This window comes from Gambusia affinis, linkage group LG13 (genome assembly GCF_019740435.1).
Source record: "Gambusia affinis linkage group LG13, SWU_Gaff_1.0, whole genome shotgun sequence".
NCBI lineage: Eukaryota > Metazoa > Chordata > Actinopteri > Cyprinodontiformes > Poeciliidae > Gambusia > Gambusia affinis.
In genome coordinates this window covers 22,429,123-22,689,672 of record NC_057880.1, presented here as the reverse complement: position 1 = coordinate 22,689,672, position 260,550 = coordinate 22,429,123, and the positions used below count along the sequence as shown (strand labels likewise).

General features: G+C 37.2%; 8 protein-coding genes, 1 non-coding gene and 1 pseudogene across 15 annotated transcripts; 8 read left to right on the top strand and 2 right to left on the bottom strand.

The window, feature by feature from the left end:
* The first annotated feature begins 8,861 nt into the window (after positions 1 to 8,861).
* LOC122842408 (RING finger protein 122-like) lies at positions 8,862 to 17,341 on the top strand. The gene is made up of 6 exons (XM_044136235.1): positions 8,862 to 9,511; positions 11,689 to 11,845; positions 13,749 to 13,791; positions 13,882 to 13,923; positions 14,297 to 14,379; positions 14,679 to 17,341. The coding sequence occupies exons 1-6, from the start codon at positions 9,487 to 9,489 to the stop codon at positions 14,797 to 14,799; spliced, it is 471 nt and encodes a 156-aa protein (XP_043992170.1). The 5' UTR covers positions 8,862 to 9,486; the 3' UTR covers positions 14,800 to 17,341.
* Positions 17,342 to 17,606: 265 nt separating this feature from the next.
* On the top strand, positions 17,607 to 23,317 carry pcgf6 (polycomb group ring finger 6). The gene is made up of 10 exons (XM_044135797.1): positions 17,607 to 18,107; positions 18,220 to 18,319; positions 19,320 to 19,416; positions 19,517 to 19,572; positions 19,669 to 19,728; positions 19,831 to 19,945; positions 20,275 to 20,302; positions 21,174 to 21,272; positions 22,289 to 22,375; positions 22,936 to 23,317. The coding sequence occupies exons 1-10, from the start codon at positions 18,042 to 18,044 to the stop codon at positions 22,984 to 22,986; spliced, it is 759 nt and encodes a 252-aa protein (XP_043991732.1). The 5' UTR covers positions 17,607 to 18,041; the 3' UTR covers positions 22,987 to 23,317.
* Positions 23,318 to 24,591: 1,274 nt separating this feature from the next.
* Positions 24,592 to 32,131, bottom strand: LOC122842173 (alpha-internexin-like). The gene is made up of 5 exons (XM_044135793.1): positions 31,831 to 32,131; positions 28,871 to 29,101; positions 27,431 to 27,958; positions 25,846 to 25,970; positions 24,592 to 25,080 (listed from the first exon to the last, which is right to left on the bottom strand). The coding sequence occupies exons 1-5, from the start codon at positions 32,122 to 32,124 to the stop codon at positions 24,888 to 24,890; spliced, it is 1,371 nt and encodes a 456-aa protein (XP_043991728.1). The 5' UTR covers positions 32,125 to 32,131; the 3' UTR covers positions 24,592 to 24,887.
* A 2,949-nt stretch (positions 32,132 to 35,080) lies between these two features.
* On the top strand, positions 35,081 to 75,894 carry sertad2b (SERTA domain containing 2b). Of its 2 annotated transcripts, none has more exons than XM_044135796.1 (2): positions 35,081 to 35,266; positions 69,338 to 75,894. In XM_044135796.1, the coding sequence occupies exon 2, from the start codon at positions 69,342 to 69,344 to the stop codon at positions 70,500 to 70,502; it is 1,161 nt and encodes a 386-aa protein (XP_043991731.1). In that variant the 5' UTR covers positions 35,081 to 35,266; positions 69,338 to 69,341; the 3' UTR covers positions 70,503 to 75,894. The 2 variants fall into 2 exon arrangements, with proteins under 2 accessions (XP_043991731.1, XP_043991730.1); XM_044135795.1 differs by lacking the exon at positions 35,081 to 35,266 and adding an exon at positions 54,136 to 54,446.
* Positions 75,895 to 80,147: 4,253 nt separating this feature from the next.
* On the top strand, positions 80,148 to 99,000 carry slc1a4 (solute carrier family 1 member 4). Its single transcript, XM_044136005.1, has 8 exons — positions 80,148 to 80,833; positions 86,804 to 86,846; positions 88,353 to 88,418; positions 91,449 to 91,615; positions 92,079 to 92,312; positions 92,388 to 92,582; positions 93,176 to 93,310; positions 94,562 to 99,000. The coding sequence occupies exons 1-8, from the start codon at positions 80,268 to 80,270 to the stop codon at positions 94,794 to 94,796; spliced, it is 1,641 nt and encodes a 546-aa protein (XP_043991940.1). The 5' UTR covers positions 80,148 to 80,267; the 3' UTR covers positions 94,797 to 99,000.
* Positions 99,001 to 100,186: 1,186 nt separating this feature from the next.
* Positions 100,187 to 180,788, top strand: smap1 (small ArfGAP 1). Of its 6 annotated transcripts, none has more exons than XM_044136009.1 (11): positions 100,187 to 100,494; positions 108,898 to 109,031; positions 110,128 to 110,213; positions 114,124 to 114,199; positions 125,112 to 125,177; positions 128,375 to 128,452; positions 148,136 to 148,196; positions 160,175 to 160,293; positions 171,763 to 171,952; positions 174,892 to 175,106; positions 178,302 to 180,788. In XM_044136009.1, exons 1-11 carry the CDS (start codon positions 100,377 to 100,379, stop codon positions 178,419 to 178,421), a joined length of 1,263 nt encoding a protein of 420 aa, XP_043991944.1. In that variant the 5' UTR covers positions 100,187 to 100,376; the 3' UTR covers positions 178,422 to 180,788. The 6 variants fall into 6 exon arrangements, with proteins under 6 accessions (XP_043991944.1, XP_043991947.1, XP_043991946.1 ...); XM_044136012.1 differs by having other exon boundaries at positions 100,214 to 100,494; positions 125,115 to 125,177; positions 128,378 to 128,452; positions 148,133 to 148,196; XM_044136011.1 differs by having other exon boundaries at positions 100,214 to 100,494; positions 125,115 to 125,177.
* On the top strand, positions 166,562 to 166,635 carry trnai-uau. The gene has a single exon. It is a non-coding gene; the product is annotated as a tRNA-Ile (tRNA).
* Positions 176,034 to 176,157, top strand: LOC122843066 (annotated as a pseudogene).
* An 84-nt stretch (positions 180,789 to 180,872) lies between the features above and the next one.
* On the bottom strand, positions 180,873 to 228,255 carry b3gat2 (beta-1,3-glucuronyltransferase 2 (glucuronosyltransferase S)). Its single transcript, XM_044136013.1, has 4 exons — positions 227,192 to 228,255; positions 202,307 to 202,451; positions 190,051 to 190,199; positions 180,873 to 182,322 (listed from the first exon to the last, which is right to left on the bottom strand). The coding sequence occupies exons 1-4, from the start codon at positions 227,723 to 227,725 to the stop codon at positions 182,236 to 182,238; spliced, it is 915 nt and encodes a 304-aa protein (XP_043991948.1). The 5' UTR covers positions 227,726 to 228,255; the 3' UTR covers positions 180,873 to 182,235.
* Positions 228,256 to 247,761: 19,506 nt separating this feature from the next.
* Positions 247,762 to 256,234, top strand: ogfrl1 (opioid growth factor receptor-like 1). Its single transcript, XM_044136377.1, has 7 exons — positions 247,762 to 248,157; positions 249,810 to 249,896; positions 250,008 to 250,086; positions 250,214 to 250,292; positions 251,002 to 251,068; positions 251,163 to 251,308; positions 252,449 to 256,234. The coding sequence occupies exons 1-7, from the start codon at positions 247,972 to 247,974 to the stop codon at positions 252,975 to 252,977; spliced, it is 1,173 nt and encodes a 390-aa protein (XP_043992312.1). The 5' UTR covers positions 247,762 to 247,971; the 3' UTR covers positions 252,978 to 256,234.
* The last annotated feature ends 4,316 nt before the right edge of the window (positions 256,235 to 260,550 follow it).

Genomic DNA, 260,550 nt, shown 5'->3' with positions numbered 1-260,550 from the left:
AGAGAGTACACAACCCAATAAAGTCACTCGGAAAGGATTTTTTTTTTCTCAAAATGCCATTTACCCAGCAACACTGTCAACGCTTATTTTTTTGTCATGATTTGCATTTTTTTCATACCCAATTAGATGCAATATGTATTTGTGCATGACATTTTTCAACCTCTATCCAAAAACTAAACCAAAAAACATGTAGTCTTACACGCAATCACAAACATAGGCACAAACATCTATAATAAACAAATCAAAGCAGTTAAATTTGAATAATTCATTTATAGAAAGAAAAATAATATATTTATTACAGAGTAGCATGTTTAAATCACTTGTTTGTGACTTTCAGCTTAAAAAATAATTATGCTACGAATATTACAGACTAATTAAAAAGGATCTTTTAACACAAATTTTCATTGCTTAAGAAGCTGACAACATGGAAAGATAAGTGGAAGGAAAACAATCAGGGAAAAAGCTCCCTAAACTATGATGATCCTAGAGTTTTAGGATGTTTCATGATATATTAACTGTGATAAGAGTCAATGTTTAATGAGCCACGAGACAGGTGTATCAACAGCTTTCACAATCTGTTGATAAGCTTTAAAGAGCTTCGTTTTTATGGAGTGTCATTCGCGGAAATGAGAGGCTCGCCATTCACAGTGTGCTGTTTGCAATCATATTAATGGAAAGTTGACTGGAATGAAAAGAATCAGGAAGGAAACATTCATAAACAACTTGGATCCTACAGATTTAGGGAGAGTTATGATATGTTAACTGTGATTGGAGTCTGTACACAGATGTACCAACAACATACTTTCCAGCTGTTACATATTGTTGATAAATTTAAAGATTATTCTCATGGTTTACACTGAACTTTAATGGAAACCTGAGTGGCAGAAAAAAACGAGAGTTTAGAGATTCACAATGAATCCCAAGTCCTCTCTTCCAATAAATAAGATGCCTTTTGCAGTTTATTTATAAATTAATTTTGAACTAGCACAGGAGGAACAGAATCTACATATGCTGACACATTTATGGAGATAAATACCTGCCTATAGGACCGTGGTGTCACTGTGGCTAATTAGCTAGCTGACTAGGTTCATCTAAAAGCTCCATAGTGAATTTATAAAGCGTTGTTGAGAAGAACAAGAGAGACATAAGAGTCAACAAGAGTCCATTAACCCGTTTAATCCCAAATATTTTCCTGCAAAATAAGTGTATGCATTTCAATCCTTGGACCTCCCTAACACATGATATTTATGAATTATTACATTTTACGTTGGTTATGTTAGTGAAAATGTAGGTTTTATACTCGGCCCAGTATAAATTACACAAATCTGGCCTATTTATACATAGAAACAAATAAAAGAAGATCATGACATGCATTATAACAAAGAATGGTTACAAGAGTGTTCAGAAATATTTCAGATGCATAAAGATTCAATGCCACATCCAGCAGCGTGACCTTTGACCTCATATAGTTATTTCACCAATGAGGCAAAGTCAGGTGAAAATGTTAGTATGGGCAAATATGCGTCTGGGAGGACATTCGCCCTGTTCTACCAGATCAAGAACTGCTCCTTGACTGTGTCCTGAACTAGTTTCAGGCGTGGCGTCGTCTTGTAGTGGTCATTCAGTGCATTGGCCACAGTTTGTGGCCTTTTGGGGGGTGAAAAAGGGGAGGGGTTCAAACATGACAGCGTGTTTGAACATCACTGGGAACGACAGTGATGTAGAAGACATCATTTTGATGTTCCTTCAGGTCTAGAAGATCTAAAATATCTGATAGTTTAAAGCCGTATGGGAACAGCAGGACATATAGAATAAACAGCAAATTTATGGACACACACCACAGTGCTGTCTATGTATATATTATGCTAGCGGCAACATTTGTTGCCATGCTTACATTTGCTCTTCTTATGATCAAAAGATGAATGAAGGGATACAATTTTCTCTATATATCAGTAAGAACACATGTTCAAAATATTTTATTTATATTTGTTTATTTAAATATTTTACTGACTTCCTCTTGTACAGGTTTGAGACAGAAATTTACCTCCAGGGTCACAGGCAGGAAGTGAAGAGGTCTGGTCATGTGACCTTTCACACTAGAGACATGAAATTAATACTGCTTAGAGTAGACCCTCTATTATTTGATTTAAAAAACTTAAATTAGCTACCAGAAGTCAAAACAATTCTTTTAGAGCTTCCAGAAGTGAAAATAAAAGTCTGCAATTGTTGCCGGTGGGATTAAATGGATTAATGCAGAAATTCATGCAAAAGGAAACTCAACTACTGAGTTCATATTTTCTACTGTACATGCAAATACTTTTTGTTAGGTTGAGATTTCTGTATTTTTAAATGCTCTGTGTAAATTTTCTAAGACTAGACTTTTATTTTGAAGCCATATTATAATAATCAAAACAGTTCTCTGTCCATATTGTGCAACTCTATTTCCAGCAAGAATCCAAATCTTCTACATTTTAATATGAAGTCTGAATTTAATCCAATTAAATTAATGTAAAATTTAATATCTTTATTATTTTAGAGTAGCACTAACTTCAAAATTGATGCATTTTCTCTACTTTTAAAGCATTAATTGTCTAATATTTCTTCCAATGATGTCTCTTTGGAGTTTTCCTAAACCTTTGCCCTTTACTAATACCATTTGAAATCAGCTTGCAGTTTCTAAATTCACCATGTGTCAGAAGTGCAACCTTCCAGGAAGTGCGTCTTAATATTTAACTAATGCTGTCAAGGAAAGGTGAAAAGCTTCATCCACACCTTCTCTTCAAGATTTTGATTTTGTTTGTTGTTTCACCTGTCATGTTCTGCCCCTGCCGGTGTGACCGCGTCCTTGGAGCAGACGCAGCCACCCAGCTCCTCCCAGACAGTTGGCCTATATGTCCCAGAGCCTTTGTTATTAATAAACAAGATTTCAAAGCCTATTATCTTTCCTGGAGAGCCACTGAAGAAGCTGCGACTGGCTGTGTGTATGCTGCTTTTAACGCCACAGACTGTAGATCCGGCTTACAGGTTCAGTTCTGGTTCTCTTCTGGATGAAGCCAAAAGCAAGATGCTGCTGAAGGTAACTTTGTGGTAACTGAATTCAGCAAGTACCAAAATCCAAAACACAAAGACAAAAAGCCCCAAAGCAACAACAAAATGGCACTTTGCAACTAAGAAAAACCACAACGCAACCAAGAAAAACCACAACGCAACTAAGAAAAACCACAACGCAACTAAGAAAAACCACTATGCAACAAAGAAAAACCACAACGCAACCAAGAAAAACCACTATGCAACTAAGAAAAACCACAACGCAACTAAAAAAAACACAATGCAACCAAGAAAAACCACAATGCAACCAAGAAAAACCACAATGCAACCAAGAAAAACCACAACGCAACAACATAAAGCAACAACCCAACTAAGAAAAGCAACTAAAAAAAGTCACAATCCAACCAAGAAATGATACAATACAACTAAGAAAAGCCACAATGAATCAAAAAATACTCCAAACTTTAGACTTTGACAAAAGCCTTTCTTTAAATCTCTTGAACAGAATTCAGCGGTTCAGTCCATACTGTCGATAAATCTGTGTTGTGCCTCACTGAGCTCCAGCTCCATTTCCATTTACTGGCTTGTAAATATTCCTAACACTTAAAGCTTTTTTCCTTCCACTCAACTTTCCAGTGACATATTTGAACAAAGTCACCTCATGGCCTTCTCTCCTCATAGAAGTTGCCAGTGATTGTCTCCTGGTCAATGTCAATCCAGAATTGATGTGTTGACCCAACATAACATTTCTGCATTAAAACAAACCCTTTTTTTATTATTAACCTGTTGTATTCATGTTTTCTGAAAAAACTGTGAGCCATAAAAATCAAACTGCAACATTTCCGGATTGAAAATCACTTTATTTTATCATTTGGAATAATTAATTTGACAATGTGTGATTCTCAGATGCGATAAATTAAATTAAATGAATGTCTACCTGCAGCAAAAATGAAAACAGGCTTTTCTAGTAACAAACAGAGCGCTCCACTTTTAAGAAAAATATCAGTCAAGTTGATAAAACATGTCTAAAGTCCTTTTGAGTATTGAGTGCAAGATAAGATATTTTCATCAAGGTTTGCAGAAGGCCTCTGCCTTGGTAACGGTTGTGATTTATCATTTACATGTCCTGCAGGTCTGCAGCTGCATGCCCCAACTGATTTTGACTGTCATTGGTTATGCAAATAAAGAAGCACCAGGTTGAAACTGCAGAGTGTTTTCATCATAAACAACTTTACGTAGAAAAGACATGAATGCATAAACAGTACGATGGAAATCCGCAAACCTGCAGGTCATTGTGTTCATGTTTTCTGGTATTTGCCCCTATTTTCTAAAGAACTTTAATGGAACTATAGTCATGTTTTTCTTAGGGTTAAATGTTCCAGAAATGGTTCAAATTCGGATAAGTGTTAATGCACTGTTGGGCAAAATAAATAGTTTCCAAATCAGTTTCTTTCAATAAAAAACTAATGAAACTTTAATAAAAACTGCAGGCGTGTGTCTGAAAGTGGTGAATGTTTGGTTAAAACATGTTTGTTTTTCATTCACTGGGTAGAAAATCCAGAAATGTTACTCAAGTAAGAGTAGAAATACTTCATAATAACATTACTCAAGTAAAAGCAGAAAAGAAAAAAGTAATTGGTAAAAAGTCTATTCAAGTACTGAGTAACTGATCAAACTATCAATCATTTAATATTTAAAAAGTACATCATCAGATGGACCAAAATTTAAAGTTAAGTAGAAACTTTGATATTTTATGGATGGAAATAACAATAATTCATATAAGTAACAAAAATAAATAAATCAGGCAAAAGAAAAATTTTTCCAAATCAGTTTCTTTCTATAAAACAATTTATGAAACTTCAACAGAAACTGCAGCTGTGTGTGTCTGTGTCTGATGGATTTTGGTTAAAACATTTTTGTTTTTCATTCAGTAGGTAGAAAATTCAGAAGTTTTACTCAAATAAGAGTAGAAATACTTCATGAGGCTCGTTTAAGACAAAAACTAAGTTTTCTCTCACACACACTTATAAGGCTAAAATTACACATAAACAATATTAAAGTATCTTTACTTTTATAGTAAAGACTGTATTTTCTCACACACATAAGAGAAAATGTGTGTGAGAGAAAATATAGTTTTTGTCCTAAACAGCCCCTCATAATACTTCAGAATAAAATTACTCAAGTAAAAAGTACAAATTCTCCTAAAAGTACATCTTTAAAAAAAAAAAAAAGTTACAAAGCAAATGTAACTAGTTACTACCCAACCAAAATGAATGGAAGTCAATGCAATGTCTAATTAGGATATAAATAAGTCTTAAACAATACTTTAAATGTTGCAGATAGATATAAACAAGTTTGATGCTAATAAAAAACCAAATTAACCCATACAAACTTAGAAGGATGCATTTTTTTTACTTAAAATCTAAATTTTTACAACTTTATGACACAATAATGCTGATTTCCTGTAAAAGTAAATGTCATTACAGAAGTTTTCAGCCCTCTTTCTGCTTCTACTCTCCACAAATGGGCATTTCTCTCAGTGCACTGCTGGAATTTATCAACAAACTTGTGTGAATTTTGGAAGTGACTCCCTTCAAATCAGGCGCAGGCTGGTTAAATCTTGTTCTTTCTGGTTAGACCTCAGTAGTCCATTTACATATATTCTCATTGCATCACACTGGGGGGCTGACCTCCATGAGGTAATCACCAGAAAAAAAATGTTGTGCTGGCTCATACTGCTCTTGTCCCTGAATGGTCGCCTTGGTATGCAGCAGGAAAAAGGAGAAACAAACTGTCTGACTCAAAGTACGGGGGTTGTTATTGTGCAATAAATTCACACAGGATATTCTGGAGAAAAGCACTCAGCTCACTTGGTTTTACTTGACAGAGTTGTTTGGGTCAGAAGTGGGAAAAAGAGCCCAAATACACCTTTTTTTAATCTGTACTGGTAAAGAACTAATAGCGCCCTCTTCAGCAATCAGAAATTAAAGAGAGTGTTTTATTGTCCTGCAGCGCCCTCTGCTGGAAACACAACATAAGCGCATTTAAAAAAAACTCACGGACAGACTGAATTAGTCCATTTCTACCACGGCGTATTAGGGTCATAGCTAAAGAAAAACAAATATAAATAGTAAATTTCCGCCAAAAATGCCAAAAAGGGACACATCTGTTCTAATTCACTACTTTCTTATGTTAGCAATAATGAACTTTTAATAAAAAGCTTGCAGCCATTATCAATTTACATTAAAATGGACTCTCCTGCATTAAACTGAGGCAAATATCATGTTTGAAGCAAGTTTTCATGATGAGATGATCAAATGAAGACAGTAAGACTTCAGAGAATATAAAATTATGCTAGCAGAGAATTTTATTTTCAAGGTGGTTTCAAGGTGAAAGTATTTATGTCACTAAATAAAGTGTTTCTTCTTCCAGAAATCTGTCTCACACTGTTATCTCTTCCAGATTCCTCAAACAAAAATATATTTATTTTTAATCCAACTGCAGCTCACGGTTGAGCTGACGATTTATGAACTTCACCAAACAACATATCAAGTGTAATTTTAAGAATATATAAATATTTATACATGCTATATAATAATTAACTACACTGTAGGTGAAGTTTTCATTAAAAGAAGAAAATGTCCTGCTAGAAAATTAGGAAATTTTGCATTAATTGTGTGAACATTTCTATCAGCTCTAATACAGAATTTTACCATGTTCATCATGTTTAATTTATTTCATTTCTATTAATACGAAACTGAAATTTTCTGTATTTTTACAGTATTCTCCAGGTACATTCAGAGACATTTTAAGCATTTCTCTTGTTGAAAAACTGAAATTGTATCGTATTTTAACTGTGCATCTCCTGGTTTATTCAGAAACATTTCCATATTTTTACATTTCTCAAACATTAACATAAACACAAGAAAAAAAAATCCTGTTAGAAGTCTTAACAGAAGTTTCTTTCACATTTTAGTACATTTACCCATTTTATGGAGTTTTTTTTTTTTTTTTTACAATCTAGAGGGAAAGAAAGTTATCAAAAAGTAGAAAACAGATTAATTGTTGGAACAAAAGCTTCTCTATCCTTGAGCAAGTAAAGATAAACTACTAATGCCGTCTGCTGCCGGATCTGTTTTTTGAGGTTTGTGTCCAGTTTTCTTTGAATGACAAATACTTTCTGTTCCTGGAAACTAATCTTAAACTGACGGAAAACAGCTGTGCTCCACCAATACGTTGATAGGAAATTTATTTCACAATTCATTTGTCCACAGTTGGCCGCAGGGAGGCGCTGTTGTTTGCACTTTTGCGTTGCCTTGGTTCAAACGTTCAAGATAATTTCTACATGAAAATCTTACAGCTTTCTGTTTATTTACGTAAGTAATCAAATTTAAATTAAAAACAGCACTTCTAAACTGGCTATTAGGCTGAGTATTTTTTTTTTTTAGCTTTTTCTAAATAACAAACAACACTGTATTCTATTTTTATACATTTGAGGTGAGATTTAAATAAATTCAGACCCTGAAAACAACCACGTTATTGCATTCAGCAATTCAACATTAATTGTGTTTATTTGTTTATTTTGGTCCATGTGGTCCATTCCAGCACCTAAAATAAAACATAAGCAAATATAAAATATAACAGTGAAAACAGGCTCCTCGTTAGGGATGAAATTGATCGATTAGTGAGTAAAAATTGAGTTTTCTCTTGCATCAAGTGGGTCGACCATCTTTCAATGACATGAAGGGCGAAATTATTCATAATGCTGAATTAAAAAAAGAACATTATATTTTTTTAAATTATTTAAAAAATGTTTTAAAACAATTTTAACAATTAAATTTTCAAAATATTTTTTACCTACAATTTTAACTTTTTTTAACTATTATAATTCTCATAACTTGGACATAATTGGGACCGTTCGTCTCTCCCCTGAATCTGTTTTTGTATAAATGGTTCCGCTTAAGAATGACCAGTGGTGCCCTCTGCTGGATGGCGGCCAAACTAAAAAACTGAAAAAAGATCTGAGATGTAACTTTTATTAAAAAAAATATATATTTTTTAAGTATTTCTTGAAGCTATCACTACGTTGTGACAATTTGACAGATGGCTCTTTTTCACTTCCTCCCTGAGCTAAATGCACCGCTCCAAACCAAAAACAACCAATCAGAGCCAGGAGACGGGTTTAACGACGTCAGTCAATCTCATGTACACGCTGCTAAATGTGCTAATGACGGAGTAACTGAAGTAACTTACGGTTACAGAAAAACCGCTTATCCACCGTCATCGAATTAATTCATGTTAGTTAGCATGAATAAATGCTAACTAGCACTAGCATTCACGACAAGCTCTGCTAGCTGGAGGGTATGGCGGAGCAGGGGATGAGCAGCACCACACCTAGGGGTGATTGATAGCACTAAGACCCTTCTTGCTCTTAAACAACCAATCAAAGCCAGGAGGAGCTTAATTTTTATACTATACTGTTATGACATAGTCCAACAACAGTTTTTCCTGCAACTTTAATCGTTTGGAACTAATTTTAATTTAATAATCCATTAATCGACAATCGTAAACTCACTAATCCTTGTAGGAAATATTCTTCTTTTGTTATTAGCTCTCTTATTGAATAATTTATCCCTCTATTTTTCAGTAATAACTACGAAAGTCTAATTCTCGCTTGTGTGTTTATTAAATCTTTTGTCATCTACAATGAGTTATCCTGATCGATAGGCCAATTACTGCCCAGCCTCCACATCTGACTGTCTGCTGTTCAGTAATAGTTTACAGCTGTAAAGGAAGGTAGGGGACAAACCAAGAGGGGCAAAGGGGGTAAAAGGAGGGCAAGAGAGTGAAGAAAGGAAGGAAGGAAGGAAAGAGGGGGCGGCGAAAGCAGAGCTGTGATGCAGGCAGTGAATCACATGAGCAGAGATCTGTTTACAAACCGAGAGCTGGAGATGAGAAGTGGAGAACAGAGACGAGGGAGGAGAGTGAACGTGAGAGGAGCCTGGATCAGAATTAAGATTAGCGCCGTTGTCTTCCTGTGTTACCAACCCCGCGCCGTGGGTTCTGCGTATGGAGCAGGGAGGCAGATGGAGGCGCTGCCATCGACTTTCCACGGGAGAACCTGCCCGGATAACAGAGAAATTCATCCGTGTCGTTTTCCTTTGTCTCTCCACAGCAGGAATTTGAAGCCATTGATAAAAAGAGTGACACAGGGATATAACAGTGACTTGGGATTGCATCCGTGACTCCACGTAGGTTTCTTTGTCACCCACTGAAGATACAAAGGCGGATCTGACAGTCGATGGGAGTGTTTAGTGGATGTTTCCTTTGGGTTTCAGACTAAGTAAACCTGTTTTCAGTTACCAAACCCAGAGAACTTGTTGAGAAACCCAAAACTTTCCCCGGCTGAGTGCCGATCGACCATTCACATGTTATTGGATGCATCCGGCTCACTGGTGTCACGGTAAGTGTTTTGGATCCACCAGCTGCACAACCTTTCTTCATATTTTGCGCCACACAAACTGCGGTCCCTCTGACTCTGACTGAATTGGAACCCATTAAAGTTTGACAAAGGAGAACCGATACAAGCAGGGCTAGCTTCAACGATTTTGGAGTCAAAAGGCAAATGAAACAAACTCCGCCCATCTAAGATAATCAGTGCTTTGCTTCTTTTATGCTTTTAGCGCAGTCTATTATAAATTAAGAAGTGCTTTCAACTTTTTCAGGATTAAATTAAAGTTTATGAGTCACCTGCAATCTTGTTAGCAAAGGTACTACTTGTCCTTGTCTATGTTCCCGTTAACTAGACACCAAATCTATATTGACCACTATTTATAGATTTAATAATTTTAGATATTATTCACTATTTCATATGTTTTCAACATGGAGCTTTTATAATTAATAACTCAGTCCTGCTATGCTGATGGCGTCCGACCGGAAGTACGTCAGTGGAAGATTTAAATCTCATTTTAATTCGTTATTCTTTCAAATGCATTCTCATCAATCTTGGAACTCAGTTTTTATATAAGCTCCTAATAACCTACTGTTACTCTACATTTCCTTTTAAGTTGGTTTTACAAGAATCAACACAAAAATGTACACCACAATTTTTGTTTTTCCTTTGAGCAGACAAAACTATGAACATCAGCAGGAAAAATCTACAGAAACAGCTGTAATGGTTCTAGATCAAATCAACTACCTCACCTTAACCATGTTCAAGTCCAGACCTGTTCATGCATGCATGCAGCATTTGCACAGTGGCCTATCTTTTGGTCCTCCACTATCAATGATTTACTAACATAGTGCTAAGATTACAGCGGCCTCTTCTTTAACCTAAACGTTCAGCCAAAACACTCGCTTTACCAGCCCTCTGTTCTGGTGTGACCTTTGTGTATTAAAGCATGACTTCTGAGCAGGAGTACAAGCTATTCCGTCTCACCGTGAAAATGTGCTAATTGCATCCTTGCACTACTCTGATGGGGGTTTGTGTGGAAGGAAAACAGCTCTGTTTAATCATCCAAGGCTAAGAAAAAAGTTTATTCTCAATTAAAACATTTAAGAACCCAACATGAAGGTGGAACACATTCCTGACATGCAGGTGCTATGGAGTGTGAGGAATATTTGTCAAAATTTGACTTCCTCTCATAGAAAAGTCAGAAACTGTTATACAGAGCATCAAACAAGATATTATGTATGAGAACTCTGACTCAAGACAAAAATAAAACACTGCAAAAGCACAAAAGGTTGCCAAGTATTTTTGGTCTACCTTCTAGTGCAAATATCTCAGTATCCTTGAAATAGGATAAAAATAACGTACAAGTAACTTCCCAGCAAGATAGTGGAGCTTGTCTCAAGTAAATTATTCCTTATTATTGATTTAAAAAAAAATACTAGTTCCTCCAGCAGATTATTTTACTTCTAACAAAACATTTTTCCCATATTATAAGTGAAATAATAGTACTTTTTTGTTAATATTAAGGAATTATTGGCATTAAACAAGTTCCTATATCTTGCTGGAAAGTTAAGATATTTGTGTTAGAAAGCAGTCCAAAAATACTTGGTAAAATTGTGTGTGTTTTTGCAATGAAATCATAAAATTTTTATAAAACTTTCTGAAATATTGGCTGAAAATTAATGAACATTCTGACTTTGGAGCCAAAAAAATGTTTTTTAATTATTTTGATCAAGTAGAGGAAAAATTTTAGAAGTACTTGATGCAGAAAACTATGATAATAATGACCCTTTGATATGAGTTTGTAAAATAAATACCTGCACTGGAGGTGGGTGGATTGATCCAGAATATTGATTATATTGATGCTACATTGGTATCTGTATCAGATTTATACTAGCGTAGTTAAAGTCATTGCAGTTTCAGATTCTTTGTATTTGCAGTTTTTCAACTCTACCTCAAATAGTTTGTTTTGATTTGCTGCATTCATGACATTTTCACTGCAAACGTTTATGTGTATTGGATAATAAAAGATGATTTCCGATTTGGTTTCAGTCAAATCCCTTAAAAAAACCCCACTTGTTTCATTGAAAATATGATGCTTATTCTGTCTAAACCAATTTTCTATCAATATTCTGCAGGGATTTTAAAAGGGATATAATTTAATCTCTACCCATTTTTCCCATTTTTAGGGTGTTTGTGTGACTTTGAACTGCAGGAATTCGTCCCTGACTGCAACATGACAAGCGAAAGTCTCTTCAACCTGCCGCTTAATATTTACATCATCATCCTGGGCATCGGCCTCTTCACCCTCATGCTCAGCCTCATCTTCTGCTGCTACTTGTTCAGGTACACTCTAAAACATCGGAAGGTGGTTTAACTTGAAAATGAAGAAAGCTCAGTCAACCAGAAATTTTCATTTAATTTGCATTAATGCATTTTTATTAAAAGTCACTCTGAATTTTGCTCAGAAACATTTAATTTGAATCTGAGCAGACATTGTCCTCAACCACTGCAAACTGACAAATGCATTAATATAATAGGTATAAGTGAACTCTGGTGCGGTTTGAATGCTGATCCGAAAGCCACGCAGACAACTCCAAAAGCAGGAAGTGAACTACAGTGCAGGGCATTCTGGGTAAATACAACCAAAACAAATGTGCAAGTCTAGTGCTAGGGGTGAAATGTCTCCTGGCCTTTAGCTACAAAAGACAAATCCTACAACAGGCAAAGTCTGACGTCACATTTCATGAGGAAGGAAGATGTTCTCAGTGTCTTCTTCAGAAGTTTTCGTGTCGTTTTCTTCAGTGGTTCTTGGTGCAGCGCCACCACAGGTGAAGAGGGGAAAATGTTTTTCAAGAGGTTTGGTTCATTTACATAGTGTAGTGTGAAAGCGAACCACACCGACTGAAAATGTATCAAATGTTGCAATTTTGGTCCCCAATCGGACCAAGCCTACCAGACAATCAGGTATGAAAACACACTTAAAATTGTTAGTTCACTCAAAACTTGGAGATGTGACAAAATTAATCAAAAGCTAAATGTTTGACAAACTTAAGTTCAAAATCTAAAACTTTCTTTGATTTAAAGTAGAAGCTAGTAGACACAACTAAATACAGCTCAAATATTTTACGTGAAGTCCAAGTTTTGATGTTTTTTGTGCAGCCCTGCTCAGTGTGAGGGACTTCACTGCTCAGGTTGTTACATGAATTTGACATCATACAAATTCCAGGACTGCTTGAAGCGCTGAGCATCCCCAGCTGATTCATTTAGCATGACAAGACTTGTATCAGTGGAGAGAGATAAGGAAACATAATTTGCACAGTAGGGATGTTTTTGGTGACAAACTTGTAAGTTTTCTTTTAGCTGCAAGGGGAGGGCATGTTACATAAAATTCTGAACCAACCAGCTATAATTATTCACCAATATTTAAGTAGGCCAAGGACATAAAATCTCTTCTTATATTTTTTCTATCCATCTTTCTGTCTTGAGTGTTTTCATTTCTGATAGTACAGATGATTCGGTTCATTTAGGGACCAAAATTGCAACATTTTCAGCTGTTGCGGTTTGCTTTAGCACTGAACAGTGTCAAATGAACCAAACTAATTGAAAAATTTGTTTCCCTCCTCGCCTGAGATGACAAAAACCTCTGACATAAACACAACTTCCTTTTTTGCAAAATGTGAACAAAAATGGTGTGGCATCAGATTCTAGCTGTTGTAGGATTTCTCCTTCGTCTTTGGTAAAAGACCACAAGACATTTCTTCCACTAGCGCTAGACTTGCATTTTTGTTTTTGTTGTATTTACCCAGAATGCCCTGCGCTGTATTCCGCTTCCTGCTTTTGTAGCGGTCTCCGGCCCACTTGCCATTCACATATGCATTCAAACTGCACCAGAGTTCACCTCAACCAGAACAAGACCAAGGTTTGCAGGTCTCTTCAATTTGCTTTTTTGGTCAGCATCAGCGTTTGATTCTGCATTCACACCTCCATAAACAACCTGGACTTTCTAGGCAAACCACTCTACCGCTTTTCTACTTTGGGTGTTTTCACACCTGATAGTGTCATAAACGTGGTTTGATTGGGGAACAAAAGTTCAACATTTGTTACATTTTCAGCTGATTCTCACCAACATGTCTCATGTTGCCATTTTGTTTTTAGACCAATAAACCAACTGTTTTCTTGCAGACCTGGGCCTAAGCTTGGTTGTGTTTCTCAGTATTCTGAGTTTTATTTTGTTGCTTCTTTACAGATTAAGAAGACAAGGTACAAGAGACCATTATGGCTACAGTGAGGTGACATCTTGTTACTGAAACATTCCTATGAGACTGTTTTCATTTGCTTTTCTGTTAGGTAAATTAAATTATTTCCTTTGTCATCAACAGGTAGTTCTAAAAGGAGCGGGAAAGAAAATGAGTCTTCTTGGTGTAAGTTGAATACATGTTGTAAGCTAATGCATATTTAGGGATTGAACATTTAAAGTGCTTCAGGTTCTTTTATGTTCATTCATTGGACTGAAGCACGTGGTTCCAGTTTAAGTTGCTGTAGCATAAACTTTTCAGTTATTGCTATGGCTGTAAATATGGGCAAATTTGGGATAATTGGTGGTTATTTTCTTGAAGCCTTACAAAGACTACCGCACTTTTCTTTCCCATTTTGAAGAGAAGCAAAGAGAAGGAAAATAGGCTTCAGAGTTACTCCATAGTCCCTTGGTACTCTGATCAAGAAGATTTCTAGGATAAGTAAGTTTTTTTAAAATTTGCTGAAGTGGTTTTATGATCTGGTATTTTCTTTTTCCAGCAAACATGTGCAGTATGTTTGGAAGAGTTTCGCAGCAGGGATGAGCTTGGAGTGTGTCCGTGTTCCCACGCTTTTCATAAGAAGTGAGTTCAATAGTAGTACTTGATGGTTATCATGTTTTTACGACAATGTACAACTCATATGATGTCTTTAAGTATGCAAAGCAGAGTTTTTTGCATCCTTCAAACTTCAACAAGTAGTTTAACAGACATCAAAACGTCCGGTAGCTATTGCTGAACTTCCCGCTGCTAATTACGTCAAGTTTCTTGAATATATTTTCTTTGCATGTTTGAACTTGAGCACAACTATGCTAACTGGGACTTGTGTGATAGCCATGATTTTTTAGTCATGTTTTTCTCTTGTCTGTCTGCTTTTACCCTAGATGTCTGCTGAAATGGTTAGAAATCCGGAATGTGTGTCCGATGTGTAACAAGTCAGTTTGTCGAATCCAGCATGACCCCCAACAAACACCCGAGCAGCCACAGAGTCTCTCGGAAGTCTGATAAAGGAGCCCTACCCAGCAATGCAGAGCGCTCTCCGTTCAGCTGAACTCTGACACAGTTTTAGTTTTTTTTCTTTTTAAAAATTTAAATATTTTTTTGAGGCAGAGTTACTCTTGCAGAAATGTTAAAATAAACATTGTTGTGATCAGAAGAACATTTTTGGAAAAATGCATGAAGGGGACACTTAGACACAAGGTAATGGTAACAACATCTTAACGTGGGGTTTGTAAATCAAAGTAAGAACGCTTAATGTTGAATATCTTGTGCTCAAGTTGGTTGAAAGTCAACTTCAGGTCGTGAATTGAAATATACTTTTTTCAGATTTTCCAGACTGATTGGTAACACCATAATATCCTGGATTTTGTGCAAACAAAAAACTACAATGGTGCAACGAAAAGACAAGGCTTTATGTACAAGGCAGCCATATTGATTAAAACTTAGTAAGCTAGCTAAGAAAGTTCATGTGACTTTGAACTCAACTTGAATGCTACCATTCTCAGTACATAGGCCCATGCTAATGCTAAGTGCCTTAAAGTCATGTAACCATGTACTAATAGGTTTTTAGCATTATATTTCAACCTGTTCAGTGCCAGCAGAGAAGTGAAGTGACCTAACCAAGACGTAGACTATGTATTCAGGGCTAGTGGTATCAAAAAAAGTGGTTTTCTGAAGAAATTTGCCTCCAAATTATTTGCGTAAAATCTACTCATTAATTGGGAAGCTGAGAAAGCTAGAAGCAATGCTACGTGACACTCTATTGGCTGGTGTTTGGGAAACAGCCAATTGAGGAGCTCCATACATTTTCCTTATCGCTGATTGGCTGAACCCATAAGGACAATAGGGGTGTTAGCTCCTGCTGTAGTGCTACAACGGTTTTCGTTTTTATATTAATGCAGGTTAGAAAATAGATAGTTTGAATTGTTATAATTAGCAGTTGCAAGCATTTTAGAGGGGTTCTTAAGTATTCAGTATTTTAGCTCTTAGCGCTTGGTTACATTCGCTAACCTCTGGAAATGCCGAGAGCCCACTGTATAAAGTTGAGTTGTTTACTGGTTGTTAATGTCTTTTATGTGGGAATTTTTATGTGAATTCAATAAGACAAAGTTCAAACCACACGATTCTTTACAACAAAACATTGTCAAGGTGTAACAGACACAGAAAAGAGTCAATCGGGCTTACCATAGTACACACAGACTGAATTGATATCTCTCTAGCATAGAAACTAGCCGTCAACGCGCCCGCCACATTGTGAGTGGCGTCTTCTTGTTGGATTTACTGGCGGTTGGCAACAAACCTTTAGGAGCTTTACCGCCACTTATTGGTATGGAGTGTGATTCATGATGGTCTATTATGAAGTTATTATGTTATTATGAAGATGCGAAACAGTGTTAAGAGGTTCTGTACCTCAGTGTATGCAAACTTTGTTTATGTTTTTTCTTAGACCATCAAAGGTAAAACAGAAAGACCTTGAGTTGTTAACTTGAATTTAAAAAATGGCACAGAACTACCCTCTTTCTTACATTTAAAAAATGCCACTCACAAAATGGCAGTGGAAAAACTGACTGGTGCAGGATCCATTTTCAAGCAGCATCCACTCTTCCATTGCTTATAAGTGACTTCCTCTGACTTTAAAACGGTTTGGATCTGTTAGAAATTGTGCTATCCAGTTGTGAATGTTCCCAGATGATGTTTTGTAGTGAAATTGATCATTTCTGCCTCAGAGAAATGTTTTCATGTCAAATGCTCCCCATAGACTTCACCTTGTGAAAATGGTGTCCTTTTTCTCTCTCTTTTTTTTATCAGCAAGACTTTAATCAAATGAAGACTTGGGAAAAAGGGGGCAGGGGATTAAGCCCACTAAACACCAACACAGAAAGAATCAGAACTCTGTTTTGGTCCATGTTCTCTCAAAACTGAAATGAAGGTTTCCACAGGTTTTCTTAAATAAGAAGAAAATCCACACTGGGTTTTTTAAATTTAAATAACGTGGCAATTACAAACAGCTAATTATATCAAAATGACAAAGATTATGAGCTCTGTTATAAGCTACTCTGGGAAAAAGAAGCTCAAAATAAATAAATTAATATCACGTTCATGATGGGTTTAGGCTTGTCCCCATGTGACTTTTTATAGCTAAATTGTTTGTATTATCAATAAAACCTGGATTGTGTCAGTGATGATAAACATTTTTAATGTATTTCTCGAATCTTGGATTTGTTGTACCTCAAGAAAATGGGACAAAACCAATTCATCCTCAACAAAAAAATAATTGCTATTGCTGAACTAAAAAATTGTTTTCAACCATTAAGAGGTAAACAGATTCTTTAAGTTGATGTCCTGTTGGTGGGATGTACACCTTAAACCTAATTATCAGTATATTCAATGTTGTATAGTACTCTGTAAATACAAAGCTGACTTTTGTAAGAAAAGACAATTACAAAAAACAACCAATATAATCGTTCTTTTAAATGTCATTTTAAAATTTGTGTTGATTTTTCTCTGTGAATAATTTTATTGTGATAAATTAAAATATTATGCATTACACTGCCTCTGACTGATCTGTAGACATTTATTAGATGCATACATAAAAGTGAAATAAACCAAAATAGCAAGAATTTTACATATTTCAGTGTTTGATAGAATCTAAGCAGAGCTTCAATATGATAAAATAACAAAAGGAAATGGGAGCAAAAAGATGAGCAATCAATTTATTGCAAATAATCATTAAACTGAAATTGGATGTTCGTTTATATTTGCCAGATGAAGCTATTTATATAATAACAATCTATTAGGGAGCTCTGTCACGCCTAGTAACGCTTTTATTCTGGAAAATCCAAACCGGAAACAGTGACGTTATCCACGCTGCAAACTAAGCGCGAGGGAAATTCAGTTGGACGAAAATTAGTGTAGCAGAAAAGTACTTAAATTGTGTCATTTTTATTTTGTGGCGCGTTAAAATATAAGTTTGTGGAAAGATAAATCGAATGACGCTTTTGTCTGCGCTAAAAAATTGTTAATATCAGTATATAGTTAGGCGCGTGTTATTGTTTTGTTCTGCGGTTCACGGTGCGGAGGCTAACGCTAGCCGACTAGTGCTATGTTGTTTACATGACGAAAAGTTTAAAAATAGAAGCTTCCACGTTTTAACAGAAGCAGAATAAAAGGGAAAACATATTTATTAATTTACTGACAAGTTAAAGAGACCGGAGAAAGTATTGTAGTGCGGTTCACAGCCGTCGAGGATGTCAGTTGGTCGAAGAAGTCATGACGGAAACACCAACGTTTCAGGCAGCGACACTGACGACGAAGTGCGTAAAACACCAATTTTTTTTCTATAATCGGATATAATTCATGTTTAACAGTTTTCTGCTGTTGCCTTTTGTAATTTTTTAAACAAATTCACGTTTTTGTTTTCCACAGACTAAGCTTCATCTCACTCAGTTTTATCCTTACATCCGCTGTACTGTTTGCTGCGGCTTCTTCATCGATGCCACCACAATCACAGAGTGCCTGCACACATGTGAGTACAAATCTACGGAGGGAGGGTCAGCCTCGATTACTTCACATTAAAACTAATTACAACCTACAAATTTGCTTGTTGGAAAATGAGTAAGACTATTAAAAAACAAAAATTTGTGCATAGAAATAATAGGAAACCGAAGTTACCTTCGGGAAAATGGCTGAATTACAGTTGCTCCTAATTTTTAACTACCTTAAGCGAGTTTAATCAGCTCTAATTTAAAAACTACAATACATAGACCGTAAAACTTGGACTAGATTATTCTTCCCTGAGATTGATTTGTGAAAGTTCAATAAGAGACGATTTGAGCGCTTTTATTTTCAACTGAACCACATTACAACTAGTTCACAGTGTTGGGGCTTGGTGGGCAAATTATCTGTGATTTTGATGAATCACCAGCTACTACATAACTCTTGCACTGACTCATGCTTTTATAAAAATATTATAACTTTTACATATTTATTAAGAGTTATTATCTTAGAAAGGGGGATCTCAACCTCGAATCTAACTAATTCCCACCTTTGGCATGTTTTGGCTTCAGGTTTTAGCACTGTAGCCATAATATTTATGAATTAGCCACATCTCAATACAGAAGAAATTTTTAAACAGGTCAAAGTCATTTATCTTTACACCAGGTATTGATTGTGTGATTTTTACAAAATATTCAGACAATTTTTCAGTTGTGCAACAGTTTTTGAGTGAAATTCTTTCTGTATTTAAGCTCAACAAGCACTATAATACATTAATATCGTACTTAAACGATGGCTGCTTGAAAGTAGATGTGTTGGCAAAAAATTTGGAGGATATGAACTTCCAAAATTTTGAAAGCCACATAAAAATATAATTTCTTCAAGCATCTCTGCTTGCATATTCAATGTAAGACTCACTCATTTCTCTATCTGCTCATGTTCAGGTAAATCTTGAATAAGTTCAAGGCTCTCCCTCAGACGGTAAAATAAAAGACGTCTTTGAACTAGTTTTCTTCTGCTTTTTCTTCAAGTTTGCAAAAGCTGCATCGTGAAGCACTTCTTCTCCAGCAACAGATGTCCGACATGCAGCATCGTTGTGCACGAGACGCAGCCTCTTTACAACATCAGGTGAGTTTTTTCTTCCAGCAGCAGCAGCTGACTAATTACTCTCCCCATGTTTCTGTTTGGTATGCAGCTGACTGGGAGATAATTACTTTCTGTTTTGCAGGCCAGACAGACAACTTCAGGACATTGTATATAAAATGGTTCCTTTCCTGGAAGAACGTAAGAATGTTTGAGAACACACTAAAACCAAATCTTTGTTCATCTGAGGTTCTGCTTTGAGTTTTTTGTGTGCATTTTATGTTTTCTTTTTAATAGTTGAAAGAGAAAAAATGTGCAATTTCTACAAAGAGAGGGGGCTCGCCGTGCCAAAACCAGGTGACAACATCCAGCCTCTCTGGATTTCTAATCAAATTTTACATAGTTGAAGTATGTCACTTTATTGCTGATTGTATGTGACGTGCGGTTTGTTCTTTGCAGTGGCTGTTTCACCTCAAGGTCCCATTGTGCTGAAGAAAAGGAAAGATGGCTTTCCCAGAGCTGTGTTCACCATCCCCCCTGAGCTGAATATTTATCTGCTCTTGGAGTTTGTTGGGTACATTTCCGTATTATGTGGCATAAAAATTATTTAAGCATTTTAAGGATGGTACTTTGGAGCAATCATACTCCATATTGTATAGTTTTTGTTTGTATTTTGGCATACCTAAGGACAATTTAAAGAGACCAGTAAACATAATGTTTTAAGACTATGAGAGGAAACTGGGTTATCTTAGTTTTTTTTAGATGGGCTTCTACATTTAAAGGCTAATTTTTATTCAGTAAAGTTTCAAAAATAAATGAATAAATATATGTTATAGTTACTTGTGTGTTCTCTTGTTATGGATGGCATCATAGTCACATATCTCTTGACTGTTTTGTTTTCAGGGCTGAAAATGGGATCTCTGACTTTAAGGTAAAGGTTTAAGATCTTTATAACAAATGCTCATAACAAACAAATATTATTGGTGCATTATAACAGTAAATGTAATGTTAGAAGTCCTAAAGAGTTACTTTTATCTCACCTTCAGCTTCTTAACTCTCCATTACACATAGGAGGGGAAAAAGGAGAAAATTTCCACCAAAATACGCAGAAAATTTCAGTTTAAAAAGTTTTAAATTTGCTAGAGAAAACTTAGAAATTTTGAGATTAATTCAAAACATTTTCTAGAAAAAACATGGAAGCTTCTGAGTTATAAAAGTTGTTCATTTTCAACTTTTCATTCTCAGAAATTTCCATGTTTTTTTTCTTCTTTTTTTTCAGAAAAATATTTTGGTGGAAATTTACTCTTCCTTTCTTTTTCTATCTACAATTATCCTAATATGACTTTAAAACTTTTTGTATCCTCTCATGTTGAACGTTTTTGTCTCATTCATGAGTTTAAAAAAAAAATATGTTCAGGTTTTTCTGTCCTTTTGAGAATTTTCTGTTTGACAAACTATAAAAAAATGGGGTTTTCTTTATTTGAAGACATTATCGACACCTTGTTAAGATTAATTTAGTTTTTTTTTTAATGAAAAACATTGGTTGTAAAAATAAGAAGTGTTTATATACACCAGTCTTTGGCTCCTCCTAGTGGTTCTTCTGAAGATTACAGTGGACTTTGATTCAAATGCAAAATAGGCTCATTGAAGATTAGCAAATAAATTTCACATACATGAAGTGTCAGTTTAAAATTGAGAAAATGTATATTTTAGTCATTCAAATACACGTTTCACTGTTAAAATTGACATATTTAATTTGGATATCTTTAAATTAAAGCCGATCCTCTCTGCCGCTGTTTCAGCCTCTAGAAAGGCCGTACATCTGCGTGTCGGGTGAAGCCACCATCCGACACGTGGAGCTGTTCATCCGGAGGAAGATGGAGCTCAGCCCCAAGTGTCAGGTCAGCCTGCAGTTTAGGTTGCCCCCACGGTAGTTTGGATACAGATCATTTTCAGAGGGAGAATTAAGCAGTTTGGTGATAAAAATCAAACTTCTTTATGTGACTGTTGTCCTAGAAAACCATATTACAGACTGGTATGTTTTTCAAGAGCATTATTTGTATTTGTGGGAATATGATTGCAGTCAGAATCATAGGTTTAGTTAAAAAAATAAATGATAAATGGTTCTTATAGTCACTTTTACCATTATCGTAATAATACCACAAAATATCCTGATAAAACTTTAAGTCCATATTGCCTGAAAATGGATTTATTCCAGAAATTAGGTGCACAATCTGCATTTCACTCATTATTACAGAGCAAAATATATCAATTATACACATACATATTATGTATGTTGTATATTACAAATACAAGAATAAAGTCATGATATTAGAAGGATACAGTCTTACAACAACAAACTGGAAATAATACAAGAATAAATATTACTAGGAAAACGCTGTAATATTTGAACAAAGTAACGATTTTATGAAAACCCCTACATGAAAAAGGAATGTTCAGCATCTCTTGAAGTTTTCCTTTGGTTTCTGTTTTGCAGATGAGGAAATAATTCATCTTTTAATACTTGACCATCAAATTATCACCAGAAACAGGACTTTAACTGTATTTTAAAGAAAGAACAACACAAACTGAGCTGCTCACATCAGATAACCTCATAAATTTAGAAGCTTTTTCTTGTCATTTTAAAACGTCTTTATTCTGCTGATATGACTATATTCTCATAATTAAACATTTTTGTGGCCTGAGTCAAATACTCCATTGTACAACTCTTATTTAAAGGGATGATAAAAGCTACTTTTTAGCCATTAAAATTTATTTATTTATTTTTTTTTATGAAAGTGAGAAAAAAATACTTTGAAATCAGATTTATTGTATTTTTAAGTCGAAATGCTCATCCTAAATACATTTTTGAAAAATTGAGACATTCTGGTGTGAACAGTTTCTGTTTCCCCTGCAGGTGGATCTGGTTTGTGGAGATCACCTCCTAGATCATCACCAGTCACTCAAAGACATTAAGAAGTTTGTGGGTAATGAAGCACTACAGGTAAAAACACACACACACACACACACACACACACAGTAACATAGGAACATGCTATTGTGTGCAGCTTTTATCAAACATATTTTTTTACAGTCTCTATGAGGTGACAATATTTTATGAGACAGATAATCTGAAAAGTTCAAGCTCCCTGTGCTAACTAGAAACAACCAATCAGATTCCAGGAGGAGGGTTTGAGTGCCGTCAATAACCCTCCGTGTGGCGCTGCTCATCTCCTATTCCAAGCTGCTAAGGCTAGTTAGCATAGCCACTGATGACAGCAGATAAACGGTTTTTCTGTAATGGTAAGTCGTCTCTCTGCCGTTAACTCATTTATCAGCATGTATACAAGATTGATTGACAGCGCTAAGCCCCTCCACCGGGCTCTGATTGGTTGTTTTTGGTGCATTTCTTCAGACGGCAATAGTAGCTCAGAGAGGAATGGTATTTGATTGTTTTATTTTATTTTTCCCCACAAGTTATCTGTTAACTGGTGACAGATTTTATTTTTTATAAAAGTTACAAACTGCAGCTTTAAGTCAAGACTTGTTGCATTTCCTTTGCAGGACGGTCTACTGGTGCTTCACTTCGGTTTGGTCCTCCCCTGCCAGACCTGAGCAGGAAACTCGACCCAGATCTTCACAGTTTCACCGGGTCAACGGTTCAGATTCACTGCTTTTCTGAATCCACTGAGGACGATTAACAACCTGCAGCGTCAAGCTCGAGTATTTTTCCTTTTTTCTTGGACTTTGGTTGAATCTTGGAGACGCTGTTCCAACAGATCGGACCTCCAAACCGGTTCTGGATCAAATAAAGCAGTCAAGTCGAACTCACGCATCCATCTGCGTTTACCAATATTTAACCAATATTTGAGAAGGGTATGTACATTTTTGAATCTGTATGTTTGATTTCGACTTGGTGTGAGTAAGAGAAAACTTTTTTCTTTAATGTTTGCATTTATGTTGATGAGTAAATGTCTGTCTGACCCTGAAATGTTTCGGAAAGCCTTTAAAAATGTGAAAAATACTTGATAACTGACATATTTGCTCAGTTAATGAAACAAGACTAACTTTTCTGTTGCCAGTTTCTCTCTTGGAGGCTTTTTGTCAACCAAGTTTAATTGCTGCTGTTGATAAAACTAGAAGAGAAGCAACATCTGTCTAGTTTATTCATTTTCTAATTGTTGGTGGTTTTTGGGTCAATCTGTGAACTACTTTTTATTTATTGACTGACTGACTGCTTTGATAATAAAACAGTTTGCTTCAAACAAAAAACAATGTTTATTTAAAATTTGTTTAAATAAAACCCACCTTATATCTTTGAAGTAAATTCAGAAGTGAAACATGGTTCGTTATTTATTCTTTTAAAAATGATTCAATGCAGATTTAGATTTATTGACTTAAATATACACTCAAGGGAAATTTTGTGCCTTTTTCTACATTTAACAGACATTTAGTCTATTAAATGGATATAGCAGAGGATGATTTTTATTTTAAAGTAGATTTTGAATTATCATCTGAGTTTCTTAAATTAGTCTAATGTGGTGAAGCTACATTAAAAAATTACTTTTTGGTAAGGGCACATTAAATTTCAGTTTTAAAATGTAGTTTTATGTTTGTCCACTAGTTCACGTTTCAAAGCTGCAGCAAAATTATTTGTTTTTACAAGCTTCTTTTAAAGGTACACCTGAAAAATCAGTTGAAATTATTCTGCCCAACAACATTGCCAGAAAAAAAAAATGGAGTCAAATTATTCAGATTGATCCGTTTCCAGGTAGATAATCTACCATTTACAACTTAATTAAGCAATCAGCAACAGGTTGCACAGGGCGTAACCTTTGAATTGAGATGTATTTAATATTCCCCATCAACAAGCAGGAATCGGAAGGAAAACAAATTACCCAACTTTGCAGGTTTGGTAAAGTTTGGATCCTTTTATTGCTTTTATTTGTTTAGTCAACAATCCTAATAATAATGATATAAATTTATACATAACATGATTTTTTTTCCCCCCTAAAATTGACATAAAAGAGAAGTAAATTCCTTACGGTGTCAGAAAATACATATATTTATACTTATGTGAGTGTGTATTTTTTTTACCCTAAAGGGGGGAAAATATATATATATATATATCCAGAGATGATCCCTCCTGCTCTCCTTTTGGAGGCGTCTCTGCTTATTGGACCAATTACAATAGATTTTTTACAATTAAATGCACTCACATTAGACAATTAGTTACATTCTTATTTAAAGGGTATTATTATATTACTTCAAGTACAATTCATGGGTTTAAAACAGGAAAATACCTTAAATTAAATCCCAAAATGTTAATTATACCAAGATGAACGGTCAGTTATCCAGCCAGAACTATTAAAAAAAAAAACTACAAAAATGGCGTCAAGACTAAACCTAAGATCAATTCAAACTTGTGGACCCAATTCTTGTTTTAAAGTTGCATAATAACCCTACGTTACAGCTTTGATGCTCATGATTGGGTGTAATTTCTCCCCCGCTTGTGTTCAGTTGTTGGAGTTGATGTCTGCCTCTTCTTTGTCCTCGCTGATGCCCTTGAAGCTTTCCTTCATGGCTCCTCCTTTCTCCCCCTGGCTGCTTTTGTACGATTCGGTCGAGCTTCGAGCTTGGTAGCTGTAGCTAGCCGTGCCGAACGACATCCCAGAGTTGAAGTGGGTCTCCTCTCCCTCCAATAGTTTTCTAACAAAAGCAAAACAAAAACAAATGTAGAGAGAGACATGCATCAAAACTTCTAATTTTCTTAAAAACAAATTCCGAAAACATTGATTAAAGTTTGTAAAACTAGGTTCGGCTTACTTAGTTTGACTCCTTGTAGCTCATATGACTAGAGAAAATGCCCAAATTATCACTTCTCCACCACTGGTTACCACCTTTGCATATTTTCAAAGATTAAAAATCGGAAAAATGTGGTTCCTTTCCATCTAAATAATCACTGAAATGTCACAGAACGTCTAAACCAGGCTTGATTTTAACTATTCAGCTAATCCGCTAATAGTGCAGCTAAATCTTCCACTTTGAAAACATTTAGCAGACGGGTTTTTGTAAACTTTCAGTTGAATAAACTCCAACACATAGAGAGGTTTTGGTTTAGTCGTTTACATTCATGCTCTTATTTTGAAGTGGGTCAAGATTGTTTACGCAGCATTTCCGTTTCCTCTCCTCACATTTTCAAAATAAAACATGGACAGTAGAGAACAAGACAAACATAAATACAATATCTAGTGGTTTTGTAGAACATGTAAATTATAATGTTAGAATTAAATTGGTGCTTGAGGGTTGTTGTCTTCAAAGAGACGATATACTTTGAATTCACGTTAGCGCATTAGCTTCTGCTAAATACCATGTTGGTGTGGTTCTTTAGTGGAACTAATGTCTGTGATTAGTAGCTTAGTGTTAGCACAATTAACTTTTTAGAGATCCCCAGCATTTTCTTTAAATTAGCACCTGTAGGCGGCGATCTCGATATCCAGAGCCATCTTGACATTGAGCAGGTCTTGGTATTCCCTCAGGTGCTGAGCCATCTCACTCTTCAGGTTCCTCAGCTCAGTGTCCAGGTGGCTAATGGTGTCCTGTCACAAAGGAGAAAGTAGTTCAATCTTCTTCACATTAGTTAATTTCTGTATGATTCTATACATAGTTCCCACAAGTCTGTGGAAATATCACTGGTATTTACCATAGTATTACAGAGGTGGGTACAGTACTCAAAAATTGCGATCAAGTAATAGTTGCAATGAACTTAAATTGCTTATATGTATAGATAGGAACGAGGTGAGAGCTACGTCCAAGCTTGTGGCTTGTTTGTTGTTGTCATGGGAACTACCTGCCAAGATGGCTGTCAGTTGCAAAGTTCATTATGTATAGTGTCTGAAAGTGTCTAACGCTGTTGAAGCTTTGTGATACTTTTACAGAAGCCTCCTAGAGTTTATAGAGGATGTCCTTTTTGTCTTCCAGGCTTAACCTTTCACCCCTGTAAGAAGCCAGCCAAAGCCAGATGGCTTTTCCATAAATAGCAGGTCGGAGATTAATCCAATAGACATGAAGAGTCACTTCAGTCATCTCAGTCTCACGCGCCTAGAAAAACCCAAGGATTGAGTCTTAACCCCACGTTGAACTGTAGCCAGACGTCTACTGCCAGAACGTTCTCTCATCTGATTGGACTTCAGAAACAGTCAAGAGAAAACTTGACTGATTATGAACTGATTTTCTTTGATATTTTAAAAGTACATATTTGGTTGAACAGGTTGGTTTTCACAACATTATGCAAACTAAGAACCGCCGCCCTCGCTATAAATATTTTTCTTGTGGGTTTTCTCAGGAGGATAAAAATGATTTTGTCACAAAGCTAATGTTCACAGCGGTTTTGTCAACATTGTCCTCAAACTTTTCAATCAGTTTTCAACTCACAAGATGACTAAGCAGTGCTTCTAGCATTATCACTGTTTGAGAAAGTTTACCTGCTAGTCAAAGATAATAAAAATGTATTGAAGTAGGAACGTAGGAAATGCTTCTGTAAAATATTATTATTTTACAGAAATATAATTTTATTTAAATTTTTCTTTTGGCTAAACTATCTGTGACTTGGATGGATGGATGGATGGATGGATGGATGATATATAAATGGCTGGATGGACCAAAAGATGGTCCATGGATCCATCCATCAATGGATGCAAGTATGAAGGACCAATGGATGGATGGATGGACGGACCAACCAATGAATGAATGGATGACTGGATGGAGGAACCGATGGATGGATGGATGGATGGATGGATGGATGGATGGAACAAACTGGTGGATGGATGGAGAGATGGATGGACCAACCAATGGATGGATTTTCCTTTCAGTTATTTAAACATTAACCCATAGTAAACCTGTAAAGTTGAGGCCCATGAATTCTGGGAAGATGAGTTTTGAAAAGTTTAGAAGTTTCACCTTAAAACATGAAGGGATTCTGTTGAGTAACAAAAAATAACTTATAGAAACTAAATCCCAAACATTCTCCTGACGTAGAGTGAGAACCTGAACTACTCGCCTGCATGGCTGTGACCTCGACATTGTGCGTGTCCTCCATCTCGCCTATCTGCCTGTCCAGAGACTCGTTGGCGCCCCTCAGGGTTTCTATCTCCACCGTCTTGGACTGCAGCTGCCTCCTGAACTCGTTGATCTCTTCCCTGCTGGCCCTCATCGCCTCGTTGCTCCGGCTCGCCTGCTCACTCAGGCTCGCGAACTTGCTCTTGTACCACTCCTCGGCCGACTGCAGGTTTTTGGAGGCAATGGACTCATATTGGCTGCGGATCTCCTTCAGAGCCGAGGTGAGGTCCGGTTTGGCGAGCTCCATCTCCACGGAGACCTGCTGAACCTCCATCATGTTGCTCAGCTCCTCAATTTCCTCTTCATGCACCTTCTTCATGAAGGAGATTTCATCCGACAGCGACTCAATGCGCCGCTCCAGGTCCAAGCGGACCGCCGCCGCGTCGTCCACATCCTTCCTGAAGGACCGCAGGGTTTGCTCGGCTTCCTCCCGCGCCCTCGCCTCTTCCTCGAACTTCACGCTCAGCTTCTGAAAATGGAAACACAGGGAGGGTTGATTTCAGTGCTGGGTTGAATTTACATTAACCAGAAGATTAACTTTATCTGGCGTATGCGGCTGCAACCTTTTCAAACCAAAGACAGGGGCGCTCCGAGAAAATTTCCATAGTGGGGGCCAAACCCAAAATTGTAGGGGGGACAACAAAATATATCTATATGTCCAAAAAAATTTATCAAATCTTTTTGAAATCTAGAAAATACATAAAATTTTCCAGGTTTAAGGAAAAAAACAAACAATGGATTTCTGTGAGACAAAAGCAACTTTTGCAAATATTTTTGTAATTTATAGTTGTTGTTTTTTTTTAGAAAGAAAGTGAAAAAATAAGTTAAAGGGGCAATATTATGTGTTTGACAACAGTACAGCAAATTTAATCAGATTAATCACATTATATGTGCTTTAACTTTGAAAGTGTAAAATTTAAAAATTTCCAAAGGTGTCAAAAAGGTAGAGGAACACATAAAGTATCTGTAAGTATCGGTTATCGGCAGTAAGTGCAATATTGATATCGGATATTGATATTGGCCCAAATTTTCAACTCAATGAACTTTGATAGGAAATGTATACTACCAAATTTGTGGTTAATTTTTTTAATAATCACAATTTTATTTTTGTGGGATTTTAAAACTAAGAAAAAGATAAAACATTTACATTAAAGAGGATTGATTAATTATTTTCTATGCGATTTTAATGTTTAATTTAAACCAAAAAACAACTTAGTTTTGAAAGTAATTACAGAATTTATTTAAATATTGCTGACAATAGTATAATTGATTCTGATAAAATATACAAAAATCCACATTTTTCATATCTATATTTCAGAAATTTATTGGTTATGCAGTTTTTTAGAGCAGAAATGCCAAAGAGCCCCTGATCTGGTGTCACCTGCAGCTCGTCCTCCATGTTGTTCCTCTCGATCAGGATTTGGTTTTTGTCCCGGTTCAGCTCGTCCAGCTGGGAGCGCAGGTCTCTCATCTCCTGCTGGTAGAGAAGCCCGACGCGGGAAGGCTCGCCGTGTTTCTGCCGGAGGCTCACCAGCTCCGCCTCCAGGACTTTGTTCTGCTGCTCCAAATGCCGGACTTTATCGATGAACATGGCGAAGCGGTCATTCAGACCCTGAACGGCGACACAGAGGCTTGTTTACAGTCAAATTAACCTTCTTTATGTTTGAAAAACTACAGAATATTCAAAACAAGTGGTTCTGCTTGGATTTGAGGGATATTAATTGCGAGTTAAGCAGCTGCTTAGGGTCTCCACTCCACCAGGGGGCCCCCAAGAGCACCAAGGTTACATGATAAACAATAAGAAAAAACGATATATACATGTATGTCCAATTTTTTTAAAAACATCTTTTATTGTAAAAAAAAAATGCTGCCACTAATGGGAAAATATACAATACAAAATATTATTCTCTGACAACTTTTTTGTTCAGTTTGTTCTTATTCTGTTCAATTTGTTTTTTCTTAATGCATTTAGTTTTTCTAATTCTATCTATAAGCAGTTTGAGTTGCCTTTGGCTTTGAGAGCAAAATTCTGCTGCAAGGCTCCAATAATAAAAACAAAAATAAATATCAAACTTGTTTTCTGTAAATTCAGTATTTATCTGCAGATATTACTTTCAAATACTTAAAATAATACAGTACACTTTAACACCACGCTGCATTTCACAATAAAAATATATATTTTGTTCATTTGCTACTGCTGTGAGGTTAAGATCAGTACTCATAACAACCCTGGTATAATGTAAGCTAATTATAAATAATGCTAATCATAGCATGAAGCGTTTAATGTTGACTTGATTGTATAGGGGCCCCAAATGAAAAGTTGCCCAGGGCCCAAAAAAGGTTTGGGTCGGCCCTGACTGCAGAGACGGAAGTGATGGGAGACAAAGGACGTTACGGGAACCAATTAACTCGCTTTGCCAGGAAGCAGAATAAGACGGGATTACTGAGCCTAATGTATTATCTCTGGGCACATCCTTAGACGCTGTAAGACAAACTTTTGGATAGATTGGTTTCATGTTGCGTGAGTTTCAAAGGTACAAATCTGTTTTAGCTTCTCTGTCTGCCAGTCATGGAATAGAAACAATTTCCTTTACTCCTAATGTAATGATTTATCAACTTTATCAGAGAGTTTTGTACGCCATCTAACTGAGAAATGCACTCTTAATGGAGATATTTTATTTAAAAAATTGGCATATTGTGCAGAATTTTTTTTACTTAAGCTTATTTCATACAATTTAAAAATAAAAATCAGAAAACTAATATTTTATTGCTTGAAGTGCAATAGCATAGCATGTTATGGAGCTACATTAGTCTCAAAAATATTCCCAGCGCATACATGATTTGTAAGATAAGATCCACAAACATACAAAAAGATGTATAAGTGTACAAAATAATTCCCATATGTGTACAACACAATGCATGAATGCGTACTTCAACATTCACATGTGCGTAAACTGTTTCTCAAATTTCCACGTTTCAAACTGCGCAAGTAGTAATGTATAATGTTTAGAAATCGAGAAACGTGACAGATCTGTTGACTTTGACATACGCATTTTGTTATTAGCGGTGTGAATAGTTTTTAGACTAATTTAGCTCCATAAATTCCGTTAGGATACTCTTGATCATCTGTAGAAAAGGATGCATTTGCAGATAAAATAATATTTTTCACAGAATTTGAGTGAGGTGAAGATAAAAACTATTGCATTTGAGAAGTTCTGTGTAGAGGATATTTACAAACAAATATTTTTTATCTTAAATGCAAAATTTGTGTATTTTTTGTTCAATTTGGCTAAGTTTCTGCTCAGTGTTGTTTTTTCAACAAATTTCCTTTTTTTAGTCTCTATACTCCAGTTAACAATTATTTCAGTAATTGATTAATACCGATTAATCCACTAAAAATGTTCAGCCCTAGTCTCACTACAGCATTTCCAACAGTTTGAGGTGTGGACTTTGACTAGGCCATTGCTAAGCTTTGATTGTTTTCTTTTCCAGTATTTGTTGATATACAGAAGATCTCAAGTTTGACTCAATGAGATGAAGCATCCAGGAATAGTGGCTTCAAAAGAATACCACATTGATTATTAATATAAAAGCGAATTATATGGAAGACCAAAAGTACCAAATTACAAAATTAATTGTTTTCTAAATATGGAAATAAGTACATTAATCGTTTATAAAATGTACTGTATTCAAAATATGTTGAAAGTAAATATAATTGTTTCAGTATTTCTTTCATTATTTCATAAGCCTGTGTTTGTATCAAAAACCAAAAGTGCCTCAATTTAATATGTAAATATATAAATATTTGCATTATGCCTAACTGCGATGTGCAGTTCCGTATACTGCAGTGGAATCACAGACAAAAATTATCTAAATAGATTTAATTAGTTATTTAAATGATTGAGTAACTATGTTTATTTCAAAGTTAAATTAGAAAACATGAGCAGTTATTTCAGTATTTAGTGATGTCACAGTCCTGTGGTAATATTCACGACCAATCTTGAAACAATTTAATACAGAAATGAGTTGGTAAAAATATATAGCCATTAACAGTACAAATTTCAAATAATCATTTGTGGTAAATTGTACTAATTGTGTATTTAATGTATTTGTTTCCATATTTACAGAGATTTTTTGTGTGAATTATTTACTTATCAACAGTAAATTGGCACTTTTGATCCTCCATATAAATGAAGTTTATGGCATTTTACAAAGATTTCCCAGTATGAATATTGTTTTTTCTTTTTCATAAATTAGTAAGATTTGCACCTTAAATTCATAATATTTACCAAACTTCAGCAGGTTTAATCTCCAACATTTGCTCATTTTAATCCCACATACCTGCAGCTGCTCCTTCTCGTTGGTTCTGATCACTTTGAATTCATTGTTGATCACAGAGGTTTGGCTCAAATCGAAAGAACCGGTCGCAACTAGAGAGAACGGAGCGGAGGACCGACCGATGCGTCTGTACATCCCCACGGAAGATGCGCCGTGGCGGGGCACGGTCGTGGCTCTGGGCCCTGGCAAGGGCCGAGGAGCCGCGCTGCCCATGCGGGAGGCAGAAGTCGGGAAGCGGGGAGAATCTCCGAAGATCTTGCGGTAGGACGACACGGTGTGGCGGTCTCCGAAGCTCATCTTGCTCTGACTCAGAGGCAAAACTGTCGGACCTAAGGAGCTTTAATGGGTTTAGAGAGCAGCGGGTGGAGCCAAGCCCATTACACACTCAAACCATGAAGGGGGACATCTGTTCACGTTGACATTTTTTTTATTATTTCCTTTGCATTTGTAAGTTTTTACATTTCCTCAATTAGATTTACTTCATTAAGTTGTTTTTTTTAATTACTTTTAGGAATATTTGTACTTTTTACTTTTACTTGATTGATTATTTCTACTCTTTCTTGAGTACAATTTCTGGATTCTCTGCCCACTGCATGTTTTATCATGTTTTACTCAAAAATTCACCATAAACAAACACACACCTGCAGTTTTTGTTAAACTTCGTAAGTTTTTTATTGAAATAAAATAATTTGGACTTTTTTTTAGCCTGATTTTGTCAGCAGGCTAAAATATACAAATTAAATAAATAAATAAAAAAATCAGATATTTTGCTTGCGGTTTTAGATGTAGTTTCAGTCCTTCACCACACGAGGGCGCAGTAAGACAAAACGTGAAAATGTGAGCCTCAGAGAGGAAGTAATACAGAGTATTCCCCTCAAGTAAACCGTAAAAACTGGGTTAGATGTTAAATACACGCAGAATAATAAAAAGAGAAACTTAGATGGGTTAAATCACCTAATTTTAAAACCTTTAAGAGAAAATAAATGAAAACGGAAAACAGTTGTTCGGCGGAACTGCTGTTGCAGTTCCCATGTCCAACACTAGAGGGCAGAGCAATTCAGAACACGTCCATTCCAGCAGCATTTAAAGTCGACTATATATATGAACCTTATGACATTGGAATATTTAACTCTGAATCTAGGTGAAATTGCACCAAGTAACTGATCAAAACACCAATCATTTAATATTTAAAAATTACATCATCAAATGGACCAAAATATAGAATTATGTAGAAATTTTGATAGTTTAAAGACAGAAATGAAAATATTTAATTTAAGTACTATAATTACAAAATGAAGAAATCGGGAAGAAATTAATATTTCTCTGATTCAATTCGATTCAGTATAAATATAAATACAAATAATAAAAAAGTATGACCAAGCTTTTTCAGTGAAGTTACTCATCAGAAATTTTACTCCCGCAAGAGTAGCAACACTTCAAAAAAGCTACTTTAGTAAGTGTAATTGAGTGAATGTAACTAGTTACCACCCATAACTGGTCATCATACTTCTTGTAATCTGTATGTAATTTACTAATCTGACCATAAAGGATTTCCCCAGGATGACTGCTTTTCTTTCAGATCTTACCTGAATTTACAAATGTACAAATTTAGCTGCTACTTCTTTATTATAACATCTATATTAATAACGAGTTATTTATTTACTTATTCACTCGTTTTTCGCGTTTTAAAATTAATTTGACATGTTTACTATATATTTTCTCAGAGTAAGTCTCTCTCTCTTTGTAGGCATGGCTTCCGGACAGCGTCCACCCGCGTCCCCCCGCGCTCCCACGCACAGAGGAAGAGGAACCGTGCGGTGGGCTGCGTGACTGCTCACCACTGTGCGCGCTTCCGCGCAGCCGCCATTGGCTGCCCCCGTGTTGTGTGGGCGGGACACGAAACTCTGAGTCAGCTGTGACTCACCGCACAACACGTCTGTCACTGTTGAGACGAGCTGATGCGTTCAGGGACAGTGGGAATAAATATATAGCTTGAACTCAGCACGGTACCGGTGTCCTAATAGGTTCTATTTACAAAAATAGTATCCCCAACAAACATGGAAGTTTGTTGGGGATAATAAGGTAGGTATTTAAATGCATAAATTTATTTTATCATTAAAATATAAATGGCAACAATATGTCTGAAACCTTTATCAGATATTTTTGGTTCATTTATCAAAATGGCAGCATGTTTTAATTTCGTTTTTAAAAAAATACCAATTGACTTCTGCATCTTTTGTAGCTTTGCATGAACATTTTACCTCTTGCGTCTGTTAAATGTAAAATAATTGACTGATAAAATTTGTCATAAAATTTTTTTTTCGATTTAATTCCCGGTAGTGAAACTTTATAAACTCTCAGTTCTGCCATTATTCTGAGAAAACACTACCAGAAGTTAAATTTGACAAAATTTGACCACATTTGGAAGACGTTAGTTTGGTCACATTTGACCAAAATGAGGCTTTCTGACCAACAATGCTAAATGAAAAGGAAAGTTAGCACTGCATATTGACCTGAACTCAACTCTCCTATGGTGATGCACGATGGTGGCAGTGTCATATTGTGGACAAGATGAGATTAAAAACTGAATTCTGAGAAAGAAGTCTGAATTCTCAAATTAAAGTCCACATTTTCAATTTTGAGATGAAGTGACTGAATAAACTCAGAATTCTGGAAAAAAAAAAGTCAAAATTCCGAGATTTAACATCTGGATTTTCAGATTAAAGTCAGATGTTTGTGGTGAATGTTTTCTGAGATTAATGTCCAAATGTTTAGATTAAAATCAGAACTTTTAGATGTAAGTGAGAATTCCAAGAAAAAAAGTCAAAATTCTGAGATTAAAGTCCCAATTTCTAAATTAAAGTCAGAATTATGAGAGAAATGTCAGACTTCTAAGATGAATGTCCATATTTTTAGATGAAAGTCTGAATTTTGAGATTAAAATGAGAATTCTGAGAAAAATTTTTAGATTATAATCACAATTCAAGTCACTACTTTTTCAGCAATTTTACTTGTGTTTAATTTTTTTAACTTCTGTCCACCTCTGGCCATAAATAACATATAAATTATGAAGTGAACTCTGCTAATGTAAATACCAGATATTTGCTATGTGATATTATCTAAAACAATATTCTGTTTGGGCCCCCTGAAGCCTTCGGACCGGCTCTGTGCCAAAAAATCTAAAAATAGCTTTCTGAGTCGCTGACAGTGCAGTGGGCTCCCATTTCCTACTCGATTGCGCGGCGCTTGAACGCACCAGCAGCCTGGCTGATGTTACTTCGCCTTGGCTGGTTTTCCACAGCGGACTTTGGGTCTTCAGGTGCGGCAGCCAGCAGACCTCCCGGCGCCGGACGGAGTGGATTTCCTCCCCGAACACATTTTATTTCTCCACCTCTGTGTTCCGGTTCGGTCACCGTGCTGGACGTGTCTCCCACGGAGGGTGAGTGTCTCAAAGTGCGGGCTTGAACTCTGCGGGATTCCTGCGGTTCACTTGTCAGTCGCGGTGTCTCCCGAGACATTTCCGTGTCAAAAACACGTTTGCTGTTGTAAAGTGTCTCGGTTGTTTGTTGTTGACGGACTGGGATGTTTCCGTCAGCCGAGTGGAAAAGCGCTGCGTGGAATTACCGTTACGTCGCGGCGGTGCTGTCACTCGTCAATAAACCGGCATGGCGCCAAATCTGCGCCGAAAAAAATTGGGAATTAAGCGGAATTTATTCACCGGTTTGAGGTGAAACAGGAAAAGTTGAGTAAATTGATCACTTGAATGTGACTTGATTGAGATTTTACAATCGGATTAACTCGGTTTAATTTGGTAAATGATGAAACATTTTGAATTTCACAGAAACTTTCACCAAAGTGATAGATCAGATTTAAATAGCTAAATATATATATATATATATATATATATATATATATATATATATATATATATATATATATATATATATATATATATATATATATTAATAAAATACACAGATAAAAAAAGACCAGATTTGATTATTTTCCTCGTGTTTGAAAACTGATTTTAGTTCCTGGTTATCTGTCTTGAAAAGTTTGGAAAAGTCTTGGAATTTATTTGGACTCTTAATGGAACAAGAACCAGAGGTAGAGAATATTTTAGTTCCTGAGTCTCTGATCCGCTGTAAAAAATTAATAAAATAAAGTTTATTCAACAAGGTGTTTTTTTTTTTTTACAGAAGAGATGCTTATAGAAATCCATCCACCCATCCATCCATCCATTCTTCTTTCCATCCACCCATCCATCCATCCATTCTTCTTTCCATCCACCCATCCATCCATTCTTCTTTCCATCCACCCATCCATCCATTCTTCTTTCCATCCACCCATCCATCCATCCATTCTTCTTTCCATCCATCCATCCATCCATCCATCCATCCATCCATCCATCCATCCATCCATCCATCCATCCATCCATCCATCCATCCATCCATCCATTCATTCTTCAAATCAAAATCAAATCAAACTTTATTTGTATAGCACATTTGAGCAGCAAGGCATTTCAAAGTGCTTTACATCAAATCAAACACAAAATACAATGCAACATAGAATCAACAATAAAAACACAACATCAATAAATTTGCAATTGATTACGTTTCAAATACAACTCTAAACAAGTGGGTTTTTAGTTGAGATTTAAAGGAAGTCAGTGTTTCAGCTGTTTTACAGTTTTCTGGAAGTTTGTTCCAGATTTTTGGTGCATAGATGCTAAATGCTGCTTCTCCTCGTTTGGTTCTGGTTCTGGGGATGCAGAGCAGACCAGAACCAGAAGACCTGAGAGTTCTGGAAGGTTGATACAACAGCAGCAAATCTTTAATGTATTGTGGTGCTAAACCATTCAGTGATTTATAAACTAACAACAGTATTTTAAAGTCTATTCTTTGAGCTACAGGGAGCCAGTGGAGGGACTTTAAAACTGGTGTTATGTGATCTATCTTCCTGGTTTTAGTGAGAACACGAGCAGCAGCATTCTGGATCAGCTGCAGCTGTTTGATTGATTTGTTGGACAGACCTGTGAAGACGCTGTTACAATAATCAATACGACTGAAGATAAACGCATGGATGAGTTTCTCTAGATCTGGCTGAGACATTAGTCCTTTAATCCTGGAAATGTTCTTCAGGTGATAGAAGGCCGTCTTTGTGACTGTCTTTACGTGGCTCTGAATGTTCAGGTCAGAGTCCATCACTACTCCCAGGTTTCTGGCCTGATCACTGGTTTTTAGTTGTAATAACTGAAGCTGTGCACTGACTCTAGATCGTTCCTCTTTAGGTCCAAAAATAATAACTTCAGTCTTGTTTTTGTTCAGCTGGAGGAAGTTTTGGCACATCCACACATTTATCTGTTCTAAGCATCTGTTCAGTGATTGGATGGGGTCAAAGGTCACCTGGTGACGTCGTAATGTAGAGCTGTGTGTCATCTGCATAGTTATGGTAGCTAATATTATTTCCTGTTATAACCTGAGCTAGTGGAAGCATATAGATATTGAATAAGAGGGGTCCTAGGATTGAACCTTGGGGTACCCCACATGTGACCTTTGACCTCTTTGATGAGAAGTTTCCAATTGAAACAACGAAATCCCTGTTCTTTATGTAAGATTCAAACCAGTTAAGCACTGGACCGGAGAGTCCGACCCAACTCTCCAGTCGATTCAGTAATATGTCATGGTCAACAGTGTCAAAAGCTGCACTGAGGTCCAACAGAACCAGCACTGTGGTTCTCCCACAGTCCGTATTTATATGGATGTCATCCATCCATTCATTCTTGTGTCCATCATCCATTCATCCATTCTTCTTTCCATCCATCCATCCATTCTTCTGTCCATCCATCCATTCATCCATCCATCCATTCTTCTGTCCATCCATTCATTCCAGAATGATCCAAACATTCATCCATCTGTCCATTCTTCTTTCCTTCCATCCATCCATTCATTCTTCTGTCCATCCATCCATCCATCCATCCATCCATCCATCCATCCATCCATCCATCCATCCATCCATTCATTCTTCTGTCCATCCATCCATCCTTCTTTCCATCCATTTATCCATCCATCCATCCATCCATTCATTCATTCATTCATTCATTCATCCGTCCATCCATCCATTGTGGATTACTGCTGTTGCAGCTTCGTTATGCAACAGTTTCTCCTGAAGCTCATTCTGTCTCCTGATGGGGAGCTGCACTGAGACTTGTTGCTCCTGCTGAACACGTGTGTGTGTGTGTGTGTGTGTGTGTGTGTGTTTGTGTTTGTGTGCTTGTGTGGCTGTGTGTGTTTGTGTGTGTGTGTGTGCGCGCGTGGCTGTGTAGGTGTGTGCGGGTGTTTGCGTGTGTTTGCTTTGATTGCCTTCAGTCTTAAACATTCACACACACAAATGCAACAACCTGATCATCTTCATGCGTCTCTCTGTGTGTGGACTGCCTGGCGACCCGTCCAGGCCGCAGCAGATGGATGCGGCGCTGATGAACCTTTGTCAGTGGGATTACAGGAGCAACCTTCTAATTTAGCCGTTAATCCAGATTAAGGTGCTTCAGGTCCTCCCTGCTTCCTGCTCAGACATCGCTCTCTCAGGCAAAATCAGCATCCGCCTCGCATTTAAACGCGAACAATCCAGAACCTGAACACATGAAACAGCCTGGAGGAACATGCATGAAATAAGGAAGGGCAATGATGCCAAAAATTAATATCACAATATATATTTTAAATACAATAAACACATTTTCTGCTTTAAACTAAAAAAATATTGGAATTGGCCAAATCAAATTACTTCAAAACAGTTTTTGCTACTTTTATTTATAAACAGTCATCAGAATAAAAAATAGATTTATATATAAACACAAAATCACCCTTTATGTCAAAGAAAAATATAAAACAGATAAATAAATGTAAATGTAAACTTATTTTGGCCAACAAAAAGTAGTTGTTGGCCAAACTCTGACAAGTCCCCACCAACTTTAGCCTGACCGGGACAGTCCCCACCAATATTTCCTGCTCCTTTTTCTCTTTATGTGCCTGCATCCATGTGCGAACAGTGACTCGGCAGCAGCTGCTGCACGCTGTATTCAAAGCATTAACAGGTAATGCTTTTAAAATTCCTTTGTAAAACGTAAATGGAAAGTCTGCTCTGTGATCTAGTGGGCTGGACGTCACGTGACTCACTGCGCCGTTGCTTTGCATTGAGTCAGGAATATCGGTGGTCGGGAAAATTACACGAGCAAAGAATCTGAAAAAGGGACGCAAAATTTTAATTGAAAACGCAATGACAGCAAGATAACAAGGTCCAAAGGGACTCACTTCACAGGTCAGTAAAAAGCTTTAATTAAAAATATAGATAAGAAAGTGGAGAGTAGGTTAGCTATGCTAGCTTAACTTTTATCAACATGTACCCTCGCTGTGCAGTTCGGACTATTTCGGTACAATTAACACAAAATAAGGTGAACTACATACATTTTCTGACAGATAATCATTATTGGAGGTGTTGTTAAGGCGATCACTTTGGTGTTTTTGCGTACTTTTTGGTGTGGGAAATGTCTTGTGTTTTTTTTTTTTTTTTTTGCGTTAATTCCTGATGCACTTGAACGTATTCTTTGCTCTGTGCTCGCGGGACTGTTGTTATTGGTTGCCATGGCAAGGTATTATATTTCTTTCCGACTCTCGGCCTGTTACAGACCGTCTCCTTTTAATGCAGTTGGCATTCAATGCAGAGAATTAGACGGAGAAAGAGAGGGAGACGGAGCGGTGTGAACTATAAATAGTCAATGGGAGAGTGGTTGTGATGATAGCATCGGCACTCAGTAATCCCTCGGTAAGAACGCCGTTACTCCACTGCGTCTCCTCCACTCCTGCGGGGTTATCTGCTGGACTCGAACTTCTGACCTTCTGCTCAGCCTCCCAACATGCAGAACCTGCAGTAAGCTTATTAAGATGGACCTGCAGGTCAGAAAAACCCCACCCTTCTGGTCTGAATGGTCTCAGACTGGAGTAGTAGCTTTAAAACTGTAGCGTGGATGAAGCTAACTAGCAGGTGGAGATGCTAATGCATTCAATTATGAGTCAAATATGATAAAAAATTATAGTAAAATACTGGAAAGAAGACTAAAAAATATTCAGTGAGGTAAATCACTGTAATTTTGCAGCAGTGTGTTGATATGCATTAGGCTTGGTAATAATCAGCTGAATTATGACACATCTCTCATGATTTTTGCTTACTTTGTGCCAGTTAATTCATCCATCTGTACAAAAACATTGAGCTGTGGATATAACAAACCTAAAATATAACTTGATAACATCCAAAATGGCTGACTAAACCTCAGAAGGTCGGATTTTTTGCCTTCTATGACTGAAGGCAAAGTTGCCAACTTATGTTAGGATGTAAAAAGAAAACTAAAATGGACTTAGAACGGAACCTTGTGGAACACCACTGATAATTGCTACACTTTGTCTGTTTAAAAAAACCCAAGAAACATAACTGGTTCCAATTTCTTTGCATAATTGCTCAAAACATGCAGTAGCTATGGTAGTTTGAAGCATATGACAACAACAAGCTGTTAGTGAAATGTTTGGTCTGCAGTGGATTAATCAGCTGAAATGTGATGCATCTCTCAGGCTCTGAGACATGATTTTTGCACAAATTATGTCAGATTGTTCATCTGTCATTTCTTTAACGGAAACACTGAACTCTGGATATACCAAACCTGAAATTTAACTTAAAAACATCCAAAAAGGCTGACTAACCTTCAGAAACTAAATGTTTTTTGTCCTTTTAGAGTGAAGGCAAAGGAAACAAAGAGCCGTCACTCTTTCGTACAGATGATGCCAACTTATGGAAGACAACAAAAGTTGACTTAGAACGGAGGCTTGTGGAACACCACTGATAATTGTTGCATATTGTCTGTTTAAAAAACACAAGTGGGTCCAATGTTTTTTGCATTTATGCTCTATAAATAAAATTGCTAAGATACTGAGATAGGATTTTTGTGCGATTTATGTTGGGTAGATTGTCCATCTGTCATTAAAAAAAACACAGAGCTCTTAGTGTTTTGTCTTAAAAACAGTTAAACATTTTGAAAATCCATAAGAAACATATTTTTGTTTGGGCCTTTCAGGCTGAAAAGAAAGGCCAACACAAAGAGTCTTTTCTCATTTGTACTGCTATAAATGGCGCAGGCTCATTAAAAAGAAAACGAAAGTGGCCGTAGAATAGAACCTTGTGGAACACCACTGATAATTGTTGCATATTGTCTGTTTAAAAAACACAAGAAACATGAGTGGTTCAAATTTTGTTGCATTTATGATCTAAAAATACAATTGCTAAGGTAGTTGGAGGCATATAACAATAACTTTTGCAACAACCATCAAGGTCTTAATTAAAGTCCTGATCTACAGTAGATTAATCAGCTGAGTTGAGAGGCATTTTTCAATATAATTTTTACACAATTTATGGCATTTTTTGCAAACAGAGCACAGTGCCCTTGACATTAAAAACAGTCAAAATTGGTAAAACCCCCCCCAAACCAAACAAAAAAAAGAAACACTGACTTTTGTTTGCCTTTTCAGACTGAAAGAAATGGAAACATAAAGATCCGTCACTCTTTGTACCCTGCAGCATGTTGTACAGATGTAGTTAGAGTACGCTAACTGTCCAGCGTTGAGGACGTTTTGTGCTGCAATCAGAGATCCAGGCTAGACAAGACAAAACAAGTTCAGGTCTGAGGCCCATTAACTTAGTGTACAAACATGCTGGTGTGCAGAAAACCACATGGAGAAGTGGGATCGAATGTCGGTTAGAGCAGCGTTAGTAGAAGGAAGCCAAAGGAAAACCTGAAACATTAATAATGGATGAAGCAAAGATGGATGGATGTACATAAAGTCATTCATACGCAGGGCGAATCTTTGGGAGGATATCATGTTTCCTCCCTCTCCTCAGTGACTCAGTGCTGCACTACCTGTGTAGTAGTCTGTTACATCATGTACTCGGCTGGAATACCCCCTCCCACACACGTCTCCTAGCTGAGCATGTGCTCTCAGCGCCTAGCATAGCGCTGTAGTTCCACTCACATTGGTACCACTATCAGTTTCTAGCGATGAGGAAATGATAAGTGTAGTAAACACCTAAAATGCTGCGTGAAATGAAGGGAATACATAAAATAGTTGAGTAAGTTTTTCCCTAAACTGTGCATACAGTTCAAATATATACATACACCACCACTATTGTTTGGCTAAACAGGTTTAGCACGTTTCTATTCTTAGCACAGCTCTAGTTGGATGGTTGAGTCTCTTTTTGGCAAAGCTGGTGAAATTTAAAGGGGAGCTATTATTCAAAATTCACATCTTTCAGGTTTTGTTTCTTCTATTTATGTCTTTTCTACTTCTAAAAAAAGTAAAAGTGCTTAAGACATTATCTTGGCAATAAGTTGATGTTTTTGGTGTCTGGAAAATTATTTGTTTCAAAAACCTGGGCACTGTGCCATTATCTAGCAACCCAAGCAGAACTCCAGCCCATTTGGTGAGTTGGAAACCACTTGTTGCATTCTTGTTGGTTGTGCAGGAGGCTCCACTTGTGCTTTTCAAAGATGTACGGATGTATAATTTCACATCTGTTTGGAGTCATTTTCAGGCTTGAGTGTAAACATTGAGATATGGTTCGTAGTTAATGTGCTTTGGTGACTGGAAAATGAGCCGTGGCGAAAACCTGGGCAATGCTCTGTTACCTAGCAACCCAAGCGGAGCTCCTGCACATTTAGTCAGCTGGAAACCGCTTGCTGAATTATTGTTTGTTGTCATTCCAAGTGATCACAGAGCAGAGACACAAAAAGACACATGAACTGATGTAGGAAAACTTTCCATATTTATGAAAGTAAAGATTTAACAGTCAGTTTGTCCTTTTACTAGCAGCATAACTGCAGCGATAGAGGAGGATAACTGAAGCCAGTCTAGCTTCAGCTGCATCAGTACTGCTGGAAGCGAAACATCCCCACACCCTGATGCTGCCACCACCATGTTTTAGGTTTTAAACACTCGTCTTGACTCAACTTTGCCCTCATAAGTTTCTTCAGCGTCTCAGTTTTTTGCAGAGCGCGCTCTCTTTCATCAGCTGCAAGTGTTGCTTTGGCAGCTTCATTTTTCTGACATTAAAAATAAAGTCAGCTGAGGATAACTGTTAAAACGAGTGAGAGACAACCAATGGGCTGGCACTGATTTGGGGATATTTGGCTTCCAGCGGCTGCATGATTATGACCTGATGATTATATACTTTGTTCCACGCTGCTGTGACGGTTTGGCAGCCATTTAACACTCTGATATCCGAGTCAGTGGTGCAAAGCAGCATTTGGTGAGATTATTGTTTGGGTCTCCGGCTGGATGATGACGTGCGCAGCGCCGCAATTGAGCCTGGTTCTAGTTAAAACAAAAAACAATGAACCCTGAAGGCTGTAAATATAGACAGTTAGTTGGTAGACCAACACAAAGTTCATATATTATTGTTATTTTTGGAAAACAATGATAAAATCTGAAAAGTGCGTTGTGTTTTTGCATTCAGATCCCTTCACTCTGATATTTATCAATAAAAAAGTAAAATTAACTTCAGTATAAATGCAGCTTTTCTGCGAAAGCTGCAGATGTTTGTTTGGGAGCAAACAGCTTCAAGAATATCAAGGAAGGTCCCTTTGAAAGTTCAAGTCAATTAGATCATAAAACAATTTACAAAACATCCAAAGGAAAACTTTAATCAGAAATGCAATTAATCTGAGCAGCTTAGAAGCCAAAACTACAAGAAAAACTTTAACATTTTGCAAAAAATCCTTTGTTCTACTTAAAACTAAACAAGTCGCATTTTCAGCTTCACCTGAAACAAATTTTGTAAAAAAAAATCCTAATTAGCACCTTTTGCTATTCAATTATCAATACCAATACCAAAAATAATCAGCAAATCAGATTAAGTCGAGCAGAAAGGACCAAACTTTTCACATGTTGATGTTAAAAGTTTTTTTTAGCCTCATTTGTTGCATTTTTTGCTACAAATTGTACATTAAAAGAACACTATGCTGTTACATTTTAGGCAATAAAATTTTATTTTCTTATTTGTTTATTTGTATTTTTAAATGTTACCAATACTGTATAGAAAATGTTTAAGCGTTTTAGTTAAAAATCTGCAGAATGTGCCAGTTAAAAAAAAAAATCTATTATTAGTTGCAGCCCTAGCAGTAAATTATGTTAAAGTTTAGTTGTAAGATGGAAAATTGAGGATACTTTAGCAAACATTTCAAACACCTGAAAATGACAGAAGATGCTTCCATTGTGCTTTCTTGATTTCCTACATGCATCTTTACAGAGTTAAAGAAAGCTGCATGGCTGCACGTAAAAACATGCATGCACCACTAACACAAACTGTGCATTTACTGCAGGCTTCGCTCTTCAAGCCTTTTTTATCTTTCTGCAGACCAACACATGTTCATACGTCTTTATTGTACGCGCAGAGGGAAGTGCGGACAAAGGGCCGGGCGTCTGGAAACGGGTGCTGGGAGGTGGATGAAGACTGGGGGGGGCTGATGTAAATTTGGAAGGGCAAAGGTGGGGCGGGGGGCAGGGGTATGTGTGTACATCTGCATATCTATCTGCGAATGACTGAGAGCATGCAGAAAGTCATCTGCTTGTGAACCTCTGTGTGTGTGTGTGTGTGTGTGTGTGTGGCTTAGCTGTTTGTAGGCTTGTGTGTGCGCTCTTTTGTTTTGCTGTGAGTTGCTGGGTGATGGGACCAGCTGGGAGGGCTGAAGCCATTCACTTCCCTTCTGCTGCCCTGAAGACAGCCAGCACGGAGGGGGAGAGAGAAAGAGAGGGAGCAAGACAGAGGAGAAAGACGGGGAGTATCTGATGTTGGGGGATGTTTATGCATCATCAGGGAGAGATATAAAAGCGGCAAGCGTAGTTGGAGAAAACAGAAAGAGGAGTTTTGACCACGGCTCGGAGTGAATGAAGAGATTCATGAGGGAAGGCAGGGGGAGGGAAAGTGTGTCAGACTGAATCGTGATAGAGCAGCGGAGCTGACTCAGCCAGTCTGGCCTGACGTAGGAGGGCAGCAGCAACAGAGGAAGTAGCAACGCTGTCTTTTAGCAAGGATAGGAGAATCTGACTCTGCGCTAGTCCAAAGTAAAAAAATATATACTAGATTGATGCTGAAATATTTAAACAAATGTATAAAAATGCATTTTCACACCTGCTCTATTTAGTCCGCTTTAATTGAAGTGTAGTTCCTTTGCCGAAATGATCTTGTAGATTCGGTTGGATTAGGGACAAAAATTGCAACATTTGTTGCATTTTAAGCTGCTGCATTTCGTTTTCTCACTGCATTGTGCCAAATGAGCTAAACCATTTGAAAAACCTGTTCCCCTCCTCGCCTGTGGTGGCGCTGCAACAAGAACTACAGAAGGAAACAACATAAAAATCTCTGAAGAAGACACTGTGCAGAACTTCCCTTTTCACAAAATGCAAATAAAATGGAGTAGAATCAGATTTTAATCATATGATTTCCCTTGTTTTTGATTTTATTTCATTTTTTAAAATGTGCGCTTTCTCCTGCTGCTGTTATGATTTGTTCACACCAAACACGTTTTGAGCCTCAGGCGCGTCCGGTTTACATTCAGAGGAATTTCGAGTGTCTAGCACGTCGAGATTCGAACCGTTTGGAGTATTTAACGCATCAATCGCATCCGACAAATAGACCGGCAACGGAAAACAACGGCAAGAGCGATTTTGACGCGCCCTCGACACGCTTCCTCATAGACCTTGAATGTAAACCTGATGCTCAAAACACGTTTGGTGTGAACGCACTATAACTCATCTACATTCAAAGTGCACATGCCTCAAACTCAAAACTCAAACGCTAGACGGGTTTTTGACATGCGTAACATGTTTGTGAAAGCAACATTAGACTCTCATGTTTGTTTTGGTTGTTTTTACCCAGAATGCCCTGCGCTGTAGTCCACTTCCTTTTGGAACATTTTCTTGATGTTCACATATGCGTTCAAACCGGTACGCATCATAGTTCGATTACGCATTCCCACATACCCAAAGAAACCAGACTTTCTAGACAAACTAGAGTTTGATTAAAGCGGACTAAAAATGACTGATGTGAATCTACCCTCCTGTTGAAATTTTGACTGAACAATAAAGTTTTGTATTTAAGTTCTTTACATATCCAAGTCATCAGTTCTCACTGTGTTCACAGGCTTTATTCAATCAGAGTTTTCAATTCAGATTTTATTTCAGTTTTTACTACAAAATGTTGATCTTTGGGCGTGACGTTGTGGCTGTGAAACTTTTTCTTTGAAACTACTTTTATACCCATGGTTTCTTCTGCACATGTACAAATTATACATGTGTATTTTTTCTATTTTTAACAGGGAGTTTCTCATTGCTGTATGATTTGTATTTTTCTGTTAATTCACACTTGACTGGGTGGACACACTCAAACTCTGATTGACTCTTATTATATTCCAGATTTGAGTTTTTCTTTCAATTTATGGTATCAGAGTCTCTAATCTTAAATATCTCCAATATAAAACGCTGTAGAAGCGTAAAGGTTAGCGTGCGTGAACAACAAAAAGTTCTGCCTTCAACAGAATAAGAAATATTTTTGATTTAATGTTTAATGTTTACATAGTGACTCTTTGTTTGAGACATTTTTCTTGCCTCTTTTTTGACTCCGCCCCTCTGCTCCACAGAAGTGGAGGGAATTGCCATGGCAACCAGTTTTCTGAGAAGGCTTTTCTGTATTAGAGTGAACTCCAACTATTTATTAGATCTAACTGAAGGAAGTTAGCGGCTTCTTCTGAAATTTTGGCGTCTTTTTCTCTGTTTCAGTTTGACTGATCATAGAGCAGGTGTCCACATCACTTCTAGAAGAAAATAGTGATTTCAGGAGTTACTTATAGTACAGGAAATATTAGTAAGACGCAGTACTTTCTGCTGCAGTGACAATTTAAATGCAGAAAAACGAATAAATATAAAATAAATCTACTTAAAGTAAAGATAGAAAGGAGAATCGTTGTTTTAAGATGGTTGTGGATTGGTTTAGATTATCCTGCATGATATTTTCTCTTTTCTGTTTGGATTTTGTTTGGAATTTTTAATGCAAAAAAAAAGTACCAAATGACTCTTTTGTACTCTCACGAACATAAATCTTGAAAAGAGTTTTCTAGAGTGCGGAAAAACTAAAAAAAAAAAAAAAGAAGAGGGCGAACAACCGGTTAATCTCTAAAGTTGAATCGCTGCCGCTGCTTCCTTGTGCTCCATGACTTCTGAGTCGGCTCACTTTCCGTCGATGATTAATGACCTTCCTGTTTTGGCCTTCAGTGTCTCCCTGCACACAGTTTTCACTGCATTTCTGGTTGACTTGTGCTTTTAAAAACAAATCCCCAAAAAACTGCAGGATTTATTGCTGAAGGCATCAAAGATGTGTGTGGGTGAGGAATGCACGCATAAAATTACACTAAAACAAATCTGAAATAGGCAGTAACTCTGAATATATTTACTATTACTACTGCTGTTTATCCTCACTTCCAGTATTACTTGCATCACTAGTATTTTCTCACAACCGTACCTCAAATATTCAGCGCAGAACTAAAAGTTTACGTTGAGTTTTTGGCACAGTAGAGAGAGGGATCTATTTTCTATTTATTGCAAAGCTAATGGTGACTTGTTGGACTGGAATGTGTCTCACCAACCAGTTTTCAACCAACCAGTTAAGCTTTTTCACACAAGTCAACCCTAAATCAAGTAAAACAAAAACTCTTCACTCTTGTTCCTAATAGATCTGCGCTGAAAGTCAAGAAAACATTTATCTCCAGCTAAATAATTCATGAACTTACAACATTTTTGATGCATTAGTTGTGGCTCAATTTGACATTTGCACTCTGATTAATTAATCTGATGAGAAAACAACAATTCATCTGGGAGGTTTATGAAAAAAACAATGAGGGTGAAGAAGACAGACTGAGAAAGAAAACAACTTCTTTCCTGTAAGTCACCTGACACTGTAGGCGTCCAACCCATCATGAAGAAACACATCTCCCTCCCTTTCTTTATTTTCTGTTTCTGTGTCTCTCTGTTTAACTTTCGCTCTCATTTTCTTAGGCTCAACTCCCAATCTTAAAAGTTAAAAATGTTTTGCACTGAGAGGCTTTAGTCATTAATGTTTAGGCTGTCTTATGTCCTTAAATGTACAGGTGTTGTGCACACAAATTCAAAGGAAAGAAGTCAAATATGCATAAGGTTTTGTCATCGAGCCTCATAACTGTTTAACAATAAACAGCCGTGTGAAGAGAAAACTGTGGATAAAACGGGAAACGGCATGCTAACAGTTTGGTAGCATTTCAGATAATTAAAACAAACAAGACACATAAATAATTATCAATATTGACTGATACGAAATGCCTCTATTGGGATATGGTTTCCAACCACATTGTCATATGAACCTCTCCTCCACTATTAAACACAAATATCTAGTTTTTTGTTGAAGTAATGATCTATATCAGGATAATTAAGGACAACTTTCTGATGCCACCTTCTTTAGCAATGCTGTCACAATAACAAATTTTGCTGGATGATAAATATTCCCAGAAATAATTTCTATAAATGATAATGTCATTTTAAGACCAGTTTGAACTAATAAAATAATAATAATAGCATATTAATGCAAGTTCACCCCCTCAAAATTAAAAAACTTTAATTTCTGAAGAACATTTAACACTGGAACTATAAAACATTTTAAATACTCAAAATAATTAAACAAAACGACAATTATTAAAATGGATTATGTTCCACAAGTTGTTGTAACCAAATTTGCGTTTCCAAACATAAATCATTCAGCTAAGTCAAGGAAATCAGGCATAAGTTGCAACTACTTCATAAATGTTTGCAGCACTTTTCAAAATTCTGACTGTTCAGTTTCTTTTAAAGTGGAGCATTTCTTTCACAAATTGCAATTAATTGATTTAATTACCTGTAATTTACTGTTTCACATTTACTCTGCAGTCATTTTTAAAAGTTTAACTTTAATGGGAAGAATGAACGATGGTGCATTTTGTACGTATTTGTATGGAACACAAACAGGCTTTTTGTTAGCTTTGTTTTTACCTTTTTTTCCACATTCATATCAGAAATATTTGGTGTAAACGAAGAGCGATTCGTGGATATTTCATATAATTAATAAGCCTTCCAGTGGGGGAGTTTGTGACTGAGGCAACAGCTGCGCATGGTGCAGACGGGGAAAAGATGGACACCAATAAACAGACTGGTAAAGAGACAAAAGGAGAGAATAGGAGGAGGTAGAGACAAAGGGAGAGAGAATGGGAAAGAAAGCAGCTGGGTGTTTTTTGGCTTCCCCTCCCTGGCCCCTCCCACCTGTCTTCCTCTCCATGTTGGCCCTCTGCACCACGCCCAAGTCCGACGGTGTTAATATTCTCGCCACACACCCTCAAGTCTCCCAGCGCATGCGGATGCCTCTCTCTGCTTTAACTTTTATTCTTTCAGCTGAGATTTTCAAGGGTTTCACTGTGCAGAAAACTCAAAGATGTTCAGGAATCTTCTAACGAGTCGGCTTTGAATTTTGGGGCAACAGTTTGATTCAAAACGATCATTCAATCTGTGGGTGTACAAAGGATCCTCATAAAGTACTCCAGGCTTTATTTTAACAGATTGAGATATTCCCTTTTTCACATTTATTATGTTAACAATCTATAATTAGATGGGATTACTCCCTGCATCCTCCGTTTTCCTTTGCTTTTGGTTATTTAGTGAAGAATTGTACAAATGTATAACGAAACTGCTCACCACGCCAGATAAATGCTTCTGATATACGCTCTTTAAAAGTATTGATGTGAAAAACAAGATAATGGGAGTGGATAAGTTGAAGTTAAATATCAAGTTCCCGAAATGCTCAGTTTTGTTTTGTAAACTTTCCATACGGTGAAGTTCATGTCAAGGTTGGTCTTGCGACGCATTTATACGTTCAGTGATTTTTACCAAACATTAAAGGGGATGCGTAAAATTAAATTCACATTTTTCATGTTTTTTTACTTCCATCGAGGTTTCTACTACTTCTAAAAACAACCCAAACAAAAAAAAAAAAAAAAACACTCAACACAATAACATTTTTTAGTGTCTTGAAAAGGATCTGTTTGCTTGAAATTTTATATTTTACAGCCAAAATTTTAAAGCATTCTGAACTGTGTAAGCTGACAGAGCGTATTGGTGAAAAAACAAAATGACACGTTTTCCAAAAATGTTGTCTTCCAAAACCAAAACAATCGATTAATTGATCAAATTGATTTATTGCCCAGTCATAGTGCAGCTAATGATTACCTGAGCATTTTGTTATTCTGACGATGTTAGATTAGGTTAAATTGTCTTTTTTGAGCTTTACCTCATGCTATGAAGTTATTCCATTATCAAAAACATACCTGGAGTGTTGATTAGGTTCTTTCATGCATGTTTGAGAAATCGCTTAATCTCCATGGCAACCACTAAGCCATGCTAAATGCCTGGGTGGAAGTAGCTCTGCCTTCGAGACAAAGCTCCGCTTCAGAGCTGCAGTTTCTAAGCTAACGAGCTTCTGCCTGACCTAGCAGCACTCCCCCATCACTCCCCCAGTCAGCTCCTTCAGACTAGCCTGCAGCAATTAGCAAACACCTGGTGGAACTGCACATCTCGTTATACGAGCAACTAAAGGGTTAATAGAGGAGCCATGTTGCGATGACTTTCTGAAGGTGGAGTTTTAGAAAGACAACAAATTGTTAAAGAGACAGAGGCCCAATTTGAAGGCATTAAATTACAAAGTAAAATTTCTTTTATGTCATATTTGATATGGATAACATCTATATAACAACCAAAGCTAACATAGTTAGTTTATTGTGCTTGTAAAATACATAATACTGTTCCTTTAAATACAAAAACCATATATTTTTTTAATATAGTTTTGGGTTAATTATTGCCCTGAGTGTGTTGTTCTTTCAGCAAACAACCGTTTTTTGAGTTTGTATGTTCCAGTTAGTGATTAACTGGTTACTAAATTAGTTGATGACTATTTCAGTAATCGATTCATCATGATTAATCTGATTAATCATTTCATCTGTTGCATTAATATATCCTTATCAGGCTTTGAAAAAGAGCTCAGCTTGTTTCCAGTATAAATGGACCCAAAATGGTTGATGATCTAATTCAGATGACCGTCCAGTCCATCACATTACCACCCGGAGGTGCAACACGGTGATGGATGGAAGCGGCGGGTAGCTTCATGCTCTGAACGGCGAGCGAGACCAGAGTCACCGTGAGTCAGGTTCGCAGTCTCAGCCTCATAAAAAGGGAAATAAAGACGGACCAAAACGGCCGTATACGCTTGCTGCGTCTTTGGATGAATGCATCTGAAATGTGAGTACCCAGTGTGGTAAAATGTGGCTGCTGCTCAGAACAGGAAGTAAAAGAAGAGCAAGGAATAAATAAAGAAAGATAGAGGGGGAGAGAGGGAATCTGTCGGCACTGCTCTCCAGTTGGTGTTGCTATGGCCCTGCCCTCCCTGCTCACTGAGCCATTTCCTGTTTTTGACCTGAAATCTTTATTTAGAGCCATCCCTCCTCGCTGCTCGGCATTCATGAGTCAACTCGGAGTCCAGAGAGATGAAGACAGACCTAAAATCCGATCTCCATTCACTCGCAGTAACACGCTCATGCAACCCAAGCGAGCCTCGCCGCACTGCAGCCGAGGGTTTCCCTGAAGCTAAACAGTTTTTTTTGATGCAGATACTCGATATTCACAGCTCGTTTCGGGCCTGCAGCCGCCTCCAGCTGTGGTTATAAACTCCACAATCTGACTGAAGTTTTGGAGAAGGAAGCTCCAAAAGTGACAGTGCACATTTCTCACCGTCCGCTGGAAAACAACAAGCAGAAATACGCTCTGCAGAAAGTAATAATGAGGAGAATTCAACTCTGCATTTCAATTTTTACACGTGCAATCAGGCCTCTCACAATAATACATTTAGCTGGACGAGATATTGTCTCAGAAGTTATTGCGATAAAGGATAATATTGCTGTTTTGAGACCATTTTCAAGTAATGGAATGGCAAAAACACATTCTCAAAGTTGAACATTTAACACTGGAACAGGAAGATATTTAAATATCCACAATAAATAAACAAAACAACAAATAAAAGGAATTATAAAGTTTCTGTAAACAAAATTATCCTTCAAAAAGAACCTTAGTTTTGACCAAAACACTGTATTGAAGACTTTTGTCATCCAGTTTTTGAAAAAGAGAAGGAAAGGAGGATAATAAATCATAGAAACAAAAATGATTGAGCTCATTTTAATTGATCTTGCGATTAACTGATTTATCACTTATTGCGACAAACCTACTTGTAATGTGATTTGTAGACTTTGTAAATATTTTGCGTATAAATATGTTGCAGAAAGTGCTTTTTTCAGCTGAAAGGTTTACTGTATGGCAAATTGTTTCATTCCAGGGCCATCATTTCATTAGCACAGGTACAACTGTAGAAAGAGCGTCCAGCGGAAGTTCTTTAATCATTCCAGTTAGAAGACTTCTACTACGACCCGGTCCAGTTAGAAGACCGGTTGCTGGTAAAACACGACTTTGTCAGTAAATTCGGTTTGATTGGGGACCAAAAGCTGCAACATTTGTTACATTTTCAGCTGCTGCGGTTCTCTTTCACACTGCATTGGGTTAAATGAACCAAACAATTTGAAAAACCTGTTCCCCTCCTCGCCTGTGGGGGCGCTGCACCACCACAGGCGTGGGAACAATGCAGAAACCTCTGAAGAAGACAGTGAACCCAACTTTCTTCTTCACAAAATGTAAACACAAATGGAGGCGTCAGAAAAAAAAAGTGAACCATTTACCCAGAATGCCCTGCGCTATAGTCCACTTTCTGCTTTTGAAGCGGTGGCAATTGTTAAATAAAAAAATACATACCTTTTTTAGATTTAAATTTGTATTCCCCATCTGTTAGAAATATAGATTTTTTTTCTATATTTTATTTTTTATAGTGTTATGTTATCAAATTGCCTAAATTTCCATATATCCTACAATAAACAAAGATAAAAAATAAATTTATTTAGATTTATTTATCTATTTTATTTTAGAAGCTTAGAATTATTTCAGAATTTATTTGTTATTTTATAATCCTGAACACCAAATTGCATAGGATGATTTTCACATTTAATATATTTTAATTATTATTATTATTTCGAAACCTTCTAATAATTTTATTTATATGCTACTCTATCTGTTTGGAATTTAATATATTACATATATATGTAATATATATATTACATATATTACATATATGTAATATATATATGTAATATATATATGTAATATATATATGTAATATATATATGTAATATATATATTATGTAATATATATATATATATATATATATATATATATATATATATATATATATATATATATATATATATATATATATATATATACTTTTCAAGGATTTGTCTACATAGTAAATTTTATATAAAGTCTTCATTACAACACAGGATTGTACAGTAAATAAATCAATCCTGAAATGATTCTATTTGCTTTTATCAGATAATGAATAATTGTATATGTTTACCTGCTTTATTGTGTATTTAAAAATATTTTAAGTATGCAAATATTTATTCATTCATTAGTTATGGTAACTTATTGTTTGCATTTGCAACTTTATTTAATCATCACTAATACTACTAAGAAAAAATCTGTAGTTGTGGAACTGTTGGCTCCCAGAGACCATAAACAAATTTATAAATTCATCAATGTTAGGACTTATTAATTAAAATGTAAATTATGCAATTTACAACTACATTAAATGTTAATATATATTTTTTTTTACATTTTTTGGTATTTCATTAATTTAGTAATCTGACGCTTTGATCAAACTTTGCCAGTCAATCTGCGCTGACTGAGTGAAGTTACGGAGTTTGTTAATGTGAGTGTGCGTGCACGCGTACACGGTATTGGAGGTGGGCGGGGCTAAACTCCGCTCTCGGGGCAGCTGCTCGGCTTCAGCTTCTCCTGCTGCTTTCACTGGATCCTCGTACATTTCTCTTATTTACCTAATTAGATCCTGACAGGCCAGAAACAAATTAAAGTAGATTAAAACATTCACGCTGTTGTTTGAGTTGAGGTGTATAGTATATAGCTAAACTAATTAGTGAATAATTGCTGCCTGTTCCTTTTCTTTCTCCGTTTTCACGAGGTAAACGTTTAATGAAGCCTCTAAACCGATTGTTCTTAGTTTTTTACGTTTGATTTAAGGTGGATAACAGTGACGGACATGGCGTTTTATTAATAATCTTTGCTTAGTTCACTTATAAATCGTGAACGCGGAAGGATTAAAAAACGGTCTCGTTGTAGGTGAATCCGACAGGCCGTGAAAGCATCAGCGTTCCAACGAGCGGAGGCTATTTTCTCCTCCTATCAGCGCCATTGTGTGGCGGAGTCTCGGGGAATGAGGACCGATTGTTTTTCTGTTGCCGACGGGACTGTTTAAATACCCCCTCATGTTTCTCTGTGGACCTCCGGCAGATGTAGTTCTGGTAAGCCTCCGTTTAGATGTTTGACCCCCTTGTTTTTTAAAAAGGAACGAAGTTAAACAACGCCGAGAGGGGGAAACAAACCGGCATGAGAGCGTTAACCTATTTGTAATGAATAATAGAGACGGCGGCTGCTGGTGTTTCGGTATCAGTACAGTAAGGTGGTGGAGAAGTTTTGCTACTGTGTGTGTATCCGCTGTGGATTCCAGTTACTGACACAGGGCGGTCCTTCTGCTTCTTAGTTTAGGACTGCGGAGAAAAAGCGTCTGATAAACTTTCCACAGACCGGATAAAAAGACAGTTGGGCTGTCCCAAAATACACTCAGTGACTGGACTTCACTTTTTTATGGCTTATTATGTGTACAATACAATAAAAATGTCATAAAATTACCCAGTTAAGTCAGTTTAATGTGAAATGTATACAAAAACACGATTGAATTAACATTTAATTCAGTTTATATCACAGTTTTAGTGTCATAAATGTGTTTTCTGAGGAATTTTGTTGCTACATACCACAACCAGGAGCTGTATTAGTGGAGGGGCCTCTGTTTTGTAATATGCACCACAACACAGCAGCCACCTTCTGGTGACAGCACCTCTTCTTCACTCCTTGTTCCTTTGGTTTTTACCCACAAGCAGAAGTAGGTCACGCAAGAGATCTTATTCTACTACTGCTTACTTTGTCCAGACAGGGACCCACGGGACACACACATTGTTTTGATGGGAGCTGAGGTGAATGAACATGTCAGGAGTTGCTATACAGGTGCATCTCAGTCAATTAGAATATAATTGAATTGTTAAACTTGTGTAGCGTTTATTTTAGCTAATTTGCAGCTAAAACTTCCTAGAAAAATCAGAATATTATGTAGAAGCAATAAAAAAAAATATTGAGAACATCCACAAAAAACTTAATTGTTCACAAGAGTGCTTTATCTGATATTATTGGGAAGTTCATAGAATATTCAGTGAACTTCGATCCAGAAACGCACAGTATTCTGGGAGACGAAGTCAGAGGAAAGACTTTAGCCACTCAACCTCTCACTGTGAACTAAGCTAGGTTAGTGGCATCAACTAACTCACTCATTGTTTGGTTACCTAGCAACAACCTGTCGGATAACTGCACAGCAGCAGTTTAAAGTTTCTTCACTGTGCCTCATATCTTATTAAAAATAAACAACAACTTCATGAAGTGACGAGTGTGGATAAAACAAACCACTGGTTTTGCAGTATTTCAGATATTTAAAACAAAAACTAATCAATAATGATCAATATTGTTGGAGTCAGAGATTCGAGAGCCACCACACACAGACATATCCAGGTGAAGTTTTAAATATATAGATTTATTACACAAAGAGTAATATTCAACATTTATTGTTTGCCATAAAGGTCTGTAAATAAAAAGGACAGAGTGCGTCTAAACAGATTCACATCGTTCAAATTTTTTAAAATCATGCACAGCTTATTAAATCAAATAGTGATGCACAAATATTAATATCTGTATCAGTCCTGATATTGAAGAAATATTCTTTGCTCTGAGTGATGTTATGCTTTTTAAATTTTTTTACATTATATTTATAATTTCTCATTGCACCGTTTGAATCATTTAAAAGAAAGTTTGTAACAGTTTATTTTTGTCAGTTTCTTTATTTTTTTTTCACTTTGGCTGTTATATTTCTGATTGAACTGACAGAACTAAGTAAAGTTGCGTTGTTTTTAAATGTTTGACCAAGTTTGTTGGTGTGTTTAAATGTGTTCTACTGGTGCAGAGTTATCAAGTAAATTTGTAATTCAGTAACATATATGTGTTTTAAAAACAAAGAAATGTCGTAAGTCAATTCAGCATTGTCTATCTCTATCGGATTGATGTCGGCCAATACTAAACCTCAGATATTGGTATCGTTTCTGGATGTGAAAAAAGTGAATCAGTGCATCCATAGTGATTAAGCATAGAAAAACAAAGTGACATTCATGTTTTTTTTTTTTTTTGTTTTTTTTTTTTTAAATTTATCAGGTTTTGTGACTTTATCAGTTAATTTAGGACGTTGTCGCGTTCAGAACAGCCACTCGCCTGCAGCTGGATCTGAACATCTGGTGCATGGTGGGCTTGGAAGAGAGCTCAAACTCAGCGCATAAATGCTGCAGAGCCAGTTGCTGCGATGCTCCACCGCAGCAGCAGGCAGTGTGGCTGAGATTAGTAAATTTAGGATTAAAATCAAGGCATAAGGTGCGGTAATAAGGCGGGCGCTGGCTTCGTGTCGACACTCGGCACCAGAATCCTGCGGCTGCTTTCTCCGTCGGAGAAGAACCCTCTCATCAGCAGCAGCATGTCTGACCTAAATCTGCTCTCTTCTTCTGCCTTTTATTTATAGACTTAAGAGTGAGTGCATACAGGGAGGGAGTGTGTGATCAGAGACGCTCTCCCGGACTGAAAAATTTGGGATGTGCACGAGTTCGCTTTGAATGCACATGTAGGTTTGACCTTTGGAGTGACGGCACGGTTACGTAAAAGTAATCCTCGCCGCCACCAGAACAGTAGATTGTCTGTTTTGAAGGAGTTTGGTCTCTGTGGATGTGTGTGTTTTCCAAAACATTCACTTTTAGGATCTGTTTGTCTAATGACTTAGTGCAGAGTCTGACTGTAAACAGAAAGAGACGTTTTATTTCAGTCTTGTCCCTGACCTTTGCACCCCTTTGTCAGTGTTGCTGATACGGACTTTAATCAGCTACCGAAGGCTGATCTTTCACTTTGAACCAAGGGTGTTCAATGTAGGGTTCAGAGGCCACTTATGGCACCTGGATTGATTGTTTGAGGCCCCTCAGGCATAATTAAAGCATCATGATTGTAAATTCTTGATAAAGAGGGAAACGAGTTCATTTTCAATAGAAAAAAATTGGAATTTAGTAGAAAAAAACAAGCAAATTTCTGACTTTGTAAAGTTGAAAATTTGCTTGGAAAAACTTTATAAAGTCAAAAAATGTCCTGGAAAAAATGAGAATTTTGTCTAAAAAAGAAAAGAAAAAAAAACATTTGTAAATTTGACTTTTGAAACAGAAATTTCTGTTTTCTACAAAATTTCTGAGATCTACGGAAGAGGATTAGGGCCACCGAAAAAAATAAAAATTCTGACTTTATAGTCAGAATTCTGAGATTAAAGTCAGAATTCTTTTTTTTTTTTTTTTTTTTTTTTTTTGTTCGGTGGCCCTAATCCCCTTCCGTAGAGATCAATCTAAAAGTTTCTAAATTTTGTTTTGGCTTTTTTTTTTTTTTTACTTTTCAAACTCAGAAATTTTCACGTTTTTTTTGTCTTAAAAAGTTCAGTTTTTGGTGGACATTTACTCATTTTTTTTTATTTATTTAGCTTTTTATTCTCTCAATAACAGCCATAACACCACATTGTAAAGAATAAATTAGGACATGCTTTTAAATTAAAATCTACTCACAAAAATGCCACAGAAAGTGATAATCTTTTCTAAACTTTGTGCTTCCCTTGGTGCTTTTAATTCCTGTATTAAAACTTGGGTAAATACAGCAAGTATTTTCAAATGAAAACTGACCTAGATCCTCTTTTTATTTCTGATTGTAGATGAAATATTGTTTCCTTGTTTTCTTCATTCAAACACAAAATAATAAACAAATTTGATGCCTTTCATATAAGAAGCCGAATTTATTTGAAGTGTTGGATCTACGATCAAGTTTCTACTAAAAAAGTATGATTCCCTGATACATTTATATAGTTTAATTAGTTTGTTGATGAGTAGATTAAAACATGACATCATTTTGGTGACTTTATTTCTTAAAAATGGCATTTTGACTTGATGATTTTGGCCCACGCTTGGACTTTAATGCACTTAAAGTCAGAAAAAGTTAAATCTTTCAGGTGTTGAGATGTTTGCTGACTTGTCTGTCATTGCAGTTCTGTTTTTTTTAGGTAGATTCTGCATTATTGCGGCGCGCCACTGCAGTGTTTTGCAACCAGGTCTGTCATTACGTAAGAGCTTGTGGTGAATACTCTGATAGCCAGCTGACCTCTGTCATGTGAGCATTTATGATCACTTTGACTCAGGGAACACTCACACACACACACACACAGCTTGCATGCTTATTTTGGTTGTGGCTCATCTTTACCATGTTTTCCCGTCTTTCTTCGGTTTGGCAGAAAGTGGAACCATTTTTCATGTGAGGCAGACGTAATATTATCTGTTTTGTCCACTATTTAAAGTGATGTCAGACTTTATTTCAGGCACACTGATGTTGCATTTAAATGTAAAATAACTTATAATCTATACGTGTGCAACCCCGTTTACTAATACTTTGTTGAAGCTTTATGTCCAAGCTGACCGATAGAAACGTTGTTGCTAACATCCACTGAGACGAATGGAAATGCGTCTTTCTGCCATTTTTCAGAGTAAATAACTAAATAAATAAATCACGTTTCACAGATTCTGTGAAACGTGATTTGAAAAGAATGCAATTCATAAGACTTGGTCTCAAATAAAAATTGGAAAAATAAAATCAGATTTAAAAAAAAATAAAATTTGAGAAAAAAATTTAAATGATAAAAAAATAAAATCTGAGAAAAAAAGTTTACTTGAAAAAATAAGTTGAAAAATAAAATTAGAATAAAATAAATCTAAAAATAATTTGGAAAAAATATCTGATTTGATTTGGAAAAAATAAAAGAAGAATCTCAGAAAATAACTGAAAAAGTAGCAAAATGTACATTCAACAATGGGCTGCACATTGTAAATTACTCAACATATTTTGTATTGAGAAAAACTTCAAGTTTCATTTTGAGATGCTTTTTTAAAAAAAATTTGTTTTTTGAAATGTGCTATTGGTTTGCAATAATATTGGAAGAAATTTCCCACCATTGATCTCCTCGGTTTTGCAGTCATTCTCCAAATCTCCGACTAGTTTGGTTCTGGAATCTCACTGGGCTTTTCCAGAACTTCCAGAACTTTTGGAGCAATTTGTTGATTTGGACTTGCTGAAAAAGAAGCACCTTTACCTCAATTACTTTTGTTCCTCCTTTTTAGGGCAGACAGACATTTTCTTTCTTATCAACAACTATAAAGGTTAAGGAGCCCCAGAGATCTTTTTGTTTTCATAGAAACTGCCTGACTTCAATTTAAAAAAATAGTTTGTTCCTGTTTTTTGTTTGTTTGCTAATCATAAAATCTCTTTCTATTTTCACTTTTGCACTTTTTCGCTCCTTCACACTACAATAACACAACATATTACCAAGTATTTCTGGTCTATTTCAAATATCTCAACATATTTGAAATAAGACAAAACTTAGGAGTAACTTTCCTGCAAAATATAGGAACTTAAGCCAATAATTCCTTAATATTGTTGAAAAAGTACTAGATTATTCCATTTGTGAAAGGGGAAAAATGTTTTATTACAAGTGAAATAATTTGCCAGTAGCACTATTAATGTAATTTTTACTAAGATATGTACAGTAGACCCAAAATAAGTGGTAAGAATTTGTGCTTTTGCAGTGTTTTTATGTTTAATTTTTTTGGTACATTGCTTTTTGCAGTGCACTTTTGAACCGTGTGAGCTGGTTCCACTGCTCAATCCAGTTTTTAATTGCTTTAATAAAACACCCAGCTTGGTTTCCTGCAGCCAGAGAAGCATCTTGATGCCACATTATTCCTTTATTAGACGCATGGCGTCCTCCTTTGGCCGTACTCTTTTGAGTTTCTGAAGTTCACTTCAGTGAAGCTTAGGCGTCCAACTTTACTACACAAATTTTACGTTATCAAACGTGGTTTCATAAACGAGGGTCAGAGTTTGTGAACCAAACAGGAGTTGGGAAAAACATTTCAAACGGGTTTTATAAACGCCAGCTGGTCATTTTGAAATACCTGAGTTTCTAAAGAGTGCAGCCCTAAAATAAAGCAAGTTAAAACTGAAAGTTTTTAATAACTTTGATTTTAGTTATGAATTATCTCTGACAGTTAATCGGATAAAAAAACCAAAAAGAACTTGGTACATTCTGCAGAATTTGAGCCTTTTTTTTTAAACAATAAAAGATGCAAATAACCAATTTCACTCCCTTTTTGATATAATAATGCATATTTAATTAGTTAAAGTGTAATAAGAAAGCATTCTTTTAGTGTACGACGTGAGAAGCTCAGTTCTTTCTGCTTGACTTAATATCAATACAGTTTAGAACAAAAATGTTGATTATTTTCTCAATTAATAAATCAATTAAGATGTTTAAAAGCAATTTTTTTTTTTTACATGTTTTTTTACATCATTTTCTTAAATGGAAAATGTATATTTTTGTGCAGTTTTGCCTAAATTACTGCTTTGAGTGTATTGCTTTTTCAGAAAATTGTTTTTTTTTTTGAGTCTGTATACTTCAGTTAATGACTAATCAATTACAAAATTAGTCGGTGATTATTTGAATAATCAATTAATCAGTTTATTTATTTTCAAGTGTTATTCAATATATATACAAAGTTGGCTCAAATTCTGACATCGTATAGGCCTGTCGCAATAAATCTGTTAATCGCAGGATAAATTAAAGGTTAATTACCATTTGGATGACTTATTGTTTTTCGCTTTTTCTACCAAAAACTGGGTGGCAAAAAGTTCTCAGTCTGTTTTTTGTCTCAACTAGCTCTTTGTTCGGAAGGACAATTTTGTTTATAGAGACTTCATAATTATTTTTATTTGTTGTTTCAGTTTATTGTGGATATTTAAAAAATTTCAGTGTTAAATGTTCATTAAAATTTAAAGTTTATTGATCTTTGAGAATGTGATCTTGCATTATTATGCCATTACCATTCTATTACTTGAAATTGGTCTTAAAACAACAATATTATTGTTTATCGCAATAACTTCTGAGACAATTTATCGCCCAGAAAATTTGCTATTATGACAGGCTTTTTGGTTATTAATATAAAGATTGCCATTGGCATTGCTTTCTTCCTTGGTATTATATCAAACTCTGGATTCTCCGCTGCCCTTGAGACTCTTCAAATCAAAAAGACAAAACATTTTTCGGTGCGTGATCGTCTTATCTCCACTTTTCTTTAATCAGAAGTATCAGAACCTTGATTTGCTGAGTGGTGCGTGTTGAACTGTGTCACGGTGTCACTTTCATGTCTGCGGTTTCTGATTATGCAGCTGCTAGGAAGTGACTCTCATTGTGTGTTTTCCTGGTTACCAACAAGAAGTCGATGATCAGGTCTGATATCGGGATGAATAAATCTTGAATGTGGATTTTAGGAATGTCACAGAACCAGTTTTAATGATTCGGATGTCATCTTGGGGTAATAATATGTTAATTTGTGTGAGTGAGCGTAGTGGGGTCTGGTCACAATGTGCTATCTTTTCCTCTGGGTTTGGTCTGGAATGTGTTTACTAGGACGACATTGTGTGTGTGTTTTTTGTGTGTGTGTGTGTGTGTGTGTGTGCATGAGAGAGAGTGAAACACACAGGGTTATAATAGTTTTGCATTTTTCTTTATGGTTTAGTTTTATTTAGTTTATTTTTTTGTCTAATTCAGTTTGTTTGCTAGTTCTTAATACACTTTCAGAAGGAAGTGTTGTTTTTAAAAGAAAACTTTGGTAGCTGTGGCTACCACAGTTTTCCTGAAAAATGACAGAATTAAATAAAAATATATGGATATGAATTTAAAGTGATTGAAATCACAGCTTTATTGCATTAATAATGAGTTAACTACAAAAATTAAATGTTAACTTTGCATAAAGTCGTAAAGTGACTTGTAATTTTTGTATTTTCAAGAAACAACTGAGAGCAACTTTATTTTTTTTTGGTATTTTTATATCATATGAACAGAGTTGTTTTATGACTATTAGAATATTTTTCTGTTTTTACCACCGTTTTGTAGTTTTAACAAATAAATTTGGTTATACTCACAAAACAACACAAACATTTTATTTGACAGCTTACAAAAGTTTGGGCTAATCAAAACATTTTCCACTTTAAATATTTGAAATGCTGCCTAACTGGTGGTGTTACCTTTCCTTTCTTTTATCCACAGTTTTCTCTCCACGTTGTTGTTGTTTATTTTGAAGCAGTTTTGAGGCAAAGTGGAAAAACATTAAAACTGCTTCTGTGCAAGTTACTCAGCAGAGTGTTGCTAGGTAACCAAAGAGTGAGTGAGTGAGTTGCTAGGTAACCAAAGAGTGAGTGAGATGGTAGATTCCACCAACAGAGCTTAGCTAGCTGTTAGAGGCTGAGTTCTCCACTTTTCCCAGTATTGGAGTTTATTGAATATTCTATATATTGAATATTGAATATTCTGTTGATATCACAGTATATATTTAAGTTACTCAGCAGTTACTGAGTAACTGGACAATAAATCCCAGTGCTGGATTTATTGTCCAGCACTGGGAGGGACGTAAAGTGCTTGTGTGTGGGGTGAAAAAGAAATCAATTTCAGATCAGTTTGAAAGGCTAACAAATAAATTCATAAACATGAAATCAAAGGACACTATGTCTATAATTTCAATATGTTTCAATTAGTTTTATAAATGCATAAAATACATGCTATAATTAGTTTTCTTTCTGTATTTCAGTTGACGAAAATGTTTTCTCTGTTTCAGTTTTCAATATTTTGTTAGCTTTAGTTAGCTGTAATAACCTTGGCGGTGGGTGAATTCTCACAGAGGTGAGCTGGAGAGTTTCGTCCTCAGGCAGAGTTGGGCGCATCGCAGCAAAAAATGCAGTCATGACTGCAGCCGTTCGTCTGGAATGCATGTGCAAATGCAGAGATGGATGCACTCAGGAGAAAGCCACTTTCATCTACCTGCAGCAGTGTAGCGGTGTGTGTGTGTGTGTGTGTTAGTACTTTGTGCATCCACAGAACCTGAAATAGCCCAACGTGGAGGGAGGTGAGGGGGAGGGGTGGATGTGCAGCTCAGGCATGGAAACCAGCATATCCGGTTACAGGATCATAATATCACTGCAGAGGCCGTCCACTACCGTTCCACTACTGCACTACGCACACGCAGCCGGCTCCAGGAATAATATCATCAGACCGCATGTTTAATGTTTGGCATCCAGCACCCACCATGCATGCACACACCTGACTTTACCTCCTCATCTGTAGCGATCCTTGGATAGTTACATGGATTTGCTGTTAACTGGAGTTAACCCTTGTTCTGCTAAAGGAAGAGAAAACCAAGACTTTTAATTTTTTATTTATTTATTTTTTTCCAAGATACGGGTTGTGATTTTGATGTCATCGTAACCTTTTAGGTAAAACAAAACTTGCATTTAAAGCAAAACATCTGCTTTTTTTACATCAGGGTTTTATTGAAATCCTTGACTTATTTGGAAAGTGCTTCACAGTTTTGTGATAAAATGCAACATAATGTTTGATTAAAATTGTAAATTTAGAAAATGGTATTTACGGTTGAATCCAGATATTTTGTAATAAAAACACACTTTTTTTCCCCCCTTGCTATCTGAAGTAAATGTAGCTAAACTTTTAAAGTTTTAGGTCAGCTAAAATTAACAAAATTATTTGTATTTGCAAAAGCTAAAAAGCATATAAAGAACATATTTGAATATATTTTTTGTAACTTTCTTGGTATATAATTTGACCATGAAGGTTATTTAACTTAGTACAATTTGTTAGGATTGTTTCAATGTAGTGAATATTGATTATTCCTAATGGCTCAATGACTTGTCAATAACAAAGTTATTGAAAATAGGGGACTTTTTAAGTTGAAGTTGTGTTTTTTCTCAAATCAGTGAGGTGTATGAAAATATTTACTAAACATTTTGTTATATTTTAGTTCTAATATTTTAATCATACAATAGTGACTTGAAACTGTCTTTTTTTTTTTTAGTTCATTTGTTTTGTTTTTATCTCCAAAGTCGTGCTGGAAAAGTTTAAAAACTTACCTTGAAAATGTTGCATAAATACAACATGCAACAATTATAGCTGCTAAAATTATATTAGACAATGCTTTTAAAGAGATGTTTTATTTAATTTCAGTTAATTTTGTCATTTTGTACTTTAATAATTTGGTTTTCTCAAACTATTTTGAACCTTTTCATATTATACTCATGTAAAGTCATTTTCTGTGATGGTCCATTGTAAGGAAATGTGATTTTCTGACTCCGATAAACCAAAATAATATTGGTAAATAATATTGTGATAAAGGACAATGTTGTGGTTTTTAGACCATTTTCAAATAATATATTGACATTGATAAATTAATGCCAGTTTGTGCTCTCGAAGATCAATGGAAGACATTTTAAATATCTAAAATAAAACAGCAAAAACAAGGAGAAGGAGCCTCACTTACAATGAAGACAATAAATAAAATGGATTATATTTCTACGAACAAAATTAACTACATAATTGCTTTTAGCTGCAGGCTTAATCATAGTTAATAAATGTAAAACAAATACTCAAAATGGCATTTTAATATATATTTTTTTAAATTAGCATTTTTTAATTAAACATCTGTTGGAAAACAAAAAACTGGAAATTTTTTTATTGCATTTTGTAGCTTTCAAGCAGTTTGCTCTTCATCATGCCAGAAATCGGTATGAGCTGGTTAAAGCCAGATCGGTGCGTCTCTAATTGTAACATAAGTTTCTGGCAACAAATTTTAAAACAAACGTAGCGTCAGGAGTTTTGTATTTCACTGCATTTCTCTAAAGGAAACTCTTTCAGAAAGTTTTGGCGCCATAGTTTAACTTTGACTCGGTAGGATTTTCAGTCAGCGTGACCCCGCTCCGCTGCTGCGCTTTATCACTTTGACTCTTTTACGATGCATTTTTCTTTTTTTTCCCCCAACGGAGTTACTGTAGAAAAATTGGAGGAATTAAAGCTGCAGGATGTTAAAAGACGGGTGAAACAGTGTGGAAGGAGCGGATAGTCAGAGGCGAGAGGAGGATAATGAAGAGGAATGTGACGGGTGGGGCACCTCTGGTATGTCAGCCCTGCGCTGTGTGCGTCTTGTGTGTGAGAGAGCCCAACCAGCCTGCCGCGGCTCGGTGAGTCACACATGTGCAGCTGCTTCGCCTCTCAGTCACACAGCAGCAGCGTTCTGCTTTGAAATGCCGTTTTTTTGATTCCTCGCGCCTCTGAATCTCCATTTTCTTGGAGCAGCAGCAGCAGTCAGTGTGCTGCAATGAAGGAGTGCCGACGTGAGAAGGTGTTAATGCCAGATGTCATCCAGCTGGCAGAAACTCTCCATTTCTTCTAATGCATCTTTATTCACGATGTAAATTATTGGGAAGATATGGAGAAGTTCACATCTTCCCAAGAAGATGTTACGGTTACCCAGGTCTTGGTCCTGGTAACCGTAGCAACCTGATGCCATCTGGTGTGATGGAGGTGTGGATACTTTGTTTGAGTCTGTGAATAATTCCCAACTTATTAGTTACTGGATTATTTATTTACAAAATAAAAATCCGCTGAGTAATGCAAGAAGCAGAGACTGAAATATTGCTGAGTCACTGGTTGCTATGGTGTAGGGCTGTATAATTATATCGATTCTACGATATTTAACGATTATGCTTCCCGGGATGTATCGAATTTTCATCCGGGAGTATTGCTACGTTAAATCATAGGGGTTCATAGGCTTATACCGTCTTTTTAACATGGCTGGTTTGTGACAACGTAGCAGCAAGACCCCGCCTGCCCCAGTATCACTTTCAACCTGTGCTTAAGGTGCACATTATAAACTACACACCAGTTTTTAAATTGTGTTAATAGCCCAAGTAAAACCGGAACTATGCTAAAATAAGTAAGCCATGTTTTTCCGAATGTTAGAGAAATGTCAAAAACTGGCTTTTCCGGTTATGTGAACGGGAATGAGCTTCCAAAAGTAAAAAAACACAACGCAGCATTAGATTCCTTTGTTTTTGGAAATCTCAAATCTTCAATAAATAACGATGGGCTGTATTTTGTTGCTAAGAAACGAATTAAACTTGCGCAAGTAACCGTGAAAGAGACGGGAAACGGAGTAGCGGTGCAAACGGAGTGAGATCGCAAAATTAAAGCAAAGTTGGGTATCAAAGCGACTAGTGGCATCCCCTCTGTAATTTGTTTTTATTTTAGTAGTGTCTGTTCTTTATATAAAGGATTACCAAGAGAATGAAAACGCAGCATGCAGTGGCGCTGTTTTGAGCTGGAAGACGAAGAGGGGAAAGTCGCAGTCTGGGCGCAGTGAAGATTGCCATGATGACGATGGCAGATCGATCATTCTTATTAACAACTGACGAAGAGTATCAGGGACTGAGAGTACGATGAGATCCTGGCAATCTGAGAGGCAGCTACTCAGAGATCCAAGCAGGGGAATGGCGGCGCTGCGCAGCTGTAAGGAGTCGATCACTACGGGGTGATGCAGAGCCTCTCCCACAGCAGCAAGTAGAAAACAGCTTACAGCCACGGCTAACTCCAGGAGCCAAGGTAGAAAAGCCTTTTTCCTAAAGTCCAAAAGACTTTTTTTACTCCAAAATGCAGCCACATTAAGTCCAAAAAGAAAAACAGAAGTACAATCGTTTGCATATTGAGTCTACAGAGGCTGATAACCTCCCCACTGAGCTCCTGGATCACTGTTGAAGCTTTGAGTTTTATGTCAAATTCACATGAATTAAATAACAGAAAGTAATTTTCTCACTGCATCTTTGATTCATTTTGTCCAGCTGTAGACTGTTAGACTCTGTCCAATCACAGTCAGGTATTGTGTAGTTGATGCTTTTAATCAGTTTTCAGTTATTTAAATCCAACTCTATGGAACACAAAATGTCACTAAAATCACTCTGTCTTTCTAAAATCTTTCAGAAAATCGCAAAAATGCATCAAATTGTATCGTTTGTCAAATATTTTGATATACATCGTATTGCGATTAGAATATTGTATCATATTGTGAGATTATTATATCGCGACACCCCTACTATGGTGATATATATTAATTGATAACTGAAATAATAGTCAACTGATATAATAAAAACAATTAATTGTAAGCTACACACTCTTCAAAAGGCCATTTGCTGAAAGAACACCACCCTCGGAGCACTAAGTCTGTACAAAAATATAAACATTTTACATTGTTAAAACACAAAAAATATTTTGTCGGTAGATATGTTCTACCTAGAACTCCTCAATTGTCATTGTTTTGAACTCACCTGGTAAAAATTTTGTAAAACAACATCAGCACTATACTGTATTAATGTTGAGTCAAACAGGAAGGACTGAACTTTCCACATGTTTTTAGAAGTATTTATTTACCTACAGATGCATCCTTTGCTACAAATGATCAAGCGTAGATGAAAAGGAATGCTATGATTCTGCATTTTAGGTAATAACATAAGAAAGCTGAAAACATATTTTGTCTATTCTTGGCAATAAAAACAGGATCTAGGTCATTGTATTTAGCCAAATTTTAACACAGCAATTAAAAGCCTATTTGGGGGCACAAAGGTGTATTTTAGAGTACAAGATGTGAGCAGATGTGGTTCAATTTATAAGGAAACTAGAAAGCTCAGAAAAGATCATCTCTTTTTGCTGCATCTAACATTTTTGTAAGTAGATTTTGATTCAATAGTTGCAGTTTTGTAGTAATTTATTCTTGAATTGTGGTTGGGGTCTGCAAGGAATCAGGACAGGTTCTGCAAATGGCCTCCGGACCTCACTTTGAACACCCTAAGCCTAGTCATAGATGCGATTGTGGGTTTATCTGCATGTCTGGATGGAGTTCTCATTACCTTACCTATTCCTCTGCTTCTGCTTCTCACTTGTCTTCCTCATCTTCCTCCTGTACTCTTCTTCCTCCCTCCACCGCGTCCCATTCATTGTCGTTTCTTTGGGTGAATTCCCAGCTGACTCGGTTTGTCATGGCAACCAACCGGTCGTGGTGGCTGGGCCTGCAGCTTACACTTCCTGTGTGTGTGTGTGTGTGTGTGTGTGTGTGTGTGTGTTTGAGAGAAGACGCATGCGCCGTGATGCAGGCGGCGACTGGCTGCATGTCAGCCTGGATTAAAGTCAAACACACTGCAGCAGCTCCTTTCTTTCTTTTCCATTTTCTCCTTCTTTGTTTTCTGAATAGTTTTATAAAATCACCCAAATTATTGCTCGTCTTGTACCACAACCAGCAAGTTCTTCCTCTAGTATCATAAAAAGAGGAGTGGCCAAAGGTTGGGTTTTAAATCTGGCATATTATCCTGTGCTGAGCAGGGAGCACTGCTATTACATAACTTGATGTGTGAAGGTTTCATCTCCAGCTGCTCACTTTGTCTGTATTTTTATTTATTTTTTTATTTCCAAATGCAGTATGCTCATTTTCTGTTTGCAGTTTCTTACTTTCCAATAGAAAACGTTGGTTCCTGTATGAATGAAGTGATTTTGGATTTGGGATGCAATTTAACGACAAGCCCCAAAAGAGGTGGTTGTTTGATTTGGGCAGTTACCCAGGGCGGCACTAAAGGAGGGGACATAATAGCATCATTCAAATATACTGATCAAGTAATTATGGAACCAATTGTGCAAAACTTTGTAGATTTTCTGCTAATTTCAGAAAACAATTTTGCAAATGCTTTGTTGAGTTGCAGGTGTGACCAGCAGCAGCTTATTTGGATTTAAAGTGATAAGTGGTCCTAAAGCAGCTTGTAGGTAGAACTGACGAGACTAAAATCTTATTATCTAAGAATGATTTTGTCCAAAAAGAGTAATGGACACACTGTAGACTTATCCTACCCTGTTCAAGGAAGCACCTTTAGGTTTAACAGATTTCCATGAAGTCTGGAGTGACTTTATTTAGGTGCTGAGCTTTATGTCACTGAATGCGAAGGAGCAACACTAGACTTTAGACCTGATTTGTGTCTTAATGATTTCTTATCTGAGCACTTGATTAACTTGTTTACTCTCCTTTTGTTTTGCGTTGTCTAGATATATGTTCTGTAAAGGTGCAAAGCGGAAGTTGGAAGAGGATGAAGAGGGCCTGGAAGGCAAAGCGCTGGAGGCGTCGGTGGCGGGAGCGGGGGTAGGCGTTGCCTCGGAGGGTCTTTCCAAGGTGTCCTACACCCTTCAGAGACAGACCATCTTCAACATCTCCCTGATGAAGCTCTACAGCCAGCGTCCGCTTGGCGAGCCCAGCCTGGAGCGCCGCGTCCTCATCAACAATATGCTCCGCCGCATACAGGATGAGCTCAAGCAGGAGGGCTCTCTGCGGCCGCTGTTCCTGCCGCCCTCGCCACCGCCTGATGACCCCATGGACGAGGGGTTCCGCGAGGCGCCGCCGTCTTTCGGCATCCTGTCCCAACCATCCGCGCTGTTGATGCCGGTGATTCCTCCACCACCTTCGCCCCACCCGATGGTGCCTCCCAACTGCCCGGCGCCCCAGCGCTTGGAAGGCTGCGCCGCGCCCCTGGACGCCTGCCTCACTCCGGCCTCGCTACTAGAAGAGGATGGTGGGGATTCGGCATTCTGCGCACCGTCTCCACCCACTCCTCCTCTGTCTCCGCCCCCACTCGCTCCGTCGTCAGCGCTAATGAGCAAATTGTCCTCTAGCGTGACTGTCCTATCAAACGACGGTTTCTCATCCTCTCCGAGTGACATGGAGTTGGCTCCTCCCATCGCCATTACACGGACGGCAGCCGCTAATACTATGACCATAACTACCTCCCCCGCTCCATCCCCTTTCTCATCACCCACAGGCTCCACCAGAGACTGCAGGACAATGGGTGCTAAGCCAGAGGCAGCTGCTGTTTTCCTGCCCGCACATTCCCCTGCTAGCTTGGAAGACATTTCCCCCTCGCCTTCGTCCCCTTCTTCTTCGGGTTTCCTCTCAGACTTGGCGCTGGACGACGTCCTGTTCGCCGATATTGACACGTCCATGTACGACTTTGACCCTTGTACCACAGCGGGGGCTGTAGGTGCCACAGCTGGCGGCGGCGGTCTCGCCAAGCTTTCGCCAGTGGTGAACGCCGACGACCTCCTCAAAACTCTGGTGTCACCGTACAGCGGCTCCGCCCCCCAGGTTTCAGCCAATCAGCCTTTTAAAATTGATCTGACAGAACTGGACCACATCATGGAGGTGCTGGTGGGGTCGTGATTCAGCGACACCCTCACCTCCACCTGCAAAACTTTTTATTAACCTGGAGAAACGGACTGGATGGAAAAATTTGGGATTGCTTTTGTTTTTATCTCTTTAAAAGACTTTTTCTTCTAAGGTCGGTAATTGTAAACATCGAAGGTGATGTCAACTAGTACTACTATGACAACTACTACTTCTACACAACACTGTTCATGCACTGTGCTCGCCTTTCTAGGTGTGGAAGTGAAGTAATGAGGAAGCAAAGCATACATGCCGCAAAAACATGAAAGTATTTTTTGTCTAGTTTCTTTTGCAAATATTTTAGTATACTTGAAATGAGACAAAACTAACTCACAAGTAACTTTTCTCCAAGATAAGAGCTTGTTTTAAGTAAATAATTCCTCAATATTGATTAAAAAGTACTAGTTCCATTGGCAGATTATTATAAAAAGACATTTTCCATGTTGGAAGTAGTATAATCTGCCAGTGGAACTTTTTCTTTTTCAAAAACCTGGCCACTACTGTGCCGTTACCTAGCAACCCTAGCCGAGCCCAGCCCCGTTACCTAGCAACCCAGTGCATTTGGTCAGCTGGAAACCACTTGCCGCATTCTTTTTAAAATTGTTCAGGCTTTTCTTCTGCTTTTCAAAGATGTATGGTTGTAAAATTGTGCATCTTTTCGAAGCTGTTTTCACTTGTGATTGTAAACGTTGAGTTGGGGGTGTGGCCAGCAGCAGCTTATTTGGATTTAAAGTGACAGAGCCCTAAAACAGCTCATTGTGAAAGGAGCTAAAGTAAACAGAACTAACCAGATCGAAGAATAATTTTGTGAAAAAATGTTAATATGTTTTGTATATTCCATAAATCTATCCTAACCATTCAAGGAAACATAATGAGGCACTTTTAGGGGATTATTTACTTAAATCAAGCTCCTATATCTTGGTGCATAGTCACGTTACAATTTTATTTCAAGTGTACCAAGATATTTGCACTATGAACTACACTAAAAATGGTAAGATTTTGTGATTTTGTAGTGCACAGAATTTTGTATATCTGTACTTGTGAGGAACTTTATAAATGTCCTTTCTAGTCCTTTACCTGAAGCTAAGCCTTAACCCTTAAGAGTAACTGTAAATATTTCTATTTTTAATCCTTGTGGTGATATACACTCCTCACAGGTACAGAAATACAAAACAAGCATTTACATACACACACTGTAATTATGGCTTTTAGCAGCTGAGTGCCTTTCAAATGACCACTTATTCAGTTCCTGGTTTTTACAGTATTTTTTATCCGCTCTTCTCACTTTAACAGCCCATTGAGGGTCACACGATGTTTTTAATTTATTATATTGTATTAAATTTTGTTGAGGTAATTTTACATGATGAAATGATGATTATTTAATCTTTATCTTATTACAGATACAATGTTTTAATTGTAAAGCAAGCATTTAAGGAGGGATACATTGTTTTATTGGTGTCTATGGGGTGCCAAACGTGACAAGATGTAGTAAATAAATAATCTGGTAAATTATTTTATATTCAGTAGGGCTGAAATGATTAATTGGATTAATCACGATGAATACAAACTCAAAAAAGGCTAATTGCTGAAAAAAACATTCTCAGATGAATAAATAAGCCAAAAAACAAACCCTTTTTTTATTTAAGATTTAAGAAACCTGTTTTTCTGTAAATATGCTCTAGCTAGAACTCCTCAAGTAGCTAGTTCAAGTTCAGTAAAATAAAAAAATTAAGACAGGCTTTTAAGCACCTTTTTTTCCTCTAATTATTAATCGGTTAATCCAAAAATAAACAGATAAGCCCATTACTGTTTAGATGTTATATTGAGCAGAAAGGGCTGAGATTTTCATACATTGATTCTAGAAATATGTTTTAGCTGCAGATTTGTCGTTTGCTACAAATGATCCATGTATTTTATTGCATTTTAGGCAATAAAATGTTGATTTAACAGAATAGTTTGCTTATTTGAATCGTCTAATATTATATAAAAAAGCTTAAGTAGTTAAATGAAAATCTGCAGAATGTGCCAGTTTTTTTCTTCAATCAATTTTGCAGCCATGATGTAAATAAATGTAACCATAATTGTTGAAATTGGTTTATTTTATTAAATACATAAAATCCAAAAGGTTGCAATAATATGTAATTATGTCAGTGTACTTTAGTCCAGTGTAGACCAAAAGGTGCTGGGCAATAAGTTTATTTTTTATTTATCACATTTTGGCACATTTGGACCTCCATAGATTTCCGCATTAGCCTGGCTCTGCAATAATGCTTTAGGAGTAGCTCTAAAACACATCACCAGGTTGTTGTTTAAACCTTTTACTAGAAGGGAGTGTCTGTTTGTGTACACATGATGTCTACGAATCCAATGCCAGGCTTCCTGTTTTGTGTGTTTTTTAAATGTTACTTTTTTGGCCCCTCCGCCCCTCCGCCCCTCTGCTCGTCTCCCCACCTTATACACAGTCATAAAACAACTACTGGTTGTTGTTTTACATGAGCTCGGTTAAGTGAGCCAGTTATCACAAACCAGTTGCAGAGGTATTCAAATGAGCTGCACACACTGGAAACACTGGTTTACACTCAAAGAAATAAGCAGATCTCTCCCCAGTCCCAGTTGGACGTAGATATTCTGGAAAAGCTCCAAAGTTGATGCATTTATATTTTATTTTTTGGCAGAAAACAGATTATAGTTTGGTAACAGCAGGGCTTACAGTATTACTCACACTCCCTGTTTCTACTGGGTTTCTAGGTGATGTTCACACCTGTTACTACATGTGTTAGTAATAGGTAGCCTTAAATGCTAGCTAGCAAACAGTCCTGCTATGTCTCAAATAGACCCAATACTAGCGGGAGAGCTAAAACTATCACAAATATTTTTTTATTGAGATTTTCATTGAAGTGGGAAACCAAAACCACACCTGATATTTCAGCCACGCACTGTGGTGCATTAAAACTACGTTTGTCACAAATCCTTATAAATTTAACTATAATCTATTAAATTAAAAAATTTTTTACATTTGTTTAAAATTCAGAATGTCAGAAGCAGCATTTCTGAACACTTTTGGCTCTTTTCCTCTACGTGGAACAACCCAAAAAGTTTTCACTCCAGGTAGCGCCACCTTTTACTGACCTGTAAACTATGACAATGCATCCGAAGGCAACAAAAACAACAAAGCAATCTATCCTGGGCATTTTCTCTGTTTTAGCTGAAAGCTTAAATCGTTGCAGGGCATGAAGGGCGCAACTGGTGGCAGAGGCAGCTTAGAAAACGGGCATTTTGTAGAAACACCAGTCTGGTTTTGAATGATGCCTTTCAACTGAGATTTAATAATCTGCCTTTCAAAACTGTCCACTTATATCTGAATCTCACAGGATTAATTAATTACGCCGCAGTGCCAGTGTACAGCCAGTAGATGGTGCTGCATAGTTTGATGCTATCCAAAATGGATTGCTGTCGAAACTTTTTGTTTTGACTACTACTTAAATGTAATTAACATTATAGGGGGCGCTGTGGAGCAAATTTTCGCAGTTTCAGAGATTCTTTAAGCCCTTCAAACTTCAAATTTTCAGAATGACAACAATAATAACTTTAAATATCACCAGACTGTTACACCGCCTTTTGTGCTAATGATAGCTTCTGAAAAAGAACGTTTAAAACGAGAGTTTTGCAGCCAACTGCTGCCAATAAAACCTCCGTTCATGCAAAAAGGTGACAGAAGAATATCATCTAACCCAGCGCTGCAAAAACACAAAATCTTACCAAGTATTTTTGGTCCAATGTCTAGTGCAAAAATCTTAGTACACTTGATATAAGAGAACATAGAAGTAACTTTTCATAAACTTGTTTTAAGTAAATTCCTTAAAATTAACAAAACTTATAACGACATTTTTCCTATACTATAAGTAAAACTAGTACTTTTTAATAAATATTAACTCATGTTCCTGTATTTTGCTGAAATGTTATTTATAAGTTAGTTTTGTGTCAATTCAAGTGTATTAAGATGTTTTCACTAAAAACTAGATAAATTATTGGGAAGGTTTTGTGTTTTTGCTGTGTCTTTCAAAGCAAAATTTAAAACAATAAATTTTTCCATCAGAAATTACCTTTAAAAATTTTTCATTCATTATAAAATATAGGTTAAAATAATTTAGCGCAATTACAAATTTATGAAGCTAGCAAGCTGCAAAAGATGTTGAGAACTCAAACTAAAATTAGAAAGTTTGAATGAATGAAATAATTATTAAACTGAATTAAAGTGAGAAGAAAACATTGTAAAAGTCCTTTTTTGTAGCATTGTCAGTAGATGCTAATGCTGTTTGGGAAGTACAAAGCTAGCAAAGCAGTGAATAAAAACAACAATGTGAAGCTACCTGAAATTGAAAACCTCGTCAATCTGAGCTGTACCATGTAAGGGAACTGTGCCAATCAGAGGGAGGGTTCAAAAGACATTTAAGAGATTTATTTTATCTTAAAATAATTATCAGACATCTGGAGAAGCCCTTGTATCCAGAGGAGTTTCAGAGTAATGGAGAGTGGTGTAAATTTTGGGTTCCCTGGCAGAGTATTTGCTCAGATGTGAGTCGAGCGCCACGTTATGCTGTTTGCAGACGACTGTGTCTTGTTTCTTTGTGTGTTTAAATTTTTTTTTGGAGTGCTTTTGTTTAATTTCCATTGAAATTATTTATTCATCTTGGGGTTTTTTGTCTTTTCTGTGTAAATATATTTATTTTTGATGTGACGTGGACACATGGATTGTAAATGTGTGTACAGAATGTGTGTTAGGAATGTACTTTTAGATAGGAATGTATCAGAGTGTGAAAACTGGGTGGAAGCCATTTTTTTATATACATAGGTTGTTATTTTCTCTTGGTTTGTTGCGTTCTGGATTTTATTTTTTTCTCCTGGTGGGGTGTCCACAACTTTTTATATCTTTTGTACTTTTTGTTTTTGTTCATCATTTTCCGGTTGAAGGCAAACAGTTCACATTCATGCAGCAATATTTAAAGAAAACAGTCTCAAACCTACAGATGTCAAGACTCCAAAGCCTGTCATGGATGCTTTCATGCCAAAAGTAATGTACATAGTATGACCAACATTCAAGCTCCTAAGACTTTTCAATCAGTGTTTGTCACCAAATCGGTTTCATTGCGTCCAAGCGTGCGGCGGATTCCCTCAACACGGGCTGTAACCTACAGACCTCAGCGCTGTGCCTTTTTCTATGCAACAAAACAAACACAGAGAGAAATTATCAGCTGATCACTGTATCGGTGGGTCTGTAGAAAATAAAATGCTCAGCTTCACAGCTGTTTATGAACTGAAAACGGTCTTACTTTTGTAGTTTTATATATATAAATATATATATAAATATACAATAAAGTGTAAAAAGTATCGTCTCCTGGTTTTGCTCTGTTTGCATGCCATACACTCTACACTTTTCCCCCCCTATATTCTATATTTTATTAATATTATTGAAAAGTTTGTTTCAATAACTCAACTGACCAAGTCAGGGGTGCTCAAAGTGAGGTTTGGGGGCCATATGTGGCCGTTGGACTGATTCTGTGCGGCCCCAGAATATTTCATCAGACTGTTGATGGTGAGAGCTGAATTAAAAGTAAAATGTTCACTGATTGAAAAAAATTTCTTAAAATGGAAAACAAACTATTCATTTCTAAAAACTACAAATTTTGCTTTCATTTTAATTTGACAGCACAGAGCAATGATGCATAATTATCCCAGTGTACAGTTGCAATCGTTCACAACTTCTTCTGTTCGCTGACTGGACCGGTAGAAATTCTACCGGGGGGAATCGAAGTAAACAATAGAAAGCCCAGACTTTAGGAGGACAAGAACAAATCGAGCAGGAAGACGTCTAAACTGAACACATTTGTAGATTTTCAGCTTTGAGTCTGCGTACAGCATCGTCTATCGTTACAGAGGATAACGATTGTTTCTCCTTAATGAATCCCAGCCGCCCGCTTCACAATGCCAACGTTAGCCACTGTTAAACATCCGTGGCTCCGGCAGCTATTTCCAGCATTCAGGCCACACAGCTGTGAGGGGAAGGGGACAGGCTGTCTCTGTGTGTGTGGAGGGAGGCAAAGTTTAACTCAACTTAGCAACGGCACAGCTGAGGTCAGCGAGGACAACGCAGACAACAGTCAGTAATGGAGGCAGGAGGCTGCTTCTCTCTGCTGCTCCGATCATGATACTGCAGCTCTTTGAGTGGGAGAAAACCTGCAAAATCATGCAACATAAAACTCTTTAAATCAAAATCAAACGTAGATTTTTATATTATTTGTTGCTGTTTATATTCATCAATATTTTTGGACTAATTTCGGGTCGACACATTTAGACAAATGTACAAAATAACATCTATTTTTGGTTTAGTTTCTTTCACAAATAAGTTAGTACACACAAAACTAAATTACAAGCAACTTTTCAACGAGATATTGGACAAAGGTGTCCAAAGTGTGGCCAGAGGGCCATTTGTGGCCCTTGAAATGTTTTTTTTTTTTGGCCCCTGACCAGAAGTCAGGAATGGTAACACTGCAAAAACAAAAGTTTATTCAGGTATTTATAGATTTAGTACACTTGAAATAAGGCAGATTATTTAATTTATAAAATATTTGTCCTCTTATGAGTGAAATAAAGCAGAATTTTTCTGTCATTATTAAGGGTATTGATTTAAAATAAAAGCTCCTTTATTTTAATGGAAAATTTACTTGAGTGTTAGTTTTGTCTTATTTAAAGTGTAGTAAGATATTTGTACAAGAAACTACAAAAATATTTTGTGTCTATGCAGTCTATGCACTTTAAAAAAAGACATTAGTTTAGAAAGTAAGTAAAGCTAAAAACGTTTAAAAAAACAAATTTTTTCATTTTTAATTAAATAATCTTTGCGGCCCGCTGTAGTTTAAATTGATCAGTTTTACATTTACAGACTATCTGATGCTGCTGAAACAATGCAAATCAACAAAAGAATGACAGAGAAAAAATTAGGCTGAGAAGAATAAATTATTTAAAATTCTGCAAGTTTCCAATAAAACATTAAAAGTTGAAGCTAAAAACAAAAAAATGTCTCTACATGGGAAAAGTTTGAAGTAGTTTTATTTAGGATTTCCTGGAAACACAAAAACACAAAATGTTACCAAGTATTTTTGTAGTTTGTACACTTGAAATAAGACAAAACTAACTTACAAGTAACTTTTCAGGAAGATGCAGGAAGTTATTTTAAGTAAATAACTGCTTCATCTCAATGAAAAACATAGTTTCACATACATTATTTAAATTATAAAAGGTATTTTCCCATGTGATAAGTGAAATAATCTGCCAGTTTAACCTGAACCTTTTAAATCAATATTAAGGAATTACAGTATTTACTTGTTTGTGTACAACAAATGGCTTTAACCCTTTCCAGACTGAAACGTGACTGTTCCTTAACATCCTTCGAAACGCGGCACGATGCGTTGGCCTCATATTGTTGTCAAACAGGTTCTGTTAAGGGATTTATATTTTCTACCAGTCAGGCAGTAATCGGTCTCCTGGGTGTGGTTAACAAAAATAAACAGCGTCTCAAAAAATGTCATTACTCACACTTAATTTATGATTTGACAAGATCTTTCTCACCTCAACCAGGCTGACTTTCTATGCTTACTCAGATTATCTGTGTCTGATACTGAGATGTTTTAAAAGAAGTGAAAACACTAATGAGTTTTATCTCTTACAGCCCTCAGCTTGTTATATATTAAGTATCACTTCAAAATAATAGTACAAAAAATACAAAATAAAGCTTGTATCAAAAAAAATGTCACCATAACTTAAATGTTTAAAGTTTCTTTTGAGTGCAGACAAAGCTAAAGAGAGATTTTTACCCATAATGCTCAGCTCCATGTTTGGAGAAAACCAAAAATATATCAACAGAAACACGTCACACCAATGGACAAGCATGATGGTGGAGGAGTGATGATATGGGCGTTTTTACAGACACAAAATGGCTTCTATATATTAAAGTATGCCTGATTCAAATACTGTAACGAGATTTCTTCTTCAAATGATCAATTATATGAGTGTTAAACATGTATTTTTAAGATATTTTGAACAAATTGGGATTAAAGATGCTACTTGGTTTATCTCTGTACAGAAGTATAACTAAGATTTATTTTTTGTTGCAACTCCAACAGTTGTGTAGAGGAAAGCAAAACGAAGCACCAAACACAACAGTTTTACTGTAACTGTCAATATTTGTTTTAACAGTTGTGATTTTTCACAAGGTGCAACTGAAATATGTCCAAATTATGTGACGTTAAAGTTGTAAATATGAACTCTAATCACGTCTGAAAAAAACGAGTATATGTCCATAAAACGTCAGACAGCGCTGCTTCAAATCTAAACGTTTCACTATGGCGCCATCTGGCGTTCAAAGAAGTGCACAATACAAAGAAGAGTCAATCCAAACCTACGGCACAATTTGGTTTCAACTTATCTATAATTATATTTGAGATGTCTAGAAATGCATTTTGACTAGACAAAAATACATTTTGACACTCCATAATGGCAATTTACAATATCCGTATTAACATTCGGACTAATAATTCAGGATATCTACAATTATATTTGGAAGAGTCAAAATTTCTCTTAAGATATCTCAAATGACGTCACTGGATTTGTGACACCCTTTTGGAGCCCCAATACGTTTTTTACCAGGATAAGAGGACAAAATCCGCCTTCCAGCACCCGCCCAACATGGCCCGGTTGGACCTGCAGGACAGACAGATGAAGGACGGAGACATGTCTTCAGTACTGAGGAAACTGGATCATACGAATGTTGAGTCGTCCAGAGAAGAACAACCTGCAGGAAGAGAGTTATCTTGGACGTTGACACAATCATCATTGTCTACATGGATGCAGCTCCGCTCCCTCCTCCTCCAGGTGAGTCTGTCAGTCTCTGGATCAGAACCTCCAGATGGTTCTAATCCAGGCAATAACAGGACAGGAAGACAACAGCATGAGAGAAAGGCAGCAACAGGACAGGTGCAGGTTTCAGATAAGACAAAAATGACTGGAATGAAATCTCCACTTTTCAAAAACTCAAAAAGGTTTCCTCCAGAAAACCTCCTGAGCTCGGTTGTAAGGTCACTAAGGTCATCCATCAGCAACCCACTGTGGGTTTGGGTTAAAAAAATCCGAAGTTACAAAAAGTCAGAGGAGCACAATCAGGCATTATGATTCAGAACAGACTGAAGTCAACAAGCAACTGAAGAGACACAACTGATTCATAACTTCATAACCCTCACAGACAGTTCAATGGCTCAACTATAAACCTTTAGCTTAGTCTGTCATTACTGAAAAATCCTGATTTAAGATGTTAGTAATAGGCAAATAAAGCCTTGTGGGGGGATAAAACACTGGGAGAAACCTGACTTCTGTCTGCATTTCTAGTTCTAAGCAGGAACTCTGTCTATATCTCTAGGTTGTCTCTTACACGTTTTGACGCAAACTGCGCACGTTTTAGAGTTTTCTTGGTCCTTATTGGGCTGATCATCCATCCTATTGATCACAGTGAGACCCTAGCAATCTCCTCAGCTCTTGCATCATTTGCTCCTGCCATAAAGAAGTGGGCTATATGCGCATGCGCCATTGGCTTTGTGCGTCGTCGCCCCCTCTCCATTGGCTAACCGCGCCCCCTCTGCGCTCAGCCTTTACAGCCGACCACTCCGTCGGTGAGCACTTGACCCACGCTGCGTGGAGCCGCTCGGAAAAAAGATGGAGAAAAAGAGCGAGATCAACGGGCACGCCATGCCCAGCTCCGCGTCCACCGCCCGGATGCTGGAGAACAGCGAGGAGCCCGTTGAGGAGGACCAGCAGCAGAAGGAGGAGGGGAAGGAGAAGAAGAAGTGGGGCTTCAAGGAGAGGTTGACCCGGTTCCTGAGCAGGAACCTGCTGGTGATCCTCACCGTGTCCGGCGTCCTGGTGGGCGTCGGGCTCGGCATGGTGGTCCGCGGCATGAACCTGAGCAAAGCGCAGATGAGCCACTTAGCCTTCCCCGGAGAGATGCTGCTGCGGATGCTGAAGATGATCATCCTGCCGCTGGTGGTCTGCAGCCTAGTGTCCGGCGCCGCTAGCCTGGACACCCGCTCCCTGGGCAAGCTGGGCGGCATCGCAGTCGCCTACTTCCTAGTGACCACGCTGATCGCCTCCGGGATCGGGGTAGCGCTGGCCTTCATCATCAAACCGGGGGTTGGCGCCGGAGCCCTGAACACCAACAGCCTGGGTCTGGAGAGCGTCAGCAGCAACAAGGAGACCACGGACTCCTTCCTGGATCTGGCCAGGTACGACCACAGCACCACCCCGCTACTTCACTCTGATGGAAAGGGACCTTTCACCGCTTTGCTCTAACAAACATGTTGGAGTAAATCCTTCTACATTAAATACAACATACTTTGAACAAACAAACAAACAAACAAAAAAGGCGTATAGATAGAAAACTTTGGTGGAGTTTCCACCAAAAATAACACAAAAAGCTAACACAAAAGTTCTGCTAACATACTTTTGTTTTTGCATCACTCAAAGTTACGTAACTTTGTTGTTATGCTAGTTAACTAACACGTAACACGGAAGTGTTTTATGCGGAAGTTATGCTAGCAAGATTACCATAACTTCCGTGTTAGCCTGATCTGAAGAAACAAAAAAACTTCTCCGCTACAAAAATCTAAAATTTGCCAGGAAAAATATTTTCAGATTAAGCTCAGAAAATTTGTAGAAAACAACTCGGAAATTTCTGAGATTGAAAAGTCAAAAAATTTTGACTTTGCAAATTTTTCTTTCAAAATTTCTCTGAAATTTTCTTTGGGTGGCTGGGGAACAAGAACATTTTTGAGTTTGAAGAACCTAAAAAAAAATTAGAAAAGCTTAATACATTTTGAGATTAATCTCAGAAATTTTCTACCACTGACAGATATTTTGTAACATTGACAAGTTGCTCATATATTGAGCACAGCTGATGCGCAGCTCTGTAGATCGGAAAATGCAGCTCTGAGGAGGGGCTGTGTCTCGAAGGCGGGGCTAGGTCCATCCAGGCTTTTTGCACAGCTGAATGGATATTAAAGGATTTCTCAAAGATGCATTGAAGAATCCAATCAACATTACAGGTGTGTTTTTCATGATGCAATAACATCATAACATTATGTGAAGCTCAAAATAGTCGATTTTGGATAAAACTGCGTCTTTAAAAGGAATAAAATGGAGCTTAATTCTTCAAGCTTCAGTTGTGTCTATGAATAGAAGAGTCTGTCTGCATAGCGACGGACTCTTCTATGCATATTTCTTTGTGGGGCTTTAGAATCTGGGCAGAGAGACAAGGGAAAGGTCGGGTTCGACCTATATGGCTGTACGAGGTGAACGCTCTATGCTCTACACACAATAGGACGCCCCAGAAACGGTTTCTATTGATGCTTTAATAGATGTATGTATGTAGATGCACGTATCAGTCACTGTGGGTCATTGAAATGCTCAGTTTCCGCAGAGGAAAAGAGGAAGAGGAGCAGCACCTAAACCACATTAGAGGTCTTAATGAGCTACCAAATCCACCTGACTGACCCTGGGTGTGCGGGTCACGGTACCCTGAAGTTTACACGTCAGCAGCGCTCTAACTGGGTCATGCAGGATTCAGAGGGGTGGTCGTTCAATCTAATCTCCCCTTTCAGGAGTAGACCCATCAGTGTTGTGCAACTACAGCTTTGATTTGCAATTCAAATCAAGAAGGGGCTCTCTGCCCTGCTTGGCCGTCACATGAAAAAGTTTGCATTCAGTTAGACTCCGGATGGTCCCTGCTTTTGGGTTTTTTCCGGGTCGTCTTTGCAAACACTACGTTTTTAGTGTTTAGCTTGAAAAAGAAAACAGTGGAAACAAAATGTGAACAGACATGCCTATTTTTAAACTGAATTTATTCGGTATAAGAATCAACATTTATTAAAACGTTAATGGCTGAGACAAAAAGTTTTCAAGTTATGACACTGGATTTGATTAGATAAAACAATAAGCCATAAAATAGTTGAATTCAGGGTACTTACTTTATTATTATCTTTGCTTTGATTTATTTATCTTTATCCCACAACTGCGTCTGAGATTCATGGATCATCACATCTATTATATTTTCTGCTTGGTGTTTTCTACACTGATAAAAGAAAACAGGTGTTGCTACTTAAAAAAAGAGTTAATTTGTTACAAGTAATGAAGTTAACTTTACCCAAGTAAATATATTAAGTTGTCATTTCAAACAAACGTAAATAAAGTAAGTTTGACAAATATAATTGGATGACATGCAACAAATTTGGTGACAACAAATTAATTATGTTGGACCTCCAATTTATTTTTTTCAGTGTATAAATACAATTAAAGAAGAAGGAATATTAATGCTGACAGGATTTTAAAAACACTTCTTTTTTTGTTTCACTAAATTGCATGTTACATGATTAATTGTAAACGGACAGAATTTGCATAGTGCTTTTGCTGTAATACTGATCGCGGGCGCCCCTAGTGGTCAACGAGGTACTGCATGTAAACATCCATTTATATGCTATGACGTTGGTTCAAAGTGTGGCGCTACAGCTCACTTACCAAAAGGTTGTGTTTAAAAGTAATAATGGATACATGGCTTAAGACCAGATCACTATAAATACAACTGGTGGAAAGTTTCTCAGGGTGAGTTGCAAGGCTTTTGTTTTCTAAAACTGTTGGGATACTTTTCACATTAGGAGAAACCAAGGCAATGAGGTAAGAGTGTAAGGATTCAAACCTACAACCTTCTGATTGCAAGACAACTGCTTGACCCACAGTTACCAGACAGTGGCCCAGAAGGGTCAACAAAGCAAAAACCACTTCACAACAAAATATGGAAGGTATGCTAACACACAAGCTATGCTAAACTTCTTAGCACAACTTTTGTGTTAGCATAATTTAATGTTAGCAGTGGTCCAGAAGGGTCAAGACAAACTAGCAAACACACTCCAAAATGTAATTAAAACTAACCGAATTAGACAAAAAGTCACAATAAAATAAAGATAAACTACAATAAAAAACTCAAAACTATGGAAAATATTCATGTAGATTCGCAAGATTAACTCAACATAAAATTTGCAGTTTTTAATAGAAATGTGTGAGGAACACAGCTGGTTTGTGGCGTTTCAGTGTTTAATTTCAGAACTACAAAAGTAAATGTTGGTATTTAAAAGTTGAAAGAGTGAGTTTATTCTCGTTTAGCCTGGGGTTATTAATACGAGTCTGCTCAGTGGCCTAATAATAAGTTCCCACACAGTGAGGGAAGGTTGACAGCTGTTGCAGCAGGAAAGTGTATCTTAGCTCCCTGCAGAACAAACTGAACCCTGCTGCTCTCAGCATTTCTGCCTTATCATCACAGCAGAGGCATCGTATGAGTCCAGTTCCCAGCCGAACTCCTCAGGTGGGTCGAACCGCCTCTAAACTCACTCAGAGAACTGGACTCGATTTCACAGAAGCTTTTTGTTTTCTGAGATTGATGCAAACATTTGTAGTTTTGAATCCTTCTACTTCAAATCTTTCTCGTTGTTTCATCACATTTATTCTACTCAGACCTGAACCAGTTCGGTTTTCACAAAGTAGCCATAAACAAAATCTCAGATGTAATTTTGTATCTTTCAGGATATTTTTTTCACGAGAAAGAAAACCGTTTGCTACCCAGAGTATGAATCCGAGCCCCTCTCGTGACCCCTGACCTCCTCTAAGCTTCTGGTTTCATTCTGAAAACAAGTCTGGTTAAGGCAGCCGTGTCCAAAGTGCGGCCTGGCGGCCATTTGTGGCCCCTGACTGCAATTAAAGAATAAAGAAGGGAACAAATTTGATTGCACAACACGCACTTTTTTTAGGATATTTTCCATGGTAAGTTTATATCTTAATTTTTCTTGATTTAGGCTTTTACTATTATTAGTTGTGCCACAAACATACAGCATGTTTTTATTCAAAAACAGAACCGTCCATTACAGCAAAGGTCGTAAAAGAACATTTTTACTTTTGTTGCTGGGAATAAACTGAAAACATTTTATAGACTTGATTAATGGAAAACAGTAAGCCTTAAAAAGTTCAATAACTGTAAACATAAAACATTACATGTTTCATTTATTGTTGTGCAGGTAAAAGAGAAAAAATTTACAGTAATATTTTGTAGTTTTTAATTGGGGGAAAACAAATAAAATTTTAGTTTGGACACCACTGGGTTAAGGACTTTTTTGTAGAAATGTGAAAAGATTTAGAAATACTTCCTTTGGAGGCAAAGTTATTATAGATGATTAAAACAACCAATCTAAGCCAGAAGGAGATTTTTAGCACTTTCAATCAAGCTCGCATACGTGCTGCTAAATGTGCTAATGGCGGAGAAGCAACTTACTGTTACAAGACAATGTTATTCTGCCCTCATCGGTGGCTATGCTAACTAGCCTTAACATTCAAAACAGGCTGTAGCAAAGCAGAGAGCTGCCTGTGTCAGTGGCAGCACACGGGCATGATTGACAGCGCTAAGACCCGCCTCCTGGCTCCGGGACAGCAGGGAGAAGGCAGAGGAGCTTGATTTCGTTCTTTTTTTTTCATGTTATACTATCACGACATGCTGGCAGTTTCAATAGATGTATAAAAAAATATGCATATATTTAAAGGTTACTGTATCTTTAAGTTTATATAATTATTTTAAAACTGCAAATTTGAATATTTTCCTGCTTTGGAAAGTTATTTAGGATTTATGTTTAGGCACATTTTGTAAATCCAGAATTAATGTGCTGAAAAATCTGTGGTTAGATTTTTGCTAAATGTTCTATTTTATCATATTTCTATTGGATTATAACCAAATAAGGTGTTATTTATGGTTAAAATCAAACTCCTTGACTGATTTTTCTAGATTCTCCAGTGAATGAATTTAAATCCTATAAATTTTAGCTTATATGATGTTCACCTTTAACCAACATGTGACAACCTTGAGGGGAAAAAAAGGAAAATCTGATTTTGCTGCACTGTGGGAAAAACATGCCGCTTCATCCACCTCCGTCATGTGAAGAGAGGGAAACCTGACATTATTCCTGCAGGAATTTCACATTTTCCCCTCAGGTAGCAGAGGAGGGCTTGCAGCTGAGGACGTGAATGAACTGAATCAACATTCAGCCCAGTAACTGAGGGCAAAGTTTACTGGGATTATTAGGTGAGCCCAGCTGCTGGGCTGTGGAGCGACAGTGGAAACAAACATGAACAGTGTCTGCTTTCTTGCACAAGAAAGTGCGATCTCAGCAGATAAAGTTTCAGAAACTTGGAAACAAATGGAGGAATAAAAGCCTTTCCAGTACTCCCAGTATGCTTATCTTACAGCCCTCATAACAAACTCAGCAGGAGAAAACTCTAGAAATGTTCTCCTGAATATATAGAGGAACATTGAATTTTACATGTTTTTTCTTTCTTTACTATTTAAGTGTTAAATTCATTTAGCATAAATGGTGCCTCAAACCTTCTGATTTTAGTTGCTAATGGGTTAAAATTAAAATTTTTTTTAAATCAGATTATTAATCTAACATTACATTTAGCAAAGTGTGATCAGTACATATCAAAATATTAGTGAGTTTCATCTTTTATGTCTGGTGTATTGGTCTCAACTATTCTTTTTTTTTTTTCGAAGGATGATTTTGTTTACAGAGACTTCCTAATTCATTTTATTTGTTGTGTTTTTTGTTTATTAATTTTGAATATTTAAAATGTCTTCCAGTTCCACTGTTAAATGTTCAATAAAATTTAAAATGTTCTGATCTTTGAGAATGTTTTTTTTTTTTTTGCATTGTTACTATTATATCACTTGAAAATGATCATGAACAGGCTTAGCTGCATGTCTTTTCTTTCTTGATCCTTGATCTTGTTGAGCTGTTGATGAATAAAGTCTACTAGTGCAACAAAAACAACAAAAACAAATTAGGATCTAAATTAACACAGTTTGCTTTTAAATGTATAACTGGGCACCTGATTTCTGGGTTTCCTCCCAGTGGGATCATAATGATCAAATAATAACAATCAATGTGAAATGAAGCGCCACAATTGGCTGTTTTTAGGGAGTTTGATGGAAAAGCTAATGTTTGGATCTGTTTATTGAGGCTCTGTTTGGAATACTGATGCCTTTTCCTTTTCTAGCCGCTTCAGCTTGTGGTTGATTAAACCCATTGACTCAGGACAAACTGCATCACCACGGCTCTGATTTTTATCTACTCCTAATTTGTTTTTCTCCTCTTCTTTTCCCCCAGAAATTTGTTTCCATCGAACCTGGTGGCGGCTGCTTTCCGTTCTGTAAGTGCTTCCTCTCTGTTGGTTTTCCCTTTTTTTTTTTTTTATTGCTTGTGTTGGATTGTTTGTCCTAATTTATTTCCCCAATCATGAGGATGCCACTCCAGGTTCATTTACAAAACCACTCAAAGGCCCAGCTGGTCGCTCCTGCTCGTGCAAACTTCTTTTTTCTTTTTCCTTAACTTCCCTTGCTCTCCCTAACAACCGTTGCCATGGCAAAACAATTCCGTTCCTGCTCTCCTAGCAACCCACTCTGGAACTGTGCCTGCTTCATTTCACAGAATTATGTTTGCTGTTTGCTTAAGCTAAACAAAAATAAGGAAAACTCAATATTTAAGGATGTGAGAAGCAAAATGGCAGCACAAACACTCTCAAGGCAAAGTGCAGCCAATTATAGCTGTCGAAGCATTCGAGGCTGGTTGTTCGAATTCGTCTCTGAATTATAAACTCACAAACTGGTCTGTAAGCACAGAGTAATAAGCACTACTAACAAACACAGTGGAAGGGGGCCAAATGTGGGTTTGATTTTCACAAACAAACCTGCTAAAAGCTACAAAAAGATTCTGAAACATGTTTTGACGTTTTGCTTCTGTCCTGTAAACCAGAATAAACACACAGTTCCTATCAGTGATCAAAATATATTGAGCTTTTAGTAGTTTATACATAAAGGATTTTTAAAAACAAGAATAGGTTCCACAAGTTTAAATTTCTTATTTTTTTTCTAATCCACATAGGGTACAAATTATACATATAGACTCAAACACACACACACACACACACACACACACACACACGCACACACACACAGACACGCCCACACACTTATATATATAGTAATTAAATGTTAAAGTTGAAATTGCTTGTTGTAGCCACCAACAAGATTGGTAGAGTTAATCCAAATTGGATAAATATAATAAAGTGTCATCAGCATAATCATGGATATGCATTCTGTCCTGTCTAGAAAACTGGGCCAAGCAGTGAACTGTGAGGTACTCCGTAACTAACGGAGGAGAATTTCCATGAACAAATGTTGCCTGTGCTGGTTAACTTATCGAATACCATTACAGTGGATGTTTGGCATTCATAAATGCATCCTCTAAAACTTTTTATAAGTGCCTATTTTAATAGTCCAAGCACCAAATATGCCTGATTAATGCACTAATAGAAGCAGTCTTAGCGCTACAGCAGAAGCTAGTTTCTCCTTTATTTTAACTCTTGGGGATACAGCCAATCAGAATCAAGGAAAATGGATGGTGCGCCTGTATTGGCTGCTTTGCAGACACCAGCCAATAGTGTATCAAGTAGCATTATGACAAAAATATTTTATCTTAAGCTGCATTTACTTTTAAATATTTTTAGAAAAACCAGTGACCAGATAAATTTTCTTGCAATTTTTACATGCTGCAATGACTTTATGCGCAGTGCATAAAACAAACCCAAATGAGTCTAAATGGACTTAATTTTTAAATGACACCATGTTTGTTTTTTGGGGGGTTTTTTATGTTCTAGTATGCCACGGACTACAAAATGGTCGCTGTGGGGAACGACACCAATGGAACAACCCTGTATCAAAAGGTAAGCACTGAAATCATGTTTCCTGAACGTGAAATGCCAGATGTTGTGTTTCTGAAACGCATTTCAGACGCTTATCTCTGTTTGCTTTGACCACTTGGTGTGTACGTGAGTCTGCCGGTGGTGCAGACTCACTGAATAAGCAATACGTGCCGCACCAAGGGAAGACTTGATTTAGGGAGAGTAGGTTCAAGGCTGGTGATGAAATGTTTCTACAACTAAACATCATCACCTAAATGTTGTAATGCAAGTCTGTAAATATGTTCCAGTGGCCTAGTTTGAGGTTCATCTGGTTCAAGTTCTTTAAAAAACAAAAACATATCAAGCACCTTCTGCTAACCAGTTATTAATTGGTTAATCCAAAAACATATCACTGTATTTATGTTAAGCAGAAAGGCCTGAACTTTACACATGTTGATGTTGGGAGTATTTTTCTCTTTAGCGTATACTAAAGGAATGCTATGTTCTTGCATTTTAGGCAATTTTATTTATTTAAAAAAAGGAATTGAGTCATTTATTTGCATTTTTATAAATGTATTTCTAACAGGGCTGTCAACTTTAACACATTCGATTATTCTAAAGATTTTACCGTGTAATTATTGCTACGTGTTGCTAGGAAATAAATGGAGAGTTTATTATCGTTTAAAACAAAAATAACCTCCTTTAAGCCTTACTGAATATAAAAATCTGGAAAACTGAAGAATATTTGGTTTGAGACAGTAAAATATATTTTTTTAGAATGTGGTGGTTTTTGATGCATCATATGGGCAGTTGCCCAGGGCGGCATCAGAAAGAGGGTGGGGTATCTGAGAGCTACAAAATAAAATACCGTATTTTCCGGAATATAGAGCGCAACTTACTATAATCCGCACCCACAAAGTAAACAAAAAACTGGAAACGTACATATAAGCCGCTGGTATCTCAGTTTTCCTTTCTAAATCTGCTATTAAGGACGCAGCTCTGCGTATCCAATGTCAAACCATGGATTCGTTCACGGCGAGCGAACAAATCCATGGTTACGTGGAGCGGCTCTATTTCCCTCCTGTACTGCCAGATCGACAGCCTTCAACTTAAAAGCGGCATCATATGAACTTCTTTGTGTGGTTTCCATGATGAGGACGTATGAGTTTGAAGAAATTTCTTCGTTGTACCTGCTGTTAGCATGTGTTTGTTGTAAATGAAAATCAGCACTTTCTTCTTTCATTTCCAATTTTGACTTCAAAAGAGTCACTTCTTGCTAAAGAGCTCCCTGGCTGTTGAAGAAAAACTACAAGCCGGACTACAAGCCGCATGGTTCAAAACGTGGAAAAAACGTAGGGGGCCACATTTTAAGGTTACCAAGTGATTAATCTGGTTAGATTTTTTTTTTAATTGATTGACAGCAGTAATTTTATTCAAATTTTCTTCTGTTTGAACAAAATGTCCTTCGAAATCCCTCCATCCTGGCTTGCCATTGGGGAAACTGGTCTTGGCATTGGTGGATGAGTGTGGGACTGGACAGAGCTGGTCAGGCTGTGGGAGAGCTCAGCACACTGTGAAGGGATTTAACTCAGGATTTGTCTCTGTCCTCATTGATTCCCATCTCCCAGTTCACTGAATCCTCCCTGATGACCCAGACCTGTGCAACCATGCGCGCTTTCGCTATAGTAGGAGGCGTTGTACAAACGACAGCCGGCTGGACAAACTCTCCTGTTCGACGAGTTTATTTTACCGTAAAAGGCTTAGACTGACTGAGCAACTGCTGTTGTGGAAACATGTTTAAAAATACAGTCCTGGTCCATAAATGTTGCTGCCATGTGTGTAGCTAACTGGTATTTTAGTAGACCATTGGTCGGTCGCAATAAGCAATACAGTAAATAAATTGATTGCATGATAAATAGCAAAGAACTTAATAATTTACACTTTCATTATTTATTGTTTTTCTACTTCCTCTCTTTCTGTCAAAAACTGGGTGACAAAAGTCTTCAGTTTGGTGTTTTGGTCTCAACTGGCCTTTATAATTTATTTTATTTGTTGTTATTTTGGATATTTAAAATGTCTTCCAGTTCCAGTGTTATATGTTCATTAAAGTGTAAAGTTTATTGATCTTTGCGAAGGTGTTCTTGCACGATTATGCCATTGACATTATATTACTTGAAAAAGGTCTTAAAACAACATTATTGTTTGTAAACTCCGAGATAATTTGTCATCCAGAAAATTTGTTTCTGTGACAGCAGTCTGTTATTCTACTAATCATTCTGAAGATTAATCGGTGGTTTCAGTTAACCACTTAAGTCTTTTTTTTTATTCTTTAGTTGAAATTAAAAAGTCATGAAAACATGCAGATAAATTAATTATTTAATTAATTTTTTTAAATAAGCAAATACACAATTGATTACCTAAAAGGCAAAAATCTTTTAGTGCATCCTTTTTTACTTTGTATTTGTAGCTAAAAAAATACATTAACATGTGAAAAGCCTAGCCCTTTCCTCTTGACTTGACATCAATACAGTGTAAGGAAAATCCTTTGATTATTTTCAGATTAACCAATAGATAACTGGATTGCAAAAGTTGAATAATAAGAAAAAAAAACATCTAAAATGCAAAATGTTTCTATATTTTTTGTACAGTTTTAGCTTTATTGCAGCTCTGAGTAGTTTGTTCTTCTAGCAAATGGCCAATTTTTGAGTCTGCATACTCCAGTTAACGTTTAATCAAATACTAAATAAGTCAATTAGTTTATTTGGGCAACAAAATATTGAATTATATTGAAATATTTTACAAACATTAAGTTTGTTGCCTGTCCACAGCATTTTAGATTTTCTTGGACTCGACGGTGTGGCTCAATGATCCAGTCAGGAAATAAAACAAAATTTAAATAACAAAAAAAATTCAATGATCTGGGCGGCTTTGGAAAAATTGACTAGAAATCCTCCAAATAAACTTGTCAAAACATGCTAAAGTATTTTGTGCCTGTTTTAATTGAAGTCTTTTACAATTTTTATCGACATCTGCTAAGTTTGTACAGATCCTTACAGTTTCTGGACGTTTTAGGTGCCGATTGGAACTGAAGTCGATGGTATGAACATCCTTGGTCTGGTGCTGTTTGCTATGATGTTTGGCGTTGCCCTTCGGATACTTGGAGAGGAAGGAGAGGAACTCATTCGTTTCTTCAACGCCTTCAATGAAGCCACCATGGTGCTGGTGTCCTGGATTATGTGGTAAGTATAGACGGATAAAGGAGAGGTGTTATGCAAAACTCACTTTTTGTACGTTTTTTTTGTACTTCCATTTGCATCTTTGGTGCTTCTAAAAACAGCCCAAGCACTTAAAAAATTCAATAAATTCTTATTTTTTGGTGTCTAGAAAACCTTCTGAAAGTAACGTCACAAATCAGTAGGCACCGCCCTTCACAAGCCCAGTCTGTTACCTAGCAACCCTAACGGAAGCCCAGCCAGTCACCTAGCAACCCAAGCTGAGCGAGCAGCAGCTTATTTGGATTTAAAGTGACAGAGCCCTTAAAACAGCTCATAGGCAGAACTGAGCAGACTAAAATCTCACTATTCGAGAATGAAGATTTTATAAATATGTTTTGTAGCGCCCATAGTCCAATTCTAATCCTTTAAAGCTTGATCAGAAGTGACCATGATCTTATTTCATGGTAACTTCTTCTAATTTTCTTAGGTATATTCCCTTTGGCATCATGTTTCTTGTGGGGAGTAAGATCGTAGAAATGGAAGATGTAGTTCTTCTGGTCACAAGCTTGGGAAAATACATTTTCGCTTCAATCCTGGGCCACATCATCCATGGAGGCATCGTTCTTCCCCTCATCTACTTTGCCTTCACCCGAAAGAACCCCTACAGCTTCCTTTCGGGCCTTATCACACCCTTCACCACCGCCTTCGCCACCTGCTCCAGGTAGCCACTGATACATCTGACTTCCTCAGCATCAACTATATAGGAAACATCTGAGTTTTTTTTCCCCCTCCCCAGTTCGGCAACTCTTCCCTCAATGATAAAGTGTGTGGAAGAAAACAACGGTGTGGACAAGCGCATTAGCCGCTTCATCCTACCCATTGGAGCGACAGTGAACATGGACGGAGCAGCCATTTTCCAGTGCATTGCTGCCGTCTTTATTGCACAGCTCAACAATACTGAACTGAACGCTGGACAGATCTTCACCATCTTGTAAGTTTTATTAAGAAACTATAATGCAGAAATGGTTAATACCCATTGAACCCATTAGACTTCTTCATACGTTTATATTCATGATGCTGTTTGTTCACTAATGTTTTCTGAGATTAAATCACATATGGCTGAACCCTTTTTACTAGTTAGTTGACTTCTGACCAATATAGAAATATTAAATATTACGAAGTATATTTGGTCTAGTTTCTAGTACAAATATTTAAAATAAGACAAGACTGACTTACAAGTTACTTTTCATCAAGAAACAGGACCTTAAGTCAATATTTCTTAATATTGATGAAAAATTGCTGATACTAAAAGCTGGTACATTTCCATCAATTATAAGGAATTACTGACTTAAAACAAGCTCACATATTTCAGATGTACGAAGATATTTGCACTAGAAGCCAGATCCATAAATAATATTTTGTGTTTTTGTAGTGAAAGCCGTTGGAATGCAAATGCCTGCACATGCTTCATCAATTTTTTTTAGTATAAACATATGAGAAAAAATGAAGAGTGTTGATTCTGAGGTTGCATGTGTTTTTAATCTCCTTTGAAACGGTTACGTTACATGTTGCGACTACTTGTAGGGTAACGGCCACCGCCTCCAGCGTCGGCGCCGCAGGCATCCCGGCTGGTGGCATCATCACCATCGCCATCATCCTGGAGGCCATCGGCCTGCCGACCAACGATCTGTCCCTCATGCTGGCCGTCGACTGGATTGTGTGAGTAAATTTACTCTGACCCTGGAAAACACTGAACATTGGAAGGCAGGGAATGATGTTTGTAGAGTTTTCCCAGAGGAAAACCAACTCTTTTGCTGCTTTCCAGTTGAAAGTTGGAATTTCACCCATAGACATTGTTTGCAAACATCATCTAAAACTTTACTTTCAATAAGCAAACATAACTTTTTATTTGTGCTGTTTTGTAGTTTCAGGCGCTTCATGTAACGTTGATTTTTGATGCATTCTTATTTGTGTGTCTTGTAATATAAACATCTTTTCCACCGGATATTGCTGTTATTGACGCGGAGCGGCCATATTGGAAGTTGGCGTTACAAGGAATAAGTTGTGGTAGTCGAAGCTGCTCCCAGTTTCCCGATGGGAACTCTGACTTTGGAGGGAAATCTAGTTGATTTTTCTGATTGGGAAGTCCGAAATTTCCAGTTCTGAGTACAGCAGGAGTAAAATGGCATTAATGTAGCAAAGATTCGCTTCCTAGAGGAGGAATATGACATCAAAAGGCGAGAACATAGAGAATTAGGGCTGAAACGATTAAGTGGATTAATCGCAATTAATCGATTATTAAAATAATCAACATAATTAGTAACTGATTAATTGTTAAATGCCAGTAATTTAGCCAAAACGCTACAAAAAATATACATTTGCATTTAAAATGGGGAAGAAAAACCTTTTTCTGTTAATTATTTACCCAGAATTCCTCAATTGTGGAAACAAATTAATAAATAAAAATACAAATAAATCTCCTACTAAGCACCTTTTGCTGTCCAATTATTAATTAGTTAATGCAAAAAAAAAAGAAGCCATTGTTTCATTTTTGGCAATACAATTAAATTGAATTATTCATTTGCATTATTTGTTTGTGGTTTATGTGGCTAAACAAAAATATACGGAATGTGACAATTTTTTACATCAATTTGCAGCTAGACCTGTCACAATAAGCAATAAATCAATCACATGATAAATTAAAACAAACTCAACGATTTAAATATTAAATAATTCATTTTATTTGTTTTGGATATTTAAAATATCTTCCAGTTTCAGTGTTTAATGTTCATTTGAATGTAAAGTTTGGGAATGTGTTATTACATTTATTATGAAATTTCCACTATACCACTTAAATGGTCTCAAAACAACAACATTATTTAACACAATAACTTCTGGGTCAATTTATCATCCAGAAAAATTTATTGTGGAAGGCCTAAATAATATACGTTTCTTCCTCTTTGTGCTCAGGGATCGTACCACCACCGTGGTGAACGTGGAGGGTGACGCTCTGGGTGCAGGAATCCTGCACCACATCAACCAGCTGGAAATGAAAAAGCACCAACAGGAAGTAGCGAAGGAGCTGGAAGAAGTCAAGGTTGAATCTGTGGCAAACGTTCAGGCGGAGGAGGAGACATCGCCGCTCGTCGTGCACCAAACCAAAATCCTGGAGGGAATGCCCGAAGCCATCGAGTCTGTCCTGTGAACGCAGACAGACTTCTCTCTGACCGTCTGACCTGAGATGTGTGATGTTGCTGCTGATCGGGCATCAGTGTGACCCGATGTCCTTTAAAAAAAACAAACAAAAACAAAACAAACAAACAAACAAAAAAAAAGCAAGAAGGAAGGTTTGCAACTTTGAAGGTAAAACAAAAAAGTCATCTATAGTCTGTCTGCAGTGCATCCAGGATTCTAATTCAGGATAGCACATAATGCAATCCAGAAATATTTTTCTAATGAAATACTAGCATAAGCGGTTAGTGATTTCATTTTTGTTTTAGTTTTTTGCTTGTATTAACTCTAAAATAGGCCAGAAACATTCCAACAAATGTTCAAGATTCACTTACAATAGCTCTCAAAAGGTTCACAAACCGTATTAAAATGCTTAGTTTGTTCATTTTAAACTCCTTAATATATCATTTAAAAGCTATTTCCACATGAAGTGCAAAATATCCTGTTTAATTTATGTAGAAGTCAAAATATTATATGAGGAAATTATACAAAAAAAGAAAAAGCTGCAATAATCTGGTTGCATAAATGTGCACACCCTGAAACTTTTGATTCAGTTATTTATAGTGAAACTAAAATAAGGTCCTGATAGTTTTTCTGACATTAGCACATTTTCATCCTTTAGCTAAAGCCACAGTTTGCAGAGAGGTTACAAAGCATCAAAACGATTTTATTGCACAAAGGTATCAGTCAGGAGAAGAGTGTAAAAAAATCCACAATATTTGTAAGTGGCAGTGGTAATTGAGTAACATCTTAGATTGATCAGCATAAATGTGAATCAAAATTGAAGAATTGGTTTAAGGTGTTCAAACAAATGCAACTGGATTATTGTACCTTTTTTTCTTTTTAACAGATTTGTTTGTTTTACAGCCAGTTGTAGAGTATATGTGTCATATTAACACATAAACTTTGGATTTTAACATGGATGGGGACGTTTTTAAGAAACACTGCAGAGTAAAGAGAGAAAGAGCCTTAAATGTTCTGTTTTCTGAACATTATGGATTCTTTTATTTGTATTCAAAAAGAAGAATGCAGGACCATCATTGACCTTAAAGGAATAACAATGAAATTATTGACGTTTTGAGTAAATGACACATTCCGTCGCTTCATCATGTCTGATGTAAACAGTGATGATAGTTGCTATTTCAAGTGAAAATAACAGATTTTTTTTAGTTTCGTAATTAGATGGAGTTGAATTTGCAGCTGATTTTGGCTCCAAATTGTGAAAGTATATCTCCAGATAACCAGATATCTGAAACCATGGAAGAAAGTGATCTGATGCTTGCTCCCTATTTTCAATCTGATTTCCCAATTTTGTAGGAGGTTTAAAAAAACACTAAGCTCAGCTAGCTCACCAAGCTAGCTAGCTCACCAAGCTAGCTAGCTCACCAAGCTATAGCTCACCAAGCTATAGCTCACCATGCTATAGCTCACCAAGCTCAGCTAGCTCACCAAGCTAGCTAGCTCACCAAGCTCAGCTAGCTCACCAAGCTAGCTAGCTCACCAAGCTAGATAGCTCACCAAGCTAGCTAGCTCAGATAGCCTGGTATCGCAGCAAACTAATGTTAGCTGCTTTTTAATAAGTTATCAACCTAATTTTCTTTTCAATCTTAATCTTTAAATTTATTTGTTATAATATATTTTATCTGTATTGCGAAAAGCTTTTGGAAAGTATGTTGGCGACAAATTTGCAAAGTATGCTAGCTAACTAACCCGCTAAAGCAGTGCTGAAATTCAGCTAACGGTTAATTTGGGATACCATTCATCTTTTAGCCAAGTTTGTTTAGTCGGACTTTATGTTAAAATAAGTTGTAACCATAACTACAAATGTGATTTTTATATATTCTGACATTAACTGACATCTAACTGTAGCAGCTAAATCAAATGAGGTTTACTGTAAATGTTAATTTTTTGCTAAAAACCTCGCAGTTGTGAAGACACTAAAACTACCAAAATGGCCCCTGTTATGTATTTAAATCTGGGTGCCATTTTTTAATATTTATTTAATATATTGTAATTTAATTTAAATTCTTATAAGTGTAAAAGTTATTGGTAAATTTGTGGCACTTTTGGTAAAAGACAAGAAAATTATGGGGATCAAAATAGATGTGAAATTCAGATTTTTGCTTAAAGTGAGCAATGTTGATTTTTACAACTCCCTGCTACATAATTAAGTAACAATAAAAATGCAGAATTTCTACTAATTATCAAAAACCTCTGTGAAATTTATAGCGCTGTTTATGCTTTCCAATAAATACTGACAGGATCTCGTCTGACGTCAAGCAAATTATCGGTGCACCTTGTTTTGTTTGGCAACACGAAATCACTCCAGTCTGAAAATTAAACATTTTACTCTGATAAAAAAAACGGTGGCTGGTTTGAAAATATGTTACACTAAAATAAAAGGTTCTCCCTCTGTTTACACTCTAACACTGGACCAAAATGCCATAATTCACATAATTATTATGTTTTTTGTCTATTATTTTATCTTTTTGTGTTGTTAAACTACACTGGACGTTATAGGACGCTATAGATAATATTTGTCTGGTTTTAAAACCAAACATGGTGGCAAAAATATGGCTTAGTGCGTTCGTCTTTCATAACCCTATAATATCACTTTTACCAACTTTTGTTAATATTGGTTGTACGACGGAGTGTTAGGGGCACGCTAAGAAAAGTAAAATTGTGAGAATAGAGTCATAATATTAGAAGAATAAAGTGGAAATAATACGAGAATTAAGTTGTTATTCTGTATTATTTTGACTTTATTCTCGCCTGGCTTTATTATTATATAGCTATTATAGTACGACTTTATTCTCATAATAAAGTTTTGTACTTTATTCTCGTAATATGACTATGCATGTAATATTATGACTTTATTCTCATATTATTGCGACTTTACTCGAATTAATTCTATTTTCTCATAATACTACAACTTTCTTGTATTATTTTGACTTCATTCTTGTACAACTTGACTTTATTTTTCTTTAAATGACTACTCGTATTATTTTGAGTTTAATCCTGTACTTTATTCTCGTAATTTGACTGTTTTTGTTTTACTTTGACGTAATATGACTATACCCGTAAAATTAAAACTTTATTCTCATGTTATTGTGACTTTATTCTCGTATAATTCACGTCTTTTCTTGTACTACTTGGGCTTTATTCTCGTAATACAACTTTCTTGAATTATTTTTGACTTCATTCTGGAGAAACTATATTCTCGTAATATTATAAGTTTGTTCTCATAACTTTTTTCATTTTCCTTATCCTCGTCCTAATTCTCTGTTGTATGGTTAAAATGTTAGCTTGTCTGTTTTCTTCTTGCATATTTTTGTTACTCTGCCTGTAGATCCTTCTTTAAATGAAAATCAGTTCCTGTTGTTGCACCTTTTTTTTTTTTTTTTTTAAAGCTTAGCAGTTTGTGAGCCCCACGTTTCTGCACGGTGCGCTCTTTTCATTTTTGGATTATTTTGGAGGGAATAATCTGGTGCTGTTGTCGTTTGTGCCAAATCTACAATCTCTCTTTGAAAGCTGCAACTTGACCAATAAACCCCTGCCTCCCTCTAGTGGCTATAATGTGAAAATGCTATAAAAATACTGTGGTGCAAAGCAACATTTCCTATTTATTCATGTTATTTAACATTAAGAAGCAGAAGGTGATTCTGATCCAGTGCTTGCTCATGTGATATTATGTATTCTGTGAAAACCACTGCAGTGAGTTTTTTTTGTGGACTCTTGGGAATGTGGACATTTAGTAAAGATGACACAAATGTCTGCTTTAATTAAAAAAATGAATTTTTTTTTTCACTCATTAGACATATCAGATTAATTAACCTCACACTGAGTTGTACGACTACGTGGTACATGGAATTTATATCCATATATATATTTGATAATTTATTGTGATTTGTTTAACTTTTATGAATCATTTTTACTTGTTTTAAACACTGTACACTTTCCCCCTCAGTTTTCAATGTTTCTACCGTAAGAACACTTTATAGCCTCAATCCTGCTGAGACTTTTCTTCTCAAACAGAATGTAAGTAATTTTTGCTCCTATTTTTAGTGCTTAAAATGAATGCTTTGTTACCTGTGACATGTCTGCGTCTAACATTGTACAGCTGTTTGCTTAGTCCTGCTGCCTGTCTTCATTAAAGATGTTTTCCTTTTTGTTTTTGACATGAGTGGTGTATTTGTTAATCATTTATTTTGACGTAATTCAAAAATATCCTTGAAAGGTTGATTAAATTTAGTAATTCAATTCAAAAACTGAAATTTACACGAGGAATTGATGATGGCTTAAAACTGATGAAAACCCAAATTTTAATATTACATAAAAAAACGACATCATTTGTAACAGAGAAATGTCACATATAATAAGCCTGGTAGTCGTAAATCAGACAATAATAGGCATCCAGTTTAAGGGTGAGAAAAGACAAATCCACTTTAATAAAAAGCAGAATATTAATAGAAAGTTGAGTGGAAGGAAAACTACTATAAAAGGACTGCTGTTGCTCACATGTCTAAGTTATGACTTTTTTCCTGACTTCTATTACTTTTTTCCCCTGAAAATTCTGAAAACAAGAACATTTTGTAATTAATCTCAGAAAGTTTTAAAAAAAATTTTTTTAGATTTTTTTTTTTTTTTTAAGTAGGATTAAATTAAAACAAAATTTTTGACTTTTGAAAAACAGAAATTTCCATGTTTTTACAAAACATTTCTGGTATTATTCCCAAAATTTTGACAAAATGTTTGACTTTTCAAAAAGAGAATTTTTCTTTTTTTCTAAAAAAAATTCCGATTCATCTCTTTTTTCAAGCAAATTTTTGGCTTTTCAAACTGAAATATTCATGTTTTTTCTACAAAATTTGTGAGAATAATTTCAAAATAAGATTTTGCTAGCAAAGTTTCAACTTTTCAAACTCAGAAATTTTAATTGTTTGTACATAATTTCAGGCATTTATCTCTAAATTTCAGATTTTATCAATTTTTTTACTTTTCAAATGCAGAAATGTCCTTGTTTTTCTAGGAAATTTCTGAGATTCATCTCAAAATGAGTCTTTATAGCAATTTCTTTACTTTTCAAATTCAGAAATGTTCTATAAAGGCTTCCACAAAAATTATGTTTTTGCTGGCAAATGCTTTGACTTTTCAACCTCAGAAATTTTCCTGTTTTTAAATTACATTTCTGAGATTCATCTAAAAGTTTCTGAGTTGTTTTTAGATTTTGTTGGCAGAAATCTACTCTTATTTTTTGGGTTTGTGCCCCCCCCGCTGTTTATACTGGCTGTAATCCGCCGTCGTACTTTTCTCCCCACTCCAAATTTGCGTCTGTGAATCAGGCGTTACACTGTAAATTCCTACAGTCCTGAACGCAGCAGGGATGATACCTCAACATCCATCCAACCTGCCGCTGCTAGCAGGTTGATAGCTAACCGGAGAGTTCAGGGCGGCGCGGCTTCATCATGAGGACGTCCCTCCCTCGTTAACCGGCACCGAGGACTCCCACGGCTCCCTACCCAGCTGGACTCATCGCCCCACCGCGGAAAGCGAGATGACGACCCGGTCGGAGAGAGAAAAAGCCCAGAAACTGAACGAGCAGCATCAGGCCATTCTTACCAAACTGCTGCGAGAAGAGGACAACAAGTACTGTGCAGACTGTGAGGCTAAAGGTAGGCAGGACACGGTCCACAGTGACCAGGGGACGCGCTTGGACATTGTCCACCATGCACAGCAATGGATGTCTCTGCTGCGTTTTACACTGACATGTTTGTAATTTTCATTAAAACATTTGAATCACTCAGGGATTAAATTTACAAAGCGAAAATGTCTTTTTTTTTTTTTTTTATTTTCAAGGTAGGATTGAATTAAAATAAATAGATGACAAAACTTCCGCCGAATATTTTCAAAATAAAACCTTTTTTTTTTTTAAAGTTACTATTATATTCCTATCATTAAAAATGTTTTTTTTTTTTTTTAATTAAAATTGTGTGTCTGAGCTGAATTCGTTTACTTTTTTCTTAAAAATAATTGTCTTCTATTTTCTGTTTAAATGCTTTTCTTTTATTATGTACCTGAACGCCTCTTTGTTCCGGTTGTAAGTGGGTTCACTGTGGGTAATTTGAGGCTGTAGTATCGATGTCGTGTCCTTGACTGGTTTATTAATGAGTGGAAAACGTGCGTGTCCCGTGTAGCAGCGTGGAATCTGAGGTGTTCTTGACTCTCTGATTGCGTCCTATTTAAAAAAAAAAAAAAAAAAGGAAAGAAAAAAACCCACATCGGCATTCTGTTGCTGCAGCATCTTCGCCAGACTCCATTAGAAAAAATGAATCTTTATCATTCTCTTGTACAAAATTATAAAATACAATATAAACAAATACGTGTGATAAAAGCGTAGGTGTGCTTCCTTAATTCGGCATTTTTCAGATGTAATTAAAGTGATTATTATGTAGACTGTGCAGAAATTTGTACTCATTTAAATCAATGGTTGAGCCACAATTTCCAACAAAATCTTGCTGTAAAATCAGGTATTGCTATTATTGCATATCAATGTTAAAGGATGCAATTTTTAATTAGTAAATTGGGTGTTAAAGGGCACATATGGGTGTTACCTCTGGGTGCGATTACGTCTCTTTTGCGTCATCGCAGCGTCTACAGGGGTGTTGTTTTAATTAGTGGAACACCTCTGCAGGGTTGTTCAAAGTGCAGCCCAGGGGCCTTTTTGTGGCCTTTGGAATAATATTGTGTGTTCATGATTGGTATAAATCTGGTTCCTGGGCATCTGGTACAATGCAAATTGTCACTTTTTGTAGTTAGAATGAGATTTCCATGGCAAGGAACTGATGCAGCTGCTGACAAAGTGCTGAGCTCTGCTGCCGTTGATCAGCTCTTTTAGTCTTTGGTGTGACATTGCATGTAGTTGTTGTTGTTTCCTGCCAGCTGCAGGCAGCGTCAGGGGTGCGGCTGCACGGCTACATGACGAAACGCTGCAGAGTGCTGATTCATCTCATCCTCTGAGCTGTAATTTCACCCTCTGTCCTGCTTGTCTTCACACACTGCTCTACATTTTTCCCTCCATGTGGATCCATGACAGACGAGATTCTCCCTCATATCGGTTTCGTTCATTCGTTGTATTTGTCTACTGGAGTTCAGCCTACATGTGAATCAAGTGCTGCACAAGCTGCCTCAATTCTTGGCTTGATGTTAGCATTAGTTTGGTTAGAAAATATTAATTTTCCTGGTTGGCACATTCTGTGCAACCTCAGCAAATCTTAGCTAGTACCTTCAGGCTTTTCGCTGCTTTGATGAACTGCAGGCTAAACGTTTTCAAAGTTAGCAAGAAAGATAAATCGTAGGGCAAGGTTAGTGGCATCAACTAACGCATTCTTTGGTTACCTAGCAACTCATTCACTCTCCGGTTCCCTAGCAATGACCTGGTGAGTAGCTTGCACAGCAGCAGTTTAAAGTTTCACCATTGACTCATAAGTGCTTAAAAATAAAAAACAGCATGGAGTGAAATCTGGATAAAACAGGAAACATCACTTCACCGGTTTGGCAGTGTTTAAGATATTTAAAACAAAAACGAATCAATATTTATTGATAATGACTCGCACAAAAAGCTTATATTGCAAAACATTTTTTAGAGCTCAACTAAAATGAATGAAAAATTTGACTTAGGACTGAAGCTCTAAAAATGTAGGTCTGAAGTTATATTTTATTTTTAAAACATCAAAATCTTGCTAGAATTTTTTTTTTTAAAGATTTTGTTTTCTTGTAACTTTTCTCAAATTAAAAAGTCTACCCAGATTTGGTCATTATCGGATATAACATTAAAATGTATGACTTGGGTCAAACCTGTATGGGTTTCCTTTCACAAAAGTTCTTATTGTAACTTTTAACATTTACATTTTATTAAAAATGACATAAGATCATAAATTGGTACTCCTTTTACATTGTCGTATCTTTTGAGAAATGCTTATCTCATATCCAAACAAACGTCTCGGCTGAATTAAAATAATCTGAATTGGCTAGGGGTTTGAATAATTTTGGATGTAATTTAAATCCTTCCTGCAATGCCGCTTATTGCCAGCAGGTGGAGAACTCTTCACTCATTTGGTGCCTTTTTAGTTTGTTTTCAGCAGATGTTGCATCTATAAATGCCTTGTTTACAATCTATTATAGATTAAGACATTTCTCGCGTTTTTGTTTCCTTATCTGTCTGTTTATCTCATAATTGCTTCTGAGTTTTCATAATTTCTCAACATTTATATCCTTCAGATGATTCTTATTTCTTGCCTCTGCATTTCCTCAGGAAAACAGCAGGGGGCAGCACAGAGCTGCTGTGTTTTTCCCAAATAGGAGTCTTGTTCTCTCTACGTTCCGCTGTTTTCCAGCACTCGAGTTTCCACGCTATAGTTCTGTAATTTACAGTCAGGGAAATTTGTATTAATTAGCAAATGGAGGTTGTTAACCTTCAGTAAAGGAGAATTCAACACAGAAAGGGTTTATTTTCTTGCAGCAGCACTCAGCCTCTCAACCCAAGATTAATGGATTCCTTAAAAAAAAATTAAGAAAATATAAAAAATAAACCACACTATCTTGGCTAGATGAATATTGAATATTAGGATATTTTTATGATATTTATTGGAGAAATTACGTGTAAGTGTAGACAAATAAAAACATAAAATAATGCTTTTTAATAGCTGTCTGCTCAGGTTTTTTGTAGTGCAGAGCAAGAGGTGTAACTTGGAAAAACCAGAAAGGTTTGTTGCTAAAGAAGCTAGTTGTTCATCCAACTTTATTAATGTAAAATTTAGTGGAAGGAAAATATGTGGTCTAAAAAGATGTGGAAGAAGCAGGGATAACTAAATTGTTGAGATTAAAAAGAAATCCAAATCAAATTCTGGTTGTTTAGTTAATTGATTTTGAATCTATTTAAAATATAAATCCCCTTTTTATATTGGATTAATAAAATAAATGGTCTTTTATTTTCTAGGAATTGATTTAAGTCCACATTAGCAAATTATGTTTTTCCCCTTTACGCTCCAAAAATATTATTTGTTGTAACGAAACTAGAGCTGCCACTCATGATTATTTTAGCAATGAATTAAAAAGAAAGTGGCCCATTCTGCAAATTTTTCATTTAACCACGTAAGCCAATTTTATAAAACATTAAAAATACACAAATACAAATAAACAATAATTAAATTCCTTTTATTGCCAAAAATGCAGTAACTTCCGATGCATCTAGTGGACAGTTAATCATCTGTTGCTAAGAAATTCAGCAGTGCAGAGCTGACCTGCAGATTGTTTTTCAATTAACCAATTAATAATTGCATTGCAAAAGGTGCTTGATTAGATTTTTTTTTATAGTACAGAATTTGAATCAGGTGAAGCTCAAACTATGCCACTTGAGGAGTTCTGGGTGTAACACATTTCCAGATAAATGCTTTTGGAAATATAAAAATGTCCAAAAAGTGAATTTTGCACAGTAATTTCCCTTTTGAACAAGCCCAAATCACCACCCCTCCACCTCCATGCCCTACAGTTAAAGATATTTAGGCTCATTTGGTGTTTGTTTTCCCTGCCAGACAGAAAGTTTCTCTTCCAGTCATCAGAGCAACACTCTGAACATCATGTGACTTTCTACTTGAAACATTTCAGCTTTGAGCTCAGCTCATTGTCTCAGCTGAAAGGGCTTGGCTGTGAAGGAGTGCAGCCACCGTTTCCTCCTCTCTGCCACTGTCGCACACTTCCCAACACAGCCGCCCTCCAGTTGTTCTGCTGACTGTCCTCAAGTTGACAGTTGGGGCTTTAATTTCATGCTCTGCTAGCTGCCCCACCCCTTTCCGCATCTCTTCTTGTCAGTTTGAAAGCTCAGCTGTCACTCATCAAGGCTCCTGGGTGTTTCTCAATGCCTCTGTCCCTATATGTTGGGACGCCTTGCTTTGTCTGTCTCCGTCCGTGTTTCACTTTGTATGCGTTTGCCGTCGGTGGACATGACACTAGCTGCGCTTTGTTTGTCTGTATCCTGCTTACGGGGAAAAATAATAATCGCAATCGCAGTGTTTCCCTTAGCCTAAATAAGAAGCGATACTGAAATCACGCGTGAATAAACTTGTTCACGCGATATAATGAGTTTGTAAAAAAACATGGTGGCAATGGGTGTAAACATTAGCCGTCAGAGGAGGCGTTAGCATCTTATTCAGCCGTTGTTCTGAAAAGCTACGTATGTGGCGTCTTTTTCTTTTTGATTTTTATTTGTGGTTGACAAAAACGTTAGGTGAGCATTACTGCCAGTTTTCAACACACATGAATGAAAACTACTTACGAACTGTGCGATGCTGTGAAAGCTCCGATGGAGTCCAAGTACACCTCGCTGCAGCAAACAGAAAGGGGCGGGGCGGGCCGCTGTCAGTCTCATACCTTATTTTGAAATGGGACCATTGCACTCCGGAAGTGAAGGGGGCGCTATTTCCTATATTATCCACAGTCTCCCGTTTTTACTTTATTTAAAAAAAATTTTTGGTCGTTTTTTTTTTTCTCTTATCATTTTTTTGATTTGGATAGTTTATCAAACCCATTTTTCACCTCTCATTACCCTTTTAAGATGAGCACCACGCTTTGTGAAAGTGGTTTTGATAAAGTTTGTAAATATGATCACATTATTAGTAAAACAGAGATAATTTGAAAGCAGCTGCAGTCTGATAGATACTGATAGATTTCCAACAGATAGAGTCCAGCTTACAATGGCTGAGCTTCTTGATTTTAGGCTTAACACTCATTCAGCTGCTTTAATGCCCCCTCAGGCTGGATAGCACATTAGTGCCACTGCATTAGTACAATGATGCTCTTAGTCAAAGCCAGCAAGCCCACTAGGCTTCCTGCACCACCATTATGTAGCCTGGATCCATAAAAGTTAAGCCGTTGCACTTTATGTGTTTAAAGTCACAAGTAAGCTTCATGTTCTGGACGGGGATGGAGCATGAGTGCTGCGGCGGGATTGCAGCCACCAGCCCATTAAAATAATTTCACTGTCATTTCTGTGCCGTCTCCTATTCATTCCCATAGAGATTTGGTTTGAGCCTGGGTAATTTTCTGTCTTTCCACATGCCGGTTGTTGCATTCCTGTGACAGATTTCACTGGAGACCACTTAAACCTAAGATGGGCTGGAAAATAAATCAATTATATATTACGTGATAGACACATGATCAATATCAACAGATAATATTCAATATGTAGGATGTTCACTGAGCTCAGATCCAGAACCGCACAGCATTCTGGGAGATGTAGGCAGAGAAAAAGGCTTTAGCCGCTCAGTCGCTCAAGATTAGCTAAGTGGTGGAATCAACTCTCTCACTCTTTGGTTACCTAGCAACTCGGTCATTTGGTTACCTAGCAACAACCTGTTGAGTAATTTGTGAAGCAGGAGTTTGAGGTTTTGCCACTGTGCCTCATAACTGCTTAGAAATAATAATAAAAAACAACTTTGTGGAGTGAAAACTGTGGATAAAGCAGGAACGGTCACATCACCAGTTTGGAAGTAGTTCACATATTTTAAACAGAAAATTAATTATTATTGATACTGACTGAAATAAAATGCTTATATTGTTGCCAAGAAGGGATGGGTTTGATTTGGCCAAACATAAATATGTAACTTCAAGATGATGAGAATTATTTATTTATTTTTAATTTAATTCCACAAAGAAGCAAGCAAACAAAATGTATGTATATATATACATACTTCAAAACTGCTTCTTTCTGTTTTACTTTTTTTACTTTTATTTTCCTTTTATTTTATTTTTCTAAACAGATTACATTAAAAATATATTGATATATAAATATGCACATAATCACACTGTATGTATATTGTGTCTAAAAAACTCTAAAATATAAAAATAAATCTGAATGTAAACTAATTTTGGCCAACAAAAACCAGTCTGAAATCATTTAGTAGGTGCAAATAAAAATATTTAAATACACAAACAAAACAAACTGCTGTAATTTAACAGAAAATTTATTTTAAAGATGCTAAAAATGTTTAAGTTCGTATGTGCAAAACTAAGAGTCTCGTTTTAATATATAAGGAAATCTTTTTAAAAAAAAAAAAGCCTGGCACCAAAATCTGTCAAAATCTTGCATAACATAAAAGCTTGGCCTCATTTCATATTGATTAGGAACTTTGTTCAATGCAATTTTTCCATTGGTCAGTCATTTGATATATACATTTTTATACCGGTGTCAAAAATCCATGGTTTTTATCATAAACAAGACAATATGGCACATTTCCTGGTCTAAGTCAACTCTTTCCCTGTGGAAAAATGTGTTTAAGGTCTGCGTTGTCGCATATTAATGAATGACCTGGCAGCTTTTTGTAGTTTATCGAGATTCATAGCACTTGGCAGGTTTGAACAAACTGAAAGCATTTTTCTTTGATGTAAAGCCTTTGGTCTTCAATCACAGCGATTTTCATTTACAGCTTTTATTCATCAGGTGAAAATGAGAACGAATGCCAGCTAAAGTTAAAAAGGAAACCCTTTAAAGTCTTAAATGGAAATCTTTCCACATTTTTGTAGTATTTTGCTTGAAATTAGACACATTAGTCCATGAAATCCAGAAAGGCAGCATATTTTCTCTTTAGCTTAATTTGTTTTCATGTAAACCACATATAATCTGGTCCAGTTCAGTGTTGTCCTTTTTGGCATGAGGACCAAAAATGTCAAGTTCAAATTCTCTGGTGGCCTCAAAATGTTTTGTTTTTCTTTCTAAATATAACAGCAAATCAATTGTATTTTTATTTTTATCTGCTAGATAAAAAAAACTGAATGCACATTTAAGAAAAATAAAATAGATAAAGCAGTCAGATTACTGTAGAGAAGTGGGGTGTTAATTATTGTAGATTTAAAACAAAAAACAGATCTTAAAATCTAAATTTCGCATCATTTTCTAGATTCTTCTTTTTGTTTTTTAGTACGTCTTTTTAGCAACAAGAACAGAATATCCCTCATTCTTGCTTTATTTTGCTTTATTTTATTTATGGGTTGCATTTTAATAATTGTCACTGGATTTGTTTGGTCTCTTTTACTAACAAATTAAATCAAAAGCAAAACCTGGATGAATATTTTGTGTTGCCCCTTCCTGGCATCTACAAAAGTTTCCCCCCAATATTGTTTTTTAAACTTGGTTCTGCACAAAGCAGAACAAATCAAACATTTAGGTTATTTTACAACTGTGATCATTGGCCCCCCAGAATTGTTCCAAGGGCCACAAATGGCCCCCTGGCCCACGCTTTGGACACCCCAAATCTAGTATAATCAATAAGAGCAGTTTATATTGTAATGTAAAATCTCTAGAAGACATTTTAAATGTCAAAAATAAATAAACAAACAATATAGAGAGCAGGGCTGCACAGTGGCGCAGTTGGTAGAGCTGTTGCCTTGCAGCAAGAAGGTCCTGGGTTCGATTCCCGGCCCGGGATCTTTCTGCATGGAGTTTCATGTTCTCCCTGTGCATGGTGGGTTCTCTCCGGGTTCTCCGGGTTCCTCCCACAGTCCAAAAACATGACTGTCAGGTTAATTGGTTTCTCTAAATTCTCCCTAGGTGTGAGTGTGTGTGTGCCTGGTTGTTTGTCTTGTATGTCTTTGTGTTGCCCTGCGACAGACTGGCGACCTGTCCAGGGTGAACCCCGCCTCTCGCCCGGGACGCAGCTGGAGATAGGCACCAGCAACCCTCCCGACCCCATTTAGGGAAGAAGGGTGTAAGAAAATGGATGGATGGATGGAAATATAGAGAGCAAATAAAATTAATTATGGAGTCTCTGAAAAACAAAATTGTCCTGTAAAAAATGGATAGTTGAGATCAAAACACCAAACTGAAGACTATTGTCATCCAGTAGAAAGAGAAGAGGCAAATCGTCCAAATGGAAATGATTGAGTTTGTTTTAGTTTATCTTACAATTAATTGGTTTATTGCTTATTGCGACGGGCCTAATTAAAGTTCTGGAATGTGTTGCGTTTGAATTCTAATCATGGAGTCTTTTAAAGTGAAAGTGTTCTTCTTCCTCTTCCTGTTAAAGGGCCTCGGTGGGCGTCATGGAACCTCGGGGTGTTCATGTGCATCCGCTGCGCCGGCATCCACCGCAACCTGGGCGTCCACATCTCCAGGGTCAAATCCGTCAACCTGGACCAGTGGACACCAGAGCAGATCCAGGTATCAGAACCACAGTGTGATCCATACACGATGATCAATACTTGGCTTGAAGCAGACATACCTTTTCTATCTTATTCATTCATTTGCTGGGTTAGACGTGTGCAGTTTTTATTTCTGAAAATACAGAAGAAAGATGGGGATTTAAATAAAGACGTTGGGAGAAGAAAAGATTCGTGTCATTTGTAAACGACTCGAGTCGTTAAGCCCAAAAAAAATCTTTTAATGAAACAGAGATGATTCAGATCTAAAACCAGAGGAATTATTCCCAACTGCAAGGAAGAACGTCTAAACCACATATAATATATATATATATATATAATATATATAGATATCTATATCGATAGATAGATAGATGTCTATATAGGTATCTATATAGTTATAGATACTAGATACAGATATCTATATATATAGATATGTATGTGTGCCCATATCTATTATCCATCCATCCATCCATCCATCCATCCATCCATCCATCCATCCATCCATCCATCCATCCATCCATCCATCCATTTTCCTGGTTGTCATAGGAACTCGTATGTAAACACATGTATATATTGTTAGCCTCTTGTGATTAGCTTAGCATTTTGTTTACTTTCCTCACAGTCCATCCTGTGTTATCAGACGTATACGAACCTTCCAGTGTTTTTTAAAATCAGTCAGTCGTTAATAGATTCGGCTGTTTGGTGTGTGTGTGCGTGTGTGTGCGTGTGTGTGTGTGTGTTAAAGTAGCTGGATTCGCCTCTCCGTCAGCTGTGTGTGAGTGGAGGAGCGTCTCACTTAGAATGTTAATCACTGTATTCAGTGACTAATTAATTCTGGATGCCTGATTATTCCGACTCTGTCTCCTCCGTTTCTCCTATCATCAACCCATCCATCACCCTCCTCTTAATTTGGCCTTGTTGCATACAGCCAGTGTGTCCTTCCACGGTGTGCGCGCACGCATGCAAAGGAGTCTGCAGGCAAAATGAGCTGAATGCAAATGTGATGCGTGAAAGAACCTGCTGTGCACTGGGATGATTCTTTCGCCAGTCTCCATCATTTCTGATGTCGCTTTTTCTGTTTAAGTGTTTATGTTATTTTTTCATTCCTTTTGCAGAGTATGGTGGACATGGGGAACACCAGAGCCCGCCAGCTGTATGAAGCCCACCTACCAGAGAGCTTCAGGAGGCCCCAGACAGACCAGTATCCTCCCTCTGCTTTCTCTTACTGGTTATTTACAGATCCCATTATGAAATCACATAGTTGGGTTTCAACAGCTAACAGGAAGCTAGCTTCTTAATAAAGATATTTAAATATTATTGTTAGCACTTTAAGAATGATTTGGGTGAATCTTTATGGAGCTAAATTGGGGCCAAAAAAGTTTGGTCAAACGAAAAGAAATTTAAACTGAAAAAAAAAAATAAAAATCAAACTGAAAATAAAATATTTGATACTAAAAAAAATAAATGAATCTGAAAAAAAACTTGGAACGTTTAAAAAAATTTACCTCAAGAAAAGAATAAAACAAAAAATAAATCAGGGCCAAAAGTTTGAATCTGAAATTATAACAATAAATCATTGAATCTGAAAAGTAGATTTGAAAATTATTCTGTTTCATTTTTAAGTTTCATTTTCAGAATTTTTTGCGAAAAATATAGAATTAAACAGAATAGATCTGCCCTTACTGATTGGACACGTTTTCAGTGACACCTGAAATTGTTTTCGGTATTGATACCAATACAGATAATACCAGATCACTGCATCTCTAGTTACTATTTTCTTTTCAGAAACAATAAAGGAAAGTTTATCTCATTTGAGTCCAGTGACCTGGGAGACCCTGAATCTTAGCCGCAGGTGGTTGAAATATTTAATGTTTTCTGCTGAGCAGGTGAAGCCCCTCCTGCTGAGAGCTACTCTAACTCTGAAATAACACAATCAGACGTTACGTATTTTTCTTGTTAAGCATTTCCATTACTAAATAACAGCACGTCACTATCATTTCACTTATTTTCCTCAGGTCTCCTCCAGCTGCGTCTGCAGCAGCTTTCAGTTTCTCCCCTTTTCTGTGATACAAGACATGACAGTAACTGGATATGTTCATGTTTTAGTCCAGTAGGCTGACATAAATAACGTGTGTGTATGAAATGTGGCTCTAATGCAGTATCTGGGATCTGGCAGGGCCCATTTGTGCGGGTGGTCATCGTTCTTCATTCTTTTGAGGTTCATTAGTTGTTTTGACAGCAGCGGCGCTGGCTGTGAGCTGCAGATAACAGACCTGGGATTAGCAGAGCGACCGCCTCAGGCTGTGTGTGTGTGTGTGCGTGTGTGTTTAAATCTCATTCGGAGGTTTTTCTGTTGGGTGTTTGTTTTCTCCCAGTGCATGTGTCAGTCCTCTCTGGGTACTCTGGTTTCCTCCCACAGGAATCGGTTAACTTATGACTCTAAATTGTTCCTAAGTAGAAGTGTTTGCATGGTTCTCCATCCTGTAAGCCTTTCACAATAACACATTTTGCTGGACGATAAATTGTCCCAGTAATTATTGCAATAAATGAGAATAATTCAAGTTTTCTCCCTCAAAGATCAATAAACTTTTATTTTGTGAAGAACATTAAACACTGGAACTGGAAGATATTTAATATATCCAAATTAAAAAAACAAAAAATAAAACAGAAATAAAAAAACACTTGAATATTTTTGATTTGGCTTTTATATACACTCAAAAAAAAAATTCTGCACATTTTTTAATACTTCATCTCTTACCTTTTAAGGTCTGATCTTCCTTCACCTTCTTCCAGTTTAATTTGTAAAAGTTTGAATTAAAGCTGCAGTACATACATTTAAAAATAAAAATTTTTTTCACACATTTGTGAAAATTGCCAATATGTTGTGACAGTATGAGAAAAATTAAACTGAAAAGAGATGAGACTGATACTAAACAAAAAAAATGATATGGAATAAAAAAGATTTGAAACTGAAAAAATTGAAACAAAATTTTTAAAAATTAACTGAAGAATATATAAACCAAAAAAATTGATACTGAAAAATAAAACTGAAGAAGTTCACACTTAAAAAATGTTTTGATACTAAAGAAATGAAAAAAGAGAAGAGAAAAATACTTGAATTTATTTTTAATTCGGCTTTTATATAAACACAAAAAAGCATTTTTTAGCACTTGACATATTTTATCTTCTAAGGTCCCATCTTCATTCACATTCTTCCTGTTTAATTTTTAAAGCTATGAATTAAAGCTGCAATACATGCATTTTAAAATCAACATGTTTTTCACATATTTGTTGCAACTTCCTCTGTGCCATGACAGTATAATATGAAATAATCTGAAAAAATCAAGCTCCTGGCACATGAATAAATCATATTTTCTGTTGTTTTTCAGTTTGGTTATTTCTGTATATGTGCAATACTTTGTCAGTGGTTTCTCTTGATATATTTGTTCCTAAATATCTTTTTGTTGCTCCCTTGTTGTTGCGGCGTCCGACCTAATCGGACGCTTCCCTGCCGTCACGCGATCCTGTCATTTCTCTCTTTCTTTCTGTGACGCGCGGTGGATTGGGTCCGATCTGCTCTGCTGTTTCCACTCCACTGTGATAAATAAAGGCTTCGTTTGAGATGCAGGCCTCCTCCATCCTATCGCTGAGCTCCACCCGTGTGGGTGGTCATCGCTCCTCAATCTTTTGAGGTCTATTACTGATCTGACAGAAGCATTGCTGCTGAAATGGGGAGATAAGAGGTTTGGGATTAATGCTTGTGTTGTGATGCTGTGGGTTGGAATATGTGCCCACACTTGCATATGTGAAATATAGTTTTACAGTTGCAGTTGTAGGAACCGTTTTATAACCAGATCTCTATAAACCTTGATCAAATTGATCACTTTAACATGTTACTTTTAGAACTACATGTGTTTAAAAGCTGTGGTATGTAACTTTTATGAGAAAAATATGTTTTTTTAGATATTTTTTAAAACTATCACCATGTTGTGACAGTATGTTTTGATACAGATAATCTGATTTTAAAAAAATCTCCTCCACCTCCTACCTAGCTAAGAAATGTGGGGCAGCTGATCAAAAACAACCAATCAGTGCCAGGAGGAGGGTCGTAGCGCTGTCAATCACGCTTGTGTACGGCTGTTCTACTTGCTAATAGTGGAGAAACAACTTACTGTTTCAGGAAAGCCTTTTAGCTGCTGTCAATGGTGGTTATGCTAACTGACTAGCATTAACATTCAGGACAGGCTATGTTGTGGTGAACCAGCTGCAGCGTAGCAGATAAAAAGGGTTTGCGTATGAGCAATGTATACACAACCATTATTGACAGCACTAAAGAGGACAGAGGAGCTTGATTTCTTCAGGCTAATTAGCTGTGCTAGCTGCACTGTAGCTAGCATAGCATATCACTGGTTATGCTAGGTACAGTATAGCAGAGAGCAAGGGGGGAAACCAACAAATATAAATTAATTTACCATTTCCAAGAAGATCTTAAATCTCTCAATCTTGAAATAAATGGCTCAAACAAATCATCAGATCTGTGTGTAACCATCTGAACTTAATCAGAATGTTATAAATTCTTGTTATTGTTATTAATTCAGTTTGGCACCAAAATCTTTGTGAAAAGATGAGATCAAATTGGGATGAGATCAAATTGTTAACACTTTTCTGAAGTTGCGTCTTTTTAGTTTCTAGTGCAAATATCTTACTGCACTTGAAATAAGACAAAACTAACTTACAAGTAACTTTTCAGCAAGATATAGGAGTTTATTTAAGTCGATAAGATGATAAATTGTCCTAGAAGTTATTGCAATAAATGATAATGTGGTTTTGAGACCATTTTCAAGTAATATGATGGTAATGGCTTAATAATGCAAGAATTTATTCTCGTAGATCAATAAATTTTATTTCTTAGGAACATTTAACACTGGAACTGAAAGATATTTTAAATAAACAACAGAAATGACAAAAACTTTATTGTAAAGTCTCTGTAAACAAAACTGACCAATGCACCAAATTGAGGAGTTTTATTATCAAAAATACTTGTTAATATTTTGTGTTTTTGCAGTGCGGTTGACTTGTTTTCAGTTCCAGTCCTTAACTCCAAGCTTCAGAGCCGTGGAAGTTTTCATCCGGGACAAATACGAGAGGAAGAAGTTCTACGACCAGGAAGCCCTGGCCGCAGCCTCAGTGAGTATCACCAGCACGTGTTGTATTTTCCATTTTCAGTCACTGCATGTTATTGTTACAGCTGCAGTGGTTGGAGGCTGCTTTATGTAATCTGTCTGCACTGGTAGCTGTGGGGCAGTTAGAGGCCCAAACAGGCAGAGGACAGAAATCATCCTTATGTAAAATGACAACTTGTTCCTTCCCTTTAGCTTTTCTATCTCCTTCTTTGTTGAAAATCTCCCACCTCGCTGAGCCGAAATCGACTTCCACGTATTTTTTTCAAAGCAAACTCAACATAATGAAATATTTGTAATTCTTAATCAATCAGAACTTCTTGAAACTTTAAAATTAGATTGTGAATGGCTGAGATGTTTTACTTCTTTTGGCTCCACTTCAAAAACACCAAAGTGTTTTCAAATTACTTAAAAGTAACTTTTCAGCAATTTATACGCACTTGTTTTAAGTAAATAATTCCTTTTAAATGATAAAATGTGCTTGTTCCAAATTAACTTGTAAATTAGTATTATTGTAAGTCACATGTGTCAAACTCAAGGCCCGCGGGCCAAATCTGGCCCGCCTTAGCTTTTTATGTGGCCCTCTAGATTCAAGACTAACCGCTAAGTGTGCTTAAATATTATTTTATCAATCAAATCAATACAGTTTTTATCTGTTTACTGCTAAATTATATCAATCAGTCCCTCCTGTTTCTGGATAATTAGTGTGTAAATTCACGCAAAATCAACAAATCTACACACTTTAAGCGCTAATACATAATTGGGAGTTTATTGCAGATTTTTCTCAAAAATTGTCAAAAACTTTGTTACTTGTACTAAACAGCTGCCTCAGCTTTAATTGATATCAGATTATAGTCCATCATCTATACAGCGAGTAATAAAAAGTTACATTTATAAGTGCAAATATTTTGAAATTAGTACCACAAACACTTTTTATTGCAAAAAAAATCACAAAAAGCATCATAAATCCTGGAATGACTGAAAAGATGTTCAAAAATATTATTTAATTTTGAGAATTTATTAATATCTTAACAGTTTAACAGGTTTTATCAATACATTCTGGCACAACCGCCGCTTTAAGAGCATTCAGGATCTTGATTTGGCCCAAAACGAAAATGAGTTTCACACCCTTGTTATGAGTGAAACAATCTACCAACAGAACAAGTACTTCCTCCTCATTATTAAGGAATTATTTACTTAAAACAAGCCTCTAAATCTTGCCACAGAGTTACTTTCAAGTTAGTTTTGTCTTATTTCAAGTGTAATAAGATATTTGCATTAAAAACTAGACCAGAAATACTTGCTGTTTTCTTAAGAATGCATTTGTTGAGTTTTGCTTTCATCAGACTTGATGTTGCCCTCAGCAAACTGTTTGCTTTTGGTTCTGCTGACCTGTTCTCTCTTTAGATACATTACAGTAATGACATTTTCTGGTTTTAAATCCTTTTAAAGCCAGTGAAAGCCCTTCCAGGCCTGATTACTGCACCAATAACGCCAGAACTGATGCCAAGACTTTACAACGCCAGTGAATGATAACCTTTGAAACCGTTTTTAGTCTTTTTAGAGCAGACTTTCTAATTCTGTGTGTTTAGACTCAGAGTCTCTATCTGTGAAAGATTTGTTTCCAAAACTGTAAAAGATGGCAAACAACAACTTGGAATAGTTTGCAAACAGTTATTTTAATAGCTTGTTGAAGCAACTTGAGGTCCAGTTTAAGCATTCAGTGTTGTTGAGTTCGGCAACATTGATCCTTTTCAAGTCGTAGTTTGCAGACATTTTTAAAAGTGTCTTCTTTCACAAAGGTATCAGTCAGGAGAAGGGTATGAAATATTACAAAGTAGACGGGCATCCATATTTGGAATATTTTTCACAAACTGATGTAAAGGCAAGAACTACTCAGGAAAATATTGAAAACAGAATTAAAATTACAAGAAATAAAGATTTGAAACATTTCACTTCATGTGTAATTAATTTATACAAAATATGAGTTTTAGTTTCTAAATGAGTGACGAAAAATGGTAAACTTCTTCATGTTTTTTTTTTTTTTTTAGCTGTATTTGTGTTTCTGTCCCATCCTTAACACTAAACAGCATCGAAAGAACATAATAACAGTGAAACGTGGTGGTGGCTGCATCATTCTGTGGGATTACCTACAGGATTTTAAGACATAATAATCAGGAGTCAGCGTTTTTTCTTTAAGGTAGGTCAAAGTATGCGTCCAACATTCAGTCTGTTGCTGTAGGCCTAAAACATTAAGGTAAAAAGAGAAAACTATAAAGATATCGCTGCACTTGACTTTACTGTATGGCTAGCTCCATGGCTAGCTCGCTGTTACTGTCTCTTACTCTGCAGTTGTGGAGTCACAATGTTTGGGATCATGAGCGCCCCCTGCCATGAGGCAAGAGAACTGCCTGCCTCACCTCGAATCTGTTCTCTGCCATTTCTGATCGCTCCTCAGCACACGAAACACGTTACACTCACAGTTGGTGACAACGAACACTGTACATTATATACATAAGCCAAATTATGAAAAATCAGTTCATATATTAAATGTTTTTTAAGCATTTTATTGAACAGACAGGAGGAGCATTCTCTCATAGAAGTTAGTAAGAAGTTGATCAATCCCAGGTGAGGCTCAATTCGCTGCTCCCTCACCAGCGTCTGAGCATTTGAATGGAAAAATGCAAAATTTCAGAGATTTTGAAGAAAAAATAATCAGAATTGGTTAAGCTAAATGAAAAATAGGTACTGTATAGTACAAACCACAGGGTGAAAATAACAATATAAATTATTTTATCATAATATATTATTTTTTCATTATGACAATGCCTCCCCTAACTGCACGTCACTGGTCCAAATCCACCAAACATGGAATAATGAGAGGAAAATAAATGTTTTATTTATCATGTTCCGTTCCAAATAAATCTAAAATATTATTTTTTAATCCTTTGTGTCTCTGTTTTACACTACTACACATTACCCTGTTATGGAGTCGCACTAATAATTATATCTCTTGCTCCCAGATTTTTAATTTGCATCTCCTAGGAGCCAGAAAACAAACGGAAAAAGATGTGGAAACACTTAAAATCGAACTCGGCAAAGGCTGTGAAACCGATGAACACCATCAGAGAAATCTCTCTCTCTTCTTCTGTGTTTCTCTGAGGCGTCGCCAGCAGCCAGACTGTGATCCAGGATGTGTTTCGGTTGCCCACATGCACGTCTTCGCTTTTATATGCAAATTGATTATTAAAAACAACTCATTATTACTTTAAGTAGTTTCACACAGATGGTGAAGGGAGAGGAGAGGGTGGACGACTGTAACTCTGAGCTGCAGACTGAGTTGGGAACCGAATAATGACTCAAATTGTCGTGGTTTAATAACAGTAAAAGTTGTGATTTAACTGACAAGTTTTAAAAAATTCCACCAAAGTGGGCGGAGCCTACAGGCAGAGGGGCGTGGCCACGTGTGGGGTGAGAGGAGGGGCTAAAGCAGAGCAGAGGGCAGGAAGAAAGACACACTGTTGCTAACTTATCAGTTTTTTCGATATATTTAACAACTTTTCAGATCCTCTAGCTGGTTTTTCAAAAAAATGACTATCGACTCTGCTTTGTTCTTGGCGAGTCAAAATTTGCACAGAAACATAAAGTTAGCACCCCTAGGAGCTTTTAGACAGTATATTCTGATTATTTTATTGTTTTATCAGTCAAAACAGAAACTGCAATACCATTAGTAAGTTGCCCATGAATTGTCGTAATGTGCTACTGATTGATATTTTTCTGAACAGTCAGTGAAATAGCACATTTTAACTTCTAAAAATATGTAATAAAATATAATGAAAATGAATTAATTTCTGTAATTTAGTTGTAAACTCACAGACAACAGTCCGCTGTATGTGTGTGCTAAGGCTTTGCAATTAATCAATTTTAGCATTAAAACAAAATCCATGTAGGAAATTTATCTTTTTGCAGTTTCAGGTTTTTCTTGGCAAATTAGCTTGCCAAGTATCTTATTTTTTTTGAAAACTCTCAATTTTCTGGCCACTGTTGACAATTTAGCCAATTGGCTGAATTTTTAGCAGCTTTTGAAACCCCTTTTATGACTTTAAAAAAAATAAAATTTAAGTGACTAACAACGACCTTTGTGCATGACCCTTGGCTGATCTGGAGGTAAATAAACAATTTCTTTATTTAATTTAAATCGCTGCACTATTTCTATTGTCTTTTTTACTCTGTTGAGCTTGCTAATGTTGATTCTGGGCTAAATAAATTTTAGCTAAAAAAAAAAGATTCCAATATTGATCCAAATAATTATGATTTAATCTCTGAGGAAACAAATGTTGTGCATTGGAGACAGAAATCTTGTGTAGATGTATAACAAAATAAAGCTTTATATTTATATCTTCTAAATATAGATTATATATATGAGAACCGTTGACGTGGAGATTTTAATGCCAGGTTCTAATTGGATCTCCGGGTCATGTGATTATTACCAAATATGGTCATTCTCAGAAAAATGAGTCAGACTTTCCTGTACATTTAATTTCAAAACTTTTGTGCAGAACAAGTTTGTTTTTCATTGAAATGAATGATTCTAGATATTTTATGCTGTGTGCGTGTTTGTTTCATGCTTCAGCGGCTGCGTTTTCATATGAGTCACGGTAAAGCAGATAATAGAAGCCCGGAGGACTTTATTCATGCTGAAGTACGAGTGCATGCTCTCCATTTCCCCTGCTCCTGCAGCGTCGGTTCATTGTTGTGTCAAAGGTGAATTAGTAGCTGTGTGTGTGTGTGTGTGCGTCTTATTTCAGAGTGCATCTTGCCAACCCTCTGTGATGACTCCACTGATTGGCCTAAAAATGTCACAAGAGAGCAGCAGAGTTGCCGCGGGGGGGACTTTGCTTATTTTCAACCTTATTTGTCTGTGTTAGTCATTGAACTGTCCCGCCTGCTGTGGCACAGCCTCGGCCATGCCAACCTTGTTATCTGCCAATCCTCTTGACTTCAGCGGACATTAAAGGACCTGCAGCGAGAGTTTTTTCTCAGAGTTTTTCTGAGTTTTTTTTGCCTTTCATATCAGTGATTATATACTATTTCTGTTATCACCGAGGTTATTTGAGGAGGCGCCTTTTTTAGATTTATAGATGTGGCGTGACACCCTCCAGCTCACAGGCAGTGGTTGGTTTTAGTTGCCACCATAATGCGTTAAAGCTTAAATGTACGCCTGATATGTTAAAGAAAAAGTGCTTTGCTAGTAAGTGTCAGCATTATGAAAAGAGAACAAGGTCCAAGGGTATCACATCCCACAGGTCAGTGAAAAGTTTTAATTAGAAAAATAGTGAGGAAGAGAGAAGTTGGAAAGCTATGCTAGCTTGACTTTTAGCAAATTTAAGTGACCGTTGGCTGGAAGTGAGGGATGGGAGAGTGACTGATATTATTTTTGCCAGCTTATTCATGGCTTCTACTTGTACGAGTCGAGCTAATTTGTCTGTGAATGTAACACATGTGGTGGGACTCACAGACGGCGGTATTTACAGAAGTTGGAAATAGCTAGCTTAGATACCTCCTCCCTCCTGACGAGTTGATCAAATTACCGACTTTGACTGAATTCACACCACATGATTTACATCACCATGTCATAACCAGAGTTTCCCCTTAAAGTTTAAAAATGTACTAAAGACGAGATGCTAACCAGTTTTTTCGTACATGCTAGGCTACATGACGGTGCGGCATTGTCTCCATGGTAACCAACGGTTAGACGCACCTTCTCTATAATGCGATATTTTATATCTTTCTAATCATATTTACTTATAAAGTATATGAACGTTGGTCTGCTTACCTTGTAATAAGTGTTCACTGCTAATCCGCGGTTACACCGAGGGCTGACAGTCGTTATGATTGACGCCTGATATCCATCACCACGGTATCTTTCCTCAGTAAAAGTTATAAAATAAAATGACAAGTTTGGTTTGCATCCTTCTCTGTTTGTGCCGCCGACCGTGCTGCACCCTGTGACCATTTTTAAAGTGAAATCAACTAAATAAAAGCGATATTAGCTTACAGATGTTTTAGACTAGTTGGATAGGAGCGAATTGGTTGTTTTGATGTTCATCATGGCGGAGTGGGCGAGTTCTGGAGAGCATGACGTCACTATCTCTATTTTACTTATAGACTCTTTCTCCATTTTACTTATAGTGGTCCTAAAATCTACTCCGTCTCAGTTCAACTCAACTGTCGTCTTGTTCTCTACTCTTCTTCTCGTCTGTCTTCACCCTCCAGCTTCTTCCTCTTTGCATGTCTACCGCCGGGCTCACATCTCCTGCAGCTCTTAAGTCCAAGAAAGAGGAGGAGGAAACTTAAACGGGGAGCGGGGTAAAACCCGAAAAGACCCCAACAGAGGCAGAGAAGAGAGTGGAAAATGTTGTGAATTCAGCACCACAGGCAGCGAGAGCGTTTGATGCCTCTACAGTTGGTAGGGGAGACGGATGTAAATGGAGAAAGATGAAAACGTTTCTGTGTCCTGCCCTCAGTAGTCAGCATTAGTTTTCTGCCGGAGGGGCTTTAGAGAGGAGGAGGACTGATGTTTGCTGGATCACCTATTTTTGGAAATGTTTCTGGTTTTAGCATTAGAGGCCAAAAGGTGTTTTTTTTTGTTTGTTTTTTTAATCTGCAGGAGGAGAAAGTAAAGAGGCTTCTGATTCAAGACATTCAGTTATTTGTTAGAGCTCATAAGACATCAGAGTTATTGCTAAAAATTTAAAACTCGATACAAATGATAACAAATTTTGATGGACAATAAATTGTCAGTAATTATTGCGATAAACGATAAGATCATTTTCAAGTAATGGGATAATGATGGAAGTTCGTCCTGTGAACGTTTAATAAACTTTAATTTTTTAAAGAACATTAAACACTGGAACTGGAAGATATTTTAAATACTCCAAATAGCAACAAATAAAACAGAAATATAAATCTACATGCAATTAAAACCATAAATAAAGTGAATTATTAAATCTGTCTTTGAAAAATACTAATAATCAATGGAAATGGAAATTATCCATTTATCATGCAATTAATTTCTTATTTGCTTTCTTACTGACACTAAGAAAAATGCACATTTTTATAAAGGAGACTTCTTTCTAGTTAAGAGTAAAATGTACAAAATGATCTGTTGCAATATTACTAAAATTTTAATTTCCATAATTTGGTTAAAACCAATAAGTATTGAAAAATGTATCTTTCATTTTATATATACATATATATAAAATAGATAAAATTTTGTATAATTTCAAGATAAAATTTAGTATAAATGTAAATATCCTTTTTGGAAGGGTGTAAATTTTGACTGCGTTTTATTTTATCCTAACTGTTTTTATCTTTAGTTTGTCTCACAATAACAGATTTTGTTTCACAATAATTTGTCACAGAAGTTATTGTGATAAACGATAATATTGTTATATTGAAACTGTCTTCAACTCATGTAATTGTGAAAATGGCTTTTTAATGTGAGTATACTATCTTAAAGATAAAAAACTTTTAATTCCTTAAGAACATTTAACACTGAAACTGGAAAACATTTCAAATATGCAAAACTAATAAAAACGAATCTTGAAGTCTTGGATGGTTGCACTACTTTATTTTGTTGCTTTACTATCTAATAGCTGATTGAATCTTCTTTTTTGTTTTGTTAATTTGTTCCACAGACGAAAGAATGAAACAGTATTAGTAAGACTATCATTGCTCACAATACAAACAAAATTGTGTATTAATTTTGCTCATGTTTTTTGGTAAAACTGAATAAACTGATTATTTGAGGAGCAGAAAAATATCCTCCAGCCTGACAGTTTTGTGTCTTGATACAAATTCTCTTGTATTTGTATCAAAATAATCTCTCACCTTCTAGAAAACACTATGAAATTCTCTGCTTTTTACACGGCCCTGTTCTGTTTTTCCGTCCTTTTGACCTTAAAACTCTCGGCACATTTTTGAAACACGCAGTCGAGAAGAAGCTTAAGCTAGACGAGGCGAAAATCTCCCGGGAAGCTGCGATGCATCGAGAAATGGAGCAAACACCCAGACGGCAAAGCATAAATAGGAGCGAGATGCAGACAAGGCCACGGTTGCATCAGAAGTTAAATCTGTTAACTGTCAGCAGAAGAGCTGCAGGAAGTTCTGTGGATCAGTACGGGTCGCGGCGACAGATTGAGAATGGCAGTAATGATGGAAGCTCTTTCATTTCTTGTTGCTCACCTGCTTTTATGACGGATTTTGTGGGCACTAGGCGGCTGAAAGCATTAGCAGCGCTTTTCACTTACTCGGTTTGAAGTCTCCGGAGTGTCCTGAACATGAAAGTGCCGTGCATGCAAATGGAGAAATGAAAATGAACCTTTCCTTACTTTGTTCTTTCCGTCTCTCCCTAAAGTCTTTAGCTATTCCTCCTTATCCTTTATTCATCTGCCTCTGTATGTGCAGAGCCACATTGTGAGTTTTTCTGCCTGACATCGGACCAGAAGGACGAAGTTTTGCACCATAATGTCAATGTAAGCCTGAGTGTGGGCTGCTCTGATCAGCATTATTAAAGTTCATATATCTTTTTTTTTTTTTTTTTTTTTTGCTTTTTTAAAAAAAAATCTCTTCTGATCTCGGTTCTCCTTGTTCTGATTTCTGTACATTTGTTTACAACATGCTTTCAGTTCACTTTAAAGAGTAGCTAAACCCCAGGTTAACTTTTTTTCTTTAAGATAAAATGTATATATTGAACCTTAGGGGTCTTACTATCTTCATGTTACTTTGCAAATTTTGACATTTTTGTCAAACAATAGTTTAATTCTGCAATATTTGGCCTAAAACAGTCTCAGTGCTGCCCTCTTTGGGTTGAACTCTGGCTACTGCAGTTAGAATTTCCTACTGGTTATAATGGCACAACTCTGCATCCGGGTAAAAAAACAAACAAAATACAGACACAATAACATAAACATAAACAGATCATAGGAATAGTTCAGACCGATTTAAAACAGTGGCACCACCATGACATCTAAAAATAAGAGAAAAACAAGAAAACTGAATTAATGTCTAAGATAAAAACATCTTGAAGTGCAATATGGTTAAAGGAGAACAGCATTTATTTCTGTCTAGATGATGAACTGCTTAAAACAATAATTATTACTTATTTCTAACTAATATTCTCCCTTATAAATTAGTAAACCAAGGATAGGTGGATAAATTGTTAAACTCGCCAGATGTTCTGTGTTTTTGTTTGTAAATGAACCCTTGAGGTTTTCCTGTGTTTGTTTTGAGCAACTTGTGTTGTCTGGTTGCTTTTCCTTCTTTCTTCTCTTTTTGAAACTGAGTTTTTATTGGTCGTTTTCCATTTTTATCAAACACAGAACATTTATCACATGAGGCATTATTTAATTTCTAACAAAGGTGGACATAGTTATAGGTATGAAGCAACATTCAGATTTAATTTTCAATTTTTGAAGCAGCATAAATAATTTCACTGATTGTTTTCGTGAAATCTAATCCATCCATTCCAGCATCTTTTTTTTTTTTAGTAAAGTTCAGATTCCAGTTTCAGTGTGAATGTTTCCATTTGGTGGGTTTCCTCCATCAGATCCAACCAGTCTTGCAGCCATTTTCGAGTGAAATTTTTTTTATTTTTTTTTGTCTGTATTACTGAAAACATTTTAAGACCCAAAATTGACTTTTCCAGATTATCCTTGATTTTTGTGCAGGACCAAAAAATTTATGATTTGCCTCTGTGTCCTTGCAAACTGTGGTCCGTCTGCACCCCCTAGTGGCCCATTAGGTACTGCATGTAAACATACGTGTATTTGCTGTGATGTGAGCTCAAAGTGCAGCACTACAGTTAGCTTACCAAACGATTATGTTTAAAAATAACAACGGGTAAATGGCTTAAGACGGGATCACTAAAAAGAAAACCTGAAAATACTAGTTTCTCAGAGTGAGTTGTTCAAAAACATGTTTTTGAACATTGTAACAATACATAGCATCCTGCAGACATGCAGATCTCCGGCTGTGCTGAATGCGATATGATGTCGAAGAGGTGGCGAATAGAGCTGCGCCCTACGCTGACTAACTGCATTTTAACACCTAAAATAAAATAATTTACTCTAGGTGTTAAGGTTTAGGGTGAGGCGGTGATCAGAGCTGCATTTTAACACCTAAAATAAAATTATTTATGTTGCACTATCTGGCTGAAAGAAATATTTTTGCCAAAGCAACTCAAGTCTGTTTTCTTTTATTATGCCCCTAAATTCCAAATATCCCTAAAATGTTATTAGTGCACATAACACTTGCAGTAAAGAACTTTTTTGCTTTCCATGTGTTTTCCATCATTGGAGAACTTAGAATGCATATCCTCAGAATCTGTAAATGACTCAAAATGCCTGTAGTAGACTTGCTCACATCTAAAATAAAGTTATTTTACTTTAGGTGTTAAGGGTTAGAGTTGAGAGGTGAACAGCGCTGCACCCCACGCTGACTAACTGCATTTTAACAACTCACTTCAGTTTGTATATTAAGATACTGTGTTATGCAGGGGGAAATTTTGGCCTGAAAAAGTTTGAGAATCGCTGATCTAAAAGAGCTTTTCCCTGCTTTTCATAACTGCTTTAAAACCCAGTTATGAATTCAGAAATCCACTGCTTGGTGAAACAACTAGAACAAAGGTCCAGCCATGCTCAGTCTTTCCCAGAGGTCAGCAGCGGCTAATAAAGCCTCCGTAACTTTTAGGACTTAAGACTCACTACTGTGTACAAGAAGCAAATCCTCCTTTACTCCTAATTAACTCTCTGCTCTCTTTTCTCTTCTCCAATGCCCTTTTCCATGCTCGTCTAAATGTTCTGTCTTTTTTTCTTTTTCTCGTTTTCATGTCTAACGGACGATTTTCTGTCTTTCAGCAGAAAGCTGAGGCGGCTGCTCCTTCCACCTCGCCTTCCTCCCAGGCTGACAAGACCAGATCAGAGGTGTGGGTTTCTTCTTTATCCTGCAAAACCGTTTATCTTGCCTCGCTGTGTTGCAGCGATAGACTAAGAGGAGATTTAGAGTTCAGCTCTTGTGCGTCTTACCCCCCCAGTACTAAAATATTGTTTATAAGAATTGTGTTTTAGACCATAAGTTGTTTCATATATCAATTGTGCTGATAATTCCTTTCACAAATTCCTGATTCCATTCTTACTTTTTTAAGTCTGCTGATACTTTTATTTAGTCACATTCACATGGTCAGTTTTCCTGAGTCCTGCTGGCTAAACAGACAGAAACTGATTGAAAACGTAAACGTTGAGGTGTCAGTCAGCATTATTTGTGAAGGAGTGAAGTTTTCTGTTTTATTAGAGGCGATCAGGTAGGAGTATAATGGCCTTCTAATGCTGCACTAACAAATTGGGTAATGCTAGCATCATTAGCTCCCAGCTAATGGAGTCAGAGACCTGGAGCGGGGCAGAGAGGTTTGGAGATAATATGCTCAGACTCTCTCACAGACGTTTACAAAACCGTAACGATGCCAGTCAGTTAAGATCATTGATCAGTCAACACAAAATGACGTTTTTAAAAAATAATTAGCTTTATTTGGTGGAAAATCCCTTTCAGATTGGTAGAAATCATCTCAATTCAATTCATATTACTTTTTTTAAACAAGGCCAGGATGGTTTAGATACAAAAAACATCATTTAGGAACTTAATATTGTATTAATTAGGATTATCTGTAATAGTTATAGATATAATATTTATAATTTAATTTTGTTTGTTTTATTTTTATCTAAGGATATCTTTCTTGAAAATTAAATCTTGCATCTCAATTAGACAACCTGTATAAATGTCAAAATACAATCAAATCCAATATTTCTTTAATCTGAAGCATTCAATTCAGACAAAAAGCAAAAGCAGAGAATCTCTTGCAAAGAGGCAAATACATTTTAAATTTCATCACATCAGATTTATCTAAATTGCTTTTATTAAAAAGGTTGAGGTACAAAAAGCAGAATTTAAGGTTATTTTCTATATAAACATAAGTTTTTTTTTATTTTTGTTTCATATTTTGTTTTATCTTAATATTTTTCTTTTGTAAATCTGATCTTTGATGTCAATGAAACAAAGATCAAGTTAAAATAAAATGAAATATATTTGTTAAATCTGAAAAATTTAAAAGCAGAATAAATCTTTCAGAGGATTAAATACTTGTTATAGCACATTAGCTGCTTAATTGCTATAATTTTTCCTGCTTCTTGTTTATATCTGAGAAAAATAGTCAGGAGTTTAAAAATGTAAGGAGTACAGTCGCCAGATAATTTCTCATTGTGAGCATTTTTCCTTATTTTCTGGTTTATATTCTCTTATTTCATCCTTTTATTCCTCCAAGATGAAGAATTACAGCAGCTGCTGCAGTCAAAGCAGATTCCCTTGTCTGGTTTGATTTCCATCCTCTTAAATATTGATCCATTCATACCTCTGTTCATCAAGATCCCAGAAGAAATATCAGCCTCTCCACATAAATAAATACCAACAACTAAGCAGCAAGTGAAGAGCAGAGGCATCTGAGAGTTATTGTCACTATAATGACAAGATTATAGGCTACGCTCGCTAAACTGCAGCCTCTCTGGCAACCATTACCTGAACCCTGTAGGCAATCAACACAGCCTCATTTGCACATAACACAGAAACATTAACCTGAAAAAGTACGTCAGCTTTGTCCTGCTGGATGATGTCTGCGTGTTAAATATGCACACTGAGTGCAATAATATCACATAAGGGATACACAGCTAGTCCTAGATGTGACTTACAGCAAACCTTTGTGATGGGGACAGAAGCTTCACCCTGTGTGGTGCTATGATGGACGTTAGATGGGCCGGTGAGGAAGAAAAGTGCCTTCATTTTGCTTTCTATAATCATATAATCACTATTTGGTGTTATTTTTGACACCAAATAGTGATCATAGGATGTGTTTTTCTAGAAACGTTATCTTATTTGGCTAGTTGAAGTGTAATTAAATAAATAACCTGAACTCTTAAGTCCATTATGTGCAGTATTAATATCTCTTGAACTTTTTTTTTTACATTTTGTGATGTTATAACTATGCTATTCAATGTTTTTTTGTAATAATCACATTTACAATGTAAATATAACGCATGCTTTAAAAGGTTGTTTTACTCACCATAATGCAACAGCAACGCTGGATAAAAGTGTTATTTTTAGAGGAATGAAAACATTAAACTTCCTTTCTTTATATATATTTTTTAATGTAGCAAATCCTATTGATTTTATTATCTAAAGTGTTATAATTGGACATTTAATATGTTGTGTTACTGATGTTATATTAAGTGTGTGCAACTGTTTTTACAGTGACTGCAGTAAAGGTGGTTTTATGATTTGGACCAAAGTTAAAAGTAGCCATGGCAACGGCTAATGGGGGTCCAGATTAACAAACAACCAAACACAAACTTTAATTCAATTTTATGTAATATATAAACATAGAGTGTAATATTAGAGTGAATTTAACATTACAGCCTAAGAATAACAATATAAAAACATTAGCTAATAACCTGAGAAGTGCGGCATGCATTTTTATTCACCACTCAGGCTCCGCCCACACATGAATTTTATTTTATTTTATTCCTAAAACAGGAAAGTTTGCAACCTTTTGTGTCCCATTTCCACACATTTTGTTTTTAGGGAAGACAAAATCTGTCCCAGACTAAAAATTTTGCCGGTTTGTAAAAATGTTGACACATTAGCTTGACTTTTAGCTTGACCTATGACCCCAAACATTTCAAATATAACAACAATGGCAGATTTCATGTTCTTGTTTGCAGAACTGCGCTAAACGTTCCTCAGCAACTGCACACGTTTTGTTGTTCACCTTTCTTGTGCATTTCTTTATTACTGCTAACCTCACATGGAGGCTTTACGTCCCATACTCCTTGTTTAGCGCCACCTACAGGCCTAGAGGTGTAAAAGTAGCGTTTTGGGCCATTCAAAGAGTAGTAAGGGTTGTATTTCCTGGAATAAAATTTAAAATTCAAGGTAGAAAACATAAAATTTTAATTTTTCCAAACTACATTTTTTTTTTAGATTTGGGATCTTAAATGCCAAGTTATGTTCTCTCATCTTAACTTTGGACTTACTTTCTAACTTTTTTTGGGAGTAATATTTTCTTTCTTGTCTGCAGAAGGAGCGTGACAAGAAGAAAGAGGAGAAGAAGAAAGAAAAGGATGCTGACAAAGTGGAAAGACACAGCAACTCTAAGGTACAAATAACATAAAATTTCAGCAATAAAACTGAGCAACTGGGACAAAAATTCAGTCGATATAATCCAAAAGTGTGTCAGTTTAACCAGGCATTACCGTTTACACTTTTACAACCTTTTCAGCATGTCAATGTTCTTCTTAGGCCTTCTAATGAGCCATCATTGGATCCAGGTGATTTAAACCAGGGAGAGAACTAAGACATGCAGGATGCCGGCCCTCCAGGACCCACTTTGGGCCCCCCTGGCTTAAAACATACATTTCTGTAGTTATTATGCTGCATGGTGGCAGCTACATTTTAGCGTTAGGGGATATAACTCAGCTGAATGATGTCACTTGATTTTTAGAAACATTTTCCATCAAATCACAAATATGAAAGGACCCGACTCAGATATTAAACCTTCATAAATCTGTAAAAGAGAAATAACAAAGGCTGTGGCTGTGCTCCCTCTGTCAACATTACAGGAAAAAAGATGATTTGTTTGTTTGTTTCCTGCGGTGGCACCACTGACTCACAAACACGATGGCTATTATGTGAAGAGGCAAATATAAACATTGCAATTTTACAAATTCCCCAATCTCAACAGTCACTGTGTGGAAATAAACATTTCCTGATGCTCTCGCCTGCGGATAACTCAATGTTCCAACCAATGTCCACTATGTCTAGTTAGCCTTTGTGATGGGGACTGCAGCTTCACCCTGTGCTGTGTTATAATGGACATTAGATGGGCTGCTGGTGGAGAGAAGTACCTTCATTTTGCTTTCCTGTCAAACATTGCACTTTATTATGATCGGAGTCTAATTCATGGTGTTATTTTTACACCAAATAGTGATTACAGGATGTGGTTTTCTAGAAACGTTATCTTATTTGGCTTGTTGAAGTGTAATTAAATAAATAATCTGAACTCTTAAGCCCATTATGTACAGTATTAATATAATCTCGCCTGCTGATTACTCAACGTTCCAACCAATGTCCACTATGTCTAGTTAGCCTAAGTAGCATCCAGGAGATGCTAATCAGATTCACTTGATTAATTAATAATCAGTAAGTGTGACCACCAATAGTAAAGCAAGTGTGTTTTAACACAATGACAAAGTGGAAAGACATCAAAAATAAATAAAAAGCAGAGTTCCTCCTCTGTTAGCATGTTAGCATATATTGAAGTTTTGTGGCAGTAGCTAGAAAAGCACTGAATAGTTATGAGTTGTATGGAAGTGCTGAAGAGAAAAGCTACTTTTTTCTAAAAAGAGTGGCAGCATAAGTTCTGGACCATCCATGTTACTGGATAGCGTAGCGCCTATTAGCCGCTACAGCTAATGATGCAGAAAACAAAGCTATTCCAAAGTCGAATGAACAGGAATCCGTCACAAAAAAGTTAATTTCTTATCAGATTTCTACACAATGTGACTTATTTTAAACTGAGCTGTGTTCTCTCTAGATAAAAATCTGTAGACAGTTTGGTTTCTGTCAAGATACAAGAAAGGATTAAATGAATTTCTCTTTTTTACCGGACAACTACTTTAATTTTACAAAATCGCCACTGTAGGATGTTTTTTAAAATATTTATCTTATAGGGTAACTGTTATGAATATTTTGATGCTCTACGAAGAAACAAGGCAATTAGTCCAGTTTTTGTCATTTATTGAAGTTGCAGAGGTTACAGCGGATGCAGTGCGCCACAACAAAGAAAAAATGACACTTAAAAAAAAACAAGTGAACAACAACTCAAAACCACATGTATAATCTTTTTTTTTTTTTTTTTACTCAGTGTTGACCTTACTCCACACACACATATGGGTTGCCATGGAAACCGACTGACAACAGCTCCTCCAGCCGGCAGAGCAGAAATTACATTCAAGTCTTATAAGGAGAATCAAAAAAGAAACAAGCAAAGAACAGGACATAAAAACCACAACACATAACAATCAGTCTGTTGCAGTTTTAGGTTTTCAGGCTTTATTTATAATTCGTAATTATTAATAAGTGATTGTCTGAACATCAGCGGTTGGTGATTAGCTAATTTATACAACATCTCTACTGATGATCTGTCAGAGGGCCGGTGTGTGGATTTTACGCTCAACATATTAGCATGAGTATCTTAATTTAGCTCTGTCAACATATTTAACACAAATCCATGTCAGGATTTTTTACCTTAAAGTTCCTAAACTTAGTGCTAGTTATGAAATCTGGCCTCCAAGCAACACAAAGAGGATTACACTCTCAGTTGGCAGAGATTTGGCTTCATACATATTGCAGCAGTAAAATAGAACGAAGCAAAAAGAGCTGCTGCCTGTGATGCGTTATGAATTGATGATGTGTGACGAGAGGAAGGCCAACCTGATTCCTCATGGGGAAGTCCTCATCAACACTCATGTTGCTCACAGATGCTTTTGTGCATCAGTCAAGCACAGTGGCACAAAAATCCCAACGCATTGACCTCGGTTTGCTTTAAACAGGCTTCTGAAGCGGTAAATGTTGTTTTTGTCCTGTTAGCTTCACAAGTACAGACATTGCTGCTGGTATTTATTTCTAGCTATGTCTGGCTTGTTTCTTACATCAGACCAGCACTGGTAAAAGACGCCCCAATATTTTGACAGAAAACGGGTGTCAAGCTAAACGAAAGTCAACCATCAGTGTCACTGGATGGAAAGAAGTGACATCAAAATGAAATCTAAGCTCACTGTTTTCTTTTAATTGACTGCTCTTTAGCAGGCTACAGCTGGTACGTAAAGCGATTGTATGCATATTTATAATCAGAGTGCGAACAAGGTAGAGAAGGTAGGAATTTTTGGGTCATTGCTGGTAAATGTAGAGCATTTCTGTGACCTGTGAAGGGAAAAGGGATTAGTTCTGCTCCCAGCAGTATGACTTTCTGTGTGTGTGTGTGTGTGTGTGTGTGTGTGTGTGTGTGTGTTTCTTGTTGTTCTGTATGGAGCTAGAATATGGGCTATACACAAGGGAGCCAACTGACAGAAAAACCTGATATCTCTGTCATTTGTTTTCACTCTTCACACAGATCAATCTTTGTTTGTTGTTTATCTATAGCTGTGTTTGCATTTATTATATAAGAGCACAACTTGGAAAGTAAATTCACCCAATGGAAAAAATGGCAATTTCAAAAAAACTTGTTTTATGCTAAAATGTTTTGGCGATAGGTTCAGGTGTTTTTTTTGGTTTATTACGTAAAACTACAATGGAAACAATTTTTTCCACATCACATGAGTCACATGTTAGACAAGCGGACGTTCCTACTGGCGCAAACCACGAAGAAGACGATGACAGGAAGTGGTTGGAGGATCATGGCGCTGCATGATTTTTAATTTCTCATGTTAATAAACTTATTTACGTTTGATTTTATTTTGATTTCTTATTTAATGGAAACACAGTCATTGCGAAATTGTGTTTTATTAGTAGCTAGTTTATTTGGTTTGCAAAACTGAGCAAAATATTTAAAGCGGACTTATTTTGCTTTCTTGAACAGGTTAGGTTAGTTCTATGGGCTATATAAAAATTTTTGTTACATTGTTTTGCACAAAATCATTGTTAGATAATGATATTTCTTTCTAATCAGTTCTACCTATTTTGAGTTGCTTTAGGGCCTTTAAATCCACTTAAATCCATATAAACCACTGCTGCGAGCCTCGCCCCATAACTCAACGTTTACACTCGCACCTCAAAAATGGCTGTAAGCAGGTGGCGTAGAGGGTAGCGTGCCTCACGTTTGGAGGCCTTCAGTCCTCGACGCGGCCGTCGCGGGTTCGATTCCCGGACCCGACGACATTTGCTGCATGTCTTCCCCCCTCTCCGTCCCCCTTTCCTGTCAGCCTACTGTGGTATAAGGGACACTAGAGCCCACAAAAAGGACCCCCTGGTGGGGAAAAAAAGAAAAAAAAAAGAAAAAGAAAATGGCTGTAAGCAGATGAGCAATTATGCAACAATACATCTTTGAAAAGCATTGACAGAGCCTCCTTCACAACCAACAAGAGTGCAGCAAGTGGTTTCTGGGTGGTAAGTCAACAACAAAATAGAGTTTTCCAGAAGCCATTGTATGACCAGCTGACCAAATGTGCTGGAGTTCTGCTTGGTGATGGGCTGGGCCCAAAACTATAACCTAGGCACTCCCCTAGGTTAAGGGGAGTGCCTGCTGATCTGTGAGGCTACATTCTGCAGGTTTCTGAAGCAACTAATTTTCTAGGAATGTTTTTCTCTAAAGCTGGCTAGGGTTTTTGTTTTAAGTTAAGTTAAGTTAAGGTTGCTCTTAGAAGCATTTGAGAACCAAATAGAAGTATAAAAATGTACAAAATGTGAATTTTGCATAATATTTCCCCTTTAGCTAACCACAGTTCATTCATGATTTGATTCCATGTATGGCCAGGTCAGCTAGCATAGCTAATCACTGCTTTGTGTATTTTTCAGGTTGCCTTTGTTTGATATTAATGTTAGTTTCATGATCTGAAACGTTCAAATGTGACAAAATCTCAAGCAGAAAGACGGTAAGAGGACAAACGGTTCTTCGTGTGCTGGCAGCGATATGCGTTGTTGTTCGCCTGCCCTTCATCCCTCTCCTCCTTATCAGCTGTTCTCCCTCCGCTGAAGAGCCCCCGTGTCAAGGAGACATTTGAGGACATTCCCCGTGTGTGTTAGATTGTGTGTGTCAGTGCAGAGGAGAGACAGAGAAGGAGAGACTTGTTAGTCCAAGTGCATGCTGACGTGCTGAAAGCTGTTTAATCTTTGGTGCAGCGGGGAACATGCTGACAGCCATGCTTTTCTTTCCCCTGTTTTTTCTTCTTGGAGTGTGCAATTTCTGCTCTTCCTGCCCCTGAAGTAGAGACCTGCTGTACTATTGAGACACGGTGCGATCGTGCATCAGAACGTGTACATGAGATGAAGTACACACAAAAAGACTGTTTTCACATTCAAGAGGGGCAAACCATTAACAGTTCATTCCTTAACTTCCTCCAAACACCAGATTTTAATCAATAACACTGGTGTTATTGATTAAATCAGTATTCCTCAAACTTTTTCAGGACCACTTAGCATATTTAAGAAACACTCATAGACCACCTAACTTGAAATTTCACCTGCAATAACACAACATCTTACTATAAACAACCTGAAACAAAAAGATTAGTCTCTGTTCCTCCTAATTTGAAGAGTTGCGTTGTTTTGTAAATGTGACTGGCCACAAAAAAAAACTATGAACAGGCCTAGTAGAGTTATTTACATGATAGAAAACACACATGGGTATCAAAATTGTTTTCTGTGTTGTTGTGCACAAAGCATGATAAAAGAAATAGACTTGAGTTGACTTGGAAAAAATATTTTCTTTCAGCCAGTAGATAGTCAGGCATAAATCATTTTATTTTAGATGTTAAAATGCAGTTAGTCAGCGTGGGGCGCAGCGCTGCTCACCGCCTCATCACAGTCATATTGCATTCAGCGCAGCTGCAGATCTAGATCTGCATGCCTGTGGTAATAATGTTCAAAAACATAAATTCTGCAACTCAGACTGAGAAACTTTCCACCGGTATCTTCATTTTAGTGACCCGGCCATTTATCCATTGTTATCATTTGGTTAAGCTAACTATAGCATCACACTTTGAGCTCATCTCATGCACTACCTCGCATGACCACAGTCTGAGAAAGACTGGATTAAAATTAAAATTAAATCTTACTGTAGTAAGTATCTCTGATGTTTTGATGAGGGTTAAAGAAATCATGACATTTTGAGAAATACAGCTAAGCATGTCTTGTTTAAGAAGATTGTTCTTTTTCCTTAAATCAGTTCAGGCCCTTATAACGACACTCCTAATTTTGCTGTTTTGGCAGCAGTGTCATATTTACCCTAATCTTGCAGGGGAGCTCATCTGTTGTCACTCGATAAGGTTGTACAACTGAAGGTGAGCAAACAGATTGAGGAAAATGAAGTAAGACATTCACTATGTAACACAGAGTTGGTCACAAAGTAGTAATGATTGATAATGCAGGCTGTGTATTTATATCATCAACAAATGGATTTTTCTTAACTGAGGGTTTTATGGAGTTCAGTGTTACAGAATATAATACAATAAGTTACTGGTCCACTGCTGCTATGCTAAATATGAGAAAGATGATTGTTCTAGTTAATCCAAAACCAAAGGTAAAATTTAAACGTGACCTATTATGCTTCCTTAAACAGTTTAGGATAGTCCTACAGGCTATGCAGAAAATTATTTGCCCAAAATTATTCTCACGTAATGAGATTTTAGTCTGGTCAGTTCTGCCTAATTGGAACTATTTTCAGAGTGAGCTTATTTGTCACATTAAATCCAATAATTATACAAATTTACATCTTTAAAAATCAGAAGCACAACCAACAAGAATGCAGCAAGTGGTTTATTGTTTATAAGTTAGCAACAAAACACTTTTCTCTTCCAGCAGCCATTGTACGACGCATGCAGCAGTAAAACAAACTGACTGAATATGCTGGAGCTCAGCTTGGGTTGCTAAGTGACGGGTGTAATTCCGCTGCAGTTGCTAGGTAACGGCACAGTGCCCGTCGATCGCGACTCAATAATTGAGAGGTTTTTGAAATGGCTCATTTTCCAGACACCAATAGAAGATTAACCTATTGGCAAAAAATGTCTGGTTGTTTGCTTTTTTTTTAAATTGCTTGGGTTGATTTTAAAAGCAGTATAAACCCAAGTGGAAGTATAAAAACGTGAAAATAGTGAATTTTGCTTATTAGGTCTCCTTTAAATAAACAACAGGAAGCCTTGTTTGCACCAACTTGTGTACTTGTCTTTACCACAACAGAAGAAAACTTTAATTGAAGTTTTCAGTGGGTTTATGTTGCGTAGTTGGGGAAATGTGTTCCTCGATATCTCGAAGTCTTCATGTTTTTAATGCGTTTCTGCTCCACACCCCCGATTTAGATGGTTGAATTAGCTGCTCTGCACTCCACTGAGTTCTGCAGCAGCATGTAAATGAGCCGTTCATTTAAATCAGATGTGCTCAAGCAGGAAGACAACTAAAATCGACACAATATTGGACCCTGAGGACCAGAACTGCCCAGCCCTGTTGAAGAGCGTGTGTGATGTTATCTGCTACATCGAGCAGCTTGTGCAGCGTTTTTCTGTTCTGTATTATCTCTGCAAGCTTCAAATCAGTCAGCACGTAATTCGGTTTGTTCATTTCTTGGCTGAGTTTAGGCATAGCATATATTATTCATCCTGAATCAAACACATGTAGACATCTTTGAGCTTTTATGAGAACACCAAGCATTAAGATTTGACTCTACAACTAGCATTGTGGTTTTTAAGAGCATTTTTTTTTTTTCTAAAAAAGCAAACTCTGCCTAAAAATCTGTCTCAGTTCAGTTGACGTGAACTCTGGTGCAGTTTGAATTTATATGTGAATGCCAAGCAGACTGGAGACCGCTCCAAAAGCAGGAAGCAGATGTTAGCACAGGGCATTCTGGGTAAATACAACCAAAATAAACTCAACAGTCTAGCGCTAGCGGCAGAAATGACTGGTGATCGTGTGCCAACAAAAAAAAAAAGAAATCCCACAACTGCTAAAATTTGACCCCACTACATCTTTGTTTTTCATTTCACAAAGAAGGAAGTTGTGCTCAGTGTCTTCTTCAGAGGTTCTTGTGTCATTTCCTTCAGTGGTTTGTGGTGCAGCACCACCACAGGTGAGTTAGGGAACAGGTTTTCAAAGGGTTTGTTTTATCTGAAAATGAAACAAATGTGGAGATTTTTCCCCCCAAATCAAACCAAATCTACTGGATTGTGGTGTGAAAACACCCAAATACAACTATAATTTTTCATCTGCTGCAACTTGTTAAAGCGAGACAAATTTTTGTCTTTAACAAAGTATTTTAATTGCAATATTTTGACTAAAGTGCCAGTTTAAACAGATTTCGTTCCCACACCCACAGTAAAGTATTACCATTCAAGAAGACTAACCTCCATTGACCAGCAGTCAGAAACAAAAACTTTCTGGTTCAGATTCCCCTTACTGAGGCTGAAATGAGTTTATTTTCCTCCTTTTAGTAATTCATGTGGCATTTTTCTTCTTTACTCAGTAGTATAACGTCCTGATCGTTGACCTCCACCATTCAAGCATCGTTTCAACTGAACTCCTTCATATTAGCAACCGAATAGCGTGTAGATGGATAAATGTATATAGACACTTGTATGAATGTATGTAGATGTATAAACAGAGATCTGTTATGCCTATAGCTTGAAATTAACCAGTACCAGTGATTTTTCAACTCAGTCTTTTATTAGATGTGCAGCAGATATGAAATACACTCTTCATTCAATCCTACAGTAAGAAAATCCACACAGATACTGGTAATACAAGTAGGCTCTGAAAGTAGAATATCAAGTGGTTGTCTTTCTTCTCTCTCTGCTCTTCTGTGAACTATTTTTATCCAGCCGGATTGGGACTGCCAGAGCTCACCTTTGTGTCTTTCTCCTTACTTCCAATCCAGTGCCTGCAGGCAATAATTAAACTGCAGCCCTGATTGGAAGCTGGCGTCTTAGAGGATGTGTTTGCACTCAAGGTTTCAAAAAGATTGGGTACAAAAGAAACCCACGATTTATTCACCTGCATTTGGCTTTCAGGTGATCTTATTCTTAATTACAAGGAAGGAGATGTCTATGTCTACTTGTAGATGTCTATATTTTTCACACTGAATGAGATTATATGTGGAAAACGGTGATAAAATGACCAATATCCTCTTATTATGTCCTTTCTTTTAATGTTAAAACCTGTTTTTATTTAGCCTGCAATGAACAAAGAGGTACATTAATGGCAAAGTATTGGGTGCACTCGATCAATAAGCTGTTAACCCTCCTTGCTTGTTTGGAGTTGTTGTAATTATAGCTAAAAGCCCAATGTTGGAGCTGTACGCCAGTCAGCACTTTCTGATCACCCACCTAATGTTGAAGTGGCCCCTTTGTTGCTATTATGGCTCCCAACGCTGCACAGAACATAAAAAATGAAAGGATTAGGAGTTGCTCAGGGATCCGCCGGCCCAGACGTCAGCCTGTAGAAACAGTTTGATGGTAACCAGGATGTAGAAACGGCCTCAGATCTAACTACTGGTGAAAATATGTCAAGAGCTCTACAATAAATGGCATCGCGTTATTAGGCACCTTCTGAATCACAATATAAAAGACACAAAATGAAACCTGGAGATGTAGGTGTTAATACGTTAGTGCAGCTTCACAGCTAATGGAAAAATAACGCAGAAAAACTGCTAAATAACTCAAAACCGCTTTTTTCTCGTTCTCTGTGTCAGTTGCGCTGCACCGGACTCGTTGCCATAGCAACCGACAACAATGCCACTTTATGTTTCAGGATTCGACACCAAAAAAGCACTCAAACGTTTTCCACACTAAGAACAGAACATTCAGTCTGTTACAGTTTTATGTTTTTAGGCTTGATGTTTATTTTGTGATTATTGATAAGTGATTGTTGTGATATATTAGCCACCGCTGCTATTGGCTAATCTAACACAGCTGTGTTAAATTAGCTTTTCCCCTTTAGAAAACAGTTTCACATAAGCTCCACCTGAAATGTTTATTGCCAAAAAGCACAGTGTTTTAGAATAAAACTTGCACCAGATCATCCTTTTACAACTTTTTCTAACCAGTTGGAACACTGGTTAGAAAAAAAATCAGCCGATGGGTTCCTAGAGAAGCAGGAAGTCAGGCCACTTTATATAAATCAGATTTGTTTAGACCTGATTTCAGAGTTATTTAATCCAGTGAAATAACCTTGACAACGATGGGAAATCTCTACTGAGACGCTGAGTTTTCCCCCCTTGTTCTTTTACAAAAACACTCCTTGATTTTCGGGGGGAGACTCTTATTATCCCTCCAGTTGTTTTCATTCTCTCCTCACCTTCATTCATCTCCATATCTCCTTCATTCGTCCCCACCGCTGTCTCCCTCCACTTCCCTTCTCTTAACTCTGTGCGACTGTGGCAAACACTGAATTACTGTCACCCAGTCAGACGGCTGCTGCTTGTTGTCTTTGTCTACCAGCTCATGAATAAATCATCAAAAACAACAATCGGCTGCTTTCCTGCCTGGACGATGGTGTTGCTCTTTGGTGGTTCCTAATGGAAGCTGAACGCTGCAAAAACACAAAATCTTACCAAGCATTTTTAGTCTTGTTTCTAGTGCAAATATTATTGTACACTTAATATAAGGCAAACTAACTTAAAAGGAGCTTTTCAGCAGGATTCATATTCATTTAGAAACAACAGCACTAATGTTTTAACTCAGGAAGAGTTCAGAAACCAATATTTGGTTTTCAATTGCAGCTTATTTTTTTTCCTGAGTTGTATTTAATAAAAACTAAACTAAAAATAAACATTATTTAACTAATTAAAACTGCCAAATATACCCTAAACCTAATTGAAATTGACAAATAAAAAGTCAAAATTAAATAAAACCAACCTATAATGAGAAACTCATGAGTCTGCCCGCTCAGACTCATGAGATCAGGTGTGACTGAAGAACACACACATACAGCAGCAGCAGGATGGGAATTACTGAGGCTACAAAAATATCCACGGTCGATTGGAGTTGGTTTGAGCGGAAGGTGTGAAGAACAGCCAAAGAAGCAGCGCTGTGTAGCTAACCTAGTGGCACACCTTCTCCCACACACACACACGCCCAAACACGCACACACACACTCTTCATGCACCACGTATGTGCAGTCAAGGGATCAATAGTGCAGCCATGAAGAAGCTGGTGCATAAGGCGGATTTGCTCTAGTGGAGGAAAGAGTCCGGTTTGCAATTTATCCAGGAAACACTCACACACCAAAGATGGGTGTGAGGATGAATGCACGCCCAAATTTAACTCCAATATGCACAAACACCTGCACAGAGCGCATTACTTCTGCTGAGATTGAGCACCGCTCCTTTTTTTGTGCTGCATTTTCAACCTAATTCCAGACTCATAATTCTAACTCAGCTGTTTAACTCCTACTGTTTTCCCTTTTCAGTTGTGTTGGAGCATGTAGCTAAAAATAACTAGCAGGTTTTATGTGACCGAGTCATGCTGTGGCTGTTTTCATTCCACTTTTCTACTCGTAATCAGTTTGTGCTTTACTCAGTAGTTTGAACTCTATTGGTCCGCCTACAGTGAGTTTTTTGACAACCTGTAGTTACTAAAACGTTCCTTCAAGCTAAAAATCAAACAAGCTAATAAGGTCCAAACTTGGTAATTGCTAATTGAAGAGAACAGTCTGGGGGCATTTTTTATCCGTTTGAGCCTTTGTGTACAAAACTACATAAAATAAATGAAAGTTTTCTGTTGATTTTACATTTTTTCCTCTCATTAAACTCATGCAGAGACTGAATCTTCTATTGAAGTGTTGCCAACTTCTTTCTTTCTGAATATACACTCGAGATTTGTATTTATGATGGCTGTTAAAGTCACTGGCTCAGTGAAACCAGAAAAGCATTCATAAAGAACCATAAATCCAATTACATTTTCCCAAAAAAAATGGTTATTTTGAGCTCTGTGGTGACAATATGAGCATCAATCCGGCTCCTTCATGGCTCAAATCAGCTTAGACTGCGAGTTTGTGATCGCAGAATTGCCCAGACCGCGTCACGGATGCACAAATGCTCATAGAGCTGTGATTTCTTCTGTTAAAAACTCGAGGGGGAAAGTGTGCGACTGAAAGAGTAGAAGGTGGAAAAAGAAGAAAAACCCAGCTGTGTGTGTTCCCTGAATTTGAAAATATTCTTGGATTTTCTGCTCCGACACAGGTGGGCATTAAATTTAACCAGCTAATCCTGAACCCGAGGCTGGCTGTCACTCTCACAACCGCAGCCTTAACAAGATTCGTAACGCTCAGAATGCTCTCCTGCTTAGTGACAAATAAGATTCACCTCTGAAAACACCTGCTTTAAATTGGAACGTGTGTGAGTTTTTCTGTTTGTTGACGGGGTTTTATTTGATTAGCTACTCCTTCCCTGAACACCGCCGTCACGCTTCAGGCGTCAGACCGCAGCGTGACCTTCCACGATCAACCAAGTGTGTGTGTTTGAGGTGTTTGTGTTCCTGTGGATGCTTGCCTTTCGAGCCTCTGCGTTTGTTCAGGTACCAGTTTGTGTTGGCAGGAATTACTGGACTATGTTTGCTGCCTTTAGAGGAAATGCAGTTTTATTTGTGAAGGAATTTTAAGTGTTTTATCAAGAAAATAAAGAAACAAAGGTAAAGAAAAATGATGTCAAATGTAACCTGTTAATATTTTGGTAGAAAGTAAGATATTTCAAATTTCCCCCTGTTGTTAAATCACATTTGACGGCTGCTGCGCTGTTACCTAGTAACCCCAGCTGAGCCCAGCCTTGTTGCCTAGCAACCCAAACGGAACTCTAGCATGTTTGGTCAGCTGATTTTACCGCTATATGCACTGTACAATGGCTGCTGGAAAAGACAACTGTTTTGTTGTTGATTTTACCATCCAGAAACCATTTGCTGCATTCTTGATGCTTGTGCAGGAGACTCCACTTCTGCTTTTCAAAGACTGTATAACTGAGCACCAGTTTACAGCCGTTTTCACGTGCAAGCGTAAATGTTGAGTTGATTAGCAGCATATTCTATAAATTTGAAATAAGAAGAGTCCCTAAAACAGCTCATACGCAGAACTGAGCAGATTAAAATGTCATTGTATAAGAATGATTTTGTGTTTAATTCTGTGAGCTCTAAGTTTTAAATCTCCGCCTGGATACTTTTGCTTATTTTTATTGGATGAAGTTCTTTAAAATGGCCTGTGAATAAATATTTTTGCCCATTTCTCCATAACAGGAGCAGTTATTTACAACGTACAGTCTATTAAAAGAGTGTTTCATCAGATTAATATCACTTCCTGCTTCGACGGGAGTGAAATTGCCATAATTACTCGATACTGATTGGAAAGCGGAAAGTCTCCTCTTTCAGAAACCGTTGGAAATTTTCAGATAGCACAAAAGTATTGCAGATTCACAGTACGCAAAGCTGGCTTGTAAAAATGTTGTTGTTTTACTCTTATCTAGAAAGAAGCCTCAAGAAATGTTACTATGGTATCAAGTAATTTTCTTAGTTTGAACCTTTAGTTTTGAGACAACTCCACAAAGTATTCAATTAATTACCAGACATTCCCATTTATTTATCTTTTTCAGCGTATTATCCAGTATATTGTGTGAAACGCAGCGTTGATATGCATGAGTATCTTCTTTAATTGCGTATGCCGGCGTGGTTGCAGTTCGCTGAGGGCATAATGTGTCACATGGATGAAAAGGGACGAAGAATTGCTCACGTGTAAGATCTACCCCATGTGACAAAAGCTTTTAGATTGTGCAGATGTGTCTGTGTGTCACCAGCTGAGTGACAGATCTTGCTGAGTGATGGAGAACAGCACCAGTGTAGCTAACTGGGGTGTAGCACGCACACACACGCACACACACACACACACACACACTTCTGGATATAGCCAGCAGTGTGCATTGGTAACGCAATTTCAGCACACTTCTCTTCCATCTTCTGCTTTCGGTCAGCTGCCGGTTCTCGCCTCCTGTCATTTTTTTCTCCGCCATCTTTTTCAATCTTGGTTGCTCTATTTACCTTCCACCCATCTACATTCATGCACTTTTATCTTCTGCTGATTGTGTTTACTCCTCAGTCTTTCTTACCCACAGATCTTCCTCTCCCTAGTAACACAGAGAGGAGAAACAAGCTTGGAGTTGCTCTTTCAATACGATCTAGGAGGGAGAATATCAGACAGGTGCTTCTAATCAATCTACTCGAATGCATTTGATTAGCTAATCATTGTCACTGTGACTGCCGGTGTAAATCAGGAGCATTGATGTGTTTGCAAACACAATACTGAGGTGGAACGACATCAGCAATGACCCCGGAGGAGCAACTGCGCCTAGTGATCAATATAGGAAGTGTTAAAAGCCCATTTCCAAACAATTTAAAGTTCATCATTCTACATTAATGACAAGTGGGGAACATTTAGGACAGCTGCCAATCCTCGGAGGAGTGAATGTCCCAGCAAATTCAGCTCCGTGTCAGACTCTGAGAAGCTGCAAATACCCCCGGGCTCAATTTCAGCCTCAGTTTATTACACGACAGTAAAAACATTTCAAGTATGTGGCTTGTTTTGAAGGAGCAGCAAAGTTTCATGATGCACAGAACCATGTTGCTAGAAAAACCAAACGGTATGCAAAAATAATTATCTCATACCAGTCGCTAAACATGACTTTATTTTCCGTCATGAGACGGACGATAAAATAATCTGAATGACATAATATTCTAGAGCATGTTTTGTCAAATAGAAGGCCCGTGGGCCAAATCTGGCCCACCGTAGCTCTTTATGTGGCCCTCTAGATTCTAGACTAAACATCAAGTGTGCTTAAATAATTTTTTATCAGTCAAATCAATGCAGTCTTTATCTGTTTACTGAAAAATTACATCAGTCCCTCCAGTTTCTTGACAGTTATCGTGGAAATTCACACTAAATCAATAAATCCCTGCAACTTTTTTGTGCTAATACATAATTGGGAATTTCTTAAAGATTTTTCCCAAAAAATTTTAAAAACTTTAACAGCTGCCTCAGCCTTAATTGATGTCAGATTATAGTCCATGATCTATATAGTGAGTTATAGAAAGTCACATTTAAAGTCATAAATCAGTGCAAATATTTCCAAATTAGTACCAAAAATGTTTTGATTTTTGTTGCAAAAAAATCACAAAAACTATCACAAAATCCTGGAGGGACTGAAAAGATATCAGTAACGTTATTTATTTAAAGAATTCTGTGATATTTTAGCAGTTTATGAACAGGTTTTATTAATACATTCTGGCACAAACCGGCCCTTTAAGAGCCTTCATGATCTTGATTTGGCCCAAAATGAAAATGAGTTTGACACCCCTGTTCTAGAGTGAAATGTGACTCCAGTCTGTGTCATCAGCAGGACAACAGTCCCCAAAATATCAGCAAATCTACAGAAGAATGACAGAAAAAAAAAATAAATAAAAAAAAATCAAGGTTTGACAATGGCTCAGTCAAAGTCCAGAACCCTCCTGATTCGGATGCTATTGTGGGTTCTGTACTTAAAGAGGACACATTATTCTTCTTTTTAAAGGAGTTAAGCGTGGTCTATAAAAAACATTTTCACAATGTTTTTTGGCACAAAGTAAATCTCAGATAATGAGATTTTAGTCTGGTCAGTTTTGCCTGTTTGAAGCAGGAACTGTTCTAGGCAAATCATCTTTCCTAGAACAAATCATGCAAATCATCTGCTGCTGGCCACGCCCTCCGACTCCATGTTTACACACATTTTATAAACCTGAAAGTGGCAGAAACTTTTGTACAGCACATGTACAAAGTAACAAAGTAACCAGCTTTGCTTGAGTTGCTAGGTAACGGGGTCTGGGCTTGGCTGGGGTTGCTAGGTAACGGGTCCATGCCCGAACATTCTGACTTTTTGAAACAACTTCTTTTTCTAACATACAAAAAAAATGTACTTATTGCTGCAAAATACCTGAATGTTTTTTTTAATTATTATTATTTTATAGCCTGGACTGTTTTAAGAGCAGTAAAACACAAATGAAAGTTATAAAAACATGGAATAAGTTTTTTTTTTTTTTTTCATTTAAACAAATATCTTCAAACTTTAGTGAACTGAGGCAACACTGGGAAGAAATGTGGACCAACATTTCTCCACATTGAAGTGAAAGAGTAGTAAAGTCAGGCAGAAAAGGACTACTGAGAGTTATCACTGCTAAATGTGTCTTTACAAACTATTGGATCGTAGTGGACTCTTGGTATTCGTGGGGGTTAGAGACTACAGCCACCTATGAATATCTAAAATCTGCAAATAATTGAGACCTCCTCTAAAAGTAGCTGTAATTGCCTATTTTAGTAGTTCAAACATCAAAATATACCTTATACATTAGTACAGAGTGGAAACCATCTTAGCAATGGTGTCATTCTTATAGCATGTAAATAATTTGGTAAGTAGCCTTTCACAGAGTTTTTATTGTTTAATTTTGCTGTCATTTAACATTAATAATGAGAAAGCAATGTTACAAAAATAATCAAGAATATAAACTGGATCCAAAAAGCCAAGATCCACCTCATCTGATGAACACAAAGGCAAGAAGTGATGCTTTTATGAAAAGAACTAGGTGAGATTTAAAAGAAGGTTGTGAATTTGGCATTTAGCTTTGACATGCAAAATTTATCAGGTGAACAAAACTGGCTGACATCTCATCAACAAAACAGCACAGAGAACATGCTGACCGAGGTTTGACATTAAGCTTTTATGAATTCTGCACAGCGAAGCAACAGGTTGAGTAAACTGAAGCTGTGAAAGAGAGAACACCTGAAATCCACTACATCCATTATATTATGATAATCGATTTCCGCAAATCTAGTTCTTACAATGTGGGAATTGTGTAAAAAAGTGAACATTTACATTTGAGCTGTGAAAATGAAGAACTGCTAAAGGCTTAACGCAGTCTATTCTCTTTAAAGCTGCACCATTATCTCTTGCTTGAAAATCTAACAATTTTCAGATTTAACGCTTTTAACTGTAAGCTAATAAAAACATGAGCTGCTCATTAAAACTTTGTATTGGGCAAAGGGAATCCTGCTGCCAAAAAACTCCAAAAGAAAAGAAAACAAAAAGAAACAGCACTGGAGCTCAATCTGTAAAATTTACATTACTGTACCCTGTTAGCTAATGCTAATGCTACAAAATATTAGCCCTGTGCGGTAGCTAATGTTTCTCATTTAATTGTGGTGAAAAGGAAACATGAGGCAAATTAAGAAAGAAATCTAATATTTAAAGATTTTGAGGATATGCAGACTCAATTCAGAGAGGAAAAGTATGGAGGACTGATCCTGCCAAAATCAACATTAAAAATATATCTAATTAAATGGCATCATAAAGTGATTATTGTGGAAAATTTCATATCTACAAAAGAAAAATGAACTTTCCCAGTGTATTTAAAAATACAGAATGATATAAAGTAATAATCATTTTCAACCATTTAATTTTCTATCATATTTCCAATTGTATTTTTCATATTCTTTACTAAATCAGCAAATCTTTTATTTTTTTTAAATTATTCAAATTTTAATTATTTAAAAATGTTTGTGCTTCATTCCAAAAACCTGCCAAAGTTATCCTAATTAAAAACACCTAAATGCTACTTCCTTTCTTAAATATTACAGACACCAGAAGGATGTTAGTTTTTAAATATTGCTTTACATCTGTCAGCATCTTTTTTGAATAACATTGAACAGTTTTAGCTTTTCAGCAAAATGTCATTGAGAATTTTTTCTAATGAATTTTCTCCCTTTCATAGCTTCTGTGTGGGTTGTAGCACTGAGAGTGAGAGCCTGATGTCAGTTTATGTAAACTGTAAATCAAATCGACAGCCGTAGGGGAGTCAGTTTTTATTCCCCAGTCTGCAGTATTGCCAGATTTATTCAGCTTTTCTTACAGGATATTTCTGAATATAGATGCTATTCAGTTTATGTGCAATTCTCACATTAGTCATTGGTCAAGGCTAAGGATTCACTTCCAACAATCACATATTTTGCAACTAAACAAAGACGGCTGAAGCTTTCCTATTCAATGAATAATTATACAAAGTAACCTTGAAACTTTTCAATCTACATGAGCTTTAAATTAAAGACTTCTTACAAATTTCCTTCATCAGCTGAAGCTCTTCCTCCTTTTCCTTCTGTGAATGTAACATTTTCTGCATTGCTTTATCCATTTCTGTGACCGCAGCACAAAAATTTACTGCTGAACACAAATGACCTTCCTGCTGCAGTACGCACTGCTGTTGTCGAAGGTTTGCTGCAGCGCCAACACACATCAACCCGCAGCCCCGGCATCCTTGATTAGGCATGGATACGGTAATTGTTTTCATTGCCTTGGATGGAAACGACATTGAAGCTAATCTGGTCCATCGATCTTTTTGTTCAGAGGAAAATTGGGTTTGTTACCAACGTTGCAGATCCCTCATGGACCATGTAGGAACCCCTCTAAGCTTTGATGTTTCTCTTCATTCTTCACCGTCTTTTTCGGTTTTTTGTTGTTCTAACTTAACTCTCTTTTGCAGTTTGTCTTGTTGGTGTTTATTTTTATGTGAGGCATTTATAAATGCAAACAGACAATAAAAGTAACATTTGTAACGGCTCCATGTTGTGTAAAAAAACTCTTGTTGGTTTTAGTATTCAAAGCAGTTTTGGTCACAAACCACAGCTTTATTTCCACAGGGCTTCCCCCAGTGTATCATAAGCCTGGCGGGCCACCAGGCCTTACTTGTGCACCCACCAGGCTTAGCATTGCTTATTTACTGAATTGTTTTTTTCTTTAGTGTTGGCATTTTTCAAATTTTGTAGTTGTGGTTCAGATATTAATCTTCCAATCTACAAATAACATAGTTATCAAGTGATATTTTTAAATTTCCTGTCAACATTAAACATTTTTTACTCAGAAACGCGACGGGTCGCTGGATGAATGACTGCCTAATCAACCAACCACCAGGCTTCGCAAGTTTTCTGGGGGAAACCTTGTTCCAATTTATTTTTTCATGTAAACAACATCTGGATGGCATAATCTGTGATTGTTTTATAGCGGTTATGGTTTAAAAGCCAAGCAGAGTCACTCCAGACTAAATGGAAATTTGTAGCTGGGGTTTATTTTACATGAATTGTCGAGCTTGTGGGAGGTTTTAGAAACTTGAGCCAAATATTTAATCATGGCGATTACACTTTATAACTTAGGAAAAATTGCTCTTGATTCCTTAAAAGGCTTACCTGGAATAAACTTTATATTTTTTAGACTTACAGAGAGCAAAAATATGGAATTAGCATCCACTAGATTTAGCAGAAATGTTTAAGTGACCGTGCTTTTCATGCAAAATTTTATTGCTTTGTAGTGTAGCACTGAAAGTATATCAGAGATTATTTTGTTTTTAAAAAACTGCACCAATTTAGTTAAATCATAATTAAATCATGCCCTTAAAAAAAGAAATTTGAAAGAGTGATGTCAACAGTTATTGAAACGTTGATTGTTTCTAGAAAGAATGTGATTCTAGACAAATAAAATATAAATTTTTACCATGAGCGATGTATTTATGAATCCAAACCATTCAATAAATTCAAAAATATTGAAAATTTCATTTATATCAGGAACTTTATCACTAAACAAAACATATTATATAGATTAATTACACAGATTTCTGTTAATCAGATAATTTTTTACTTACAGTTTATAAAACCGTGACATTTAAAATTAGGAGCAATAAAAAAACAACTATTTTTAATAATGGAAAAGTTGAGTTAATGAAAAGTATGTTTAATACCTTAAAGTTAAAAGTTTTTACTTTCAAAAGATATTTTAATTCTTACAAACGAGACTCGTGAAGACGAATATTTTAATTTATTGAACATGAGTACATTTTGTATGCCATTGCTGTAAATTTATTTTTTGTGATAATCTGGTGCTGTATTTAAAATAAAGTTAACTTGAAAGGTCACCATAGTGTGACATATTAGGAACAAGATGATGTTCCAGTTTATCATCCAATGAAAGTTTGTTTGTAAAAGTAAATTGTATTAATTTGTGTTTTTTGTTGTTTTTTGTGTGCGTCAGCAGGCGGAGTGCAGATCCAGCCCCAAGAAAAGCCCAGAACCGGCTGTGGACCTGTTGGGGCTCGGTAAGACGCAGCATTTTACCTTTAAAGTAGAGGCGATAAGGACTTAGAATATTAGCACAATATTATTTAGTGCTATTAAGATAACGATATAATTAAAAAACTATTTATCATTTCTGTTTTTTTAGATAACTGCAAGGCACAGCTATAAAAATTCAAATTGTTGATGCCAAAGGGAAATTTTATTCATAACGTCAAAAACATTCCTGTTTGATAAAAACTTATTTAGGACCCATATACATAAATAACTATGATTCATATCACTAAACTGCACATAAACGTAATTTAATTATTCCATTTTTTAATTTACTCATATTTTTGGATGCTGAAAACAGTATTTTTCTAACATTAACTGAAATTTATAGTGATTATAAATCACAATTCTTATCATGGCAAGATATTTTTCATAATAAATTGCAAACAAATCAATAAAAGCCCACCCGTTTTTTTTTTTTTTTTTTAGTACTACAATAACTGGTTATATTTTTGTAGATTAAACCAGTTTGCCAGTTTTGAAACATTCCAACAAAGTGATGAAACCTTTGAGTTGTTTATCTGAGGAGCTTTGTTAGCAAGTCAAAAGCTGCAGGATTGTTTTGAGGAAATAGAGCCAATTAAACCTTTTAGCTGTGAAACGGTACATGGGAAGCAAAAAGATGATAAATAACTCTGAGTAAGAAAAGACCAGGAGTGTGTACTCCTGTCTGAACATTAATTGAGCAGCTCTCAGCTGCATCATCGGAAAGCAAATAAACTCTCACTTGTTGCGTCTTCAAACGGCTACAAGTCGACTTGTCAAGCATTTCAGTGCATTTCCTGTGATCCCTGCACAGCCAGGCGTGGCGAGATGTTGTTCACACTCGGGTATTTTCACATATTGTACATAATTGGACCTCTCCTCATGGTGCAGGAAGACTGAAATTTACTGATCCTCCTCCTTGCTGGTTGCAAATTAATTCCTTTTACATGAATTCCTGCAGAGCTCCGAGTCCAGATTTGTTAAATGTTTAAATTTTCTGTAGTTTGCACAAACCAAAACACATTCTGCATTCATAAAATGGTTCTTTGAAATAACTTTGTGGTCTGTTAACATGCAAAAAGATGTGGTTGACCCGGAGAAAATTTAAAGGGTTGCTGAAGCTCAAGAGAGAATTGCCCTCAACATTCGTCAATGCCCTTGGTAAGGTTATATAAAGAACCTGAAAATGAATAAATCTAAGCTTATTTTCACTGAAAAAAAATATTTCAGTCCCTTTATTCAGTAGGGAAACAAATCCATACTGAGAAATATAAATATTTTTTATAAAATCACCAGTGCGACAGTAATGAACACTACTTTCATGTCCTATTAAATAAACATGAGTGAAGCGCTACTTGAGTCATACTTTATGTTTTTAACTCGACCAGAGCCTCTAGGATGCAATTCAAATTCTCGTTCAGAAGACATTTCTGTCTGAACCCCTAAACGACGAGCCACCTGTGAGTTTCCTCATAATTCCAGAGTGAAGTCGATGAAAACAAGCTGGCAGTCCAGAGGTGCCACGCAGCATCAACGCCATCTTTTCTCTTGTAAACAATAGTGGCGGACGGACTTGGTGCAGTCAGTAGTGATCCTGTTGTCAAATTCAAATATTCTCTTATTCTTATTCGTCTCATTGGATATGATTTCTGGGTTTTATTTAGGCTTTTCAATTCTGCAGCACATCTTCAGTCTTCAGTACCAAGTCATGCATGTGACTTCCTCCTTAGTCACTAGGGTAACAGAGGTGGGTCGACTTCAACCCCCTCACCTTATCTTCACTAGATGGAAAAAATCCACCTTAAAGCTGCGGTATTGTAACTTTTATAAAAAAAAAAAAGGTTTTACATAATTTGTTTAAAGTGTCACTATGTCATGTTATTATGGTATGAGACAGATAGTCCCAGTGCTAGAAACAACCAATCAGAGCCAGGAGGCGGGTCTTAGACTTGTCAATCACCGTATCATGGGGTGCCATCCCCTCCCTCCCACCTTTGCTCTCTGCTGCTTCCTGACAGCAGAGCTTGTTCTGAATGCTCAGGGTAGTTAGCATAGCTGCGAATAACAGCACTAAGCCACGCCTCCGGGCCCTGATTGGTTGTTTTTGGTCGGGAGGTGCATTTCTTGAGATCGCTATGTTATTGTTTACATCCGGAAATGTCACAAATGCACGCAACGATGGAGGGCAAAAATGCGATTCTTTTACATGCCATCCACAGTCGCGCTGCTGCGGTGGAACAACTCCGTTAGCTAAGTGAAACCTGGCGATGTAGGAATTATTAATTTAGTCTAATGCGCCACAGGAAAGGGAAAATATTTCAGAAAAGTTGTTAGAGTAACTCAAAACCACTCTTTTTCACGTTCTGTGTCAGCTACGCCACACATGGACTTGTTGCCATAGCAACTGACAACAACATTGCTAACATATCAGGATTCAACACCAAAAAACATTCAGGTCGTTACAGTTTTATGTTTTCAGTCTTGATGTTTATTTTCAGATTAGTAATATTAGTAAAGTGATCGCTAAGGTAGATTAGCTACCACCGCTATTAGCTTAGCTGACACTGCAGTTTTTGATTAGCTAATTTAAACACCTGCTCTACTGATGATCTGTCAGAGTTAGTGTGTAGGTCGCCTTTTTTTTTGTTTTGTAACTGAACTGAAAGACAATGATTTGCACATCTACATGTTAAGGTTGTTAAAATCAGGCTAGCAGAACTGAACGCTCCCTTGATATTTTTGCTCTTAAAACATTTTACTGATGTTATCTATTTGTTGTTGTGTTGACAATTAGTAGTAAAGCATTGCTTTCCTTTTTCCTTTATACATCACGCTTATATTTAAGCTCTATATTGACAGCTTAACAGGTAAAGCCAATGCTAGTCATCGTTAGCCAGCAGCTTTTTGCTCTCCAGCAGAGACGGAGTTTCTCCTCAGGGAGAAGGAGATCGATCTTTTCACAGATTATTTGTCTCATAGCAAACTGTCATGACATGGTGACAGTTTTATAAAAGTTACATACTGCACTTTTAATGAATAATGCTTGGTACGTTGTTTTTAACAAGTATGAATCTTTTTTATAGACTCAAATTATCTTTAGATACAGAAATGACGTTCTCTGAGATTTTGGTTGACAAAGTGGCAACATTTAATTACAACTACACATTCAGATTTAGAATCACAAAATACATATTAATTGGATTCTTTTACACACACACATTCATATTTACATGTTTACAAAGCACAAATGCTCAGCCATTTTATTTTATTAGGTCACAAAACTCAATTCATGACTACTGTCTCTGATTTACAAGGACAATATATATTTGACTTGCATTTGTGTCCATAGAACAGTCAAAGATCCCTCTTTCTTTATTCTCCAACCTTGTGAGATACTCAAGGAGACGACTAAACATGAGTGCAAAGTATTAACAGTGGATGTGTAATCATTTTATCTCTCGACGTGAGACTTCCTCCCCCCCACTGTATAAAGGCATTAGCGTGATTATGCTCCTGCAGTAAGAGATAAATTAATCTTATTGTCTGTTATGAAAATGATTTGTCCTCTAGGAGTTAATTAAAACACACTTCCTCATGGTGTCGCACCGACTGTTAGGGACTGTGACCATTTTCACTTGTCAGATTGCTGTGTGAACAGAAGGTTTTCTACCACCTGCGTGCTGGGATTTTAATGGTATTCAGGGTTTCCACCAGAAGGCCTACTTAGCCCAGTGGTAGGGCAGTCCACCAGCGGCCCGCCATGTTTTTGTGTTAAATGTTATAAGTAGGGCTGTAAAGTTTCCTCAAATGATTCGAGTACCTCGATTATTAAAACTACTTGAGGAAAATTATATGCCTGGAAATTTTGTTAAATTCTGTTTTATTATTTAGTGCACCATGTTCTGGCTGGGTGATTATTTGCATTGCACAACGCTCTCACTTCCGCCTATTAGTGGTTGACGAAAGCTAAGTGTTGGCGGCATAACGTCCAATTTTCAAGTTTGGACCCGGTAATATGGGGGTATTTCCTGGAGTTATGATAATGTCTGGGTTTTTATGGTTTTTTTGTGGGATCAGTAAGCATAAATTAGCTGGCACGATGCCTGGAGAGCGGCAGCCTTTCTGCTGCCAGATCTGCTGCCTGGTGGCTGGTTCACAGCAAACTGCGGTGCAGGCCGCTGTTCTGTAGTTGATACTTAACGGAAGAGTAGCTTTATGGATGAACCAGAACCATTTTCCCAAGCCGCTTTTCAATGCAGCATATGTGTTAAGATGCTAACATCGATGGGTCAGCGACAGACATGTTGTTGTGCAGAGCTGCATGTCGGTGTGTTAGAATCATGGCACAAAACCAATGAAAGGCTAAAATCTTTGTGGAGTTTTTTCTAAACAAACCGAGTAAGTAGAGTAATGCTGGTGGATTCAGAAAATGTTAGCTAGCTAATAAGCTAGTTTTGTTGTTATGTGTCTGCAGAGGTGGGTAGTACTGGTGACATTTACTTCAGTAACTTTTTTTGTGGGGGGAAAAGGTGTGAAATAGATTTAATCCACTTTACTAATAGTAACAGTAATAGTATGAACTCTTGCTACTCTTGAGTGGATTGGTTTTGCATTTAAAGAAATAAACTATAGAGATTTTAAACATTAGATCCTGAGATTTCTGCAACATATGAGCTAACATTTATAGATAATTACTCAGCATCTTCTACATGTAATTTCTATGGTTATTCTGGGTATGCTATTTAAAGGTCATACGTTTGTTTATGTATTTATATTAAATTAAATGCTCATTAACTGTGCCCACCCCTCAAAATAAGTCATTGCCTCTGTGGTATTTGGGTTTTTACTGACGAACATGACATCAGAATGACTGCGGCTCGAAAATAAACAGATATCCCGAGCTGGAGTCAAACCTGTGACATTTTGACTGCAATGAATGTGGGTTCGCCGGTTAACCACTGTAGCATTGTTCTCCGCGCTTGTTGACCTAAATCTAAACGGCAGCGGCGCAGAAAAAAGACAGGCCGGGTTGCTTCAAGGTTTCTTCTTCATGAATTTCTTATATGCAGTTGTTCTCCTTTACGGAGCTGCACTGTTCCTGGAGTGAGCCGAGCGGATGAGGTGCTGGCAGAGGAGCCAGAGCCCCGTGGACACGGCATTGATCAAAAATTCCCAACCGCAGCATGGAGGAGAGAGATTGCTATAAATAACCAACCCTACACCTCTTCCAGCTACACTGGGTGGATGAGATTTCACACATAATCAATAACTCAAATACACGGCAGTGTGCCTTCAGCGTCTCCTTCATCAATCCCTCTGTAGCTCCATCTCTCAGGGAATGCTACTCCTCTGTTGTTAGTAAACCCTGCGCTCTCTCAGATCAGGTTGCTTTGTGTTTCAGTTGGTGCAGCAGTGCTGCCGTGAGAGTAAAAACGGGGCCCAAATTTACCCCAAGGAGGATTCTTACTCCAGTTCTCCTCCAGTTTTTGGTTTGGATTATGACCATCCTGATGAAGCCATCAAATATAAAAACGCTTGAATGTTTAAATTGAATTACTATGGGTGAATTTATATTAAACTATTCCTCTTTTATACAATCAAAAAAGGTCAAAGTCTTTATTCTCACTCTTTGCTTTTAATACAATCAGCAGTAGTGTGACTCCTAATATTCTCTATGTAAAGGTCATTAGTTGTGGGATTACTGTAAAGAAAAATTAACATGTTTCAGGATATTTCAGTGATGGAAACTGCTGACCTTTCAAACACAACTGTCTCCAGAGTCTATAACAGCTCCTCTATTGTGTATCCGCCTTACATCTCAGTGGTGTAGGAAGACGCTGCTTTCAGCAAATAACACTTTGTCTTCCCACACAAGTTGCCAAAGCTAGACTGCCATAAATGTTTCAAACATGTCAATAAGTCTGCAGCTAAAGGAACTGTGAGTGCTTCAGCATACCAAGACATTTTGGACAATTCCATGCTCCCAACGTTGTGGGACCAGTTTGGATCTGGCCCCTTCCTCTTCCAACATGTCTGTGCACCAGAGCACAAATCAAGGTCCATAACGACATGGATGCCAGAGTATGATGAGGATGAACTGCACAGAGTCCTGATCTCAACCCGATTGAACTCCTTAGGGATGAACTAGAGCGAAAACCGAGAGCCAGGCCTTCTCGTCCAACATCAGTAGGTGACCTTCTGGAAGAATGGTCAAAAATCGACATAAATTCTCCTAATCTTGGTGGACAGCATTCCCAGAAGAGTTGAAGCTGTTGTAGCCGCAAAGGGTGGACCAATGTCTTATTGAACCCCATGGATCAGGAATGGGATGTCACTTAAACTCATATGTGAGTCAAAGCAGGTGAGCGAATAATTTTAGTAATGTAGTGTATCTATAAAGATGTGACGGGACCTATTACCACTAAATGCACCTAATTTTCTCACGTAAAGATAGACTTATGGTAGAGCCATGCCAGCACTCCGGCACACCAGCAATCACGGCGTAATAAGCAACAGTTTGACAGAGGCTTTGGAAAAGAAGGCAACAATAATTCAGAGAAACCCTTTTACCCAACAGAAATCTAATGCTACAGTCGGCTCAGGCTCACCCTCACTGAACTGTTGAAAGCTGCGAAAGCAAAACCCAGCCTGGAGAATTTCTGCTGCTGCTGGTGGATGCAAGTTGAAGGATAATAATTTGTCTTTCTTCAGCATAAATCTGCTCACCCAGCCAGCTTTTTGTCAGCAGCACAGCCTTCTGTTGGAGGTTCGGGGTGATTAATGTGTCCTGGGCACTGTCTCGACTTCTTAATACCAGTTGATAGGAAAGGAAGAACACACTGGTATCCCTCCATAGACTCCAGAGAATCTTCTTTTAAACAAAGCATATTTTTCAGCGCTTGCTTCCACTTTCTATTTTTATGTTTTTTTGCTCTTTTAGTGCAGTAGACTTCACTAATCATTAACTTTTACCACATTTCATAACCAACTCATCATGTGGTGAGATAACGCAGAAAGGATTCTTAGTTTTAATAAACCAACATAAAATATTTCTTGTCCAGTTTTACCACCACGCAGAAGTTTTGGTGACCAGATGGGATTTGGCTCCTTTCTCGACTCCTGCAGTTCTTCACGGCAGAATCTGACAACTACATTTCATGCTCCAGTTGTAGCTTGTTGGTAGAAAATGAGTGAATTTAAATGTCTGGTTTAATTTTTTTATAGATTGGAGGGGAATCCCGAACAGTTGACATGGCGCAACTAAGAGTCCGGTGGACATCGGAGGTGATATGTGGAAATCTAAAGGTCATTTTTATATAGGTTTATTATATGTGGTTATGTTTATTCAGTTAAAAATGTTAACTACGAAAAAACATAACTCACCTCCAAATCATAGAGCAGCAAATAGAGCGGCTGCTCCCGCCGTGTTTTATCAAACGCCTTTTCTTTTTACCATCGCTTAAAATGAGGCCACAAACTATCACGGCTGCTTCTGCATCATCATCCGTGTTTCATTATTCTAAATTCACGTATGGTATGTTGGGGGTTTTACTGGATTTACTTCTGGAATCGGTTGTCTGTGGTGTGTTGCTCCTGCCGTGTGACTGGACACACGAACCGATCGAACCTGTTGGGCTTTTATCGGCTCTGTGGTCACAGAGGTTTGGAAAATCGTGCCGTGTGAACCAGACCTAAAACTCACAAGATGTACTCCTCTCATCTCGTGTTTCCACTGCCCTGACGCTCTCTGACTCTGGTCGCTATGGTAACGTTTACATATCCCTTCAAAATAAGATAGAGATGCGCCACAAAAACGAAAGTTTTTTGGTCTCTACGTGGAGAAGCAGTTTGAAGCTTCATTCCCTCATTAACCAGCCGGTCACCATATCATGCAGAGCTTGGAATGAGGGAATCACCTACCGGGATAAATCCATTCTCCTGTCTCTTCTCTGGGCCTTTTCCCCTTCGCAAAGAGACTTTCCAAAGACATCTGATCTGTTTCTTACTCATTTTGCTGCTTGTGGCTCAATGTTGGCGCGAGACGTAACCGAGAGAATCCGGTTAAAGGATTTTCAAAATAAAAGATCCTTCAGGCTCAAATAATTCATAAAACGGAAATATTTAATTATTTCTTGTGCGGCCCGGTACCAATAGGTCCATGGACCGGTACAGGTCCGCGGCCCGGGGGTTGTTGGTCTCAGGACACATAAAACTTTATCTCTTTAAAATCTTTATCACCTTTTTTAAAACATATTTATTAACACAAATAGTTTAGCCGTTATCATCCTGACCTACTTCTTCATATGACAGTTTCCTCCAGCTAAATGTCTGCAGTGATCTTTATAGATCCTGTGTGCGAGGAAACCGATGCTCGTCTTGGAGGCTGGAAGATGCCAGAAGCATCAACAAACTTAAACATTTATAGAGTTGGGAAAACCACTGCACTCCTGAGGGCAACTGAGGCAGTAAGATATGGCAGGTTGTTAACAAATTTCATCAACAATCCATCTCATCCACAGCACACTACAACAGGGATGTCCAAACAAATCGGCAAGTTAAAAGGACATGAGGCCCAAAAATCTGTAGTAAGAAAAAAAAAAAAAGAATTACAAATCTGCTGAAAGTATATCTAAAACATTTGGTGGGAAAGAAGCTAAAATATCTGGTACTTGACATGTCATTGGCTGCCGTTTTCAAACTAGCCAATCCAGAAGTGTCTTTCATTTTTCTTGCTGCTGATTGGCTGTTCCCCAAAGAGCTGGTAGAGGAAGTGCAAATTTGGTTTCCACTGTGCATATTAAAGCATATTTGGTGTTTGAACTATTAAAATAGGTAGCTATAACCATTTTAGAAGGGGTCTAAAGTACTTTCAGATCTTAGATGTTTATTGGCACCATAAATACCAATTGTCTAGCGTAGTTTGGTTTATTTTGTAGGAGAGGCAAATATAAAACTTACAAAAATCTTTAAAAAATAGCTTTGCATATTTGCTTTTCAAAAGGCATCTAGTTGATAATTCTTTTGGGCTTGGTTGGAAAAAAGTTATAAATAAAGAAATTCAGTTTTTTCTTTCTCTGTTTAGCTAAATTTAATAAGTTAATTTAAAGCAGAACAGAGTCTGCTTTTGAGTAAAACCCACAGGATGTCAAATTATAAATTTAACGAGAATACTAAACAAAAAATGTTTTTTTTATTTATTTATTCATATTTTGTGTTGTAGCAAACATTTTTCATTGTAAGAAACTATTTTTATTAATGAAAAAATTAATAAATTCTATCTACAACAACCACCTGAGCTGGCAGGACTAATTTTTATCCCTGATGAATTGGCATTGGAAGCCCACAGAGAATCAGTTCAGGAGCCACAAATAGCCCCCGAACCGCACTTTGAACATCTCTGTATCCACCTTTTTGTGTTTGAAAAATACAAATACAATGCAAAACATGGGTTGTTTAATTTAAGAAGTGCTTTATGAAAGTGTTTCAATATGTGTCCACTATATGTAAATAATAAAGATTTTTCTTCAGACATTTATGACTTGGGTTTGATAAAATAAACGTTAGAGATTCAAAAGACTTTCCATTTTCAGTGAGAGACATTAAGATCTTAAATCCCCTTCCTTTAACATCAGATAATGGATGAATAAATGGAAAAAGTGAAATTATCAGCACATTGCTCCTTCTTTAGTCTGCATATTAAAACGTCCGTTTAAGTTGAAGATGTGCAGCGGAGCTATTATCTTTTCAAAAATCCTCTCACTTTCATATGAACTCTTCAATGTAGACGTTATTAACAAAGCTTTTTAATTTCCTACTGTCTTTTTTAAAAAAAACCAAATTATCAAATTATTATATTCTGAAACCTTTTTGCTTTCAGAATAATTTTATTTTCTCTAAAAGACATTTTTATATATATTTATGAGAAACTCTACTGTCACGATAGCAAATGTTCATAATTTAAAGTTTAGGTCTGTAAACTATAAATTATGCTGAGCGTTTAACGCTATAACTGGAAGACATTTTAAATATCCAAGATAAATAAAATTGCATTGTGTGTTTCTTAATTTGTCTATTTTGTCATGTTTTTGTATGTCTGTATAACAGAAAATCTAAATATGTGGGGGAAAAAGTAAATTATTTCAAAATACTTACCTAAGTAAATGTAACTAGTTACTACCCGACTCTGAAATTGTGCTTCAAAAAATGGCAGGTTGAGACCAAAACACCAAACTGAAGAGTTTTATCATCCAGTTTTTGGTAAGAAGAGAAAAATGTTAGATCTTTCAACTGGAAAATTATGGAGGTTGTTTTAATTTATCACGTGATTATCTGATTTATTGCGAAAGGTCGGTGGAAATGGTGTGTTTGGTTTATTTTTATGTTTCTGACCCTTGTTATTTAAAGAAATGAACATGTAAAAAAGAGATGTTGTGCATTCAAAGCACAAAAATCACCAGGCGTGGTAAAAACAGGACATTTCTCAGACCTCCACCAACCTTTCCCCCACTTCTGTGCTTGAGGCAAATGCTTGTTCCTGCAGCCCCCGGGGCGAAGACGACTCCTGCCCTTCAGGAAGTTACTGCAAGCAATCAGCTTCATGAAAAACTCCCATGTACAAAAAGGTCTGCCCGAAACAACGCTGCTATCTCTCTCTCTCTTCTGTTTTCTTACCTGGAAGGTGTCCCCCTGGTCATCACATGATTGAAGCAGCCAATGAGCTGCAAGGCAGAGAGGATCCAGACCCAGTTAGAGCAGAGGCTAACACCTTGAGGAAAAGAACCGGACAGATTTCAGATTTTAAGAAAACAACCTGTGGAGGCATTTCTCCTTTCCCTCCATGAGTGACCTGAGATCATCCACTACAGTCGTAGCAGACTGAGCACAGCATTGGGTCAAAGCTAAAAATACAGAAATCAAGTCCAGGAAGTTGTGTTCTGATTTATTTTAATTCTTTGTGATTGATTTTTTGGTCTTTATGCTTAAATTAGGGTCCGTCATGACCTCTTAATCATATAATATTAACATTTTCTTTTTATGAACCAATATTAGCTCAATGTGACTCTAAACAGGTGAGATTTTATTCTTGATTTAAGGGAACTCCGTGTTTCAGTTGTTTTGCAGTTTTCTGGATGTTTGTTCCAGATTTGTGGTGCATAGAAGCTGAATGCTGCTTCTCCATGTTTGGTTCTGGTTCTGTGCATGCAGAGCAGAACCAGAAGACCAGAGAGGTCTGGAAGGTTGCTATGACAACAACAGATTTTTAATGTGTTGTGGTTCTGAGTTGTTCAGTGATTTATATACTAACAATATATTAAAGTCTTTTCTTTCAGTGCAAGTACTTTAAAACTGGTATGATGTGCTGTATCTTCCTGGTTTTAGTCAGACGAATAGCTGCAGCGTTCTGGATATGATTGATTTTTTTTTAGGCAGAATTGTGAAGACACTGTTGCAGTAATCAGTGCGACTAAAGATAATTACATGTATGAGTTACTCTAGATCTTGCTGAGACTTTAGTCCTCTAATCTTGGAAATGTCCTTCAGGTGAAAGAAGCCTGACTTTGTAACCATCTGATTGATTAAGACATACAGAAGAAACTGTTTTAGCACTACAGCAGGAGCTAACGTTCACAGTCTTTCTTATTTCTGTTCTCAGGGGTTCAGCCAATTAGCACAGAGGAAAACAAAAGCCGCTCCTGGATTGGCTGCTTTGCAAACACCAGCGTACCAAGTAGCACTTTAGCTTCCAAAGCTGCATTTCTTTAAAGTTACGACAAATCCAAAAATAAGACGGAAGTTGCTGCTCAACAAAGTCTAAAACTAAATCAGTCAGGATTCAGTGAAAATAATTTTTTTATCTGTTCTCTCTCTAGCTCGTCCAGGTGTTTGGATCCTGCCTTCTGGGTGGATTTTGTTTCTTTTAAGGCTGAAACTCGGATTTAAATTCTGTTTTCCTGTCTTCCAGACGCTCCAGAGGGAGAAGGGAAAGGTTCTGATCAAACGGGTCCCGGCGGGAATGAGCTGGATCTGTTCGGACCGATGGTGTCCAACCCTCTTCCCCCCAACAACACAAAGCATGATCAGGTAGTTAAACACACACGCACACGCACACCCACGCACACACACACACACAGATGTTTGCATGGCTATCTTTCTGGGGACTTTCCATTGACATTCATTCATTTTTACAGCCTGAGCCTTACCCTAACCGTAACATTACATACCTAACCCTAACCAAAACTGAATTCACACCTTAGTCCTAAATTTAACCCCTGACCCAAAAACAGCCTTTCCCTTTGAGGGGACCAGGTTTTGGTCCCACTGAGCAGTGAGTCCCCACAACGTATGCGTCAGACAAATGGTCCCCAGAAGGTATTACAAACAGACTCGCGCACACACACACCCACACACACACGGTGACTTTCATCAGCTGCTTATCACCTCAGACAGGTTGCCACTGAGGGAGTCCTCACACACACGCGCACACACACGCACACAGAGGAGTAAATTCACAAAGCAGCCATGTTCCTGCTACGTGGCGACACATACTCTCTGAGGATCCACATCAAAGCAAACTCTTCTCTTTGAATTAATTTGACCAGCGTCCTTCAAGGAAGCGTGTGGAGATAAACCAAAGGAAACATGTTTTATTTATCATTCATCTAGTAGTTCGTGAGGTCAGCTTTCTTCTTCTTCTTTTTGTTTCTGCGTCAATACACCAGGGTTTATTTTGTTTACAGTCTCTGTGATAATAAAAAAAATCTCAATTTAAAATTACTTTAACTATTTGGTGGTTGAACCAGTTGTTCAATTTTGTTTGTGTAATATCTTTTGGTGAAAATGGGAAAATGGCTTTTTATCAATGAATAGACCCATCAGATGGCAAAATAACTCAGAAATACTCAAAATAGTCTGGATGTATTTTTTGCACATATTTTTTTACAAAAGAATAAGATATGAAACTTCAGCTTACCAAAGCTTATATTGTAGCAGAAACCTTATATTGTTGTATTGTAGCAGAAAGTAAATATATTGATGGATTAAAGAATGCTGAAGTATTGCATAGGACTAAAGTGCTTTTGCCAGGTAACCACTAGGGGGTTTTGTAACTTCCAAAGAAAACAAAACGATCATAAAACCCAAAATTACAATATTAATAAAATGGGCTCAAAACTGTGGAGTAATGGTACACGAAAATCAGGATTCAGTGCTTACTTCTGTTTAAATCTCGTTTTAAAAAGTTGATAAATGCTTTAAAAAACTTTTCAATTAATTATTTTTCTTTTAAAAGTTATATTAAACAAAAAAACATTTTTTATGAAAATTAATAAAAAACATTTGGGGTCAAATTCATCTATCCAAAAAACTTTGGACATTTTTTAATAGGACTGCTGGCATTTGAGACCAAAAAAGGTCTAAATTGTCTGAAATTGTTTAAATTTAGAGGATTTGATTAGATTATTTCACTTTTGACATGGGAAAATATCTTGTAATAATTTAATTTCTATTTTATTTATGTATTTTGAATATGTAAATAATATCTTGTTACAACAGCAAATAAAAATTGAAGGAAGCACAATAACTAAAGAATAACAAAAAAAATAGCTGGCATGATCAAATTATTGTCCAGAAATAATCTGCCAGTGGGATTGTTACTCTGTTTATAATCATTATTAAGGAATTATTTACGCAAATCAAACTCTCAAATCATGCTGAAAAGCTGCTTATAAGTTAGTTTTGTTTTTTTACTGTGTATTTTTACTACAAACTAGACCAAAAATACTTGGTAACATTTTGTATTTTCGCTGTAAACCCAACTTATGGATGCTTTTTCTTTCAGGTAAAGATTTCTAACACAAAGATACAAAATGACATTTTGTTCCTTTTTCACAACATCAAACATTGCCAGACAAAAACATAGATCAGTCTGTCTATTCGTCTTTTCTATTAAAACAGATCAATTCCCTCCTCTTTCTTCTTCTTCTCCACTTTACTGACATTTCATGCAACATTTAAACCTCAAAGTTTCCTGGCAGTGTGGGGGTCAGTAATTGCCTCCGCCTTGGTGTGAAGGTTGGCTTTCCTTGTTTGTTGATAAGTAACCCATGACTTATACAAACTAATAGGTTCTGCTCAGACTGAAGAAGTGATTGAATCGGTGACTTATTGCCATCTTAATTCTTTGTTGACTTTGAAGTCGTGTTCTGTTTCTACACCTTGAACACACAAACCTGCACGCAGGGGGGCTGAGTGTTGGATTCAGCGGCTGGATAATTCTCTGCAGCATTTCACACACCCAGCTAATCACAACAATACAGTTTGATTAGCTGGGGATTTAAAGGAACTGGTAGCTGGCAGCGCTCTGATTCCAGCAGCTATTAACAGGCGCTGAGGAACGCCTCTCTGCATGTCAATTCTAAAAAATGTGATTACAGCTTTGGAGACGTGGATGGATTTGTGTTATCCCCAGCGTTCCTCTTCTTTTCTCTCTCTCTTCTGCAAACAAACTCACAAACATGTTGAACAAAAGCAACCAATACATTTAGAGGAAGCGTTTATTTTCAGCTGCTTATTGGTGTGTTTAATGCCTCCTAATGTAAAGTTTGTCCTCATCTCGCACTGCAAAAACACAAATCTTACCAGTTATTGTTGGTCTAGTTTCTAGTGCACATATCTTAGTACATTTGAAATAAGACAAAACTAACTTATGAGTGACTTTTCATTAAGATATAGAAACTTTTTTAAAAGTAAATCATTGCTTAATATTAATACTAGTACTAGTTTCACTTCTAAAAACGGCGAGTGCCTAAGGGTCATTGCGCGTAACACAAACCCTGTAAATTCTAGACACTAACAGGTACCATAGAACTGCACAAGAATCCGTGAGGGTCGGCGGAGTCCCAGAGCGAAATTCCGTGAAAGAGGAAAGAGATGTATGGAGCCTGGTGCCGGAAGCCCTTTGAAAGGCTGTTTACATCGTTTCAAACTGTGTGATTGTGAGCGTGAGTGGGAATAAAAGTAGCAACAGGTATTTTGTTCCATATTACACAGTAGGAGTGTAACCGGTAAACCTTTTATGGATGCAAACTCAACTAAAAACCAACCTGTTAAAGATTGTCTTTAAAACATTATCAATTACAAATTTATTGATGGATCTTGACTTATTGTCGTGTTTTGATTATTGATTCTATGTTGCATTGTGTTTCTGTGTTTGATTTGATGTAAAGCACTTTCACATGCCTTGCTGCTGAAATGTGCTACACAAATAAAATTTGATTGATTGATTGATTGATTATAACAGGAGGAAAGTGCCTTATCTTATTTTTTTCACTAATATTAAGAAATTACTTAAATTAAGCTACTAGATCTTGCTGAAAAGTTACTAGGCAGTTAGTTTTGTCTTATTTCAAATATATTAAAGTATTTTCACAATAAACTAGACCAAAATTATGAAGGAAGATTTAGTTTGTTATAAATATTTTTTATTCAGGCGTTTTAATGACTTATTTATTATTATTTTATTGTGAAATTATTATATTATCTGTTGTTTATATTTTGTTTACTCAATCACTCTTTGTGGCTCTGGTTGACCTGCTGCCTTTTTGTTTGAATTGTATTTAGGAAATCTCTGTCCAGCTGAGGTTAGCTCAGCTGGAAAGGTGTGGTGCTAATAACGGTGAGGTAGGTGGTTCAAACCCCGTACTGGTCAATGGAAATCTAAAGTCTTTCAGACAAACAACACTTCAAAATTCAAAAGGGTGGTAAACAAAATCAACACTTCAAAATAAAAAAGGTGCAAAATAAAATCAATGCTTCAAAATAAAAAAGGTGCAAAATAAAATCAACACTTCAAAATAAAAAAGGTGCAAAATAAAATCAAAACTTCAAAATAAAAATGGCTGGAAAATAAAATCAACATTTCAAAATAAAATATTGCTGGACAATACACCTTTAAGCATGTTGATTTTGAAAAACATAACAGCATTTCTTCAAATCTTCATTGTAGTAAGATCATGTAAGTTTTTCTTATATTGACGAAGACATAACATTATCTGTGGCTGGTTAGCTCAGTTGGTTTGAGCGCGGTACTCATAAAGCCAAGGTCATGGGTTCAATTCCCACCCTTGCCAATGGAAACCTAAAGGGTTTCATAAGGTCAACTCTTCAAAATAGCAGGAGACTTTAAATAAATTTATTTATGTTTATTTGAAAAACTTTAGAATTTCACTGCCTTTGTCAAGATCATGTAAGTTTTTCTAACATTGATGAAAACTCAACATTATGTGTTGCTGGTTAGCTCAGCTGGTCAGAGTAGGGCACTTATGAAGTCAAGGTCATGGGTTCAATCCCCCTGGCCAGCAGAAATATAAAGTCTTAATAAAATCAACTCATCAAAATAGCAGGAGGCTGTATATTTAATTGTTATGCACATTAATTTTGAAAAAAAAGAAAGAATATAAGTTCTTTATGCAAATCTTCATTGTAGTAAGATCATGTATGTTTTTCTTATATTGACGAAGACGTAAGATTATTTGTGGCTGGTTAGCTCAGTTGGTTTGAGCGCGGTACTTATAAAGCCAAGGTCATGGGTTCAATTCCCACCCTTGCCAATTGAAACATAAATGTTTCATAGGGTCAACTCTTCAAAATAGCACGAGACTTTAAATTAAACCGTTAATCATGTTGATTTTGAAAACTTTAGAATTTCACTGCTTTTGTCAAGATCATGTAAGTTTTTCTTACATTGATAAAAACTCACCATTATGTGTCGCTGGTTAGCTCAGCTGGTCAGAGTACGGTATTTATAAAGCCAAGGTCATGGGTTCAGTCCCACCCACTGGCCAACTGAAGTATAAAGACTTCAGGAAATCATCCATCCATTTTCTATTCACCCTTGTCCCTTAGTGGGGTCGGGAGGGTTGCTGGTGCCTATCTCCAGCTGTGTTCAGGGCGAGAGGCGGGTTTCACCCTGGACAGGTCGCCAGTCTGTCGCAGCTTCAGGAAATCAATTCTTTCTAATAGCAGGAGGCTGTATATTTAACCATTATGCACATTGATTTTTGAAAAACATTAGAATATGAGCTTTTTACTCAAATCTTCATTGTGGTAAGATCATGTAAATTTTCTAAATCCATCAAACTGAAGATTATGAGTTACCATGTATTAAGAAAAACTGTTCAGCTGAGGTTAGCTCAACTGGAATGGTGTGATGCTAATAACGCTGAGGTAAGAGGTTCAATCCCCATACTGGTCAATGGAAATCTAAATCAATCAATCAAATTTTATTTGTATAGCACATTTCAGCAGCTAGGCATTTCAAAGTGCTTTACATCAAATCAACCACAAAAGCACAATCTAACACAGAATCAACAATAAAAACACAACATCAAGTCAGGTTCCGTCAATAAATTTGCAATTGATTACGTTTCAAATACAACTCTAAACAAGTGGGTTTTTAGTTGAGATTTAAAGGAAGTCAGTGTTTCAGCTGTTTTACAGTTTTCTGGAAGTTTGTTCCAGATTTTTGGTGCATAGATACTAAATGACCCTTCTTCTCGTTTGGTTCTGGTTCTGGGGGTGCAGAGCAGACCAGAACCAGAAGACCTGAGAGGTGTTTCATAAGGTCAACTTATGTTGACCTTATGAAAGCATTACAAAAGCATTACTTCAAAATAAAAAGGGTGGAAAATAAAATCAATACTTCAAACTAAAAAAGGGTGGAAAACAAAATCAACACTTGAAAATAAAAAAGGGTGGAAAACAAAATCAACATTTCAAAATAAAATATTACTGGACAATACACCGTTACGCATGTTGATTTTGAAAAACATAACAGCATTTCTTCAAATCTTCATTGTAGTAAGATCATGTATGTTTTTCTTATATTGACGAAGACACAAGACTATCTGTGGCTGGTTAGCTCAGTTGGTTTGAGCACGGTACTCATAAAGCCAAGGTCATGGGTTCAATTCCCACCCTTGCCAATGGAAACCTAAAGTGTTTCATAAGGTCAACTCTTCAAAATAGCAGGAGACTTTAAATTAAACCGTTGATTTTGAAAAACTTTAGAATTTCACTTTTGTCAAGATCATGTAAGTGTTTCTAACATTGATGAAAAGTCAATATTATGTGTGGCTGGTTAGCTCAGCTGGTCAGAGTAGGGCACTTATAATGCCAAGGTCATGGGTTCAATCCCCACTCTGACCAATTGAAACATAAAGTGTTTCAAAATAGCAGGAGACTTTAAATTAAACTGTTATTCATGTTTATTTTGAAAAACTTTAGAACTTCACTGCTTTTGTCAAGATCATGTAAGTTTTTCTTACATTGATGAAAACTCAATATTATGTGTGGCTGGTTAGCTCAGCTGGTCAGAGTAGGGCACTTATAATGCCAAGGTCATGGGTTCAATCCCCACCCTGGCCAACAGAAATATAAAGTCTTAATAAAATCAACTCATCAAAATAGCAGGAGGCTGTATATTTAACCATTATGCACATTGATTTTTGTAAAACATTAGAATATGAGCTCTGTACTCAAATCTTCATTGTGGTAAGGTCATTTAAGTGTTTCTTATATCGATGAAAACTTCAACATTTGTATGGCTGGTTAGCTCAACAGGTAAGAGCTCTTGATAAGAATGCCAAGGTCATGGGTTCAATCCCCACTCTGGCCAATTGAAACATAAAGTGTTTCAAAATAGCAGGAGACTTTAAATTAAACTGTTATTCGTGTTTATTTTGAAAAACTTTAGAATTTCACTGCTTTTGTCAAGATCATGTAAGTTTTTCTAACATTGATGAAAACTCAACATTATGTGTAGCTGGTTAGCTCAGCTGGTCAGAGTAGGGCATCATGTGACCGGATTGGGTGGGGGGAGATTCATGTGAGATTCAATTAATTAGGGTCATTAATCACTCATCAATCACTCCCTGATTAAATTTTGACAGAAGTGTCCTGTGCTCCTGTGGAAGCAACAGTTTTATGACTTGTTGGTATTGACCTTTTGCAACTGCAACAGTTAATCATTCGAGGCACCATGACAAGGGACAGTAGCATTGAACAGGGCAACTGAAAATGCTTATCAAAGTTGGTTTCTCCCGTTTATTCATGGCTCCTATTTGTTCGAGTCCAGCTAATTTGCCAGTGAATTTAACACAGCCGGTTGGAGCACATAGACGGCGGTATTTACAAAAGTTGGAAATAGCTAGCTTAAAAACCAACCCATACTTCTTCCCTCCTGATGTGTTGATCTGGACGTGCTGATCAAATAACCAACTTTGCCTGAATTCACACCACATTACTTATATCACTGTTTCATAAACACCGTTTCCCCTTTACACCCGAGCAGCCTTAAAAACGTATGATAGACGAGATGCTAATCAGTTTTTTCCATACATGCTTGGCTACATCACCGCCATCTTGTTCCTCGTTTTGTACAACAAAATGAGACGTTTGGTTTTCATCCTTGACTGTTTGTGGAGCCGACCGCGCAGCACGCCGTGACCATTTTTACAGTGAAATAAACTAAATAAAAGCGACATTAGGTTCAGATGTCTGTTTTTAGACCAGCTTTAAAGGAGCGCATTGGTTGTTTTGGCGTCCGTCATGGCGGAGTGGGCGGAGTTCTGGAGACCGTGACGTCACATGCAAAGGGTCAGTAGTGGTAACTTGTCAGGCAGCTCTGCCTGCAGTCTAAATTGCCCTGTTCATGAATGTTCAATCTGACAAGAATTATGTATAGATGTAAAAGTTGCAGAGAAAACAGAGAACTGGCAGTGATCAGTGGACTCTTGTTAGTTTTTGTTCCTCTTTCTTTGAGTCCCTGATCCATTTCCCCTTGTTTTGATTTATTTTGGTCTCCGTTTCATGCTGTTCCTCTTTGGCACGCCATAATTCAGTTTCTCCAAGGCAAGCTTTGCTTTTGTTTTTAGTAAATTAGCACAAAATCTGCGCCGCACACACACATCTACACAAAACGTGGCGTGGCTTTAAAGCCGCAGATGGCCTGTCAGAGGGGAGTGTATGGGTATTTTCAGTCCATGATGGGAAAACGTGGAGAGAAAGAAATAAAGGTGTGTGTGTGTGTGTGCGTGTGTGTGTTTGGCTGTAGAGGTCTATGAATAGCGACAGTGAGGAAAAGGCTGTCAGAGCAGTAATTCAGTGCTCCGGCTGCAGCCATCAGCACAAACACAGGGTGAGAAGAATGGAGCCTTGTTGGAGAGGTTTTCTATTACACAATGTGCTGCTAGGAGCCCTGCAAGGCATCACACACTATGTGGATGGAGTGCATGATGCTGTTCGCTTCTCTGGAAGAGTCGGAGATGATGAGCGGCGCTGCGAGTGTCGCTTAGAGGAGTGAGAGCATCTTGCATCGTCGGCCACCTGGTTGGCGATGGCGAGAAATTGTCTGATTGCTCTGCCGCTCTTTCTCTAAAGCTTCTGGAGTATCTGGCAATCAGATGTTTAGTTGTGTGCAGCTTTGGAGTGGTCCAGTCTGGATGTAATTCCAGCAGTGGATTGGTGTAATTCAGGGGTGTCAAACTCATTTTCGTTTTGGGTCAAATCAAGGTCATGAAGGCTCTTAAAGGGCCGGTTGTGCCAGAATGTATTAATAAAACCTGTTCACAAACTGCTAAAATATCAATTCATTCTTAATATTAAGTAATAATAATAAATTGTTGATTTTTTTGTGAATTTCCACAATATTTCTCAAGAAACTGGAGGGACTGATTGATATAATTTAGCAGTAAACATAAAAACAGCTTTGATTTGATTGATAAAATAATAGTTAAACACATTTAGTGTTTAGTCTTGAATCTAGAGGGCCACATAAAAAGCTACGGTGGACCGGAATTGGCCCATGGGCCTTGAGTTTGACACATGTGGTTTAATTAATTACAAGTAGCTTTCTCTGGCGGAGTAAATCTGCTTTCAGGCAGTTGCAGAACCTCTCGACAGCCCAAAAACGTCTTTGGATAACAAAAAAATTGTTTTCCATTTATGTTTCTCGTAGTGTCTAATTAGATAATCTACAAGTGGAACTAATATCTTTTTCACTAACATTAAGGAACTATTTACTTAAAATAAGCTCCGTTATCTTGCTGAAAAGTTACTATTAAGTTAGTTTTGTCTCATTTCAAGTGTATGAAAATATTTTCACTGCGAGCCAAACCACCAATGATTGGTCAGATTTGAGTTTTTTGCTTTTGGTCATGAACAAAGTTCAATGAGGCATTTTTAATTTTTTATTTATTTACTCAGCCACTGATGGATCCTTTTTGTTTGAATTTCAACACAAGAAAACATTTTTACTTTACTTCACTTACATCATAGATGTTTGATTTTTTTACTTAAAAAAAAAACCATTTTAAGAAAAACAAACTACCACTCGTTCATGAGATGATTATCCAAAGAACGATTCTTCATAAAATCAAGACCATCCTCTTCTGTCTTGAGAAAACAGTGTCTTCAGTCAGAGGCTTCTTCAGGTTCGCTGTAATGCAGACTGCTACAGGAGATCTTTCCTGCCAACAGCGGTCAGTGTCTACACTAACTGTTTGAAGAATCTGAATTAATGAGCTACAACAACATTTAATTTCCCTGTGGGATCAATAAAATATTATTGAATTTGAATCACCTGCTTTGTCAGAAAAACCCTGAATTCCCCAGAATCTCCAAATTCACCTGGACGACGTTTCGTCTCACTCAGATTGAGATGCGGCGATGAGCCTCTGCTCCGCCTGCAGGCCTCATCTGGGTGTAAAAGTGAAACAGAAATTACACTCAGCACTGTTAAATATATCCATTAACTCTGCGAACACTCTTCTTCTTCTTCTTCTTCTTCTGCTCTTCTCGGTTCAGGTGAGGATCTCTCTGCTCCTCCAAGCAGGATTCATGCTAATGTGTTGCTGCTATTAATAGATGGTCCATCTTTCCTCTGAACACCTGACCCACCTCTGTGATGCAGCGCGGACCATCACTTCCTTCTCACTCTTCTTTCCTTTTGTCTTCCTCCTCTTCATCACTCTCTCTTACTTATCGTTTCTCTCCACATTTCTCTCTGTTTTTCCTCCCCATGTTCCTTTGCTCTACATTTTATCTCCTCCCTCCTGTCAGTGGACGGCCAGACGAAGGGGCGCAGCGCTGCCTGCTAACCAGCGGAGGCCAACACACTGTTGGATGTTTGCGACGCTGATTTCAGAGCGTTTATTCAGCGGGGAGTGTGTTGCAGGAGCAGCTGTTTATCAACTTGTCTCTGCTGGTGTTACTCATGAATCCTCCTTCATTCCCCGTCCCATTACTCAGGATTTCTCAAACTCACCTTGGCTACTTTCAGCTGCATCGTTTTTTGTTTTCTTTGCTTTGTTTTTCTTTTATAAATCAGTGCATGTTTGAGTTGATGTCTGCCTCTATTTGCAGCAGCCTAATTAATGTAATCCATCTCACTTAGCTGTGACAAGGCCTCTCCTCTTTTCTGTTTTGCTCATCTGTTTCTTTGTTTCTCAATCTTTTTCTGCTTCCTTATTTATATCCCAGGTTTTATGCGGTAAAACTGCGCCGTGTGCCTGTCATTACCTGAGCTCACCTGGGATCAGCGCCGAAGCAGAAAAAGTTAAATTCAGCTAATAAATATTCATGAGTCTCCGCCTGAATGTGCTGAGATAAGGAAAAAAATTACGATCTCTCAAAATATGGAAAGCAGAGTCGACACAAAGTTGAAGAAGAAAGTACACTCTGGAAGATTAAAGAGGAGAAGAAGACTCCAAATTAACCGATCCCGATCGATCAACACCGTTTGTTTTGGCAGTTCGTGTTGGGAGAATAACAGCAACAATCTTAGAGAACCAACTGCTGCTACACATCAGTCTGGGAAGGGTCAAGAGGTCATTTACAAACAATTACATGTTACAGATTGGGGAATTTTTTCATTTTGCATTCACTGCAAAAACACAAAATCTTACCAAGTATTTTTGGTCTCGCTTTTAGAGCAGATATCTTGGTACTCTTGAAATAACACAAACTAACTTAAGCAATATGTAGAGGCTTGTTTTAAGCAAATCATTCCTTAATATTGATGAAAAAGTTCATGTTTCATTGGCAGATTATTTAACTTATAACACAGGAAAAATATCATAAGTAGCATAATCTGCCGATGGAACCAGAACTTTTTCATCAATATTAAGGAATTAAAACAAGCCTCTAAATCTTCCTAAACATCACTTTTTAGGTTGATTTAGGCAGATGAAAATAAAAACAACAATTTTTGCTTGGAATTTTAGAGACATGTAGTTCATAGAATAAAAGAACAATGTTCATTTTACTCAAACATTTGCCTACAAAGAGTAAAACTGATCATTTTAACACGTCTTATTGTTTTTAACATTGTCTCTTATAGCATTTTATAAAATCTTAAGTTCTATAAATTCCTGGAAAATACATGATACTGTCCCTTTAAGAGTGTTTAATTGCAGCAGTGTGTACTGTAGATTTATAGAAATATTTGTCTGCAATGTTTTGCTAAATTGACTCATCTTGTTGTTTTTTCTTCAGTCAGGCTCCAGTGCAGCTTCTGCACAGGTGGAACCCCCCACTTCATCCACCTCCACCTCCTCTTCCTCCACTGCCACAAAGGTGGAGGAGAAGAAGCTTTTATCTAAGGACTCCATCCTGTCTCTGTATGGCAGCAGCTCAGTGGGCAGTCAGCTGCAGAGCCAGCCACAGCCTGCTGCTGCAGGACCAGGTATCAGCCGCCATCCATTTTTAATAACCAGTTGTTATCCAGGTTCTTTTACTGTTTCTCTCTGCAGCCCAAAGCTCCAGCAGAGACACTTAATGCACTTTCAGCGAGTTTTACGGGATTTAGAACCATTTCTTCTGAACTTTGGCTGCATTTATAGGGGCTCGGTATACGATCTGTTAAACTACAGGTTCTTACTGCAGATGGAAGTTGTTGGAATATGAACCCTTTTGGTGTTATGTTTGCCTCTAAGCTGCACAACCTCTGCAGGGGTTTATTGTTGCAGACAGGAGCAAATCCCACTTTATCTGTGAGCAGCTTCCTATAAGGCCTTACTTTATACCAAATATGGGCGTGTTTTCATGTTTAATTTGAGGACATTTATTCATTGAGAAAAGAAATTACATAGTAAGAAAATTAGTTTTTATCACATTTATTGGTGCCTTTTTAATTTGCTTTCCCTTTGGTAGATTCGGTTCAATTAGGAATCAGAATTGCAACATTTTCAGCTGCTGTGGATTGTCGAAACTCCCCCACCTCCTTCACATCAGAACAAAATGGGCGCCAAACGTTTGTGATGATTTATGCAGCAAAATCTTTTTGTTTGTGTTGCTACCATTTTAAAGATATTAAGAGGTCATGAAAGGTCAACCAGCCCTTGCACCTGATTCAAATCAGACAAAATTGGTGTCAATCAACTCGACTGAAAAATGTTTGTGCTGCTCTGGCTTTGAAGATATTAATGAAAGTTTAAAAGTCATTTTGATTTTGTAAAGTGTGTGTGTGTGTTGTTTGAGTTGATTGACACCAATTTTGTCTGATTTGAAGAAGAGGGGCTGGTTGACCTTTCATGACCTTCTTAAAATCAGATGAAACTGGTGTCAAATGTTTGTGGTGAAAAATTTTAGTTTGTGCTGCTATCATTTTAAAGATATAAAAAAATGTTTCCAGAGGTCATGAAAGGTCAACCGGCCCTCGCACCTTCTTCAAATCAGACAACATTGGTGTCAATCAACTCCACTTTTGTGCTGGTTTGTGTAGCAAAATTTTTGTTTGTGCTGCTCTGGCTTTGAAGATATTAATGAAAGTTTAAAGGTCAAAAAGTCAACCAGTCCCCCTCCTTTTACGAAATTAAACAAAATTGGTGTCAAACGTTTGTGCTGGTTTGTGCAACAACATTCTTTTGTCTGTGCTGCTATGATTTTAAAGATATCAAGAAATGGTGAGTTGGAAATGGAAATGGAAACATTTACTAATATCTTTAAAACAAAAAAATGTTGCTGCACAAAAGCAGCACAAATGTTTGAGACCAATCCCGTTAGACTTGAAGAAGGTGGGGTTTGATTTGCAGCTTGCTCGGCGAGGACGTGAGTGTTTATTGGGTGAAGAAAAGGCGCCACACGTCTACACACTGGTGCAGTCCAGGAGTGATGCGTGTTGAAAATGAGAGAGGATGGTGGCAGATGAAAGGTCAGAGTGCAGAAATGCTACCAGCTCCAGTCCCTGCTGCATTCAGTGGCGCAGCGCGGCGCAGCATCGGTGTGAGCAGAGCGGAGCGTCTGCAGAGTCGTCTCACACTTATTACATGTGAAGACTGAAGCGTCAGCAGCGTTTGTGTTTGTGCTGCGTGGGCGGCTGCTCCGGCTGTACACACATCACAAGCAGCGAGCGCGGCGGCGGTTTGGGAAGTGGAGGAGAGGAGTCAGCAGATCCAGAGTGGAGGCCATGTTGATTATTGATTATTGAGCTGCATTGATGGGGAGATGATTAAGATCAGAAATGGAGATGGAGGAAGTTTTATGATGCTTCACTGAGAGGAATAAGACGCTTCATCCATCCATCCATCCATCCATCCATCCATCCATCCATCCATCTATTCATCCATCCATCCATCCGTCCATCCATCCATCCATCCGTCCATCCATCCATCCATCCATCCGTCCATCCATCCATCCAGCCTTCAATCCATCCATCCATCCATCTCTTCATCCATCCATCCATCCGTCCATCCATCCATCCATCCATCCATCCATCCATCCAGCCTTCAAACCATCCATCCATCCATCCATCCGTCCATCCATCCATCCATCCATCCGTCCATCCATCCATCCAGCCTTCAATCCATCCATCCATCCATCCGTCCATCCATCCATCCATCCTTCAATCCATCCATCCATCCATCTATTCATCCATCCATCCATCCGTCCATCCATCCATCCATCCGTCCATCCATCCATCCATCCATCCGTCCATCCATCCATCCATCCAGCCTTCAATCCATCCATCCAACCTTCAATCCATCCATCCATCCATCCATCCATCCATCCATCCGTCCATCCATCCATCCAACCTTCAATCCATCCATCCATCCATCCATCCATCCATCCATCCATCCAGCCTTCAAACCATCCATCCATCCATCCATCCATCCGTCCATCCATCCATCCATCCATCCATCCATCCATCCATCCGTCCATCCATCCATCCAACCTTCAATCCATCCATCCATCCATCCATCCATCCATCCATCCATCCATCCATCCATCCATCCAGCCTTCAAACCATCCATCCATCCATCCGTCCATCCGTCCATCCAGCCTTCAATCCATCCATCCATCCATCTATTCATCCATCCATCCATCCGTCCATCCATCCATCCGTCCATCCATCCATCCATCCATCCATCCAGCCTTCAATCCATCCATCCATCCATCCGTCCGTCCGTCCATCCATCTTCCATCCATCCAACCTTCAATCTGTCTGTCCTTCCTTCCTTGTTTCCTTCCTTCCTTCCTCAATACAAAGTAAATTTGTTTTTATATCCAAACATTTTGATGTAAAAGTTAACCTTAAAAATGTTTTAAAATGTTTGAATTTTACTGTGATCATTAAAAACCCTGAATATGTTCCCTCTCCTCTTGTGTTTGTGTCGTTTCCCCCAGCGGTATCGTACCTGGGCCAGCCTCAGATGCAGTTCAACCCACCAGGTTTCCCTCCAGCGATGGGAGGAAGCGTCCCGACCCCGGCCGTGATGGGTGGCGGTCCGCTGCCGAACGGCGGCTACCTGGGAGGGACGCCGGCCAGCCAAGGACAGAACCTCTACAACATGCAGCAAGGACAGCAGCAGCCGCAGCAGGGACAGTGGAACATGAACCAGGTAACCCATAAGGACATTAATCCAGGTTCCCTCTGTGTTTTGGTGGACTAGAGAGCAAACCCTTGCTGTTTTAGTAGTTTAAATCTCGTAAATCCAGTGTCACAGTTCGGTCATGCTTGTCCTAGCAGGTGATGCATGGCTCTGTGTTGTGTTGTCCTCCCTTTTCTCTAAAGCTCAGGACTTATTCTCCTCCACAGCAGCAGCTCCAATCTGCTGTTTTTAAACTTTATGTGCACAATTGAAAAATTACAGTCTAATTTTACTTAATTGAATAATTATTATTCTCTACAGGATTTGTTTACTGGAGTCTGTAAATCTTTTTACCTCCTTATCTTGAAAACAGCATGATAGATTTTATCACAAATATTTTATTAGAAATGCTGTATTATGCAGAGATAGAAAAAAACATACCTCTGTTTACATGTCACAATAATGGTATCCAATTATGTTTACAGCTTCAAGCTTCCCTTTAGCCATAACAATCTGTTTTTGCATTGCCAGCTAGTTTGAACCGTTCATTTATCTTTCTGTGTTCTTCCAGTATTGCTTCTACTTTTAGAGTGGACAAAATTTTATTTTTTCCCAAAGAAAATGCAGTTTGTGAAGCTGAAATGTCTCAAAGTAAAGCTACCTAACATGCTATTGGCTAGTTTTGCAAAGCAGCAAATCCAGAAGCAACATAAAAGATTCTTGTTGCTGATTGGATGCCGGCTTCTGTGGCGATGATAGGACAGTTTACACTCAGTGTATTAATACATAGTAAGGTAGAATTTGTGCTTGAACTATTAAAAAAGTTTTGTTAATAGACTTTTTAGAGGGCATATCAAGTATTTGTAGATTCGCCCTTCACCACCCAGCTCCTTTAGACTAGTGGCAGCAGCAATTAGCAACACCTGTTGTAACTGCGCTCCAGCTGAGCTCATCATCGGAGCTACCTGGCAGGGGAGATACCATGATCATGAAGGTGGTTCACCCAGGGTGAGGCTCAGCCATTGCACTCCGGTTGTGCTGACCCCTGCGAATTCCCCAATTTCTGTGTATTTTATTTTTCCGGAAGAGTGGAAACGGGTTGGGTTGGGGCGCTTACGGACTCATGGAGAAACCCTTTCTTCATAAAACGATTTAAAACCACATGAGTAAAAATAAAACGGGAGCAACAACTAGCTGCTTCACTCTATCATGCGGCGCAGGAAGTGAAAAGGCGTCACTTCCTGCTCCGCGCGATTGTGCACACAGCTAACGAGACGTAGGTTGGGGGGCGGGGCTACAAAAAACAGGGGAAAGGCAGTCGAACACATAACTCTCTGAGAGCGGTGCGTCCCGGCGAAGGAACGCCAATAGTAGCAACGCCAATAAAAACGGTTATAAACAGCATAAAAGAGAAATGTTGTGATTACGTGCTAAAGGCAGAGAGTTAGCAAAACCAGGAGCTTCTTAAAGAGACAGATGTCAAATTACAAAATTAACAGTAAATGAAAGTAACAGTTACTATAAAATAATAACCCATAAATGAAACGTGTTTCAACAGAACAAAGGTCCCAGACAGATTCAAACTAGTTTTGGACTGAATAACACAGGCTAATGTTATTTACTTCTAGTTTGTGGCTTTAGTTAGGACTCATTTAACCAAATATTAAATATTGTGCTTTAAATTTTAAAGTTGACTCAGATGATTTTATATTCCATAATTAATAACACTCAGCTTAAGGTAGGAGACGGTAAATGTGAGTGAAATCGTTAAACAAGGCAGTAATAGCCGCGTGCGACAGGGATAATTTTATAGTTTTAATGTGTGTAATGATAATTTAGAAGTGAAATGATGAACTGTCAGCATGGAGCGAAGGTTTAAATCAGATCGTCGGATGAAGAGCCGGTTTCCGTCCATTAGCTGGAAGCAAACTGGCAGCTGGCAGCTGGGAAAGGAAGATAACCTAACAGACTGACAAAAACTGGGTTTCAGCAGCTCTTTGTTGCCCGCTGTAATGAGCCGTACGTTTAGTTAGAGCTGTGGAAACTGTTAAGAAAAAAAAAGAACGAGCTTCAGAGAAATAAGGAAGCTCAGGCATTCCTACGACATTGTTCACCTGGCAGCTTTTCAGTCCACTTTGGACCAGATGTTCAGCAAATCTAGAGTCTGCTGCTGGTAAATATGAAACCAGAGTACAAAAAAAACACCTTTGTTTTGACACCAGCTCTGCCATAAGATGCTTTTCTTGTTGCTTTCTCTCCCCAACCTCACCTTTGTGATGAGGCAGCACAGAAACACGTATAGCTGTCAAAGTAGTTCTCACAGAACTACATGTACAGGTGAGGATAAATGTGTGTGTACTACTTTTGCAGGGGATGTCAGAGAACACACATGCACACGCACACACACACACACACACACACACACACACACACACACACACACACCTACAGCTCTGAGGTGAGCAGATAAGTGAGGCTGCAGCGAGGAACATTCATAATAGATAAGACAGAATGAAAGGCGCATGTTGAATGGGGACGACGCATCGGCCGTTTTGAGCGTCTCACACAAAGATAACCTTCAGTAAATATGACACAGATTTCCATTACAAATGTGTGAAAATCTTTTCTTTTAATGTTGAAAATTTTTTTGGCAATTGCAGAGCTTCTTTTAAATAAGAAACAAAATTAAAATCACATGTGAATAATTTTAAGTAATTAAAAACATGCTGTACCATCAACCTCCAACTACTTCCTGTTCGTCTTCTTTGTGGTTTTTGCCAGTAGCAACATCCAGTTGTTGATCATGTGACCCCTGTTTCCATTGCAGTTTTATGAAATAAACCAGTTTCAATATGGAAAACGAAAACACCTCATCCTAGTGCTGAAATGTTTTGGCAAAAAAAGGTTTTTATTTTTAATTGACATATTTCTGTCAAAATGTCAAATTGCACAGTTTTATGCTCAATGGAAAGACAACTAACAACAGATTTTATTGAAGTTATTATATTCTGAATGATGCTAGCAACAGGTTGGAAAAAGGTGTTTTTAATATCGTGATATTGAGATATTTCTTGCTTGACCCACACCAGCCTAGTCCATGTCCACAGGGAAAAGGAGTCGACCTTTATTGTGCTGGTGTTTTCAGAACCTGTTTGTTCTTAAGGAGTAAAAAAAACTGAATTTCCTCTTGTGTTTTGTTTGTTTCCCCCCCCCCGACAATCACAGCAAATGTCTAGCATAGGTTTGGGTGGCGGAGGACCAGCGGCCGCCGCGCCGACGACCGGTTGGTCCGCTTCTCCAGGGCCGGCTTCGGGTCAAACCCTCAGCACTCAGCTGTGGAAGTAACCTGGACCGAGTCCAGAGGAAGCGGTGGGGGGCAGAGGCGCATCAGACTGATTTCCTCTCCTGTATGCACAACGTTGCTGCAACTACTAATAATGATTTAATAACTTTAAAAAATATTAAGAAAGATCGGCAGCTGTGTGTTCTTTCCAAATGTTCCTCCTCTGATCCGTCTCCTTTGGTTGTTGTCTGAAAAACGACAACAGAGTAACAAGCAGGAAGCTGCTAATGCTAACGTAAGCCTTTATCATTACAGAAACGTAGAGTTAGTGAATCGTGGTTCAGTACCTTCAGTAGATATGGATATCTTGTTGTTGGTCTATGCTTCCTGCCTCACCCTTTCCTCTGTAATGTACATTGAACTCTCCTCTCTTCCCTGACTCCCTCTGTTGAGCCAACAGAAGCACACAGCAGATACTTGTCTGAGCAGCACACTGCATTTCTACGAAAAACGATAAGAAACTCCTGCATTTTCAAAGAAGAGGGGAAAAAGTCTCAGCTTTATGGGCTTTTCTGTGAGGTTCTACTGCAGGTTTATACTTTAAATGTCATTTTCCACGTATAGTTACAGATTTGAACAATTTCCCTTGTAAAATAATTTAAATAACGCACTCAAGTGAAGCAATATTACAATCACTGCAGGTTCTGTTTGATTATTTAGTGAGCAAATCTTCCTGTGCCCAAATATATCAGTGAACATAAGAGCAATTCAGCAGTTCTTTGATATTGATTTTGATTTTCACTTCAAGAACAAAATAAAACATTTGCACTTTTTGGAGCTCCTTGCAGCCATAGGGGAAAGAAAGTTTCCACAATTTAAGATTTAAGAAGGGAAATAGCATCTCTGGGCTGCTAATAAAAATATGCTAAAAGGTGACCTATTATGCTATAGGTTTATGGGCGAAACAAAACATGTTCATTACATCTTTTTTTGCACAAAATCATTCTTAGATATGGAGATTTTAGTCTGGTCAGTTCTGCTTACGAGCTGTTTTAGGGCGTCTTGTCACTTTAAATTTAAACAAGCCGCTGCTGGCTAGGGAGATCTTTCCCGTCAACGGCCTTCAGGAACTCTTTGAAGAATCTGAATTAATGAGCTACAACAACATTTAGTTTCCCTTTGGGATCAATAAAGTTTTTCTGAATTGAATTGAAAATCAGCAGTAGAGCCTCCTGCTGCATGAAGTGGTTCTGGATGGTAAATCAACAATAAAACATTTGTCTTTTCCAGCACCAAATGTGGCGGAACTCAGATCAGGGTTGCTAGGTAACGGGCTGGCCTTCACTTGAGTTGCTAGGTAACGGGCATTGCCTGCTGACTAGTGATGTTACGTTCTGGAGGTTTTTGAAACGGTTCATTTTCCAAACACACACACACAAAAATAATAATTTATTGCCAAAAACCGCCTACGTGTTTTTTTTTTTTTAAAGCATTTGGATTGTTTTTAGAACCAAATGGAAATAGAAAAACATGTAATATGTCGCCTTTAAAGTTCATGGCAGCACAGTAAGAAAAGGACAGCTAGTTTAGACAGTAGCCTCCCGCAGATCTGGTTCAGTTCTGTCCAAATGTTTATTTCAAAGCCTCTGAAACCGACCACTGTTTGTTTCGACACGATAAGGAGACAAATGAGCTTTTAATCCGTCCCCGGAGACAGCAGGGTCTTTAGCAGGGTCATAATCTGTGAGAGAGGTGTGTACTCTCATCGCAGACTAAAACTGCTGGTGCTTTAAAACCTCAAAATGTTGATGTTACATTTCAACTGCTGAGCCGTCCACGGTTCCTCTAGGGGTTTCAGGTTACTTCATCTGTGATTTTCTAAAATGATTAAAATGAGTTTGTTGTTAAAATGAGCCATTTTAACAACAACTACGGGGCGTATCTCCAGCTGTGTTGTTGTCCTGGTAACTCGGATCCATCTGAAACTTTTCTGATATTCAGAACCGGTGCGACTCTCGCAGCATTTCATCCCCAGCCAGCGATCTCTCTGCCATCTTTATTGTGGTGCTTTTTGTCGTGTGTGGTGCAAGAGAAACAGTTTGCTACAAATAAACCTGGGTGACCAATCAGAGGCTGAAAAGAAGGACCTGTATGAAACTCTTGGATGGGTCCTATTATTATTCGTTTCTGCCATGCAATAACTGCTGCACTCTATGTGGACATTACAATAAAATGAAAGTCCTCCAGGTTTATTTGTGGTTTGATGAATATTTCTGGTGCCTAAGTGCAGAGAAACAGTGTGATTGTGATTGAAAACAATGATATACTGGAAGGATCCTGTGTTTATCTCTGTCTGACCTTGTTTGCTCCGTTTCTGTTCTTTCAAATTTAATGAGGTTCAATTTGAATAAAGACTCTGACATCCTGAACCTTTTACTGTTTTTATTTTCCGTCCTTGTCTTCTCATTTAAGTTTCTCGGTCCTAAAGCAGGAAGTCCTTTTCAGCTATTCCAAAAATTCAGGTTTTCTGTTTTTAATCTTACTGTGTTTCATGATTGAAAGAAACTTTTGACCTGAAATGATCATTTGAGTCGTTTGGTGGGAAATCCAGAAGAACAGACATAAATTGGAATAAAGGAACTCGCTTTGAGACGATTAGGATTGGATAAAAATCCCATTTTTACCGTCTAAAACTCAGGGTTTCTTGGGGTGGCGGCTCATTATTTAGTATTTATTGATGTAATGCCTGACCTTGGTACATGTTTACTACTTAAAACTTGACAACAAAGGTTTCAAATTCAAAACTGGGGACATGTTTTTCTTCTAATCTTGCAAATCGATGCTATTTTTCACTTTATAGTGAACTGGTGGACAATAATACAGACAATAATACAACAAGACAGCTTTATATGGAATCAATAAATGCAGCAGTTTTGCAGAAAGGAAACAATAATTATGGAGAAATGGATCTACTGGTTTTATAAAACACCTTAAAAACTGAATCCTAATTATCATGGATGTAAGTTTTGGTAAGTTAGAGTATTTCAGGTGTGGCTATAATAGATTTTTGTTCTTTTTTCCCCACATTTGATCTTCTGTGTACCTATAATCAAAGTATTTTTGGGATATTGTTTTGATACAAATGAAGTGTTGTCAGAAAAATCACCATCATGATGTAACTCAGACACAATATAGAGGCTGTAAAAATTGTAGAAATATTTTTTTTTTTTTTTTTAAATGCATAACCAATGAAATTAAAGATAAATGTATGGAACTATTTAACTGCCAGACCTGATTAGTCAATATTATTAAAACATGGAGAATCTATCAATCCAAAGTAGGTTTGGTGATAATGAAGTTATTTTCCGCTTTGTTAATTTGTTAAATAACATAATTCTGGGTTTATAGGTGTGGGTATTTTTTTCTGAATTAAAAAAACTGAGCGAACATCTAGTGATTGCTCATTCTCCAGACGGAGTAATTATTAATTATTAATATGTGCTTTGAAAACAAACAACAGAGTCGCATATTATCCGCCTGACCTCTTTATATCGCCGTCTCACAGTCAGTTCAACAACACGATGAATCAAAGTGACACACATGGCACTTCTCAGTCCAGCAGCACAATGTTTCACATTTATACGTTTTGTAGTTACATCAGCAGGATGTGGATGGAAGAAAACAAAAAGTCCAGGGTGTCGCAGCTCTTTTTAGACGAGTCCAGTTCTCCCAAAAGCAACATTCGGATGGATGGATGGCAGAGTCACGAATCATGCAGACCCTCAGAGTTTTTTTCCGCTGTTTGGATCGTCTCCGCTTGTTCTGGACAGAAAGCAGGTCGCTGTCACTCACTCCAGATTTGAAGGTGTGACGGTATCACACCTCAATGTCCACGATGTCTTTTTTGAGTTTGGGCTCGTTGGCGAGGTGCGGCTTCTCTGTGCGAGTGTGCCAAACCAGAACCTGCAAATGGAGGGGAAAAAAAGACGATGAGAAAGTGTTTTAATAACCTGTTGTCACCTTCCTAAGAATATTTTTATGGGGGAAAAAAAGTGATTTTTACAACAAAACTTTCCCCCTTTTTATCTCAGAGATCAATTTACTCAGAATTGTGACTTTTTCTCAGAATCTTGACTTCAATCTTAGAATTATGACTTTTCAAAATCAGAACTCTTTCTCTCAAAATTTTGGCTTCTTTCCAGCATTCGGATTTTTTTCTCAGATTTCTGAGGGTTTTTTTTGTTTTTTTCAGAATTTAGATTTTATCTCACAAGATTAAAGTTAGATTTATGAAGAAAAAGTAAGTGTTTTTTCAATGGCCCTAATCCTCTTCTGTATCTTCGAGAAGATATTGTCACTTCCTGTCTGAGATATCCGACTCACTAAGAGATGCCTTGATGTTGAATAATCATCCAAATCCCAGAAAATGACGTTTCTGTGACGATATTACCAGGGAGACAGCATAAAGTTAGTATATTCTTATATTTTCCACTCTGAGAGCAAATTTTTTTGAACCAGAGACTCTCTTTCTTTCCTGATGCGATGATGAAACTCCGGATCTGTCAAATAAAAGACGCTGCATTGTATCAGGGGGAACACAGCAGCGGGAAACAGTCCGACACTTCCTGAAACGGATCAAATCAAAAACTAACCACACTTGTTTGCAACCATTTTTACAGCAATGCATTGGTGAGAAAAACTGGAGAGTTTCTGAGATTCAAATGTAAATCTGCAGGTTTTTTTTGTTTTTTTTCCTAAGCTATAACTAATGAGCCCATAAAAGTGTGCAGAGATTCACACAGGCGTGATTTATTGCAGGCTGCGGACACTGGCGCTGTCTGTTCTGTGGGCTTCTTCAGGTGGAACGTGTCACTTCCTGCACTCTCTGCTGCTAATTGGCCTGCTTTGCATTTCTAATGAGGCTAATGTAGCAGCTACCAAGGCGCTGATCCAGAGCTGTGGGGGGAAACAGCGTTCGGGTCGACACATTCTGCAGTCAGAGCTCGCCTGTCTAACACACGCACACACTTTCTTCTCCATTCATCACATTCACTTTTCCTCTCCTGGCTTTGCTGTCATCCTTCCTGTTCTATCTTCTTCTTTCACCTTCAGGCAACATGGAGACAAAAAGCGTGGCCGAGTTTTTTTATTTCACAAAGAGAGGTCACCACTTTTACTTGCATCAAAGGGGGATTTTGTAGGAAAAACCTTTTCCCTTCAAGATGACATGAGTTCTGGTAAATTCCACTTCTAGCTTCAATTTCACTCTGCACAACTTCTGTGAAAAACTATTTAAATTAGCGCAATTTCTCCTGTTTTTACTGCACCCCCCCCCCCCCCCCCGCCACCACCACCACACACACACACACACACGCACACACACACACATGCACACACATTTAAATGTTTCAGATCAAACCATTTGCCGTATTTTTAGCTTCACCTTCTGTTCAAATTCTGTAAAAAAATTTTGAGCACTTTTTGCGGTCCAATTATTAACCAGCTAATCTAGAAAAATTACAAATTAACCCAACACTTTATTGATGTTATGTTAAGTGGAAAGGCCTGAACTTTTCACATGTTGATGTTAGAATCATCCTTTGCAACAAATAATCAAGCATAAGCTAAAATGCTTAAAATGCTATGTTGTTGCATTTTAGGCAAAAAAAAAAAAAATTACTTAAAAAACAAATTAAGCTATTTGTTAAAAATCTTTTAATGCATTTTGAAAATTATTTAACGTGATTAAATAAAAAATCAGCAAAATGTGCCATTTTTAAAATTCGATTAATTACCAAAAACAATCAATTAATTGACAGAATAAGTGATAATTTAACCTATGATCATCAGTTTCAGCCCTTGTTTTAATGTCGCCGATCATTTAATAGATTAAGAATAATTGATTGACAAAAATAAATGATTATTTAACCTATAAATGTTAGTCTCAGCCATTCTTTTAATGTCATTAATCAATTGATTAATTGATTACTTATCAGAATAATCAATTAATCATCAGAATAATCGATTAATTGTCAGGATAAGTGATAACATAAAATCGTTAGTTTCAGCCCTTGTTTTAATGTCATTGATCAATTAATTAATTGATTACTCATCAGAATAATCAATTAATCATCAGAATAATCAATTAATTGTCAGGATAAGTGATAACATAAAATCGTTAGTTTCAGCCCTTGTTTTAATGTCATTGATCAATTAATTAATTGATTAATCGTCGGAATAATCAATTAATGGTCAGAATAAGCCATAACTTATAATCGATAGTTTCAGCCCTCGTTTTAATGTTTGTGGTCTCTGCTGATTCCAACATCTTCAGTCTCAGTTACAGTGGAGTAAAATATCCCCTGATGTTGGCTAATCCGTAATTTGGAAGAGCACTGAAGCTGCTTTGCGGATCAGATCGTCCAGACCAGATCGTCCAGACCCGACCACAGATCCATTTAGCTCCACCAGTGGAATAAAAATGAGGCTTAGCAGCAAACTGAGACACCAACAGGAGGGCAGACTCACATGGCAGCAGAACTCCTCTCCCTCTTTTCTTTTTGCCTTTCCTTTATCTCCTTCCTCTCCATCCCTGCTCAAGCTTCTGCACCTCTCCATCTCCTCTCCATCCTGTGGGATCATCTGTCTCCATCTGTTCCTGCCTGCCCCCTTGCTTTCTTGTCCTGTCACTGCTGTCTGTTGCCATTACTGTGCCGCTCTAACTACATCGCGGCTCTTGTCAGCCGTCTCCCGGAGACCGACCGGGCCGTCAGATGAGCATCACTGCCCGACAGCGTCAAGGTCGGGCTCAAGGCTCTGTGATCCGAACCCAGGTAGCTCAGAGCTAGCTAGCGTGTTGTAGCTGCAGGTAGCAGCTCCATGTTATTGGAATCACACAGTTTAAAACGAAAAATGACTTCAGAGAAACAACTTTGAAACGCTGAACAGCCAAAACCTTTTCTATCAGAGGAAGTTTCCTGGAACTGCTTTGACGTTTCTGTTTATTAAATAAAGTCACTCATTTGCTTTCATTTCCATTTGCTGGATGTTAAAGATTTTTATATGAAAACTTTTATTTTGTTAGTAGATTCAATTCAGAAATTATTCAGGCATCAAAAAGGTAAATAAGTTCAAGAGATTCAGGCTCAAATCAGTAGACATAAAACTTTGGCAAGGTTTTATCCATCCATCTGTTGGTCTGTCCATCCGTCCATCCATCTGTTCATCCATGTGTCCATCCATCCATCCCTCCATCCGTCCGTCCGTCCATCCATCCGTCCATCCATCCATTCGTCCGTCCATCCATCCCTCTATCCGTCTGTCCGTCCGTCCATCCATCCATCCATCCATCCATCCATCCATCCCTCCATCCATCTGTCCATCCATCCATTTGTCCATCTGTCCATCCATCCATTCGTCTGTCCATCCATCCCTCTATCCGTCTGTCCATCCATCCATCCATCCATCCATCCATCCATTTGTCCATCCATCCATCCATCCATCCATTTGTCCATCCATCCGTCCATCCATCCGTCCGTCCGTCCATCCATCCATCCATTCGTCTATCCGTCCATCCATCCATTTGTCCATCCATCCCTCCATCCATCCATCCATTTGTCCATCCATCCATCCATTTGTCCATCCATCCGTCCATCCATCCGTCCGTCCGTCCATCCATCCATCCATTCGTCTATCCGTCCATCCATCCATTTGTCCATCCATCCCTCCATCCATCCATCCATTCGTCCGTCCATCCATCCCTCTATCCGTCTGTCCATCCATCTCTCCATCTGTCCATCCATCCATTTGTCCATCCATACATCCCTCCGTCCATCTGTCCATCCATCCATTTGTCCATCCATCCATCCCTCCGTCTGTCTATCCATGCAATGAATATTAATTGAATATTTAATTGCATTTTACTGATTAATTAAACAATCTTTTACTACATTGTAGCAGCAGAATGATGGATGTTTTGTCAACCAGACGTTTTTAAAGTGTAAAGACACTAAAAACCGACAGAATTAGTTCAACTTATCTGTTATTTAATTTAGATCAGGATTCAGTATCAGTGTTTCTGGACTTTTGAATAAATAATAATAACAGGTGTTGCCTTACATGTATACACAAATGATGTCATGCTGTTTTATCTGTGATCTGATGAATGCATCCCTCCTGTGTGCTAATGACTCGTTGTGTTATTAGCCTGTATTAGACTCAGCAGTATGGCATCTCTGCGATGCTTTCAGCAGCCAGCTGGAAACGATGATCCAGCAGCTCCGGGGGTCTTTATTCTATCCCCAGCAGGAAACGTTTACTGGTAACCACCCAGGAAATTGCAGAGCTACAGTGTGTCCTGCTCGCGTATGGTGAACCTGGAAATTTTGATTTTCCATTTTGTGCCTGGTGGTGCTAAAGGCAGCCTCCTGTAGATTGTGGGACGACAGGTGCTGGTAAAGGAGGACAGAGACAAACAAGGTGACAAACCTTTTTCCTCTCTTAAAACAGCAATCCCTGCACATTTAGTTATCTTTTGGCAGCAGAACTCCTCTCCCTGAATGGGTGATTAAAGCTACAGTATGTAAATTTTTAAAAAGTATGTTTTTTACATAAAATCTATGAAATATCAAGTCCTCAACCTTTTCTATGAGCTGCTATTGCTATTTGAAGAAATACACAGCTTCTGGTTAAAAACAACCAATCAGAGCCAGGCGGAGGGTCTTAGCGCTGTCAGTCAAACTTGTGTAAGTGCTAATAAATGTGCTAATTGTGCAAGCCTTAGCATTTGTGGCAGGTTGTGTTGTGGTTAAACAGTTATAGCGTGAAAGAGAGCAACATGAGAGTGATTGACAGCGCTAAGAGCCTCCTCCTGGCTCTGATTGGTTGTTTCTGCAGTTAGTATTGGAAGCACTGGGAGAGACAGAAATGCTAGATTTTTTTCATAAATCTGTCTTATAATGTCAAGACACTACAAAAAATTTTATTATTCACCTATTTTATGTGGAACGTAACTCATATTTATTCATGGAAAATTTGTGAATTTTTTTTATAGAGTGTATCTAAATATTGGAAAAAAAATATAGATACCTAGGTAGTGGACATGCTATTGATAGGGCTGAGACAAAAGGCTGAAAAATGTAACTAACTAAGTGGCAGACTCAAAGTGAGCGTTTCTAAATAGCGAACAGGATTGGCTACTTCCAGTAGCAGAAACTTTCAGAAATGAATTATCTGTGATGACTACTTTAAAAAGTTCAACAAAACAAGATTTTCTCTGTTTTACACCAGGTTATGTAACATTACTTTTAAAATTAATTTTCAAATATATTTTATTTGTTTTTAATTACTTATGTAATTTTCACCTAATTACTTCAGTAACCTAAACGGATTTTGTTTTTAACGTAGTCATAACTACGTTAAAAACGTTGAAAAATCGCTGCCGTCAATTTTTATGATGACGCTCTTATTTTGAAATATAGCCGGACGTTCTCTGTTTAGAAAAACGGAAAGAGAAGTTGTGGAAACGCTGCTAACATCGAATGTGCTAACTCCTATCTACGTGCTTAACAATTCTTCTGATACCATGGGTTACGACAGCAAGCTTGTGAAATAAAAATGATCCAATTTCTTCAGTAATTAAAACGGATGTTGTTTTTAATGTTATGGCAAAGTATCTATCTATGAAAAGTTGCTACCGTTAGTTTTTATTTTTTATTTTGATGCTCTGATTTTGAAACGTAATCGGACGTCCTCTGTTAAGACAGGCGGAAAGAGAAGTTATGAAAACGCTGGTAAAGTCAGACACGCTGTCTCTATCTGCCTGTTGTTTATTACAATACGACCGTGCTTATGAAGTCTTCTGATATCCTGGTTTAGCAAGTTTGTGAACTTAGAAAAATAAATAAAATAAGCTAGTGATATCTGATCTAAGCTAGATATCACTAGCTTACATTAGAGATGTAAGCTAGCGATATTTAAACAGAAAAACAAGCGGGTTTTTTCTTTATGACCACCCAAGCCTGGTCAAGTTTGTCCAGGCATTGTTGGATCTGGCTGTAAGTTCCCTTTAAAGGAGTAAGGTTGTGTAAAAATGTTAGCTTTTTCTTGGAATTTGAAGTAAGATTTGAATAAATAATGAAATATCCTGAGAAATTCAGCATTTTCTTTAATCTCCCAGCTTCAGCACACGTTTGGAGCAGCAGCAGGCAGCCATCACATATGGCTCATTTGTTGCTTGAAAGAAGAAAAAAAAAAGCCATAATGGGATCCATTTCTCACAAACAGTCCTCTAAGTCAGCTCTGTGATGGCTGTCAAGAGGATGAGTGGCCTTATAAAGCCAAGTGCCAACAGGGCCTGTGGTGACTTCAGATGAACTGCATCGATCCAAGCTGTCTGAGCGCACAACAAGAATTGATGGAGCCACAGTGCCATTTCTGTCCAATTCAGCCGGTGTGGGTCTATGTTTAGATTGTGCCAGTAGCTCATGGCATGACTCACGCTGTCAATAGGGAGGAGAGATGCCCAGTGGTTGGTTACCGCTGCCATTATTATGACTGCGCTTTCATAAGTGCCAACAGCGCACGGAAACATGTTAAACCTAAAGTTTTGGCAGTGACACAATTTTTTTTTCGTCTTTTCTTTCAAAGATGATCAGATTGCATACTCATTTAATGCAGAGTGTTATATTAGTTGAAAAAGTTAAAGCAAAAACCTGTTTTGATTGTGTTCTTGCACAGAATGCTCTGCTAACGTCAAATCAGCTCAGATGAAATAATAAACGATCCAACTGGATAGTTATTCAAGAATCCAGCAGCGGTAATAATAACCGATGCTGCAGGTGAAAAGACAGACTTCTGCAAACACATGTTACCAGTGATTACATCAGTGATAAATCATTCATAAATCATTGATTATTCTGACGATTAATTGATCAATTGGATACAAAAATGTACACATCCTGCAGATTTTTTATTTAACCACCACAGGTTATTTTATATGTTAGAAATACACTAAAATACAAATAAACAAATAATTCCAGTTCTTTTTTAAATGAAAAAATAGACACTTTATTGATAACAACATTCCTGTAGTGAATATTTGATCATTTGTAGCAAAAGATTAATTTTCTAACATTTGGAAAGGTCAGACCTTTTTGCTCAACTCAACATTCATACAGTGAGGGGCTGATCTGTTAATTATTGTTTTTTTGATTACAAAATGTACTTGATCATTTTTTTTCACGGAATTTTAACTGGGTGAAGCTGAAATTAAGAATTTTAGGTAGAACATTTTTACAGACAAAGAAAATGTATTAATGTATATATGTTTTGTACAATTTTGGCTCTGAGTGGCTCTGAGTGTTTTGTTCTTTCAGCAAATAAATTTTTTTGAGTTTGCATACTGCACTTAATGATTAATCAATAACTAAATTAGCTGATGATTAATCCAATTAATCGTTTTAGCCCTTTGTGTTACATATAAATATTCTCCAAACTCAATGTGAAATAGCTTAAAGATGATCCATAAATGACTAAAGTTCTTTTTAAGAAAGTTTGCCTCACCATTTTTCCAATATTAAACGAAAAAGGCTTTTTGACTCCATCCATGAGGATTCCTGACCTGCATTAACGCCTGAAATCCATCCAAAACCGCTTTTAAAGTCTGTTGCCGTGGAAACAGAGGTTACTGACCCGTGTGCAGTTGTTCGCCTTGGGCTCCAGCTCGGAAACCTTGGTGATCTGCTTCAGGAAGTCGGACTCCTGCATCCCCGGCTGGGAGCCCCGCCTCTTGAAGAGCGCCCGCGGGTTGGCCAGGATCACCTGGAGATTCACCGAGAAGCCTGAGGAAGAGCGAGGAGGTCAGCCATCTTGGATTAAAAGAACATCACAGGCCCGTCAGGATCACAGCAGAAAACGATGTTCATTAATGTTCCTACGGAAAATTCAGTTACAGCAAGGCGTCGGCCGTCCTCCTGTGATAATTGTGGTTTAGATGAGACGAGGTCAAAGGGGACGATGAAGCATCGACTACTCCAGGGAGCAGAAATGATTGGGCAGAAATCACCATCAGGAATATAATTGAAGGCAGAGAAATAAATTAGATTGTGAGATTAGAGTCACAATGAAAGGAAACAAACTGAGGAAAAAAAGGCACTTTTTCACCTCTTCTGGGAGTCCGAAGTGTTGCCTGTGGACAGATTTTCTTTTTGTTTTTATTTGAGGCAAAGTTATTATAAACAAATTAAATAAAGTTCTTGTAACTGAACATTTTTGAAACATTAGAAAGAAATTTTATTTGAAATTTCAGTGATTTTTACTCAAAAGCAAACTTCATTTCACCAAAATCTGTTTTTTACTAATTTAATAAACTTGGCCAAATATATTATGTCCAAAAATAACACTTTTTTCATATCTGGGATGTTTTTTATTTATATAGTTGTTTCCCCAGAAGTGAGTTCCAAAAAAAGTTAGCTATTGCGAAATCATTTTTAAATTTTCCATTCTTAAAAAAAGTCAAATGACCTTTTTATTAAACAAAGTAATTTTTGAATTATACATTAAATTGATAATTAAATAAAATAAATAAAGTAGCTTTACCAGCTTATTTCTGAACTGGTAAAAAGGTTGTAACTTTCAGTTTTTATTTTAGAAATTACAGGGCTTTTTTGTCGTCAGAGTAATTCTGAGTTGACCATTCTTCCGGCGTGATAATAACTTTTGACACCATGTTCAGTCGCCCTTCACACATCAGATGTGTCGGCTGACCTCAAGGCCAGAAGTTATAATTTTACATTATGCTCTTTTACATATCTACTTTAAGGCTGTGCTGTTAACTGAGATGTTTCAGTAGATTTTCCTGATGTACTTTTTATTTTTTATTTGTCGTGTTTCCAGATTTTGGTTCCATGTAATGACTCTAGTTTCCAACCCCATTCAGACGGTGTATCCATTCTGCCTCATGTCAATAGTTCAGCCTGCCGTTGGGTGTAATGTGTGGCTCCTTCAGACTAGCAAGCAGCAGTTAGCAAACACCTGGTGCTGAGCTACTTCTCAGTGCAGTGCTGGTAAAAACATTGTAAAAGAGGCCTGATTATGTATTTTCCAGGCACATTTCATAGCACAATCCAGTAACTAAAAAAATATGACTATATCAAATATGTTAATGCCCTGAAATTGGGCTTCTGTCTCTTTAAAAACTCCTGCTCTTTCAGAAACCACACCTTCAGAAAGTCATCACAACATGGCTCCTCTATCAACTCTTTGACAGTGTTTTTACCAGTGTTGCACTGAGAAGTAGCTCAGCTAATGCGCAGCTCCACCAGGTGTTTGCTAATTGCTGCTGGCTAGTCTGAAGGAGCTGAGTGTGGAAGTTAAAGGGCAGGGCTGCTCTGTGAGGTGGAAGCCTTGAAACTGCAGCTCTGAGGAGGAGGAGCTGCATCTCGAAGGCGGAGCTAGGTCCAACCAGGCGTTTTGTACAGCTGAATGGTTGCCATGGAGATCAAAGGATTTCTTAAACATGCATTAAAGAATCAAACCAACACTCCAGGTATCTTTTGATGAGGGAATAACATTATAACCTGATGTAACGCTATCAAATAAGTTAATTTTACATAATACTGCCCCTTTGACGTCGCTATAACGTTGCTAAATCAGCTCTATTTTTATTTTTTTTTATCTAAGTAAATTCACCAGCTTGTATAAAATGAAAGGATGTTTGATATCTAGATGCCTGAAGAGACGTAAAGAGGAAGACCACAGAGATGGTGAAATAAAAGAGGATCAGCAGGAAAAAAAGAAAATAAACGATTTCATTTTGAGTGTCTGAGAAGAATTAGTTGTGGTTTATAAGAAGGGAAAGTGATCAAATCCATTTCTCAGGAGGAATTTGTGCGATACGCATCATAAGATGTAAACAGAAGCATGGTTTGTTTGCAGTGAATCCCCAAAGGACCGTCTTAAAACAAAGCTAAGCCGCCAACCACCTGCTGAGTTTAAAAGAAAAGACTTTTAATGTTCAGTTCTGATAAACAGAAAATTGACTGATCAGATGAACTACTAATTAATAATAAAAAAATGAAGAGATGCAACATAGCAAAGAATAAATAATTAACCTCTAGAAAAAACCTTCACCTAGCTATTAACCTCTAGAACCCGACGGACCCACCAGTGGGTCCGTCGGGTTCTAGAGGTTAATAGCCCTTGTGATCCATCAGTGCAGAAAGGGTTAAAGGATAAGATCTTATTATTAGGTATTCACATTTATTCTTTGTTTTAGCACATTTGACTAATTTATCTTATTTACTTACTTCTCTCCGAAATATGTGAGTATTTAATAATAATGCAAATCATAAAAAAACTAAATTAAAGGAAAATAAAGTAGATTCCTACCCACATATGTAAAACAATTTAATTGTTTTTGTTGTGACACAATATGATTATGTTCTGTGTTTTGTATATATTAAAACGTACACATTTTAATATATGCATTAAAATTGATGCATTTTGTTTGCTTTGCTTTTGTTTGTTTATTTTATTTTGTTGCTTTTGTTCATTTTCATATCCAGTTATTTCTTTTGTACATCAATACGTCTTTTTTCAAATTTAATTTAATTCAAAAATTCTTTATCAATCCCAAAGGCAAATTAAATGTTGTTTTAACTCATTTATTTAGATTCTTCAAAGAGTTATAGAAGATGGTGATGGGTGTTTTTATTAATTCTTTTATCATAATTTTCTATAAAAAATTTATATATACGTTTATTTATATATAGATAATTTTATTTTTTATGTTTTTTATTAGTCTGTAATGTCTATTTTATATACACTAAGTGGTGAATAAAAATAAAGAAAAAAAGATATAACAGGACTTTTTCGGTCAAGTTCAAGTAAATTATTGATAAAAGTGTATTTTCTGATTGCAGAAAATACTGAATTATTCCGGTTAAGGTAAATAATTTATTCAGCTCCATATTTCTACATGGATGTTGAAGCTTCTGGTTCAGAACATTACGACTACTACAGTATATTTATAGATATTTCTCAAATAGCAGCTAGTATCAGTATCAGCACAATTAGTGAATATTTATTTATGCAGATTATTGGTGGGTTTCTTGCTGCTGCAACTGGTGCGTCAGCGATTACATTCCCCCCTTTGAGAAACATCTCTCCAGCTGCAACACTCGACTGGGAAATTACTAGTTACTAAGTTTTACCTTTTCTGACTGAACTTAGTGTCTTTTTTTGTTGTAATTTAACAATATTATAAATGTAAAGTTTGTCAAAATGTGTTTGTTCTTTGGATTTATTTTGTTTGGTCAGTTGGTAACTGTGGTATGTATTTAGAATCAGCTCTGCGTATTCTTGACAAGTATTTCATTTTAGCATATGGTTTAGGCAAATACAGTGCTTCACTAGTAATTTTGCTACATTTTGTATATGTTTTTAACTGTTTTAGCTATGTTTCATTTTACAAATGTTAACTGCTGCTAACTTAACTTACCTTAACTCAGCTGCTGTTAGCTGCTCACAGGGAGCCATTGCTTAATAGTTTGTTTGGGGTTATTTATTTTATTTTATTGATGTGCAGAAGTTTCTGGATTGAAGTAAACCACCAACTCAATTTCCTGTTTGTTAGAATAAATACAATGAACCTGAATGTGTCTGTCGTGAAGTGAACAAAGAACAAAGAAGTATGTATACAAATCTAACTTGTGCAACACCCACAGAGTTATTAGGCCATGCTGGTGTCAGGGTTATTACTGCTCTGGGTGTGATACTGCAGAGATATACGATGCAGCCGAGGTGGAGCAAATAGATACGGGAGCAATTACAAGATAAACATCTTCTCACCTGGAAGCAGCTGCGATGAAACAGATCACTGCTAATCTGAAACCAGCGAGCAAACAAGACGCGGAAGCAGATATTACTCCGGACCAACACCGTCTGACCCGAAGAACCAGAAACATATTAGCCTGTTTGCAGATCGATATTTAAAACTCTTCCTTAAACATTTTTTTATTCCTTTGCCTTTAACGCACTTTGAGAATTTTTCTTCCTTACATCTGTTTTAGCGTTTTATTTATTTTATTGTTGCCTTTTTTCTTTAGTTCTTTCCATATTTTGTACAATACTTTGTCATAAGAGCTATTTTAAAGTTCTTTACAAACAAAGTAGTAGTAGTTAATACAGTTTTCTGGAAAAAAAATTAAGAGACCAATTAAAATGATCAGTTTCTCTGATTTTACTTGTTATAGGTATATGTTTGGGTAAAATGAACATTGTTCTTTTATTATATGAACTACTAATAACAAATTTAGTAGTTTACTTGCAGAAAATAAGAAATAGTCAAGATAATACAAAAGATGCAGTACTTTCAGACCTCAAATAATGTAAAGAAAACAAGTTCGTATTAATTTAGAAACAACAATACTAATATTTTAACTCAGGAAGAGTTCAGAAATCAATATATATATATATATATATATATATATATATATATATATATATATATATATATATATATATATATATATATATATATATATATAGATATATACACACACATTGAAAGTGTCCTGGTTATTCCACCAAATATTGATTTCACATTGTGTAAAAACGTTGAATGATTATGAATACCCCTTCCTCTTAAAGAGTACAGATGAATGAACACACAAGGTGATTGCTGGGGTAATAATATTTCCTGGCACATCCTCACAGGCTTTGCTGGTTGATCTAAACTTGATTGCTGTGTAACCCGACGCTTAAGGCCTCAGTGCAGCAGATATCTCTCTGTTATCCTCTTTATTTATATGCACCGCAGCAGCCAGTCTTCATTTCTGTCTCCTCTCTAACGCCTTTCGGTTATTGAGCTTTGATAAGTTTTTAGTTCAGAAGCTGATACAAACACAAGAGTTTATCTATTCAGAGTGACATGTTCGACTGTTGATTTTAAAGGAGACGTTTTTATTTTTGAAGGATTTTGTACTTCCATTTGTATCTCTTCTGCTTCTAAAAACAGGACACCCAGGCATTTTTTTCGCAACAAGTTGATATTTTTTGGTGTCTGAAAAATGAGCCATTTTAAAAACTTTCAGAATGCAACGTCACAAATTTGCAGGCACTGCCTGTTACCTAGTAACCATAGAAAAGGCAGCCTGTTACCTAGCAACCAAAGCTAAATTCTGCCCATCGCCTAGCAACCCAAGCCGAGTTCCAGCACATTTGTCTAACTGGTTTAACCACTGCATAATGGCTGCTGGAAAAGTTTTGTTTTGTTGTCGACTTACCATCTAGAAACCACCTGCTGCATTCTTGTTGGCTGTGCAGGATTCTCTACTTATGCTTTTCAAAGATGTACAGTTGTATAATTGCTCATCTGTCTGCAGCCATTTTCACGTGCAAATGTAAATGTTGAGTAGAGGACGTGAACAGGTGCAGATAATCTGGATTTAAAGTGACAACAGGCCCTGAAACAGCTTATAGGCAGAACTGGGCAGACTGAAATGTCATTATCTTGGAATGATTTTGTGTTAAAATGTAAAGAACATGTTTTGTTTTGCCTAAAGACCAATTCTAACATGTCCAATGAAGCAGAGGTCGCCTTTAAAGATGCTCTTCAAGCCCCGCGTAGGAAACCCCTGAAACTCCACCTGTGTAACCTGTGTGATGGTGTCATTCAGCACAACAGTGATTCTATTCCTGCAGTTCAGGAAAATCTTCCAACACAGTCCAAGGAACAGACGGTCACTGGATCCATTTTTTGCTATTCTTGTTTCTGAAACAGCGACAATAGCAGCAGGAAATCCATGGAGAGAAATGTCATGTGGCAACCATCAGTGTGACTGACAAGCAACAACAGAGATGTAAAAAAGGAAAAAACATACAAAAACAAATCTCCATGGAAACCGTGCAGATATCACCAGCTAAAACAAAATCAAGCAGAAAAACAAAGGCAGAGTTCAGGAAAACTCACCACTGATCCCCCTGTGACCAGCTGTTAAAAACTGAATGCAGTGACAGCATTCAGCATTCATCGCTCATATTATGTACAAACTGCAAAACAATCAGCATTAAGAAACGAAGAAAGAAAGTAACTAAAAAGGTAAAGAGCACGTCCAAACACAATGTGAGCTGGAGAGAAATAATAAATAAGACACATCAAAAATAAATGAGTCTCATTTTGTTACTGTACCATTATGTTCCAATCACTTCATTGATCAATGTGTAACATGTCCCCTTTAAAAAGAGTCTTTTATTGCTATTTTGGAGTGCAGTTTGAAGATTTTCTCATTAGGTAAACATAAATAGTTCTTTTTTCATACTTGTCAGCAATATAGACCTTATTATTGAGTTTTTGATCTGTTTGATTTACCTGAAGTATTTTAAATCAACCAAACGGTCTGTTTCTAAACATCTATACTCCAAAAAATAAAGTAATTTAAGTTTGAATAGTTGCTTCATTGGCCTGCATAGTTTCCAGGTTAAACAAAAAATTGGCAAGGCTACCTGTCCTTTTATTACACTTTAAAAAAATAAAAACAAAAAAAACATTGTTTACTTACTGTAATACATTTCCCTGTTTTAAAGGTGAAAATATAACATTAGTGACCTTTGCCTAAATAAAGGAACAATTATGAGTTAGTTAACCAATAAAGGCAGAACATGTAAAGATAATTTGTCAAATATTTCTTGGCAATACCTAGAAAATATCTTAAATATAATCCATTTATTGCTTTTCTTTGTGATTTTGGGTCACCACTTTCTTCAGCGATCAAAAACGCTGAAGAATTTAAATAGCAAAATTTGAGTTTTTGAAATGCTGTAGCTGTTTTTGTATTTAACTACATGCTTTTAGTATAAGTTGAAAGTTCTGATGTCACTTTTGTTACTTGAAATCATTTGTTTTTGTAGCTAGCATGCCTCGTTTCTTACCAATATAGCTATCTGTTAAGCTAGCTGTCTAACTAGCTAATTAGCTTAAAAGTAGCTATGCTATTTAGTTAGAAAAACGGTTGGTTTTACTGGTTTTACTTTACTACACTCGAATGTAAAGGATGTATTTGTCACATACAAATATAATTTGTAAGAAAAATAGTGATTGTAGCAAGGATGAACTGCTTTTATTTTAGCGATATATAGCTGGCTATTTATAAATATGGGTAAAAATAATTATGCTTTTGCTTAAACTTGCATTGTAAAATTATTTTTGGATAAGAGAATGCTTAGAAAGTTATTTTTTTCTTTTTATTTTCTCATCTTTTCAAAATAAAGTTTGTAAACTTGCTCTTAATATATATAATGGTTGCAATATTTATCCATCTTTCTATCTACCTATCGTACCCCAACACCAGGCAAAGGCTGGAGTCCGACTCTGAAAATAGGCTTCCCATTTTCCTAAAAAAAATTTGTGCTGACATCAAAAGCTTTACTTAACCAGCTATCAAGCCAAATGGAAAGGTAAATTTATGATGAAATACAGAGGTAGCATTGTCTAAAGCAACTGAGAATAAATGGAGCAAAATAGAAAGAAAGCATCCATAGCAGTAAGAGTATGGAAAAAGTAAGAGACTTTCCATTTCTAGAAAAACAAACATAACAAAGTGCATCTAAAAGATGGATTTAATCATTTCTTTGGACATAAGTAATAGCCTAAGCAGTAGGAATCTGTGAATCACATCTGCACAATCTGACTTAAATTCACCTGGTGACGCTAAATAAAGCTCATTTAGGTCAAACGTTTCCTGAGGTAAGAGAATCAGGTGAGAAGTTAAAGGTTTTTAGCAACAGCCCTGACAGAGGACAGGGATGGAGACATCCCATCGCCTCACTAGAGCTTTTTTTAAACAAAAATGACCTAATTCAAGCAGGACTGACCTTGCTGGTGGCAGATCCCACTGATCGACAACAATGTGTTTGTTGTCCTGAATCTCGGTAAAGCTTTCTGTCTGCTATGTAGTACCATGCAGCCGTGACTCAGGACAGACAAATAAAACCTGAAATGTTCTGCAGGATTTAACAAGTACCAGAACAACCAGGTTAAGGATTTTCTCCCAACACTATTGCTTCAGACTATTGTAAGAAGTAAAATGTTTTTTTTTTTTTTTGTAAATGAAACACCTTCAGAAAACAGCATCAGAAAAAAGATGCTAACTTCAAATTGGAAGCACCTGGAAATAAACAAAATCCCAAACTGTTGCATGTTTTATAAACATATTGCTTTATCACACCCTAAAATTGAAAGGCCTCAAACTGTGGACAATAAAACATAAATAAACACATTAGGATGATTGGTTTTGACCCATGCATGTTGTTTTTCTGCTAAGTTGCCCTACCGCTTTAATAACAGTTTGCTCTCTGCTCCTGCCGTCTCACCAGCGCAGCATCAGGATATAAACACTGGGGTGACTCAGGGTTAAACACTTTCATGTCCCCATCCCTGAAAGCACTCCCAAGGCACAAGTAGCACTTCAACGAAGGTACAAGCCTCTCTGTGCTGCCGTGCGTGTTCCTGCAAAAAACCTGAGCTTTGTTTTTACTCCGTCTTCACACGCACGTTTGTTTCCAGCAGTAAAACAAGCTCTTATTTAACTGCATGCTTTCTGCATATTCATGTCTACGTCCTGGAACAATCAGTCTGCTCCTCTTGTCTCAATTCAAGCGACTGCAGGTGTGTATTAGCGTCTTTTCTGCCGTGTGTGTGCGTGTGTGTGTGCACAATCGGAGAAACCCACAAAGACCGAGGTGAATAGTACTCCACACCGTAATTGTGCAGGCTCCATTGTGTCTGGATAAATGAGACAGAGCAGTGGATGGGAGGCTTTAGTGGTCTGCTAACAATGCAGCGTTGTATAACACAATGCTATTAAGACACAGACTGGCACTCGCTGAGGGCTTTGCAGGCACCCCATTGTAAATCCAATGAATAATAATTTAGGAGTGAATAAAGTTTGGGCAGTTTGCTCTTCGCAGACGTCGTCTTTGCAAAATTTAAAACAAGAAAAAAAGGAGGGAAAGACAAACGTCTTAACGCATCAGCAGCAGTAAATCCTTGCATAGCAAATTGACTATGTAATTACACAAAGCAGTGCAAAATAAAGGGGCATAATTATGGTGCACGTTGTGAGGTTAGGGACGATTTAACATAAAATGGAGGGATAAGAAATGCTAGCGTGCTAGCATGCAGCTGGGTAAGAAAATGCATAAAAAAACACACCTAAGTCGCTTGAATCCACCTCTACTTCTCTGTCATGTTCATCTCTTTTCAACTCTAGTTTTTCTAACCATCCACTGCTCTCAAAAAAGAAAAACCCATACTGAGGAGACGCTGCGCTGTTATTTGGTCAGTGTGATGAATTACCTTCTCCCAGGTCGGTGAGGCTGATTGGATTTTTACAAAGGAGGTGCAAACAGATTGATGGATCCATGTGCTTCATCTTTTCCTTTGGTCGTCAACACTAAGTAAAGTTTTTTTTTTTAAACTGTGTGCAAACGTCTGCTACGGCTACAAATTATTAGGGAGTTTGATTAGATTCTTATGTCGAAAGCTAGAAAAATGAATCTATCTAATTAGTAAGTAAACAAAATTGTACAGTTTTTGGTCACAAATGTACTTTTTATTTATCTGATGCTATTTAAAAAAGAATGATTACAGCCTTAAATCTGTCTAAAACACTTTTAATAACAAAAAATATATGAAAGACATTTATGTAAAAGAAACAAAATGTGTCTCCCAGAACTCTAAGCCAGATGCCCATTTTAAACATAAACTACAACCAATCAATCGATTAAAGATACTTCTGCTCTGAGAAGATTTATTTTTCCTCATTCCAATCTCTCCACTGCTGAGAACAAAACCAAAGATCTGTCAAAGGATGGCAGGTACATACAATGGCATATTAGGGCCATTGCAAAGAGAAAAAAAAGAGTGAATTTCCACCAAAAAACTCAAATATTTTCAGAATAATCTCAGAAATTTTCTGGGTAAAAAATCACAGAAGTGTCTGAGCTCCGAAAGTCAACATTTTGCAAGAAAAAAACTGACAAATCTCTCGGCTGGCCTGGGAACGCCTTGGGATTCCTCCGGAGGAGCTGGTGGAAGTGGCTGGGGAGAGGGAAGTCTGGGCCTCCCTTCTGAAGCTGCTACCCCCGCGACCCGACCCCGGATAAGCGGAAGAAGATGGATGGATGGATGGATGGAAAACTGACAAATGTTGAGATTAATCTCAGAAAAATTCTACAAGGTTGGAAGTGCTAGAGTACTGAGGCTCCGAAAATTTCCAAATGTCAAAAGTTTTTGCCTTCTGGAACTCAGGAAAGTCCCAGTTTGTTCTAGAAAATTTCTGATTTTTTTAAAAGAAAATTTCTGAAATTATTCTCAAAATATCATCATCTTTTGGCTGAAATTCACTCCTTTTTTCTATCTATAATTGCCCCAATATGCCATTGTATGTGCCTGTGATCCTTTGGCATCTCCTTCTTTAATCTACAGTGGCCTTGAACTTAAATCTGCAAAAAACTTAAATGTGATTAAAGACCAATTAATGGAAAGTTATCAATTTTGGGGCAGGTATTTTGAAATTGTACTCCTGCCAGACTACAATTTACAAATGTCATAATTTGTTCAAGATTATTCAAAAACTCACATATTTTCTAACCGTTTCAGTGTTTGGTGAGATATTTTTTAGCGCTAAAGCAAGAGATGTGATCAGGTGTTGGATTTTTCACAATCAGTTACTCTGAAACTGTTTACTCTGTCACTTATCGGCACCATTTTATTAAATGAGGCTCTTGAGTCCCGCCTAGTGATTTATCAGAGGAATAAACTATGAAGCAAAGACACGCAGCAGCTCCTCTGTGGAGGAGTAACAGTTGGAACATTTAATTGGAAAGATCAGATCTCATTTTATGGCAAATTAATCCATGAAAAAAAAATGCAGCTCAATAAAAAACAGCGTGATCCGTGTGGACACGCTTGGAAGGAGAGAGCGCAACTCAGTGTCTGTTGCTGTTTTTCCCCAGCTGGCGGCAAACAAATCAAAAATATTCAATCTGATTTCAGCTGTTCAATCGACGAGTCCTGAGAACTTGAAAAAGAAAAAATGGTTTTGTTTAATTATGCTTCTTTGAAGAGGTTAGGATAGGTCTACCAAGCATGTTTATTACATTGCTTGCACCGAATCATTCTTAGATAATGAGATTTTGCTCTCCTCGGTTCTTCCCATGAGCTGCTTTAAGGCCTCCTGTCACTTTAAATCCAAATAAGCTGCTGCTGGCCACGCCCCCCCAACTCAACATTTACACTCACATGTGAAAAGGGCTGCAGACTAATGCAAAATTGTACAACCGTGCATCTTTGAAATGCATATGTAGAGTCTCCTGCACAACCAACAAGAATGGACGTTTGTCCTTTTCAGCAGCCATTGGAGTTCACAGTGTTTAAAGTCAAATGAAAGGCAAATGAAGCTGGGTCATCAATGGGAAGATAAAACGAAGCACAGCTGGAAATTTATTACGGAAAAGAAAAGAATCAAAGCAAAACTGTTGGAAACCTGAATGGCAGCATTGTTTGAGTGGGTCAAAATTCTCCCAGAACCATATTCGATGGTGTTTCCACACCTGTGTTCACATCAGCATTCAAACCGCACCAGAGTTTCACTTCAACTGAACCGGCAAGAGTTTTTTGATTCACATCAGAATTTGATTACGAATTCGCACACTGCCAAACGAACCAGAGTTTGATTAAAGCGAATCAAACAGGGCTGGTGTGAATGCACCCTGAGAGTTACTGCTGTAAAAAGTTAAACTGTGTTGAATTATTTTGAATATTTGAGGTTAGATATTGAAAATATAATCACTTCTTGAAAATATAATCGCGTCTTGTTACCTGAAACACAAGACATTTTTCTTCCAGAAAAAGTCAGTCTTATTATCTCTCCATTTTGCTTCTTACCTGCCATGTCAGTAGCAAAGGGTCTGTCCGGCCTCCAGCCAGTGTACCAACCAACCACTTTGCCCCCGGACACCAGGGGGCGCTCATATGTTCGGCCACCCACAAATCCCACAGGCCAAACCGAAACACCTCGAGTGCTTCTCATCTGTAAGGAGAGAAAAACGGGAAGCAATCAGTCCTGAAAATTAGTTTTTAACGTAAAAACATTTGTTATTTATGATTTATTCACAAATAGCACAAAAAAAAAAAATCTCAATCTATACGCCTTCCTCTGGGAAGAAGACATTTGTTTGTGCTAAACCCGATGTAATTTTAAATATGATGCTCTGAATATTCAAACTCAGCTTCTAGTGGAAGTTTCTGCACAGCATCCGACCCAAAGCGGACGACACAAGCTTTGATAGTGAGATGCAGCAGCGAGAGCGAGTCTGGAATGAATTGTTTGTGCATCAGTTTGCATGAATAATCTCTAATCTAATCTGAAACGTGCTGGAGAGCAGCATGAAGAGACTCTCCTGCAGCAGGAATATGAGACCAAATGAAACTGTACGGCGCAGAGCTGCTATCCATTTGCACAGTGAGTGAATTTGCACACAACCACCGGCAGCGCAACGGAAAATGAGACGAGGAGAGAGCGAGAGACACAAATTTAGTGGGTGGGTGGTGGGCTGGACTGTGTGGGATCAGTAGGTTGTGTGTGTGTGTGTGTGTGTGTGTTATTCCATTTTCCAGTCTGAGCCGCCCGCCTCGAGATTTAGTCATTTAGACACCGCATCTCATCTCTCACTCAAACCGCCTCCAGCCTGTCGCTCATGACAAAGAGACAACAGCACAAATTTCTCATCGCCGAGTAGAAATGAAGCACAACACGTGGATTTACACAGCTGATCTGGTCGACCGCCCAAACAACCGTCTAGCGCCTGAAACACTGAAAATAAGTCATATTAATCAGTAGGTATTTACTGTAAAAATACGTGAGTGCACAGAAACAAATCAAGAGTCTCTTTTCTCCAGGTAAAATGTTTAAACACCCAATCTAGATATTATGTTCCCTCAACTCTCCCTCTGATTCGTTGATCAGTCCCTCCTGATTCCTCCTTCTCTGAAAGCCATGCTGGGTGAATTCAGTCAGAAAAACCTACCATAACGTCTTGCCAGAGCAAGACGTTATGGTAGGTTTTTCTGGTAGGTTTTTTCTGGTAGGTTTTCCAAGACGTTTTGATCTGAGTTTAAGATAAAAACGTTTAGTTTGAATTGAACTCTTTTTTTAAAACTGTTTTGCAGCTTTTTTTTCTTCTTGTTCAACAAACTCAGAAACTTTCTTTAGGCCAATGCTTCTCAAATAATGGGGTGGGGATAAGGATCAATATTAACGCTATTTTTGTTGAAAATTATGTTATGTTGAACAGGAATAACCTGAAGAAGCTTCTGAGTCTTGATTAAATGTTACAAAATGAGTTAATAAACTGAACTTGGTTTAAATTATTTTGAGACTTAAAACAATAAAATGAGCTATAATAACTTGAAATTTAAGTTGCTGCAGCTCATTTTATATTAACTTGTTTTGATAATCAGGTGATTGTGTGCAGAATTTCAGTACCAATGATGTGCAAAGATAAATAATTTAACATTATCAAGTTCTAAATAGTATTTCAATAGTTAATTTTTATTAAAATTGACACCTGAAAACATATTTTCCAGCCACCCACCATCCAGAGAAACCTTCTTTATGCTGAGATAATAATTTGGAATGATATTTAAACCGTTTACTTTGTGTTTTTAAAAAGCTAATTTTAATCAGTTTAGGTATTTGCAATATTCAAAACCTCATCCTTTTAGAAACAGTTTGTAGAGAAGAAGAAGAAGAAGAAGAAGACATTTTTACCTTTTGTGAGTCTTTTCAATGATTAATTACACATTTAATTCTTCATTTCGTGGATTAATATTTTTAATAATCTTGGTCCAGGTGCAGTGACGTGCGGTGAGGTTCATAGCTGGTGAGGCACTGACGTCATCAGAATCAGATTTGCAAATAGATGCATAGATTGACAGCAGTTTACAGGTTATGTTTCACTTCTGCATCCTTACACATACAAACTGTAGCTCACAAAACACACATTTCCTTAAAAAACAAAACAAAAAATCACTATCTCTATTATAATCTATCGCTGCACTTGACTTGCTTCCCGAATCGTTTAGCCTAGCTCGCTGTCACTTACTCGGCAGTCGAGGAGTGAACAAGACGAACGTCTGGGATCTTGAGCGCCCCCTGCCATGAGGCAAGAGAACTGCCTGCCTCACCTCGAACCTGTTCTCTGCCGTTTATAATCGCTCATTACACGAAACACGTTACACAAACACAGTTGGTGACAAAAAGCACTGTACATTATATACATAAGCTAAATTATTGGAAATAAGTTCACATATTAAATTTGTTTAAACCATTTTATTGACGCCGTACAGCAACATGCTCTCTCCGCTTAGCAGCCAGCGCAGAGCCAGGGGTTGCGCAATCCAAGGTGAGGCAGAGCTCGCTGCTGCCTCACCGGCATCGCTTCCAAGCATTTGAATGGGAAAATAAGAAAATTCAGCGATTTTGAACAAATAAAAATCGAAATTGGTGAAGCTACATGAAAAATAAATATTTTTCAGTACAAACCACCGGATGAATATAACAATTTAAATTACTTTATGATTATATATTTTCTTTCTTTCCATGATGGCTGGTGAGGGACTGCCTCACCTGCCTCCCCTGACCGCACGTCACTGTCCAGGTGTAAATATGTTTAATTGAGGCATCTGTAATCTTTTTTAATATGTAATAAAGTTGGTTGATTGGATCTCAACCTTAGCGTAATTAAACATCTTATTAAATCGTCTCTCATTTTTGTAGCATTTGGGTTTATGACAGCTCTCTGTAAGTATTATGTCTCCATTCAGGTCAATGAAAGGTGAAAGCATTACTGGGAAATGATCTCAGTCTGTGATTTACAGGCTAATGAAACGATGCGCCTCCAGCAAAGCAGCTATTCGGTCCACAGCATCAGGAATAAAACTGAACTCAGGTGAGTCAGGTAAGCTGGGAAAGATTCAGCTTCCTAAAACATCACACTGAAACCTAATATTTTATTAGCAGCTTATCAATTATGGCTTAACAAATCCAAACAAATTTAGTGTTGTTAATTTTTTCAGGCTCCACTTTAATGTTGTAGCGATTAAGTTAAAATAATAGGTGCATTTTTAATCTAATATTTAAAAATAAATGGCTTAAACATGCTGGGGTCTTAAATGTTTAGGAACTGTACGATCAAATCATCAGGGGTGTAAATATTACTTTTGATTTTCTGTGTTTAAACAGGACCTGGGTGATTTTCTCACAGGGTCAATAACATTCATATCATCCAAAATATATATTTAAATTCAGTTAAATCAGAAGTAATCAAAGTTCTGAAAAAGACATTTTTGCACTCAGTCGAGTGAAAAATAAATCTGCCAAAAGCTGCAAAACCCATTAACAAAAAAATTGTTTATTGAATTTTCTTATTTTTTAAAAAAAAAGAGAATGTAGAGCTCACAAAAAAAATCCTTTTTTGTACCATTTGTGTAATTTTGTCGTGGAAATTCTATGCAGGTATTACAAAAAAGGACATAAAAAAACTACTAAAACTAATAATTTATTACTTTAATTCTTAAGTTAAATACATTACACTCTGTATTAAAGTTGTAGGATTAACAGTCAATCCACTCTTGAACTGAAACTGTCAAAAATATTATTAAAAGCCCCAAAATGATTACAAAAGTATTTTCATGGAGATCATTTTAATCTATCAGTTATTCTGATGATTATTCAATTATTTGGCCTAAAAAATGTCACATTCTACAGATTTTGCTTTTAACAACTTTAACCTTTTTGATACAGCATTAGAAATACATTAAAATGCACGTAAATAGTAATTAGATTCCTTATTTAAATAAGAAAATAAAAGTTTTTTGAATAAAATACAAGAATCTGAATCAGGTGAAGCTAAAACTCAGAGATCTGATTAATTCTGGGTAGAAGAGATTTACAGGCAAATACGTTTTTTTAATCTTAAATGGAACATAATATATTTCTTGTACAGTGTTGGTTTAATTGCTGCTCTGAATATGTAGTTTTTTTCAGCAAATGGCCTTTTTTGAGTCTGTATTCTCCAGTTAATTATTTCAGTAATTGATTAATCACGAATAATCACGATTAATTGTTTCAGCCCTATTCATTAGAAACATTTTGATTGAATCTGCATAGTTTTTCATATTTAATTCAGCTAATTTGCATCAACACTGTCATTTGTGTTGTATTTATTAGTTTCTCGGCTGCAGACGGAAACCAGCAGGTAGAAAAGGTCCAATTGTTGCTGCCAAACGGCTCTGATAAAGACCCGGAAATTACCAGTTATTTATATCACACAGTCAGAGATGATAGCTGCAACACATTCATCAACAGGTGACTTTATCTTTACATTCAACACGGTGAGAGGAAGTGGATAAACGGAACATTTCGTTGGAGCCCGACCCGCTTCCATCGCGTTTCCTGCTCTGCATCCCGACCGCTCTCTGCCGTTTGGGCCCCTGGGCATCACTGACAGCTTTGAAGCCTTTTCCTCCCTGCTAATACTGAAGCCCCTTGTGGTGCTAAAATCCTCCCCCTTGTTCCTCTTTTTCCTGTTGTCTGCCTTACGCTTTCGCTTTTAGGTCATTTTTCAAAGATGTCAGCCCCTCTGTCTCGTGGAATCAAAAGTGAAGAGGGAAAAAAGCGGCAGATAGAAAGAAAAGAGGAATGTGTGCCAAGCTCAGTCCTTGAGTGCGATCGTTATTTTGGCTTAGCAGTTAAGTCCTAGTTTGACTGCTAATGATCCCCCTGTTTGAATGCCGTCTTTTCTCAGCCCGGCACAGTTTGACACAATATTAGAAAGTGTTGGAAATAAGCTGGAGGGCATGCAAACATGTTCCGAATCTCTGACTGGATTTACGCAGAGAACAAACTCTCACTTTGAAAACCAGCAGAGCTTTGGCTCAAACCAAACTGCAAAATTATATATATATATATATATATATATATATATATATATATATATATATATATATATATATATAGGCTATGTGTTCAGTTTTGGCTTTATTACTGCTTTCATGATGTTGTTTTTATTAAGCCTTTGTACTCAAGTTAATGATTAATTGATTATTAGATTAGTTGACAATTTTTTGTTCTGTAAAGACAAACATTGTAGTAGTGTGATGGTCTGAGGCTGATTTGCATTAGTAGTTTAGAAACAACTTACAACTAACAAATTCTTCTCTTTAGCAGAAAATCATACATTTACAAACTTGAGGTTTTGGAGTGACCTAGTCAAAACCTTTACTGACGTAAAACACTGCAAAAACACAAAATCCTACCAAATATTTCAGGTCTAGTTTGCAGTGCAAGTATCTTAAAATCCTTGAAATAAGAACTAACTTCCATAAACTTTTCAGCAAGATATAGTAGATGGTTAAGGAAATAATTTCTTAATATATTATACGTTGTAGAGAGACTGGCTGATTTTTTTCACCTATAACAAAACATTTTTCACATGTTGCGAGTGAAATAATCTGCCAGTTGATCAATTTTATGAAAACAAAAAACAAATATCACACTGAAAAGTTACCTGTAAGATAGTTTCAAGTGAACTGAGATATTTTCACTAGAAACTAGATTTAAAAAACACCCGTTAAGATGTGTTTTTGCAGTGAAATCTTGTGGACAAAAAAGTGACTTTCTTGTGAAACCTGAGGCATGTTAGCTAGGCCACACGCCTGTTTTACATAAACGCCTGAAGGCAAACATCGGTTGCATTAATTGAGATAAATAAAAACAGTAGGTGGGTGGTGTCAGAAAGCATCAACGAGGCCTTTTACCACTTGTTGCATTATGCTACTCAATTATTCATCACTACTGGAAAATATCCAGGCTTCACAGCTATGCATCGGATGTTAGCCAACCATCAGCTGCAGCATTGTTCAGCTCAAAAATATTACCGAAGGCTTCAGCAGCAGATTAGGAAGGTTTTTCTGATAGCTGATACAGAGAGAGTAAACGTCCTGGTGGAGGAAGCAGTGACCCAGCACATCTTGGCTTTGTTATCAACAACGATTCAATGTCACAATGTTTGCTGGGAGCGAAGCGAGGCAGAGCTGTGGGGTGACAGGGTTTCAACAGATGGAGCATTATCCAGCTCGTGGCGTCTGCATTAACTCACGCCGCAGTCTGCAGATTATGGGTGGCAGCAGAAAAGTTTGCAGCACAAACGCATTACAGAGAGCTTTATCTACACAAAGAAAGTGCACATAAAAAATAAAAACGGGAAGACAGATAGAGACGAATAAAATGCCAGGTATACCTCAGCATAACTGTGGCTACTTTCAGAATAAATTCTTATTGCAGTAGTAGGAATCATGTTGTGCTTGTAATTGTGTTTCTGTTGATGATATAATTGCACAATTTGACATTTTTAAAATAAATTTGCTGTTTGGAAATGTGTCAATTTGGAAAAACATCAAAAGTTTTGATGATTGGATGACGTTTTTTTTTTTTTACATCTTGGTTTATTTCGTACTACTGCAATGGAAACACTTTCTTCCTCATCACAAGTCACAGGACTTGTCACTGGAGCAAATTACAAACACGACGACGACAGGAAGTAGTTGGAGGATGATGACACGTCACGTTTTTTTAATGATTTATCACGTCAAAAAACTTTTTCACATGTGATTTTAATTGTGTTTTGTATTTAATGAGAACGTCACTTTTGTGTTTGTTGTGTTTTTTTGACAATAGACAAAGTCTTCTGCACATTTGTAATGGAAAAGCAGCAACTGTTTTTTATTGTACAAATAGTTAATTGAAACTGACGACCAGCAGCACAATCAAAATATTATGACAGAAACACAAAACAATTTCTGGAATTTGCTGCTGACTGCAAACACAAATTATTACATAAAGGCAAATCATTGCATTTGGGCATCTAGAAATTATGGGAAAAGAGAAATTAAGATTTTGTGCAAATCTAAAGCAAGATGTCTGTCGTTCTCTAATTTAACCCTGAACTCCTGCTATCTGTTATGTATGATTGATTATTCTCTCTTCTTCAATTCTAACGTCAAGCAGCTGATAAAAAAAACTCAATTCATTTTCACAATTTACATTAATCTTTCTTTTGAGTCAAGAAAATGACCTTCGACTCATTCACACTGCAAAAACACAAAATCTTACCAAGTATTTTTAGCCTAGTTTCTAGTGTAAATATATAAATATCATAGTAAACTTGAAATAAGAAAAACTAACTTACAAGTAAATTTTCAGAAATATATAGAGCTTGTTTAAAGTAAATAATATTAATTAAGAAGTACATTTTTCACTATAACATGGAAAAAATGTCTTGTTATAAGTGAAACAATCTGCCAATGGAACTAGAACTGGGTTGCTAGGCGACGGGCTGGGCTTGGCTTTGGTTGCTAGGTAACGGCACAGCGGAGTAATTTACCAATTGGAACTAGAACTTTTTCTTCAATATCAAGGAATTATTTACTTAAAACAAGCCTCTACATGTTGCTTAAAAGTTGCTTGTAAGTTAGTTTGTCTTACTTCAGGTTTGTACTGGAAACTAGACCAAAAATACTTGGTAAGATTTTGTGTTTTTGCAGAGCACAGCAGCTCCACAATCAGCTAGATTTGACCAAACTTGACTCATTGAGTGAGATAAAAATGAACAAAAAAAAAACGGATGCATATTTTATATTTTTACTCTTTATTTACATTTTTTGTTGCTGTTGATATTTTATGCTGTTTATGTATGTGCTGTCATCTTGCTCTGGATATCTTTGCAGATGAAATTCTGCATCTCTCTCGGCCTTTCCTGGTTAAATAGAAGACTTATGCTGCAGTAAACACACCACCCAGGAGGAATCCCAGCAAAATTGGTCTTGACAATGGAACATATTCAAAATTATTATTTCTTTTCCTTCAGGAGTTTGCTTTTTAATAGCTTCCACACTTTATCCTCACCTGGTAGCTCCGACTGCAGATGTGCAGTTGGTCTTTCCACGCCTAAATCCAAACAAGTAATTTGGCTTCTCTGCTTCCTGGCTGTTGTCCACATTCATTTTATTTCCAGTCCAGTTGTGCAGCAGAGGCTGAGTGTCTCCCTTATGAACCACTGCTGCTATTATCTCATGCTTTCTGGTGATGCGTGGCCCCTTCCAGCTGCTTTAAATGCCAGCTAGTCTAAATGGCTAAATAAAAAGCTGCAGTGATTACTGAAAAACTCAGGGGTTTTTTAATATACCACTTGAGCGTGCCGATAAAATAATTCTGAAAAAATGAGAGGAATCAGAAAATCCATACGAACTAAAATGTATTTGTTGTATTACTTTCTTGGCGCACCAAACTGGGGAAAAAATGGATCAAATATTTGATTTGAGATGAAAATTTAGCTGCAGTTCTTCTTTATTACTTCATCCACTTTGAAACAATCCTCCATCGCCTCTGGCATAGACAAGTGCAGCTCAGGCATTTTGCAGAGCTTTGAGATGGGTGATGTATAGCTTGTATATTCTTCTTCATAATCTGGGAGTGAATCTTTTTATTTAGTTTCTCACATAAACCCCCTCACAGCTCCAGCCTGCACACATATCATGCACCATTGCATCAGTTTCACCGTTCTCCCGCAGCCCCACTAATTTGATTCATTCATTTTCCCCCTGCTCATTTCGTCCCTCTCTGACTCTGATTGCCTGTGCCATGCATATTAAAATCTCAGAGATAAAAATACACTTGATTAAAATCACACTCGGCCCCCCAAACTCTCATCCCACAGAGAAAACAACACAGTTAGGTCTCTCTCTCTCTCTCTTCCTCTGAGGAAACGAGAACATCCATAATGGATTTCATAAACTTCATCATTAAGAGTGTCTTTGTGTGTACACGGTTCACTTCTCACCTTTTTGTTTCCAGAGAAGGGAGTCGCTTCAAGACAGAGGGTCCTCTGTGTGAGTCAAATGAAAAATGCGAAACCTCACAGCTCTGCATTTTTCACCCCAAGCTTTTCTTTTGTTTACTTGTAAATATGTAGTGGGCCTTTACTCACTGAGCCACCGGCGCCGTAATTTGTCAGGACTTGGAGGCTGTCACGCGCTCAGCTGAGTCTGAAATTATTTTTTTAAATTCACCTCAAAGATTGTTTGCCACGTTGGACCTGGCTGTTCAGCCTGAACCGACGGGAGAACGAAGAGGAGAAGCCTGTTAAATAGATATCAGGTTTTACTCCACTAAACTTTCCATAGCAGCTTTTCACTGCAGAACAAACTTGGGCTTGAGTAAGAAAGACGATGAAAGCTAAAAGTGTCCGTCTTTTGTCCGCAGCTTTTATTTCCCAAATCAAACAAAATTCCCAGAGTTTTGTTTATTAAATATTTTAAAGCAATATAGGAATCAGTGATAAAAATGACAAGTCACCAGTTGCTATGGTGATTCTCATAGTTTTTGCAGGGAAAGTGAAATAATATTTGAATGTCTGTACTTGGCTTTCTGAAATAATTAGGCGATGTAGTTGTTCCACTCTGGACTATTTTCCTAAAAAGGGACATTCACATTTTGTAAGTTTTTATACTTCAATTTATGTTTCTAGTTCTTCTAAAAACATTTGACATGCATCACACTGTTACCTAGCAACCCCAGCAGAGTTCCACCAGTCACCTAGCAACCCAAGCATTTCCATGTGTAAATGTTGAGTTGGGGCGGGGTGTGTGTGGCAAGCAGCAACTTATTTGGATTTAAAGTGACAGAGGCCCTAAAACATTTCCTTCAGAAAGTAAATCAAAATAGGCAGAATTGACCAAAATCTTAGACTAAATAGACTAACGTGAATAGGTTAGTCTAAAACCTAAATAGACTAAAATCTTAGGAATGATTTTGTGCACAAAAATGTGCTGAACATGTTTCGCATAACCCAGAGACCTAGCATAACCGGATCAAAGAAGCATAATAGGTCAGCTTTAATAGAAAATTTGAATGCGTGAGACATGAGCTCACACTCAAGCTAAAATTATACTGAAAATAATTCATTTTAAACTGTGCAAAAACTTAAAAAAGGTATTAAAATGTCAAGTCAGTCAACCAAAGACCCTTTTAATCTGTGAATATCAGTTTTTCTCTAAAGCAAATCCTAATTATGCTGCTCAAATGCTCTGGATTTCCTCACTCTTTTATAAATATCATTTTTATAAATATATTTCCAGTGCTTTGTTGTCATTCTTTTCATGTAAGTTTTCCTGAGTTTGCAGAATTAACCAAAACCATGCTGAGAACAGAACAGAAAGAGCAAAGCAAGCTTCAACAGTTGGGTTTCTTCAATTAATAAAGAATATAAATGATAAAAAATGCAGCTGCAGAATGTCAGCGAGAGTAAAAGATTATTAGGAATAAAAGAAAACATTTGAGTTTCATTGTGTTACATTTTTATTTAATGAATAATAAAAATGGTTCTCAGATATCTGGAACTTCATTTTCTTTAAAGTGAGAAGTGCCTTGCAAAAATATTAACTTTTTCTCTAAATTTTCCACATCTGGGCGGAAACACTTTAGCAAAAAAAGTTCCAACTTACATGGGGAGCTTTGTAAGTTATGTCATCTCACAGAATTTCAATTGGATTTAGCTGGGGACTTTGACTAGGCCATTTAAGAACACAAATATAGTTTGATCTCAGCTAAGGGTTTGCAACTCACACAGCCTTTAACAGGTTTTCTTCTAGGATTATCTTGTATTTTTGCTCCATTTTCACACAATTTCTGACAAATTTTCCTGTCTCTGCTGAAAACCCCCCACCCCCATCCTGCAGCATGATGCAGCCACCACCGTGTTTCACTTTGTTCAATGCAATGTGAAGTTGGGTTTCCTGTAACAAACACAGGTTTGCAAACAAAACTAAACAATATTGGCCTCATGAAGCATAATAGGTCAGCTTTAATAGAAAATTTGAATGTGTGCGACATGATCTCAACAATATTGGCCTCATGGTTCGTGGCCATATTTGGAGTATTCAGTATTCAGCTGAAAGATGAATACCAATGCCACATTTGGAATATTTGTATTTGTAGAATAAATATTGAGAAACTATGTATGTTTTGTCTTGCATTTCCATCCAATCCCAAAAGAAAATCCCGATAAAAGTTTGTGGTTATGTGACAAAATATGAAGAGGTTTCTGGCATGTGAATACTTTTATAAAGTGCCATTAAAAAGAAACGCAGAGCTGAGGTGTGTAACAGCACTTTTGCATTTACACTTACCTCTAAAAGCCCCCGGCCTTTCTATAACCCTAGCACTATTCCCCCACTGTTATCTGCCCCCTGCCCTGAACGGGAAACATTTCTCTCACTCAGGAGTTTCTCCTTTCTGCTTCACTTCCCTGACATTACAGCCCATCGCTTCTCTTTCCACACCTTTACAATAATTGCTCTCAAAATAATCTTTTTCTCATTTCACCTTCCTCCCTTTGTTTCTCTTGCTTCTCTCCATATCAACCCTCCATCATCCTACTGTTCACTGATCTGAACCCCTAGACCTTCATCAAGAATTAAATGTGCTAAATGTTTTGGTTTCAAAGATTAATCTGACTTCAGTGACCAAAAAAAATCCCCTGCACCTTCATGACTCTATCCAAGGAAGTTGTCCCAGAATAAAACTTGAGCAAAAGAGCATTCGCCACAGTAGCTGGTCTCTAAAAAAGTCACGGTGACTTTTATGACGCTTTCAGAGCCGGGGGAATTCATTTATTCAGAGAAGCTCTGACGAAAGCGTTCCCCAGTGAACAGACTCCTGCAGCTGAACAGCTCTGCTTTCAGATGGAAAACCATCCACTTCCTCACTCAGGTTTTCAGGAGATATGAGGGAAACTGAACTGGAAGGGTTCAATTTTTCCTGGTTGCTTGTTTCGAAGCTGAGTGTAAGTGCCTGTGCCAAGAAGTTAAAAGACGGAGAAAAGAAATGTAAAGATGAGCAAACAACAAAATTCATTTTGTGTGAATGTTTTGTGGGATGTTTCAGATTGCAGACACAAGAGGGGGACTAATTCCTCTTAATTAGGATTTGAAATAAACCTTAAAGTTGCAGTACGTAACTTTTATAAAAATAGATTTTTTTTCATATTTTTTAAAATTGTGAAAATGTGAAAAAAAAAAATCAAGCTTCACCACCTTCTTCTTGTGTGGTTTGCAAAAATGCTCCGCTACTAGTCAAAAACAACCAATCAGAGCCAGGAGGAGGGTCCTAGTGCTGTCAATCATCCTCATTTACAAGTTGCTAAATGTGTTAATTTGCAGAGAAACAACTTACCATTACAGGAAAATCATTTATCCGCTATCATCAGTGGAGCAGCTAACTAGCCTTAACATTTCTGACAGGCTGTTGTGGTGAACCAGTGTGTGAGCAGCGCGTATGCGGGAGTGATTAACAGCACTAAGACTCTTTGGTTGTTTCTGACAGAGTGGTGTAGTTTTCTTAGTTTATATGCATTATATTAAACTCACTTCATAATAACAATTTTACCAAAATGTGTAAATAATAATAAAAAAAAAAGTTAGATACTGCAACTTTAAAGTCGTGCACTCAGATGCACTTTAACAAAATAAAACTACGTATGATTGTTTGAAGTCAGAAAAATTCAAATTCTTGTGCAAATCAGTTTTATGGTGCCCTGATCTGCAGATATTACAATTAAAAGGAGTTTTGTTTTATTTTTCCTGCTAAAATTAATGACAGAAAGTTGGTTAAAGTTCAGAAAAGATGTTAACCACCTGGTGTCCATATAATTCGCCTCCTACTTTCAGTAAAAGTGGAATTACACAAAGCTAAATTAAATGAGGCGGGGTTCATTTACTTGTAATGTTTCAACTGTTGATTTTTGTGTTTTTATGATGTAAAGCACTTTGAACTGCCTTGCTGCAGAACTGCACAAATAAACTTGATTGATTGAACAAAACCCAAACTGTTTAATTACAGTTTGGGCTTTGTTAAACTATTCTGATACCAAAATGTTTCAAAACAAAATCATAGGGTTGTGGGAACATTTTGCCTGATTTAGCAGTTCTTACAGTATAATTTAATGTAGCCAAAGTATTTAAATGATTATTTTTTTAAATAAAACAAAACATTGTGATTGAAACTGCATAATCACTTTGCTACCGCTGGCTGCTAAAAGCATTTATCTGAAATCTCTGCAGTCAGCAGCTCAAACTGTGCTAATGGGCAATCAAAATGTAACCGCATGAGTGGGATTAAATGAGCACTGGTGCTTTTTCTGCAACTCCATTAAGTGCTGCAAGGCAGCTGAGAAAATGTGCTGCGCAGTTGATAGACTATGCCAAACTCAGAGCTGTACTGACTAATGTGCAGAAATTACAAATGCATCTGTTTGATCACTGACTCCTCTGCAGCAGAAAGACATCAGGAAGGCAAAAGCCTGTTAAACATTTTCTATTTCACACACAGGAAAAGTAGGACTGGTTTAATACATTTTGTTCATTGCTTTGTGGTAGAGATTTCTGAGAGTCTCTACAACCTGGACAATAACTCAGATGTAATCAACAAGCCAGAATGAGGATGATTGAACAGCAGCTGAGTCTCTCATTTGCATCCAGATGTGAGAAAAGGTGAGCAGCTAAAACTGAGTGGAATACTGAGAAAGGTAGTGCATCCACATTGTTTTGCAAATCAGAAAGAAGTTAACCTTCTACAGCCGGACATGCAAGTCAAGCACTCTCTAAATGTCAGCAGGTTTAATCCAGGCAACATGCAGCAGACTCGTAATTAATGTCCATGTAAGCGAACGTGTTCGGAGCTCTGACCTTTCCAGTAACAGAGTTTCTAAAAACTGAGACAATAAACTGCTGTTTAAGTGGGATGATGGGTCAGCGTTGTCCCTTTGCATCAAACTGGACCTTTATTTCCACTTCAGTGTCAGTGAACAGGGTGTAACGGCGAACTTATATCCAACACACTTTATGGCTGATTGTGAGTAGCTGCTCCCTGCGGCACAAACATTATAGCTGCAGAAAGGATCTGGAAACATCCGCACAGACACAACAGAGCTGTGCACTGCATGCAATAAAGTCATCCCACCGTTCCCTCAAGCCCCATTCAGCAGGTAACTCAATTTAAGAAATGATATTGTGTCCACGTCCGCACTAACTTAGTTGTAGAGTTGATTAAAATTTGAACAGATTATAGTAATAAATGCATTTGGGATTTATTGTGATTAAAATATGTTATTACTTGCTTAATTTCTCTTTCCTCACTAAGACTCAGGCGCCTTTTATGCAGTTGGCGTAGGGTAGAGTTTATTTCTGTAATATCTGTAATTATTTCTCGACTGCTAACCAAAGCAGTGTGTGATAGTTTCTCATATAATAACACCTTAGTCACACTATACGAGTTACTGCAAAATTTAGAAAATTTAGATATTTTTGGTGCAAGACATTTTGTAGTATTCTGGGTTTTTGATCCATTATCTGAATTCTGCCAATGTTTTCAGTTCAATAATTATGTTATTTTAACATATAATGTTAATTTTACTATATAAGATGAATAAAAAAAAGTTTTTTTTATCAAATGTTCATCAGGTGGTAAAGGAACACAGGGATTTAAAGAAGTTTGTCAGGTATGAAATAGATTTGACAGAAATGAATCTACCATCAGCATCCAGAGCTGAGTTTAATCTTCAGCGCAGACAGAGTGTCAGCATATCAAAGCATGAGATTAAGTAACCTTATTGTCAGGTTATTTTTGCAACATTTGGGCAGGAGTGTCATAGCCGCATAGGTTGGTGTTGATTACACACCAACCTATATTGTTGATGTAGAATTAACGATAAATCAATTAAATTACATTTTTTCTTTTTGAAGATTTTCGCTCAGAGCACCAAGCATAGAATTAGACTATGATTGAATCCTTGTGGATTGGGAACATTGTCACTAATACCACCAGATCTAGATTTTTTATCAATATCAGAACCAATACAGATATTAATATCAGATTGGTCCATATTGACCCCAAATCATTGGTGCTCCACATTTTGATACAGGGTTTGTCCATCCTCAGATCCCTCCATAGCGAATCACATCTAATGCATAGTAATCTGTTCTCGGTTCTCCTGAAGCCCCCCCCCCCCCAAGACGGCTGAGATTATCCACTTCCTGGCTAATCTCAGCAGGATGTTCATCCAGTGCAAAGGAGTTCTAACATTCACCATAGTCATGGGTTTACAAGATGTGACGCATGTTTTTAAGAGTAAAACAACAGCTGCCACCACTAATAAAGACTCAATGACTTACAAGTACCGTAGTCATGCTAATTTAGTATCTTGGCTGCTTAAATGTTTTCCCAAGCATTTTTCTTTCTAAAATGATCTGAGAGCCAGTAATGTGATGTTTCCTCCCACTGTAGGCGAAGTTACTCTCATCATTCTAAAGGCAGCCAAACAGTTTCTACAGGTTATTACCACCATGTGACAGCCTATTATCTCTCTATGACAGGCCATTACCTGCACACAGGAGCAGGGTAATGAAATAGGAAGGAGGACACAGAGGAGACACTGTCCTATCAACAAATCAAACAGATGCTCTTTAAGCTAAGCCACAGACACCAAATTGGGGCCTGCCCATAGCAATGCATAAGGAGAGCAGTGACTGACTTGCGAAGCAAGTCAGTCACTGCCTCCATGCATTACATGGCAGGCACCTATTGTTCTACACCCAATAGAATGTTTCTTTAATACGTATTATTTATTATTCTTCCGTTACCGTTAATGCTTTCGTGCAGCTCTGAGCCCACCCACAAAAGTGGTATCAAAACGTGCGGCTCGTTCCGGAAGGAGCTATTACTTTTGGTGGTATTTGGAGTTACCTTGGCTACTTAAAAAGAAAAAAACGACCCCAAAATCACTAACGAGCTCACCAGGTGCAAGTCTCGTCGTCAAGGGGACGAGGCAACCAGTAAATCCTGAAAATACCCTATTTTTGAGGATTTTCTGTGTCGTCATAACCTTATGTAGAGACGCCATTCAAACTTCATTTTGTAGATACGTCCGTGATCTCTTTTAAAGTGAAGACAGCACGTCAATATGTATTATGGTTTGTCCACAACTTCTTTCTAAGCGACCCAAAGTTTTTGATTTTGGAAAAATCAGAGTGTGAAGGCGCTCCGCTAGAGTGAGAGTCAGAGTGAAATTTCGACCCCAAATCATTTTTAACTCGCCCTCACGCTCACAAATATTGCATGATTGGTATCAAACTTGGTCATGACATTGATACGCGTGCCTGCTCCGGTCAAATGTTTTCAAAAATTATCTAGCGCTTACAGTTTTCTCTCCAGGTGCTTCAGAGCAAAGTCATGCGCCAGGGTAGCAGACAGATCTCACTGATTCACTTCCATGTATTTCTGATAAATTTCAGACCTTGGCACACACTTTTTTATCTCATCGCTGTTAATACTGTGAGGTAGAGATATGAATGGCGGGACTATGTGAGACGACAAATTGCCCTCTCATATGCTTCAAGCGGTTTTCGAATATGTATTACGGTTCCCGACGGAAACAGTTTTTGCCATGCTTTTTTAGTCAAACTGGCTGGCTCAAACAGAGAATTGTCTCCCCTGGATGTCTCACTCACAGCTGGCAGAGAGGATTATTTACCATGGCAGCGGAACCCAGAGCAGGAGAGCTGCTGAGGACTTCAAATCGCATCACTGTAGTTCGAACTACTAGTTCAGTTAAAACAGAGGAGGACTGAGATGGCCTTTAGAAAAACTTGCTGCTATGGGCTGTATATAACTAATTTAACCCTGTCACTGTTACACATGGGATGAGTCTAGCCCTTTGAAATGAAGCTTACTGAAAATTTCAAAATAAAAGCCCTTGAAAATTTTTACATCAGGTCATTGCTTTTTTGAGCGTTATATGACTGATTTAATCCAATGACTGTTACACATGGGATGACTTTGACCCTTTCAAATGAAGCTTAACAAAAATTTCAAAATAAAAGCCTTGGGAATTTTTACATCATGTAATTGCTCTTTTAGGCTTTATGTGACTGGTTTCTCCAAACCACTCTTACACATTGGATTAGTGTGGGCATTTAATATGAAGCTTACTGCAAATTTCAAAATAAAAGCCTCAAAATGCCCCTCTGGACAGTGCACCTGCAGTGATATCATTCTGCATTATCTGTTTATCCGAGGTTAGGGAACTGCCTTGCGCAGCAAGGCAGTTCATTAGCATTAGCCTTTTAGCTTAAATAAGCTATTTTCTATTTTTCAGACTTATTAGCCATGTTTAGTATACTTAATGGAGTAAGTAAATGACAGTAAACATTCTAATGATACCCCACATGCTACTGAAAGTATTTATGCTTATATTAGCATATTTGCTCATTTTAGCTAATGCACTTGCTTTATCATACTGAATGTTGCATGTCCAGCTTACTTAACATTCTTGTGATTCTCCACATGCTATTGATTACATTGCAGCTTTCTTTAGCATTGATGCAAATTGTTAGCATCAGAACGCTGGGTCCAAACCGACGGGCACACTTTGGCAGGCCCCAGTTAAATTTCTTCAGGAATTTTCTAGTTTAACTCTACTCTGTGTCAAAGCAGAGTAGACTGCAGCTCTGTGAGGGTAAAGTGGTGAAGATTTCTAGTGAAGAGTTGCATTCTGGGAAGCAACAGGTTTGTAGGTTAGGATGGACTTTCATTGACTGGTTTTATTGATCAATCATGACCTTGAAGGTGATGGTTTGAATCAGTAATCAAAACGTTTAACCCAGTATGGCACTTCTGGTTTTGGTTGTCAATAATAATAAACTAAATCTTAAATGTAAGCCTAAGATTACATTTAAGATGTAAATGAAACAGGGACACAGAGCTGTGCTACTAATTGTCAACACTGAGAAAACTAGTTGACGAGGTCAAGAAAAAGTTTTAATTAAGAAAAATAAAAGCAACGGAGAAGGAAGAGGTTCAGTTATTGTCATGAAGTGCGGTGTGAAGTGGTGAGGCAAAACACGGTGGAACCAGAATGAGATGAAAAAATGTGGTTTTAATGATGAGAATGAGGTACAAACAAATCCAAAACAGTCCAAAATCCTGGCAGCACAGCGGAGCGGAAGGCAGAGGCTCAGCACTGGTAGCAACATGACATACAAAGGACAAACGATAATACACAACTGCTCAACAAGGACCCCACTAGGAACAAAGGACACAGGTGGGGTTAAATACACAGAGGGTAATCACAGAAACGAGACACACCTGGGGAACAATCAAGGGGAGACAGGACAACACGGAGACTCAAAATAAACACATACAAAAACACAGATCCTGACAGTTATGCTAGCTTGACTATGATAACCTTAACATGTAGATGTGATGTGGAATTCGATGTGTTTTAGTTCAGTTACAAAATAATAAAAAAGGCAACTTAAAACACCAACTCTGCCAGATCATCAGCAGACCAGGTGTTTAAATTAGCTAATCTAAACAGCTGCGTTAGATTAGCTAATAGTAGTGGTAGCTGATCTAGAGGATGACATTTAAAAGAATCGTCCTTTTGCTCTCCAGCGTTATGCAAAATGTCTGAATGTAAACAATAACATGCAAGGGCTCCATAGACAACATTAATGCCAACACTTTTAAATCACTACTCCAGTTTCCTAGCATTTTTTTTCCTTTATAACTCAACAAAAGGGAATTCATCAATATAAAAAATACATATTTCTAAGTTCTGATAACGTTTGTCTTGTTATGAGGTTACTAGAAAGGTCTATATTGAGTTTAAATAAAATGGGGACACACTGTGTTAGCATCGTAATTTAAATCCAACCATATGACTGGGTTATTTGCCTGGATCATATTGTAATTCTCTGGATATAAACTGGGCTTATTTGTCTTGTAAAGACCCCTGTAATATGATTGAATTAATCAATGTTTATCCCCCCTGATCACTAGTGGAAGTGATGTTTCCTTCGCTACATGTTCAATTAGCATAATCCTGTTTAACACTCGAGAATTGCACTCCTAATAATGTGCATGTCAGGCATAAAACACAATATGAATAATTTACCTAAAGATTTATTTATTTTTTATTTATTTATTTTATATATAGGATAATTATAACCAAAGAATCAATATAACTAGTTTTGAAACAATCATAGAAGTAGTGGTAGCCTCAGCACTAGACAATGTGTTGATTACTAAAAAAATACATAAAATATACCACTTTAGCACTACTGCAGAAGCTAATAGCTACGGTCTTCCTTATCTTTTGAAGTTTCAGCCAATCAGCGAGAAGAAAATAAATGCCGCTGCTGGATTGGTTGCTTTGCAAAGATCAGTCAATAGCATGTTAAGTAGCATTGTGGCTAAGAATCTTTAAGAAGCTTTACAAGCTGCATTTTTGTTCAAATGCATAAAAAACGTGTAAATATCCAGGTGTTCCTCAAGTAATTTCCACAGAAAAATCCATAAATAGGAAGTGGTTTGAAACAAATTGGTAGAAATGATAGAAGCAACTTTTAGTTTAATTATAGTTACTCATAATGTGAACAAAACGTCACTATACTGTAAGAGGTTTATTCGTTGTTGAAAAGTATTGAGTAATGCAACTGAAAAATAGGAGGATTCTTTAGGATCTACAGAGCTTTTACATTTTTATGATTTATACATCCTCAACTCAGGGAACACATAATCAAATCAACTTTATGTGAGTGCATCTTAGCTTTTTCTCCTCTGCATCAGGTAATGGAAAGGAATAAAAAGAGCAGCAAATGTAGCAAATTAACTTTAAAAGCCTATTTAACTAAAAAAAAGAAAAAAAGAAAGAAAAGAAATCTCTGACTGTAGATGAGGATGATGAAAGTTGTTCCATGTTCAGAGGCAGCTTTCGATGAAAGGCAGCAATCAGAGTGAGGAGCAATCAGCAATCAACCCCATTCTTCCAGATTATACAACAGAGAGCCTGAAGATTGTTTTGCTGCATCTGCTGAAGCTTTATGGCCCCACATCATCACCTACAAGGAAGGAGCTTTGCAGCAATGCTGAGGAAACGTTTCAGACGCATAAACATGCAACGCATGAACACCATCTTGGATGAAGAGTTGATTACATGTTGTTGTTTGCCAATACGCAGGATCGATACCGATGCATCATGCTGTTTCATGCAGCCTGCAGCCGGTCAGCGTGGTTTAATGTTTTTTAGGGTTTAACATCCAATGTTATGATTAATTATGCAGAGGGCGATTACTGATATCAAGCTAAACTTAATTTTTTAAAAAGTTGCAATGTCAAAACAGCTCTTTTTTTGTCATCCAGTGGTGCACCGTCGTTTAAATTAGACTAAAATGAGTTTTAGAATCAACATAGAATCAATAATCAAAACATGACAATGAGTCAAGTTCTGTCAATAAATTTATAATTGATTATGTTTTAAATCCAATCCCAAACAGGTTGGCTTTTAGTCAAGTTTGCATCCATAAAAGGTTTACCGGTTACACTCCTACTGTGTAATATGGAACAAAATACCTATTGCTATTTTTATTCCCACTCACGCTCACAATCACACAGTTTGAAACGATGTAAACAGCCTTTCAAAGGGCTTCCGGCACCAGGCTCCGTACATCTCTTTCACAGAATTTTGATCAGTTCTATAGCACCTGTTAGTGTGTAGAATTTACAGGGTTTGTGTTACGCGCAATGACCCTCAGTCATTCGCTTCTGACAAGAAGCTCCATACACCTCTTTCACAGAATTTCGTCCTGGGACTCCGCCGTCCCTCACGGATTTTTGTGCAATTGCAACATAGAATGAACAATCAAAACATGACATTTAGTCAAGTTCCATCATTAAATTTGTAATTGACTATGTTTAAAATACAATCCTAAATAGGTGTGTTTTTAGTTGAGATTTAAAGGAAGTCAGTGTTTCAGCTGTTTTGCAGTCTTCTGGAAGTTTGTTCCAAATTTGTGGTGCATAGATGCTGAATGCTGCTTCTCCTCGTTTGGTTCTGGTTCTGGGGATGCAGAGCAGACCAGAACCAACTGCTCTGCATCTGGAAGGTTGATACAACAGCAGCAAATCTTTAATGTATTGTGGTGCTAAACCATTCAGTGATTTATAAACTAACAACAGTATTTTAAAGTCTATTCTTTGAGCTACAGGGAGCCAGTGGAGGGACTTTAAAACTGGTGTTATGTGCTCTATCTTCCTGGTTTTAGTGAGAACGCGAGCAGCAGCATTCTGGATCAGCTGCAGTTGTTTGATTGATTTGTTGGACAGACCTGTGAAGACGCCATTACAATAATCAATACGACTGAAGATAAACGCATGGATGAGTTTCTCTAGATCTGGCTGAGACATTAGTCCTTTAATCCTGGAAATGTTCTTCAGGTGATAGAAGGCCGACTTTGTGACTGTCTTTATGTGGCTCTGAATGTTCAGGTCAGAGTCCATCACTAATCCCAGGTTTCGGGCCTGATCGCTGGTTTTTAGTTGTAATAGCTGAAGCTGTGCACTGACTCTAGATCTATAACTCTAGATCGTTCCTCTTTAGATCCAAAGTCACCTGGTGACGTCGTAATGTAGAGCTGTGTGTTATCTGCATAGTTATGGTAGCTGATATTATTTCCTGTTATAACCTGAGCTAGTGGGAGCATATAGATATTGAATAAGAGGGGTCCAAGGAGTGAACCTTGGGGTACCCCACATGTGACCTCTGACCTCTTTGATGAGAAGTTTCCAATTGAAACAAAGAAATACCTGTTCTTTATGTAAGATTCAAACAAGTTAAGCACCGGACCGGAGAGTCCGACCCAACTCTCCAGTCGATTCAGTAATATTTCATGGTCAACAGTGTCAAAAGCTGCACTGAGGTCCAACAGAACCAGCACTGTGGTTCTCCCACAATCCGTATTTATATGGATGTCATTGAACACTTTGACGAGGGCAGTTTCGGTGCTGTGGTGAGACCGGAAACCAGACTGGAAGGAGTCAAAGCAGTTGGTTATCGTTAGGAAGCTATTTAACTGTTTAAACAGCTTTTTCAATAACTTTACTGATGAATGGGAGGTTGAAGATCAAGTCTTTATGAAGCATACCTTTTTCCCACATGTTGCTGCGCACTGTTGGTCAGCTGGTAGAATGAAAACACATTTTCAGCAATCAGGAAACTGCAAACATAAGCAGTTATGGTGTGGAAACTATAGGAGCATCCTGGTTCTTTTTTAAAAACTAACATTGTTTTAAAACATTAACTAATTAAAATCGGTGTTTCTCTGTAAAGAGAGTCAAAAAAAAGAAGTAAATGTTAGAGAAAACTTAGAAATAATGGTAAATAATACATATGTTTTAGCTGCAATAACAATGTTTACTCCTTTCTGGTTTGAAGTAGTAAGATTGTACATTTTGATTTAACGTTATTGTGTAAATGCAGTAATTCTAGCTTTTTATGAAATCTGGAAAAGTCAGAAAAATATAGAGTTTGATTTTAATAAGTGTGGAAAAAGTTAAACTGAGTGTTAATTAAATATTTGAGATTCCAGTCTTTAATCCTTACTTAATATGCAGGAGATTTTCAAAAATTTAAAGATCTTATAAACGACTTTTCGAAAAGATTTTAGATTGAGTCCTTTAACTTTGATTTCCAACATCACAACTTTACTTTTAAATCAATTCCATGTCACTGATTGTTTTGACTTTTACGTGACTGACAGAGACTGAGTCTGGGTTAGTAAATATAGACTAGAAACTCCTGATTGGTTTTTGGAAACAAAAAAGTTCAAATACTTCAATTTAAAAAATCAAGCTTAGAAGTCTAAAATGTTCAGGTTTTGAAATAGAACCAAAATAAGTTGGTCTGGATGCAAAAAATGGTGAAATAGATACAAATAAGCACTATTAAACTGGAAACCAGTTTGTTTCTTCATAATTTATGGAAGATAATAAACTTAGGAAACTTAGACTGACTTTATTGTCACTGGAAAAAGACACCAGTGGATTTGACAACAAAATATTACTGCTTGGCTACACAAAAAGAATACTGAAAAACTATAACTGTGACTATAAATACATATAAATGTATGAAAGTGTTACTACTGCAGGTAAGAAAAAAATCTAGAATAAATAAAATAAAATAACACAATTAGGTAAGTGTTTTGTACTCAATACAATGCATTTAAAATATTCATTTTAAAAATTGTTGTCCTTTGGTTCTACAGTAATTTCTGATGCATTTACTGTAAATCCATCAGCCGTTTCTCACTTTGAACATACTACATTATTAAGAGGCGCCGCTTTACGGGGCGGTGAAACGTTTCTGCAGTCTTCCAGTGAAAATCCATCAGGATCACAGGGGGAAAACCCAGCAGCTCTAAAATTTCTACGTTTTTACTCGGCATTCAATTTTATCTGACAGCTTCACTTTGTAGCCTCTATATAGATTAAAACAGGTTAAATATGACTAAAAAAGTGTAAAATTTATTGCATTTTTCCCTCAAAATAATTGTGCATCAATGCAGCTGGCTTGGTTCTGCTAAAGAAAACTCAGGTTACTATAATATCTGCCCTCATCTCGTGAATTCTCGTCTCATGCTGTGTCATTTTCCTTTTTTTAAACAAACTCTGCCTGGATTTGCTGCCAAATTAAAAATAGTAAAATCAATGTTATATTTCCAGCCATAAGCAGGTGCTGGAAAAATAAATCTTCATACAGCTTGATATGTAACAGTACATCAACACTACGGCATCTTCGTGAAATGGAAACTTCGGGAACTCTAATTATGTGTTTTTCCATTTCTGTTAATTTTTTTGGACCTTGATTTTTAAAAATAAAAGCAAAATTCATCGTCACTTTTTTCAGAAGAGAGCCCTGGACCACCAGGCAACAGTCCAGCCAACCATTTTCTTCTTTGCACCTGCACATTTTTCATCCAACTTTTTCCTTCCACTCAACTTTCCATAAACATGTATGGAAATAACATCCCTTCTTTAATACCTGTCTGCTGGACAACTATTAAGTCAACAGTCTTCCAAATTAACATCTTCAAACCTCAACTACCTTCTGAAAAGTATATTTGCAATGTTTTTAAAATGTGCATCTAAAATATTCTTTTTTAAACTGCATGCAAACTGTATTTTAAAAAGGATTATCTAAAGTATACTTTTAGTAATACATTCAAAGCATATTAAGTGTAAAATATATTTTAGAAAAATAGACTTTTAAAATAAAGTCCATGTAGATTTGACATAGTAGAAGCATGTTTTTAAATATTTGCTTAAATTTAAAATGGATCAAAAAGTGCATCCAATTGGTAACATATTGGAAATGTATTTAAGAGAAATATATCCAATTTCAAATATATCCGATTATTTTTCACTGGGGTTATAAATTATTTATATTTTATTAAAAGAAAAATTTAAAAGTTACGAATTTAGTTTGATTTAAACAAGTGAAAAACACCACTTTGGTGGGTTTTTATTATTAGCCTATTTAAGCAGATATAAATTAACTTGTTTTTGTGCCCTTCCAGGGGTCTTTTGTCCCTTATATGAAAGTAGGCTGACAGGAAAGGGGGAAGACATGCGGCAAACATCACCGGGTCCAAGAGTCGAACCCGCGACAGCCACGTTGAGGACTCAAGGCCTCCAGACATGGGTCGCACTATCCCCTACTCCACCACGGCACGCCAACTTTTGAATCTTTAATTTAAAATCAAAGTATCCCCTCTGGTGATGGATGATGAAGATGAGCTGATGAACAGGTAAGAGGTTACCTCCTCGAACAGCTCCAGGCTGTACGTGTTGTCGTCATCCGCGAAAAAAACCACGCCGGAGTCGCGCTTGCCGCGGTGCTGCCTGAGCCACGCGAGAGCCGCGTTCCTCTGCTCGGTGGCGCGTGGCATCCCGGCGCGCTTGAACCTGCGGGGAGTGAACACGTGCAGGTGCGTGTATGGCACGCCGCTCCGGGCCAAGAAGCGCGTCACCAGGTCGGTGCGGGAAGTCGAGTCCTCCACGACGATCCAGTGGATTCTGGGCACCTGGCGGAAGACGTGGGCCAACCGGGTCAGCTCGGCTTTCTGCACCGGGCGGCTGTACGTCGGGGTGATGGCGTAGATGATGGGCAGCAATGACTGGTTCTGGGCGCCGCCGGCTCCCGGTGAGCCTCCCCGGGGGTTCCGCTGCGCCCTGCCGGTCCGCCCTGCCGCCGGAGCCCGGATCGCCCTTTTACTGTCGATGTCGATCATTATGATGACAATAAGGACCCAGGGCAAGAGGATGAAGAAGCGACTAAAAAACACTGATTTCATGGCGGACCTTAACTTACAGCGCGCTCTTTGTATCACTCCATCACAAAGAGAAAGGAACCAGAAACTCCAAGATAAAAAAGAAATCTAATTTTTTCCTCCGAAATCCGGATCAAACTCCGGATCAAAGCTTGTAAGCCATCCTCTGCGTCCCGCTTCCCCGGAGTCCTCCCTCCTCCTCCCCCTCTTGCTCCAAGTCCTTCGCCGCTCTCTGATGGGACCTCTGCGCCTCCTCGTCGTCCTTCCCTCCTCCGGCTCACTCCCTCAGAAAACCCCCCATCAAATTCCCATGTTCGGCCGCCGCTCAGTGCGCGTTTCCCCTCGGAGGAAACCAGACCACGGCGTAGCTCCGTGCATCGATGAAGCCCCACCGAGGAGCATCACTTGGCGAGGATGGAGCGCAGATCCGAGTCTGAGGATAATAAGCGAGGCAGGAGGGGAGGAGCAGGTGCAGAGGAGAGGAGAGGGAGCCGGGATACTGGAGGGAAGCAGGCGAGGGAGGAGGAGCAGGATGGGAGAGAAAGCTTCAGTGTCCACTGAGAGTTCACGCAGCTGATAGAGAGTGGAGCTTGTGTTGCTCAGGCGGCACTTGTCAGGGATGAATTATTAAACAAAAACACAGGAATATGATACCTGCATGTAATAAATAAATCCAAAGGACTCTAAAGGTCATATTTAATTTAAATTTTTTTTGCATGATTTTTTTAGAATTTTTTGGTTTTGTGTTTTTCTTTATTTTTTGTTCTCTGTTGTCATATTCAGTTAATTTCTGCACGTTATTTTTTTTTTACTATTGCCATCTGAGATTTGCCATATAGAATCATTCCTCTGTGTTGAGTTTGCATCGTATTTACTTTTATGTTTACATTTTTTTCTGTGCATTACTACTCTTTGCTTTGTATAGAGGGTAACCCAGCTACTTAAGATGACGTTGAGGTTTTAAGCTTTACCTAATTGCTAATATTTGCCGCTGATATATTTAATGTGCCAGTTTGACACTATGAAGCTTACCGAAAATTACATGTGCTGTAAACAACCGTCCTCCTCTGCAAAAGGAGAAATCCGAACGATCCGAACAAGATGGCTGTTCGGATCGCCAAATATTTGGAAGAGTGTGGACTGCCTTTGTTTTCTTCCTCCTGCTATAGTTCACACAAGTCTAAACCAGAAGTGATCTACATAGCTTTGAAACCAACAAAAATAAAATATGTGGAAAATCTTGACCAATGTTTGAGAGAAAGATATAAACCAAAATGGCTGCTGTCGGGACCGACCAGCATGAGATGGAGAAAGCAAACATGTCAGACGATGAGGAGAAACTGCTTCCAATCTAAACATGCGTACAACATGGAGGGACTTCACCATCTGAAGTTGGCTTGAGAAAAAGTTGAAGACTTGAGAGGTTGTCCTAGTTCTTCATTATTCCAGCCAAAGCATGATGCTACCACCACCGTGCTTCTTGCTCAGTCTTCTAGAGAACCTGTCTCTGAATGCACCTGGCTTTCCCATGTTAGCTGTTCTCAACTAATGATTAAATATAGCTACTTTTATTGTAAAGAGTGAAACAATTTCCATTTCCTGACCAGCTCATGACTCATCCTCATCAATTTCCTGTCATCTGAGGTTAACAGTTTGAATTTTCTTCCAGATTTTGACCTCATACTTAGCTACAGTAAAATGTCTGACCACACAGAATCACTTTGTGCTGGCACCCTATCTCATTCACACTGTATGTGGAAGTAAATTACTTCATTGTCATGGTAAAAGTAGTTTTTGTTCTGTACTTTAAGCTACATGTAAAGCATGCCATTATCAATACGAATCATTTTTTTTGTTTGTTTGGTGCATGTTAGCTGAATGAGAAATCAGGAATATGAGCAACACAAACCACAGGACAGGATGTTTTGTTTTATTCCCAAAACTCCCACACCAAGATAAAAAGTGCCACTACAGAGACAGGTTGAACAACTGCTGAACGTTGCATTTGTGCTTAAAAATGCTGACATGTTTAAATTATTTCCCACCGAATTGGAGAAGAAGGAGAGGAAGAGTTGGTGGAGAATGGAGTTCTAGCAAAGCGCGTACCTGTTTTTTCCAAAACAAGTTCGGTTTATTCGCTAGTCATAGTACAGGCGGGGGGCGGGACTAATGACCGGGCCCTATACCCAAATAATAAAGCTCATGATAATTTAACTTTACAACATAGATATGCCTGCAACAACGGAGCTTACAAGTTTTACCACCACAGAGAGCGACTATGTCATTCTGCAATCCATCTGACATGAAATATAACGAACCAAGAGAACAACAGAAACATCAAGCTACTGGTCACTAATGATGAACCAGCACAAATTCAAATCAGTTCAGAACCGCGGATAGTGATCGGATCATTTTGACTCTTTATCAATTTCAACTCAGAGCCTGAAGCCTGGTTGACTCCTTGAACCGGAACGCAGCAGCGCGCGCTGAAGTGGGTACACAGAGGCAGGCGCCGCATGCGCAGTGTGTCGCAGCACCTCGTGCACCTCTGGATGTTTGTAACTCGGCGCTGATCGCGCGCGCGTTCACACAAACTGGGCAATCTGAAAAATGCTCTGCCAGGTGGCTCCGATGTAAACCTTAACTATAAACGTCGCACTGCTGTCTTGGCTCAAAAACACGCTCAACCCAAAATGTTGAAAGCGACTAAAACTCAGCCTTCAGTCCCTGACATCACCGCTGTACCACCGACAGAGAGAATAGGGGATGTAAGCTAGGCGGCTGGGCTGATACAATTTACAATCAGTCTATAGTTAACTCACACTTTGTGAATAATGTCAGAGAACAACCTGTAACTGGTCCGGCTCCTTCGCTGGGCTGGGAGTTTTGGCGGGTCTGAATCGCTGCCAACAAAAAAGTCCGGTTCATCTCCAAGACGAGGAACAAAATATGCGTCCAGGTTTTGGCTTGTCCTTGCTCTCTTTTTTACATCCTTTCCACTTTGCAGCTCCATGGAGCTCCACTCATGTTAACTTAGTCCGTAAAAATGCTCTCTATAGTTTGCCATCTGTTGCCAAGAGACTGATGATGACGTTGGTAGACGGCTGGTGACAAGCTTTACCCAGAATACACTTGGAGACAATATGGACGATCCACTTGTAATTTTGTGTCATAAAGTTAAACGGTAGAATGAAAATAAAGCCAGTCATGTAACACAACATTTTATTCAATATTTTACACCCACTATGTCACTAAAATTAGTTGGTCTTGTAGAGTTTTTAACAACCATGAGTCAACAATGATTGGGGCAGCCTGCTATATAATGTACTGGGGCACCCTACTGTATTATTACTTATACGTTTGCTTTCTCAAGCTCCCATCAGACGTGATAAATACTTAGGTCATCGAAGTCATATTTTACCTTCTCTAAACTCTCTGTGTTTGTTATTCAAATTGATTATAAGAGTTTTTTTATATATATTACCGATCTCTGAAAAGCCTGACCTGCCAATTACAATTTTGATCGATACCATTTTTTTCCCTGAAATATCGTAAAATATAGCAAAAAAGTGGTTGAATTGAATTACTATTACTATTGTTATTTGCAAACGTGCAGACATGGCCTGGCGGGCCGGTCTGTCAGTCAAACAGCTCTCAGTGGACAGCAGAAAAGTACAGAGGATGATTTTTACACGTTTGCTGAGGTGGGTAATATCGGATTGACAAATAAGTATCGGCCGATCGTTGATCTCCCAAAATTAAGGAAATCAGCGCGGGTAAATCAACGTAGCGATGGCAGATAACCGCTAGCCTGGTGTCATTGACCCATGTCATAACAGTAAGAACCTGTCTGTAATCTTACCACTAACTTGAACTTTGTTCCCACAAGTTGAAATAAATAATTAAGGATGTTGTTTGGGAAAAGATTCATAATTTACACATTAGGTTAATCTTAAACAAAAATATGAGAGTAGAGTTAGAGATCCATTTTCTGGGTGTTTGACACAGATGAAGTTGCGGCGCTTTCTCTCTTAATGGTGTTCTGCACTTAAGCCGAGAAGCTAATCATTGATGAGTAATTATGCACACAACACGGATCAAGGGATCTGTTGGGAGGAAAAGCGAGAAGAAATCACTGAGCTACGCTAATAGAGTTGATTCACACCAAACTAATTGCAGGAAAACAAGCTCATAATTCCACAGCATGAAAACATCATTGATTGGGAGGACCAGATAGCAGGCTGGGATTTTATTTTTCCAGTGCAAAGTGAGTTTTTAGAAGAGGCCAGCAGCTAAAAACAACATTTTGCAATATGTTTGGCTTAATGACACTTATAGGGTTTTACATTGCCCTCAAGCAAAATAACTTTTGGAAGCATAATCAATTTCACGCTCAGTGATTTGGGTGAAAACCAAATAATGGACTTATTCAATGATAAATCACTTTTAGTAGGCTGGTGTGACGATAGCAGGGCTCCAGTCCAATATTACATTGTCATGCTTTATCAAACTTGATTGCACATTCTTCCATCTGTTCAGACGCGACAATTTGGGGATTAAGATGATGAATCAGGTGAGATGTTGGTTCAAATGAAGATGATTTTGGCTGAAATTGAATCAGCAGGCAGCAGTGAAGAGGGACAGCACTTTGAATGGATATGATTGATCGCCTTAAAGATTGAACATAAAAATTTTAAATTAGCTGCATTTCCATTGACCATATAATTGTGCAATTTGACATTTTGAAAATACATTTTCTTAGTGGAAACATGCCATTTTTAAAAAAAACCTCTTGTTTTCTGATAAAAAGATTTTCCAAAACCATTTCAAAATTGGTTTAATTTGCAAAGCTGCAATGAAAAAACTTTTTTCGCATTTGACTTCAATTGCATTTTCTTATTTAATAAAAAAACACCATAACTATAAAATTGTGTTTTTGCGAAATTAGCGGAATATTGACAACGTTTTTCTAGTGTCTTTAGAAAGGTGGTGATTAATACATTGTTTCACAAACTTAACAACTAGTGGCATCAAGTTTTAGAAGAAAAACAAATAAATTTTGCAAACTGTACAGCTTTAAATTTTGCATTTATTATTGTGCAGTGATCAGATGCAGCATAATACAACTTTAGTTGAAACCAGATATTGATCAGTGATCTGATTTACTTGCACGGCCATCATGTATGTCCAATATGTGTATTTCTAATAATAAGGATTTGAAGGAATCAAAGCAACACTCCAAGTATGTTTTGGATGAGTGAATAACATTAAAGCATGACTTAAAACTCAAACAATTTGATTTTACCTAATGCTGCACCTGTATGAAGAACAGAGTAAATGTTTTGAAGTGGCCATTACAGCAAGAAATGCTGAGGGAGCCATGAAACAGCAAAACATCCTGATGCAAACCATGTGCAGAACCCCTGTTTATTCTAAGGTTGTGATTTTTCTTCTAGCATTTCTGTTCATGAAGTAAGCAATGAATAAAGAGTAGCATCTTACAACAATCCAGGAACATTTTGATGATGAGCTCAGGATCTTCCAGTGTAATAAATCACCCCGATAAAGTCTGGAAATTAAACATTTTGACTCTTGACTTGACAAATCTTCAAACCTCGGCTCCTCTGGGAATCTTGGATTTGTTTTCAAATGGAACAGAACTTTAATCAGTACATCACAATGTCTTGCAATGAGTCAGGATTTGCTCCAGAAGTTGATCCAAGCCTTTGTGAAACCTTCACACGTTTTCTTTGTTCTTCACTTTTTCTTAGAAATGTGAAAAACAGGAACGGTTCTGACTATAGCTGCACTATTTGAAGGTATCAGAAGTTGTACTAATCATGCTAATCTCCTGCCTTCAGCGTCAAGTTTTGTGGAAATCTTTTTCCATCTGTGCCTGCTGTCACGCTGTTTTTCTTGTCAGTCAGATGTCAAACTGTCTCCCCAGTCACCTTGTTTATATTAGCAACGCTGCTCCATGCGAGGCAATTAGTAATCTTGACTGTCAAATCAGCTACATTACAAAATTATGTCTAAAAATTGACAAGCGTCTTTATAAAGCAACAGTGAATAATGGTAATAACCAAAAACATCTTATAACTGTGCAGAATTAACCTAAAAAACTTAATTTCAGCGTTAATATTTGAACAAACCTTCAAGCTTTGAATTTATTTTTGCATTCTGACTATTAAAACTGACATTTAGGGGAAATATTTTATGCTAATATCTCTGTGCTCTGGAGGCATCATTAAGGTTCAGTGGTCAGACATTAAAGTGTGAAATTAGACCTGAGCTAATGAAGAGCAGCAGGTAAATTCACTCAGAGGCTGCATGACCTCCACCAAAGCAGAATGAAAAATGACTCCCGGATCCAGATTTACTTCCATTATAATTCCTTACCATATAATTGCACAGTGGAAGAAAAATTATAATGTTTTTTTTTTTAAAGAATCAGAAAAGTCTAAAGTGCAAAGCTTTTAAGAGCATCTCACATGAACCAGGTTAGTATTTCTGAGTAGTTTCTTTTCACTTTGCATTTCTGCACCAGGAATCAGGGTCACAGGCTGCATTGATGCAGCAATTCATGCAAAAAAATGCATACAGTGAAACCAAATTCACTGTATGCGTGCACTGTAAAGAGCGTTTTCTCGGCAGGAAGAACAATCTGTATTAAAAATATGTCTTTTTATTCCTATGAAATATTTACATTTTATAAGAAAGTACATTTTCCAAGCTATTTCCAATTTTTGCAGATATCCCCATCTATGAGCTCCAACCAGCTATGTTAAATTCACTGACAAATTAGCTCGACTTGAACAGGTAGAAGCCATGAATAAATTGGGAAAAACAACTTTGACAAACATTTTCAGTTGCCCTGTTCAATGTTCCTCACTTCCTATCTCCGCCATGGCGCCTCTAATGATTAAGGGACGAAGTTGAAATGGGTCAATCGTTCCAGTTTGTTCTAATTTTTTCTCATTAATAAACGTTTTAATTATTTCTGCTTACAAAAATGTTTTCTCAATTTCCGTTTTCATTATTTCATTACCTTTAGTTAAGCATAATAACCTTAGTGTGTAGTGAAACTGTAATTTTCTTTTTAATTACAGAAATAAAAGGTCTTTTCAGCAATTTTCTAAAGTATCTAGGTGCACTTTTGCTAATAACAGGACTAGCTCCTGTTTAGCTCAACACAGATCACACCAGAATGTGTCAGAGCAAAGAAAACAAAACTGAGACTGAAAGAAGAATATGTTCATGATGCCCCGAAGGATGCAGATGCGCCGTACCATCCTCACTGCTGCCCTCCTTCAAACACCGCTGAGACGGATGATTGAAGATGGAAACTGCAAAGGAGGAAGTGAAAGCACAGCCAGCAGGAGAACTGAGAGAGTAAAACACAGGGAATGACTGGATGAAAGCAACCACGACAGTAAGAACAAATGGATGAAAAAGAAGGGTGCGTGAGGAGGAAGTGGAGCAGATGGGTGTTGGTAAAGATGGATGTTAACAGCTGAGAATCATCCTGCAGACCTCCAAGTCGGAGCAGCTGCAGAAATGCCACGACCGACAAAGTGGTGGACACCGGCTTCCCCATGCACATAAATCACAGCCAAAAATGCAATTATATGATAATTCTCAGTACAATTCAATTCAGAGGCGCTATTCAGATCCACTCAGAAATGGCAACGCCATCACAACACATTTGTCAACACCATTAGCATAGAAATAAGATTCAGTCCAGCTCCTCTGCAGGCTGCCGAGTTACAATCCACTCTGAGAAGGAATGAGACGCAGTCCAGAGGCAACGCTTGACATTTGATGGCATCAGCTTTCAAAAAAGTCAAGAGTTTAATACTCTCTTAGACATTAGACTGATCAGTCCTCTGACTCCTGACATTCTCTTAAATACGGATCTTAGTGATGGATCTTCCTCAGAATGCATTTGACTGAATTTATGACTCATAATGCCGACAGAGAAATGGTTTTGACATTTGGATGTCAATCACACAAACATCCTAGCATTTAATGTCTTCGTATTTAATGAGGCTTTGCAAAAAGTACGAACCGTGTTTTATCTGTTACATAACAAAACCAAAATGTACAAATACAGATTTTTTTTAAAATTACTTAGCAAGAAGAGCTGAAGAGCAGAGCGCTCTAATTTTCAAATTGTATTAGATTAGAGTGGAAAAGTAATCTGAAGACTAGGAAAATCTGCCAATTCCAGGAACGAAGAGCAGAAAAGGATTTCACAGCAATAGCGTTCACATTGCAGCACTTAGAGCTCATCTGCCGTGACATTTTAAACCGATTCATTTGATTGTTTTTGTCAAACTGCTGCTTAGAAATTTATACACTGAAATGCTTTTATAAAGAAAAGTTTGGTCACAGATGGTATGAATACATTGATATGAAAAAATATTTGCTCCTCAGATTTCTACTGTAAAATCAAGACCTTAAATGATCTCTAAAAGCAACACAAAGGATGTTCTAGTTGTTATTAATTGAAGGAAGCTCTAAACATGTTAGTTTTTATTCTTGATTCAAAGGAACTCAGTGTTTCAGTATTTTTGCAGATTTTTGGGAGTTTATTTCAGAGTTTTGGTGCATAGAAGCTGAATGATACTTCTCCATGTTTGATTCTGGGGATGCAGAGCCGGTGTAGGGACTTTCAAACTGGTTGATGTGGTCTATCTTCCTGGTTTTAGTCAGAACACCAGCAGCAGCGTTCTGGATCAGCTGGAGGATGGATTCTTTTTTAGACAGATCTGTGAAAATGGTCAAAATAACAAAAACGATGCAGTGCTTTCAGACCTCAAGCAATGCAAAGAAAACAAGTTCATATCCATTTAGAAACAACAATACAAATGTTTTAACTCAGGAAGAGTTCAGAAATCAATGCTAGGCGGAACAACCTGGAGGTTTTCAATGAAGTGGGCTCTTGATTTTTTAGATGAGAGCTGTTTATGATTTCCCTAGATCTCAATATTAGTCCTTTAATCCGTGTAATGTTCTGCAGGTGATGAAAGGCTGACTTTGTAATTGTCTTTATGTGTCTCTGAATGTCCAGATCTGCGTCCATCACTACTACACTCAGATTTCACTCCCGGTGTCTAGTTTCTGACTGTAATAACTGAAGCTGTGTGTTAATTTTAAATTGTTTGTATCTAATAGTAACTTTAGTTTTGTTTCTATTCAGTAGAAGAAGGTTTTGGCGAATCACTCAGTGCTTAAATGATGACATTGTAACGTAGAGCTCTGTATCATTTGCATAATTATGGGGAAGGGGATGTCTTTTAAACTCATTTACATGCAAAGCAGTTTCTAATGGTTTTGGAGGGTTTTTCTACTGAAATAACATTTCCATAAAAATTACAAACTGCTTAATTCTCCCCCAGCTTAGCAAACATACAGAATTTGCATCAGATAAAGTAATTATTCTCCATGTATGAATTCATTTTCATTCCTGCTCTCACATTTTAATAGAGGAGCTCAGTCTCTTTGGATTGCTTGCATGCCAATCTTTTAATAATTTTTTTTCTTTCAATTTTCAAGCTTTTTGACAAAGCCCAGTAATTCACAGAAGGACACTCAAAGCGTGAGATTGTTTCAGACCCAAAGCCAGCGGAAAGTCGGCTCTGGATAAATTGGCTTTTGAAGAAGGCAGCTGGGAGATCTTGTTTGCTTTGTTTTCTGTTTCCTCAGAATCTGCAATTTAATTCAGCGTTCGCACAAAAGTACAGCTGTTGATGGTTTTGTGATTAAACTCATCATGTTAAAAGGAAACTCAGTAAAAAATTAAAATAAAACCAGCCAGCTCAATATTTCCATCTGCATTAACTCCCTTTGGCTCATAACTGATTGCGATTTCTCTGACATAACTCAAACAAAAACCTTCAGGAGTCGAAGATTAGGGGCCAAATTATGTTCAAACTGCGCCCTTCCTTCTGGTTGCTGATGTTTCTTGTCAGAATGTGCTGCTCCTGTTTTACATCAGACTATGGATGTTAAATACGTTTCATGCCGTATTTTAATGATTACTTTACAAATGCAGTTTGGAAAGAGTGAAACCCAAATAAGTAGTGCTAAATAAATACAGTAATGAGAGCAAAATAGTTTTGTAACTTGCAAGAAGACAGTAAATTCACAGCAAATTGACAGCATTCAGGCATAATCTGGGTGAGAAGTTTGGACTGCTGAATAATTTGGCAGATTTTCATTCACTGTAAAACACTTGAAGGTGGTTTAACTTGGAAAATGTAAGTCTACCTGCTGCCTTCAAAATGTAATACAAGTCAGCAAAAAATTGTTTTGGTTTTTAAATCAGAAATTAAACTTTATGAAGTTGATTTAACAATAAAAAAAAAAGTCTAAAAGTAGTTTTTTTAGGTTAGTTAATCTTGAATTGTGAGTTTTAACTTAATGCTGCAACTTAAACCAAATATTTCACAATTTGCTCTAAAATCTGGTTAAAGATCCTCTATTCACATTTCTCTATTATTTTCTCTCACAATGTCAAGTTAGAATAACTACTTTTTTTATTTTAGAATAATTAAATTTTTTGTTTCTGATCTGATAAGGAATTTTATTAAACATCACAATGAGTTTTGCTCAGAAACATTTAGTGTGAACATGACATTAAAATAAACATTTGCCTTACATTCCTGAGAAATAGTTTCCACTCCTCTTTTTCTTCTTTCAATTTTTTAAGTGCTAACCTAAAAACTCCAGTTTATTCAGCTCTTTGACAAAATTAACTGCTGTAAGTTTATCTTTATTTTATTTGACTTAAAGAGTAGAAGACAGTAGATACGACTAAATGCAGCTCAGATGTTTTACAGTGTGTCCGTTGGACTCTGAGGAGACATCTTGGTGCTTCATCACTTTGTTCCAGTTTCATTTCAACACTTTGATTTGCTCCGCTGGAGTCTGGTGTGTCAAAACCAGGACACAGAAAGCAAACTCTAATTATAGTTTCCCCCTCTGGTGGGACTTGTGCATTTTGCTGGGAAGCTGATAAGCTGTTTCGATGTCTGGCGTCCACACAGGACGGGATCTGAGGAAGCTTTGTAAATTTATTTCTAACATTTAAACCTTTCCACGAGTTGAAAAGCTTCAGGGTAATTTTTTTGTGAAGTAGAAGGAAAATGATGCATGGGTGTTAGAGTGAAACTATACGAAATGTCTGTATTTGCTTTTTTTTGAGGTATTATAGATTTAAAGCAAGACTTTGACTAGGACATGTAAACACGTGAATATAGTTTGATCTAAACCGCTGCATTGCATTTAACAAACAACTCTAACCTAAAATTACCCTGCAATATCACATCTAACCTGAAATGAAAAGATTAGTTTCTCAACTCACTTAGAGAACACAAAACTACTAAAAGGTATTTATATTTCATACTGAGCTTCCACTTTCATGGGAATATACAGCTCTGGAGAAAATTAAGAGACCACTGCAAAGCTATCAGTTTCTCAGATTAAACTTTTTACAGATTTATGTTTGAGTAAAATGAACATTGTTCTTTTATTCTGTGAACTAATGACAACATGTCGGTGAAATTCCAGGCAAAAATTTTGTATTTATTGGCAGAAAATGAGAAATGGTCAAAATAACAAAAAAGATAATGCCAATAAAACAAGTTTGCATTCATTTAGAAACAAGAATACTAATGTTTTAACTCAAGAAGAGTTCAGAAATAAATATTTGATGGTATAACCCTGAGCCTGTCAAGTTTTTGAGTTAAAAAATGTTTAAATTTGAAAATGTCACTTGATAATTATGTGTTATTGAATTGAATTATGTGTAAAGCCTGGTGGCCCGCCAGGCTTATGATACATTGGGGGGAACCCTGCATTTTATTTCTGTTCTCAGGTTTTCTTTTCCGTCCTTTTGCAGAAAACAACATGGATATGTTTCTTTTTGTGGAATGTTGAAATGTATGGAAAATAGAACATTATTTCCAAGTTAATGACAGAAAAGTAGACATGAAACAATATCACTTATATTTTTAGTGTCATTCAGTCATGAAAAGTCAACTTACAACTGGAAAAAACAATCAGCATTTGTTGTTACATTTGTATGGATTATACATGCTAGAATCTGCAGATTATAGCATTTATCTTTATGAAAGAGAGGAAAGGACAAGCAAACAGTCAGGGGTAAACTCTACATTAAACCTCCCTAAAATGTTTCCCTTCAATTCCTCCGACTGGAGTAGATGAAACTTCTATAAAGATATTTTTGGCTATCTCCTGTTTACCCGTCTCTCTCTGCTTTTTATTTTCTTTTTCCTTTTGTTGACTTTTAGGCTCATCTTCTCCCCCTCCGCGTTCCATCTCATTCCCCTTCCTCCTTCCTTTGATATTAATCTTGTTTATTTGCTCTTATTCAGGGAGAGCTGACGCAACCTAAGCTGATTTATTTAACTGGGAAAAAAAAAAAAAAAAGAAGTTATGGAGGCAATACAGATCAGAGGTGTGAAAAAAACCCACACACACACAGAGAGAGAGAGAGGAGTTGGGTGATTTTAATCTAGGAGCAGCTGTGGGGACATGGAGACGGGGTCTGAAAGCGACAGAACGGCTGCCAGGATCCCCAAAGTGGGAATATGTGTGCGTCTAAAGGTATGGCATGATATCTGCTGGCTCTCAGCCTGACTTTATCTTTGCAGAAAACCCAACACTCGGCCTGGACGCTCATACTCCACATCACGCAGCCTCTGCAGTGACATTGATGTTTGTAACTGTGCCAGGACAGGAGAGCTTCTCGAGCGCGCCCAGCAGCCAAACAAACTGCAGCAAAACCTAACCTTGAACTGCTGACTACACGAAGCGTCATTAGCATAATAAACAAACCCTTTGGAAACACAGCGGCGGGGTGCGTTCTGCCCACTCTGGCTTCACAAAATGTCAATATGTGTTTTGGTTTCAAACGCAAATTTTTTAATGAGCTAAATGACTGCGAGTCACACATTTGACGACTGGCCATCTCTGTAGAAACATGAAGCACAAGCATGTGTGTTAGCATAACGCCAGGACGGAAAGGCAACAGCAATGACCTTAGAGAAGAAGCTGTTGGAGAACATTCAGAGATTATTCACCCACAGGCCTGTCACAGTAACACATTATTATCGTCAGAGCATTTTCAAGTAATATGATAATGCAAGGAAACATTCTCAGTGATCAATAAACTTTAAATTCTGATGAACCTTTAAACACTGGAACTGGAGGACATTTGAAATAATAAATAAAGAAAACAAATAAATAAAGAAAACAACAGAAACGACAAATAAAATGAACTATAAAGTCTCTGTAAACAAAATCATCTCTCAAGAAAAAGGATGGTCGAGACCAAATTACCAGACTGAAGATCAGTTTTGGTAGAAAAAGAGAAAACAGAAAACCGATGAGTCAAACAACTAAAAATTATCGAGTTTCTTTTAATTTATTATGTGGTTAATTGATTTATTGTTTATTGTATTCACCCAATTACTAGAAACTGAGCTACGCAGAGTCAGAAAACTACTCTGAAAATCTTGCCAAGTATTTTTGGTTTATATTTTTTGTGCAAATATCTTAGTACACTTGAAATAATCCAAAATTAACCTTCGAGTAACTTTCCAGGAAGCTATAAGAACTTGTTTTAAGTAAATAATTTCTTATTATTTATTAAAAGAAAGTACTGATTTCACTTGAACTAATGCTAAAACATTTTCTTCTTATTGCAAGTGAAATAATCTGCCAGTGGAACAAGACTTGCTTCATCAAGATTAAGGAATTACTGATGTAAACAAGCCCCTATATTTTGCTGAAAAGTCATTTTTAAGTTAGTTTTGTCCTAATTCAAGTGTGCAAAGATTTTTTCTCTAGAAACTAGACAGAAATACTTTTGTGTTTTTGCAATATTTTACGTTGAACCTCTTGGCCAACAGAGGGAGCCCAAGAGCCCTCAGGTTCTCATGCAGTAATTTGACGCTGAAATGAGGCGACACTTTGCTAGTTTCTGGATCCGCTGCATCTGTAAAATAATTAAACTGTCTTCTTTTTTTAAAATGTAAATTAAAAATATCCAATAAATATTCTCAGCCAGACATACAATAACTAACATAAATATTGAGATATTTGTTAATATTTTAATTAAACGATGTTAGTTTATAATTTGTGCTGCTGGTTTCAGATTCTACAAGTGCTACAATTGCAAAAATCTAAAATAATAATAGCTTATTTTCCCTGGCTTTTTCAGTTCTTTCTACATGTTTTTTAATTACAGTAGAACATGTAGTCTGACACGCTGTACCGGATAACTAAGTGCATAAATGCAACACCTGATGTGTAGTGTGATCTTTGCTTCTGAGAATGAAGAGAAACAAACATATTTTTTTCACAGGAGTTGGTGTAAACTCACAGAAGTTAATTAAAAGATGAAGTAGAGTTGCTTTGGTTTGTTTTTTAAAAGGAGCTGCTTTCCGCCCCCAGGAGGTGGTTGATTTATGAAGCTTTATGAGAGTCTACAGTTTACCAGTTTTACAGTGTTTAGTGTTGCTGGTTGCAAATACCATTAATGTCCTTTTGTGCACTGCAAACACACAAAATGTTACCAAGTCTTTTTGGTCTAGTTTCTACTGCAAATATCTTAGTACACTTAGAATAAGAGAAAAACTATTTAATGTACAAGTAAATTTTCAGCAAGATATGAGAGCTTGTTTTATGTCAGTAGTAATGCTGATCTAAAAGTGAAATCACAAAACATTGTAAGTTAAAATGTCTTGTTACACTGACAGGTTGCTTCACTTACAAATAGTACTCTTTAATCAATATTAAGGAATTATTGACCTTAAACAAGCTCCGACAACTAACTGAAAAGTGACTTGTGAGTTAGTTTAATAAGATATTTGCACTAGAAATAAAAAAAAATACTTTGAAATCCACATGGCTGGTACGGAAATAAAGTAAAATACAGCATGATAAATGTTATTATATTCTCAGCCAGACATACAATAACTAACATAAATATTGAGATATTTAAAGTGAGATTTCTTGATTCTTTGGACTCAATCTGGAATAATAAACACCAAAGAAAGCAATACATTATGCAAAGAAAAAGGAAATGATTAAAGGGAAACAACGGCCTTGTCAAATATTTCAACATCATCAAAACTTAAAAGGAAAGAAGCATGATGGGAATAGGCTAAGTTGTGATTTGTGACCCATGAGGTTCAGGAAAGCTCTTTTTTTTGCTTCTCACACCAGATACTATGCCAGGTAATTATGTTCTAAGTTGCTTTATTACTGCCAGCTCAGCTGCAGCAGTATAAGAGCTTTTCAAACACACACACCCACACACGCGCACACACCCACCCACCCACACACACACACACACACACACAAACAGAGCCAAGCAGGCAACCCCTTGAAACACCTCGTATTTATCCACTGCAGTGAAGTTACTGAAGATAAAACCAACCAGCTCTAGAATGATGCAGCAAAAACACATCCCAGAAATGTTTCACTTCAAGTCTATTTTTGTTATTAGGATGTCCAAGAAATTTATCATAAACTTTCTGTGGAAATAAATTGCTGCAGTGACGGTTCTGAAATGTTGCTTTGTACTCCTGGACTGCTGCTTTTGTGTAAATTTCCTTCCTGGATGAAAGTTACTGACCAGATTGAGAATGAAAAAGAACTCAATAAGATAGATATAAACTATTGGTTAGATTTTTTTAGTAAACATTATTCAGAATTGGTGCTGTGATAACATGAATGCAGCTTTATTTATAACTGCTACTACTTTTTGGCTGCACTGTGCGGTGAGTTCAATCCTGCAAAATTAATACAATCAAAGAATAAACACAATGTGGCTGACAGTAGCGTATGGGAACAGTGCCCTCTTGTGGTGAATGGGGTAAGTGCAACCTAAAACAATAGAATAGAAATATCCTTTATTTGCCCCAATAAAGAGGACATTTCTACGCAAAGGCAACAAAGTGACAGGCAGTCAGAAACACAAAGATAGAAAATAAATAAAAACAGAATAACGAATAAGCATGGACCTGTGGTTCAGATGTAATACATTAATAAATAACTAAAAACTAAACGGTTTTTTCTATTCAAAACAACTTTTGTTGTTATAATAATCAACTGTGACCAAATTTTATTTATTTGATTTAAAGTTGAAGAGTCTTCTTGTACCATGATGTTTGCTTCTTTGGATAAAATTGCAACTAATGTTGTTCTTCTCCTTCTAAACACACATATTCAATGTTTTTCTAGTTATTCTTAGATTAAACGTAACATTTAAAATGCAAAGTGTGGCAAACTGAGTCTGAGATGGAGATGTTGAGGGTTTGCACTTTGGTTCAGAAAAGCAAATAGACAGAATGTGTTTGTTAAAGAGATAATATTAATAGTTAAGTTTGACTCGCAGCATATGTCTTCTTAAATCATGTGGAAAAACTTTTTCAATTTGACATCGTCTTTGTGTGATAATTATTTCTAACCTGGTATAGATTGGATGATTTTAATAATCTTCTGATCCATAAAACCTTAGAATTAAGTAGCTATTTTATATAAATTTTGAATGTGTTTACTTTCCTGCCTAATTGTTTGCTGTTGTGCTAAATTATAAGTAAACTTGCCATTTTTTAATTTCCCTCATAAATATTTTTATGCTTATCCCAGTCAAATCCTAAAATTAGGCGACTATGTTTTTAATGAATTTCAAAAACTACATGATGCATCATAAATAATTTCACTATTCATAAAAAAACAAGCCAAGCTGCAGATGATGTATGAAAAAAAAGTATAAATTATAGATTCAACAACGTTTTGGTAATGCAAGTTTTAATGCAACTTTGCTTTAAAAGTGTTGCCATTTACAGAAAATTGCAAAGTTAACCATTGTAATTCCACTTTGCATTAAAAATTTCATTATTTACCAAATGATACTTCATGACAACAGTCATAGACATTCATAAAGGCTCCTTCATCTTCATTTCAGTCTCACTACAAACAAAGTATTACCTTGTTGCTTTTCTGAAATACTTTGTTGGATTTGTACTTGGCCATAAACTTTTGAAAAAATGCTCACAATATCTCAACAAATTCAAGCTGAGTTTACTTCTGTGCCGTCAAATCCAGATCTCCACATTTTAATGCAGTGCTCTCATGTTCTCATGTTGTTTGTACCATCCTCAGATCATCAGAACACATAAAAGGAAATTACTGTTTTACCTCAACCGAGTGTTAAATTAATACATTATTACATTAAATTACTGTACGTTTAATTTATGGCTCATTTGAAGCGGTAAAACTTGTGCAGTTATTGAAATGACACTGACTTGTTGCATGTTTTTATTGTGAAAAACAGATAAATGTGGATTATCTCGTTAAAAGTGACAGTTCTTTACTAAACGGCTTCATGTTTTAGTGTCGTTGGATGAAACTTCCTGTAGTGTTGCAAAAGCAAAACTCCTGAATCTCCAGTTCCTGTATTTGCTCACAACAAAAACCACTCTGATGATTCTCTAGGGTCCTTCAAGTCTCGACTGTCTCATTCCACAGTTTCACTTGGTTTCCCAATTCTCCGACTCTTCTTCTTCTTTTTAACACAAGCTAAGTTTTTACCGCGACTTCAGGAAAACCCTTAGTTTCTCTCATCACAGCAGCGTCCGAAGCCGCAGCAGGGTTGCCAGACAGACCTTATGGTCAAAGTCACGTCAATGTTAGAGGTTGAGTCTGCCAAACACCCTACAGGTGAGGCCTCGTTCCAGCCTCCAGGTTGGCTAAATGACAGAAAAAATGTTTTTTGCGCTGAGCTCTTAGGTACTTTTCAAGGTTGATTCAAAAAGTCTGATTTGTATCAAACTGGCCTTTGATAGTATGTCGGATTTCTACTCATCGTTGGAGAACCCAACCGATCTCCCTATCTTTAGTAAAACTGTCCAGCTTTTTCTCAAGAGTTTCATGAGAAATCCTTACATCTTTAAAGTGTTAAATTAAAGATTAGTTGTTTATTTATATACAATAAAGTCCCATGATTATTTAGGTGAGAAATTAATGTAGAAGAAGTTAATGCAACACCATTGACCTTCTCTACGAAACATCGACTGGGAAGGAAACATGTTACGTGTTTCTGGTCTGACAGAAAGGTATTGCAACACTGAAATATCATTTTCAACTAACAAAGACATTTTTCAGACTTATCATTAATTAAAATTGTCCATTTTGAATTTGGCCCCTTTTTAGTTTTCAGCTTCAGCCTCCAAAGATCACTAATTTGAATTTTTACATGACTGCAGGTAAAATATTAACCATTTATAACCTTTCATCAGAACCTTACATATTAAAGAGGTACTACTATGTTTTCCAGGCACATAATGACATCTTATAGCAGAATCAAGTAATGTTGTTAAATTCAGTTGCTATAAAAACCCTACAAATCAAATATGGTGTAAAAAAAATTTGACTTTGTAATTTAACACATTGAAATTGGGCCTCTAACACCTTTTAATGATGTTTTTACCAACGGGGCACTGAAAAGTAGCTTCTACAATGAGCTCAGCAGATGTGCAGTTCCAACAGGTGTTTGCTAATTGCTGCTGGCTAGTCTGAAGGAGCTGAGTGGGGGAGTCGTGGGGGAGGGCTGCTCTGTCTGGCAGAAGTTTGACAGCTTGGAAACTGCAGCCCTGAGGAGGAGGAGCTGTGTTTCGAAGGCGGAGCAAGGTCCACCCAGACATTTTGCACAACTGAATGGTTGCCATGGAGATGAAAGGATTTCTCAAACATGCATGAAGGAATTAAGAATTATGTTTTTGATGAGGGAATAACACTATAACATGATGTAAAGCTCAAAAAAGTCTATTTTGCATAATACAGCCCCTGTAAATAAAGTCTCCCGTCAAGGTAATGTAACTTTAAATGTTTGGTATGAAACACTTAAAGTTATATTTACGACTTTAAGTGCCCATATCTGACCAAAGTTCACTTCTTATCATTGTCGCCATGAAAGTCACATGAATATAGACTCTGGGCGTCCTTTATCAAAGAACTCATCATACAAGCTTCTTCTCAGTGAAACGCTGGTTAAAGCGCTGTTAAAGTGCTAATAGAGGAGCAATGTAGTGATGATTTTCTTAAAGAGACGGAGGCCCAATTTCAAAGCGTTAAAGTATGGAGTGAAATTCCTTTCAACTTTCCTGCGGCTTTAGCGCGAGCGCAGCAAATGACACGGTCGGACAATGGGGAAGCGGTGGCATTGTCCTGTCAGATCGTCAGTTTCCAAAACCACACACACAAAAAAAAACTTGTAAAGGCGCATAGATGGTCAGTGCTATCCCACCGGGTCTAAATGACCCCGTCTATTCAGACCGCATCTGGGAAAAAATAGAGACTACTGAAAATGATCAATTTCTCTGATTTTACTCTTTTATATGTTTATGTTTGACAACATGTTTCTGAAATTCCAAGCAAAAATTTAGGATTTATTTGCAGAAAATGAGAAATGGTCAATATAATGAAAACGATGCAGTCCTTTCAGACCTAAGATGATGTAAAGAAAACAAGTTTATATTAATTTAGAAACAACAATACTAATGTTTTAACTCAGGAAGAGTTCAGAAATCAATATTTGGTTGGATATTAATTTCAATGGGGTTCAGTGCAGTGGGCTCTTTGCTTTTTCCAGAACTGGAAATTTTTTATTTTTGTAACAACTGAAGGTAACATAGTTCCTTGATTATTCTATAAAAAGGAATAACACTGGCCCTTTAAGGTTTGAAAGACACATCTTCAATATTACAAACAAATCTTTGTCCACTCATCCTCAGAATGAACCTGATATTCTTCTTTATGGGTCATAGTTTTATAATAAATTCACATTTCTAACACTGATCTACATATCTAATGCATAAAAAAATATTTCAAACAAAGTTTAATTTAATTAAAAATGTCTTCACATAATAAATTAATGTCCTATTTTATTATATTACAGCTCTTCTAGTAGTCTACTATTTTCATTGGCCTCTCTTCTTCATCGACTAGTGATGTCTGTGTCTTTAAGACCTCCCCCTTCCTCTCGGCGGCACTAATCACCCCCCATACCGAAACGCGCATCATAGCTGCTGATGTGGAATTTCCCCCTTTTTTATGCCGTTTAAAAGCCCCGCACTGAATCCCCCGCACCGAGGCAGCGTTAATATAAACGATGTAGCGTCCTGTGCAGGCGAAAGGACAAAAAGAGAGGGCAGGAGTTGCATGTGTTGTCAATGGGAAACCTGGTGGGCAGCTGGCGTTTCAAGGAGCCGAGCACCGTTGAGGAATGCGACTCGACGTGGGGATCGGACTCGGAGAGCGATGAGCCGACGGCTGAAGACGACAGCGGCATTTCCGACTCCGTCAGCCCGGCGGAGAGCGAGCGAGCCGCGGGACACGGCGGGGACGCTGCCCTGCAGGTACACGGAGGAAGCGGAGGGGAGTGTGATGCAGGCGGCGGGGTTGTAGGAGGGTTACGGTGCGGTTCCCTGTGTCCCGTCAGCGGCGCACTGTGTTCCGACAAGGCCAAACTGAGGGCAAACTTCATTATTCATAGAATAATGGTTTAAATGTAACCCCAGTTAGATCAGTTCAGAGTCGGTTGATGATTCAGATAATTTAGCGCTTACATTTCTAATAATTTCAGTCTGATTTAGTGAACCATGCGATGACAGTAACTGTCTGGATTTTCATTAAATTTGTATCACCAAACAATGCAAGCATGGGGTGACTGTGCAGAGCAGCAATATAGTGTTAACAGGAAGAAAGACCCACACAGTCTATGGGAAAGAAAAGCAAAGTTAATGGCAACAATTATGTTTAATAACAATCTTCATGTTTGATATGGTACTACATTTTAAATAACATGCATTCAAATTCTGAGGAACTCAGATATTGCTCTTGAGATCTGTGCTACGTTTATTCTTAGTTGTTGCGAAGCTAATACTTGCAGTAATTAGTTTTCCTGATGTACAAGACAAAAACACATAGGCTTTTGTTTACCTTTTAATTTCGACTATATTTTTTCAGGTTTAATAATTTTTACCAACATGATGAGCACATTAACTTTCATTTTTATTGAGAACTTTACATTTTTAAAGTCAGACGGTCTCTTTGAACACAAAGGTAGCTATCAACATTTTTCACCTATAAAAAACAGTAAATTTTGTTCAAAATGTTGATGAAATTTTAATGTGCTATTATAAATATAAGTGACTTTCTTAAGGATGTGTGGAATTTTAATAAAAAAAACCACAAATTTTTATTTTGTCACTTAATTCCAACCTTTTTAGTTTTTATATATGTACCATTTTTAAGAGTATTTTAGGGGAGTTTTGTTTTCTGCAAAGCAGAAACAATTTCACGCTACATGTATGAGAGAGCAGTTGTCATAAAACAGCTTATTATTGTTAAACTGGACACACATTTAGTTTTTTTTCTACCTAGTAGTTGGATTTCTTGAAGTATATAGGCGACTAGCGCAGCTAGCGTTACTAAAAATCCAGTTGCTACGAGTTTATTTATTAAGAAAATAATAATTTTACATTGATTCTGAAAAACTGTAAACATTTCCAAATCAAACAAAATTCCAGTTAAAACCTAAAAAAGTATAAAAGACCCAGTCCAGCCTTCTACTGGTACCCATTCTTGTTAAGAAAACCACTGCTCCAGTCCACAGATACCCTATCTATCAGAGAAAGTATTGTTTAACGTCACTTCTTGATGATTTGCAGAGTATAAACAGGTTTCTGCGAAGTAAGTCCCTATAAGTAGTTAAATACGCCCATAATCCACATGCAGGATCTTTTTGAGGGGCCTGCAGCGCGGCACTGATATGCGTTGGCCTCCTTTGCTGTTGAGAAACGGATGAATGATGACAGCACTTGACCTCAAAAGAGAGCAAATGCTTTTAAATCATTTGAACGGCATGTAAGAGCTATCCTCCATCTGCTCTAACAAGGAATGATTTATTTATTTTATTCTGGACCTGCATTTTTTTTTTTTTTACTTTTCTCTTTCAACTGTCTTTTTTCATTTGGTCTTTATTTTATTCATTGTCTTCCTCTTTCAGCTGACTGACTCCCCAGAGTCTGCTCCGAAGATGAAGAGGAGTTTTTACGCCGCCAGGGATCTCTACAAATACCGTCACAGCTACCCGGTACATTCATGCACCCATGCATGTTCCCAAAAAACGTGGATGATATATTTTCCTTTCTTCTTCCTACACACATACGCACGTAGACATCCAGTTTTTATGTGTTCGTTGCAGAACTTTAGAAAGTCCCGGCAGCCCAACGAATATCGAAATCTGCGCTTCTACATGAACAAGATCCCCCTGGTGCCCGATGGTAAGAAGCTATGAACTTACTGAGTTTTGTTTGGGTTAAAGGTTAGCAGACTGACTCTGGGTTACAGCAGAAGCGTGAGCGATGAAGAAACGCGTGCAACAGCTACTCATCCTCGTCCTCTTTTCAGGTATTTACATCGAGGAGATACTTTCAAAGTGGAGAGGCGACTACGACAAACTGGAGCACAATCACACCTACATTCAGTGGTGAGTGGAGACCTGTTAAACCAAAAATGTGCATTTCTGATTATGATGAGAAACATGAAATTAAAATAAATTTGTGTTTATGTTGAAAACCGTTTATTTGTGCGCAGGTTTAAGAAATCTGCAGCACTTCTCAGTTAAGGTTGGGCACTTATCTGTTATCAAACTGGGAAGCAACCAGAGAGAGTGAGTTGCCTGGACAGTTTAAAGCTTAAATTGTCAAAGTGTAACTTTTAAACGTAGGCAGTTAAGTTTAGAGCGAGTATATGTTCTCTTAAAAGTATTAGTTTGTAACGGCTGTTCAGTCCTGAGTGGAAAACCCTTTAAATTTTACCACAAAATAAAACGTGGCAAAGTTCTCAAAAAAGATTTTGCCACTCGTGAGCCTCTTCATAGTACCCACTAACATTTAACAAGGTAATTTAAATAACTTGTCTTGTAGCTAAGCAACTCGATCACTAAAATCTACCTCAGATTAGGGTTCAAACTTTGGTGGTTTAATATGTGAGATGTGAATCTTAGAGTTTGTTATTTTAAAAGATGAACTTGCAGTTGCCTCCTTAGTAAAGGATGAGTGAGCAAATCTTGTTCCTTCCACAGTGAACAGCAATAAAACGTGCTGCGACGCTCCAACCAATTATCACTATTATTCCCTAAGTAATCATCTTCCCATCCACTTCCTGTAACCTGGATTTCTCCTCTCGTGTCCCAGGCTGTTCCCATTAAGAGAACAAGGGCTCAACTTCTACGCACATGAACTGACTCAGGAGGAGATCAAAGTAAGTAGCTCCACTTTCGTCTTCGTTGTTTCGATTAGCTGCTGTGAAACAAAAACGCAGCGCTCGTCTGACCCGCTGTCTTTGAACCCATCAGGAATTCCAAAGCACTCGGGAAGCAAAGCGGCGGTTCCTGGCGGCCTATTCCATGATGCTGGATTTTTATGGCGTCAAACTGCTAGATAAAAGCGGCAACGTCGCTCGGGCCCCCAACTGGCAGGAACGCTTCCAGCACCTTAATGAGTAAGCCCACACGGCCACAGAGCACGCTGTGCAGCAGGCGCTGGGTGATGGATTGCTGAATTTGTGCAGGGAAGCCCATCGTTAGCTCGCCGTTTGCTGCGTTTTCCATGTTTTAGGAAGGTAATGGTTCTAACTTGGATGCATCTTGATTGCTCCCCCGTCAGGAGCCAAATGCGAAGCAGCATGTTTTTAATTCAAGAGACAGACGGCTTAAAGACTTCAATTTTTGGAGATTCAGTTTGTTTCATGGAGTGTAAAATGTCATCATGTTTACTTCCAGAAACAAACACCTGCATGTAAAACACAATTATCTGTTGCTTCTGAGGCAAAATATGCAAAAGTTTGTGCATGTGGTGGACTAGTCTTTCAGATTTTATTTAGGGAACGTTAAAAGCACCAGACAAAAAATAAAGTTTTATCGACAGAATAAGTATCTGGATTCTCAGTATTGGTGTTATATGAAGTTTTACTGTTATGTAATGTTCATCCAACATACTAGGTCAACATTTTGACTTTTATTTTCTTATTAATTTAACTGATTCATAACGAGACCATTTTGAACACTGACTGTGAAGTACTTTAAATAAGAAAGTACTATATATAACTGCACAAATGGGAATTATGAAAACAAATTTGCCCAATAAAAACAGCAATTTTTAAAAATACATCTTTTTCGATAAGTTTTTACGCTAGGTTTTTGGCATTATTGAAATTAGTGTGTTTGGCAAAACTACAAAATAAATACATATTACATCACACGAGTTGTGATCAATAACTGAATGTTATTACTGGCAGAAATGACAAAAATGTCAATAGGAAGTGGTAGGAGGATGATGGCGCAGTCTGTTTTTAGCTTGAACAAACTTATTTATGTGTGATTTTAACTGTGTTTCTTAATTAATAGGCATAAGATAATTGTGGTTTTTTTGACATTGGTGGAGTTTTGTGCAAATTGTAATGGAAAAGCAGCTACTGATCTTTAAGGCAATATTGTAGAATAGTAAGAAAATTCCCAAGCAAATCAGAGATTGTTGCATTTTCCACTTTGTTTCTCAGCCCAACAGAAGGAAAGCACATAAATCATTTGCATGTTTTCCTCTCCTCAACCAAACTCATTCTCCTCTCGTTTTGGTTTTTCAGATCCCACCACAACTACCTGAGGATCACCCGCATCCTGAAGTCCCTCGGTGAGCTCGGCTACGAGGCGTTCAAGGCCCCGCTGGTTCGCCTCTTCCTGGAGGAGTCGCTGTGCAGCGGCACGCTTCCCAACATGCAGCACAGTGTGCTGGAGTACTTCGTCTACACAATCCGCCTGCCGGCCACGCGGCGTCGCCTGCTTCGGTTCGCTCGCAAGCACTACAGGCCCGCCCACGCCTTCCTCTGGGGGCCACCGTCTAAGAAGGGAGCCTGCGGCGGCGGCGGTGGCGTTGGCGTTGGCGGCGGGAGCAGCGGGATCAGAGCTCCTGCTCCCACACCGGAGCACCACAGGAGGGGGGAGGAGAACACAGCAAGTAGCCGGATCAATGTGTCTTCCCATGATGCCATAATGTGCCAGGACCTGGTAGGTGGAGGGATTAAGGGCTTCCCGGACCTCGGTTCTTATGAGCCCGGGTTGCCGGGGCAGCTGATGCTTGTTAGCGGGAGAAGAGAGAGGAGTGAGTTCAGCTAGGCTTCTTCCTTCTGAGAGGAAACTGCAAAAACTCAAAAAGTTACCTGGTTTCTACTGAAAATATCAGGGGTGCAACAATTGCTGTTTTCTAGCTGATCGCCGATTACAGATCTTTTAAAAAACCTACTTTGCCGATTCTGATTTTGGCTGATAATTCATTTTGTCTGAAATGTTGCTAAATATAGCAAGAGGGAAAGTCACAGAGTTGGTAACAGTGGGGTGACTGTTGTAAACATGCAGACTTGACCTGGTGGGCCTGTCTGTCTGTCAAAGACATTTAGACCTTTGCCAAGGTAGATGAGATCGGTGTGTAAGATCGGCTTCTGCGTGAAAATCAGCCGATCAGCGATCTCCCAAAATTAAGGAGATCAAAACCAATAAATTGGCTGGCCAATAAATCGGTGCACTCCTAGAAAATATCTTAGTAAACGTGAAATAAGACAAAACTCAACTTTTCAGCAGAATACATGAGCTTGTTTTAAGTAAATGGTATTGATTTAAAGGAAAGTATTTGTTCTACTGGCAGATCTTTCACTAATAAAATAGGAAAATGTTTTGTTATAAATTAAATAATCTCCCAGTAAAAAAATAATTAATATTGACGCATTGTTGACTTAAATCAAGCTCCTACATCTTGCTGAAAAGCTGCTTTTAAGTTTGTCTTATTTCAAGTGTACTAAGATATTTGCATTAGAAACTAGACCAAAAATTCTTGGTCATTTTTTGTGTTTTTGCAACGTATAAGATACTCAAACCCAGGAAGACATTGGTGAAACATTTAAACTAGTAAACATGGGATTAGAATCAATTCAGGTTATGGGCTTAGAAATTAATTGCAAAGCAAGTTACACATATTTAGGATTATAATGTCTTTTTTTTAAATTTAGCTTCTGATTACTTTTCAAAATCATTCAAACCAGACAATATATTACTTCTGTTTAAAGGACGGTACTTTTAGTAAAAGAAACAACGGGGGAGATGTTTGCCTTGCATACTGATTCACTCTGACGCTAACATGGGAAGGCAAACATTGTTAAATAGACAAATGGACACAGAGGTTTTTTTGTGCTTCTACATCTTGGGAAAAGACGAGCAATACTTTGAAAACGTTTTTTAGATCGACCTAAGAGCCTCATTTCTGTTGATATCAGATAAAACTGTATCTACTCTGTGATTTTTACTGTTTCAGCTGAAAAGGAAAGAGAAAAACGAACCTTTGGGTTGCGATGCAAAAGAAAAAATTAAATAATTGAAAGGCTTTTAGTGGCATACAGACTGTAGTTACACTTCTGAAATGTGATCCAGTCTAAATTAAATCTAACCTCAAGCGTATAAACATATTTAATAAAAGCATTTCAGACATAAAACAGTTTATAAATAATTTGCCTCTCTGTGCTTTATTATCCTCCCTGGTACAGATATGTAAAAACCCCTTGTATAAATTAATTTCTTTTTTATTGCAGCAGCATAATATCACACTTAAATATATAGAAGATTCTAACGTATATGAGTGCCTTCAAAAAAAAAAAAAAAGAAATCAAACAATTCCAGTTAAAGTCCCTCAGTAGCAAATAGCAAAAGTTCACATTTGTGATGGTAGGAGAGAAAAATTCTCTAATGGTTGTCATGGCAACATGACGGCAATATTTTTAAGGATAAACCCAGGAACTCAGATCTTCTTTATCACAGTTTCGGTTGTGGCCTCTGCCTGCAGAGACGGACAAATCGATATTTTCTGCTTTACTTTGATGGCATGTTTTCTCATCTTTCCCATTTTGAAGAGCGGCTGAGAGAAATGGCCCTGTGTGTTCATTATATTCACACCGGGCGGAAACAGGAGGTCATTGATTCCTAACTGAAAAGTAATTGGCAAGAGTAAAACAATAAATGAAAATAAACTCAATAATAAATCATAGTAAAGAAAAAAGGTTCAGTTCCATCCAATTGTTGTGGATACATGTGAAGTTTTTCTACATAATTAGATTTTTTGGTGAACATATATTTTAATACTTTTCAAACAAAAGATAAAAACATGCTACTAAAGTAATGCAGAATTATTATTATTTTTTTGCAAATGAATTCCTATTCTATTACTTTTTAAAATGAAAAACAGAATTAAACGTGCTACTAAGAAGATTTGATGAGGCGCCAAGTTGAATTTTTGTGCTCCTGGAATAAAAATGAGATAATAAATTTTTTTTTACACATCTCCATCAATTGTGAGGTTTAGTGTAGGAGGATTTATTCGTTCATTTGTGACTGAAAACAGATTCTTTATCAGCACCACAGGATGTATTGTCGTCTATAAGCCTTTTGTTCTTAAATCAAAAACAAAAATACAGTAAAAATGGATTTTGACTGAAGTTATTGTGACTGAAACGTGTATGTTTGATGTTTTTGACAATCTGTCTTCCTGAGTCAATACACTGTAGGTTTCTCTGATCTGCTGCACATCATAAACACAACACCTGGTCAACTTGTGCCATAATTTACCTTCATGTGAAAACGTGAACTCCAACCTCATGCGTAGGTTTTTGACCATGTTTTTAAGCCTGTGAATTTGACTTTAAAACACTCTTTAGGGCTAAGTTTGATGCTCTTTTTGCTCAAATAAATAAAAATTTTAATTTAAAATAATAATTTTGCACAAATATTGTAATAATTTAAGGACGTAGTGTGTAGTGTCATAGAGGGAAATGTTGAAGTTGTTTATATTGGAGGCAGGTTTAGTGTAATTAATTAAATATTCTCTGCTTGCAATAGATAGAAATCTGTGAAATTAAAAGCCATGCAAGGGTTAAGCAGTTCTTCCTGACTTAATCAGATTTTCTTCCTGCTGACAAGGTTTCAACATCACTCTTCAGCCAAGTGCATCTGATATAATTGTAAAAGCACCTTTTCAGGTAGATTGTATGATAACATGGATTCCAGTATGTTGACTTTTTGTGAAATTGATATGTAAACATACAGTATTGTGTGTTTGTGTGTGTGCAGGTATCTCTAATATTCTTAAGTGCCTCTTTTGTATGTTTTATTTATACCTGTATGCTGAGCGTAGTGTCTACACCGACTTCTTGTACATTGTGATTTTTGTACAGCATTTTGATATTTGAGTTGCTGTTTGCTTTGTAATCATATATTCTATGGGTAATAATGTACAGCTGGAATAAACCTATTAGGAAGAATCACTATAGAGGACAAGTTATTCCAAATATTTGTATCTGGCTTCTGCAATAAAACGTGTTTGTTCTACTGAATATTTCCTCAGCCTTGTGATTTCGTTCCTTTGTTGTAGAGATCAAGTTTTCTGTTACATATATATATAAAACATTACCTTTTTTTTGTTCTTCAAAAAAGATTAAATGTTTGAAATTTTTTTTTACTGTTTTACAGAAAGAGTAGGAAAGTGTCCTAATTTAAAGTTTTTTTTTTGCTAATTTAGGGAATCCTAAGGCGAAACAAACACTAAAATCACTTTTTTTCCTTCTCACAAATCAAATTAAGCCTTCATAAATTTGCATATTTTTAGATTTTTAACTGCTTATGATCTAAAGCTGCACATAAAACATAAAAAAAAGTCCAAAATAGCTGCTGTTTCTGTTTACCTAAGCAGAACCAGCAGCTAACTATAGCATGCTAGATGTAGCTTCTTTTGCTAACTGTGGTTTACAGGAAATGGAGTTTCACCGTTTTTCTTTCCAATGGCTTTCTCAATATCCTGCCGCATAAATGTAAAAGCTGTGGATTTTTCTGCAGTGAGAGTTTCACCAGATGAAAATCAACATTTCTAGAAATTCATTCAACTATGTTATCAGTTATCAAACAATTATGAAGATAGATCCAAGAGATTAAGAAATCCCTTTAAAAAAAAACCCCAGAATACATTCACTGATGCATAAAACAATCTGATATTGAAAATATTCTATATTGGGTATCGGTATCGATGTTCCTGATCAATAAGGGCAGATATATTCAGTCTAGTTCTATGCTTTATTATTTATTTTACATTATATTTAGAATTTCTAATTGTGCTTTCTAGACCATTTAAAAGGTTAATTGCAGTTTATTTTGTCACTTTCTGTTTATTATTATTATTTTTACATAGGCTGTTTTACTTCTAATCGTGCTGACAGAATAAATTAAAGTTGGGTTGTTTTTACACGTTTAACTAAACTTGTGAAGCTGTTGGTGTGTTTAAGTGTGCTGTACAGGTGCAGAGTTATGAAATAAATGTGTCATTCTGTACATTTATGTCTCTGTTTAAAATTCAATTCAATCTAGAACTGTTTTCCTGTATCGGATCAGTCTGGGCCGATACCAAACCTCAGATATTTGTATCAGAAGTGTGAAAAGTGAATCGGTGCATTTTGACATAAACCCATAAGCCGTTCAGCCTACAATTCCTCAATGCATATTTCTCAGACAGATAAATAATGACAAATAAACACACACAAAAAATAAGCCAAACAAATGTATTCATATGATTAAAATCATTTGACATAATTGACATATTTTATTGATGCTAAATTTTTTGCCTGTGGGTAACTTAAACAACCTCAGGAGCTTCTTGAGAAACGCCAGGAAAGAAATCCAGCGCGATTTTCCAGGACGGAGAACACATCTGCTGCAGCTGATCTGCCAGCCGAATAATTGGATTACAGCCTTCAGAGAAAAGAGCTGAAGACAGAGATGCACCTTCTGAAAAACAAACTGAACAACTGTGCTTTGCAAAGAAAGCAGGAGACGGTTCATGAGGTAAAATTTAAACAGATGTCGCCTGAGCCTAAAGACACCTGTCGTCTTATGAAAACAGCAGCTAAGTCGGGTTGCAGCTTCTGAATACTTTTCTTTTTCAATAAAAGTATTGGTCAAGTCTTGCAAAAAAAAAAGGAAAAATCTAAGAACAGTTGGCAAAAAGCGGATTAACAAATGCTACTAAAATATGTTTCGTTTTTTTGCCTAGGTTCTCTACCACTGTGTACATTTGTTGTTTTTAAAATGTCACAATATTCTTAAAAAAGAAAAAAGTTCAGTTAGCACTCTAGTGAACTAACTTTCAAGCTCATTGCTAAAAATTTTAATAAACAGTAAAATAGCAGATTGTGTTTGCCTGTGGACAATAAAATAAATATAAATAATCACCATAGACAATATTTTTACAGCTCTAATAGTTGAATAATTCAGTCAGATATTTTAATATGTACCAAGTGATAATTAATATTAATATTAAGTTACAATTAAAACAATAACAATTAATATTTAACTAAAGTGAGTAGCCCAAAATTTCACGCCTTCCACCAGTGGACGGCAAAAAACACAAAATGTGTCATTTAAAACTTAACAATAAATAAGCCAATAAATAGCTAAAATTTGAAACTTTATAACTAGCAACGTCTCCTCTTGCATAAATTAAGGAAGGAGTTATAACGTGGAATAAATAAATGTGTATACAAAAGTATTAAATGTTGCTTTAGAATAATTAGGAATAGTTGTTGCATTTCTGGCTTTAGATACAAGCAACCAACTCTTCATCTTTATAAATTCTTGTTTTTTTTGCCATATGCTGTGTTGTGACTTTCTCCTGTTTACCGTTTTCTCTGTACAGTGTGGGTGTTTATCTGTGTCTGTCTGCAGATTGGCACCTTTTCTGCAGTGTTGGCCAACAACAGATGGCGTCTCCATGTGGTTCCTGTCTCTTGTCTTCCAGTTCTTCATACAGGGTTGTGCAGAGAATGTTGTTATCCTTTCAAAGTGACATTTAAAAAATGTTTTTCTTTCATTTCTTTTGTAGGAATGATGACACAGAAATGGCTACCAGCTCTAATTCAATTACAGCAAATCTAAAGACAAAGGTTGTTCAACACACTACCGCTTCAGTCTGTTTTGTCAGTTATTTATTTATTTTATTTTATTTTTACAGAGAACTGATCCTTTTTGCTCATTGGCTTAGAAGATTAAGTCAGAAAGCTAATCTAATCCTAACCCATTTTTTGAGTAATTTTTGTTTTATAACCCAACACCGAGGCAAAGATGACAAATATAATTTAATAGATGTAAAGTAGTGGTGCTACACTCCTGTACAGTAGGTGGCGGTATGTACCTACTTGTGATCCGCTATAATGGACAAGAAGAAGAAGACAACAGGCAAGACGATTCACGGGAATGCTACATCAGGTCCGTAAGGTTATTTGCTCCTTAAAATCTTACATATAAATGTTAAAGAATTTCAAATCTCAATAAACACATTTTAAAAATTTATGTATCTGTGATCTGTGTTAAAATATTAGCATTATGGGCCCCTGAAGCCTTGAGGGCCTGATGTAGCTGCTGACTTAATTTGGACTAAACAGAAGTGCAAATAATTGATATTTAATTTAATTGTATTTTTTGATTTATTGTTTTTAAGATTAGTTGTGGGTTTAGACAGCGTTTCACTGGCGTTTTACCGTAACATATAATTACCTAGTAATATTTTTACACTTCCTGTGGTGGACCGCCTCGGCTCCCCGACCACCGGGCTTGGCATGTTTTCTGGGGGAAACCCTGAAATGTAATAAATTGTAATAAATATGCCGGCCTCTAAATGCTATGAGAAAGGACTGTCGGGACGGCACACACTGATAACGGACTTTGATTTCCTGCTACGACCGCTGGCTAGCATGTTAGCTTAGGTCCTACACATAAGGGGCGGGAACTTCCCATCAAATAGCGGCCGCCGATTGGTCAGTTGCTGACAAACCGCCTAAAAAGGTTCTCAATCTGTAGTTTTTAAAAACATTTCTATAACCTAATACCAGTAGTCCATGTATAATCTGTAAGAAACAGGCATGTAAACAATATTTACTGTGTTTCATCTAAAGAGAAAAATTAGCACATAAAAAGCACATCCCAAAATAAAAAAATAAAAAAATCCAATTAGGATCTGAGATTTAAAACAATAGGAAATCCAAGAAAAATTTTAAATAATGTGACTGTCAGTAGAGTCTGCTTTCATAAATTGAGAAAAGACAGTAAGTGAATGACTGCAAATTAAATGCACTTTATTTTGCTCCCTTTCTACTGAGAGTCCTATAATTTCAATTTTTTTTAAATTCAAAACTAATTTCAATTTATGCATTTCAAGAGCGTTTTACTGTAGAAACAGCTGCGTCATCATCACGTAAAGACATTTCAGCTGCAACTCGTAACTGTCCCAGCTAATTCACAGAAGCAGAGAAAACAAATGGGGCCAAATTTGTGCGCTGGTGAACTCCTTTAGATATCGCAACAAGTGAGGCCGATGTGTGGGTAGAACCAGGGTTGGACGAAGACCCGGAGGAGGATTAAATGTAGTAAGAGTTACAGTCCGCCATTTTAAAGTTTGCTCTTAATTTGTTTTTCTGAAAGGTTCATTATCTTGATGTTTTAGTAACTGCTGCTGATTTTTAAATGCTTCAGCAATCCAGTGTCAGAATAACACTGGGTTATTTTTGATACACACACTGTGTTGTTGTTCTACTGCTTACAGTTTCCTTCCCCAGTGTCATGCTGGGCAACTTCTGTCTCTGCACGGAGTTTCGCCTCAGTCTCAATG

Excerpts from the sequence above, each read along its gene's own strand:
- pcgf6 (XM_044135797.1), top strand. The coding sequence starts at position 18,042 with ATGTCAGTTGGTCGAAGAAGTCATGACGGAAACACCAACGTTTCAGGC. Across the intron at positions 18,108-18,219 it reads GCAGCGACACTGACGACGAA|ACTAAGCTTCATCTCACTCA; the intron begins GTGCGTAAAACA and ends TGTTTTCCACAG. Across the intron at positions 20,303-21,173 it reads ATGGGATCTCTGACTTTAAG|CCTCTAGAAAGGCCGTACAT; the intron begins GTAAAGGTTTAA and ends CCGCTGTTTCAG.
- LOC122842173 (XM_044135793.1), bottom strand. The coding sequence starts at position 32,124 with ATGAGCTTCGGAGACCGCCACACCGTGTCGTCCTACCGCAAGATCTTC. Across the intron at positions 29,102-31,830 it reads ACGAGAAGGAGCAGCTGCAG|GGTCTGAATGACCGCTTCGC; the intron begins GTATGTGGGATT and ends GTCGCCGTTCAG. Across the intron at positions 25,081-25,845 it reads ATCGAGATCGCCGCCTACAG|AAAACTATTGGAGGGAGAGG; the intron begins GTGCTAATTTAA and ends TGCTTTTGTTAG.
- LOC122842408 (XM_044136235.1), top strand. The coding sequence starts at position 9,487 with ATGCATCCGGCTCACTGGTGTCACG. Across the intron at positions 9,512-11,688 it reads TCCGGCTCACTGGTGTCACG|GGTGTTTGTGTGACTTTGAA; the intron begins GTAAGTGTTTTG and ends TCCCATTTTTAG. Across the intron at positions 13,924-14,296 it reads AGAAAATGAGTCTTCTTGGT|CAAACATGTGCAGTATGTTT; the intron begins GTAAGTTGAATA and ends TTCTTTTTCCAG.
- smap1 (XM_044136006.1), top strand. The coding sequence starts at position 100,377 with ATGACGACCCGGTCGGAGAGAGAAAAAGCCCAGAAACTGAACGAGCAG. Across the intron at positions 100,495-108,897 it reads TGCAGACTGTGAGGCTAAAG|GGCCTCGGTGGGCGTCATGG; the intron begins GTAGGCAGGACA and ends TTCCTGTTAAAG. Across the intron at positions 148,197-160,174 it reads TGTGGACCTGTTGGGGCTCG|ACGCTCCAGAGGGAGAAGGG; the intron begins GTAAGACGCAGC and ends CCTGTCTTCCAG.
- ogfrl1 (XM_044136377.1), top strand. The coding sequence starts at position 247,972 with ATGGGAAACCTGGTGGGCAGCTGGCGTTTCAAGGAGCCGAGCACCGTT. Across the intron at positions 249,897-250,007 it reads AATACCGTCACAGCTACCCG|AACTTTAGAAAGTCCCGGCA; the intron begins GTACATTCATGC and ends TGTTCGTTGCAG. Across the intron at positions 251,309-252,448 it reads CGCTTCCAGCACCTTAATGA|ATCCCACCACAACTACCTGA; the intron begins GTAAGCCCACAC and ends TTGGTTTTTCAG.
- b3gat2 (XM_044136013.1), bottom strand. The coding sequence starts at position 227,725 with ATGAAATCAGTGTTTTTTAGTCGCTTCTTCATCCTCTTGCCCTGGGTC. Across the intron at positions 202,452-227,191 it reads GCCTGGAGCTGTTCGAGGAG|ATGAGAAGCACTCGAGGTGT; the intron begins GTAACCTCTTAC and ends CTCTCCTTACAG. Across the intron at positions 182,323-190,050 it reads AGGCGAACAACTGCACACGG|GTTCTGGTTTGGCACACTCG; the intron begins GTCAGTAACCTC and ends CTCCATTTGCAG.
- sertad2b (XM_044135796.1), top strand. The coding sequence starts at position 69,342 with ATGTTCTGTAAAGGTGCAAAGCGGAAGTTGGAAGAGGATGAAGAGGGC.
- slc1a4 (XM_044136005.1), top strand. The coding sequence starts at position 80,268 with ATGGAGAAAAAGAGCGAGATCAACGGGCACGCCATGCCCAGCTCCGCG. Across the intron at positions 91,616-92,078 it reads CTGGTGTCCTGGATTATGTG|GTATATTCCCTTTGGCATCA; the intron begins GTAAGTATAGAC and ends TAATTTTCTTAG. Across the intron at positions 92,583-93,175 it reads GGACAGATCTTCACCATCTT|GGTAACGGCCACCGCCTCCA; the intron begins GTAAGTTTTATT and ends GACTACTTGTAG.